At 41.8% G+C, this 288,358-nt stretch overlaps 15 protein-coding genes across 16 annotated transcripts; 6 read left to right on the forward strand and 9 right to left on the reverse strand.

Annotated features, from left to right (window-relative positions):
• Window positions 1-4,543: 4,543 nt before the first annotated feature.
• baalcb (BAALC binder of MAP3K1 and KLF4 b) lies at window positions 4,544-6,563 on the forward strand (the record flags this gene model as incomplete). Its single annotated transcript, XM_079180410.1, has 3 exons — window positions 4,544-4,734; window positions 5,846-6,045; window positions 6,399-6,563. Exons 1-3 carry the CDS (start codon window positions 4,554-4,556, stop codon window positions 6,561-6,563), a joined length of 546 nt encoding a protein of 181 aa, XP_079036536.1. The 5' UTR covers window positions 4,544-4,553.
• A 337-nt stretch (window positions 6,564-6,900) lies between these two features.
• Window positions 6,901-9,808, reverse strand: nme6 (NME/NM23 nucleoside diphosphate kinase 6). The gene is made up of 6 exons (XM_079179906.1): window positions 9,625-9,808; window positions 9,414-9,509; window positions 8,625-8,727; window positions 8,487-8,526; window positions 7,806-7,966; window positions 6,901-7,661 (listed from the first exon to the last, which is right to left on the reverse strand). Exons 2-6 carry the CDS (start codon window positions 9,504-9,506, stop codon window positions 7,510-7,512), a joined length of 549 nt encoding a protein of 182 aa, XP_079036032.1. The 5' UTR covers window positions 9,507-9,509; window positions 9,625-9,808; the 3' UTR covers window positions 6,901-7,509.
• Window positions 9,809-20,587: 10,779 nt separating this feature from the next.
• On the forward strand, window positions 20,588-25,172 carry eif2b4 (eukaryotic translation initiation factor 2B, subunit 4 delta). Its single transcript, XM_079180641.1, has 13 exons — window positions 20,588-20,637; window positions 21,124-21,161; window positions 21,266-21,446; window positions 21,537-21,740; window positions 21,827-21,909; window positions 22,965-23,056; window positions 23,149-23,263; window positions 23,510-23,586; window positions 23,731-23,833; window positions 23,941-24,068; window positions 24,246-24,423; window positions 24,544-24,724; window positions 24,834-25,172. The coding sequence occupies exons 1-13, from the start codon at window positions 20,616-20,618 to the stop codon at window positions 25,031-25,033; spliced, it is 1,602 nt and encodes a 533-aa protein (XP_079036767.1). The 5' UTR covers window positions 20,588-20,615; the 3' UTR covers window positions 25,034-25,172.
• Window positions 25,173-25,636: 464 nt separating this feature from the next.
• On the reverse strand, window positions 25,637-28,490 carry atraid (all-trans retinoic acid-induced differentiation factor). Its single transcript, XM_079180031.1, has 7 exons — window positions 28,384-28,490; window positions 28,096-28,229; window positions 27,682-27,750; window positions 27,133-27,204; window positions 26,915-27,036; window positions 26,703-26,803; window positions 25,637-26,598 (listed from the first exon to the last, which is right to left on the reverse strand). The coding sequence occupies exons 1-7, from the start codon at window positions 28,480-28,482 to the stop codon at window positions 26,494-26,496; spliced, it is 702 nt and encodes a 233-aa protein (XP_079036157.1). The 5' UTR covers window positions 28,483-28,490; the 3' UTR covers window positions 25,637-26,493.
• A 720-nt stretch (window positions 28,491-29,210) lies between these two features.
• On the forward strand, window positions 29,211-51,579 carry snx17 (sorting nexin 17). 2 transcript variants are annotated; one of them, XM_079180793.1, is made up of 17 exons: window positions 29,211-29,486; window positions 29,732-29,964; window positions 33,355-33,429; window positions 35,278-35,395; window positions 36,991-37,055; window positions 38,335-38,445; window positions 39,385-39,475; window positions 41,326-41,379; window positions 42,238-42,325; window positions 44,837-44,906; window positions 45,483-45,575; window positions 45,797-46,000; window positions 48,540-48,668; window positions 48,794-48,871; window positions 49,066-49,140; window positions 49,242-49,283; window positions 49,402-51,579. In XM_079180793.1, the coding sequence occupies exons 2-17, from the start codon at window positions 29,905-29,907 to the stop codon at window positions 49,519-49,521; spliced, it is 1,473 nt and encodes a 490-aa protein (XP_079036919.1). In that variant the 5' UTR covers window positions 29,211-29,486; window positions 29,732-29,904; the 3' UTR covers window positions 49,522-51,579. The 2 variants fall into 2 exon arrangements, with proteins under 2 accessions (XP_079036919.1, XP_079036920.1); XM_079180794.1 differs by lacking the exon at window positions 41,326-41,379 and having other exon boundaries at window positions 29,211-29,964.
• An 847-nt stretch (window positions 51,580-52,426) lies between these two features.
• znf513a (zinc finger protein 513a) lies at window positions 52,427-61,778 on the reverse strand. The gene is given in 6 exon segments (XM_079180112.1): window positions 52,427-53,985; window positions 53,988-54,890; window positions 54,995-55,765; window positions 58,925-59,059; window positions 60,422-60,558; window positions 61,663-61,778. Coding segments are annotated over 5 exon segments (1,893 nt in total). The 5' UTR covers window positions 60,462-60,558; window positions 61,663-61,778; the 3' UTR covers window positions 52,427-53,941.
• Window positions 61,779-70,906: 9,128 nt separating this feature from the next.
• Window positions 70,907-82,926, forward strand: LOC306711824 (E3 ubiquitin-protein ligase RNF19A; the record flags this gene model as incomplete). The annotated part of the gene is made up of 9 exons (XM_079180869.1): window positions 70,907-71,059; window positions 71,713-72,200; window positions 75,642-75,847; window positions 75,994-76,141; window positions 77,895-78,057; window positions 78,496-78,610; window positions 81,518-81,649; window positions 81,939-82,209; window positions 82,590-82,926. The coding sequence occupies 9 exons, from the start codon at window positions 70,907-70,909 to the stop codon at window positions 82,852-82,854; spliced, it is 1,941 nt and encodes a 646-aa protein (XP_079036995.1). The 3' UTR covers window positions 82,855-82,926.
• Window positions 82,927-85,850: 2,924 nt separating this feature from the next.
• On the forward strand, window positions 85,851-118,619 carry LOC306711860 (low density lipoprotein receptor adapter protein 1; the record flags this gene model as incomplete). The annotated part of the gene is made up of 10 exons (XM_079180922.1): window positions 85,851-85,935; window positions 102,200-102,342; window positions 104,519-104,631; window positions 110,453-110,567; window positions 110,902-110,974; window positions 111,755-111,841; window positions 114,202-114,323; window positions 115,544-115,578; window positions 118,086-118,114; window positions 118,573-118,619. The coding sequence occupies 10 exons, from the start codon at window positions 85,851-85,853 to the stop codon at window positions 118,617-118,619; spliced, it is 849 nt and encodes a 282-aa protein (XP_079037048.1).
• Window positions 118,620-125,594: 6,975 nt separating this feature from the next.
• On the reverse strand, window positions 125,595-142,076 carry fndc4a (fibronectin type III domain containing 4a; the record flags this gene model as incomplete). Its single annotated transcript, XM_079179795.1, has 6 exons — window positions 125,595-125,636; window positions 126,680-126,813; window positions 128,208-128,297; window positions 132,774-132,978; window positions 134,726-134,841; window positions 142,001-142,076. The coding sequence occupies 6 exons, from the start codon at window positions 142,074-142,076 to the stop codon at window positions 125,595-125,597; spliced, it is 663 nt and encodes a 220-aa protein (XP_079035921.1).
• Window positions 142,077-150,007: 7,931 nt separating this feature from the next.
• Window positions 150,008-156,272, reverse strand: blk (BLK proto-oncogene, Src family tyrosine kinase). The gene is made up of 13 exons (XM_079180570.1): window positions 156,203-156,272; window positions 155,980-156,076; window positions 155,792-155,822; window positions 155,450-155,540; window positions 155,239-155,337; window positions 155,019-155,122; window positions 154,740-154,889; window positions 154,141-154,293; window positions 153,860-154,039; window positions 152,987-153,063; window positions 151,979-152,129; window positions 150,907-151,038; window positions 150,008-150,717 (listed from the first exon to the last, which is right to left on the reverse strand). The coding sequence occupies exons 2-13, from the start codon at window positions 156,073-156,075 to the stop codon at window positions 150,515-150,517; spliced, it is 1,467 nt and encodes a 488-aa protein (XP_079036696.1). The 5' UTR covers window position 156,076; window positions 156,203-156,272; the 3' UTR covers window positions 150,008-150,514.
• A 36,895-nt stretch (window positions 156,273-193,167) lies between these two features.
• On the reverse strand, window positions 193,168-196,373 carry sox7 (SRY-box transcription factor 7). The gene is made up of 2 exons (XM_079179787.1): window positions 195,894-196,373; window positions 193,168-194,833 (listed from the first exon to the last, which is right to left on the reverse strand). Exons 1-2 carry the CDS (start codon window positions 196,123-196,125, stop codon window positions 193,866-193,868), a joined length of 1,200 nt encoding a protein of 399 aa, XP_079035913.1. The 5' UTR covers window positions 196,126-196,373; the 3' UTR covers window positions 193,168-193,865.
• A 2,451-nt stretch (window positions 196,374-198,824) lies between these two features.
• pinx1 (PIN2 (TERF1) interacting telomerase inhibitor 1) lies at window positions 198,825-217,152 on the reverse strand. Its single transcript, XM_079180544.1, has 7 exons — window positions 217,135-217,152; window positions 216,273-216,382; window positions 216,071-216,163; window positions 215,766-215,847; window positions 214,895-214,987; window positions 210,928-211,010; window positions 198,825-200,302 (listed from the first exon to the last, which is right to left on the reverse strand). Exons 1-7 carry the CDS (start codon window positions 217,145-217,147, stop codon window positions 199,604-199,606), a joined length of 1,173 nt encoding a protein of 390 aa, XP_079036670.1. The 5' UTR covers window positions 217,148-217,152; the 3' UTR covers window positions 198,825-199,603.
• Window positions 217,153-222,105: 4,953 nt separating this feature from the next.
• Window positions 222,106-228,108, reverse strand: tdh (L-threonine dehydrogenase). The gene is made up of 9 exons (XM_079180852.1): window positions 227,976-228,108; window positions 226,105-226,299; window positions 225,733-225,775; window positions 225,532-225,602; window positions 224,431-224,580; window positions 224,134-224,306; window positions 223,831-223,921; window positions 223,260-223,529; window positions 222,106-222,850 (listed from the first exon to the last, which is right to left on the reverse strand). Exons 2-9 carry the CDS (start codon window positions 226,289-226,291, stop codon window positions 222,711-222,713), a joined length of 1,125 nt encoding a protein of 374 aa, XP_079036978.1. The 5' UTR covers window positions 226,292-226,299; window positions 227,976-228,108; the 3' UTR covers window positions 222,106-222,710.
• A 2,535-nt stretch (window positions 228,109-230,643) lies between these two features.
• On the reverse strand, window positions 230,644-239,591 carry mtmr9 (myotubularin related protein 9). Its single transcript, XM_079180857.1, has 11 exons — window positions 239,532-239,591; window positions 238,962-239,151; window positions 238,144-238,252; window positions 237,905-238,030; window positions 237,634-237,807; window positions 237,287-237,504; window positions 237,008-237,169; window positions 236,704-236,845; window positions 236,363-236,583; window positions 236,019-236,170; window positions 230,644-232,987 (listed from the first exon to the last, which is right to left on the reverse strand). The coding sequence occupies exons 2-11, from the start codon at window positions 239,141-239,143 to the stop codon at window positions 232,824-232,826; spliced, it is 1,650 nt and encodes a 549-aa protein (XP_079036983.1). The 5' UTR covers window positions 239,144-239,151; window positions 239,532-239,591; the 3' UTR covers window positions 230,644-232,823.
• Window positions 239,592-246,684: 7,093 nt separating this feature from the next.
• On the forward strand, window positions 246,685-287,613 carry xkr6b (XK, Kell blood group complex subunit-related family, member 6b; the record flags this gene model as incomplete). Its single annotated transcript, XM_079180363.1, has 3 exons — window positions 246,685-247,244; window positions 285,695-285,891; window positions 286,643-287,613. The coding sequence occupies 3 exons, from the start codon at window positions 246,685-246,687 to the stop codon at window positions 287,611-287,613; spliced, it is 1,728 nt and encodes a 575-aa protein (XP_079036489.1).
• Between the last annotated feature and the right edge of the window lie 745 nt (window positions 287,614-288,358).

The following is a 288,358-nucleotide window of genomic DNA, read 5'->3' on the forward strand; positions in this document are numbered from 1 at the left end:
CACCCATGATTCACTGCATGTAGCGTTTGGCAGCGTGCCACATTAATTGCCAGGGTATAATGGGAAGACAGGCTTATTGACCAGTAGTCCAATAGGACAGAGGGCCAGGACACACAAATCAAAGCTGTCCAGCCTCATATTGACCAGACTGTCCACAGGAAGCGAGATTCATTTTGCTGTGTGACGGAGAGAAGGAGACGGGGGCTGAGCGCATGCAGGACATCACAGGGATTTGATTCAGCTCAGACCTGCACGAAATGATGCTTGAATATGTATTTAAAGGGCAAGACTCCAATTGGTATAGTTTAATCCTGTCAGATAAGCCGCCACAGTGAACCAGAGTCCAGTGTCTGGATAGAAGAGGCGTCTATGAGGTTCAGTGGTGCAGAGTGAGTGATGAAGGTGTCTAGTGTTGATCTGGTGATGTACTCTTCTGTCTTTCTTGTCACGCTCCATAGTTTGTCCGGTAATGAAGAAAAATGTAATGGAGACGGCAGAGAGTATACAGACTGATAAAAGCATCAGGAGACCTTCCCAAGAGTTGTAAATCATTTTAGTGCACCTGTATTTTAAGTGTTTTGGGCATCAGGTCTGAATTGATCTTCGGTTGAAGCTCCATTCTTCCTCTGTTTTTTTTGTAATAGGCTTTATTGACAGCTGATACATCATAAATAAATGAATTTCATTCTCAGGAGCAGATCGCTCCTTTAGAGCAGCTGTATTTTTCAAAGGCTGTCACTGCAGTAAAGCAGGACAAGAAGTTTTGTTTACTGTCGCTGCAGTTCATTGTGGAAATCAAAGATCCAAAGCAGAGAGCTGAGAGATGAATGCGTACTTTGCTGCCAAGTGAGAAGTTTCACAAACAATCTATGAAATGCTGTTGGAGAAAAAGAATCAGCTATGTGGTAAACTGTAGACATTTTAAATTAGTACTGTAACACCTGTATTGTTCTACTATGACAAGTCGAAGTGTTTGCTGAGCAGAAGGCCTGTTTGTGAGTGACTATAGTTCTGTATCTCACACATCATATTTACTTTAAACGATTCAAAGCAAATCAAATCAGATACTGAGGATCCTTTTTCCACTTTTCTAGTTAACAAGCACATACTTTTCTCCGATGACGTGGGACTGATTCTCTTTACTACATGCACGTGACACTTCTCCTTGAAAAGCTTGGATTCAAGAGCACACCCTATCACATCTGAGCTTTATAGATATACCAGCTCTGATCAATGTTCGTTTGACAAAAAAAACTTTAAATCTGTGTTTCCTATGGAGACAGGAGTGCAGATTTCCATTCACTTCATTCTTGCATCCAGCAGTTGTTGTGGTAAATCTGGAATTGGGTTGGATTTACATATACCAACCAGACAACCACCAGAAACACAAATATTTACCATATTAACCCTTTAACGCAGTCTTTTAAGTACAGGAGTGGGCCGTGACTGTCCCCTTGTGGGCAGAGTAGTGAACATCTTATTGATGTGTTGCCTGGAAGGGTGAAATATTACACATGGAAAAATGTAATCAGTACTTATGCTGCTTTTTGTATTTGTAGGTAAGCTTCTGAAGCACTAACACTGTGTTGCCTATACATTTAGCTTAGTGTTTAAGTAGACCTATACATTATGTGGCTTCTTGCAAATGGTGAGGGGCAAAGAGGCTAGATAAGATAAGATAAGATAATCCTTTATTGGTCCCGCAGTGGGGAAATTTACAGGATCACAGCAGCAAAGTGGACAGTGCACACAAGATACATAGTAAAAAACAAGAGCAGCAGTAATATAAATAGTAAACAGTAAAGAATATCAACTAAGTAAAACAATAATTCACAATAAACTCAAATATTATCATAATATTATATACACAGACAGAGTATTTTGTATTGCACAACTTTTTGGTGTTGTGTTGTTAGTGTTGTGTGGTCAGCACAGCTGGTTGTGCAGACTGACAGCAGCAGGAAGGACGGACCTGCGGTACCTCCCCTTCACACACCGGGGGTGAATCAGCCGGTGGCTGAAGGAGCTGCACAGAGCTGCCAGGGCGTCCCGCATGGGGTGGGAGGTGTTGTCCATCAGGGATGATATATCATCCTCCTGTCTCCCACCACGTCCACCGTATCCAGTGGACACCCCAGCACACTGCTGGCCTTCTTAATAGGTTTGTTGAGTCTGTTCCTGTCAGCCGTCGAGATGCTGCCGCCCCAGCAGACACACTCCATAAAAAATGGCTGATGCCACCACAGAGTCAAAGAAGGTCCTCAGGGGTGCTCCCTGCACTCCAAAAGACATGAGTCTCCTCAGCAGATAGAGTCTGCTCTGACCCTTTTTATAAAGTGCACGTGTGTGATCAGTCCAGTCCAGTTTATTGTTCAAGTGAACACCCAGGTACTTAAAAGTCCTCACGATCTCAATGTCTATTCCCTGGATGTTCATTGGTATCGGAGGAGAGCGAGTGGCAGGGTTAGGGTTAGCCCAGACAACAGCAAAGGCAGATACAAGGCAATATAATATATATAGCCAATATATAGCAATATAGCCAATATATAGCAATATAGCCAAATATATAGCCAAACGGTGAGGCTAAACAAGAGCACGATAAAACTAAGATAAAAGATAAAACAATACACAATAACAAAAAAGATCTCAATAAAATAAATACATTAAAGAGAAAAGCTAATAAAAGCAATACAACAATACAAGACCAGATAAAAAGACAGTAAAAAAGGGATCACATAAAAGTCTAAAAGGGATTTTAATAAGTGATCTAGTAGTCCTTATCTTCACGACAAGAGGCTGAATCACGTCCACCGTCTCTTGGTAAACCCTCCTTTACTGTGCGTAAGGGGATTCACGGAGGAGCGGATCGTGCGGACGGACGGACGCAAAGCCAACCGGAGGACTTTCATTTATTGACAACATGTTACGCTTCTGGCAGCAGACGACACGGAGGAGCAACCGGGGCGAGACGAAACCAGGGAGCCTCCATCACCAGTAAGCCTGAGTCATATTTCACTGTGCGCCGTTTGTTTCCTCTGCGTTAGTCGATTCAAACGGCATCGTTCGCGTTTCTCTCGGGCATATTAGGCATATTACAGCGTTGTTGTTTTTGTTTTCATGTCACGCCAGCGTTGCTTGCTTTCTTTGTAACGATGACAGAGCTGTATTGCTCGAGAGGCTCATATAGTATTCATTAACTGCGCCTTTACTATGGCTGTTACCTCATTCCTTTATCTGAGCCTATGGAGGGGGATAATTAAATAAGGAGCCTTCACCAGGTGATGTCGTGATTTATAGGAGGCCTGTATGTGGACAGTGTCAGCGCATCAATAACATTCAGGCTTAATTAGCATCTAATTTAAGCGCAACTCGTTTAAACTGCGGCTCAGTAAAGCCGAATGATATTGATCAGTCATGAAACTGTGGTGAGGCTGTAGATCTGGTTGGTCTGTAATTGTTTTACAAGACGTATTGATTTGCAGTGCTATCCAAAAAAAAGAATAGGCTATAGATAAATAGATAGTTCTACAGCTTCAGTAGTGTGTATGTAATACAATAAACTAGGACACCACATGATTACAGCAGTACAAAACACTGCAGAACAATACAGCATGTAGGCTGCACATCAAGGCCATACACAAAAGTTTTGGTGACTCATCTCCAGGGGACAGCAATTCAGTTCTCTTTGTGTATTAGGCAGCACAGAGCTTTAATTATAGAGGGCCAGAGTTGTCAAATAAATTGACTGTAGAAAATGTTATAAAAACACGCACCGGAATACATTTTCCCCACTTCTACAGTCTCCCTCCCTGTCTTCGTTTCTCACAGGTGACTAGCTGGTTTTGATGAGCGTTTGATTAGGAAGATGGTGCTTTCAGGTGCAGGTGGAGAACTGTAAACGAGATTGAGGGACAAAAGGGGACCACTCAACCTACTCTTTGAAGGAAAGAAGTCACTGAAGCCTGATCTTGAGAGGATGCCAGGTTTTCCCCACAGCTGTGTGCTGTGCTGTAAGTATGTGTTTGTTTGTGTTGGTTGTATACAAAATTGCCTGGTCAAATGTACAGAATTGGAACATAGCAGTATTTGTTTTAGGCCTGCAACTAATGATTACAGTATTTTCATCATTGATTGTTTATCTATTAGAGACCTCAGCTGTGAAACATGGCTAAATACAATGGATATTTATTAAGTTCTGTCTCTGTGATTGGTGTTGACGCAGCACTACTGCTCCAAAACCAAGAATTAGTGTATTTTGTTTTTGAAGAGATGTAACTGCAGGTCTAATTGACCCCAAATAACAATAATCGATAATAGACCTATTCGTCTAATTTATGTAGTTCTAATTTATTTATATCACTCAGCGTGTTATGTTAGGTTCAAATAAATAGTCATCATGAATCTTTCTGTCTAGTGGGACAACGTTTCAGTTCACTCAGTTGGTATCACATGCTTCCAATCGTTAAATTAGAATCAAGTGTAAATCTGGTGTTCCTTTATTTCCGCTCTGAAGAAAAGTCCAGCTGGAAGTGAGGGTGCCCTGAGGCAGAGCTATGGGCTGTGGGGGGAGCAGGACCGATGCTCTGGAGCCTCGATACCTGGAGAGCTGGACCAAAGAGACGGAGTCGACGTGGCTGACCAGCACGGACACTGATATCCCCCTGTCGTCCATCCAGAGCATCCCTTCTGATAACTCTGAGGCCGGCTTCGCTTCGGAGAAAACAATCAGCCCTGGTATGAAGATTGAATTACGGTCGAGTGGCCGGATGAATGAATACTTAATTGGTTTCCTGACAGGAACGGGCAGTAATTTAACTGCTGAAGAAATAAATAATGCATTCATGGTTGTATGAATTAGTACTTAATTAGGTTACCACCACAGAGCACGGTGTATTCGCAAATTCAATCTTATCTTTCCGTTGATATGAAAACCTGCATGTGTAACACAGTTTCCCTTTTGACGCTTTGAACGACCAATTCAAACAAGAAGCAAGGAATATTTAATTGAAGTTGAAAAAACGGTCGTGGCGAGCCTCATGCGTAGATAATTAAGGGTTATGTATGACACAAGGACGTGTGGCAGACCAAACATTTGGAATGTGTTCTTTTAGGGTTCAGCTAGTCATCACATATAGCCTAGAAACAGATGGATCTGACTTTAATTCTACTGCTCTTCTTCTGTGCTCCTAATTGCGCGTGTGTTTTTCTTTGAAGCCAAGCCAAGGGGAAATGAATGTGTAAATGGACATAATAGGCAACATCAAAAGCCACTGTGCTGAGACGGGACTTGGCTCTCATGGCAACAGATACAGGAGCCTTGATGTAATTGTGAAGACAAATTCTGTCTTCCATTCTGCAGAGATAAAACAGATCCGGAATTGGCCAAATGAATCGGAAAAATGTTTCAGCATTTGAATTCATATTTCCAGACTATGAGGATAATCGCAGAAATAGTTCACCTAATATAGTCAACATAGTTCATATTATATCCTCCCATGTGCTATCTGGTTTTTAAGTCATTCTTAAGAATTGTTGTACAATACGGTGTCTAGATAACTTAGATTTAACTCCAATAATGTTTTATGCATTTCATTAGTTTTTCTGCTAAAATCATTTTTATCTGATTGGGTTGATTAGAATGTTGTCTGGATCTCCCTACCTTTGTTTACAGCTAGTTTATGTAAAAATACATTTTAAAACCATCTTAGCTCAAACATTTATGAGCTTTATTCACCTCTAGGGGACAGAACCTTGCTTAAAAACACGTAACAGGACGTCCATGCTGAAGGTTCATTCACCTTTAACATCCAGGATAAGACCAAGCTGAGGGTTTGTTTCGTTCCAGTTCCAGATTTCTTTGAGGACGGCCTCCCTCTCCCGGCTCAGGCTTACCTCACGGTCTGTTCGGCCGTGTCTGAAGCCAGTCTGAACGACGTGAAGCCCGGCAGCCCCCCTGCAATACTGGGCTCTCCACCCAGTGAGGCGGAGTCGCCGTCATCGGGCACCACAGTGCAGCGCAGGAGTGTTCTACACACTGAAGAGATTGTAAGACTCCTTTTGTACATTAAGTAATTAGCAGTGGGAGACCTGTTGTAGCTCAGAGATGGGGAGGATCAAATCATTTGTTTTCATGTTCTGCTCATACGTTACAGTTAGAGCTGAAACAATTTGTGAAATAAATAGTCAATTGTCAGAAAAGTAAACAGCACCAGTTTTGATATATAATATAACCTGATTGATCAATAATGACTATAGCTGCAGCCTTCCTAACATTGTCATCATTTTAGCACACGCCCTCTGTGCTTAAATGCATGAACACACTTAAGAACACAATCTGCAGTCTCAGCAAACGTAGCGTTGTCTTTTATAATATCCCTTCTTTCATTCCGCCTCGTCAGACGAAATGGCAGGACAATCGGATGTCGACCAAGCAAGTGACCATCACGGTGACGCAGAGCATCCATCAGGTGGACAAGAACGGGAAGGTGAAGAAGTCCCTCACCACCTACGAGGTGATGAAACCCGTGGAAAGCCTCAAACAGGCGGCGACACACAACACTTGAGTGCAGGAGAGACTGTAGGAAGAAGACTGTGAAACAAGGGAACTGATGAAAGCACAAGGAACTCTACGAGTTTGATCGTCATATTGAAAACATCATCATTCTCTTAAAAACAAAATTCTCAATACAGTAAAAATGTACTTCTATGGTGCCTGTTGCAACAATGTCTTGCTGTACTGCAGAACATACTGAAACTGTAGATGAGTCAGAGAAAACACAGAACCTGACATTTGACAGTACAAACAGTATCAGACCAAAACTAAATGAAGAATTCGTAGTTTATCACAGAAGACAGGAAACCACTTGTAAGCACATTTCAAATTTCTCAAGTGACCTAGAATCTAAAAAGCCTTCTCATTGCTATTTCACGATGCTTTTGAGGATTAAATATATACGTGTAAATACATTATTTCAGTATTATTTCACATTAGTGAACATTCACAAGCTGCGCATATAGCTTTGTTCTTTGACACCGAAACATTACATGTAGTTGCTGCTGTGCTACAAGCTAAATGGCTCAGGAAACTGAAATTGATTGTGACGATTGCACTATTTACAGTGAAGCCCGGAAAGCAGTTTGTGAAGACAATGTGAAGCATTGTCTTTCTACGTCGTGTCGTTTTGTACAATACAGTGTTACATTTTCTTATATGGTCGTTCGTGTTTTCTAATGACAATAAATTTAACAAAAACATGTCTGGTCCTTGTAAATGACTTCATATGTTCAAGGAAAAGTCGGTTTTACTGACAAAAACATGGAATGAACAAATTGGCACAAATAACATGCACTTTCTGGGATCATCAGACATTAGACATTATATCTGTACAGCATGTCAAATTGTGGCATCCTTTCTGGGAGCTTGCGTTTTTTGTACGCGCCATCGACTAACGATTGCAGAGTTTCCGAGCGGTCCTTTGGGGTTTAGAGACCGTGACGGCAGTTCTGGGGTCAGCTATGCGTCGAAAGTGTGTGAATCTGTTTTTTAAGGTCGTAATGTATCCGTCCTGATCGAAACGATGGCTCCTCCTTCTCCATCCACTCCTCCGCGCAGAAGTCCGGGAAGAAGAAACGGATTTCTCTTTGTGCCGACTCAACAGAATCTAGAGAGAAAAAAGGAAAATGTGAAAACCTGTGAACCTGTATGTGACGGGACAGCCCACCTGATAAAGCATGGCTGTAGAACATGCTGTAAACGTGTTACATACTCGCATATGTAAACACACGACACTCAACGTACTTCCTACCTGAGCCGTGAGTTGTGTTTCGTGTGTCCGTGAGTCCAAACTGAGCCCTGATGGTAGCGGGCGAGGTGTATCTGGCTTGGAACACTTTGGTCGGCCCCATCAGTGCTCTCCAGTGATGGATGGCGTCCTCTCTGGCTAAAACGTAAGCTCGCATCGGACCACTGCGGGGGAAGAATAACAAAGTCTTTGCAAAACCATAAACTGCTCTGTGTGGCATGAATACACGTCAGTTTATCGGTTTCAGCTGAACAATGCCGGCTGGGGCCGTTTGGAACTCGACATGGCTCACACGCTGAGGATGTCCCCAATAACTCCGAATGCATCCAGAGAAAAGGCCGTTGTGGAAACTACCGATCGACTGCTGCGAGGACACGAAAGCGGCGACGTGATTACGAGCACCTTTTGAAATCCAGAGATCCGTGTGGAGCTATTGTGAGCGGAGAGAAAATTGCTCGAGGGGCTTTTGTCCACTGATAATTGAAACTCCTGTTGTGAGGTTTCAGAAAATGATTCGTTGGTGTCTTGCTGAGCGTGAAATTGGAGCAGCCGTCAGTCACTTGACGTCAGCCCTGTGGGTTTGTGTGGTACGAGTGTTTCTCCCATCAGACAGAACACAACATTTATCCAAAGTAATTCTTTCGTTCGTCACGGTTTGGGAAACGTACAAGTATGGTAGCTTACCTTGACATGAATTCAACAAGCCTTTGGTAGAAGAATCGCCCTGAGAAGCAAACAAAAGAAAGTAAAAGCTTTAACCCTTTTTCATATAATGTGTGGAATCACTTTGTTCTTTTAAATACATTTGTTGTCTCCACACACCTGAATGTTCAGCATAAAAGCTCTCAGAGTCCCGTCTCCTCCACACAACATCTTTAGATCTGACAATCACAAAATTGTTGTCCAGGATTCTCTGGTGAAGAGCCTGAAAGAAAAGGGAGAAAAAAAAGTTGTTTACCTTGTTTTGCTGCACTGCAGCTGATGATCGCTAAACTATACTAAATATGTTTGGATCAAAACTACATACAGGGCACTGTGTGCAGATTCCTTCCAAAATACAAAAAGGTCGTTCTCCTCCTCTCTATTAAGATGACAACAGGCTTTAAAAAGGGACCTGTCACTGATGGAATATTTTAATATTAGACACCGCTTTCTTTCTTCTTTATGGTTTGGATTGAAGTTAAGAGTACAGCTGGTTTACACCATGTCAATGAACAGGCCAGGCTAAAACAATGCATGAATAAAAAGAGAAAGACACTTGGTTCAGCAATCTAAAAATCTAAAAAGAGTCTACACTTAATACTATTCACACTTTATTTCAGTTTGTGAAGTCAAATTGTGGAATTGTATGGGGAATTACTTTAAAATAATTCAAAATGAAGTTCAAGAAATGTACATGTGTATGCAATGTAGATTCATCAACTAATTGGACAACATGGGTCATGTTTATATTAAGTGTTTTGTTGTTTTGTTTATGCTGTCTCCATATTGTGTTCACTTGACAACGTGACATCAACAGCCCTTTTAAAGTAGAGAATATGGATACAACTGCTAAACTAGTGTGCCTAACTAAGTGAGGAAACAGTCTTTGAGAGATGCACGCGAGCTCACCTCTACTATGACAGGATGAGCTACAGCATCTGGTTTGATTACCGCCAGGGTGAGCTGCAGCACTTTGGAGAGGCGGCGAGCTGAAAGGAACATCGTCTACAGCAAAGACAGAAAGACACTATTATATATTATTCACCTCAAAAAAACGGAACTGTTCAAGCTCATACATATGTCCGTCATTAAACGTTAGTTAGACGTTAACGTTACCAACCTCTGTCCAAAACACTGGTCAGTTTGAAGACGAGAGCGCAGCTACGGGTGCCGCCATGTTGTAGCAAATACAAACTCGATACTTTGATACAAACTAAGTCTCCAGTCGGCGTCTTCAAAGCACACGTGATTTTAATTACGTGTATGTAACTGCGTACTGTAATATAAACGTGATTTTAACGAATGGCGAATATTCCACGGTCAGTCCGTCCGATAATATCGTCCCCAGAAACTCAGCCAGCACACAATGTTCCCACTGCGAGGGTGACCCTAAATACGAACTCTAAAATAAGCATTATGAGTTAATTTGTAAAGAGTGACATTTAAATTAAACTATCAATAGTTACAATAATTGACCATGTGACGACCAGGAGTATTTTTTATTTAAGAACCTGTATGTTGTGGATCTCTATGTTCATTGTGATTGATTAAGATATTCTGGTGGATCAACAAGTTGACACACAAGACATTTTCATAAATTGTGTCATAAACTAGGCCAGTAAACTTGGGAAGTTTGGTCGAACATATTCTCTTTACTGTGAAATAAAGGAAATGGAGCAGAGTGGGATTAAGTGCCTTGCACAACGGCACTGCAGCAAAGTAGATTCCCTCCATATGCTTGAATTTCCATCCTCAAGTGACCCACTTCACTGCACTGACCTGCCACCCACTGTTCCAGAATACCAAAGAAGAAAAAGAAGAAACTACTGAATCATCTGTCATAAAGACTGACTATTGTGGTTCTTTATTTTTACTATCCAACACTCAAGTTTTTAAAATATATTTTAGAAATAGAAAAACGGCCTTCCTTTTCCATGTTGTATCCCATTGATTCACCCTTTATTTAAAAAAAGAAGCATCTTGGTCACTATGAATCTTAAAAATAAAGTGAATGGAATTGTTTGTCAAATTTCCCTTTCAATATCAAATACAATACAATTAACCCAAGGTCCTCAAATTGTCTCATTGGGACTTTAAGGTGAAATTGTCTCAGAGCCTCAGAGTTGTACCCGTACCATGCAACCGTACTATGCAACTGTTAGTGTTATAAAGTGTAAGTGTAGACTATGGTTGGACCATTGATGATGAGAGACAGCTACAGGCAGGGACTGGAAAGAGGGAGATATATATGAATGTGGAATGTCATCAATGTTTGAGATCAGAAATACAGTATGAGTTACAAACATGGAGCACATTCCCGCAATGCAAAATGGCCACACCCTTGAAAAGAGGAGGTTGTGTGTGTGTGTGTGTGTGTGTGTGTGTGTGTGGGTGTGTGTGTGTGTGTGTGTAAGTGTGTGTGGGGTCATTTGACATTCACAGAGAATAGGAGGGAAGAAAGGGGGGACTGATGTCCCACATAGGTTTCTCCCACCTGCCCATGTCATGTGACTTAGGGTGACACCACAGCTGTTGCCACCCATGAGGGGGATGGAGAAGACGAGAGGAGGCGTTGGGTGGGTGAGGAGTTGAATGAATATAGCATAAAAACCTATATACTTATATACAAACGTTGTAGTGTTGTGTTATTATTAATTGTACAATGGTTATCACTGGTTGAGGCACTCAGATCTTTAAGTAAAAGTACCACTTCTGTCAAAATCCTACTTACGTTAAAGTATTATCAGCTACATTTACGTAAAATATTAAAAGTAAGAATACTTGCTTGGTAGAAAATAGGTCCTTGGGATTAACGTTTTTCAATAAATTACATATGAATACTGATGCATGCATGTGTAAGCAGTATTTTACTGCTGTAGCTGGTCGAGGGCTAGTTTTCATGACTTCACGGTTAGTTTGTTTAGTCTACTGTTTACCAAACAAGGGTCAGGCCCCTCCAGGGGAAATATTGTGAACAGTTATTCAAATAAAAACATGAGAAGTTAAAAGATTGAATGTATCTGCTGACAACTGCTAGACATCTAACACATGACAAAAGATCTCCAACTAGACACAGTTGTTTAGTCAGTGGCCACGAGAAAAGATTTGGAACCACTGATTTAAATTTACAATACTTAATTAAGCTTTTGATCTGATGTTACCTTTATGTAGGAAAGAAATGACCCAGATAATAATTTCCCCAATATTTTAACATCAAATAAGTTCCATAACTGTCATTTTTTCATGACATTTTGGAGCTGAAGGAGTATGCCACAAATATTCAAAAACACTTTCTGAAGGAAGATATAATTAGAAAATCTAAATTCTTTATCTTTTTGATGCCTTCCAATATCTTTAGATCAAAGGATCTCAAAGATTTTCATTTAGATAAATGTCTGTTAAGCCACTATCTGTCACTGAAGAAGGCGATTCAGCCCATGACACACTTATGACAGGCTGGGGTTCTGTGGCAACTTTCAAGTGGGAAAACTGCAGAAATACAGTTTTTCTCGATCGTATACACACACAAAAAAATCACTATTTTGAGAACTTGAAGGTCTCATATCAACAAAAGTCTCCAGATTATTTTCACTCCAATAGAAATTCTAAATCAAGCAGGACCGAAATCCTAAGGTTTGCCACTTGAAGGATAGTAAATTATTAGCATTGGGGAGCTCAATGAGACTAAAACCATGCTCTCTTTTTTTTTCAGGATGAACAGGTTTGAGGATGGAACAGAGACTACCGTTGATCACTGCTGACACTTGCTTCAAACATCCTCAGCTGGGTGGCTGATTCAACTGATCCCCCCCCCCCGCTCTCTGCCCACCATAAACCCCATCTCTTGTTTTATCGTGGTGTCACTGCTGCTGCTGCTGCTGCTGCTGCTGTTGCCTCTCCTGCAGTTGTCGTTTGCTTTTGGTGGGAGTCGGGCAGCTGACTGACGACCCCCACAGGCACTTGGGTGTCCATAGGCTGCTCCACATTCATTCGTTCAGCAGCAGCCACAGTAAAGGATCATGTGTACGCACTATGTTCAATGCAGTACAAAGGAGAACTTGTAGAAAAGTTGGAGTTATATGATGTATATATGTTGATAATGTATAAGAGATATATGCTTCTCACAAACTGGCCGAAAGTAAGTAAGAAACGGTTCAAACATGGGTTTTAAAGTTGATCTAAAAATGTACTGACATGCCCATTACTGTTTACACGGTATGTTTAGTAACACTTACTTTTACCGCTCCAATAGTTTTCGATGACATCCTAAAACTGTATTGATTCAGGGCAAAGTCACAGGGAGGTTGTTGGAAAGGAATGTGTACTTCGGTCCTCGTTGTAGGAAACATAAATATTTGGTTAGTACTCTTCCAATAGATTGACGCCTGACTGTTGTAGTCAGCGCACAGCAGGTCAGATCAAATTTGTCTACCGGCAAACAAAAAATGCAATATACACAAAGAAAAAAGTTTCCAACAATAAATGAATATTGACATGTTTTTTTAATGGATGGTCTTTATCAGGGAAAGTCATCTGGAAATCCACAACTTCTCATAAAGTCAACATAAAGTTCTCATATATTCTTACATGTAATCATGGAGATATTCAGTTTACCACACACGCTTTTTACTGCTTGTATACATGTGTATCCATGTTATGGAACATGCCACGATTGTGCCTGTGTTTGCACTGAAACCATTAGTATGTCTTGTGAACTGTTGATTCTGTAAATAATTAGAATTATAACGTCAAACTTCTTTGTTTGTACAGATCACTTATTGACTAGAGAGTTCACTTCCCACTACTGTGAAAGACAGTTATAAACAAGTTACCAGTATTTTAGATACAATGTTTAATCTTATTACTTTAAACTGATGTTATGAATGTTGTCCTTATGTGGGCCTGCGGAGCCTTTTGGGAATGTCATTTGCTTTATGAATAAACTTTATTCATAACATTCTCTCTCATACCTTTAACAAAGAAGTTTACCGTATATGTGTGAGAAAATAACATCTGCTCTTGTTTGATATGTTTACTCTGGTGTACACTGATCCACCACATTGCATCTCACCTGTCACCCGGTCACTCAGAGGCCGCCTTACCATTACAACAGGGCCATTTAAAAGGGGGACACGGGCCCCAGTGTGACACCCAGAATCCCTTTATCTCCTAATTGTTTGGCTGGTGAGAAAAGTTAGGGATGTGTTTCCTGTCATAACATATTTTGGGTCTTCTGTAACAGATCACAGCTTAATTAGGATGCCATATTTCAAGAAAGCTACACGAACAAACCTCCAATGTAATCAAGGGGGACCACCATCTGTTTAACTATATGGCCAATGTGGATATGTGTTTTAGATTGTAACCAAACAGCTTAATTCTCTTAGATAGATATAAGTTGTTTTTGCAGTCCTTCATTCTCAAATCTAAACTCATAGCATCCGTCTAAATCTGTCCCCTCTGTGAATCATGGGAGGGAGTTGCTTTCACCTCTCCATCACCTGTTCTCTCTTTTAGCCTAAATGCTGGTGACCTTTGACCTTTTGCTTTACCACACGGGACCAGGCTCCCTGCAACAGCTGTGTCAACCTCAGCCCTGGCAACTGTTGTGCCCAGGGAAGGACAGAGAGTGGCATTAATGTCAGACCACGTAATGAGTCAGCAACATGAGATCAAGCAGTTCACTTTTACGTGTTGGTTTGTCATTGGAGCATTGTTAACCTTTACCAGTTTTAAATTTGAGGTTTTACATATTGTGGGAGTTTTCTCTCACCCTTACGCCTTACATGGAGCATATTTTGCTCTTTGCTCAAGTTGTCGCTCACATAATAAAAACCTACTTTGCAAATGGAGACATCATTTGTGAACATAACCACACGCTCTAACATCTGAAAACATATTATCCAGACTTTTACCAAACAATCTCGACAAAAGAAGTCAGTGAGTCAGAGAGGAGATGTTGTGTAATAGGTGATTTAAGTCAAATTGCCAAACTGTCCACCTCCCACTGGGGAGTTTCCTCCAAAATACAGGGGTTAATCTGCAAGGTTGTCCCATCTTGTGCATGTGCAGGACCTGATCTGGTGTCTGCTGCCAGTTTATTTATACCAATAGAAATCCTTGCTATCCACTGTTGAAGAAACTGCTCTGGGGTTAGTTAGTCTAACTCCTACCTGCTGTCCCGAGGGAAATTATTTCCTCCTGTGTTGTGACCTCCCCAGAAGCAGTGGGGCATTGGCAGCGGGGTAGATGGATATGACAGAGGGGAACAAAGTGATTAGCAAACGGGGGCCCCGGGTATGTGAACACGGGTTAAAAATAACCTCCTGACCCAATTTGTAGATAGCATGCAGCCCAAGCGCTGAGCCCCTGTGCTGTATTCTTCCCCTTTTGGCTTGATTGTTCTTAAAAATGAACTATGAACTTTTAAAGTAATGAAATCTCAACGTTGAATCTCATTCGAACATTTACATGAGCACGTTTCGTGAGAGTTTTCACAGGATACATAACATCTATAAATGATCATCAGACTGATGATTGGAATTCAAATAAATTAAACCGAAGAGGGGTTGACAGATGGAAAAAAAAGAATCACGGAGTAAGATGAGATCTTATGCATGATGCATGACACATGATGAAAGAGAAGCAGATGATTAGATGAGAGACTTTGGCTGAACTGAACTGTCGGCCCGATGAGCCGGCTCCTATATGTGACAGCGATCAGCTGTTCCGTTAAGAGGAACAGCAGGATTATGATTTGTGTCTTAACCATTGTGTCCGGTGTGAGCGATCAAGAATCCACTCAACAACAGAAGTCAGATATAGCACCCAGATATATCTGGCAAGGCCTTGGTGCATAGCTGACATTAGTGGAAATGTTGCATTTGTGATACACCCTGGCTTTGGGCCATGGGAAATATTGAACAACTGTCGAATTTAGACAACATCCTGTGGCGGAGAAAAACGGGAGCTACAAAGATGCGGTGAGGTAGCTATTTGCGGACGGCGAGTGCCTCGAAAATAGCGAGAGTTTTAAGTTTCAATATAAGCCCCCCTCTCTTAGCTCGAGCTTTCTGTGAATGAGGCCCGGGTTCCGATCACACCCAACCCCAGCGCTGATTTTAGAACACAGGTGTTGACCTTAGTGGAGCGGCTTGTGCTTGCAGCAGAGGAAAATGAACCCCTGAGCTCGGGCCGTTTCCCTCTGCAGTAATGGTAATCACTGTATGGTCACAAAGATGCTTCGAAACAGTCTTATAAGGAACTACGGGCTCCATATGATCACTGAGAAGAACACATCTAAAACTTGTAGCTGAAAGGTTCGTGATGGTTGACGAAAGTGTGCTCTATTGGTAACTTACTCTTTACCAATTTCTTAGATTTGTTTCCCCCTTCCTGCTTATATTACATTCAGTGTTGTTTTGTAAGTGTCATGGCGGCAGGATGGTCACCTTGTGGCCGCCAGAGAATTTATTGCTTGTTTTTATGGTGCCACGAGGGCACCCACTGAGTCGCACTCCTCACATACGATTGGCCGCACTTCTTTAACGGAGGTTTACGTTACACTTTAACAAAGGGTTTTTGCACATTTGGTTGACTGTGAGGCATATTGATTTGTCTTGTTGCTATCTCACAAAGGTCATCATCTCAAGACATCATGTCATCAAATCAAAATTGCGAGAGGTCACTAAGTACTTTGACGACAGTCACTTTTTCCTATACCGTAAATGATACAATGAAACTAGAGGGAAGCGCGGAAACCATACTGGGATGAAACTCAACCTTGGCTTCAGCTGTGACTTGTGGCCTGCTGTAACTGCTGTTCTGACTGTACCCCCAAACCTAATAAAACACGCCCATTGTACAGTTGCTTCCTTGTTTCTCTGTATCCCTCTCTTTCTCCCTTTTAAAAAAGGAGCCATTGACATTGGGTGTAAAATAGAGGGAGGGTGGGGTGGGGGTGGGGGGGTCGAACAGAGGAACGGCAGGGGTGTAGGGTGTCTCGAGCCCAGTGCGAACAGCTGAGAGGTGTGATTTCACAGACTGGCTCCCCCCTGTCAGGGCCCTGATTGGGCCGGACAGGAGGCGCAGGAGAGGCCCGGGCTTCTAAAGGACACCAACAGGTGGGAGGCCGCTTTGGAGGGGGGCGCTCCTGGCGGGATAGAAAAGGCCGATCTGCAAGGCCTGTTGTGGACACAATCCACCAGGCCAGATATGGAGGAGGATGGTTGATCGCAGGATAGCTGAGGCGAAAGAGAGCAGAAGGGCAGGATGAAGTTGGGGGAAATGGTTCTCAGGGAGCAGAGGGATAGTCTGAGATGAGCTTTGAAGGGTGTAAAGGGCAGCAGTATAAGGTTGGTCAGGGAGGTTGGTCTTTTCTGTGTGTTTTTGGTCACAAACTTTTGCTTTTTGACCAACAACTTTTTGTTGGTACCTTTGGTTCTGTATTGGCAAATGTAAAAGGTTAATATTTGACATCAACAAATGGGCAATACAGTGACAGCACCATGTGAGTAAAATCAGGCGTCAAACCAGTCGTCAGATGTTTTTCTGTAAGTTTTACGATAGATGCGACACACAGAGGCTGACACCTTTGTCAGGTGAGGGGAAGCTGAGGTGTAATACAGGAAATTCTCATCGCAGTCTAATCAAAGAAAAAAGGGCAAGTCTTTTCCAATGGCCATTTGGTTTGGAGCTGGTTGACATAGCAGTGGTTAGTTTATCGAGGACGTCACCACAAGACAGTGTAGGAGAAGCTTATTGAACCCAATGTGGCCTCAAGCCGCTCAGCACAGAAAACCACGAGAGGAGACGCAACAGAACTCAGTTAATAAGGTGAGTAAAACATATTTTCAATTCGTTTCAAATATGATTCCTTTCAACATTGACTTCTTACTGTTTCTGCTCTTTAAAAAGGACATGATCGCACAGTTGTTGGGATCAACACGACTTGGCATGGCACAATGTTTAGGAAATAGTACAGATTGTGACCTTTGTGTGCTGGAAGTCTTTTGCCTCGCCCTTTAGAGTTATTTATCACAAGGGATTTAAGCATCATTACATTGGCATTACCCATCAAAGAGCTGCATGGGCTGGTATTTAGCAGTATTAAGACTTACTGTCAGGGACAAACAATGTAGTTAATCTTTTTTTATTTTAGTATCAGAAGGCCCTACTTTTTGCTTGTATTAGACAACAACATTAGGACAATGAATCTCAAATAAGCCACACTTTCAACAGCTATTCAACTTGAAATTTCCCCTTCTGTCAAACTGAACTTTAGATTTTTGTGGCGCAGATGAACGTGTCTCTTGAGCCCCATCCTCCCTGCGCGCGCTGTCACAGTTAACCATTCTTAAGCCGGTTGTTCCTGCTACTCTGCAACTCTGACTATGAAAGGGTGCTTTGTGTCCGAGGAGCGGTGATTCCAGTTGTTGCCCCTTGCGAGGACATGCTTCCTTATATCGCCATATTAATGCACCACTTATGGAATGTAAGGAAGTGTGTGGTTTCAAGGGGTTTTGAGCACCGACCACACTGGGAAGAAGAGACACACTGCTCCTATTTTTTTACTTAACGTCTATTTTTTTAAATTGAATGACAGTTATAAAAGATGGAGCTTCGTTCAGCATGATTGCCTGAGTGCTCCTTTGTCTGTTTTATGAGATGGGAGGGGGATGTCAGGGTTCATGAGCATGTGTGGTTATGTGTGGCAGGACACAACAGGTGAAAGGTCTGCTCCCTCTCCTTCAGCCCAGGCACAGTTAGTATTACCCTCAGCGCCGATGATCGGGTCTCAGGGACTTCTTGAAAAAATTCCTGCCCTTCCCCAACGGCTGACAGTCATGGAGGATTGACAGACCACAGCTGTCACCCATTATAGCAACCGCAGGACTCTCAAAAAAGGAAGAGGGGGAGGGCAGAGATGTGGAGCTGTCACTGAGGGTGAAGGTTTGCTCCTGCAGGCTGGATTTGGAAGGAAATAGGGCGATGTCACCGGCTGTCAGGGTTCCCAAACCTCTAAATAGGAACTATCTGCTTGGTCCCATGGTGACACTTGTTTCTGTGTTGTAACTAGGATGTGTCAGTAAAGACTCGGTGATGATGTCGTTTTTCTCTCTCTGTTTCATCAGGTAAGGCTGAAGAGGACATGACCGCCTGATCGCTCGCAGATGACGTCCACCTTTTATTTTCACACCTTCTCCTCCCTCATTTCCTTCTTTTTCTGTGTCCTCTACCCTCTACCCTTCTCCTCCCTCCTCACTGCATGCCCCGTCCTGCTCTCACTCGCTCTGCCTCTTGCAGCTGAAGCAACACGCCTTGCTGTGGCTGGTCAAACGGAACCAAGTCAGGTGTTTCTGTGAGGTTTGGTCCCCTTCAACCAGCTACTGCGTCGTGAATTCAGTCAGCGTGGAATCAAAGACACAGTGGCGATGTGGTGTATGCTGCATACTTTAGAGGTGGTAGTCCACTGACAATGCTAGATTATTTTCTTCAGTATTTTGTTGTTGTTTGTTTCCTGTATGGCAATGGATGTTTGAAAAAAAGCAAATAAAAGATTGATGACAACGTACAGTGATGAATTAAAATTCTTCTCAATGTCTAAAGTCTCAAAAACATTTAATGAATGTAAAATACTGATTCATAGAGTCAGTTTTCACTATACCATATTAAACTGTATGTGTGTTTGAGTTTTTTTGTTTTTTGAGAGTGCTATAAAAAGTGTGAATTCCCTTCAAATATTTACAATTAAAGTCTGATGAAAACATTTTTTAATGCACTACCAAAAACTCAACTAATAGGTGAATCATACAGAATGCGCAATACATTATTCAGCAAAAAATACCTCCACCAAAAGTCAAACTTGACCTGTTTAAAAGGAAATGAGACTCAGTGAGACTTGGTGATTGTAATAATGATAATAATAATAATATTAATGTCTTTTCCATTTATTCATAATTCTAGGATTATTTTGTGATATGATTCAGTATATATATATATTCAAAAAGAGCAGCAGAAATCAATTGATTTGAGAGTTCTATAAATTAAATTGCTCAATTTGGAACAGCTCATTTGCTTAATTTTTGTCACAAACAAGTAAACAAACAAACAAGAATAAAAATAATCGCTTGTCATATAAATGCCGTTTGGCTAGCTATCTCATATGAAGCCTTTTTTTTAGATACTCTCCTCATGACATAAATGCGATATAGGGATTTAAACAACAAATGAACACACTACAACAATGTCATTATCTGTCTTGAATCTTCTTAAACAAATGTTTCATCCTCTTTTATCTATTTGTATGATTCTTTTTAAAAATGTATTTAAATCTCTTAAGTCAAATTACATATCAGTTCAGAGTCTATACCAGATGATTGAGAACCACGGACTGCCTCCATGATTCCCACAATGATAAGAATCATGTTCAGTGATGTTTTGTGTATTTGCTGATAATACTGCAGGAACAGTGGAAGGCCAACAAAGCAGTGTCTATTTAAAGGAGCAACATTTTAGAACTATCTACCTACTGAATTTAAAATACAACACAATTTTCATGTTTTTAATAGAATTATTAAATCATGGCTGATACCCCTGTAGACATGCCTGTATTTTGTCAATCAATCAGTAATCAGAATCAAAGGGATTTAGGGGAAATATAAATAAATCATAATGATTCAAAGGCTATACCGTAGTTGAATTTGTAAAATAATTTGTAATGCAGTGAGATTTACTGATGAATGAATAAAGATTATGAGTTATATAGAAAGTTGCAAACAACTATGTATGATGAGTAAAATGAGGATAAATCATAACAATATATTAAAAATAAATATAAGTAATTGTAACAAGGTGGTCTGGTCATTGTGAGCAGAAAGCTGGTACAAACGTCTGAGGTGTAACATACAACTAAAGCTTACAACTAACAACCCCTTATAACAAAATAACTAATGATAATAAATGTAATCAAATCGAATTAAGCTATGTCATTTTACACGCCTCTAAGAATCAAAGTGATAGCAGTATTACGCGTAGCCACAAGGGGGCGATGTACGTTTTTCGGGGCGGTAGTTTCTGCAGCAGCAGAGGAAGTTGAGCAGCATCGTAAACATGGCTGACAGTGGAGTGACAGGTGAGTTTGGGAGTGTGTAACAGCTGGACTTTATAACGGTTTACAGGTATTTCGATAACTTAACGGTGTGCGCAGCGACAAAATGTCTCGCGCTTGAAGGCGCGTGTTTTGTGGTCTTTGGGTTTGTCTTGTAGCAAAGTTAATGTCCCCCTTATGCTAGTGCTGCTAACGTTAGCATTGCAAGCGGTACCATTGCGCGAGACAGGAGGCAGTCGTGTTATTGCATCATTTTTTCGATTGTATTTTTTGAACGAACAGAATAACTAAACCTGTCTGTTTTAAATTGTCCCTGTTATATGCAGAGGATAGTTGCCGACCAGTCCTATGACTGTTTTCGTTAGCATGCTGCAAACCTAGCAAGTTAAATGGCATGAGTGTATGACAGCTAACAGCATCACAACTGCAGGACTGGGAGCTAAATGAAGGCTGCTGCTGTCATTACAGCCTAAATGCAATAATTTAACCATCCATTGGTTGTTTTTACAGATGGACTTTGCAATACAGATGACATTGCACACGCAAAGGTTGGTATGTTCTTGAATTTTGCAACAGCCTCGTTTAAGGCTGCCTATTTGGGACGATTGTAACGTCTTCGTTGAACCCACTCTATGACATGTGTGCCGAACAGACTGAAGGCAAAGAGCTGACCAAAGAGGAGAAGCAGCGGCTGAGGAAAGAGAAGAAACAGCAGAAGAAAAACAAAGAGAAAAAAGATGACACGGCTTCACATGAAGGGGAAAAGAAGAAGAAGAAAGAAGAGAAGCCCGTCAGTTCAGCTCCCCAGCCTCCAACACAGCCCTCACAGAAAGGTGCATATCAATCAGGCAGCACCAATGATTACATCTGTGTTATTTGTAAAGGAAATGTTCTTTCTAACAGCTGTGACCTTCCCTCTGTAGTGCCTGCTCCTGCACCGGTTCCCGTGCCTGCCTCAGAAACTCCTGCCCCGGCAGACAAGCCAGCGAAGAGTAAAGCAGACTTGAAAGCGGAGAGGAGAGCTCGGCAAGAGGCCGAGAGATCCTCAAAACAGGGCAAGAAGGGAGACGTGGGGCAGCCGGCCCCCACGGGCAAACCCAAAGCACCGCCTAGTGAGATGCAGCCAGGTACTGTAGTGGCCAGCAGGACAGCATAAGAAGTGATTTATACATGATGTAGTGTGGAGAAAGTCACACGTTCTGTGTGTTTCCAGTGGTGAAGAGGCTCCCAGAACATGTCCAAGTGGACAACCCGGACGTTTTAAAGAAACTGGCAAAGAAATTGGAAAGACAACAGGTTAGCAACTTCATGTGTCATCTCTAAAAGAATCTTGAAAAAGCATGCTTTGTCTGATTGAGCTCAGTCTGCCTTGACGTAATGAGCATACACTGCCAGTCACTAAAAATTAGGAGCGCCCTTTGTGTTAGCGTGTTTGATTAAATCTCAGGCACTGAACTTTATGTTGTTGTTTTAATCAAACTCCCGTTGCAAATAACACACTATATAGTGTTTTGTTTACTATATAATATAACATATTTCTCTGACACTTACAAGCATAACTGTAAGTTTTTATTTATACTACTAACTAACTTCTGAATTTGCTCATTCTGGATTTCCTGCCACCTCCTCTGATGACCATTTTGACTGTAATGCATTGACTTCCATTATAAAACAGAATTTATTTCAATATGTTACTAATTACATACAATGTCTTGCATGACCTGGCCATGCTATACGTATAGCAGAGTGGCTAAGCCCCCATTTGGGGAAACTTTTCGTTACGATTCTCTAATATTTGGGTATTTACAACAAGGACGTCGCCAACAATCCTAACACGTGCTGAATTTCAGTGTGTGTGTTGATCATGTTTTGTCACTCGCTGCAGCCTCAGATAACGAGTTGTAACTGCATGTGATCATACCTAACATTTCTTTCAGACACCAGGGTGCAATGCTGCTACAAATGTCAAGGTCTGGCTTTCTTAAATCTAAATGTGTGCCATTGACATTCGTCTAGTTCTGTTTGCTAACCTGTAATTGTTGTCGTACTCCAAGCGCCGCTCAGTAAATTGGAGAAGTTGTGGGTGCAAACCGCGTTGTTTGGTCTATTGAGACAGAGGCGGTTGTGTCGGTGGTTTGTGTTCGTTTGAGGAGCTGAAAACGTGTTAAATGTATCGTTTTGTTGTTTGTTGTGCAGGTCTGTGGTTGCACTCCATGCTGCTCTGTTTGTACTTTGAGAGTATTTACAACAAAATTAGACATTATAAAAAGGTTTCCTGTGTTGCCAAAGGTAAACATGAACAAGTCTCACAACATTTTTCTTTTTTTTGGCTGTAATCTGCTTTATTTCAGATCCCACTCCGGTTGGACTACGGCTACAAAGTCAGCCTGTTTTCTCATCTCCACCAGTACAGTCGCAAACTCCCTCTAACACAGCAACTCGGGTAAACTGACTGTATAGTACAGTAGGAATGTTTGGCCGATACCATTATCTAAAATCTCCCTTCTTGTTATTGACTGTTTTTGTCTGCTGCAGCATTCCCTCCACAGTGATTCATCCCGCTATAGTTCGCCTGGGTCTCCAGTATTCACAGGGCATCGTGGCAGGATCCAACGCTCGCTCTGTGGCCCTGCTGCACGCCTTCAAACAGGTACGAAGCACTATTTGGTCTGACTGCATTACCATTCCATTGTCCTTTTTAGACAGCGACAAATAACACAAGGGCCCATTTGCGATGCAGTTTAGCTCCTGGCTGTCCATCCAGCAATGCAGCTCAGCACCTGATTTTTTTTAGCAGCCAGCAACGTTCTCTAATGTTCGGTTAAAACACATAATATTTTGTTGTGGGTTGATGTAATGTCAACAAACTAAAGCAATGTTTCTTCCCCCTTTTCAGGTAATAAGAGACTATACTACGCCCCCAAATGAGGAGCTATCTAGAGACTTGGTCAACAAGCTGAAACCTTATATCAGGTACAAGCAAGTGTTCCAAAAAGAGTCCTACTCAGCATTTTTATTACGGTTCTCTAAATGTGTCACTCCATGAAAAAAAAAAAAAAAATGACATTTGACTGTTTAACACATACAATTGTTGCTTCTGTCTTATTCTCCTCGCAGTTTTTTGAATCAGTGTCGCCCTCTGTCAGCCAGCATGGGTAATGCAATCAAATACATCAAGAAAGAGATCTCCAATATTCCTAGTCAATGCAAAGAAGAAGAGGTTCTTGTCACACTTGTTGTATATTCCATAGATACAATAGACTTAATGTTACCGATACACAGTTTCCATCTACCCCTCCCTTATGATTTCTCTCCTCCTCTGTTTAGGCAAAGAGCAAACTGCTGGGCTGTATCGAGTGCTACATTAATGAGAAGATCGTCCTCGCTGCTAAAGCTATTGCCAAGTACTCCATAGAAAAGATCAGCGACGATGACGTCATCTTAGTTTATGGATGGTAAGACTCTTAAAGCGGACATGCAAGGAAAAACATTTAGTTTAAATGTCATTCGTGTCTCCAGACCGCTCTTAACACTTTCTCTTCCCTTTTTCTTGCCTCGCCTGTGAAGCTCCCACCTTCCTTCCACATTCTCTTAACGTAAACCCGCCATCTCTTCTTCCATGTCTGCCTCAGCTCGTCGCTGGTCAACCACATCTTGTGCGAGGCTTTTGAGAAGAAAAGGAAGTTCCGCGTGATCGTGGTGGACAGCCGGCCCCGACTGGAGGGCCGGGAGGCCCTGAGGCGCCTCGTCCAGAAAGGCATCAGCTGCACCTACGTCCTCATCTCGGCCGTCTCCTACATTCTTCCAGAGGTACATTCACACGTTGGAGAAAGGTGTTCATATTTACCCAAAGAGTAGCCAAAGCAAAATAAAAAAAGAAATTCTCTGGTGTTTATGTCGTAATAAAGCTTTGATCTTGGACCTCCACAGGTATCCAAGGTGTTCCTTGGTGCTCACGCTCTGCTGGCCAACGGGTACGTCATGTCCCGCGTGGGGACGTCACAGATAGCTCTGGTGGCCCGAGCCTTTAACGTGCCTGTGCTGGTGTGTTGTGAGACCTACAAGTTTTGTGAGAGGGTGCAGACGGATTCCTTCGTGTCCAATGAACTAGGTATGGAAAAAGAAATAGTCGGTGGCTGGTTGGGTTTGTTGAATTGTTCCGTAAATATGTCACGTCGAGTGCTGCTCTCTGAGAGTGAATCTCCATCTGTGCGTTCCAGATGATCCCGATGAGCTCATTGTGACGCGTAAAGGGAAGACCCAGCTGGAGCACTGGCAGGAGGTGCCCTCACTTGGCCTGCTCAACCTGGTGTATGACGTGACGCCGCCGGACTTCGTGGACTTGGTCATCACAGATCTGGGAATGATCCCGTGCACCTCGGTCCCCGTGGTGCTCCGAGTCAAAAACGTGGACCAGTGAACGACCTGCCGCTCAGAGTCCGTTTCTCTGTTTATTATTTTTTTTTGATGGGGGAAGTTTGTGAGCTTGAACGCTTGCACACAACACAAAATATCATGCTTTGAGCATGCAATAAATATATATCTGAAATGGCAAAGACTTTTTTTAAACAGAGTCCATGTGTGTTTTTATGGGATTGGATAATTACAGATTCGTTCCCTCTGGGGGAGGAGGGTAGTTCTGTCTTTTTTTAATACTGGGTAAAGGCTAGATGTTTTATTAGATCCTTGTTGTGAAGGTTTCTTTACAACTGAGCATTTAATTGCCCGTATTTAGAGCAGAACAATTCCACTGTGGTTCACAACACGCACTCATTGCAATTTAAACTAGCCAGAAATGGTTTCCTAATTACTCTCCGAGCTGCAGTACAGTACCTCTGAAGAACTTCTGAGAGCCATAACATTCCTCTGGCTAGTTTTTAGGGACCGGATCAATTGAACAAGATAAAGTGAGACATAAACCCGGTAGTAAAATATTGTTTTTTGGCAAAGGATGTCAGACTGTTTATTGTTATGTAGGCAAAGTCAACACATGGTGCTCACACGCTTCAAATCTCATATTGGCACACATCAAGTTATCCACAGATACACAGTTTCCTTGAAAGTAGCCATTTATTAGTTAATGCACTAGTTGATATTCCATTGTTATCTAATGAACATACCAGGACTGCTTATGACAGCGTATGTCTTAACTAATTAGGCCGCATTTCCAGAAACGAGTCCACAAAGGGTGTTTAAATTTACAAATGCTTGTATTTGCATGTTTTCATGATGGTAACTCAAGCAAAGCAATATATATATATATATATTAATATTTTTAGAACCCTGAATGAAAAAGTGAAACTAGCTTCTTTCATCTCGGAGTCGAAACACACAAGATGTGGTAACAGCAAACCGATAACATACCGAAGTCCTTTAGTTAAACTCAATGTCTCACTTTTTTTTGTTATAGAACTTCAAACACAAAATCTTAATTTTGATGATTCACATCATGATTCATAGAGGGAACCTGACTTGTCTTTTTTGCTCTGAGTGAAGTACATGTTCAACATGAAGTAAACGATTTGCCGAATTCTACAGATGTCCTCTAATGTGCATATGGACACGTAGCGCCATCGTGTAAACGCACACATTCAGTGCTTGTTTGGCACAATTAACAGCAAACAAATTCTCAGAATTTTCTTACACATTTCGTTAATGTCTCGTGGTCAGTCGACTACATTTAAAAATAGAATTATAATGGTAACAGTGGTATTATTGCCAAAAATGTAAAAACAATTTAAAACAGATAAAAATAAAGTTAAATCAAACAATGTTTTAAAAGAAGTCTGGAGTCATCTCAGACTCTTGTGTCAGCATCTTCCCTTTCAGTTTCAGCTCAGTAGATCATTGCAGGTAAAAGAAGTGGATTGCAGTTCAGCCTCACTTTGACTTGACCTTCCGTCTCTGCGTGGCCCACAGCAGGAAAGAGACCACGACCGTTAACGCCCCGAGAGGCCCGAACACCAGGAGGCTGGGGAACTCCCCCTATTGACAAATGACAACAAAGACACGAGCAAAAGATTCACCAATGTTAAACTAGTGAAATACCCAACACGAATGATTAACTCGAAGCTGCTCGCAGAACTGACCTCTCGGAGACACTTGTATCCATGAAAGTTGACCGCACAGCTGCACTCAAAGAAGCTGGGGCCGTAAGGGGCGCAGAGGGAGTTCTCGGGGCAGTTAATGGCTGAGGATTGTTAATAATTACGAGATGAACGCTTGTCAAGTATTACCAGAAGGCTACTGCTGTTTTTAAATCCCCTGTGTCACAATGGAAGAGTGTCAGATGGGAACTTACACAGCTGTCCAGTCTGGTTGCACGTATCTTTCTGGTCTTTACAAAGGCGGTTTCCGTCTTTGATCTCCACCTTTTCCCACGAAGTGTTGCCCCCTGGACAAACTATGTGTTGTGGCAAAATCCTACAGACACCCAAAAATAAATGGGACTTTTAAAGAAATAATGCTTCATACTCGGGAGCAGCTGTCACAGTTCAGTGTTTGCGACAGAATACTTACAAGTACTTTAACTCAGTAAATCCTTGAAATGCCGTGTCGCTGATGTTGACAATGGGATTGAGTGAGAGGTCTCTGAAAAGAGAGTTTTTAAAGTTAAAAAGGGCAACAACAAAATGGTTCCGCATGGATACTGATAATAAATAACAAATAAGACATGTTCGTACAATCCTTTATTAGAAGAGCTCTAATTGTGTACTTGTGTGGGGTTAATCTAAAGTTGCTCTATTTCTTTTTTTTCCTCCTCTAAGAATTCTTCTTTCCTCAGAGTAGTTGAAAAGTTGAGGTCCTTTGCTGCTCGGAATAGAAACTTTCCTCACTTCCAGGCTTAAGAAACTCATCAACGCTAAAAACATTCTGAGGCATCGCCCACGTACGTCTCTCGAGTGCAGCAGTGCTAAATGTATCACATGGAATCAACATGTACAGCGGTGATGAGCACAGGTCTTCTTATTTGCCTTAAAAACAATACCCTCACAGAGTCACTGAGTCTTCAGATATTTTGCCTGTACACGTTACTGAGTGTTATGAAACTGTAGTAACTGTACATACATCATTAATGCTTTTGATGCTCCATGAAGATCCTCCACGTGAGTTAGTGAACAATTGGACAGATCCAACCTGATACAAACAACAACAAAAAACCTTATTATGAAGATTTCTATTTAAGTTACACACGATGTCATTGGTATTACACTGAGACAAAGAGTACATTATTAGCAGCCTACCTCCTAATTATCATATTGACAAAGATAAACCAAGACAAACAAGTACAGCTAACTTAATTAAAATCGAGGGAAAAAATATATTTACTCATTTTTTGTTTTATTTACTTATTCATTTATACGGGTGTTACACACATTTGTTTTACTTTTACCCCATCAGGTTATCCACAAGCCATTTATCAAGGTGTACTCAAATGTAATTTGTTTACGACAGACAGTGAAGGCGTCATTGAAGTCCTACCCGATGATGTGTTCAGGGTCGCACGTGTTGTCATGTTTTAAGCAGCAGCGCCTGTCTATCCGACCAGCGGACAAGGAGCAAAACTGGTCCACTGCGGTGCCGTTCAGGACCGCGCCGCTGCAGAGCTCACATACCTGCGATTAGAAACCATTACGAAGGGAAAAAAGAGGTTGTAAACAACAATATTTCCCGTCATCCCCTGGAAAATCCAACTAAAACTAGCTGTTTGTGTCATTTACTTATTCTAGTATAAACCACGGCTGTAATATTGCCAAATCCAAGTGTTACCTGCAGCTCGTTCAGTTGACAACTTGCGTAAAAACATAAATTCAAGATCAAAACAAGCACTACAGGTTTAAGCTGGCTGCATCCAGCTATCATTTTCATCGACTGAAGTCATATGACTCTACTGTAACGGACATGTGACAGGAAGCAGGTCCAACACACGATCTACAAGTCTAACTCTATTTTGCGCTGCAATTACGCATACACTCAATTTAAAGCATGAATAGTCTCTGATTATGTAGTAAATAACAAACTGCAGGGCGTGAATACATATTGTAAGCATCTAGCTTGTTCATTTCTGCAACAAACAAAAAAATACAACATTTGTAAATAATTAATTTAGCAGCGAATCAAAAAGCCTTAATGTAATGTTTTAATGCGTTCAACGGATGCAAAACATTTGTTTCATTTATAATCTAGTTATAACATAAGTCCATCAGTCAAAGTAGCTCGTAACATTACAGTCCTATTTCATTACATTTCTAGAATTGTTGACAAAATCTACGCATTTTTGTTCTGACTGTAATGAATTTAGACTGCGCTTTCACTGTCACTTTGGGTTGCACCAAATAAAGTGTGTAATTAAAGTTATATGATATTATAAGATTCAAAATATATATAAAAAAACATGTCAGTGACAAATGTATGTTATCATATTGTAGAGCTATGCATTCTAGTGTAAAACGTGTTTCGGAAATTATGCCTGTTTTGCCTTTTTTTCGTACCCGCGAAGAGTGAACCCCCCCCGGCTGAAAATGAGATGGTTTCGTCCAGAGGGATTGTTGCAATGCCTCTTGATGGGCCACCAGATACACTGAACACATAATGGCTTAAACGGCGCTGGTACACCTTCATTCTCTGCGATTTCTATCACGTTTTACCTATGAGTTTCCTCCGTCGTCGTTTATATTTTTCTTCCGCAAATGTAGGAGACAAGCCAAATAAATCAAACCACAGAAAGTGTAACTGTCTCCCCTCATATTTCGAAAGGTCTGCGACGCTGTGTTTTTTTTTTGCAGGAAGCAACTGCACCTTTTACGCCGAAACTTCATCTGGTTACGCTAATGAATACAGGCACCTGTGCACGTTGCAACTCAAACATCACAGTAGGTGGTTTTAAAGTTATCACGAATTATTAAAAAGTGGGTTAAAAGGGATTTTTTTTTGTAACGCCAGCACTGAAGGTGCAATTACTTAACACTTGCAACATGGCTGCTGCGGGAACGGCAGTGAGAAAAGTTTGACACTGACGTGGGAGAAGTTTTAAGCGAATGCTAGTTGGTGCACGAGTTGTTGGCCAGAGATTAGAGTCGTCAGCGGTCTCTCTCTCTCCCCCCCACACCCCCCCTAGCCTGGCAACGCTTTGCTCGGACTACAAACCAGCGGATAGACCGTGTGAGAGCCGCCTCCTCCTCCGTAGTCACCGCCGACAGTCACTGCAGTGGACTTATCGTGGTGTCTTCCTCCCCATCGTGAAGCTGTGGTGGCGTTAAAGAAAAGAGGACTGGTCGTCTGACGCTAAAAATGCATTTTTCCATACCCGAAACGGAGGTTCGTTCGGGAGAAAATGGATCAACCTATGTGGTGAGCAATGATAATTTGTGTTTGTACCCGCTTTCACTGGCTTCATCTGCCCACAGGTCGGGCTAATGTCAATGCAGCAAGAGTTCCTGTTATAAAAGATGTGATCACGGTGGTGCATCACCATGGGGCCACACTGCTGCCTAATGCAATACAGATAAACAATCAGCTGCAGCCTCAGTCAGACTCCACAATACCCATTTGTATCTCAAATGCAATCTGCATACAGATACAATCTAGATAGGCGTGAGTAAGTTGAGTAAAAGTCATCCTGCATAGACTGACTGTGACTGTGTGTGAGGCCATTGAACGCATCATCGGGAAAGGTAAACAGCCTTCAGGGAGTCACTTTGCTTTTACAGGTTTGGATTTCTGTCTGATAATTGGGGTTTTGCCGCCATGATGTCACACTCCTCCCTGTTGTTTACAGACGAGATTGCTTTTTCACTTTGTTGTCAAGTCCCTCGACTAACAGCGATATAGCAACCTTGACAGCAACAATCTGTGGCTCCATCGTCTCGCTGTGCAGCAACTTTCCCATTTCCTAACTGTGTGTTTACTTTAATTGTCTCATCGTCTTTAATGTTGTGTCACACCACGTTGACCTGCCGTTGTGTCACACTGTGTTTTCCAAACTCAGGATACATTGTGCCGACGTGTTGTCGAGAAGAATTACTGACAACTCAAACGTATATTCCTCCGCTTCTTGTGTTACTTGAGACGACATCGTTGGTGCGAATGCGTGTCTGCTAACATACAAACCAGGCCGATCCAGAACAGCTTGGGTTCTAGTTTGTTTCCCGTCAATAGAAACACCGTAACAACAAATCATCTTGGATACTTTTTAGATCATTCTTCTGATAGTTTTTCATAAAAAAAACAAAACGTTTCTGCATCTGGAGGTTTCATAGAAGAATGCAAGTGTTCTGATATTCACCAGATGCTGTGAAATAACATCTGATTTTCATGTGACATCACGCTGGCTCTTCTCAGTGTCACACACCTGTGACTGAATCCATTTGCTCCAAAGAGGGGAACAAAAGTCATCTTGGAATGAGCTCATTCATTTTGAACATGTTGGTGTCCCTGCTACAAAATCAGCTTTGGACGTAAACTTAAATATCCTTTTTTTTATCCTGTAGTGGTGGTGAACACTGCATTAGATTTATTTCCCATCCACGTTGCTCTGTAATCACCTACTCTTGCTGCTGAAAGTCAATAGCTTCCTAAATGAAGCATTTCAGGTGCCACCTCTGGCTTGTTTCTCCCTGGCTGAGCACATATTTATTTACCCTGCGCTGCAGTGGGAGCTTCACAGCGACTGTTTTCCACCCCTCGGCTGGCAGGGCCTGTGACTGTCACTGTGACCTTCCTGTATCTATCCCACAGGAAGGGACTTTACTTGATTATAATGCTGAGCGATGGGATGGTGTACCTTGGAACCAGTAAGCCACAGAAACTGCAGAGTTTGCAAACGGCCTTTTCGAATTACAAGGGCTGCAGTTTTTTTTTTTTTAATATGGTGCAAGCGGACATATCTTTCTATTTTGAGTGGTCACACTTCCTCTCGTCTGTTGGACTTGTGTGTCTTCCTCTGTGGTTCACGTCGTATTCTGTTTGAGGGTGCGTAAAGGAGAGGTGGTGCCACTGTAAGTGATGGTGACTCATTTACTTTGGATGAGGAACAGGTTGGGACTTAAATGAACAAGTTCATCTGTTTTTAAAGTTTTGTATTCGCTTTGCATCTGCCAGTGAGCAATGTGTATAAACTTCAAATGTGTTTTTAAAAGCCGCTATCTTAGAATTCCTCAGACTGAAATAGATTTCTTCCTCCACATACTTCATACTAGTGAGAGGATGTAGGTGCTGGGCTGTTAAAAAGAGTAACGCCTGCAAACCGACTCCAAAGTACAAATGTATTTAAATAGACGCCGAGTCGTGTCTTCGCCAGGTCAAAAACAGTATCATTGTGTGCATAAAGAGCAATAGATCATAGTGTTTGTGTTGTTGTCCCTGAGATGAACTGCTTGCTGTACAAAAAAACCGAAGAGTTGTGTGTGTGTGTGTGTGTGTGTGTGTGTGTGTGTGTGTTATCAAACGGAGCCAAGGCATTCTGCATACTCATTCTTCTCTCCGGCCTGGATTCTGCTGACATGCACATCTTTCAGTTAATTCGGTGGCCTTCCTCCAAACTCGTTCTCCTTCCTCTTTGACTCTGGACGTGTTGATGTGTTCTTACTCTGTCTTGCTGTTGATTGGTTGATTGGTTGTAGGTCAGCAGCAGCACGTGCAACAGTGGGGTCAAGCGTGTTTGAGACTTTTTTTTAATGTTTTGACAGATGACCCACCATGTTGATTATAAATACTCATTTGAAAGGAAGGGAAAGATCATCTTCGTCATCTTTACGTCGTATAATAATTGTCTTTTTGGAAGTGATAGCACTCTCTGGTTATTCTTAATCACAATATTCGCGAAACCTTTGGCAGTCTTTGACCTTGACTTATAGTCAGTGTGGTGGGAAAAAAGTTTCGGTGTCATGTTTTTTTGAGCTATTTAAAAAAAAAAAAAAAAAAAAAAAAGCACGAACTTAAATAAAGAAACTTGTGGTGCCTTACGAAAGACACAATTCTGTTCCAGTCCAAGAGGGCTGTTTTGTAAGTGAGCCAGTGTTTGGGGCAAACTGAAATATATTTTTCTTTTCCTGAGTGCATAACTAAAGTACCACGTTGTTATTCTTGTGGTTTAGTCGGCATTCCCAATGCTTAATGAGGCTCAGGACATGAAAAATAGATCTGCTCTAAACACGATGGCTACCAGATATTTGGACTCCTGATCCTGAATGGTGGTCTTGCAGATACATATTCAGTGATGTCTCCTCGCCTGTGTGTCAAAACACACCGGTGGTGTCTCAGGGAAAGAATGAAAGATGTGATCTTTGGCCCTTTTTGTATCGTTTTGATTGGACATTGAAATTTGCTTTGATTGAGTCCTTCATTTATTTGGTCGTCCTTATGAAAACGGAGAGGGAGGAAACCCACGGTGCTGTGATGAGACTGGGTGGAAGCGATTGAGGTCGTTTTGAGGCGGCGTGAGGGGGAAACTTACTGTATGTTCAGGTCACAGGACGGTAACTGTTGTTGTCTTTTACCAGTTTTAAACCTGACACCTCAAGATGTGCATCTGAAGAAAGCCGAGTCAGCTTTGGTCTCCGTGGGAAAGTATTATGTTGACGTTATATTCAAAGAAAGGCTATTATTTTATCCGTATCTATTTTTCCTTCTTATATTCCTATTACTTTATGCACACAAGCTTCTGATGATGCATTTCTCTGCACCATGTCAGACCTTCACACGGTCTTTCCCACTTTAATTCGTCCCCTCTCTTTCCCGCAGGCCTACAACATCCACGTCAATGGCGTGCTGCACTGCCGGGTGCGCTACAGTCAACTCCTCGGCCTCCACGAACAGGTAAGGCTTCAGCCGTCACATTGAAAACCCCCCCATTGCTGCTTTGGACCAGAAGTGACTGGTCTGCTTGCGAGGTGAAGCCGGACTCTGTTTTAAATGGCACCACGTCCACCCCGGGGAGGGAAAGGGGGAGGGGGGGGGGTGACCTTTTCCACTCGTCTTTGTGTCGCGCGGTCGGTGACGCGCGCCACAAAGACCTCCCTTCACTTTGAATCACGGCCACGGTGGCTTGAAGTCTCGCGCTGTTATTCCTCCCAGAGTCCACACTGTTGCATGTAAACGGGGCAGTATTGTGGAAGAGGTTGGAGGGAGGGTGGAGGGTGGGGGGGAGACGTGGAAGACGTGGAAGATGTGGAAGGAATGTTCTTGGCCTTTCTTTCACTTCACCTGCTTGGAAAAAGCATCTTCATCTGAAAGAGAAGTGTCGAGTTGCCTGCATTTCACAGACACAGCTATTTGTTTGAGCTGGTTTTTAGGCAATTAGTTTATCGGTTTTTTTCTGTAGCGCTGCGGTTAAAAGTTGACTTCTTGTGGAAGTGCTTACCGTACATTTATTTTTTGGGGAAGCAAGAGGTAGATGCATCGTCTATTAGACACAGATTTGCTGTGTTTCTGGCTGACGGCCTGTGAGCTATAAATGTGTACATATACTGTAACACAACCCTTATAAAAGTGGCCAGTCGTGTGTGTGTGTGTGTGTGTGTGTGTGTGTGTGTGTGTGTGTGTGTGTGTGTGTGTGTGTGTGTGTGTGTGTGTGTGTGTGTGTGTGTGTTTTCACACATTAATAAAAAAGCAAAGGAGAGGCCCAAACTTTGCCGTTTCCGTCCTCGCGTCTGGAGTCTTGACAGTTGCTGTTGCCTGGCAACAGGGTGTGGGGAAGACACACTGGAATCTTTAGAGAACCTTCAGAGGGCTTCATGTGGCGCACACATGACCCCAAAACACTCCTGTGATTGCAGGACACACACACACACACACACACACACACACACACACACACACTCCCCAGTTATTGCTGAGAAATTAGAATGTTAATTGTTTTCTTCTCTGCAGATTTGTAACGAGGTCACACGTGTGTTGGAGTCAGAGCTTATTTAAAAGCAACAGTGGAAACTCATTTATTTCAGATTTGGGGGGGGGGGGCTCTGATGCGTCTGTAACCTTTGCTTCGTGTCTGTGGCTATGAGAGCTGATTTGTATGTGGAACCAGTGCCGGCACTGATGTAGTGAAAATACCAAAGGGCAGTGTGTTAAGGTGAAAATCCTCTCTCTCGCTCTCTCTCTCTTCCTCAAGCACCCACCTTCATCATGCCATATGTGCAGGACCTGAGGGGTTTTATAGCGAGAAAGAAACATCCTTATGACGAGCGTGATGTACAGCTTTACTAAACCGCATGTGATGTGTGATTTTTAGATCTGTGAGGGCTTAGTTTAAGACTTCCACGGTTCAAAGCTACCGGCCATTGAATGATTAAAACAAAAGGGAAGAAATGAGTCAAGAAGCTGGAAGACAAAGTAAAGTTGGAATGACTAGACGGTCAGGGTTCCAGATGTGTCTCTCTGTCTGTGTGTGTGAGTGTGTGTGTGTGTGTGTGTGTGTGTTATGCACGGAAACTCCAGCAGCTAGTCGTTGAAACAGGGCTTAAAATAAACCTGTGATTCATCTCCAGCAGCATGAATGTACCTCCTTAGAAAGGATCCAGGACTCTTTAATTTAGGATGCTGCTGCTTCTGTACTGAAGTTAATTGGTTTGTAAATCTGTTTTCATTGATTTTCTGAATTTTAAATAAAATAGCTCGTCATCCTCGCAACCTCACCCTCTCACAACTTGTGTTTTGTACCAACAGATAAAGAAGGAATATGGCAGCAACGTGGTGCCTGCATTCCCTCCAAAGAAGATCTTCACTTTGACTCCTGCTGAGGTCGAACAGAGACGAGAACAGCTGGAGAAATACATGCAGGCTGGTAAGCTATTCATGCCGAATGGACTGTTTTTTTTTTTACAGATGGCTTGTATTGCATTTCACCCCGTTTCTGGCTGAATTTAGATTCCAGCTACAATGTGGTTGTTTTTGTCAGTTTTTAAACGAGCCTACTATTCTTCCCTGACTTGCAGTGCATGCCTCCCTGAGGGATGTTGTGATGGAACAAAAACTTGTTTTTGCAACAGTATAGCTTTGCAGCAGAAACACAATTTCCTTTAAATATTTGCTTTTTTTTTTTTTTTTACACAACAATCACAAGAGTGAGTTGGCTCTGTGTCTGCAGGGAGTCCAGTCATACACTGGTCTATTCATGCCACATAAAAGTGTTTCACTAAAGAGCTGATGATCTGAGCGGGGGACACTGAGCCCAACACTAGACAGAGTTATGCTGACACACCTGATGGAAAAACAGGAAAAGTCCCTGCTCAGGATTTCACACCTGGCAGGGGTTTTAAAAAGGTTTTATGGGGTTTGGCTTCTCTTGTGATGATGTGCCACCTCTTGAGATCCGTACTCTTCTCTGAAATGAAAACAGAATGCTATGAAGTATAATTCATATTTCTGTGCTGTCAGGAGAGATATACTAGTTATTTTGGGGGTAAAAATGTCTGCATGTGACGAGTTTAAAAGCTTTGTAGTGTAAAGTGTTCAATCCAATTGGAGTTGTTCTTATCCTAATTTGGCAGGTTTTCACCATATTGCCCCAAATGTTGTAAACAGGCCGAGGGTGAACACACACACACACACACAGGCTCAAATGAGTGGAACTGGCAGCAATGCAGAGGGTTTGTTTTAATCCTCTCAAGCACTGGCAGTTACAGCAGAACAAGGAAGCGTTGTTCAAGTGTGTGTGTTTGCTCATAGTCTGGGAGCATACGCACACAGGCTGTTCTTGGCTACTAGTTCACTCGGTTACATCATGGCTTTTTACATAGTTATGGAAAATGACCTGCCAACAACACACAATCTGCTCTGACGCAGATGGCTCAGAGCTCTGACATTTTGTCAAAGGGTGAGACTCCTCATTTGTAAGAGGACAATAGTGGGCGCGCACACACACGCGCGCACACACACACACTTAGTCATGTTAGTCATACGGGGTTATGATGCAGATAATTGAATGCACAACACTGCAACTGGAAACTGCCTGAGTAGACAACCAAAGACGTGATGATGAGAGTTAGTCATCTGGTCTTTTGTTTACCAGTCGGGAGGACGACATTACGATGGAACTGGCTTGTAATAATTTACAGTCAATTGAACCTTTGCCAGAAAACACTTGCTTTCCATTTTCAGCTGAATTGCCATCGGTGAGTGTCGTGAAAGGTCAAACCCCATTCCACGGGAACAAAATGAAGTTCTGTGATAAGAGGGTTATTGCTGAAATTGGGAAATTGGGAAATGGCTTCCCCCTGAGGTTTATGTTTACATAACGTCCACTTCAAGACTCTTCACTAATTGTTAGGTTATCAGTTCGAAACTCTCCTCGGCTTCCTCTGCTCCTCCCTCAGTGAGATATGACTCATTTTGTACTCGAGTTGCTCATTTCTCTGCTCTTTATTTTCTTTTCCACAGTGCGTCAGGATCCCTTGCTTGGAGCCAGTGAGATGTTCAACAGCTTCTTGAGGAAAGCCCAGCAGGTTGGTCGTGTGTTTCTGCTTCAATCCGCTGGACCGCCATCAGCGCGTTTCTGTTTCTCTGTTTGCGTCGACGCGGTCAACGGGCCTTTTTGGAGGACGCGAAAAAGGCTGATGCGGTCATTTCTTCCCGACTAGTAATCGCTCTTGGTAATGCGGACAGGTGAGGTAGCTGTGTTCTCGCCACCAGAAACGGGTGAAATGATCACGTCAAGACACGTAACCGAAGGGAAAGCGGCCTCTTGACAAATAGAGGAATGTCGTTGCATCGTGTCTTTTTAAATGATTAGAAAAAACAAGATCAAAGTCAGCTAATGAGTCATCTCAGCAGATCTGCAGTACTAAACATGCAAACGGATATTAGCTGAAGTGGATGATGCTGTAAAACAACAACAACAACAACAACACTACAAACTCATGCAGTGTTTTTGCTGCCTGAGGGAAACGAATGTAGTGATGCATTCAGAGCAGGTAGCGAGAGGTTGTTCGTCATCATTCAAGGAGGGCTGTAAATCCAATAACCTTCACGGACGGATTCATCCGTCTGCTGCCACGTCACACACCCATTCTGCTTCTCCTCCTCTCTCTCTCATTAGAGTCTGTGTTTGTGTGTGTTGTCGTACCCCCCCCCCCCCCCCCCCCCCCCAGCGCCATATGCACTGCGAGGACAGCAGGTGCAGAATAGTAGATGAGTTACCACCCGGTGTTGTCGTTTCATCAGCACCTTCAGTGGTGGGGATGTACTTGGAAGACCCCCCGCGGACGACGTAGGGAAGATAAGCGATGATTTAGCAGCGGGGGTGAGCGACTGCCTGAGGACAGCAGGAGCCCGGGGGTTCTCCACTTTTAAGATTTCAGATATTCCTTCGATCAGCTCGCAAGCTATTATTTAGGCTCTTTAAATATTCATAGGTTTATTGTCCTTACTTGTTATTCATTGATTTTTTATAATTAATGCCTTTCCCTTCCTTTCTATGTGAGCTCAGAGTAGTGCATGTTTTTTGAGAGTCGGTTGGACAAAACAATGCATCACTTTGAGCTCTGAGACGCTAGTATGGACATCTTCACCTTATCTGACACGATAGACATTTGAGTAGCTCGTCTGTTATGTTGTTTTTTTTTTATCTCCGCTGGATGTTTGCCTCCTCTTTGACCAGCCCATATTGCTTTTCTGCCCCTGAGACTCTGGTTTGATTTAGTTGTTGACCGATAGGAATGAAAACACATCGCTGACCCACCAAGCTGAAGGAAAGCCTGTTATGTTTTTGTGTGGTTCCCACAGGAGACGCAGCAGATTCCCACAGAAGAAGTCGCTCTCGACATCTGCCTCTCCAACGGTCAGAAGGTTACCGTCAACATTCTGACTTCAGATCAGACGGAGGACGTCCTTGATGTAAGTGTGCGCTGTGAAAGAGTACATCAATGTTTGACAGACACTACTGACTGTCTAGTAAATCACATGAAGTCAGTATACACCCTTTTTTATTACAGCAGCCATTACAGGACTGTATGAAGTCAGAGCTACTTCGATTAAACTCACCAAAGAAAATAAGAGTGTACACATGGAACTACCTCGGACGCCTTGACCAATTGATTTCAACATGTGGGTTTTTATAGTTCAGATTGTGACTGTGACCAAACGTGCTTCACCTCTTGCTTGTCCTTTCGTTGCTCTTGCCTGTGAATCTCGTGCGTTAGAGCTTTCACAAGTGCTCTTGTGAAAAGTTTAACCACAGTTGACCTCTGTTCATCACAGCGTCACAAGTCTCAGAGCACAGTACTCTCACTCACAACAAAGAGTTTCTTTGTGTGTGTGTGTGTGTGTGTGTTTCAGTGACCACAAATACACATTTTTTTTGCTGTGTATTGACTCAAAAATTACACTTCATGTTTGCAACGTTTGTGTCTGTCTGCAGTTGAACTGCTGGAGTTGATAGATAAGAATAAGTAGTACTACGAGCACATGGCAGCAAAAGTTGTTGTTGATAACGTTATGTCAGCGTGCGCCATCGCGCCGTGTGAGAATGTAATAATTCTGCCTTGTGAAGGACTGGAAATAGATATTAAGAAACTATCTTCTGATAAAAAAAGATTCGTTTTTGCCTCTAATCAGAAAACATTCAAGTTTTCTTATCGAGGTAGCTGCTTGGATGAATTTTAGATGAGTTTGTGATATTTTGTGAACCAAAAGCTCTTATTCTGATCTTATTTTGTTAAACCATCCTTCAACCACGTCTCTGCATTTCTTATAACTGACTGAAAAATAAGAATTGGATGAAGCAATGAATGAAATTCAATGATTGTGAAAACTAACTCCCTCATTGTTCTGCAGGCTGTTGCAACAAAGCTCGACCTTCCAGACGACCTGGTCGGTTACTTCAGCCTCTTCCTCGTCCGTGAAGGTGTGGATGGAGGTTTAACATGTAAGTCCAAACACTACTGCGAAGAATCAGAAGTTCTAATATTTAGCTCTCATTGCTAATAGAAAGCTATTACTGCTGAGTATTTAGAGGCAACCTGGAATGTACTTTAAGGCTTGAAGTTTATTTTTGAAACTTTACAGCTGGAAACCATCAGATAACCGGCAAACAAAATGTGCCGTACACCAAGCGCTTTGATAAAATAATGTAAATAAACTGGCCAAGGACGATCCTCAGAAGACACACAGAGCTGAGCGGACTAATGATTCTAGCAAACAGAGACGCAAACGGAACTGTGAGTTTGAATTAACGCTGTAACATTTGTTATGTTGCACTGAGGAATAACTTCCCGGGTTACTAAAGAGAATGCTGTAATGTGACGCTTTTGATTTACATTTTTCTCCCTCTCTACATTCCCCACAATTTGGGCATCAAGTTGGCAACCGTCATCTGTTTATCTCTCTCGCCGTTTGGAGATGTACTGCTGTTTAATTAAAAAACGAAGAGCCGCATTTCCTCGTGAGAGATGCCTCTTGTGTGTATCTCTGGCGAGAGTGCGTCATTTATTTACTAGCTGCTCGGAAGCTCAGTGAGAGCCCGGCACTTTGTGTGTGTGTGTGTGTGTGTGTGTGTGTGTGTGTGTGTGTGTGTGTGTGTGTGTGTGTGTGTGTGTGTGTGTGTGTGTGTGTGTGTGTGTGTGTGTGTGTGTGTGTGTGTGTGTGTGTGTGTGTGTGTGTGTGTGTGTGTGTGTGTGTGTGTTGGCCGGTTCATGCAGAAACAGTGGTGCTGTGTTTCAAGTAGCATGAGCGCGCTCGCCAGGCTGTGTGCAGTGTTTTCAGGTGGAGAATGTTTTTGTTGTGCTCTAAAGTCTTTTGTTGGCAAAATGCAAAATGGCATTTGATTCACCGGCTTCAAGCCTTCATTCAGACAACTGCAAGTGGATTCTGCCATTTAGATATTAGACTATTTCTTCATGATTATATAAAAGAGCAACTGTAACGTAAAGATTTCCCCCCTGGGGATCAGTAAAGTGTTCCTCATTCTGTAAACAAAAACACATAGTTTGGGGAAAATGTATTTGTTTGGGTTCCCCTCATTAATTAAACTTTATGTATGAATTTAGTTCATTCTCTTTATTTCCAGCAACACTGAGCCGTGGTCCTTCCCTGTTAATAAGTGAAGTTTTAAAAGTCAGTTCACAGGAGGAGGACACCATAAATGCACGGAGAATAGATAGTTTGATACTTTATTAATCCCGTTGGGTGACTTCAGTGTTACAGCAGCAGCACGGCAAACGCAACCACCTAACAAAAGAGAAGAAATAAGTCATGTAAACATTTAGAATGAAACCGTAGATCCTGTTAATATTCTATTCATGGTTTGCTCAAGTCTACGGTATCTTGTTTAATGTCATGTATTGATATGACAAGGTGCTTCACTGGAATTGCAAACATGGTCTCATGTCAGTCAGTCATATTTAACCCTTTAAATGTATCTAAATGCATTGATTAATTGTCATTAAGTCACTTCGTTTTCAAACTTCTATCATGTTCTCACATTGTCTTCTGTTTTCTTTCTCCCGTATGCTCCCTTAACCCTTCACACTCACAGGGTGCCCACATGTTTGTTTGCACTCACTTGTTTACTCATAAGTAACTGTGTGAACGCAAATCATCGCAGAATAATTCACATTTCACGAGGCCTACCACAGTGGCACAGGCACAACACTTTCCACCTCAAGATATTTCAATTTCACGATCCCTTTTCTTTTCCAATTCATCACAAATTCATTCTCTTCTCTCGTCGTCCACCTGCCCAATGCTCCCCCACGCCTCGCGCCGAGTCCATTCCAGGCTGGAAAAAGGTTCCCGGTGAACTCTGGGGGGGGAAGCCTGTAAATATTGCAGGTATGTCGTATATTCTTAGCACAGTTTAAATCTGAGCGCTCTGAAAGAGAAGGGCCACGTGTTGAATGCGACCCGACTACCAGAGTAAATCCGGCGCAGCAGGCCGCAGATCAAACAAAACTGCTGGGTGGGTGTGTTGACATAACGGGATTGCTCGAAGAATTCAATTCCTTTCTGACAGGCAGTAGGTTTCCAGACATCTGTGTGTAGATCAACGTGTGCGGTTAAATATGCAAAGGCATGTCAAGAATATGAGGTTTGAAATCTTATCTGCATTTTAGAGTTCTTTTTTGCAGTTTTCTGCTGATGATTTAGTCGAAACCAAAAAAACATTTGAAGCATTCAGTTTTGTCTCCCATTTTTTGTTGTTTACTCCTGCAGACATTTCCATCAGCAAACCAACCGCCATGTGTTTCTGCTTCCTGTACACAGCCCCTCTGCCCATAAAGTACTAAACATACTTTACAAAGCCTGATGGCAAACAAGGCTTTGTTTAGTCATCGGATGTGTAGTGTTGTGTGCACATTTATAGATGCTTGAAAACACAGCAGCAGCCCCACTAAGCACCTGAGGCCTCCTTCACTCTCCTCAGGGAACGGTCAGCAATGAAACAGCTGCAGATTAGGGACAAACACACACACACACACACACACACACACACCATTATCTTTTTTTCACATTTAAATACTCACACGCACAAAGTTTTACCCTGCCTGCTGGGACCTGTCCAGATGGAGTTCTCTCATCCCTCATTGTTTGTTGTTACCATCATTATCCGAATGTCCTTGGGACTTACTTTACTGGAGCTTCCCTTGTTCCTTACTCTCTGTTTTTTTATTGTCTCTCTCTCTCTCTTAGTTGTGCGGAAGCTGCAGGAGTTTGAGCTGCCTTATGTGTCCATTACCAGCTTGCGGAGCTCTGAGTTTCACATACTCCTACGGAAAAGGTACCCACCCACCACCTGCTCGCATCATGACGTTGGATTTGTATCACGTTCTTCCCAAAGTGCTCTCCTCCACGAGTAGTTATTGCTGTGATTCGTTGTCCAGAGTGTGCATGTGCTCTTTTGTCAAATCGTGTAAAGAAGCAGGTCAGATATCTTCGGTTTGGTAAGCAGTACATTAGCTACACGTGCTGTGCTTGATGTCGTTTTAATGAGTCAACCAGTCACTGTTTTCTTTCTTCACTCTGGGTGTTTCTCATTTCGTTCCTTATCTACAGAGAAGCACTTGTTCTTAATCTGTCAGAGCAGCGGTTTGCCTAACCAGAGGCGGCCTATCTGACTTCAACATCTTCTACAAAGTGGCAGTTGGAAAAGAGACCATATTTATTTGTTTTACAATTTCTGTTTTTGCCAAGGACAACAGTTTAACAATTAACCAAAGAGCGAACAGCCCATAATCTTGAACCGGTCAGACCGTACTTTAACAGGACAAACAGGAAGCGGAACTGACCCAACACGATAAAGGAAGTACATGCACATTTTAATAAGTAAATATGATCATATATCTTGCTTTAGATGTTAGTACTCATCATCCAGCCCGACTGCTCTTTGTAAGTAATATCCTCCTCAGCTGTGGCCACAGAGAGCTAGCTGGACAGCTTGAATCTTAAAGAGAAATGAAAAGCCGCAACAATTTCCATGAAACCCAACCACCACGTCTCTGATATAGTCTCCCAACAACATTTGAACACGATACAGATAAAAAAAAAAAAAAGGCTGTTTATCTTGAGCACTGTGTTGGATCGTGTGGATGCTCTGTGTTGCTCATTTAACCAACTAGAGCACATGCAGTGTATTTAAACAATGTCTCCTTTGGCTTTAGAGAAAAACACTGTGGTTCTGGTCCATGTATGGCTCATTTATCCTTTCTGAAAACAGTTCAAAGTTACAGATACGAATGTCTGTAACCCTCCTGGGTGGGAGCAAACCTCTGTGGGTGGGTATTGCATGGGAAACGCTGGCGTCGCTTCCCCACCAAGTCTGAAGCTTTAGTGACTGCTTCCCTCTTCAGCGCAACATTTTTCTACTTCCTCATAGGTCTGTTCTTTCGTCACCCCTGCCTCCCGCTAACTGAGGTACACAGGATGTTTACTTTCTCTCTGCCTCAAGGAAAGTCTAAGTACTCCTGACCTAGTTTCTCCGCGGAGTGTGGAGCAGCGAGGAAAGAATGAATGTAGCACTAACAAGTGGAGGTGGAGGAAAAACAGACCCCCCAGTGTCCGAGATCCAGGGGAGGATCGGGTCAAAATGAATTGAAAAGCTCTTTCTGGCTAAAAGTAAATGCTAAAAGATGTCCAGTGAAAACATTGCATTAACATAATTTCACCCTTTTTTGTGTTTAGAGTAGTCATGAAATAAAAACGGGAGTTTGAACAGTAGTGGAGGTTTTTTATGTAGGTCAGCACCAATATGCACTTATATATTTATAATGCAAAAGTGTGGCTAATGGACATTTGTAGCCTGTATATGCGTTAGACCATATTATGTCTCAGCAGGGGCTTTCAGTGCACTTTTAATTGAAACTAAAGCAGCAAAATAAGAGCACTCACCCCCCCCCCCCCCCCCCCCCCCCCACACTCTTATTCCCTTCCTCCCCAGATCCTTTCTCCGTGTCTCCCCCAGCTTCTTTCTCCCTTGTTACCTGCTTTTGAATTGCAGATGTGGCCGGGCAGCCTGCTTTCATATCTGCTTGAACAACTTTTCCGTCCGCTTAACACCCGTTGTGTCGTGCAATTACTCGATGTTGAATTCCACAGCCTGCTGTAAAGTGTTGAGAGACATGGATGCAATGAGATGTGGAGAAACAAAACTCAGTGCGCCGCTGACTCACTCCGACAATCCTAAACTGCTAAACCCCAGCGTTAAACAAAGACATTTCACATCCAGTGGCTAAATATATAAAAAAACACTTAATACAGTATCTTAAATTGCACAATATAGCCTAAATCTTTTCAGTAATCCGATTTGGGTCATCTTCACATGTGGTTCCGTTTCTGATCCCGGGTTGTTGTTTTTTTTTAATGCCACGCTCGACTCCTCAGGCTGCCCTTTAGCGCCCACACATCTCCATGAAGTACGAGCAATAGCGTCTCAAGTGTACAAGTGTAGCGCTGCCTTAGAAACGCTGCACCGTCTTCCACCTCTAGAGGAGACGCTCCTTTTAAATGAATTCTCTTCCACTGCTTCCTCACTGACATTGAGTTGAGGGATTTAGGCTACAAGTCACTCTCATTTCACAGTTTGTGTTTATTTGATGTAATCTGATGAACGCATGATGGCAACGCTGTGTGGCGTTGCTCGGTATGCAGACAGCCAGAGGAGATGATGTTCTTGGTGGCAAACGTCTCTTCGAGTCACTCAAACAAATCGGTGTTGTTGTGCCACTTTGTTCATTTTGATGTATGTTTGCATATAGATTTGTAAAGAGTGTCTGCCCTGTTTTTCTTTCTGCAGCTACTGGGACATGGCGTACGACGGGGACGTCATGGACAACAGAGTTGGCCTGAATTTGCTATACGCCCAGGTAAGAGCTTTCATCATGACGGGAGACCATATACCGTCGTTTATTCTCAGCCACAACAGTGGTCTTTAACAAAAAATGCAAAAGAAATAATCCATATTAGACGTGATTGGGTTTGTGTACATCTTGCATCGGTTGGGCTTTATCGAGCTCGCCTGGTGCCAGCTTCACACCAAGAAAACTAAATCAAGCACTGCTTCATCCCCGGGCTGCTAAATGCTTCTGTCCATCCCCTGGGTCTCCATTATGGGATTTGTGTGTTTTGACATTGTGTTTCCTCTCTGATCCTATTAAAAGCGGATCCCTTTGCTGCGACAACTGTGATCTGTTGTGTTAAGCACTTGTTCGGGCTCCACGTTTTTGATTAAAATCTGGAAACTGCTGAGTGTTGCCTCTGAGAAAACGAAATGGTTGTTTCTGTGTAATTGTTTGCTGACCTGCACTGTTCTTCCACTGAAGGGCTTAGGGCGTGATTTCTCCCACATGCACTGAAGGAAACGCAACAACAAAAACAACCCTGCTTCGTTTTGTACATCTGTGCAGAAAGATGAACTTCAGTTCTTGTTTTTGCTTCACCAGACAGTGTCTGACATTGAGCGAGGCTGGATACTCGTCAACAAAGACCAGCACAGGCAGCTCAAATCACTTCAGGAGAAAGGCTCCAAGAAAGAAGTAAGCAGAGGGCATCTCTCCCAGATGAGTCCAGAAATGTCTTTGTCCACGGATAAAGCTGTAGACCGAGGAGAATACTGCCTCTAATGCTTTCTATGATGCAGTTAGCCTAGTTTTCCCCCTGATATGAATTTTTAATTACACTGATCCAGTAGAGGATTCAAAGTTATTTCCCCCAGGGATCAGAGACAAAATTGTTTTTTTTCTTCCCCCTCCTCCAGTTCATCCATCTGGGTCAGACTCTCAAATATTACGGCTATATCAAGTTCGACCCTTGTATCACCGACTTCCCCGAGAAGGGCTGCCAAGTCATCGTCAGCGCCGGCAACAACGAGCTCAACTTCCACGTCAAGCTGCCCAATGAGCAGATCAAGGAGGGAAGCTTCAAGGTGACTCGCATGCGGTGTTGGCGAGTCACGTCCTCCGTAAGTACGACTCTGTGTGTGTGTGTGTGTGTGTGTGTGTATGTGTGTGTGTGTGTGTGTTTGCCTGTGACAGACCGAGGATGAGGGAATTCACCTTCAAGCGTGCTTGTAGCTGTGAAATGATCAAATTGGAACGGCTCCATATTAGTAGGAGACGTTGAGCTGGCAGAGAGAATCGGCGGCTTTGGCTCGAGGCCATCTCAAACCAACGAGGGCTCCTGTGCTTCCAAAGTCGCCTTTCTAAAGCGCTCATCTCACCACTGCACCAGAAACAAATGTCTTTTAAACTTGCCAAGCGTTCGTTTTTTCTTCTTTTTTTTTTACTCCTGGTGCTCTCTGAAAGTGCTGACCTCCACACCATTCATCTTCATCATTCCAATTACCCAAACACACAGCCCGCACAAGGATAGCGCCGTATTGATCCTCCAGCCTCACATATAGAGCGGAGTCCTTTATTCCAACTGACAATAGTCTGTCGGCGAGAAGGGAATCTGAGGGTGTGCAGTACGAGGAAGCGCCCGCACAGCCCACTCTGTATACATCCGGACATTAGAAAATATTACACTTCTTTACTGTGAAACCGTAGACTTTAGGGAAGAAGAAAGAGCAAAGATGCTGTTTTCACACAACAGTACGAGGCTACTGTTTAGACTGGCGCCTAGTAATTGTATTGATTAGTAAACACGAGGCGCTGTTGGGATCCGTCGGACTCGGCTCAGCAGATGACGGTGATTGAGTGAACGGCTACACATCGCAGGTTCGATTTTCACTAATGAATCGATACAGTGGGTTGTGCTGTCGGTGACATTTTCCAGGAAAACGTTGGATGCAAAAGACTCGATTAGTCACAGTCAGTCAGGCATTTGAGTAAAACGCAGCTTGCCACACAGATTTGAAATGAATGGAAAAACAATAACATAAAATAAATGACTATTGTTGTGACATTCCGGCTTTGCTAAGAGTTTGATTGACTCAACCGTCAAGTATTTTTTTGAAACTGCCTGCCCTTCTCCAAATAGTTTCTAATGACTGCTTCTCAGCTGGCTCTGTGTAACAAACCACCTGGCGTGTCAGTTTAGGGGAGTACTAGCCTGTTAAAGCCGTCTGTGGTCCTGGAGGAGCTCTCGAACGTCTGAGGAAATAACTCTGATGATGTCATCGGGGGATCTCGGCTTTAACTTTAAACCTTTTGCTAAAAAGATCATTTTTAACACAAAGCGTGATTTTTAAAGAGGTGTACATTTAGGATGTAGGGTGGGTCTAATGAAGATCCAGTTGCATTATGGGAAATGTAGTATCCAGTGGATTGTCAGCTTGACCAACACTTGAGACTAAAATCTGGATTTCTCTGCTTCTACTGCAGCAATTCTATTTGCATATGTTTCCTTAGCTGTGGAAACTGTAGCTGGCAAGAAATCTGAAACAAAATCCTTGTGTGTCCCCCAGTATCAGCATCCGTTTAAACCATCATGCTCCGATCATTGTTGTCAAGCTCGAAGGACCAATTTTCACTTCTGTGAATGGCTGAAACAAGCTTTACATGCAGCTCTGCCCACATCATTCCTTGCAAGCACTTCCAGACCCAAGACCTCATTTAAATGGAGATGGGGGGGGGGGGGGACAGGGACAGTTCACTTTTGTATTGCACTAGTGTTCGTGCAGCTTTTTATGATTCTCCAAAAGTGAATTTGCACGGAGATCTGTACACATGGCAACACTTCTCAAATTAAAATGCATCTCGGCTCGTCTGATTACAGGCTGAACCCCTGCGCTGTCCGGGGGGGGGGGGGTAATTCCTGAGCTCATTCTCAGAGGTCAGAGTCATTTTAATGAGCCCTTTCCTTTCTGAACAAACTATTCAAAACATCTCCTTTGGTGCAGCGCTGCAACCGCCCCCTCGTAGTCACATCTCAAGAAATTGCATCCGGAAGAACATGTATAAACAGTTAGTGTGTGTGTGTGTGTGTGTGCGTGTGTGCGTGTCAGCCCTTTGTTTTTGTCTGCTTTTCTCCTGTACGTTGTGTTTTGTGTGTGTGTGGTTCGGTAGGTGGAAGGTACAGCTAGTTTCTGGTCCAGAGGGAATCGTCTCAGTGACGAGCACAGGCTCCATGAATGAGGAACGAGGGCTCGTCTCCAGGGAAGCCGTGTCTCTCGGAGCGTCGCACATTTCTTGAGGGATTTTTTGATATTCTGTATTTGTACATATATTTCTCCCCACCAGTGTTAATCTTTCAGCACAGGTCTTCTTAAGATTTGGCTGCCCTGTCATCGGGCGATGCAGTAGCTTTAGAAAGGCAGCTTAACAAGCGGAGAGATGTACTGTTGGATAGGAGATGTGATTAAGCCGCTTACACGACCCTCTCTAGACATGGAGTAGAATACCAAGCTTATCCTCTCGTTTCGGAAATGCACTCTAAACACGAGAAGACGTATTTAACTTGAAGGAGGGGAAAAGTCCACCATAGAATAAACATAAAGCACACGTGGTTGTTGATAACGGTTCATAAGAATGACGATACAACCCCCTTGATTCTTGCAGCAAGTCCCGATAGCCAACGGCACCACCAATCCCTGCAGCGCGTCCAAATGCGACGTCAAACTGGAGCTGGCCTTCGAGTATCTGATGAGCAAGGACCGCCTCCAGTGGGTCACCATCACGAGTCAACAGGTAGGGACTGGCGAGGGGCGGGGGGAGGGTGGGGGGGCATGAGAGAAAGAAAGATGTTGCGTGGAAGTGTACTTTATACTGTTCAACGTTCCAAGATTGTATTGACTTTCAGTTTGTGCTTTCAGGCTATCATGATGAGTATCTGCCTTCAGTCTATGGTGGACGAATTAATGGTGAAGAAGTCAGGCGGCAGCATTAAGAAGGTTTGTGTTAAGAAAGATCAAATACTCCTTTAATCCTTATAGATCGACAACATAACACGTTCTTTTGAATTTGTCTAGATTCAATACACAGATTTTCAGAGGATGTGAACGTTATCCACACTATGTAGCATCTTTTTTTTAAAACTATTTAACAACTTGTTGACTTCTGCTGCTTCTCCTCTGTCTCCTTCTAGATGCTGAGGAAACGACACAACGGCTCCATCCACCGGTCAGACAGTCAGCAAGCTGTGAAATCTCCCCCTCTACTGGTGAGGAACGGGATAACGTAGCCCTGAGTTTGAGGATTTTGAATCTTATTTGAACCTTTTGTGTTGATTTCACGATCATCTGTTGTCGTTTTTGTCTGCAGGACTCTCCTGACCCAAACCGTGAACAAATCGTCAAACTCTCAGTGAGTATACTTTTGACTTTATAAAACATGCAGCTGAATGAACTTTCAACATGTTCTGAGGAATCCATGTCCGTCGGGTGTTAAGTACACTAATTAATTATATAATTATTCCATTTAGACCAAGCTGAGCTCGGTGTCCCTCCGAGGGATCAGCGCCTCCAACTCGGCAAATGATATCAGCGGCAACGACTTCCATGGCAACTACGCTTTCGAGGGAATCGGGGATGACGACCTGTAACCCCCCCCGCCCCCCCCCTCTTCATTCCACTGTCAGCGACCGGGACGACAAAGATTACGAGCCGAGCCGAGCGGGCCACACACACACACACACACACACCCCTCCGATTCTGCAAGATTGTAGCTTCCTCCTGGAGAACCCGCTGCCTTAAAGCTCTCACTTAATCTTTGACCGTGTTCCTTTTTCTTTTAGTTCCAATCATCATATTCCACGACCGCGTTGTCCCGATATTATTAACCGTACAGTAAACAGCATGTAAAGCTACAGGTACGCAGATAGGGATGCTTTATCGTTTGTTACTGACAAAATTCCTCCTTCAGTTTCACTCTCAAGGATGACTGTTTCATCGACAGTAGGTACAAAGTAAATTAATATATTATAAGCCCTGCTAGATCCTGGATTCTTCCCCCCCCGCTGGCTGCATGTTCCCCACCAAAACGCGAGAGCCCGATGTTTAGTTCGACCCGGCACTAGTGACACTGCAGCAGAGCCGGACACAGGACAGTCCTCGACATGACCCAGAGTCCAGTGAATGTGTTGAAGTCTGATCTCAAAACTGTAGACTATTCAGAGCAACCGCTTACTTGTGTGGATGATCAATGTTTGGCTTGGCTATATACCAAAATGTCATGTTTTTTTTTTTTGATACTGTTAGTGATCCTCTCTGTGTGTCATGCTACTCATGTGCCAAGTCTTGCGAATAGCTTAGCGGGACACCAGTGGTGTGTTCAGCTTACGTTTTGAGGCACAGTCGACTCATAACCGCCTTCAGAAATAGTCTGATGCCTTAACTTTTTACTTTCTTTTGCCTCGCGGGTTAACTCGTCATCTAACCAGACATTGGTTGAAGCTTCGAATGCGCGGCAGTGTCGGGGCCGGTGTTGCCCAGAATCTTGCAGAACTTGGTAGATGGTTTGCACTTGCTGAACCCATCGTTTTTGCACAGTATTACAGGTGGAGATCGAGTGTTTGAGTGGAAGCTTGAGCGTGACTTAAAACATTGTGTGGAGATTTGTTTTTCCATCTGTAAATCCGTCAATGATTTTCTTTTTTTTTTTCTTTTTCAAACAATTTTTTTAAAGGTTTCTCATCAATGCCAAATTATAGTTTACTAAAGCATTTTGCACAAAATAGACATAAAAATTATGACAATGTCACTTTTTATATTATGTACATGCAATTAAGTATTCTGAACATTTACTAATATCTTTATCACCAATAGCTTATTGTAATCAAATAGATCAAATGTAATCTAAGCTGTATAGGACAACAAGTTTAAATGGACTAACGTATCATTGTTTACATAATGTTTAGGGGACTTTATTAGTTTTAAATGTAAAGTGTTTACAAATTTTGCATCCGATTTTCTTTCTTTGTCTTTTGTTTCTTTTTAAGGCGAGTGATGGTGTTGGGAGCTTTCGGTTCATTGTAAACTCGTATGTAACATTGTGCCAATCATCTCAGAGGATTCAGTTGAAAAAGGTGCTTTGGTGAAGTGGCTCATGCGATCTCAACTGCTGGAGTGAACAAAGTTCACGAGGAGCAGGCAACAAAATGAACATATCCCGCTGTTTTTATAAGACACTTCATTCCATGTTTTGTATCGCCGTGGCGTCTGCTGCGCTGCGTCTCGGCTCGCTTCGAAGCCTCTAAATGTAAATCGATGCCGACCTATCGACAGCTTTACTCTCACTGGTAGCCAGAACTGTAGAACCAATATTTTCTCAATATACTAATCGTCTTGTTCCTTCACTGCCGTGCTTCTTCTTCTTCTTCTTCTTCTTCTTCTTCTTCTTCTGTCTTCAGATGCATTTACAGTGTGGACACCACTATTCATTGTTATTTTCATGATTCCTGTGCACGTACATGGAACCTGCGAGGTCCTGGGTGTTAATAAATGTGTAGGTGCCAAATTAAAGTATCATCAGCATCGCTTTCCCAGAAAATGTCAAATTTCATGATTGTATTGTCTAGATTCAGTCCACTTTTCATTTTTGATTTTAGTGGTGAGGTCAGTGACAGCTGTCATGATGCTGAAATAAACTCAAATGTAGGTGATCTTGTGGTTCTCAGTTGTCTGTTAATGGTCCACATTCATTCGTGTTGTCGTCATGTACGTAATATGCAGAGAATCCTAATCGGTATAGAGAGCAACCAAGTGATATGATTCAGTACATCACAACAAATTAAACAGTTTTAAGGTAAGAGAACCCGCCTCTCACCCCTCCGTTAACGTCTCACTTCCCACAATTCAGCACTGGTCAATTTTTTTTAAAGTTGACGATTAAAACTTGTCTGTTTCTAAATTACCTCAAATATAACTTTCGCAACTCTTTACAGCAATTTCTTGTTACTTATTGACAGACATACTTGCTGCCATTGATTCATCAGTGCCAAGAACATATCAGTCAAGTCTGGCTCTACATGCCTTCATTTGCGGTGCAATCTTACATTCACTGTCATGAGTCTACAGCAGGTTGATATGTTCTTGGCACAAATAAATCAATATCGTCAGATCTGTCAATAAGAAACAAGAAATGTCAGAAATACTAAAGGTAGATGCCAAACATGCTCATGTTTACTTAGTGTAGCGCGTTAGCGTGCCAACATTTGCTACTTAAAATGTCACTAAATTTCAAAGTACAGCTTGGCTGAGGGATGCCAGTTTTGCAGGCGTTAGGTCGTCATGATCCTGAATGTCTATCAAATGTTATAGAAATCCGTCCAAAATATTTCACTCCACTACAAACGTCATATTTCAGTCAAGACCAAAGTGATGGACCGACAGCCCGTCGTCCACAGAGCGTGTGTTTAAAACGAGCTGCTCTGTATGTGTGAAAACGCCACTCGAGAGATCTGAGGAAGAAGTGAGATCCAGTCTGTCTGACATTCAATGAAATGATTTCAATGTGTTTATTTCAAAATCTTCACTTAAGGCATTTATGAGACACTGCATAACAGACAAAAAACAGACACTTGGGGGGGGGGATGTCGGCACTAATCAATTCTCCATTGTGTCATGGCAAGTTGGCAACCTGAAAAATATCTCACTTGCATATAATAGTAATTCATAAAGAGCGTAAACTTAAATCACAAGTCCCTAATATTTTTCCCATGGGAACTAAATGACACATCACACATTCAAATTGATAAAAAAAAAGAAGACATTTCTATATATTAAAGTATGCACTTCTAGCAGTGTATTACAGCCACATTAGAAAAATAAAAGAAGTATTACACACACACACATGCTTACTAATAGTGTGATCTTTTTCAAGTAAAAAACACGAGAATGGGCTAATTTCACAGTCAACAGTAAAGAATAAATCGAAAGGAACGTGACCAAAAAGACCCAGAATGATTTGAAATTATAAAATGAATTATTTGTAGAAAGTACAAGTTTGACGGGATCTAAATCTTTTGAACAACATGCTCGATTACAATTTGTAATAAGAAATGTCAACCAATGCTTTTCCCCGCTGCACAACTTAGTCTTAAACCTTTTTAAATGCGTGTGTATGATTGTGCTCTTACTTTAACCATACAACCAAATAAAGCCTGAAGAGGGCCGTTCAAAATGCTTGTGCATGCAATTTGTGTGTTTAAAATAGTCTTTATAATCTTCCCGATCATATAAACCTGAGGGGTTTGGCAAAAAAAAAAAGACAATGCAGTTCATTACTTTAGTTAGGTTAGCACAACCTAATGAATCAATATAGTTCAGTATTATTAATTAAATAGCACTCTGCTAATAGTACAGACATTAGCAAATGAATGAAGGCATGCCATTACCAGAGCCCCAATGCAAACTAAGCACAACACCGGCCCTTACAAGGACCAGTCTTTACTTAAAGCTGCACTGTGTAGCCCAGTTCAAATAACAATCATCGATCAGCAACATTTAAGCTCTCATTAGATTTTTTTGGCACAAAACTAAAAGATTTAAGCTAAACTTTTTGAGACGAACAACTTTAAAAGAAAAAAAAAGAAGCAAATCCCCCTTATATAAAGCAAACTCGTATATATACTACACAGTGCAGCTCAACAGTTCAGGCAGAAATGTGCCCGTGTGTATTGAGGAGTATTCTGTAATGTTCTCTGTCCTCGCAGGAATAACCAGATGTTGTAATATGAGAGGGCGTTGTTGTAACGTACAGAATGAGACAGTCAAAGGGCTTCCACAGTAGACGACGTCCATTTGTCCTCGACGCAAAAGCAGAGTAGAAAAACAAATCCACTTAAATCGAAATATTCAGAACAAATTGTGCGAGATTCTACAAATAAAACAGTTAGCAGCCTCTGAAGACATCCGACAACACTAAAAGTCTGACACACACGGAAACGATATAAAGGCTCTGTGGAGAAAAAAAACAAGTTGCTGGTAGCTTAGTTTTGCTGAGTTATATTTTGTTATACAATCTCAAGTTTGTAGCACGAGTGTAGTGTCTGACCTCCCTCCCTGGACATATACTGCATATCAACGCCCGTTTCTTTTCTGTGAGTTGGCGCGCCGACTCCCATCCCTTTCCTCGCGTCGGCCCCTTCGTCGTTGCCGGTCATTGGAACTTTGACCCATCCGTCGGTGGCCAGGCCGTGTTTCTTCTGATGCCGCTTGTAATTGTCCCAGTGGCCGGTCGTGTAGCCGCACTCCTGACATTTGTACGGCTTCTCGCCGGTGTGCCGGAGCATGTGGCGCTTCAGGTTCATGCTCTGGTTGCAGCTGTAACTGCACACGGCACACTGGAAGGGCTTCGCCCCCGAGTGCACCCGCTGGTGGCGCTTCAGGTTGGCGAGGTTCCCGCAGGCGTAGTCGCACAAATGGCACTTGTAAGGTTTCTCGCCCGTGTGCACCCTGTGGTGGCGCTTGAGGTTGTCGAAGTGCGCTGAGGCGTAGTCGCACTGTGGGCACTTGTAGGGTTTCTCGCCGCTGTGGGTTTTCATGTGGCGCGCCAAGTGGTTCGGGTAGTGTGTGAGGAAAGGGCAGGCGGCGCAGGTGTACACCTTGTCGCTGCGCTCGCCGGGGCTGTTGGGAGACGACGACGAGTCTTTAGTGAGCATCTCCAAGGTGCACTTGGCGCAAATCTGGGCCGAGGAGCCGTCCTCGTCCTCCAGCACGATGCCGCACAACCGGCAGGTGAAGGGGAAGAGTGAAGAGGGGAGGGCGGCGCCGTCCGCTGCGCCCCCTCTGGTCGCCCTGCCGCTGCCGCCGTCTGCGGTGTTCAGCTGCGGTGGAGGCTGGTGGCCAGCAGCTGGGTTAGAGGCTGGTATGGGGGGTGGTGATGCCCCCTTTAAGCCATCGAAGGCTGACAGGTAGTCATTGTTCTGGGCTCCCAAACTCAGATTTGAAGTCGGCCTTGCAACTTCTGAAACTTGGAAAAAAAGATGACTGAGTTATTAGACACTAAATGACAAATGACAACGCAAAAATAGTTATGAAGATGATGAAGTAATGAATGAAGGACATGATGCATACCCTTGGCTGAAGTACAAGACACTTCTTCATTGGGTCTTTGCCCAGTCAGGTGCCTCTTCAGGCTGTGTGGGCCACCGGCGGGTCGCGGCGGGACGTCCTGTCGCAGCCCCGCAGAGGGCACGTGCATGCGCTGATGCCTCTTGAGGTTGCCGAGGGAGCTGCAGGCAAACGAGCAGATGTCACACTTGTACGGTTTTTCCCCGGTGTGAATGCGCAGGTGTCTCTGCAGGTTCACCAGCTGGGCCGAGGCGTAAGTGCACAAGGGGCAGTTGAAGGGCTTCTCCCCGTTGTGCGTCTTCATGTGGCGCTTCACGTGGTTGGCGTAACGCGACGAGAAGCCACAGAGGTGGCACGAGTGCAGTTTGGCCAATTTGTCCTCAACTGTCAGCCCTTTGTCACCCATCCCGTTCCCCAACTCGTCGGCGTCCAGCTGCATATGGGCAGCCGCGCGCATCCCGCCGAGGCTTCCGAAAGGGGAACAGAAGTCCGTGCTTTTGGCCTCCCGGGAGGCTTTGCAGCACCTAAGGCAGTAGGGACCGACCAGGTCTATGCCCGGCCCCAGAGGTTCATCGCGGAGCTGTCCGCAGCCCCTGCAGGACAGGTAGGGGGGAAAAGTGGGCTCGGACTGGCCGGCGCCGCCCTCGTCTTCCCTACCGGTGTCGGTTGCGCTGTGCGAGTTGTCTGTTTCACTCTCCATGCTGAGCTGGCTGTAGGCGGGGCTCTCCTCATCACCCAGAGGATACACAGAGAAACCGATCTCAGCAGCTACTTCTGAACAGGGAAGACAAACAGAGGAACATGTTTATAGACACTGCACATGTTTTCAGAACAAAGACCTTCACAAAATCACTCCGTCGTTAGACTTTAACAAACAAGAGCACACATCTATACTGCTATTTATTCAATCTGCAATATTTCACACCAGGGTTTACAATAGTAACTGTCCTGAATCCATCTAGAATGGCATAGTTTGTATTATACTGTATATATAGACCTCATTCAGGTAATGTCATTGAGACCAAGATGTTTTAGTACAGCAGACGAAATACAGAGACGACAACCTAGATAGATAATCACACACATCTCTATTATTATTATTATACACAGAGTATTTGTATTGTTCCTCTAAATCGAACAGGAGTACTATAAATATTGCAGATGTTGAGCTCAAATGTTCCAATTGATAAATAAATGTATTTGTAATGTGTATAAATTCAATGTTAAACTCACTACATTTATGCGATTAAAACATTTATGTTTACATTGTTAGTATAAAAATAAGTGACACATTTTATTCTACCGAGACGTTCACTTCCATACAAATGAACTGAGGTCAGACCGACACCTGAAGGCAAACATCCAACTCACACTGCATCTCTTAACAAATCTCACTGAACGACTTCACAACGCGAGTAAAGAAAACAGCGAGCAACAACGAGCGGTGACAGATGAAGCCCCTCTGTTTCCATCACGGTGAGTAAGAGGGCTTCAGCACAGACAGAATCTGTCTTCACAGCAACACACAAAATCAAAGTGAATTTCAGAGAAACATTTCATACTCACGGCGCTAAAGTCAACCGGGTTTGAGCCGTTTCATGCAATCTGAGGTTTTCAGGCAAGAAAAAGAAAAGAAGAGACTTTTCACAGAGGATAGGAAGAAAAAGCTTCAAGACAAGAGAACTCTCCGGGCTTCGGTGTCCTCTTCCGAAAGTGAACGAGGAGCCAGAGGAAGAACAACCCTCCTCCACAGACGCCGAGGCAAAAAATGTGAGGACGGAGAGAGTCTGTGCTGCCCTTTTATCTGCCCCGTGGAAACCCCTCGTGGATGATTACCGAGCCTAATGATGATGACTATAATGGTGAGGCTGCTGCGGCTGATGATAATGATGGTGGATGATGATGATGATGATGATGATGATGATGATGATGATGATGACGAGGGTAGATGTAGATGATGATGATGATGAGGGGGAAATGGTGGTGGGAGCAGAGGCAGCAGATGATGATGATGATGATGATGATGATGATGATGATGATGATGAATAAATGCCCTCTTATAATGGTGTCCTTGATGGTAATGGTCCTGTTTTTATGACCCTTGTATAATAATGGAATGGTGTCTCAGCTCCTTTCTCTACTTTTCCATTTTTCAGATCATTCTCTCTGACAAAGAGGCATGCTGGGAAAAAATGAGCTGCTCGTTCCATTTCTCCCGACGGTGGCACAGAGGAGCTACGCTGACAAACAAACTGTGAAAACCTACGAGTCCTCTTCGTGGAGCGGGTACTTTACAAACGAAGCCGCCACTTCCTTTTTAGAGGCACGGCGATTCATTGCATGTTTTTCTTACAAACAGGCAGGAAGTTCATATGTGGGCTTTGACAAAACATAACGACGCCATCGTCCTTCCACATAAGAGTGTGTGGTTCACACTGTGGAGTCAAATGAAATGCACTATAATGACCAGGCTGTGTGATACTCCCATTCCCTTTATTGTATAATCAATACTGCTTTACCATACCAGAAGATCTTTAGAAAATATACTAATGGAGACACGAACATGCAACTGGAAACAGTTCAGACACTATACGAGACACATGTGGCGGACAGATAGAATTGCCCTACTTACGAACAGATTCAGTAGAGAGACAGACGAGCTGCCACCTTTTCAAACATTTCTTTCTGCAACAACTCTTTAATGTATTTACATTCTGTAACTATAGAGCAGTTTTCATTGTTAGTGGAGTCGTTCCCGCACTGGATTAAAATGGCCTACTTTCACACGTGGGATTACCAGGAAGTGATGCAGCGAGGTCATTGTGCCTCACTCTATCAGAGATGTCATGAGCAACATTTTGGACGGCTTTCATTTTGAAATTCAATGTCCTGATACTGTCCGAGTTACACTCAGAGGTGGTCTGCTATCATTGCGGAGTAAAATTGGGCTGTGGAAATGGGACGTTTCCTTTTAATATTAATTTAGAGGGAATATGGCTCTTGAGTTTTTTTTTTTTTTTATTCTACATCAGAATGTCCTGATATTGTCGGTGACACTGTAAGGTGGTCTGCAATTACTCTGAAGTGAAATTGGTCTGTGGAAACAGGACGTTTTCTTATATATCTAATCTTTAGAGGGAACATAACTAATGCTACAGTTTAGAAGGCTTTAATTTTGAAATGACATATCAGCATGTCCTGACACGGTCTAGAGTTACACGCTGAGGTGGTCTTTCATTCTGGAGAGAAACAGGATGATTCCTTTCAACATCAATTTGAATTTAGAGAGAAAATACGTGCATGAAGTCGTCTAATTTATTTGTCATTGTTCACGTTGTCTAATGAACAATGACAGATTAGGGGTGTGGCCTAAGTATTGTGCTCATCCAAATGTATTCTGTATTGGAGCTTTCGTTTTGAATTTCCACATCAGAATGTGCTGATATTGTCTGAGTGATACTCTGTGATCATGCGATTGTTTTTTATATTTGTTTCATTTATTAGTGACCGACTATCGCGTTCAGTGGAGTGTTGCTTTTCTTTTGAAATCAGCTCTTTACCATAACGCCTAATATCCTCACGAGCCCCCACACACAACAAGGCGGGGGCTCGTTTCACCGTGTTTTCCAAAGAGGACGCTGGCTTTACTGCAGTGTGATGGTTGGCTTTTATTGTGAAGCAATCACAGGAACGAGTGCATTTTGTCACAAGGTTAGCACTGAATGCAGTCAATAAAACTATTTTAACATTGTTGGCATTATTTTGTCTTGAACTATCATGAGTGTGGTTGGCTGTGGGTTAGTGAAATATACAGGTTGTATTTCTGAGAAAGCTGTGGCTCAAGCACCACTGTAACGTTGACCACGGACTGAAATCTTGAGGATTATAACATTTAATGCTCAAGTCATTTTCCTTAAAAAATGGTTTACAAACCTGAGAATTTTTCCAGGCCTAGAATCTTGTGGTCATGATCAGGATCACCAAACTCAAGGTCTTGTCCTAGAAGGAAGTCCGTGTCTAAGGTGAGGTTTCCAGGAGCTTCAACGGCTACTCCATCTTCAGAATCCACTACGGCCACAGAAAAGAGCAAATCAACAACATTTGATGACTACCATCATTTCACTCAGGGGGCAGTTTTAATCAACAAGCTCTAAAAAAAAAAGACACATAAAGCAGAAAGCAACATTTCAGAGAAACTCCACGGCCCAGCGTCAAATAGAATCGTAGGCGGCCCGATTAGGGCTCGACATTAATGTTCGCCCGGCGCAAGAAAACTTTATCGGGTGACCAGATGAGAATGGGTGAAATTTGGGACAGGGGAGTTATGGGCTTGCATTCGCAGCCACGCTGCTCCCGCTACCTGCTGTTTGACTGGTCACCAGGTCCTGGGACACCGGGCTCCATGCAGTTGTTAAACTACTCGGGGCACAACTGTACATGGCTTAAAAAAACAACAACTACAACTGTTGATAGTTAGTGACATGAATAAAATTAAAGTTGAGTAAAGCATACAATTACGGGGTGTGTTTAAAAGCAATCGGCCATGTAATCAGTAATCGGTCTGTATTTCTGCTGGTAACAATCCTCTCTGTGACACTACAAGGTTATCTCTTTAATATACAATCTTACTTCCCTACAGTGTACAAACCGCATCTTATGCTTACAGTTGACAGATGGAGCTCCTTTACTGCAGTCACAGCTAATGATGCCTGAAATCCTAACCTGGTCTCTCAAAGCCTGATGGAATCCAAACAGATATCGCACAGCTGGCACTGATCAGCAGCCACAATTCAAGGGCATCGAGCTCATCAGGACTGCTGAGCAAATCCCTGAGAAACAGCGTCATGCTGCCATCTAGTGGTCGTTTTGGGTGTTTGACATGATGGCGATAATGTATCAGGTGGGGCAGTTGTCAAAACACAAAACCACATCAAATCTAATTAGATAATAAATGGCTATTAAATAGGGGTGAATATAAACTACCTTACTAGTATGTGCTGGTCAAGGGAAGCCTTCCTAAAGCAAACCCTTTGTGTTATTACTGCATGACAATAACGTTATTTTTGCTATTTTCTTTAAGAACATACCTAACAATAATAAGCAAAGAGTAACTGAGGATCTGATCTCTTCACGTGTCCCTGTATATTTCCAACTTTATGAATTTCAGGCGTAACTGGCAGTATGCACATTTCCAAAAATGATGTGAATGTATGCAGAATGTGAAACATTTTCAAGTACTCAAACAGCAACGCCTGGTGTCCAGATGTGAGCAGAGAAAGAGGACACACGTTGTAAACGACCAGGCCAACATTCACAGGGATTTAATCGGAGACCTAAATGTTGAAGCCACAGTTACTGTATGTTGTTTAAAAAAAAAAGCTCTTGCTATGCATCAACTTGTCAACATGAAAAGGATCTTTGAATACCTACACTTGACTGGCTGTGGATTCTGTTGTTTTTTTCTTGGCATCTTCCAGACAGCCGCTCTCTTTTTTGCAACGTCTTCCTGCAGACTTCCAAAACCATCAGCTCATTGTCGTCTGTTTCAAAGGTGTTCTTCAGTATTTCTATAGATGAAAGACAAAATCGATTAGTTGTTGTTATTTTTGTGGATGAATATTTTTTTTTTTTTGTCTAGAAAATTTAAGTTTACCCACTCATTTAAATTCAAGCCAGACATTATTTCCTAAAGCGTACCAACAGTCCTAAACTCACACAAATATCACAAAAGAATAAGAAAAACAGCAAATGTTCACATTTGACATGTTGGACCCTTGAATTTGTGGCATTTTTGCTTAAAAAAAAAAAAAAATTGAAATGTTAATATGCATTTTCTGTTTAACAAAACCTGATCGTTTCATCTCCAAAATGTTCCGAAAAATACAACAACACACATTTCAGCTACAAAGCTTAATAGTTAAACACTGAATTGGATCAAGTATGCAGTGATGGTGTCATCAAAACGAATACTGCACATACAGAGTACACACAGAGTACCCACAGAGTACATAAAGGCTATTAAACAACATTAGTCATTTCACAGTAACATATGAGGTTTATCTAGCTCGTTCACGTCAGTTAAGCCCCCTGCTTAAAATAAAACTAATATAAAACTGTCACTAATTCAGTGCCATGAGTCTTCCTGCAGTGTATCTAGCCATCATTCTTCAGCATATCTATTGTGTCCCAATGAAGCCGGTTGGAGGACATTACACACAGTGCAGTTGATGAACTAACATCACAGGAAACAGATGTTATACGAGTGTATTTCCTGCACTTGCACTGCAAACAAACACAGAATCCACCTTTAAGTAGCTAGCTATCGGGCTACTTTACCAAAAATGGCTAACACGTTAGCTCTGGTGCTGCAGTCGGACTGAAGAGCATTCAAGCGAATCAGCTAGCAATTTAAAACTGAAAAATGTCTTCATGTAGCATGCAGCTAACAGATGTGGTCCCTGTACAACATGAGATGTTAGCATTATTTGGGAGAAACTGACGGTTTGCAACCTAACGAGTGGCTGAACAAAACGCGTCCTCATCAGCACGTAGTAATGATTGACAAGTGCCTTCTTCAGTCAACATTAGCCGTGGCTTAAGACGTTAACCTATAGCTAAATTAGCCGAGCAGCTAATGTCAACTTCACTAGTTAGCTATCAAGCTAACTTACCTAAAAAACGTAAATATTCCTGTGGATTGAGGTGCTCGTTATCGTCGGAATACACGCCATTAGGTGCGGAAGGTTTTCCCTCAATTGTACAACGTCTGGAGATCCGCCATTTCTTCATGAGCTGCGGTGACAAAGAAAGGCAATTAATGGTATTTTTCATAACTTAATTGATTTTCTGATGCGCCTGTGATCCAGCAGCAGCAGCAACAACAAGAGGACTTCCGGCCTGAGTCCTTCAGAATAAAAGCGAAATCTACACTTACAACGTAAAAGTTCAATTAAACAAAAAACTTAAACATATTATAGAATACTTAACAAAAGTTACGTTCTTGTTATTTGGTCATTTAATCTGTGTATGTGTAAAAAGCAAAGAAAACATGTAAATCCAATGTTACACTGTGTAATGAGGTGATTTTATGATTTGTTTTATGCATTTATTTTATTTATATTGGCATTAATGAGTTGTATGGCCTTGTAGTCACTGTGCTAAATGAGAGCTCATCTTGTTTTGGGCTTTACATTTCCATCCAGACAATGTTCTACTCTACTAATAAAACAATATGTGGGTAGTGTCCCAATTCTTTCGTTCCTTTGCATTTAATAATTTCTACTGATATCAAAATCACAGTGTTTCAGAACCTTTTTTTTAAACGGTTTAAATTTGTTGCTTTTATCCTGAAGGTTAGGAGCGCACACCGGACGTGTTATTGTTGCTGGCGGGATATGTCTTGATTCCATTGTGTTGTATCCATCCCCTCTCTGTGGGATGGGTGTTTCCGTTTCCGAAAACAATTTCCGGTTGCTACCCCTAACTGAATCATTGTAGTTGTAGTTCGTATATATAGATCTATGTATCAGTCCAACAAAAATACAATGCACTAATTTCACTAGTTGGAAAGGAAGTTGACTACCCCACTAAGTATACTTCCAAAAACCAGTAGACAGCAGTCTACTCTGAGATTGTAACCTCATCACAGTATGGCAAAACACAAAACACAAAACTCCACAGTACATTGTAAAATTGTAGGAAGTGCAAAAATGCATCAATTGGAGCAACATTGTCTCTCAACATGTCAAATGTGGGCAAAGATGCAAATGTTTCATTGTGTATATAGAAACATATGTATTATTTCCACAAAATAATTAAAAGTTCTAATGAGGAACAGGCCCTCTGGCTTGAAATTAATTGCATTCTCTATATTTTTATTATAATTCCCAGTCCAACAAATTAGTAAAGTATTCTTGTGAATTCTAATTGTATAATGCAGTTGTACAGTACATTATAGGGACAATACAAACAATTATAAGCTGTTCAGTGACAAAGACAGGGAGGTTGACCTCACACCCTTTTAATGCGTGCCCTATGTGTTATGCAACATGTGTTTTTAACAATTGGAGTCCAGGGCCTCAGAAGGTGCATCAGGAGATCCCTAAGCAATTGTTGGCTTTTAATTTACTGGAATTTATTTTATTAGATTTACAGAATATAAACGTTCACTCTCGTGGGCACTGGGTCTATACGATGTGATTTTCATATGAAATGATCAGCAAAACATATCTGGTTGACTGGGACAAAATATAAAAAGAGATGTGTGTATATTTAGCACTGAAAACATGCGAGAACCACTGTTTTGTTTTTTAATGGGACTGGGCATTTAAGCATAGGAGATCCTGGGATTCTGCGTCATCCCATTGGCTCATGTCACTGCAGTGTGCCTCCCCTCAGGCCGCCGCACAGCAAAGCTATCAGCCTATACTGCTGCTGCACCGGGAGGGAGGGGGTAAAGGCTCTCCTCACCGTGAATATCGTGTCCTCGGCTCTCCCCTGCACCGTATTCCGGACCGGAACCATCGCATCCGAGCCTCTCTGCAGCTTTTGACGGCCAGATATGTCTTGTGTGCAGCAGTGAGGAAGAGGAGACCGGGGAGGTTTCTGTGCTACTGTTTGGTCCTCAAGGGGAGGAGCCAGTTGTTGATTCTACGCTGCAAAGAGAAGGCGCCGCACTGAGAGGTAAGATACCGTTTACGTAATAGAACATATTGTGTGTTTTATCTGCAGACTTTGGGACGCGCGTTTTAGACCGCTTATCATTCGCTATCGCTCGTGTTTATGCGGGATATCTGGAGGTGGAGGTGAATGCGAATACGTAGCCTATTAAACATGCCACTCCCTGCGATAGCATACTGATGCCCTGGACAGACCCCTCTTTAAATGATTAAAATGGAAGTAGGAAAAGGTGTTTATGATTTTCTTAAATACATGTGGAGGTTATGCACGGCTGCATTTGATCAGCATGCTATTATAAGAGGCTCCCTTTTAGTTTACAATTGCGTTCCCAATAAATGGCCTGTCCTTATATTATTGTTTTATTTGGTTGAATAACGCTTTTGTTATTTAATCTGTGGAGTCAAAGCATATGGATCAGTGACAATATACTACGAACACATACAGCACTCTTGTGCAATCCCACACCAAATATAGGCTACTGTTTAATATCGTGTAAAAATTGCAATCCCTTATATTGTGGTTATTTAACAACATAAAGTAGCCTGCAGGCTGCCAGAGGTCATTCAGGCTCAGTGTTGAGCGCCACATGGTGCAGAAACAGAATATTTTGGTCAGGGATACCGCGAAGTGCAGGAGTGTGTGTGTGTGTGTGTGTGTGTGTGTGTGTGTGTGTGTGTGTGTGTGTGTGTGTGTGTGTGTGTGTGTGTGTGTGTGTGTGTGTGTGTGTGTGTGTGTGTGTGTGTAGGCTGAGGTCACTCTCATGCCTCTGAAACCCGCATTGCTGATGTGGGCTTGTGTCCAGTGAAGAGAATGAGATATTTAATAGGGTGTATCATCAGTTTTCCCTCAGCTCAAGCAGAACTCAACATCAGACATCCTCTCTGATCAGTGATTGCATAGCAACAGCTTGTTAACAAGTGTCCTCGAAAACCCGCTTCAAAACTGAGGAGATAACATGGTTGGGATGATATGGTTCATTCAAAGGACAAAATGAAAAAAAATAAAAAGGTGGCCCGTTTCGTGCCTGTTTGGCTTTTCAAAGGGGGAGAAATGCTTCAGGGCAGATGCTGGTTGTGTAATAATCCCATCTGTCATTGAGATTGTATCTGTCATCAATAGGAACAGTGCCACAATAAACTCTATAACTTATAGACAGTCATTTGTGAAATCAGAATCAGGCCATGACAACCCAAGAATAACTTTCACATGCACAGTGCATGTGCATTTTGTCCAGATTTATTGCAGAAATTGATTCATTTGAGAACATTAAAGTCATGACCTCCCGTTTAAAATGTAACTTACATTAATTATGTTTGGATATGACATTCTCTTGTCGCAAAGCCAACTATAGGTCAAATGTTACAGTGATAGGGCGTCACTCATTTAAAGAGTAACATCACTGTGTCATCACCTGTAGATGAATTAATGATTGTAAAAAAAAAAATCAGTACAAGCTGCTGCATTTTGAACTTAAGTATCCTTCATAAGTTATTTAAAGTGCTACTCTTCCATAAAGTTGGGGACTCCCAAGAGAACAATTATAAAAAAGAATGTTAAAATTCGGAGAAGCAGAGCCAGAGATGTCCTACATTTCCCATAATGCTCCCAATAGTATCATTTCATGTATCATTCACTGCCTGGTAAATAAATGCACATGTCTTTAGAACTCCAAGCCTCCAGTTTGTAACACATGTTGAGCCAGAGTACTTGGGACCGATTCTAAGGACCAGCTTTTCCTGAAAAAACTCTCCAAGCTCAAGCTGAGATAACCCCGGTGACATCATCAGGGTTCAGCAGTTATTCATGTGTAAGATTGGTCGAATGCCCCTTTTCGAAGTTTATTTTTTACCTTCTATTACATTACATTAGAAATGTGTTTGAGTGTGTGCTGCTTTTTGTTGTCGGATTAGAATTTGTGTGAATCTCCATGCCGAATCATGTCAACAAGACTTCAGCCAAAACCTTTGTACATTATGTAATGATGCCCGCTGGTGCTTTTGGCCAAGGGATCAGTTTTCTTTTGCCTGTTGGAAATAAATAAAAAAATGAGGGTTTTGCTGCTGTGAATAAAGAGTGAGACGTGTGGCCGACGCTTTTGTTAATGTGAGCTAGCGTAGCTAATAGTACACGGATTAAGTGTTGGTCAGTTGTAAAGTGCTTCAGCTGGTCACAAGGTCAAACGGTCATCTTCTGGAAGTCCTCCTTGAGTTAGACAGTAGAGATCCACATCCTGGAGACACACCTGTCCTCACACTGTGGAGACATGATGTGTGGTTCAGTAAGTCCATAAACGTTATATGTCAATTATACAAATCATATGACTAAGTGTATTTTATAAAACAGTCTGTTGTACAGTATAAAGCCCAACAGTAAAACTGCACAGAAAGGTACTAGAGGATTTCTTTTTTCAGGACTAGAGTGGGTTATTTCTTTGTCTTAATTCCCATGGGACTGAATTCAACATATAACTGATTCTTACCCTCTCCAGTGGTGTGGCTACTTAACTCTCAGAGGTACTGGATGTCTCCCAAACCTTCAGCAGCAGGTTACAGTATGATTCACTTTGCAGTTTTACTCATGTGTACGACACATAGCTTGAATGAATACTTCCAGTGTTATCACAGTTATTCAAAGTCATTTAATCTCATATTTCAGGTTAGAATTAAGGGGTGAAAAAAACCTTTATTACTGTGTGCTCTGGCACTGAAAGAAAGTTCGAAGGACAGATTGTGAATTTGTCCTTTAATTCTCCGTAATCCCCTGAGACGCCTTAAGAATTTGAATTCTTGCTAAGGCCGTGTTTCCGGAGCGCCGGCGTCCTATACCGTAAAGAGGGTAGGTCAAATCTTTAAGTGTGTCTTTGGCCTCAGGAGCATTTTACTGTACACACACACACACACACACACACACACACACACACACACACACACACACACACACACACACACACACACACACACACACACACACACACACACACACACCACACACACATTCAAGAAATAAATCATTAAGCTGTTTACAGAAGATGTACTCTCGCTTTCCGAGCAGCATCTGTGTCCATCCCTCGTGTTGTTAACTATGTTCCCCTGAGACTTCTAAGGGATGACATTAAATGCAGCAGGACTCTTACTTCCCCCTTAATCTTTCCGCCCCCCCCCCCCCCCCCCCTTGTCATTGCACATATACAGAGAGAGGGCATAAAGTTTGTTCAACATGATAATAATAACACAATCTTCCTGTTATATCTAACGGGTAAGAGGATGTTTCATTATTAGTGCAGCTGTTAGTCTGGATTTATTTTTGACATAAAACTCTCTAGCAAATAGAAATTGACACCAGGAGGTTTTTGGACTTCGTCTGTAATTTCCATCTCTGTATCCACATAATTCAAATGTGCTTGTGTGTTGGTGTGTGTGTGTGTCAGTGGTCTTTGTTTCTGCAGTTTCTGATGGATGCATGATCTGACTCAAGATGATGATGATGATCCATAACGATGCAAGGATTCTCCGCACAGATTGTAAACAAGACAAATGGAGTGAAAGAACATATTCTGTGATAAATGGAATGTTTGGTCAGATAAAAAAAAAATGTAAAAAAAAAGTTCTACCCAGCGGTGACTGGCCCAGCTTTCGCCTTACTTCGGGAAACACTTAATTGGATGTCCAGATCGTTCCAAGTCTGAGTCACTAAACCCTTGTAGAATCTGGCAGCCATGAATGGACCAGAGCAAGCTCATATTTGGTCCTTTGGTGCCAAAACTCAGCAAAGTTAGCCAACACTCAACAGTGAAATACAATGTTTGGATAATGTCATAATGTCATTGTTTCATCTGATATTTAATTGACTCCCTATATTTATGTGTGAACCTTCAGTACAAAGTCCCCCATTGTTTATATTTCTGTGTATGGCAATGTTATCATTTAGGTTAGAAGATTCTCGTTGATATGATCTTCTGTCCGGTCTGATTTCATATGAACAGTCTGTACGAAGTCACTGTCTGCCTGTGGCTTTGTCTTTGCTCAGCTATGTAAGAGCATGAGGTTTGTGCAAAACAAACATTTCTGACTATTTCTGATGGGAAACTTTCCCTCACAGTGACAACTTGTCTAAGTTAAGCTGCAAATAGTCTTTTTTTAACTGCTTGGCTATCTGTCTTTTTAGTGTGGAGGGATGAGCCACCAAGCAATTCAAAAACGCCAAATTCCACGTGTGCATGTGTCTACTCCTGCATGTATCCATATGCGCGCGTGTGTGTGCGCGCGTGCGCGCGTGCGCGCGTGTGTGTGTGTGTGCGTGTGTGTGTGTGTGCGTGTGTGTGTGTGTGCGTGTGTGTGTGTGTGTGTGTGTGTGTGTGTGTGTGTTTGAGCGTGTATATGTAAACGTGTAGATACACTGCAGAGACAGTATGTGCGTTGCATGCAAAATTGAGCTCTTTTGAAAGTGTTATGTGTGTGCTTGTGATGTCTTCGTAATTATGTCTATAAATAAACAGCAGCACAGTGATGTGTTCATCACAGAGGTCGGCGCTTCGGAACCTTTTTCTTGTACTAAGAAAGTTAGTCCCTGTGGAATATGGATGTTGAGGAAATTCAGGCGGATGCACAACACAATGGCTGGGAATCCGATGCAGAAAAGCTGCGTTTGGTAAAAAATGAAACATGAAATATGTAAAGCCTGCACACAAAGGTTTTTCATGAGAGAAATGAGTCTGAATTTATAGGTACGACTAGAAAACAGTTGTAGCCTTCTAAATGTTGGAAAAAGTCAAGTAGACCTTTGAACAAACACCACTGAGCTGAATTTGTCAGCACAGGAAACCGTTTGTGAGAGTTGTATGGATACTGTAGCTGTGACTTTGATATTGTATCCTCCGTGTTGTCTGCCTGTGTGAAACGGAACGCTTCGAATGTGTTCACAAACGCCTCTTGTCTAGCCAGTTCATATTCCTTTAGTTGTCTGGAAGAGGACCAGCACTGAAAGATGTTGATTTTAATCTGTGTTTATTAGCAATTTGTTTCACCTCTAAAGATGTAGTGTGTCATCTGGCACTCTTCCCCAGTCGGTTGTCATCTTGACAAATTAAAAACCTATTTGAATATTTGGTTCATACATTTGAAAGGGATTTCATAGAAGATCCTTTCAAAGAGGATCTTAACGTTGTGTGGCTTTTTTAGCAGATAATTAACAAAAACAGCTGTTTGTCAATGTTCCGTGTATTTCAGTGCACCGTTTTGTTATGTTATGCCGTATCGGCCAAATTGTATCACAGCAAAATACAGTATTTCCAGCAGAGCTACAGTGGAAAAATATCTTGCATTTAAAATATCAACGGTAATCATCAGTTTATGGTGCCAACTTTTCAAAGGGCAAGAATGTCTGTTCTGTACTCTTAAATTAGCATACTGTATATAATGATGTGCTGCTGCAAGAAGAGCCTGCTATTCATGGGGATTTGAACATATCCACAAGACTAGAATATAAATACTACTGCAACTCTCAGTCTCTATGCAAGAAGGCAGGTTAGGCACTGCAGTGTTACATAAATCCAGACTCTTTGTGCATCCCTGTTAGAAGAAGAATGAGGCATACCCTGGCTCTAGCCATTCCAATTCATTTGATATAAAAAAAAAAACTTTTAAAGATAAAAGATTTGACTTTAGAGAATGTGAAAACAGATCTTTAAATAGATGGCAATCTATCATCACTCCCTATTTCATGCCGTGTTCTATGGTCCGATTTGCAGTAGCGTCAATATGGAGACAGCTATTTTAATTGGTCTGGGGTTGCATGAATCACCTCATGCTCTCTTTGCTCTCTGGGCCTGATTATGAACGCTCGCCTCTGCCTAATGGAGACAGAATGAGTTGTCTGTACTGTCTATCACTGCCTCTCCTCTGCGTCACCCTGCATCTCCCCCGATCCGTTCTGTCAATCCAGTCACAACTCTCTCTCTCGTCCGTCTGCTCTTTGTGTCTCACGGCTGTGACCTTATTGCTCATGTCTCAGACGGTGTGTCGGCCAGGCCTGGTCACAGAGACCCAAACCCTTTAGTGTCTTATCTGTTCGAATGTTTTTCATTATAAATGGCTCTCAATGGATTTTAGATCGAGATTTCGGAGTTAAGTGGCATTGCTTGTGCTTGAAATTGCTGTTTTTGTGATGTAAGATTTTTAAAATGTAGTTCCTGTGTCTGCTTCGGTTTTTTTTATTAAATGAGAGAGACTGGGCTCACTAAAACATGATATATCTTTTATTTATGTGGAGTCGTTTTGCAGTAATTAATATTAATATAATATAACAAATGAAACCTCATAGCACAGATCTATGTTTCAAAGTCCTGTTGCTTTTGTGTTCTGTATAATAGGATTCAGAATTTGCAGCCATGGGGGAAAACAAAAGTTCATAGATGACATTTATATGCATGGGGTTCACAGAGGGGGTTTTCTACAAGAAAATGTTAAAGAAAGGACAATAAAAGTTCAACTACAGTATGAATCGAAGCAATCTGCAGCTGATTACATGCTAAACACCAATGATTTAAAAAGTGTTATTACATTTCCTTACTCAGTTGTAAATGGCATTGATGTAGGGCTGGACAATGGGGCTTAGATACTCACTTCCCAACCTTTTTGTTCCTGTGAACTCCAAAAACAAAGAAATGTGTACTTGTAACCCTTCGTCACCAGTTGCATATGTCGACCGGTTGTGATCAGTAAAACCAAAGAGTTAGTTTCCTTGCTATTTATTACTGTATTTCAATAGTTTTTTGGAGTCATTTTGTGATGTTTTCTTTCCAGGGTAAGGGACTGCTCGCGGTGAAGAGGAGGCCTAAAGCGATGAAGGACAGTCGGCCAGTTCAGGACTAGCTCGGACTGAGGGAACTGCAGTGGAGGTGGAGGAAGAAGAAGAGGAGGAGAGAAAGGAGCCTGAAGATCACATGACCAGGCCTCGGAAAGGTTCCAAATTAGTGATGTTCCCCTCGGGCAGGGATTACCTCCTCCCTGTCGTCTGCCTCTCCATCTCTCCCGCTCTTCCCTCCTCGCATAGCAGAGCAGCCGCCCAGCTCCAAGACTTTGAGCTGTGAGAGCTCCCGCTGCACACCCACCCACGCACACACAAAGCTCACACTCTCTCACACAAACACACACACACACACACCCACACACTTTTGCATCCTGCTCATGGTCGTTGGCCTGCCCTCCTCAGCTGCTGCTACCGCTCTAGTCATAGACCATGAAGAGGCCCAAGCAGCAGACGGGGCCGCTGAGCTTCCTGAACTTCTTCAGCAGGAAGCCCAAATCGGAGCCAAAGCCCGAGAGGCCAGTGGAAGCCTGGCCCAGAGAGGACGTGGCCATCACCCTGACCCCGAGCGAGCATCCAGAGCAGGTGAGACTGAGCATGTAATCCCATATTTATCATATTGTTCCTCCAAGTTTTGTTTTAGCTTCTGGTAGACTTGGTGAGTTTTAGTTAAGCAGTTTTTTTAGTTTCCCTAAAATGTTTGACCTTGGTTTTATTATATTACAATCTATTAAAAAGTGTTCTTGGAGTTTTATCTGTATTGCTGTCTTTGCAAACACACGGACAGAAATTAGCATTTGGAAGAAAATGTACTAATATGTCAGGTATTTTTATATTTGTTTCATTATTCTTTATGTCTATTTGTTGCCAGAATCAAAATGTCTCGTCAAAAAGAAAGCTGACGAGGCTGTAGATCATTAACTTTAGCTTCTGCTTGCTTCCTCCCTTTCTCATACTGTTATAGCCCAAATCCATTAGAGTGTTTATTCAATTAATTGGTAATTTAGAGAAATTATGTTGCCTAGAAACCAAGTACACCACGTATCCACCTACACACTCAGTAATAATGATTTCCACTAGAAATGTGAGGATATTCCATTTGCTTTTTTTGAATTTCTTAATATAAACCATTTTTGTGAACAGCGGCACAGTACCCTCCCAAGTCAACCTGTGTATGAGAAGATTTTTAATTAATGTGATTGGCTTTGATAAGTCAGCAGCTCTGTAATGGTTCACAGGACCTCAGCGTCACAGCAGAAGAGGCTGGAGGAGAAAGAGGAGAAGGAGGAGGTCCGCCTGCAGCGGCGGCGGCGGCGGCGGAGGCGGCAGGCGAGGACGGTGCCACCACAGCTGAGTGCGTGGGCGGGGTCGGCAGCGGCTCCACTGGCGTCCTGTCTGTCTCCTCCTCCAGCCAGGAGCAGCTATTGGATGAACACCTGGAGGAGTGCCCACTGTGCCTGCTCAGTCAACCACGTTGCCACTTCCCACGACTCACCTCCTGTTCCCACCGAACATGCTCCGACTGCCTCCGCCAGTACCTGCGCATCGAGATATCGGAGAGCCGGGTGTGCATCGCGTGCCCGCAGTGCCCTGAGACACTGGCGCCACTGGACGTTCAGGCCATCCTGGATGACCAGGCGCTGCTGGAGCGCTTTGAGGAGTACCAGTTGAGGCGTTTCCTGGCTGCTGATCCAGATACACGCTGGTGCCCTGCGCCTGACTGCAGGTGAGAATCAGAACACCATCAGTGGGTTGCATATTAAAAGATGTTACCCTTCACAATCACAAATAATTACAAAGACCCTTTTTTGGTGTAAAGATAGTTACCGAACAACATTGAGAGAAGATCATTTAATAAAGGTTGAATAATGAAAACAATGGCTTCTCTAGATTGTCAAAACTTTTAGAAAAATGCACTTTTTTAGTGACATATTTTAGTCACGCAGTAGCAATTCCCTGTACTGTAATTACCATGAGACAAAAAAAAAAGAGAGGCCTATTTCAATGTTACAATATGGCAGTTCTTGTCAAAACGCTGTCATCCCACCACCGGCTTTATGTTGTAAAACACAAGACTTGGAGCAGCTTTTCAGTGTCAGAATGATTGACGGGGCTTTGAAAAGATGAAGTGACGGCAACAGAAAGCTCAGTTTGAGCTGTATATGCATCCCAAGGCTGTGAAAAAGTTTGATGCGACCAAAATATTTCTGCAGATCCTAAAACAAAACGGACTGGTCGCGAATGATGAAGCAAGCTTCTCTCCATTTTGTATCTACAATAATCAATGGGACTACATATAGTAACACCGAATACATGTTGCATTGGGAGATTAAGGAAGAACTTCCAATGACATGATAATAAAATAGTTATGTGCCTGGCGTGTCTCGGTCCATTTGACTTTTTCTTGATCCCTGAGGAGAACTGGCTGTTATGTGGATTACATCATGTTACATCGAGATGTTTAAAGCGCAGCTACAATGTAATTCCATCGCAGGATCGATCGAAGACTTCATCATAAATGATTCAGGGAGAAAAACACTGAAGAAATATATATTAGATGTGGTTTTTTTTTCCCATTCCCACAATAGACCACAATGCAATGCAACCACAAGACATGTTCTGAGTTAACTCATCTTCTCTGCTGTCGTTAACGAAATGTACAGACACTGATACATCGCTGGATCACCTTAATGTTCAAGGAGGGGTAACAGGATAGGGCTGCTGATGGGAAATCATAATGTGTGTGTGTGTGTGTGTGTGAATATTTGTGGTCAAAAGCATGCATGCACCAGGGTTCAGCGCTAGACTGTGTGTCTCCACAACTGTCAGAGATCACAGCCTGGTCATGATGAATGAGTGGAGCAAAAATCAATAAGCCAATCTGTCTGATGCTGGTGAATTAAATATAACTCAAAGAAACAAGATCAGATTTCTAGAGCCTCTCCTACAGATCAGCAGAATTATGACTCGCACATATTTAAAAAAAGGTTTACATGTGGAGGTCAGTGGAGTTTTATATTTGAATTAACGAACACTTCCCACATAGAGGAGCCTTTGAAGATGTGACCGATTACGTAATCTGGTCACGGTTGTGGTTTGTGTTCCATGCTCCCAAACATACACACATTCCTCGAGATCTTAGTGACAGAAGCTTAGCTGGAGATTATGTCGGCTCTCAGAAAGTGTGGCAAAAAGTGGTTCTTTCTTTGTCGTGTTTTTGCTGCTGCACATGTGACGCTACTAGATTTTTCAGCGCACACAGACAGAAGCCGCAGTACAAGTATATCAAGAGCAAATCTTTCCGTGCCTGTGCTGATGTCAAATACCAGCGTTTCTTATCTAACATAACCATACTCTAATGTTTGGGGAAGGATTTTTGTCTGTGTGGTCTGTTTGACGGAGCACAAAGTTTACATTAACTTCTCAACCGTGATCTTACTGTTGCTGCAGAGCTCGCGTATCGGATTGATCTGAACAATATAAAACATTTTTGTTTGAATTTCTGTCAAACTTACAGTTTGTCAATTATATAACAGTTTTCCTGTAAACAAAGTTCTGTTTCCATTCAGTTCCTCCCACCAAAATACATTGTGTGTATCCTTTAAGCCTAACACATACGTAGCTTATACTTTTAAAGTATTTTAAGATTTTATTGACTTCCACTTAAACTCTTCTTATACTCTACCATTTGCTGTCACACTGCTATGTTTCTGTGTTGTCTGTTGTTGTTGTTTATTAGCTGGATCCTCATTAGCTGACGCCTTGGTGACCGCTAAACTTCCTGGGGACCACAGAAAAGACAACATAATACATACAATACAGGACGTAAAGCATACAGTTAAAACGGTACAGTCAGAAGAGTTAAAATAGTTCAGTCAAAGTTCTGTGTGAAACTGCAGATCTATGTGTTGTGGGACCAAGTGCGTGTGCGCACGCATGTGCAACCACGATACAAAAGAGGATTATGTGACGTCGCAAATAGTCTCGAAGTCAATCATGGTCGAGTATGTAACTTACACGTCTGTGATAAGGAAGCTTGAAGCCTTCACCACACATTCACTGAACTTTTGAAATGAAAAAATATTTGCAAATTCATAGATTCGGGTACAAAATATTATTCAAATCAGAATGTTTTTAGATGTCTGAAAACATTTCTGTGAGGGATCTTTTAACAATTCATATATGTGTATAAGGATGTGTTTTCCAAAAGGCTTTAGGAAAATGTAGATCTATCTACAAGGGCAAGAAATAAAAGTGCACCAAATTTGATTGATATAAATCTTAAATTATAAATTGAAGTTGACTGTTGTTGCTGTGTGTTTTGTCAGAACCTCATTAAACATCTTTGCATGACGAAGCGTATATACAGTGTTTTATAAACGTATGGCGTTCACAGATACCTGGAAATGTGTTTATGGATGAGCTGGTCCACGCTAGCTTTTGTTGTTCAGCCGTAAGGATTTAACTTGAAAATCAGACACAAACTGTTTTAAATCTAGTCCGACACCGAAGTGGTATCCAGGCAGCAGTGTAATTATCCTCTTATGTGTGTGTAGCCCTCAGCCTGTCTGATTCATCACATAAGGCTGGAGCTGCTAAAGGAAAAAGCCCGGAGGAGCTTTTCAAATACTTCACTCACGGCTGCTTTCGCTTGTATTTGATCATTAATCGCATGATCTTTTGAATATTAAAATTTATGTTAATGTCCTTTCCAAGGAGTGAGATTAGGTCCACGGGCGTCAAGCTCCTTGTTATCGTCATAATGGCGTCTAGAGATCTACGGATGAAATGATTAGTTGAACTGTGAAAAGCGGTCCCTCAGACACTTGAATTGTGATTTACTGAGGCACACAGTCAACAATTGTACTGTTTGTGAGCAAAGGCAACAATGAACAACTCAGCTTTTCACAGATATTCCAGTCAGCCAACCAAAGCTGTGATGTTTAAATCAAACGGCAGCCACTGCGAGTCTCAGCTGAAGATGTCAGGGCAACAGGGTGGAACAGTGAGTAGGAAGAGCACCTGTATTTAAATCCTCCCAAGACGCCTGATGCTGAGATCTCCTTTTTATTAAGAATCCCGAAAAGCAAAGAATTCTCCTTTAGGGACATATTCAGTATGTCCCCCTCTATCATGTTTTTATTGACAGTTTTTCCTCTCTCCTCAGCTATGCAGTGATAGCTTACGGCTGCGCCGAGTGTCCCAAGCTGAGCTGTGGCCGTGAGGGATGTGACACAGAGTTCTGCTACCACTGTCGGCAGCTGTGGCACCCCAACCAGACGTGTGATCAGGCCCGGCGACAGCGAGCCCGCCACACCTCAGGCGGTCACGATGCCTCCACGCTGTACGTCTTCAATGAAGAACCTGGAGGAGGTGAGACGAGCAACTGCTGTTTTTTTTTGTGCCTTTTTTCCAAATCTTTTGTGCCAGGAGCCAGAGGATTTATTGTTAGTGTCCTATGTTATCATGGATGAATGTGTATTGCGGACACCCCTCACATATTAACTCTGTTGCTGAAGATGCAGAGGAGATCAAAGCGTGCCCTCGCTGCGGTGCCTACATCATGAAGACCAACGATGGCAGCTGTAACCGCATGAACTGCACTGTGTGTGCCTGTCAGTTCTGCTGGCTGTGTATGCAGGAGATTACCGACGTGCACTACCTCAGGTACTCACAAACACGTTAAGACACCAAACCCAAAGCACACATCCAACTAAACAATGTAAGTTTGTTTACCTTGAGGTCAGACAATCGCATGATTAGTCGATTAAGCAATACCTAGTCTGAGATAAAGAAAAAAAACTGGGCCAGTCAGCAAGGCACGTACATTATGTCATTGTCTCAAGGCCGCGCTGCTTTGAATTCATCGGCTGAGCTTCCATTGATTTTTCCAGTGCTGGAAGGGAGTCACTGCTGACTTGTCATCAATTAATAAGCTCTATCTGCCTCCATATTTCCATGCGGCAGAATATGTAGCTCAAGCTACGAGGCTAGCTAGAAGCCGATTAGCTACATTTGAAGAAGTGTCTCGATGTGAATGGATTTTTCATCTATCACTTTCATGATGTTTTTATGAATGTCTCGGATGAGAAAGAGGGTTTTTGTGTTTGTCTGCATGAGCCTCATTGTGTCTTAACACCCTTCTTCTGTTCTCTCCCCTCATCCTTGGCTGCCTGTCACACTTCACATTATAGTGAGCACCCTAAAGAAGCTTTTAGCATCTCGCAACAAATCGACCACTTTAGAGCAACAACTCAAATACCTTCCCATAATCCCCCCCCCCCCCCCCCAGGCTTTTAGAACCCCAAAGTGACATTTGCTGTTGTGATACGGACGCCTGCTTTCAGAAATAACATAGCCTTGAGGTGCCATTTGTGTTGCTCATATTGTCACTGCTGCTCCGACAACTTAATTGCTACTTGATTAAGACCAAACAGCGTTATTCAGTGTTGTACTGCTCTCCTTGGCAGTTAGAATTACACCAAAGGCAGATGCTACATTAAAGAAGCACTTTAAGGCAACACTTATTGTACCCAACGTCATATTAAGTGATCAAACAGCAGCACGGAAGATAAGTGAGTGTGTGATAGTAGATGCAAATTACTCTAATGAGGACAAAGCTGGAATGAGAAATGCAGATGAGGTCATTCAGTTTGGGTAATGATGTAACGACAGCAATGAGACATTTAATATTGTCAGTACTTATTTATTTAACTTGCTTTTAAAAATGACAAATCATTCAACATCGTTCGGTTTGTGTCAGAGTTGCGAGGGCTGCATTAAGCGTTCGGATCATTATGGGTGTCTGTGAGTGTACACACCATTTGTGTATATTTTAAGAATGAAGTTTGGCATTTGAGCTTAATGCTAACATGTTCAGCAGGTAAACATTTATTATTATTATTTACCATGTTCACATCTTAGTTTAACCTGTTAGCAGGCTAACAACAAAGAAAAACAAAACAAAGGGAATATGTCATTAGTTTGGCCGGTATTTTGTCACAAAACAAAAGTAATCGTCAAAAAAAAGTCAAGGCAGGTCATTAGAATTTGAATCTTGACAAATTTGTAGCACATTTTCACAGCAATCTATCCCATAAAAAATAAAAATCACAAGCCAAAAATGTCAACCTCATGGTGGCGCTAAAAGAAACGTCTGTTGATCACTCAGCTCATTAAGATTCATCCTCAGGGTCTGTTAAAAATTTCACATCCATCCAATAGTTTTCATGATCTTTCAGTCTGGACCAACGTGGAGGACAGACTGACAGAAACGAGGTTGCCACCCATACAGCCATAACGCTAAAATGGCTGTATGTTTTTTTGTTTTTACCATTTATTTTCAGAACTGCGTGCATTATGATGTATATATTTTGAACTCCTATCTGAACTCCCCTGTTGTGTTTCCTGTGTGCCTCAGTCCTTCAGGATGTACATTCTGGGGGAAGAAGCCGTGGTCTCAAACCCGCAAGGTTCTGTGGCAGGTGGGCATGTTGCTCGGAGCACCGGTGGTCATCTCCCTTATAGCGGGCATCGCCATCCCAGTCATCATTGTGGGCATACCAATCTACATGGGCCGCAAGGTACAAAACAACCAGTAAATCCTGTGTCACGTCAAATACCTTTTTGAATGCATGTGCGTACTTTTTGAGATCCTGGTTGAGTTTGTGCATGTGTCAACAAGGACAGCAGACAGTCCAGAATGTGCAAACTGCTCCACTAATGGCTGACTAGTATGTTTAAAGTGAAATTATTCATGGCAATCATGGAATCAAGTGAATAGGAAATTAATGGCACACCCACATGCAACTTAAGCATGCACTTAATATTCATTAATTGCATCTGTCTTTGTGTGTCTCTGTGATAGCTTGAGCGGTTCAATGAGGCTGGTTTCCTTTCCCCTCGTGCATGCAGGGTCGCATGTTTTAGTGGACATGAATAAGCGGTGGCAGAGAAGGAGAACAGCAAGAATCAAATTAAATTTCCATCATCTAATTTGTGTTCTATGTATTGCCTTCTAGGTCCATGGTCGCTGTAAGAAAAACAATATCTCAGGAAGTAAGCACTACTTGACTGTGGCAAGTGGGGTGATGATGTCAGTGTTTGTGTCGCCGGTCATAGCGGCTATCACTGTGGGTAAGGAACAAAACGACAACATGGCCACCTTCTGTACTGCACACAGAGAAGAGTGATTCAATTGTAAAAATGAAAAAAAAGGAGCTCAAATTACCACCATGTCCTGAGACAGAGCAGTTTAGGTCAGACACCAAAGAGGCAGCATATGTTAATCATCTTTTTTTTTTATTTGATTAATAAAGCTGTAGTTCAAATGAAAACGTCTAATATCGGAGGGCAGTATTCATGTGGATCAAAGAGCCATTAAAGAAGAGATGATTAATGTGGGTTTGACCAGCACACTGGCTTCTAGCTGTGGAGTGTCTCGGATAATCCCTTCCATAATAATGAGTGAGGAGTCTAGGATCAACGAGAGAGAGAGAGAAACGCCTCCCCTTTCCACACTCAACACACCATTTAAAAATAATATTAAAGAGTTAGTTCAACATTTTAGGAAATATGCTTTTTTTTTCAGCAGAGCCGAGCTTCCTGTTCCTCATGTTTTCGTCTTTGTATTAAGCTAAGCTAAAGAGCCACTGGCAGGAGCTTCACAATTACCATACAGATATGAAAATGGTATCGTTCTTCTTGAAAGGAAAGAAAATGAACAGATTTCCTAAAATGTAAAACTATTACTTTAAAGGGCGCATATCATGCTTATTTTCAGGTTTATCCTTCAAAGAAACACGTGTCTCGTACTGTTGCCTGTGTCTGTATGTCCCCCTCCCGAAAGTCTTGCAAGAAAAGCATGGCGCTCCTTTCCAAAGGTAGTTTGCAAGCTGTAGGTAGAAATACTCAGATTGGGGCGGTATATTCTAATTAGCCTGCGTGTGACATAGGAAGGGGAGCCACATCTGAATGGCTTGTGGAATCACATGTTTTCTGATCCAGGCAGCCCACAAAGTCCTATTTCACAGTTTGTGGGTTGTTCAATAATCATGAGATGAACATGCATCCAGGCTTGATCCAGCATAAACCTTTACAGCCATATAACTACCCATGCGCTAGGTTTCTGTATGCAAACATACCACTTGATTTCATTAACGCACTCGTGCAGCGCAAAGTAGCGTTTTGATGACTCAGGCCACGTGCTGCTGTCGATAACGTTCATGGCCGTGACAGAAATCCTCAAGGCTTCAGCAGCTTCTCAGCTTCCCTCTGCGGTGTCACGGCCATCACTGAACCGCACACTGATGGGCCCTCCCCACACTCAAACGAATTTAGCTGCACTCTACTTTTCACCTTCACCTCCCACCACCTGTGTATCTCTTCTTCTATTTGCATCCCTGTCTCTACGCCCCCTTGGTCTCATTTCATTTTCTCTCTCACAGCACTACAATTGTTGTTTTGTTTTTCATATTTCACTCAAAGCTCCCTGTCTTGTTGTTTCTCTCTTTTTGACTCAAACAGACACACACACACACACACACATCCCCTCTGTCTGTGGACTTTTTGGTTGGCAGGCTCATCCTCTTGCCCTGGTTTCACCCTGTTGCTGAGTCAATAGCGCCCCGGTGTTCCCGCTGTGTTAATGATGTCCCTTTGTTTGGACGGCACCGCTTTGTGTTACCAAATTCCTATCTCAATCACAGGTTGCATAATCACACAGCGGAGGGAGGCTGCTGCTCATCGAGTCGTGTGACTTGTTGAAAGTACTTTTGTGACGGTTTTGAAGGAGAGTGGGGATACATCTAACTTGTGATGTTCTTATTATGAAGGCCGATGATCTATCGCGACAAACACAAAATGAAGAAGACATGCATTTAGATGCAGTCATTTCTTACAATATACCGGTTGCTGTTTTGCTTTTAACTCGTATCGTTCTAGTGTCCAATGCAGGGCCACTCTCATGCGCTTCTCCTTATGATAAATGCATATTCAACTTACAGTATACTATATGCAACTAAAGTTTTAAACATATTAACAACTTAAATTGTCCAGGAGTGTCCCGGACAACATAACAGCATCTCATAGAACACAAAACATACAGGTTTTAAAACATATAACACTGACTTACAATGAATTGAATAAAATATGATGAGAATGAATGATGAGAATAATCAAGATTCACAGATCACAGAAGATCAAAGCCATGAAATGAGATAAATAACAGCAATAAATATACAAAAACATTTAGATATGCAGTAGATTAAAATAAAAACATAAAATGCGTGATCGGCTTGTATCCAATTAAAAGAGAATAGATTCATAAGCGTGCAAGGAAATAGGTTCCTGAGAGAAGATATAACTTCCTGGAGCGTAATCAATATCTCCCAGTATTTGAAACAATACAAGTTGCATCAATATGGAGGCTATGATGCCAAGAAAAGCTTTATAGATCAGTGTGTTCCAGAAACTTTATTGTGTGCTGTGCACAGAGACGCAGGAGGGGATCCCTCTTGTGTTTATTTGGGGTATTGCAGAACTGGTATGATGATAAAACTGTTTAAAGGGGCCGTCAATTTCACATGTCGTAAAATGTTAAAACATGAACATAAATGCATTTATCAGTCACAGGGAGTACTATTATATCATATGTGTCTTCTGTGGAAACCAAGTCTGTCATTTACTCAAGTTACATCTTGGTTTCGGCTAAGAGACTAAAACAGAAAGACTGCAATACACTTTGGGAATGTGGAGGATTTATTGGGCATGGAGGGTCTACCAAAAGATAGTGTCCTGTTGCATTATGGGAAGTCTAGAATCCAGTATCTTTGGAGCCTGATCTATACCAGAGACTAAAAACCTGGACATTCTTACCTCTGCTGCTTTTGGTTTTGACCATTTTCTCTCGCAAGTCCCTCCCCTCCTACTTTATTGAAGTGCAGTACTAAATTGCAAGGGTACTCTTTCTCTTTGGCACAAACTCAAGACCATGTGAGAAATGTATTATGAATTGTTTTCTCATGCTTTTCCGATTTCCTGCAGGTGTGGGTGTGCCGCTAATGCTGACTTATGTCTACGGGGTCGTCCCCATGTCGCTCTGTCGGAACGGTTGGTGTCGACCGCAGAGTGAGCCCCCTGAAACACACAAAATCCAACTGGAGGACTTAGCCAGCTGTGAGTACAGCATTTAAAGGAATAGTTTGACAATTTGGGAAACACGCTCATTCACTTTCTTCCCAAGAGTTGGATGATAAGCTGTTTCCAGTCTTGATGCTAAGCTAAGGGAATCATCTCCTGGCTAGCTTCATATAATAAACAAAAGTTAATAAGTGTATATCCTAAATTATAGAGCTATTCCTTTTATAACTTTGTAGTTAAGGACTCTTGACATCAGTACTAAGTGCATTGTAATTTTTGCTCCAAAGCGCGACCTGATCTGATGAAGTTTCAACTTCTCTTATAGATCTTCTATTCTCTCATGTAGTCAGTGACCACTGGACAGGTCAGAATAAAGCAACGCCCAATGACACCAGCGTCCAGGAAGTCAGAGTCAGTGTACAGGAAGTGGGCGTCCTCCCCAGTACAAGCACCACGCCCCCGGAGCTAGATAGCTATGAGGAATTGGATGAAGCCACACAACACCACGGATACACCCTGCAGGACAGCCAATCAGACTGCCAGGTGGTTATTGTGCCTGACAGCAAGCGCGATGACACACAAGCGCTTGCTTTGAGGTAAATGTTGCCTTTGTCTCTCTTCTTCTCTGTTTCTACTCTACTTTGTGTTTAGTGCTATTTAGCAGATCATTCTAACACCCTAAAACTAAGATGGTGTAAAGTATGTTAGCGTTATTTTTTAGCATGTTTGCGTTTAGCATAAAGCACAACTTAAGTACAGCCTTACAGAGCTCCTGGCATGACTGTAGACTCTTCGTCTTGTTTCTTTAATTATTTTTTGGAAACATATGATACCTATGTTTAAGCATATAATCCTGCTGTTCATCTAACATGTGACTTCGGCAGATTTTCACAGTCAAGGCATTCTTTGCATAGACTTGATTTTGATTGCCTGGCAGCTTCGTATTAATTTATTTGTCTTTCTCCTGTCACCACAGGGAAGGAACCAATATTGAGGTCCGTGTGGAAATTGAGACCCACCCCAGAGGCGGCCGCCAGTCCAGCCTAAGTAGCATCCTGACTAGCCGAAGCTTGTCAATGGAGTCCCTGGGACACTCGCAGTCCCAGTCCCAAGACTACATGTGTGCCTCAGAACTGGAAGGAAGACGAGAGGGAGAAGGAGGAGAGGAGCAGGAGGGAAGAGAGAAACCAGGAGGGGATGAAGGGACAGTTTTCCCAGTCTTTGAAATAGACGGTGTATGAAGTCCTCCAATGCAGGCTTTGTACTTGGTTGGAGATTTTACAGAAATATAGAAATCCATGAGCTGACATGTCACTGGATTGTACTGAAAATCGTTGGCCAAGGCCACCTCCTGCTTCAAAGACAGGCCCTCCCACCAGTTGCCTTCTAGCTCCAGCCTCTAAGGAAGACGCGGGTTTAGAGAGAGCAAATGAAAACCGTGTGCGAGTGTGTGTATGAGACAAATAGCATGAGACTATGACATAAGCATTGGAGGGGGATAGACTGTAAAGCAGACAGGATAGCATCCATAATTGCATCTAAAGCGGAAGTGACTGAGAGCATGTTTTTTTTTTTTTCTATGTTGTCCTTTCCTGAAAGAGACTACCTTATACCCCATCTGTCATAAATCTATTTCATGAGACTCTCTCTTCGTCTGGCTGTACTTCTACACTTCTTTCAGTGACCTCACCTCCCCTCCTTTACAAATAAAGAGACACCCACAAGCATGATTTGTTTTATGGGGGATTAAGAATCTATACTACTGTTGTGTCAGCAAGTAAATATCACATGGCCACGTTGCAGGACAGTAGGGGTGATTTTTATTTTCTACCTTAGAGAATACCTCCAGCATTTTTAGATGCATTGGTCACACCTTTAATTGGACAACTTTAAATTGCCGAAGCATGCTGCACTGTTACTCTTTTGTGAACCCAGTTGAAAATGACATCTGGAAACTGTTGAAGCCTGTAACTGTTGCTCTCCATTGGAGTAAAAAAGTGCTCTGTGACATGGCAGCGATTCTTTTGACTGGATGGCTTTGAAATACCATTAATTATAACTATTGATCTCAAATCCACAGTCTTCCAGGGACACAGACAGGAGGCAATGTCACTTTTGCATCATTTTAGTGCAGCTTTTAGCCTTTAAGAGGCTATTACCTTTTAAACGGCAGTCTTTTTCTAAAGAGTCTTAAATTTAAAAGTAGCTGCATGATTCTACTACTTGCTGTGTATCCAGGATTACACACACACACACACACACACACACACACACACACACACACACACACACACACACACACACACACACACACACACACTCTCACACACACACACAGACGTCCACACGCACAGCAGTCTGTGTAAATGCAGTAGTGTGCGCAGCTGAGAGCATTAAATATAAACTAAAGACCCTCTCAAATGATCACAGAGCACCAAAATTACAACAGCAGCATGCCACCTCAGGCTAAACTCTAATAACCCCCACTAGATGACTTATGAGGAATACATGACTATACATTCTCTGCTTAGCTTCCTGAGTGTGAAATACTTGTGAGAGATTAACTCGGACATGAAATGATAACCTGTGCTGGGTTGTGGAGAGAAATGAAATAAAGATTTCACCATGAAAACACAAAACACAATGCATATTTTGTGTCACAAATTGATTTTTCTTCGGTGGAAGTTCAAGTGAAGAGTTCGCCGTTTCCTAATATGGCACAATTGTTGGCACATTTTGCCTTAACGGTAGAGTTTTACAGTAAAGGTACAGATGGGAAACTTCAGAGTAATGCAAAGGTCATACAAAGGAAATTGAACTGGGGATGTTGCAGATTATGTTCATCATTTTACCCAATGGTTCATAATCTGTTTGGCATGTGACCTCTAAAATATCTTCTTGTGAACCTGTTTAACCGACTCCAAGTCTGGTTCAACAATCTGCGCACCTCTGTGCCGACAGCTCTGGCCAGAGGCATCATGTTTACGGCTTGTCTGTCCGTCCATCCGGCAAATCTTGACCATTTCACACAAATGTCTAGTAGGATAACATGATGAGTTTTGGACAGACGTGGATGTAAACTGCAACTTGACTGGCCGTAACTCTAGATTTACTTTGTGCTATTTGAATATTTTTCTGAAGTGAAATGATCCAATAATTCTCAAGAAGAAAAAGAAAGATTCTCGGAAAACCTAAAAAGATGAATATGACTTTGTGCGGCTGAATTAGTTTTTTTTCTACTTTCCTCTAATGGTAACCATCTTCAAGACCCTTTGTAGGTGTCCTGATCCTCAGTTTTGGAACCGTTGTCTTAGGTTACCAGGATGCCCATAATTATTTATTATCAAAACTGATGATTCAAGAATCAATTTATAGTTTATTTTGTTAAAACAATAACCTACAGCTACTAGTAGTGCTACTGATATCCCCAAATATTACCATGCTAAAGATGGCTGTAATAACTGGTTGTAATCAAAAGAGGGCGCCAACATACAAAGAAATATTCAAGCATTCCCCTAAAAAGAAACCTAGTTTTATAGTTGTTAGATTATCATTTGTACCAAAAATATATTGTGTTATTTAAACATTGTTTTTTAGCAATTAACATATATGTGACTAAGCCTGAAAAAGAGCGAATAAAGGGATCACAAATGAATCCTATATATTGAGTTCTGTCATGTATTAAAACAATAACAGCGTATAGTGTTTCTTAACAATACACAACCCTTCAAACAACAGTGCTTCCATCACAGGTCAATAAACCACAGACAGTCCTTCGAGGGGGAAAAAAAAAAGTGCAATAGTAAGCTCATTAGCCATAAACTCATTAGTTTGAGTCCATCACACTGCAACAACACCGCGCTGGTATCTCCGTGAGGACGCTCCTTTAAACTGGAGCACCTTGGACTGAGCTGACTGGGACACGCCCTTCACTTTAGAGACGGTGCAGTAGGTGCGTGCATGTGCATGCTTGCCCTCAGCTGGTTGCCAGTCTCTGTGAGGGGGGGACAGAAACCGAGAGCGATTCAGGGTGGGAACTTATATCAGTCTTCTCTCTCTCTCTCTCTCTCTCTCTCTCTCTCTCTCTCTCTCTCTCTCTCTCTCTCTCTCTCTCACTCTCTCTTTGCCTGTTTCCTCTCTTTTGGCGCATCCTCTCGGTCGAGCCCAGCCTGCTGTATCTACCTCCCTGGGACACTGGGGGATCCACCTGCCGCCCGGAGATCCGACACACCTCGGGATGGATGCACTGAAATCCGCCGGCAGAGCGATTATCAAGAGCCCCGGAGTTCCGCGGCACACATGGGGAACTTCAAAGCACGAAAGTGAGTCGGGCAACGTTTGGATTCGGATACAATGTTGTAAAGATCTGGGCGACGTAGCAAAGGAAGCAGGACAATGTGTGCCTCTGGCTGTATAGTGATGGACAGTTGTGTGTCCGTACCCGGAGAGCTTTTGTTTGTCTTGTTGCCAATTGTAGCTGTACTGAGATGTACTGAGGGTGCAGAACACTGTTCAATTACGCGCTGTTAAGACTATTGTGTAGTTCAGTCTTAGTTGTAATTGCTTTAATTACTTCCTTCTGGCTCGTCCCACTGCCAACTGTCCTGTACCAAAAACAACTGGGGGTAGCTCTAGCATGAATTAAAACGAGCTTATTCCAACTGATTCCGGAAATTGGATGAATAATCGAGTACAAAAGTTGTTATGTTTGATCCATCGTTATGTTTAATCAAGGTAAAAATGCCCAATATTTCTGCTTCCAGCTTCTCAGATGTGAGTGTTTATATATATATATATATATAATATTTAATATTATTGGGGTTTGGACTTTTGGTTGGACAAAACAAGACATTTGAAAGCATCAAAAATCGTTTTTCTCTTTGTTTCACATTTCATAGAGAATACAATAAATAAATGACAAATCAGTTGATAACTAAAATGATCCTTTGTTGCAGCACTGAAATTGAATACAATAAATACAAATAATCTGGCAATTTGTACCTAATCCTACATAAATACTGAGTTATAGACTCCGGTATAGGTAGTGAATACATGTAAAGAATGTAATTGGGGAGTCTACAGTCATTAATTAGTTTGGTTGTTACTGTCTTTATCTCCCTAACACAAAACAATGAAGCGGATCCTCTGCATAAACAATACAATAACAATAGCTATTTCCCAAATGATTCAGAAAGTGTTGGTGTGAAAGGTTGCTCCCCAGTCGCCACAGTGTGGAGTACATGAGGTTAGGAGTGCCGAGTGAAGGGTCAGAGCAACAAACCTCCTCACACCGTTGGTGACGGGCTGCTGCTGCCTGCAGCTCTGCTGTCTCCCCGATGTGTGAAGTGTTCGTCTTGACTGCTCCCTCCCTGCAGCTACATCGCCTGTGAGCTTCTCGCTGCCATAAATGCTAGCATGCTGTTGCTGTTTCATTTTTTTTGTTGTTGCCTTATCGTGGATTCGTGCGTCGTGAATAATCGGCAGCCCGTGCCAGCTTTAATTAAATGTGGCTGATTCATTTCCCATCCGGGAAGATGTGCTTGGTATCTTCACTCTCTATGTTCTACATAAATTATTGAATATTGAGTGTCAAGAGTAAGTCCTTGGGATTTAAAAGTTTTCTCATTGGATTAGGGCCATAATGATGATGGTATAGATGTTGGCTGGCTGTTGGACTAAAACTTATGCTCTTGGTTTTTGCGCAAACATTGATGGATGGAGATTGTTATTATCTCCCTCAACACATTCTTCATCATTACCGTGGTGACTTTACGACGACAGAAGCTGCCAAACAAGCCATCAACACGTGATCCTGAAAGACATTGTCGGTGTCACATTATTAGGAGGAGCCTCTGCGTTGTGCTTTTCTTCTCTTATTGTTGTTTTTCGTCAGAAAAGGCCGACTGATGTTGTCGGAGCAGAATCCAGCTGTGACTCAGCGCCTGGTGACGGAAGCGGTTTGTGTCTTCAGAGCCACCGGAGGAATCAGGCTGGAAAAATGTAAACATAGCGCTCACAAACCGTACAGGGTGACTGCTGCTGATGTCCAGCAGCTACTCAGCGGGACATTTGGGAGAGAGGACAGCGTCTGTATGCCAGCATGTGGCGGTGCGTCAAAGCTGCCAGTCGGAATGCAAATGAGGCAACGTTGCAGCTGCTTGGCTCATCCACGCAAATTAGGTGTGATCAAAGATGAATTATTGGTGTCCTGTCTATGGATGAGAGGACCGGTCACCTTAGTTAAATAACCACATCTATTGATATACAGTGAATCTGTGGGAAATTCTGACTGTAACTGTGTCTTATTAGGTTGTTTCATAGAGAAATGATGTAGAGACTTTGTCATATGATAGATTTGAACTGCCATCAGGGACTTCTGTTGAAAGTTCACGTGGTCAAGCATTAGTATTTAAATGACACTGTAGTGCAGAGGTGAGTTGAGACGGAAGCATATGATTGGACGATGATGACTTGGGTATTGTATTTTTACTAGGTCGGCCCAAGTAACACATCCAATACAGCACAAGACTGAATTCTATGCAGTGAGGTTAACGTAAAGGCTGCAGCAGCAAGGTGGAAATGTATAGAAACTAAATGCGTGTGTTGATTGCCAGTATAATGGATCCATCACTTAACTATCAGCCCTTATGCACAAAAAAAGAGTTGATAAACTGGAAAACACTGCAAATGTGCCGATTCTATGTTGTTGAGCAGGTTCTTCTTAAGTCAAATGAGTCTTAAAAAAAAAGATTAGTTTCCCTTTTTGTGGAGCAAAAGAGGCTCCAGCCACAGTAGTAATCAGATCAGCACTCCCTCCCTGCATTTGCTTCACATACATCATGTGACCAAATGGATATTAAAGTCCCAACTGAACATATTGTTGTTGCTTTGGTACTTTGCGAAATTGCTGAGAAAATATATTCAGGAAGCGAAGAGGAGGTGAGGAGACGAGTGTTTGTCTCACACACACACACACACACACACACACACACAACAGTTTTTATTTCAGGCTTGAACGGGAAAATAACTTCTGAAATGCAGCGCTGATGAAGCCTGGGATTAAAACAGAAAACACTTTTCTTCCTGCAGCGTTGCAGCTTTCTCTCTCGTGCAGTAGTTGCCAAACATTATGCCAGCATGGTCTCTTTTTGTGAGGGTCCTGCAAGCCCGTATACATCTCTAAGGATCATTTACGTTACGGCCACATATGTCGATGATCCGTCAATATATTAAGTTACACTCGTAAAGAGACACCCTTTTCCACAAGTAAAGAAACGGGCTGAATAGCTAAACCTTCACTCTACCTCACTCACATTATAAGATCTATTTATGGAGATGCATGAAGCCGGTCTTCAGTTCTTTAGCCAACAGAGAACCGACACGCACCGCACTTCCCCATCGCCCCTCGTGGCCGACCGTTGTCATCTGTTGAGGTCACAGCCACTGGCAGGAGGGAAGAGGACACAGCATGTGCCTGGAGTACAAGCCTTCCCTTTGGATCACATCATGCCGAAGCGGCGCAGACCTTTCTGTATCTCAGGATACACACACGCACATTTGCCCTTGGCACCAAGGATGTGCGTGCTGTACAGGCTGCATCAGTTTAAAACGGTGTAGCTGTGGGACAGACTGAGTTGAATCCAGTAAGGCTGCATCCTTCAGTCTAGGATTGTTTCTTTTAGTGGTGTGGAGAGGAAAATGTCAGAATGTGCACTTTGTATTGTATTTAGTGGACTCAACTTCGACTGGTTGGAAACTCTGGCAGTGAATACAGCCTGCAGTTCCAATAAAGCTGACAGGGGCTCGACTGAATGACACGCAGGAGTCAGCGGTGTCAGTTGGCACTGACCCTCGAGGAGCAATTATCTCTTAATGGCTCGTTAAGGCTCGGTAACCGGTGAGTCAGGGACACACCAGCGAAGAGGAGAAAGAGCAGAAGCAACGGGAGGGAATGGTGGGAATATGCAGGATAATGATAGAGGGAATGTCAGCAGTACATTGGGAATGAGAGGGATGAATGTTGGGGTTAGTGTATAGCACATTACAGCTAATGCCTCAGCTTTTAATGTGATTTAACAAAAAAAATATATTATTATTGATTGACCTACCAATTTTTATTTGGTATTATTTTGCTTTAAAAATGACTAAACCGTCTAGTCAATTATCCAAGTAGTTGCAGATTATCTTTAAAGCTGATCGATTAATCAACCACTGTACTATTTGTTTCAACTCTTCTCGCCTTAACCACTGAAAATCAAAAAGATCTTTGTTTCCTCTGGATAACACTAAAAGTTTGCTGTGAAAAAGTTTACAGTGGAACTCATTTGCATAATATTTGCATCGCCTGAATGCTATGCTTTCAGCGGCTAGGTCCTGGATTTATTTAACATCGTGTCTGCAGGAAAGGTTGAATTTGCATACAGTGCATGACCTTTTACAGCAATGCCCTTTTTTACAGTCACACACACAAAATGTACCAAGAGCAGACAAACAGAAGAGAATAAGCAACGAAAAGCAAGATTTAAGTTACAAAGAGTATACCGGTTTCTTCTTTTCATTTTTATAACAACATCAACCACATTGGAGACACAAAACTCAAAACTAAGGAAATAGCTGAGATGTTTTTTTAACCTGGTGGTCCAGCATTTCCAGTTTAAAGGAGAAACACTCAATATGGGCTCTTAGCTGAGCCTCAGTGTATCCGATGGCGATTTAACGAAGCAGATTCCCCACCTATACGCTGCATAATTCATGCTCGCACACTCATCAGTCTCACCAGTCGCAGACTGAGGATAGATAAGACGATGAAGGCCCGCTAATGGGTTTTCATGGAACGGGCTTTGAAATAAGAAATCAATTAAACAGGTTATCGTGGAAGATGTAAGTTATTTAAACCCATTGTGTATTCCTCAAGGTCCTTAGAATGCATGGCTCCTCAAAAAGCTCACAATTATCATGAGATAATCAGAATTTGGTCTTAAAATAGATTTAATAAACATTTTCCCTTCAAAAAAGTACTTCACAGCCATCTCTCTTTTCTGCATATAGTTTGGCAAAATTACTCAGGTAACGTGATGTTAAAATGCAGTTTCATTTAGTTGTATGGATAATAGTGGCGGTGATTTTGTGTGAGCGCGTGACCTTTTTGACTCTCTCCACTTTGCTGGGAAGAGAACTGCATGAGCTAAATCCCCCCCAACAGTGCGATTAGTTGGATTATTGTCAAAAGCACAGCGACAGCTCTGCACACACTTTTGTCTGCTTCCTGCTCTTACTCTTTTTTATTCTTATTTTTTTCCCACACTTGGTTTTTAATTTTTGTCCACATTTTCAGTGACAGTCTTTCTTCATTATTTACAAAGGGGATTTTGGGCTGACACAGCATTAAATGGATTTAGTCACATTAAACATGCTTGGAACAAGTCAAGTGAAGCTCTGGTTTGTTTGGGCAGATGAGAACAAGGCTGTTTAACTTGACCGCACTTGATGCTCCTCCCGTCACTCTTGTCTCCTCATGTTTTAATCCTGCGCTCGCTTTGGGTATTTTGAAATTGAATAATGTCTCATTCTTTTCCTGTCCTGTCTGGGTTTAATCAAAGCTTAGTGGGAGTCCTTCTGAGCTTTATTCCACACATATCATGTCTGTATTAATGCCTTAAATCCCCAATGTGCCGAGGAGAGTCACCTTAATTCTTCCTTGTGGTTTAAGGATAGCAGGACGCTTTGGAATGAAGGATCTAACAAGATGTGCGTGTGTTTGTGCGGCTGTGACTATATTATCAGGGGGTTTGGTTAAATCTGTTAAAGCCTATTTTTCATGTAGTTTGAGAGGTCACTGCAAATGTTACTTAAAATGTGTCTCTCAGAACAACAACTTCCATATTGATTTTGTTGTGTCTTAGTTGAAATTGAGTTATTGGAGGAGTGTTTTCGGCCTAACACTCATGTATACTGAATTCAACTTTTCATGATAGGTATTTTTTTTGAAGCAGCGAGTATATTTTCTTCACTGTTGCACTCCACAAATATAGATTTTTAAAGCCTCGGCCTCACGTTATTAAAAACTGCTCCACATCATATTCTTTATTGATTTTCTTTGCGAGACCCTTGAGAGTTGTGTTATGGCAAGTGTATAACATTATGTCAAAGCCCCCAAGTGTATATATATATTGTGTGCTGTAAGTGCTGTTTGGTAACTCATCTGTTTTTCATTTAAAGTCTTCTTGGTTATCTAAGCCTACGTTTTTTCACTTAACCAGTTGTAACATTGACAGCTGAGGGCATCCTTCACGATACAGTCTAAACACAGATTAAGTACACGTCTGGCTTCTTGTTTCACCTCCACAGACACAAACAGCTGTAATCAAACCACAGTTTTAGTGTGCTGTATGCAGCTCATTATTATTCTGCTCTGTGCAGTCTCTCTGGAGTGTTTTTAGCACCAACAAGGTTCCCCGGCCCGAAGTCAAGTGAATTATGCAACACAAGGAAACTGAGAGACCCTATCTTGGGAGAGCTGCTGCAACAACACACACGCACGCACACACACACACACACACACACCATCCAGCTTCCTGTTCAGCGTGTAGAGTAAAGTCCTAACACCCGAGGCCTCTTTCTGTTTGATTTCCATGGCAGGTGTCTGTGAAGTGGGAAATGCTGTCACTTCGGTGTAAGAGTCTTTCTGAGCACATTTTCTATTGTCATTCTGTCAGTGTGTGAGATTGTGAGTGTGTGTGTGTGTGTGAGTGTGTGCGCATTTCAGCTGAACCTGCTTCTCCACTGGAGAGCTAAATCCCATCTCCGTGTTCTGTTCCTCTGAAAAATTCAAACTCCCATCACCATTTCTGACACATCATGTCCCCAGCTGAGCTCAGCACCAAGAGCCGAGGTACCTACTCCTAAATATAACTCCGTACCGTCTAAGTGAAAATGGAAAACTTTTGTATTGCTGTGTAGAGACAGCGTGTGTGTGTGTGCTATTAGGGTTGAAACAAAGCACAAAAAGCCCAGCAGAAGTTATCTTGATGCGCTGAAAGATTTGAGATGAGCTCTAGATGTTCAAACCAGCAGAGTGCAGTGAATTACCTTTTAACAGTTTCCTTTTGAATGATTGTACGATTAACTAAATATTAATTATGAAGCATATGATGATGGACGGAAACATCTAAGCAAATTGCTGCTGCTCTTTAGTTGCCTTGATTATTATGAATTATTCAATGCTAGATAAAGCCAAGTGCCCATTAAAGGCGAGATGGAATATCAGGTCTCTGTCAAAGAATCTGAACATAATTTTAGTAATTTACATATATTAGCCATGAAGGCAATGTCAGTTTGTTGGTCAGTCTGTCCACCACATTGGTCCAGACTGAATACCTCAACACCTATCAAATCGCCATGTTGAGAGCTGTTGAGAGACAATCTAAATGCTCCTTATCTCATATCATGCAGTAAAGGCAAAAATATACAAATACAATATATATGCATGAGTTTGAATGGGCCATATCCAAACTGTAGGGCACAGCTCAAACACTCACATTGATTTCCCCTTCATCCCCCTTGATACTCCAGGAGGTATCTGGCTGTGTCAGACCAGCATCCATCACTCAGCTGGAAGGATCTAAAGTGATCTACCGCATGAGAGGGGATTCCTGTGGGAAGCCCTCATCTGTGAACAGGGGCACAGATGAACTGTCTCGAATGAGATTAGCAGCTCTTGAAGGTGACTTGTTTTGCTTTGCTGTGATAAAGGATGGGAAAGCTAATGATTGCACTGGAAAAGTGGTGTTTTCCTAGGACTCGGCTTGAGATCAGGACCGGGAGACCTTGGGATTTATTTATTTTTCTTTTACAAGTCGCAGCCCTACCCTTGAATAGAAAACAAAATATTAAAAAGAAAGCTATTGTTCCATGAAAGGATTTCTGTCGAGGGAGCTATTTATAGTTGATGAAGATGTTGAAATGGGAGCCAGCAGACTCCAGGGGGAAAGATCTGTATCAGCAAAGAGGGAATCATGCCCTGTTTGAATTGCTAATGAAAACAATCCTTCTATGGTTCAGAGCAATTATGCTTTATGAATAAATAGCCGCGAGGAAAGATTTCCTTCAGTATCTGCATCGTTAATGTGGTTACGTTATTTTGGCATGAATTTTACTCTTTCTCTCATAAATTTGTACTGTACTCTAACTCTACCAATTTATTTTTGATTTTGTCCTCAGTGGTGGCTAAAATTCACATTTCTACCTATAGAAACAGCTTTGTAAATATTAAAGCAATAACTGTAGGATGAAATATGCATACTGGTCATTGGGTAGAAAAATTGCCCTTGGTTATTCATACCGAGACCGCTTTAAACTTGAAAACATAAACATTACAAATGGGCCCCCTTCGTATTTCCTGTTGCAGTGTTTGTTATTACAGCTGCTGACAGGAAGTAGCTAACTCAGACCAAAGCTGTTGCCCTAGAAACAGAATGTCTCAAATGTCTTCATTTAACAGAGAGCAGCAGTCTACATGTTAGACATAGACAAACAATAACGGCTCAATAAAAAATTGTCCAAGGTACTTTCAATGGACATTTACTGTGCGCGTCACCTCCCTATGTGGTGCCCTTTTGTCAATGATAAACTAAAACTGTCAGGAGATTGTAAACAGTCTGTGTAACGAACAATCTCTCCTCTGGCAGTGTTGTGTTTGATTAATTGGCTCATGGTGACGCATACAAGTGAGCATTTAAATGGCTTTACACAAGATTTTCTGAATAAAGCCCTTATTTAACAGAATGGGCCAGCAAGCCGGCAGACCTCAACACTTCTATGGTTCAGGTTTTGTTAAAATTAGGCAACTAAAAATACTTGTTTATGGTTAAAAGAGAGGCGGTGGGGGAATAACGGAGTCATATTCACTGCTGGTAAGCTGCTGGTCCCATACGATGGCGAATCAGAGTTGGAGGAACCGTAGGGCCGGGTATAGGGGTGAGGGTGGGTAGGATTAGGTAGTGGATGGAGGTATGTGAGAGTAAAATACAGATGAAGGGGTGTGGTCGGGTTTAGTCAAGCGAAGGAGAGTGGTTGAGATTAGGGTACTGGTGGGGAGGGGTAGCCAGGGCAGGCCAGGGAATTGTGAGCCATGGAGCCCCTCGGGAGAACCAATACCATAACGTACACTATAAGATAACTACATACTCAAATATAACCCATTCGACCACGTTCAGAATGAGACAGAATATATAATGAAAATAAAATAAATAATTCAGTCCACTTCAAATATGATATAAAAGTGCAAGTGACCTGTTGATTAAGGTTCATTTTCCACAGGCTGATACAGGCTTGAGCAATAAGAGTTATTGTATCAATCTTATTATTTTAGAAGTCTGTCTCTCTGGGTCAGGGTGCTGCTGTGTCTGAAATTGGAGTGAAGGGAATGGGTGCTATCCTTCTGAGTAAAGAAGATACGTTTGTCTCATCCTGTCTAATCAACGATATGCAGATCCTGTGGAGGACAGTTCCTGATCGGGGGGTTGAAGCCTTTAGAAAGACATTGAAGACATGATAGGAAAGTCTTTCATCAAGTTGTGATTGTGTTTTTATCATTTTTAATAACTTACTTATCACATTGCGTCTTTCATGCTTCCAGGCACACTTAACAGTTGAATGCTGATTCTCTTTCATGTAAAAACGACACAGCTCCGTTAACGTTGCCTCCATTTTTTGCTGTAGTTTAAGAAAAAGCTTTGACATTTGTGCTACATTTTAAGCTGCAGCTAGGAGCCAGTTAGCTGAGGTTAGCAAAGTCTAGAAACATGGGAAAACACTTTGGACAGATTCAACAAAGCTATTTAGGCTACTACTCATGTTTGATGTCTCTGTTAAAAAAATACTAATTTTTATACTCAGTCATATTCCCAGTCTGTCCAGAACAACTCCCAATTTGCAGAATCTGTGTTTGATCAGCCATGCATATACTAGATAACTCATATCATAATCATTATTAACAACAGATTGGGTGTTTGGAGTGAAGCAAATTAATGAGGGGTTTTGGGGGAAAAGGGGATTATGTTGGAACGATCCACAACAGCACGGATTTACTCAAGGACCTCTGGGGCAACTATTTGATTCATGAACCTGAATTATTTTACCTCTGTGATATTTCCCGTCAGTGAAAATGAAATGAAAGCTGGATAACAGAAGCTTCATGACTTCAATGTGTGTGTTTACAAGTATACAGAAATCAAATAAAATCTCTTTATAAGGATTGGAATCATCCATTTTATTGGTTTTGCTGACATTCGTCTTCGTCCGACAGCTTTTGAATGCAGAAAATGAAAAGCCTCACAATAACATGAGACTTCTATCAAATCTCTGTAAAAAAAACTAGAAGCTTTTCATGGCACAACCCACAAAAAGGTGGCTGTACTGGAGTTAGTGTTCATAAAGGAACAAGGCACCACAATATTTTTTCTCCCATGAAAAGCAATGTGGTCATATGATTTCCACTCGTTTCCTACGAGTGATGTAGAAGAATACACCATTGAGTAAAGTAGACCGTTTTTTGATCATATTTGCAGTCCACTGTTTCTGAGTTGCTTTACAAAAAGGAGGTTGAATGATTTTTGAAGTGTTGGTCATACAAAGCAAGCAGTGTGAAGATGTCACTTTTGGATATAGTAAATTGTAACGGGCATTTTCACCCGCTTCTGTTATCATCCCATTAAATCACTGTTATCAGATGTCATTGGGAGCATAGATTTAAGGTGGTGTGGCCCAGCTCTACCTCCTAATTGGCTCAGTCGGCCGTTATCACCTATTGGTAAATCACTGATAACTGACGAGAGATCCAAGCCGGCGACGTCAAGCACATAGTTATTACGATGGGAGCAAAGGAGGAATTCAGGTGACGTAGTATAAAGAGCAACAAAGTCTGTGTATGGAGGAGGTCTGTGTGGATGGATGGGTCAAGCAAACACGACTTAAATCCAGACGACCGTTGTTCGAGTACCCAACCCGTGTGAAACCAAAAGTCAACAAGTTTTTTTTTCATTATTTGTCTTATATATACGTAATAAATGTACTAATCTTAACCAAACCATGCTCTGAACCTAACCAAGTAGTTTCATCTGAATTCACAACGCTAACCACGTGATTAAAACTGTGGGTAGGTGCAATTTTCCCCTTCTGCAGCATCATAATGATAGCGATAACAACTGATAATGGCCAATTAATGTCCTGATACCATTCAAAATGGGTGGAATTTTTCACTATTGTATGACATTTTTATAGAGGTAAATTGAAGGGGGCCAAAGCTGAGGTGTGAAGATTTTGAAATGGCTTGGCATGAGGTTTTGTCTTTGTGCCCATTGGATGTGTAATATTACATTTCAGAGTTGGGAGTTTGATGCACTGCTCCAGTTTGAAGCGCAAAGTAATTCCTCCTCATCTGAGCACTTTAAATGTGGTTTGTACCCTTCCTTTGATGCCTAGCCAAAGTGTTCAGTAATGTAATGTGCAGGTACCACCTCCATGCTGCTGCTGGGCTGTTAGTGATAGAATCAGGCTGTTTGATCCCGTGACTCCATCTTTGTTGTTGACGGCGTTTGATGAGTGGCTTGTACTGTGGCTTTGATTGATAATCTGAAATATTAATACATATTCCCAAACCCCCCTTATTAGATAGTCTCTTTTATTTGAAGAGGGGGATTTTTTTTTAAATGTGTGAGTTCAATTAGAGCCTGAGGACGTGAAGAATGAGATGCAGTAGGTGAGAGAGGTGAGTGGAGGGATAGAATTAAAAAAAAAAAAAATGGTGAGAAGAGCAAGAGTTTGAAAGGAAGGACTAAGCTCTACTCGGTTCCCCCTCAAGGCAGAATCAGGAAACCAGTTACACCCCCCTCCCACACACAGACACACACACACACACACACACACACACACACACACACCCTCTCAGCCCACCATCTTCCCTGAATGTGCGGCCTATTTTCCCTGTCAAGGTGGTGTCCTAGATTCAAAGTTCTATCGGATGAGTAAAACAGTAAGGCAAAGAGATTATATTATAAGGATGTGGAGGATGGGGGTGTCACTTGGGTCTAGAAAGCAAGATGAAGGTTTCTTTTCTCACATTGGCGTGGTACTTATTCCAATGGATTCAAACGAAGATGCTGTGAGGAAAAATGGCCTACTTACTGACCTGTAGGGAAATTGAAAACGGGGAATGCTTTTGTTATTTTTGACCCTGGAGCACACACTTATTCCAACAGTTTTTGCTCTTAACTCTGATTTAACGCAGTGCCCGTTCAGGGGCGCGGATGTGTAAAGAGCGTGGTCGTAGTCGGAGTGGACTGATTGCTTGGCTCCCGGAAGTGCTGCTTGCAGCGCTGTCGAGAACTCCTCATTGCTTGTTGACTCCAGTGAAGTGAAGAAGAGTTTGGTTGTAGCGCAATTAAATCCAGCATCCAGCAGCAAAAGTGAGCTGCGGTCAATGAACCGCGGTTTGCACGCTGCAAACGACATGCTCGACTCTTGGTCCGCAGTGACCTGAAGCCCCCCCCCACCACTGCTGAACAGAGCACTGTTCACTTGATTATGCAAAGGTTATAAATATTGAAGGTGTCGCTTGTCCAAACTCGACACCGCACGTCCCGCCAAGTGTGAAGTGGATCGGATGGACGGTTCTTGAGATATGCAAAGGACATACCCACAGACAGAGATTCCCTTATATTCCTTATGCTATCTTCAGGAAAGTGTGTGTGGGTGTGTATGTGTGTGCCCCCAGTATGCCAGTGCATTTGCCCTTGGTAAGTCGTGCCAGTGCGCATATCTGTGTGCGCTCCTGTTTGTGTTTTTAATTAACCGTCGGTGTGTTCATCCAGAGCAGAATTCACAAATTAAATTACTGAGCGTGGAGCTCAAGGAGACAGCTGGTGATCACTGCATGTAGCTGAAGGCGTGCAGAGCACGCTGTACCTATTATACTACAGCAGTCGGATCACTTACTATCAAATGGCTATACTTGTCAGTCGTTCGTTCAACAGTGCTGAATATTTTACAGTGTTCAACGTCTCCGGGCAACGGTATTATAACTTGTATTGTAACTTTAATGTGAATACACTGGAGGCCCAGTGCAGCAAAATGTCCTCAAATCGCTCGGTGCCTTTTTATTGTAATGCATCGATTCCTTTAGCGCGTGTCCCAACTGTGAGGCTTTTGTGTGAACATAATGGATTCAGTGCACTTGCTGCAACAGCCCGGGTGTGAAAGTGTTGCCAGGCATCAGTTTAATAAAGATGCAAACGTCATCCGTGCACCACCATGGCCTCAGCCCTCCCTAATCTTGTTTTGTGCTCCTTTTAAATGAGATCATCTAGACACACACTCTCACACTAACACACACTCACACAGATGACAAATGAAGCATATAGAAAAATAAAAGTTCAAATTGCCCATGTGCAGGCCCCCTCCCAGTATTTTCCTCAACATGTTAAAATCCAATTAGCCTCCCTCTGCTTGCGCCTGTCACTCTTATCAGCCGTCCCTCTGTAGACTCACACAGGATTTATTAAAAATGGAAGCACTCCTCTTTTAGGAGGATGATATATTGGAAACCCTGCAGCATCAACATGAAGCCCTTTTTAATAATTCATGTGTGTAGCCTGCTGAAGACACAACATGGACTGTAGCACTTCAGCATTGTAGTGATGGGACATTTTAAAAAGACGCGACCATGCAATACAATGTTTTGACCAAGAGTTGCTGTATCACAGCTTGGGCTGACCCAAACTGGACTGAAGGATTGATATTGGAGTTGATCAAGGTGAAGCACATTTCATTTTTTAAATGATGGGTCGCCGATCTCTCAAAGAAGTAAACAAAACCTTCTAATTTCTCGGTGATAACCACTGATTTTGTTGCCAGCAGATTTTTATCAGCTGCAGCTAGCTGGCGCTAGCGCTAACTCCAGGAGTTGATTGCAAACTCCAGCTGACTTTTGGATGTTTCCAGTTGACTCGTTTTAAAACAATTACAATGTAAAAGGGTCTTAAATAATGTATGTGAATACAAAATACTGCATTATGATGAGGAACTAACAATGAGTTGGACTCAAGCATCTTCGCTCCCACACGGCGGATGTTCCAACTACGAATATACTAACCCTTGTACTGTTTAATCCATTTGGTACAAAAACATGGTGTATTTATGGTTTTGGAAAGTTATAAATGAACAATTTGCTGTTCGGGGACGGGTTTACGCAATTGGCGATACCCATTTTTATTTTCTCTCTCTCTCTCTATATATATACTGTAAATATTTTTCACCCCATTGTGTTCTTGCATTATTAGCTTTTATGTAAATCTGTCAAAAATTGAAACGTTCCACAGCTTTTACACTCAAATCTTAAAAGTGCAGATAATTTGGATTATGTTTGCTGCCACCACAATACAGTAGAAGTGAATGGAACTATGTTTATTTTGTGATGTTTAAAGCATTAAATAATCCTTTTTAAGTAATCAACAGTAAAATGCCTTTCCATAAAGTCTTGTCCCTTGTTTTACTATGACAACAAGGGTCCTCTTTGAATTCTGTGTTTTACGATTCAACCACATTTTGTAGACAGAAAAGTGTCTAATCATGTGGTGGAAGATTGAAATTTCAACAATTCATAAGATAACAATCAAAATTGAATATCAATTTTGCAAAATATTCCGTCCTTTTGTAAAATAATGTGCTCTTCCGCTGTTAGTGCCGAATTCCTCCGATTTTTGGATGAGTAACCAACGACCCTCAAGTTTCCCCCGACGCGTGTCTTGCGCTCTCATTGGCTGCAGCTCTCCGACAGGTCACATATTCAGCCTGCTAGGTGATGCATCTGCGAGACTCTCGTCCTTGGAACAGCAAGCGCCGAGGCAAATGCCAATTTGCTTCTGATCTGGGGCTTTTGTTAGGAAGCTCCAAAAACTCTCAGCAGATTCCACGATATTCCGTGTTTCCCAGCGGACTCTATCTTAATCATCACTTTCCACGATTCTGTCTTGTGTTTTCCGCATTGCGGAACTCACAGGGCTGTAACTGAAACCCGCTGTGTTCAGTAACTGACCCTGACCTCTGAGCTCCTGCGTAGGAGGGGAAAGACAAAGGATGAATTCCCCAGCACATTAAAAAAACATTCATAAATGGTGTCAAACGTCAGGCTCAGAACCATGAATTGCTAAAAGTGTTAAGAGTCACAACTTCTATTAGACAAAAGATGAGATTTTTAATCGTCACACACTTCTCATCCCGAACATATCGAAAGCAACCAACCGTGCTGCCCACCATCAACGCATTAGCATTTAATAACATGAAATGCGCTCTTTGGTTTCGAAGCAGCCCCCACATAGTATGATTGAAGATTAGTTAATAATTCAGAGCTGTTGGAAGCGTTGTTAGGGGATGGTGTTCTCTGCTGTTCGCCTTCACAGCTGCATGGGGCCTGCCAGTGACAGATGGCTGAGCCCATTTGGAGAATTTGGTGCCAGTAAAGCCCAGTAGAGTGTTAGACAGTCATTGTGTTTGTGTCTCTTTATCTTTCTTTCTCTCTCTTTTTAAATTTCCCAATTGTTTCAGCGTGTGTTTGAGCAGAAATACCTCTGGAGAAGGGAAACATAGGTTCTATATGACAATCTATCAGATGGTCGCGACATTGCTGTGAAATGCGGATCGTGTTTGACTTATCGCCCCATTAAGTTTATCACAGAATGTGGTCGGTTTCATTGTTTTGTAAGCTATCCGTCTCCTGATGCTCCACTGTGGGGTGTCCAGGTGTCTTCGGGAGATATTGCAGGCTCTCTGCATGGGCACGGTCCCCCTCCCTGCCTAGAGGACAGCTTTGTGCTAACCTGTTGGAAGTCACAGCAACAGCAAGACATTGCAGCCATTCTGTTTCCCAGAGCGCAAGCTGATACCGGGTTTGTTGGGGCTCTGCAGCATTTCTTCTCTGAAAAGAGAATGATAACAGATGTCAGTTGAATAGGATGTAAGCACAGCGTGGAATGCCAGGATCACTTATGGATGGTTTCGTAGACAAAGTAAACCACAAGCCACAGGTTTCGTGTTCAGTAGAGTCGGACTATTATTGTATTCTTATCTTCCAGAGCACACATTTTCTACTTCTACAAGTTTAGAAGAAAAGATATTGCATTTTTTAAATGATTATGTCACACATCAATTTTGAAAAAGTCTGTATATCCACACACCACTGTCTGCTAACCTTCATGCTGTCTGTGCTGACTGTTGTAAACAATCTGCTCAACAAAACGTGTTCTGACCGATTTCCAATTGTATTTTGTTTCAAAGTGATCTTTCCTAACATGTAAATCCCCTTTCAAAATAATAATCTCATGCATGGAGTCATTTGACAAAGTGGATTATGTAACATGTTCATCTATCATTAGCAATAATCCATCCACAACTATTTGAGCTGATACTTGTTCTGGATATTGTATTTAGTGAAGCACATTTCACTACAGAATTCTTTTAATTATATGACCTTGTTTAGCCAGATCGGGGCATTTTGGTGATTTCCTTTGTCCTTTTGTGTTTTTGTCCAAACAGAGCTGCCAGAGAACTGGACGGACACCAAGGAGACTCTGCTGGAGGGGATGGTGTTCAATGTGAAGTACCTGGGTATGACTCTGGTGGGCCAGCCCAAAGGAGAGGAGATGGCCTCAGCTGCCATTCGCAGAATTGTTGCCACGGTGAGTCACTCGCTGGTCTCCTTCTGACTCATACGACCTTATAATGGAAGTTATGTCGACGCTTGCATGCAAATCTTGCACACTATACTTCGATTTCATGTACAGAATACAGTACACATGATAGGCAAGGTCAGGATCTTGAATAGCAACGAGAAATTTCAAGAGTGACATTGTGAAGATTTCAATTACGCCGATGCTTTTTATAGAAATTCTCTTGGGGATTTGTGAAATTACGGCCTCAAACTGCAGGGCATAATATTTGATCGACTACTTGTCAAAATGCGGATTTTAATGCATGTTAGTCTGATGATGCAGGACAATATGTTGTCAGGATGGTCATGTATGATAAATTGGTAAATTGTTGCACCATATCTACAGTATGATACAACTTGGGGTACCACTCCCACCTCAGCAAACGTATTCTCATGGCAAAAAAAATCATTGTGGACACAATTCAGTATTCAGCCTTTCAAGTTAGCATGTTGGACACATTTTTAATATTGAATTGACCGTTAGAATGACTTTTAAACCGAGCAATCGGTGTCATTCACCTTTCAACTTCCTGTAATTCTCTTGGCGTGGAGTTACAGTAGAGTCATGTTTATTTCAAGGTCAGCAACATAGCTGCTAATCCAGGATTATCAGTGGTTGCACACGTGCAGCAGTCAAACCGGTGATATGATGTTTACTTAACAACACTGAGCCACATGGGGGATTTCTGAGCACGGCTTTCTCCATCAATTCAGAATCCTGTCCGTTTTCACAAGCACCGTTTTAAAAACTGTGAACAAACTGTTGCTTTTTAACCGGTGAGTTTGTAGACATACAAAAACTAATTGGATGTTTTTGTGAACACAAACTTGCATACATCTTATTCCCTCTTCCCATCTTTCTTCCATGCTCGCACACGTGCACACTTTCTTCACTGAGCGCCGCCAAACAATAAGAATGCCTAATCTGCCGGAAGGCTTTCTCCACAGAAAGAAAAGCCATGGCGCAGGCAACCTAATCATAACCCCCCCCCCCCCCCCCCCCCCCCCCCCACCACACACACTTCTCAATTAGAGACCGAACCTAATGGCAGGATTAAGATTCAATTGATTTTTTTTACCAGGACAGGAAAAGTAACTCAGTTGTCTCTGTCTGTTCCCTTGGAAACCAATCAACCTAAATGGGATTACTGAATACATTTGTGACTTTTCCATTTGCTACATGCTTCATTCAGGCACGATAAGACAAGACAGAGGGACCAAACGTAGAAAGAAAGGCTGAACTTGGCATATCTCAAACTGACAGATTGGTTTTATTTTTGCCTTGTGGCACGACATACGAACATGACCGAAGAAAACGTGGTTGTTAGCACTTCCTACATGAAGGAGCTGCCTCTGTCTCTCTCTATTATAAGTTTCCCATATATTAAGTGCTGTGGTTTTAAGCAGAATGTGCCGTTCCTCGTCACCATCTCCAGGGCATTTAGGCTCCCACAGCAAGCCACGGCACCGATCCTGCTGTCCTTCAGAAGACCTTGTTTCTGTTTTGAGCAAAGATCCCACTTCTCTTCATCCTCGGCTCCTCTTCCCTGTTGGCCTTTTATTTCACCTTCTGCAGAAATGAAAGAGTTCCCATGCAGGCTGAATGTCGAAATGTGCAGTACAACGACGAAATCATGTCTTTCTTCTTCCCCTTCCGTATTCCTTCACAGTCGCTCTACTGATTCTGAACCTGATACCATTTGGATGCGAAACTGAACGGCTCTCATTTGCTTGCTAATTGCATGCTAAGGAGGTCATTGTCATTGTCGAAAGGCGCTCTCACAGACCGCAAGCTCAGCACTATGGCCGTATTTTCTGAAACACCAGATGGAGCAGAGCGGCAGGGGGAGTGAGGGGGCTGCCAGCCCGACCTCGAGTTGCAATGTGTAGCCTTCATTCTGGGCTACACATTGCAGCTTTCCTCCCCCGAGCTCCGTCACCTTTTTTTATAAATCCCCCACATTTCTGGGACAACTCATGCAGGCCGCCTAATTTTGCTCGGCAGCCACTGTAGCGTTTGAGTTTTTTTTGGGTGTTTTATCAGAAGTAAGATCATCTTAAATTCATGTCAGAGTGACAGGGTAGCTCTTTGGCAAGATGTTCTCTATTTGATGTTAATGTGTTTTTATATTTCATGTTCACAGGCCAGGGCCAGTGCTAAGAAGTTTCAAAAAGTAACGTTGACGGTCTCACCGAAGGGCATCATCATGACAGACACAGAGACTACAGACCTCATGGAAAATGTCTCCATATACAGGTAAATAAGAAAAAATACTGTGTTCAAATAGATTTCAAAGAGAAACCTGTAATAAGTGTGTGATTTGCCATGTTACAAGTGGCAGTGAGCTCATTTAGGACTATTACTTTCATGCAAATAATTGGAAACATCCAAAGCATTGAGAATCCGATGCACTGCATGCAGAAGTGTCACAGAAGACGCCTGACTTTATAAGGATGGGCGTGCTGTATGGCATGATACATAATCACTTAACAATGGTTCATTAGATGGATGGTTCATAAACTAAAGTATTGCTATTCCATATTGAATTTTGGGCCAACGTCTAAGCATAACGATGCTGATAATCCCTCAAGTTGAGTCCTAAACCCAAAGAAGTGGCTTCATCTGATACATGAAGAAACTGATATCCTCTATCTAGGTCACTTTGCTCTCTGCCCATCGCTTGGACTCCTTTCGCAGGATTAAACCAAGCAGTTTTCTGCTCCCAGCCAGTTGTGAATCACATGTTTGATCAATTCACTGGGAAACCAATAATGGGAGGGCAGGTGGGGGTCGCCTGGGGGACGTCTGATACTGTCTCTCTGGGTCAATGAAAGCTAACCTCTTTCAGTCTACCAAATCAGTGAACAGTGTGTGTGTGTGTGTGTGAGTTGCTGGCTGGCTTCCCCTCTCTGGATAGCATCCTGTATTATAGACAGGTCCTTGTGTCATTGAGGATTACAGTCTAAATATCATATGGCTGGATTGTGTGTGTGTGTGTGTGTGTGTGTGTGTGTGTGTGTGAGGATACATGTGGTTCGTGTGTGTCGGTCTGCATCCGTTCCTGATCCACCTTATCAGCGGCAACAGACCAGAGGCCAGGGGAATCAGCCTCGTCTTTGATCTCTTCCTCTTCCCTCCTTATCTCCCCCCCCCCCCCCCCCTTTTCATTTTTTTTAATGTCTTTGAAAGAAATATTTCTTTTCTGCACATATTAACATAAACAGAGCTCTGAACGCAGGAATACCCCACCACTAATTGGCCACTTTGAAACTCGCGCTTGCCAGTCTTTGCCGATCCTCCCGAGTAATGATACAGGAGAGAAGGGCCACATGCAGAGCTCGGGTTGACTGAGCATTGATTTATCCCCTTCGTGAGACCCCACCCCCACCTCCTTACAGCCCCGTTCCCCCTCTTCCCCCTCCTTTCTTATGTCTTATTTTAGTTGCACATAATCCACTTATTGGCCAAGACAGCAAGTCAAGGGTGAAAGAAAGTGTAGATGTAAGGGGCATGGATCAAATGTGTGTTTATTGTGCATAACAAGTAAGGAAGAAAAGTGGTAAATACATCATGTCCGTAGATGGACATTTGAGTATACAGAGTGTGGATGTAAATGTGTGAGTTTTTAGAGTTAATTGTGTATTCACACTTATTGGATTCACACTTTCCCTCCGGCGAAGCTTAGTGAGGAATAGAAAACAAGACGGCGAAGGCATCATGCCATCGCATTGGAAATAAGATCCCCGCAGCCATGACCCACCCACCCATCCACCCACACGCATCCCCGCGCCCACACAAACACGCACTGACACAAACAATGAATATCATCCCGTATCAGTGGCCTTTTAAGTTTTTACAAACTGAATTCAGCAGCCTTGACAGTCACTCAGTTCCTGGCAGCCCATTCTACAGTGCAGCTAATTTCCAGTATCAGCCACTCAGATTATATTATCATGAGTCTGATCTTCTAACACGATCCGGTCTGCTTTATAGTGCTGCTGCAGGTCTGGCTGCTGGCAGGGATTATGTCAAGGACTAAGCCACACAGGAGGTTTGATGATATTCTACAGCAGTAAAGCTGTTTTGTTTTTTTGACAGTATGAAGTACCACAGTATTTCTTTCTTTACCAAATAGGGTTATCTAAATATATGATATGGCAATATTTTACAGAGGCCACTGGAGCTTTTTTCCGACAACAATCAATAAAGTTTCAAATTAAGTTCAGCTGTAACAAGTAAAACACTTGTTGCTCCACTTATTTTTTGTACAAATTTAACAAGCATGATATAAGTTAATATCTGAGCTTTAGAGCTTTAGTGTGTTTTTTTTTATATAACGTTGGAGAGAGCCAGGCTAGCTGATCCCCCTGCTTCCATTCTTTATTCTAAGCTAACCTTCTCCTGGAACTAGCTCCATAGTTGATGAGTTTTTTCTCATCTAACTCTTGTTTGAGGGAATAAGTTTAGCTCCCATATTGCCAAATTATTCTTTTAAGTCAGAACACTTTGGATCATAAATACAGAAGAAATCTCTTATTTCTGAATACAAGCAATTTATGTGAAACTATTATTTATCGTTACTGAAAACTGAAACAATCGTGTTATCTCATTTGTCTGTGGTATTTCTTTTTATTACTAAATAAAACAACAACAACAAACAGACGGTATAACTTACATCTCCCAATGAGCAGACCGCTGTGAGGTGTTCAGCCTCCATCTGCACTGGTGTTACTGATTCATATTCTGACAGGAGCTCACAGAGATCGACCAGCATATCAATCAGCGAAACCGTACAGGTCAGAAGCGAAGAGCTGAAGCCATAACTAACACACGCTGTTCTGACATACCATCAGATTCGTGAGATATGTGTCTGTCGGATCCCCTGAACAATGTTCTCATCTTTTCTCTACCATCCATGAATGCATTTTTGCCATTTTCTTTTTGTTACATATTTTCCACATTTTGCAAAAAGTGTTAATGCCCGCTTCCCTACAGCAAAAGCAAAATGCTGCGTTTCATTAATGCACTAATGTCCGGTTAAAAAGTTGAACAAAAGTAGCCCGTTGTTGTGTTAAATGGCATACCTGCTTTATTCAGTGTATGTAGAGAATCCGCGGCTTTGATGTTTGAAGTTCCATTCACGCTTTGTACTGTAATTATAAAAATATTTCCATTGATATTCCCTCTCTGCCTCACAAACACCGGTGCTCTACACAGTGAGGAGATCAAAGGCTTGCGGTCCACAGAGCCCCTTTGGAGATATGACGCAGACTGACAGCTCAGCTTCTGTTGTTCAAGCTTATAGTGAAAATTCTGTGATGCTGTCAATTATTTCCTTCCTGTTGTTGTTTCAAGCTGAAGGCTTATGTGGCACATTGGTGGCGGTAATTAAAAGTTGTCGTTTTTTTTTGTTTTATAATGAGTAAAATGTGTGTGCGCAAGGATTTTTAAGAGACCTTTTGTTTCATCACACTGCATAGAAGTGACTGTAAATGAAACAAGCTTGCGTGTCTTAAATGTGTATTCACTCCAATGAGATTTCTATGTTTTCAGCTTTATTTCCACGTGCAAATACCACGAACATTTCTCTTTGTTTGCCATACCCCGCATGATGAATTCATAGTTCACCATCGTTGCGTCATTTTTTTTTCAATGCTGAACATCTTAACAATATGTTGTGGACAACAAACAGCATTTCTTGTTGCAGTGCATTTGTAAAACTCTGCCTCAGAACTGGCTACCTACCGCAGTGTACGATAAGAGAGAGGAGTGATGAGTTCCAGGCATTGGCTGTGTTTGCAGTCTTTGTATCTTCAGGCTTCCATCCTCATCTGACTGTCCATGATGATACAAAGAACCTTTATTTCAACTTTGTGAAGCATGCACAGGGTGGCCTTTTAAAGTTGAACTTTGATTATATTATCTTTTTATGACTATATCCATCGCAGGCCTTTCCCCCCCCCCCACAATATTTTCTTCTGTTTTATATTGTCTGTAACACCGCTTTACCACTACCACACTTCCTGATTTCATAGCAATAGGTTTTGATAAAGCTGCTGCTGTAGTGCTGCTGACAAAGCATCAGAATGCACCATTGTGCACTATATAATGCATTACTTTGTGATGAATAATGTACTCTTGTTATTAATATTATTGAACAACAAATTGAAATTCAGAGAGTGCACATACGGCGAGATGCAAATCTGTGGAGGCTCAAACGATAAAAGCCTGCAGAAATGAGTGAAATCAGGATGCGGCAAATATCCTAGGCATAAAGTAGATAATGTTTCAATAAGATGATAATTAGAGTTTTACTGTATATTGAGCAGTTTGGGAAACCAAACTTAAATAGGTCAACCCTTTCAACTTCACCCCCCCCCCTTCATTTTTCTGCAGTTAAGGCCCAAATATAGGTTCGAGGACGGAGGAGATGGGGAAATACTGAGCTGGGTGTCGTGGGCATTGCAATGTGGGTCATGCATCAGTGGAGCAAGAAAGCAAACAATTTGAGAGGGAGATCCGAGCGCTGGTGATTTCATGCTTGTTGTTTGACCGAATAAATTAACTTTATTTTTAGTGCTCCTCTTGACGCGGTGCAGCAAATGAGCGGCTGATAGCTGCCGATCCCTTTCTTGTTTACAAGTGACTGTGATGACGGCGGATTGTCTAGAAATCGACTCCATACCCCGATGATGATGACATGCATTGAGTGACCCCGAGTGTCTAAAATTATTCCTGCATTACGCGAGTGAAAGCATCCAATCTGGTTCTTGTGCAGTTTATGATGTAGGTTCTGTATTTCACGATGGCGACAAAGGTCAAGTCCCTCACTCACTGTGGCTCATTCACACGTCTATCCAAAGCAACAAACATGACGCACTCTGCTGGTTTAGCTAACAACCCCCAGATAGACACAGGGAGTGACTCTAGATCGATACGGCTTCTAATAGCCTGCATAAAATCCGACAAAGACAAATCCATCGGTTTTGTGTCTGTCGCTTCAGTAAACCTTTACGAGCTGTTGTTGGGGAGCCAAATGGCTTGGTGGGTTTTTATCTAGATTGGTTTTAGATTACCATTAAAAATAACTGTCTGTCACTGGATTTGCAGGCAATTGGATTTCTTGAAAAGCAGATGTTAGATCCAGAAGAGATTCGGTGTGACTGTTGGGAATGAGGTCTCAAGCACAATATAGAGCAGAGATAGTTTTGTAATTCAAGACTTTACTGACAGTAGAAATTCAGATATTTAGAAGAGGTTGTTATTTCAGAAATTAATATTTTCAAATTAACTAATTTTAATCCGATTTTCTGCAGTTTCACGTGCCTTTCTATATTGGTTGATGTTCTCAAGAGACAAATAAGACCAAACTGTGAGGCATAGCATATGCAAGTTACCTGAATACAGTGAATTCAACAAACACTCACACTATTTAAGGCGACTTGCAGGCGTAAAGCTCCAAACACGTGCACAGGTTTGTCACTGCAGCTTTATTAGCACAACGCTTAACTATAAAATAATTCAGGGTCAATTAACCATCTGTGCCTTTGAATCCACAAAGCAATATTGTATCAGCTTTTAGGTAGATTTTCTTGCATAGAACACTTAATGTGTTCCACAATTGATGTAAACATATGAAGTATTGAAGAGCTCACTCACATCTCTCACGGATGTCACTGCTGCTCATTTGTCTCCTGCTCTACCATTCACAGCTGTGGGACTTAATCAGCATAATATTCTGAAACCAGCGCTCTCATCCTGCTATGATTGGTTTGCTTATGAATATGGAAAAGGTTGAGAGAAAAAGCAAAGTTGTGGCCTAAATCGACATGTATGTATGTATGTATGACCTGCAGCTGAGCCTGATCCCCTTTCACACAGACATGTGAGTGTGTAAGGTCAAAAGGTTAAGACCTGCCAATACACGTTATTCACTTATTCATCTCATCAATTGGTTCCTATCTGGTGCAATTGCTAATGTATCATCATAAATGCACTCATGTCAGGAGAATCGATGTTATTAAATAGGAACAATGATTTTCTTTTTTTTTTAAATGTTCTGTCTCTTCTCCTGCAGAATCTCGTACTGCACAGCAGATAAAACTCAGGATAAGGTCTTCGCATATGTCTCTCAGAGTCAGTTCAATGAGACCCTGGAGTGCCATGCATTTCTCTGCCAAAAGAAGAAGATCGTAAGTGTGCACCACTTGTGATTTTGTTGCGTATGCCTGTGTTTGTCTGGATTTAGCTTGATGTACAGGAAGGAATACATGCTCTTGGACTGTAGCAGGTCTTGAGGTCAGTTTGTTTGAGGACTGAGTCTATATGTAATTCACCTGGTAGATGGTGTATGGCTCCATCTTGTGGCAGGACACAACATTTGTCTAATTCTTTTAATTTTTATTATCACAGTGGGATGGTTAAATATTCGGACTAAAGATGTCAAAGCAAAGCATTTTCTTGAGCACCAAATTGAATCACAGCTATTCCATATGTGTTATTCTTCCCCTGTTCTTTTGTCTTCAGGCTCAGGCTGTGACATTAACGGTGGCCCAGGCCTTTAAAGTAGCCCTCGATCTGTGGGAGGTTGCTCAGGAAGGTAAGTTCACTGAACAGGAAGAAGGCCACACTGAGACAGTTCAATGAAAGATTAAAAAAACAAACAACTTATGAGTAAGGAAAGGCTCTACTCCATCCAGTCTGTGACTAATCTAACTAAGAATCATTTTGGTTATAAAGCCAAGTTGTGAGAGCAGTTATTGAATATGTTTAACAATCAAAAGAACTGAGGGCCACCTAAAACCCAGAAATGAGTCAGCCTTCTGGTTCCCTCAGCTCTGGTTAGATGCCTGATGAGACATGTGGTTAACACAAGAGATTTAAAGTTTTGTTCTACATTATAAAATACGTCAGTAAATACCCCTCTTTTGAATTGTGAAGCTTTTACATGTTTAAAAAAAATATGGTTGCTAAGAAGTGGCTCAATGAGACTACAAAACGTCATCACGCCGACTAGTCCGCCTTCACAGCCTCGTTGTGTAAACTCACGCTCATGTCGTAGTTTTTTAGGCTACCGAAGCTTTTTGCCCTTTTGTATTCATGCTTCAAAAAAGTGGCGTTCATTTGTGATCATAAGATTATTATCAGCTTTGAGTATCATCAATTTGTGTGCGCAATCCTGTTGTCTTTTTATCGATGGAACCATCTATTAACTTCTGGGTTCGTTGACGAAAATACGTCATTGCTGCTGCACTCTTCTGACCCCCACAATCCCCACTGAGCTATTTGAATGTCACGCTACTGCACTTCTTGCATGTCAAATTATAGTTTTCTTAAGGTTTAGTTTTGAAAAACGTTTTTTTTTTTCTTCTGTCTTCAGACAAAAACAAAAAAGCCAGGACCTGCTGTTCTTGTGCAGCAAGCAAAGGGCAGACACAGACAACAGACACTCAGTGTGTTCCTGCAGGTAAGTACACATTGAGCTTAACAGCAGTTATTTATGTATTTATTTGTAAAAGGCTGAACAGTTGAACTGGGCACAGCAGAATGTCTTGCTTATAATTATTACAAGACGAGATGAATCGCTATTTTCAGCCAAAAGTTAACTTTGACCTTTTTTTTTTAATCATTCTTCAGGTGATTTGAGGGGAACTTTTTTGTGAAATACACTTACTTACTACTCACTACCACTCGGTGGGGCAAGAAGCAAAACAAGTTAAATCAGATAAATTTACCAGGATCCTTTAGCGTTTCCTTTAGCGCCCGCCTCACAGCCCTCGGTCCGGCCTCGTTCTCGGGCACATTCAAATCAGTGGAGGAAGGAAAAGAACTCTGGATTCATCTATTAGTGCATTTTACAACTTTTAGGACTAAATTATTAAAATAAGAGCTATTCAAATGTTTGTACAGGGAAGTTGATCTACCAAAGAATTAAGAATTATGTGCTGAGTTAAAGATGTCTCTCTCCCAATGTAAGTCTTTTTGGGCCCCATGGCATCACATGACTGACCTGGAATTTGTAATGCCACCGTTTGGCTACAATGTAAAATTTGCCTTCAGCCCAGCGCTCTTGTCTGGGGGCTTGTCTGGCACATAATCCTCCGGTTAACACAATGCGTGGTCTTTAGTTTGGTCAAGAGAGTTTCCTCAAGCTGTTTTGTCAAATTACGCCAGACACTGTATTTGCCAGATGTGTAAACACATTAGATGAAAGCTTCACTCACAGGAAACATTTGACTCTGACCAGATTGCTAGCGCTAACAGCTCATTATCCTGGGTTGATGTGCTTCTTGTAGTGATGGATATTTTCCATCCATTAAGTTTAAGGCACAATAACAACTTCACAAGTTTATCTCTTCATAAGCTGTCAGTCATTCTGCTTTGTTTTTGTATTCTACCCCCCATGCTCTTGCACATCGCACTGTTTTTCTAATACACTTTAGCTTTGATTGTTGTTCATTTAGTTATGAATATTTAATATTATAGAAATATATAATTCATATCCGACACACTTCTTGATAGGTTTTTGACTGCTGCAGGGGTTAAAGTTACACTTGCAACTGGCCTGGAATAATTCAGGTGGAAGATGACTCTATAAGCCTGCTGAGAGACACAGCTGCCTGTCACTGACAAGATTACAATGACCCGAGTAGTTTAGCAAATATTACAACTGTAATATATTGCAGTCACTAAAGCGAGACGGTAAGTAGATGCAGATTTAGAGTGAGTGAAGAACAAATTCCTCCAGATGTGAGGCTTTCCATAATCCTCACAAACCGTTTCCAGTGAACACAATTAAGTAAATGCTTCTGTAGACACTGGCATAATGACTTTGAAATGATCTTTCTAGTGCAGTTTGGTACACAACAATGAGCTTTGTAATTGTGTCGTGAGCCCTCTCACACACACACACACACACACATTTAACCTCTTACTCTCAAACTCTATACTGCATGCAAAACAACAGCTTTGTTTTTTCGCCCCAAACTGCATGGGATTAGCATAAAGTGGGCATTTCTGTGAAGGAGAGACTCGTGGGTCCCCAAACAATCCATTTTCATTCACCACTTCATTCATCCCTTAGGGTCAAGGCGACATTTTCAAAAATTGACACGCCAGTTTTACCCTTGCCAAGATTTAGCACAGCTTTGGAATGTTATTTAGCAAACCGCTAACGGTTGGTAGCAATCAATTCCTTCGGGTTTTTCAGTTCCATATACAGACAAGCATCTTCTAGCTACATATTAAACTGAGCCGGAAGACGGTATGCTCACAGTTTAACTGCCGTCAATCACTCCTCACTTAGGACAAATCGCCTAATTTTACGCCACTCATTTAGTCATTTGGGGGACTGGAGATTTTTAAGTACTATCCAATAGCCGTGACATTTATAGGTCAAAATGTTTCCCACTGCTCAGAGGGTCACAGGGTCTGCTAAATGAGACATAATCATCCATTCAGTTTGTTATTAGATAAGGGCTGGCTTTCCCAGCTGCTTTCAATTAAAAGTGGCTCTACTTCCAGCAGTAGTGGCCCGAGGACTTTTGGAGTAACTCGGCACAGAGAGAGTCGTCTGAAAGTTTTAGAGGTTAATTAGATTCTGCCTGTTGCAGAGAGAGAGCTGTGAATGCCACAGGCAGGAGTAGATGTTTCACTTCGATGCTGCAGACTGGGAGATTTAAAGAGACGTAAAATACTGACAACACCCTCCTATCTTCTCTGTCGTGTGTCTGTATGTGTCCCGTCCTTTTCCGTTTTTTCTGTCCCCCTCTGTCTCACCTCCTGTGTCCCTGTCAACCTCTCGTCCACACCTGCCACCTCCCTCAGATCCAGAAGCACGCAAGCCTGTTGGGTTGGAGGAGAAGCTCCGGAGGCCCTTCTTCTCCGCTTTACTCAGCTCGCCTCGCAGTAACCCCACTCGAAGGCGACCAATCAAACACGACTCTTGGGTAGGTCACACCATCTGCCTCCAAACTGCCGATTGAGCCAAAAATAATGGTTAAAGTGGTTTTATGCTAAGGTGACAGATAGGGATGCACCTATCCAACTTCTTCTCTCCTGATACCTGAAACTCAGGTAGTGTCTTTTTCCCAAAGTTTAAATATGTACACCTCACTCCATAGTATAAGGATCCTTGTTATGCACGCTAACATGAGGCCATCAATGTTTTCACATAAGCTACATTTTGTCAATTTTTGTGTCATTACCCGTCCGGTGTATCGGATAGCTGTGTATAGTATTTTTTTATGTTTTGTAAATCACACCGTCATTTCCTTTCTCCTTGGATTAAAACTGTCGACTGTTTAAAACCTGCTGGTCTGTAAATAAATCAATACTAGACTATCTAAAACTGTTTATCACGTTAGATATTTAAAATAGTCCTTGTGTTGGCTTGTAGTATGAATTCCAAAGTAAAGGGTTATGGGGAGCAGTGTGTCCATTGGACAAATAAACCTCTACATAACACGGTTATCGGGCATTTTCCTTGCCTTCTGAATTCAATTTTGAATATAAAATCTAAGTAATGCTCTACAATTATAAATTATTTCTGGCACTGGTGTCTGTATAATTGTAGTTTATGCTGCAGAGGCTCACCATCAGTCACCATCCTGGTGTTCACTTACATACTTGTAACACTAGGTGGCACTATATGCATTAGAATATCTCACCTACAGGCTGATCTTCTAAATCCATCTGTGTTCATTGTTGCATATTTTCCCTTTATGGGATTTTTCTCTCATCGGTTGAACTTATTCTTTAATTGAGTCAGATTTCGTCTTTACTCCTCTCCTACTGTTGTTTATAATCCTCCATGTTTGCTTTACATCAGGTTCATTTGTTTATTATTTTCAGTGTAAATTTTACGGAATATATATTTCATGATATTTATTAGTATCTCATACATTAAAACAATGCAAGGTGATATACATTGGCTGGAAACAGCAATGTCTTTCCATGTGTAAAAAAACAACAACAACCAATTGTTTCCTCTGTGTTTTTTTCTTTTTTGCTGGTAGATAGTTGCTTTCCAATCGTTGTGCAGAGAATGTCACATGGATAAAATACATTAAGACAAACAGCTGACTCAGTGAAGAGCCACAGGAGCAGCAGGATTGTTATTTAAAGTAATGTACGTGTGTATTGATTTATATTATTCATGTCCCAACAGGACGTGGAGGATGGCCTCGATGATGCGTTCTCAAGGTAACCTTATACGACTCCTGCTGAACACTGGGGATTCCTTCTTTTATTTAGGGAAGGAGATGGGATTGTTTAAAATATTTAAATGTTTCCCCCTTGAAAAACAAATGTATGAAACCAATTTGATGTTGATTCCAGTTCTAAACAGAAATGCAGTAGATCCCCATTTGAATGCTGTCAAGCTATTTTGACAGTTGCACTGAGAGTGATGGCCAGCTGTCAGTCATCCTTCTGACTCTTTTTAGATAAGAAAAACTTGATTTGACAGATTGACTGACACAAATATTTATTGAAATTCACAGACACAGACAGGCATATGCAATAGTCTCCTTTTCTTCTGTAACTTAAAAGATGACCTTACACCCATAGCAATGAGCTGATGTAGAAAGGATGCACATAATATTTGTGTGGTAACTTCACTTGGTGTTCGGCATTGTAGTCTCAGCGCAAGATGTCGTTCAGGCACACATTAACGCCAGCCGGCGATATAAAACTATATTAAAACATTGGAATAGGAGGCGAATAATGACCTCATCGGCTTCCCGTGTGCCGATTGATCGCGGAATGTGCTAAGGTGGCGAAGACGTTACCAGCGGAAGCACTGAAGCACATATTCATTTTGAAAGTGCCGTGACAGATTGTGTAATTTCATCACTCTGTCGGTCAGTCAGTGACGGACTTTCACATTTATAGGGCTGGTTCCTGCTTTGCTGCAGTCCAGGCGAAAAACAGACGGTTGTTTTCTTCCTCTCTGACAGTTTTGGCAGCGCCTTTCCCTGTTCACTATGCTGATTACGATACAGTGCCACTACATCGGCCCAATGCCGCTGCCTTCACAAAAGACGTAAATCCACCAAGTGCGACGCTTATTGGAAAATAGTGTTTTCAATGAAGACATCAGGCAGAGTTTTGTGGAGAGCTGGAGGCGGGACGAAATGTGACGGAGGCCGCTGCATCCTAATTCTCTATCCAGGAAAAAACCCCGTGTTACCATCAGAAAAATCAAAACTTAACATAGATAATGACTTTAGTTGCTGTTGGTAACTACCGTCTGCAGAAAGACTAAAATGTGAAATGGGAGTCACACAGGTATAACTTGATTTGCGTAGTAAAAATCCTGCTTCTGAGACATAAAAAGACACAAAACATGATATATATTAACACGTACAACATCACGCACTCGCTCCCTCTGACATACTGTTTGATAATGTGCCTCCATGCACAACAAACTGTTCGGCCAAACAGGCCAGTGAGTGTCGGGAGCCCTCTGCATGGCTTTTCATTTCCTCCTATTACCAGCCAAAATGTGTGTGTATGTGTCCTGCAGTGCTGTTTTGTTCATCCATAAAGAGAGAAGAGCAGCTTGGTGGTGCTTTCACACAATAAAGAGACCACAACTCATTAAGTCGTGTTGCCTGTGGCCAATATGTGTTTGTTGTGTTGGCTCCAAGCAAATGGGGTAAATGAGAAGCAGAGATTATTTACAGAAGTGTGGCCGGGTGCGAAGGGAAGTCATTCCCGAGGCTGTCCTGAGCAGGGACGAGGAAATGCTGACCTCAAGTGTGGATTCCGAATGGAGGGAAGGTGCGACACTTCGATTTAGATTTGACATCCCACAGGAAATCCTGAAGGATTGTGGGAATGTTAGAGCTGACCTCCCCTGTAGAGGTCAGCAAGGATGTCAGGCTCTGCTGTGGCGGAGCACGAATGGTGGATAAGATCTGCCCTGATCTGTGGAAGACTCTGGATCACCTTCAGTTGTCATGGCTGTCACACCTCCTCAGTGCGACGTGTGACTGTGGGAGTGCCTTTAAATCAGCAGAGGACAGTTGTGGTCTCTGCACCTTTACGAAATGTTCAGGGATCACACTTTGAAATACTGCTCCAGCCAATGGCCAAACATTAGATGTTGCTCTGGTGACAAAGAAGCATGCCAACGTTTTTACACACTAAAAGATTCAAGACATCGTCGTTGCCTATCTTGTCTACATTTAGTTCCCACAGCCGTTTGGTTCTCAACTGCGCGGTGCTTTTTGGTGGTTCTCTTTATTAAACCACTTTATTTGTATGTAGCAGCACATCCTCCAGGGGTCACTAGCAATGCTATACGGTCTTCTAACTTGTTAAACCACTTCCCACCACTTTTAATTAATTGTATAAGCACAGGTCAGGGTTGGGGACTGTGAACAAATCTAATTGTAAGAATAGTAGATAGTTATTCAAGTATATTCAACTGTTGACATGAACTTCCGTTCGGTTTTAATAATGTAATTTCCAATGAAGATGTCTTCATTTATCGGCGACCTTGGAGTCGACCCTAATTTGTGGCTTTGGAATGAGTCGATTTGAATTATTAAATCTCATCTAAATGTGATGAGTTATTACAATGTTATGTAATTTTATGCTTCTTGACTGTTTCTTTATTTCATAAGAGACATTCTGAGTGTTTTAACTTATTTAAACCTCTCATATTTAGTCATGATTTCCTCTTTCTTCTATCTGGCATGCAGCAACATGGAAGTAGAGGAGATGGACACCGGTAAGTGATGTGACTCGCATGTTATTTGCACGCTCGACATTGCATGTTGCATGAGGCCTTGCATTTAGAATACTACTCATTTCCAGACTGTCCAGAAATAAGCAAAATCATCTATATAAGTGGTCGTCTTTGGTGGACCTTTTTGTGATGAGCTGACATGCCTCAAGGACCTTGAACTTCTGGCATCTGCACATTTGTGATTCCACACCCGTACAAAGCCACATTCAAGTTATTTAGCCTGTAGAATACATCAGGAATATAAACAAAGAAAGCCTCCCTGCCAACTTTAACTGTTGATAGGCTATTTTTTCTCATTCAAGTCATTCCACATCCTATCCTTTCTTCTCTCTCCGTTTTTTAAGCTCAGCATATCCTGTGAACCCCTTGGATGAATACATATTTCCTGCCTTTGACCTCTGTAGCAATATTACCTTTCTCTCTCTTTCTGTCTCTGTCAGACTGGCCGAGTCCTGCTCCGAACCCGTCTCTAGCAATGCAGCTCTGAGTCCCGGCGAGGTCTCCTGCGAGAATCGGTTGTCTATTTGCAACAATGAGTTTGAAAAACACACGCCGGAAACAGCCGCCCCGACTCAGAGCACCACAGAAAAAAAAAGAAGGGAATCAAAACACAAAAACGGCAAACGTCACTTGAGCCGACAGCAAAACGCATCACGCTTCCCGGTGCACAACCTGAACCGGTGAGGCTTCTGCTTGATTTTCTGTGGCTGCTGCGGAGAAGACAGAATGGATGCCCTGATCATATAAACTGCCATGCCTGCCAGTCAACACTCCGCTCAGTGTAAACAGCCATCTTCCGCAATATATTCCTACTCTCACCAACTGCCAGACGAAAGGCCGTGCACACAATGTACAACACAGCGCTGCAAGACGCGCACGAAAGTCCCACAGAAGATTCTTCAGATGGAGTCTCCTTCTTTTAATCTGAACTTGTAAAAAACACTTTCACGTCCACTTAGATAAGTGGAATTCAGATGAAGATATTCTCAGCAGCAGTTTAGAGGTGTGTGTACATAAAAGGCTGTCGCCTCTTTCTGAAAACGTGGAAGCTCTGATCTCGCCGTTTGCTTAACAAAAGTAACAGCTGCCGGTCTCAGCCGTCACTGGAAGAAGTCCAGTGTTCAGAGAGATCATCAGCAACGCTGGTACGCATCTTCAGTCATGATATTTGATGAATTATGCGTTCATCTTCCAGCTTGTTTGTGCTGATTCAAGCAGTTCTTTGAATAATGAAACGGCATGTGATAAAGTCATGACATATGGGCAAACTATACCCATATGTCATCTCTTTATTGTTTGGAACATAAATGTGTCTTAAAGAAAACCTTGGAAATAAGAGGCATACATGTAACATTTACAGAATGTGGTACAGTGTATATATTTCATTACCATCAAATCAAACAGTTTAGTTTTTGTTTGGCTGAAAAGACTTCAGCTTTCTTTGGATTAGAGACTTTAAACCGGCCTTCTTCAGCAGATTGATTTGCTCAGTTGTCATGAAGATGGTTTAGTTTGTTATACAACAGATGGTCATATCGATCGTGTGTGTTTGGGGGGGGGGGGGGGGGGGTGGCATCAAATAACCATGTCAACAGAGCAACTTTTTCTGCGGACAAAGGCTGTGAGATGTTGCTAAAAAGGTCAAGAATGAACCTTCAAGCTTAGTTTTGCTCCATAGTGTTGAGACGCTTACAGTCTTGACAAACAACTGAAGTTTGGCATTTAAAGGGGTGCCCCAGTGATTCAGTATTGCACTTCCATAATATTGGGTGATTTAAGAGCGTTTAGGCAGCAGAGGCAGAGATGTCCTCACCTCTTCGCTCCCTTGTTTGGGCCAAGCTCCAAAAACACTGGATCCTACATGTTCCACAATGCAGTTCGGTAGCGTCTTTCATTAGACCCGACCCGTAAACACCCACATATGCCAAGCGTCACGCTCCCAGTTTTGCAAAACAGGTTGTGTGAGTTAAAATGAAGATATTCCTGATGACATCACTATGACATCATCAGGGTTATTTCCCCAGACAAGAGCTAAGACAGTTTTCACAGTTTTCGAGTTGTACCAATCATCACGAACCAACTGAACTAAAATCAATGGAGTGCCCCTTTAAGGTAAACGCATCTTAATCTGTTTTTAGAATCTTTGAATCAACACACACAAAGACAACCATACTATTGCGAGAGACGTGGATTATGAATGATCAGAATTGATTCTCCATTGTGTTCCCATGTGCTTGCTTGCTTTATGTTAACAACGCCAATAGATTGTTTGCAATGTAAAGAAAACACAGCACAACAGCAGACAGGCGGACATTCCTGTAAACATGTATTTCAACACTCGTCTGTATGAATATGGCTTATGTAACCAAAATACAATGACTATTCTACATTCTGCCGTCTCCTCAGCCAGTCAGCTGCCACTGTACATAAAGATGTTGTTACTGTTAAAGAATAGCGATGATGTAAGGTTAAGAGGACAAGTGTATGGCAAGGCCAAATCATTAATGTAAAGCAACATATTTCCTTACTCTGTATTTTTTCAATGTCAAGGCTGTGTAATTTATGTCTGCATATGGTATCATTATAAAAGAAGTAGGGTGAATAGATTCAGGGCTTCACAAAGGTTGTTTTTAATAATCATCACTCGTGTTGGGATGTGAATGTGTAGATGCCTGTATGTTTTGCATTAGGTTAGACAATTTGTACACAATATAATCGTACGTGGTTTTTATCACTGCAGGAATTGCTTTATTTTTTCAATATAGCCACCAGTAACCCATGTACAGCATTCAATTATTCAAAGTCCTGTTCTCAACTGAGTGATCACCTGTTACATCGACCGACACAGTTCACATTTTCCTCTCTTAACCGCAGTCTGTGCCACAAAACACGTCCTTCGTCCCAGATCCTATTATACATGAATTATTGCTCTGCTAAGACTCAGCGGATTATTTTTAGATGACTCTCGGATGACGTTCGCTGTCGGGAGGATTTTATATATTTTGCCCCAGTCTGTCTGAAGTGGTCCTCTCTGTATTCATGGCATCATGACTGAGGCGGGGGTGGGGGGGGGGGGGCTCAGTGTCGTCGTCATGACACCCGCTGCAGAATAATTGGATGGCTTTATCAGGTTACGCCATGAAGCTTAATTGCATTGTTTCATTCCTGACTGGCTGAACTAGCGTCTCCATAGCATCTTTGAAAGTGAGCTCTTTGCTGTCTATGGAAGATCTATCGAGCCGTGTTTGCATTTCAGTATCGACTGTTCAGCAGAGTGCACCGTCAAAAATGCGACGTCGTCATTTTTGCCTTACCTTTCTCATCTTTCCTCGCTGTATAAGAAATTATTTTTGCACATTTTCTCACGTTTTTTCCCGCTCCATCATTGGCTGATTCCTGTGTGGATGCTTCAGTATCCGCTGATTCAGTGCTATTTGGAGATGGGCTGTTGTCCAGGAGCTCTCGGGGCTCAATAATGGTTTTCAATAACAACAACCCAACAAACAGAGTTTTGAAGCACATTTACGACAAGGAGAAAAGCTGGAGTTGCTTCTGCACAGCATCACCACAAGCTGCATTATTATCCAGTGCAGAGACCTATAAGGGTCCCTGTTAGATATTACACTTGGATGTAGTCTTCACCCAGACCTTTCCCCTTTTAAATAGATTTTCATGGAAAGATATCAGTGTGAGCCCTCTGTGTTATTATGTAGAATTGATCAATCACCGTATGCATTGTATCATGGCGTGAATTGATCTGCTGGGCTGAAGAGTTTTCTTTCATGTCGCCAGTATTCTGAGCACAGCACACTTGACAGCCAGCAAATCTTGAATGGATGTGGTTCTTTGGCTCAGCCGAGAATTTTCCAATGCGGGAGAGGGGGTGAACAGACCGACCTGCTCCTGGAGGTATAACATGTGAATTTGAGTATAAAGTGCACTGAATACAAATCAGGCCGTGAAGGTTTGGGGCCAGAAAACATTTTGAGGCTTTCAGATATTTCAGATAAGCTATTCTTTCCCAAATCAACCACTGACGTGTTTACAGTATCGGTTTACTTTTCAAAGGAAGGTGCTTATTTTCTATCTATGCAATTAGTGGGTTTTCAACAGTGTTGTGTTAATATAATAACAGCAATTTGTCTATAAACCACAAGCAGTTGTCCTAAACTGTTTAACAAAAAAAAAAAAAAAAAGTGTACAGAATTTGGAAACTGTTATGGTTTGTTACATATGCATAATAAAATACTTTGTACAAATATTGAATTGCACTCAACTGTGATTTTTCAAATCTAGAATACCATTTGAAGAAACCGGTGTTTTGTTAAAAAGCTCAATCAATTTGATTCCATAATTTGATCAATAATGAGTTTCAACTACTCGGCTTGAAAAAAAAACCAGCTAAACCATCACAGCTCACTGTCTTTATCGCGGTCGTTGATCTATCCAGAACATTTTAGTTTAAACATAGTTTTGAATCCATACTGTTTTTCTCTCAAACACGTCACAGCTCACTGCGGTCGATCCAAAGCAAGGACAGCCTCTTGTTTGGCCGTCTGACTGACACAATGGCATCGATGTGTCTTCATTCTGCCCACTGCTCATGGTTGAAAACTCAAACAATGCATACCAGGTGCAAAGTGACAATGTCTCTCCTCTTCTCTCTCAATCAGAACAAAAAAGAATGTGCATATATGAACTTTGATTCCTAACACAGTTGATTCAATATCAGGTACAACTATTTGTACAGCGCAAACCTGATTAATCTGTTAAAGTAATATACAGACAAAAAACCTGACGCGACGAAGCTTGTTGTATTTGTTCACAAGTAAAATGCATTTTAATAAACTGAATAGCATTAAGAATGAACATGGAGGAATATGTATGTTCACCTGAAACACAGAAAAGTTGTCAAGGCTTCAGATCATATAAGAAGTGGACGAAGTCATTGTGACATCATGAAGCCTCGAGATCGGCGATTTGTCTGTCACCATCTTGGCTTTTATCTCTAAAACTCATTAAACATTACCAGTAATAGTTTTTTTTTAAGCACATTTAGAATTATGTTAATGTTGACTCCTATTTAAATATCAGGCCTTCTTGTTCATCCATTTCTGCTCCATGTGAAATAAAGTACATATGGTGAACAGAGGAGGCTGCTAATATTGCTGCACATGGACACTTGGGACCAAATAACATAGTGAAAGTATAGACTTGTATGCAAACCCTATACGTATAGATTTATTTGACTGTAATGTAATGTAATATTTATTCATAGATGCAGCATATACTTGGATCTCTGAATCACTTCTAACCAAAGCTTATCTCAGTCATAACAACATCCCATAAATCCCCTGAACAACTAATGGAAAGAAGTCTGCAGCCATAAAGTTAGGGTGGCGAAAAAAAGATAGATGGTGTACAACCATTACCTATTAATCCCCAGGAGGCTGCAATTACTTTCTATTTTAGGACGAGCCGTATTCTTAAGTACGCGTAATTGCCTTTTTGATTAGGAACGTTCTAGTTTAAAGGCCAGGTGAAATGTCCTGTTTGTACTGCAGCTGACAGCCTTGTCTCGTAACTTCTGCTTCATTGTGGATTAATGTAGCAATTGTTAGTGAGACAACCGCTTGATGACTGCCGTCTCCGCAATAAATGTACCCAAGAAATCTTTACCTTTTAGTTGCTATATAATGAATATAGAGGGAAGTGAACATATAGATATAATAGTTTCATGTCTACAATGAACGAATAGTAGGAGTATACTGTAGTCTTTGGTAGTGTGGCCGACGTCAGTCCGTCACACATGGATATCCATTGAGTCACAGAACAGCATCACTGAGAGCATCAAGGGAACTTTTCGACTGGAGAGCCCACTCTTGAATTGAAGAGCTGTAACAAAACATGAGCCGAGCTCTTCAAAGTCGCTGCTCGTTATCCCTCACAGCACAGCACAAACCCGGCCGCATCCTGTGGCTTTCTCTCCGGTCTCAAACCCGTGACTTGGAGAAAAAGCATTGCTTGATTTAAGATGAATCCAAACAAAGGAAGCCCTTTTATTTATGCTTACTTAATATCATCCAATATTAAACGTTAACTGTGTTGCCTTAAAGTTCTTTGAGGTAAATTAAATTCCACCAAACAACTTTGTGTTTGAAATCCTGCCCCCCGTCTCACTTTAATGTCTCACTCTAACGTCTGCACTATATGCATTTTGTTCCTCAGAATTAAAGTGATGATAATTTTAACGACCATATTCTGACCGAATGCATTTATACCACTTTGAAGTATTACCTGCGTTAAAACACTTTTTGTGACTTGGCCAGCATTTTCTCCATGAGGTGCAGTTTTCTCCTGGACTGCGAGTCTCGGGCCAGCATTTAATGCACCAAATGCATCTGTGTGACGGTTGGTGAGCAGTTTCTGTGTGAAAGTGCTTTTTGTGCGCAGTGGAAATGAGTTATGCTCAGAAACTCCATTACATTAGCTGCAACTTCGTGATGGGACATTCTAAAGAGGGTTTATTTTACACTTCAAGAAATACAAGCGTCGGGAAATGTGCAAGATCTGATATTGAACGCTGGATGATGAAAGAGAAGGCCCTGTTCTAAAAGCAGGCAGAATAGAAGAAAACATAACCAGCTTCACAGGACTGCAAACGTGTTTATTTCTCCGTTGTTGGCATCTAACTTAGAATGCACATCAAATGCTATTCTACAGGCAAAGGACCTGCATGCAACTTCAGTAAATGAATGATTTATGTACAGACATGTTTTTTTTTTATGAAATATGAAAAAATACAATGTTATCCAGAAAATGGTACTTTAATATTATTAGAAAGAATTAAGACATGTTGCTGTGGCGGATCTTAAAAATGAACACATGTATATGCTTTCTCTCCTTATTAACAATCTGCCCACAGGAGTCCTATAATATCCATTTGTGATGAGGTAATATATTAACACTATTTGTCAAAGAAAAATGCTTTGTTTATTTAGAGCCGAGTTGCCTATAACAGGTGAACGTGGTGTCTAATTGCACATGCCAATATCAAAAATACACTGTGAATTTAAAGTCATGAAGACCGGCCTCCCAGAGATGATTGCGTGTTTTGTATTGCAATAACATACCAAGCACCTGGCAAAGTCCTCTATGTTAACTGCACCGTGGGGTAACATTCGTTTATGTATTATCAATCTGCAGGAATAGGTTTCTGTTACTGTACTGTAGGGTGTGCGTGCGTGTGTGTAGATGTGTGTGTTGGGTCATGTGGATGGGTGTGTACCTGTACTTTCGAATTTTCCTACAAATGCTATGTACATGCATGTATGTCTTTTGCAAAGGCAGCCTCAGCCAACTTTACTCACTGATGATGACCCACAGAAACAACAGACATCAGTGAGAAAGGTGGTAAATGCATTGATGGTAGACGAGAGAAAGGAATTTGGCTTCCTTCTTCTCAAACTTCGATGATGTTGATAGACGGCACAGAAGGATGAAACTGCAACAGACAAGATGGATACAATTCATAATTAGTCATTTATCTTTCTCCTTTACAAAGACTTACTTTGATGACAGAAGACAAATACCGTGTTACTGTTATCTGGCAGAGGACCCATACACCCAGCTAGTATTATTTAAATGCTGGAAGACTCCTGATAATCTAAATTCCACTTTAACCGCCACAAGACTTTGGCATAATAAAAATGTATTGTTGCATTTCACACCATTGTTGAGTAATATATAACAGATTTATGTCGCTATGAATGAAATTATAAATGTATTTTGAATGAAAAGGAAAATATGAAGTAATTTTATTTCAACCCCGTGAAAACGGTAACCATTTACTGTCCTTGGTTTGATATCAGATTTATTTTTACTTTTAAAGGAAAACGTCTTTATTAGTTAAACATACACAAGTATTCTCCACATGCCTCCACATACAAATTGCATTTTCTAATCAAACCGTCAATTCAGCTGCCTGCTTGCTGTTAATCTATTTCATGTGAGAATGTGTAGCCGAGTAAAGCACAAGAGAGAAGGTTCCAGTCGGGTCGTCGTGAGCCAACAGAAGTATATGTGGACCTGCTACATACACCATCGCAGGGCGATGTTTTAGTTATTGATCAAGCACCATCTCCCAATAAATCCACCATTAATCATGGCACATTGGAGCTCTTTGTGTTCCAGCCTGTCGAGTAGAACTAGATGTACCTGCATCCTACAAAACTACATTAAGTGGGGCCCTTAACAGCAATGAGAGGTGGCTGAGCACAATTACACGAATGTTATTCACTGGAGGAAATTGTTTCTGCAGGAAGGTGCTTCACAAACAAAACAGAACATTTTGACATGTCTCAGTAAAAACACAAAACAAGTAAATGAGATAATAAGAATGATGATGGCTGAATTCCGTTTAGCTGCTTCAGTTTCAGGGTGGAGGTGTTTGTGTATGCTGGCTCGCTGCCGCTCAGAGAGTGTGTACACATGCAGTTGCTTGAAAGAGGCTTTATGTGGACGTGTATTCAGAGGAGTCACGCTCACCTTGCTCCTCAGCAGCCCTCCGCTGTGGTGCTCCGGCGTGCTCCTCTCTGACGACGGCTTGGCCTTCTCCTTGCTGTTGCTGGAGTCGTTGTCCTTGATGATGTCATACTGCCGGCAGAACAGGGCGATAACGGCTGCGAGGAGGTGAGGGATGGGCACATGTGCAACACACACACACACACGCACACAAATGACGATAGGAATTCAGTGGTGGGGCGGCAACTGTCCCTCACAGACATGTCACCACTTCTTCTAACTAAGCACGTTGAAAGGCCATGTTGATAACGGAATTCTGCTCCCAATGGAGCGTGATGGCCGGGCTTTTATCTGAAGGCTTGGAAGACAGTAATTCTCTCTGGAGTTTGCTTTGCTACCATATGCAATCTGCCAGATGCAGTTCTGCCTCCAGTTCACTGTGTGCTTACAATTAACTTCCTTGCTTCACCGGGGTCATGAATTTCTATGTGAAGGCTGTCATTAAATATTCAAAAACGGATCTGGGGGTTCTGCTAATGAAAACTAGGGAGCTGTGAGAAATAAAAGTCATTCATTTGAATTAACAAGTTATTATTCACGCACGCATCGTGTAAGTGCTCTGCAATATTGCAGCTACATGTCATTGTGAGACATTCATGGCAGACGTCGCCACTGGTTTGTTTGGTGGTTAAATTACTGCAGCGTTTGTGTAATTTGTGACGTTTACATTACAGTGTATTGTAATGTTAATTTAATGTGATTTTTTTATGAGGTTCACAACATTTTAAGCACTTTTAGAAACCAACAGAACACAGACACACTATACAATATAGCAGAGGAGATTGCATTGGGTTGAAGCAATTTGCTTACTACTTTATCATTCCATTCACTTTCTTCAGACCCAGACCAGTGAACGGTAACACAATAAAAGATAAAATGACACGGATAGGACAAATATATCGAATAAGAAAGGGAATAAACAAATACATTAATAAATACAAATGTAAACAACTGTCTTTTGTAGATTGTGAACGTTTGGAGGTGCTTGATAACTTATGCTCACTTTAAACTGCACTGGCTGCAAATGTGCAGTCCATGATGAATGTTCCACCTGAGGTGCTTTTATTCTTCCGCTCCCACTCTTCACAGCCTCCATGTTACTTTGGTTACTCTCATTAGTATTATTTAACATCTCACTCTGGTGCTCGTGGGTGGGGAAACACCGCTCCTGGCAGCCTGTCAGATGTGCCACTTCTCATTGTACCTCAACACTTCATTAATCAGCACACTTCCTCAAAGGAGTAGAAACTCATACATGGACGGAGAGCTCGGTTACAGAGAATGCTCAGGAAAGCGTGATGTTGTTTTGACATCGCTGTTGGACTTTAACTTCCACTTAATAGGGATCCTATAGGTCTTGATTTGGACGGCTGTCCATTCATTAGCGTCTTATTGATTGGTGTGTCAATGTATTTATGTAGCTCTGTCAGGTGAGCACCATTAGTCTATATCATTGAGGCTGACAATAAATACAGTCAGACTGCAAACCTACCTGCCCACATGACCAAGACCACCACAATGATGATCATCTCCCCTGTTTGTAGATGACGGGACTTGTCCAGACCCTGCACAGTGGGGTCATCTATGAGAGAGCACAGACAGGACAGGTACAGTCAACACAGACTCCTGAATACTACTGAGAACATTTGGTCCTAACCTTTTTTTACATGGAAGGGACAACGTATGAAATAGATCGATATGCAGTCCAGTTGAACAAAATCACAACCAAGGATTGGAATAATACCCTGACATGTCAGTAAAAACTGATCATTGACTTTTACAAAAGTAGTATTAGTTACAGAGCTCTTTACTGGATTTCCTAATAATGTAAGATCTTAAACCCTCATTCTGTCGCTAATGACCGGCAAGTGGACACTTCCTTTATCTCGCATGACTGTTATGCCATTTAACAAAAAATGTCCGAAAATGTGGTGAGCATCACAAATCAGTGCTGTAGCATTAATCCTCCTTTAAGTGGATTGACTATGGGCCTATTTCCACTCTCCAAACTATCTCTTAATATCTCTTCTGTATGGAACTCTTCCAGAGAACCACTCTGCACAATTGCCTCTTTTAGTGAATCAAGTTGTCAAGAAACTGCTATTACGGATTGGGGGCAATACTGCCACGTTGTTTTTAAAGTCTCGGTAGTTGTGAGTATGGGAATGTGAGTGGAGACAGGGACGAAGTACATCACCGTGGAAAATAGCTTCAAATTACAGAAAAGTCCTCGATATTTATATGCATTAATGGAAAAATGGGTTATTTTTCTTATTTTCTTCATTGAAACCAATCTGACCATGAGTCATTCTAACTTCACCACTCACCACCTCCGTTGTAGAGATTCTGGAAACTGTAGCAAAACAGCGTACATCGGGCATGCAGCGCAAGCCTCTCACAACTTTCCACATCTTCTTTTCTGAACCATTTCACTTGACAAACGTTTATCTTTAGGTCAGGACGGAAGACTGACGGTGCCTTCCCACTGTACAGAGATCTGTAGAGCTGAAGTCAGACTGTGCATTACACTGTAATGCCCGGTCAGGACTGAGGTCAGCGCAAAGTATGACTGGTGCCTCCTGTGAGTTGCACTCCACTTTATTTATCCTACATCTCTTTTATCTGTCTGACCCTAACCAACTGAAAAATAAAGTAGTTCTGCATGTATAAAAAAAGAGTATGCATAGAGAAACTACTGGTAGGAGGCTGTTTCGGTAAGGATTTTTCTCTTTTGGGGCTTCTGTATTCTGCAACACTCTCCAACTGTTTACTGTTTACCATTTCCTAGTCGATCTAATGACCCTGCTTCATGTTGATACAAAGTGCTTGTGTTGCATGCTGATATGCAGTATTTCGTACCACAGAGTGAGTAAATAGAATTTCCCGATTGACCTGAATCACATGTCCTGCTGCTGTATCATACATATTTCATGTCGTGGCACCACACTCGGATATGCCGTGTGATTCTCTGCTGTAGCGGAGGATGAGCAGATTGTGGTGCTGTCGGTGCACCAAAGAGTTGGTTTCCCACAGTGTTGTTTGTGGCTGTGAACTGTGTCCCAACACACCAGGGGTGCTGTACTGGTGCCACAAAGATGCGACGTGGGATTTCCTCATTATGTCTCCTACAAACTAAGCAATTTAAAAAAAACCTGATTTTAGACTACAGGTGAAAACAGTGCTGTTCTAATGTATATGTATATAAAACATGAACAACAGATGGAAAACTGTGAGTATCAGTCAAAGTCAAAAGAATATTTTGCTGGAAGCAAGCCGCGTGCAGCGCACCTTTGTCTCAGTGCTGTTTGTGGGAGAGCCATAGGTGTAGCTTCTGACTCAGCAAAGACAGTTTGGCATCTCTTTGAAGTATCGTACAGTAATTGTGTCTAAGGGGACCACCTACCTAGTTAGATTTGACTGCTCAATGCATCCGTCCTTTGAAAGTATTTATTTTTTTTCTCCCGTGTGAAACCCTTTGACAGCTCAGGGACAGCAGGTAGCATTCATACCGCCTTCGTGTCTTTTATTTGGGAATCATTTATATAACGTATCTGGATATTTTTTGTGTGCACTGTGGCATCACATGCTAATGAATACAGCTCTCCCCCCTTTAATCACAGGTGTCCGTCTGTAAGCAAAAGAGAATCACTTTCAGTATAATGAATATTACATTGTAAATCGCTTGTATTTCAAAAAGTCCCTTCATTATGCTGGAATCATACCTCAGTGAAATGTATTATATTTGAGTCCTTCAAAATATGTTTAGTTCGCAAATGTAATACAAAGTCATTGCTTAAATTAGTGGAATACAAATAAACTGCTGACATACAACAAAACTGAATCTTAAACCCTGCTGATCTGACAACAGCACCACATACCTCACTTTTGAAGGGCAGGCAAGGCACACAAATATATACTCTGATTAAAAGCTTTCCGCTGAACTAATGGAATTGAAGTAGACTTTGGAAAGACATATTGATCCTGGGAAAAGAAAAAAAAATCACAGTAGCTTATTTAAATTCAAATTCCCCAGCAACATGTGGCGTAGGTCTTGCCAGGAAATACTTCATATGAAATAGATTGGTTCTGAATCTAGTTCAGGCCAGGTGTACATTCAGCGGCATAGGATGCACCAATATGTAATCACATTGTCAAGGAGAATTGCATTGAGGAAAAAAATAAAAGCATTATTGATTCATGGGTATCATAGCTCTAGCTCTTAGGAATGCCTGGAACATACCGCAAATCAATTTAGTTTCAATCGGAGGCGCTCGGCTGTGACAAAGGATCTCTGAAATGCCTCTGTGATGCTGCAGCCAACTAGATTAAAAAGGCCTTTTAAGGAATAATGCTCAACAGGAAGATCCTGAACAAGAAAAATCCATATTACATTAAGGTGCATTAGGTTTTATGATGAATACATATGCTGCTATTTTAGGATGAAACTTTGTAAACATCCTTTCAGAAAGTGCAAAAGCTTGCCCAGAAACACGTTTACTTTCCATAAAACAACGGACATTGCTTTTCAGGGGTTGTGAGTCAATATCATGGCTAAAAGAGGTGTCTCAAACCAGTATGTAGGAGAATTTAATGTGTGTACTTGATGCAGTTAAAGTATATTTCCAAGAGCATATCTGCTTTGTTTTAGGACGTGTCTCTACCTCTGAAGTGTGGTTAGTTATGTGTTGCTGATGTTGTGATCTACTCACTGCCTGTTACTTCTTTATGTTCTTTCACTGATTGCACCAGTGGGGGTCATTTTAAATCATTAATTAGGTTACTGTTGCCGACAACATCAGAGTCAAAGTATACGACGACACAGTGTCAAACATTAAGTTGAGTACTAAACTTGACAAGAGTTACGTAAAGAAAGTGGGATCGGCCTTTTGAAAACTGGGGCATGAGAAGTCAGCAGTGCTGGCCTTAGATTTATGGAAAGCTGACACCGATTGTTTCTACTCTTACAAACACAAACTCCTCCCAATGCTGCTCATCCACTGAGTGGGCTGTGTTTTTGACCCACTTGGATGACTCTGTCAAATCCTCATTCATGTTGCACATTTAGTCTTTTCCAAGAGTCTTAGCATTTGCCATAAATCAAAACATTGATCAGGATTCGACCAATGTTGATGGTTGGTTAGGTTTCTAATGTCCATTGCTTTTAACTTCAAATATAAGTACAGAGAGATTTCATGTAAAGCAACAGGAAAAGAGTGTAATGTCAGTGTCTGTATTAGCTGGATGGACGGTGTACAGGCTCTTGTGTTGAACTTGAGCTTAAATTAGTTTCTTTCTCTTTTGCCGATCTTGCAAGCCAAACCAGAGTCAACTGCAGGGAAACGTCAAATGATTCACTTGCATCTGCACTTCTTATAATCATAAACTGCTTACAATATAAAGCAAAAAGCCTTTTCTCACAACTTCCTCATCTGCGTCATGAGAATTTGAGAGATACTGAACTTATTCTCTCTTGGTGCTGGTCATATTTCCTCAAGCCCATGAGCATAGACCAATCCAAAGTGCTTCAGAATGTGTCCAAATCCTGATTAGGCACCCAGAGTGATATAGCATAAATTCAAAGGAGCTTGCCTGCAGCCATGCTTGAAGAGTCTGTCAATAATGAATTGGTTTCGAGGAGAAGATAAACCTGCATAGAGCCGCCTCAGACAGACGCTGTGAGAGGAGGCTTCAGGTCACCTGCTCTAGCCTTTGCTGTACCTCATTTTCAATGTCAGCGTGCTTAAAATCATTCAACAGCCAGAAGAGGCTTCAGAGCAACAGCAGGAATGCATCTGTAATTGAATGCTCCTGTCTGTGCCTCGGGGGGGAAGAGGCCTAAGGCTGTACCATGCACTGTAGAATTAAAAGCAAAGCATTGCCTTACATAACACAGCGCGATGCCACACTGTGAAAAGATTGCTGCAGTGACCAGTTTCTAACCTTATCAATCCTTCTGTATTTTGGCAAACTTCATAGCATCTACTAATCAACACGTTTTGAACACAAACAGAGAACCATTTTTTCAAATGAACTTTGCAAGAGGTAATAGGCAGCTTACCTTGATTGGAGCTGTTGGAGGGGAAGCGGTCTGTCTTCTTGAGGGTGCGAAAATGGACCTTCTTGCTGCCTTGGCTTTCCCCATAGAGGCCAATTGACTGGACCTGTATGATGTAGTCCGTCTCCTCCTCCAGGTCCCAAAGGACACAAGAGCGGCTGGTGGTGTTGACTTCCCGGATGAATCTCTGCGTGTGTCCTTCCTGCCTCTGGGGTTTGGAAGAGGGATACAATAATCAAAACATTGGTCAATGGGGTGATTGTCTTACAATGTGTTCCTGAGCAAGACACTCTCCTCTGTAATGGGTTTTCGTAGTATGAATTTCATCTTCATAGCATCATACAAAAAAGCTAAAAACAATCATGTAGCCTACCTATTTTTGGGCCGTGATAATGTGAGACGGAGGTGACCAACCAGAAAACATTCAAGGTGTTGGAGAACGTCATGCTGGGTACTTTATCATATTGACAGTTGGCAATTTTGACCCACCATATGGAGTCTTGACTGTGGAGTCAATATTTTGATTAATTTAGACTCCAAGAGCCTTGAATCACAAGCTTTCAGAGTCTCAGACTTTGTCTTTGACCTTTCAGAATGTTATTGGAGCAATGAAGACCCGAAGCTGTGAGAATTATCCCTCCTGCTGGCATGCAGAGCTCTCCTCTTGTTGAGCTCTCTATGTCTCTCCTATCTGCACTTGAAGTGGCTTTGGGCCAGGTGTCTGTGTTTTATGGCTCTGCTTGACTGAAAGATCTGATAAAACAACTTAATCTCTGTGAACATTGAATAATGTCATTTTTAAACCGCCACACCAAACGTGTTCAGATTCAGCTGCATATCATGACGAACAGCCGTGTCGTAAATCGGCCATCAGTCTCACTGACTTAATAGCAGCAGAGTTAAATGGCTGCACGATGTTTTGAGTTGCATAAAGCATAAACACGATTCCGGCACCATATGCCATTTAGCCATTCAGCATTAGCATTTATTGGTTTAAGCCCTTGAAATGTTTTTAGCCTAAAATAATGCTGTTTGGCAGCTTCACATAGTCCCGCTGCACCCCTTGTTTTCTCTTGACAATGTTTTATTCTGACTCCAGGCTTGAAGGCAAGATTTAGTCTGCCTTTACAACCGTGTGACACGGTAGAAAATGGATTACAGGTGCACGTCTTTATGCTGCCTTCATGGTGCGCCAACAGAATTTCAACAGGACACGACGAAGGCTCAATGCCAAACAACAAATGGCAAAAGCCAAAAAAGCTCAATGCCAAACAACAAATGGCAAAAGCCAAAAATAAAACAAATGCAATATTCTGTAACACTTTACATGATTCCCATATCTATAATACATTATGAATACACTTGTAATGCATTTTAATCTGCATAAAGCCCTGTATACCTACAGTTATAAGCACTCATAAATATTCATAATGCTTTATAACAATAATTTTATACAGTCAGGTATCATAAAACGTTGTAATTGTTGGTCACTCACTGACTTTATTTTTGCAAGGATCATTGTGTATTATAACTGTCAGTAATACATTATATTATTTCCATAATGCATGAAGTCAAAATGTATTGAACAATATTTTGCGTGTTCTAGCATAGGTTTAATGATGTGTTTTTTTCCCTACGCATAAAGAAAACTGAGCATTTGAGTAAGTTATAATCACATTATAATGCATTATAACAGTGATTATAATGCATTATAAAAAGATTGGAAAGACAATGGGAATTACAATATGCAATGATCCTTCCAGCAAAACAGTAATTATGAAGTATTTTGATACTTGACCTTATAAGTCATATGTTATGGTTATTGCTATTAATGTTTAATTTGTTATACAGTGCTATAAGACGATTATAATGCATTATATAGATATAGTGTTATCCAGTTCTCCTGCTAACCTATCCAGAGTCTCCCAGATTTTCATTAGAAGTTCAGGACTAACCTGTTGCGAGATTGAGAAACCAATTATTATATCTCCCTCTGGAACTTCCCAGGAAACGGTTGCCGAGTCGGCCCGCAGGTGCATGACGGACACATTGACGGGAGCCGGCGGCCGATCTGAAGGAACGGAAACAGAAATAGAGGGGTCTGTTAATCCACCCACTAGATATTAAATGATCCAAGCCATATGTGTCCACACCTGCACCTGGAAAGTCTCAAGCATTGTGTTGGCACTCTGAGCTCACCACCGGTGTCTATTTGTAATCAAAAGTGAAGTTTGTAGATGAATTAGGAAACAGGAAACAGCAGCAGCACGCTGGGAAACCAGCCTGGGTTGTGTCATCTTGGTACAGTAAACGGTAGGGTCTGATGCGTTCAAGGCTACGTGGAGATTAATTTCACTCAAGTACATTCCTGTTATTCCAGATACCACTGTCAATGTTTTCTGACCCACAGTCCTCAGACAAATATACCATTTAGTGTGCCACCTCAGCTGCTATGTGCAGAAGTGTCACTGTTATTACTCTCCTGACATTTAAACAAACAGACATTCATACTGTCATAAACACAACTGTTTTCTCTGGCAGCCTTTTCGTGAATAACAAATTATTAGAACTCTATGGAAATAGGCCAATATTTGTAACATGTATTTATAAGGAAAGGCCAGCCACTGATAACACACATTATCCACTCCTCTGACCAAACAATTGTATAACAAATGAGAATATTAAAAGTAACAACTAGGTTAAGTAATCTAGTTACTACGTGTTTAAATAGACCGCATGCTCGCATGTTATTGTCAACCTGCAGAATTAGTAAAAAATCCCATGTGTAACAATAGATATGTACATCAGATATGTATACATTTTTAACCCTCTTAACAGCTTTGTCTGTCAACCTGGCAACACAGTAACCACAGTGTCTATTTCACGTCCACCTCCCTCGGACAGGGTTACCTTTCTTCACCCTGTCACTTTGCAGCCATCTATCATGATTTGGATGCCGGTGGAAGCGTCGATTGCAAAGTGGGACAAAAGCCAGAGAAGCAAAGGGAGGGGGGGGGGGGGGGGGGGGGGGGGGAGAAACAGAGTGCGACAGATCTAATAGAGGGCACAGTACAGCTTCAGTCTCCAAGCAATCGCTCGGGTGCGATGGGATTGGCCGGGTAGATGGAGACCTAGAGGCCATCCCCAGGGCATTTGTCATTAGCGTGGGCGTAATGGACTTTATGTGTTGTTGCAGAAAGTAACTGAAGCAATGTTGAGACGGTCAAGTGTGTGCAAATATCTTGTTATGTGAAAAATAATGACAAAAAGAATAGTTTCCAATGGGGATGGCGTCAGAGAACACAACATTCTGAAATGCTTTTCCTAATGAGATGCAACAGTATCATGGCTGCTCATCAGTGGTAAGATATTTAGTCACAGCTTTCTCTTGCAGTTCACTACAAAGGAAGTGTTAATTCACAGTATTCCATTCAATATGTAACCGCTTTCATCAACCCATATAGCATGAGCGCAATAACCCATAACACAGTTATCTTGATTTGACAGCCAAAGGCATGTGCTGTACACAATATTTAATCCAAAGAGTGCGCTTGAGAAAGAAAGATGAAAGATGAAATGATGAAATTGGGAGCCATTACAAATGATTTGCCGTTTCCTATAGCTCTAGGTCTCTCTCACATCCCTCTCCTCTTATCTCCCGATGTCTCCCTTTTTGATCTCTCCCTCTCTCTCTCGCTTACCCTTCGTGCACTTGTGTCTGTTTTTATCTCGGAGACAATCAATGATGGCCTCTGTGTATCGGTGTAAAAGGTGACATTGAGGCAGATCTCAAGACCCTGTGGTCAGACGAGGCTATCGGTCTCCCTGCCTCGGCCCGTGTGGAGGGCGTCGAGGTCAAACACAGGCATGAAGCTCAGTTCCTGGTGCTCATGACAAGGCTCAGAGATTGGTTTGTGGAGGGGAGTGAATGAGATGAGCTAAAGGCCAGAGTATAGCTTAGCCTGTGGTCGGGAGGACAAGAGGAAATTAATGTTCCAACTAGTAGAGAGAGCGGGGAGAGAAGAGGGCTTGGCTGGTGGTAACACTGGTATCAAGAGGTCACATCTGTCTCATTTTGTCAATTTAATGAGAATATTATTTATGGAAGCAGGTACTAATGTGTTAGGATAGAGGTGCAGAAGGTTAAGAGGTAGGGGAAGTCAAGGGATATATTGTCCTTGATCTTTGGAGAGCTATAGGAATGAGTCATACATATATTTACAATAATGGCTCCTGTGTCCTTGTTTCTAAATGACTTCATATTTTGTGTCATGAAAATGTAGACAAAATATGTAATTGAATCTATTATTAGTAAATTTACATCACAACATGCTGGGACATTAAACTTGCTGAAATCTAAAAGAGGTAATCAACAAATCAGATGTTGGCTTTGACGCAGCAGGATTAGGTTTCTGTCTTCACATCTCATTTCTAAAAGCCACACTGAAGCTTTTTATTTTTGCAACTGCATCATATACAATACACACTTTACCAAAAAATACCAAGGATGTTTATTGGATAAAGTCTAACTACTTGACGGGTAAACAACGTGAAGTTTAGATTGCCGTCGGCACGTGTCGTACAGTGCACACACTTCAGAATCAGGTGTAACATTAATCTGAAACAGGACACATTCATTTCTCCTGAAGCCTGTTGTCCTTTCGGTAATGGGGGTTACAGACAACCACGCATGGGCAAGAAAAGCAGCCAGTAACCATGATGCATTGTGTGCAGCTCATTTACTGGTGATGGAGTAAGTGACGGTTCTGTTTGAGCAGGCCATGAATCATCGCTAATATATAAGTGCCTCCTTCGTATATGATGTTGTTGCCATTGCAGGCAGTTGAGCAGGACAAGCATACATTCAACTGGGTGAGGTGACTTTTTGCACTGTAGAAGATTTATATTCAACTAAAACTAATATTGTTGAAGTCATTCATTTTATATTTTAGAAGCACATGATGAATAAAAAAAAAAAGTTCTCCAAAATGAAAAGAGCAGAAAAAACAGGTGACTTGATTTTCTACTGTAAATGTTTTTTATTGATGTGAAGTTCAATAGTCCGATCCTCTTCCCCATGTTCCCCTCTAGCTTGTTTGATGTTCCCTTCTGCAGCGATAAGTGTCATTGTGGGCACTTCAATGTTTGTTATCGGCCACATGTCGCGAGTAAGCCCCACTCCACACGGCGTTATGTAAAATCGGGGATCAAACAGCAGGTTACAGCAGCCGTGTGTCTGTGTAAACAAATGGTAAGACCCTCTTGGGATGTGGGCGCACACTGCCAGGATGAATCATAGCGTATAGCCAAAGCCCAGCGCATTAGCTGCTCCGCATCTAAGCGACATATAAGTGCTGGTGAATCTCCGGATGGCTGACGAGACACGTGGAAAGGAGCCCAGTTTCATTTGCTAGAGCGAGGTATCTCAAATGTTGACCTCTATATTGGCTGGCGAAGCTCAATTGCTAAATATATCCTGATTTATAATACACATGATTAGTTTATTGGTTGTTTATACTGTATATTCACAGGATAAGAGAAGAGATTGTTTTTTTTATGGTCAAACAATAATTTTTGGGATTTATCCCGATAAGACAACCTGTGCAGCTTTTGATCAAACGCCACCTTGGATAACCATGAAGCATTGATTTAACAGAAAACAAATTTGATGCGAGTAGAAAATTGGAAAATCACCTTCCTGATTTACCTAGAACAAAATTTGACAGATGACATGTCATCCCCTTGATTCCGCCTGAAGAAAAGCATTAAGATGGAAATGCATGGCCAATGCCCAAAGCAATAAATCTGTCTTTTTGTGTTTGCTTTATGCGTCTGACGTGGGTTAATAAATGATAGCACTCATGAGCAAATACACAAACTGCACCTAGGGAGGATCAGTTTAACTTTCTGTTTCAATGCCCTTAAATCTCCTCACTATTTGTGAAGAGATGCGGTTTCTGGATGCTAAGCACACATCGTAATTCAATGCATGTGTGATAGCACAGCCAGCGACCTATTCTGGCTCCAGTTCGTATCAGAAATCTTCTGCAGATTGAATCCAGTTCTTTCTTTTGAATGATTTTCCAAACGGCTCATGCACTCAAAACAACTCATTTACTGTTAGAAGTGTACCAATTTGCTCTGTGACTCTGCAGATATTCCAGACAAAGAGAAGAAGCTGCTACTTCTTCATTGACAAACAATGCCAATGACATAAATTAGTGCTAAATGTTCCAAATGACTGATTGCACAATAAGCTCTCAAAGGTGCATATTTCATATTGCTTCAAACACTTTTAAAAAAAGAAAACACTGGTTTACCAAGGTTGTGGACTATAGTATTGATCATATTTCACTCTCAATTGCCTCTAAGCTGCTGACAGTTTGAAGGGCTGCTTGTTATTGAATCATTTTCTAAAATGCATAATGCCTTAGTCCCTTGAGGGATAATATATTCACTGAAATAAAGGCAATAAGTCATAACAGGTGCCGTGAATTTTGATTTGTTGCCCAGTGAATCTTTAAACGTTCTTCGTCTGGATGTGTTTCAAACCCTGTCGTGGAAAGTCTGAATGTTCTCCTCTGCACAGCAGGAGTTTGTCGCACAGCTGCTCGCAGGCCCAAGTGTTGCAAATCACCTGGTAGCAGAGCTCGTTTTATCACAGCTGCAGCACTGCCTGCCCCCATATTACCCTTCAAGACCATTTTCTTCTCCTTTCCCTTCTGAGATCCTGCCTTTCTTTTACATTTGTATGCATGTGGGAGCAGTGACTTAATGTGATCTGTGATTAAATATATGACTTAACTACTATCTAGCGCAGCAACAACAGTATGAAGTAGCTATGTAGCTGGATAAAGATAAAAGGACTTGACTAGTCAGTCGTGGCTATGCTTTTTCTTCCATATTAAGCCTCTCTACAGTAGAGATCCGGACCCGGACCCAGACGATGTATTATTCATAATTCATCCAGTTCAATTTGAAAGCTGACAGTAAATATTGTTGAGATATTATTTAATTGAACTTTCTTTTTTGGATTTGACAAACAATAATAATAAATCATAGCACAAATTAGACATTACTGAGATATTCCGGACCTTTGCATGAGGAAATCCTCTGTAAATGGACCTTGTTTAATTTTGATTGAATACCCCGGCTTACACTCTTTGTCACTGACTCAGAGGCTGTGAAACGGCAGCGGGACCAGATGGTGCCAGTTTAAGCTTAAAGTAATCACTGGCCAAACGTCAAGGCTTTTCAGCAGCAAGCTAACATTAGTTCTTCCCAAAACTGTAAAGTTGTTTAATAAAGAGTGTGTACCATTCATTTTATTGGCTATAGTGGTATGTTGACTGGCTCTACAGATGTCAACAAGACACCAACAAGCACACGATCCGTTATGATACTAAGACACTGATACACACACACGCACACACACATATTTAGTTTGTGTGTAAATTGTCTGCCATCTGACAGCAGATACAATAATGACAACATGAGCGAACATTGGCCCTCACTATGATGGATTCCGCTCGAATGCAGAACGTCTATTTGTCAAGAATGTGTCACAAGGTTTATGAAGAGCAGATTGCCAATTTGAAGAATGATATGAGCCTGGCCGTCCAAATAAATCCAATAAATTCTACTTGACGTGTGCCGTGTGCCTGAAGCTCTGGTTGTTGGGATTTATTTTCAAGCATGCTTGTGTGTAAATTGTGTTACCCACAATCAAGTATTTCTTGTCAGGCTTGAAAAAAATACTTGTGTGGGCTTCCGCTGTTTTTCTTGGGCAGATCGCATCATACCACAATTTTTCTCAATGACATCTACATATTGGAAGCTAAATTCTGACTTGAATACATGATCATATGGAGCAAATGTCATGTTGAAAAGCATTCTTAATGGATGAATGAAATGCTTTGAGAACAAATCCTCCACCATTACGCTTTAGTATCGGTTTCAAAATGTTGAAACAAATTCCGCTTCTTGAATTAGCAAAGAGAGGCTTGACCAAAATGTTGCTTTTCCTGCTTCGTTTAAATGTATATGGACAAACTCACTATGAACCAAAGAAGCTTACAATTAATTTAGAGCTGCATCTGAATGTCACTGTGAATCCCATGGGCTCATAGCATGCATGAAGCTGGCAGTAAGAAGCCACATTTATATTTATGAGTGTCATGTTTATTACTTTAAGTCTCTTTTCCTGCTCTAGACAGCCCCCGTGCAGAACTCCGCTGAGATCAGAGATGCTTTTGTGTTTCACATGTCAGCGCAGAACATGTCAAAAAAGCTCTGGATATTTGCGCCAGGCAGACAGTGCACACTCCCACAGATACAGTGAGGTGCCAATCTGATTTTCACAAGGCGCTATCACATGTAAGACTCAGTTCCCTTGAGAGGCGGGGGGGGGGGGGGGGGGATAGAGGTAGACAGGTTGACGATTCATTCACATTAAGATTGAAACTGAGCGTGCAAAGGACAGAATGCACAATTATTATGGGAGTGTATACACTGTTGTAAATGAGACCACCTACAGTTGAATCAATCTCTCTCTCATGTTTGAAGACAGTGTTGGTTCTGCAACTAGTTTTTCGATTGTTATTATTAAAGAAATGTAAATACCCCATATATTTCGGTCACCTGTTGGAGCTTTTATATATTTTCACATCATTCAGTAGTGCCATGACTCAATAATTACATTTTCTTTCTTTAATCAAAGAAGATCGAGAGCAAGTGCCTCTTAAGGGAGCAGACGCAATGAGAAAAGGCTCGATGTGACTGTAGTGCAGATTCTCTTTTTTTGGAAATTAATGGCAGCTTTATTGCTGTGAATGTGCTCACATTGTTTTTTGATTAGATGCATAAGTAGGGCATACTGTCAAGGTTATTCTAGCAATTATTGTATATCTAAATGTCTTGTTTTTTTGTAAACGATTCAAAGAAAGTAAAGGCATAACAGTTCATCTTGAACCTCAACATAAATGCAATCCATTTTATACAGGTGATAATGGATGAGCGATAGGTGAGTAGACCTGAGCAAAAAAAAAAATGGTTGTTTAATGGTTATGAAATTAAGTGCATCACCAGGTGCAGATCCAACAACAGCCTCGTTCGACTATCAAACAGTAACAGCTTTGTAATACTTTGAGCATGGCTAATGGCGCATTTTACAAAGCTACAAAGTGAACAATATTTGATTTGACTCCTCGGCTACAGAGGCTGATACTCACTTGCAGCTACCAAGAACATGTCGCTGCCAAAAAGCAACAGGACCACGGAGTTGACCAAAACAAGCAGGCGAGCCATGTCTCGGTGGGTATCGTTGCTCTTCTTTAGATTATAACGCAGATCTCCGGTGCTTGAACGGCAACTAAATCGCAGCAGTTCATCTTTATAGCATGTTGATGAATGAATGAACGGTTCCTGGCTGACTCGGGCTCGCAGCTGGTCAGTAAATAGATAACCAGTGAAAGTACGTGACAAATGATGTCTTCACAAACATTTTGTCGAGCCGAGGCATATTCTTCATTTAGTTGTTTAGTTGTTGTTGTTTTTTTAAATCCACAAGTCCTTCGTCCTCGTGTCCGAGTTAAATGTGGTGTCCGAAACTGTGGACGTCCATCATCCCCCGCGTGCGTGGAGAGCTCGTGTATGAACAGGTCGTCGATAAAATGACGCTCACAGTCTCGTCGGTCCCCTCGCAGACTGAGGGGACGCCGCGGGGCGATTCAGCACCATGGACAGCCGCTAAGTTGTCAGACTGCCCCCTCGTGCTCCGCAGCTCAGTGTTTACGGCTGTTTATTCACGCGCGCGGGGTTGGTAATTCCTGCAGTCCTTTTTTTTCCGGTAAAGTAGCCCGTCAGACCCGCAGGTTTCTAACACTTTGCGTTTCACCTCAAGTGCACGCGCAGCATTCAATGATTAATGTTCCACGTGTCAGCAGCGGCGGCAGTATATACACGCCTACCCGGAACACAGCTGCTATAATATTCCACTAGCGATACCAGAAGCTAATATTTAAGAGAGTGTGTTCATGTTGTGTGGACCGACAGGGACATTTGAGGGACATTTCCCGAGACAGAATGTTTTCCATGGCTGCCAGAAAAGACCATTAAACATAGAATAGTGGTATTGTAGCATTGCTCTACTTCATTTAACTTGTGGTGGGAAATGTAATGAGCATGAAGTGTTTTATATTCAGGCCATTTTCCGACTGTGTTCTGTATACAACCCCAGCAGCAGCAGGTCGATGTGCTTCTCAACCACCATACACTGCGCAACCCCTCCTTCCCGAGACACACCATGTTATCAAGGAGATGAATCATGTTGATAAGCTGAGAGCATTGCCTCATGGGACAAGCATTTCACATCAGAGTGCTTGTATATAGGGACTCTGACAGCACATGCAGGCTACTTGCACTCTTTATTAATGACACAACGAAGAAGTCATCAAATGTGTTGGAGACTTGTGGGAGAATTAGGAATCGGAAGATGAGTGGATGTGTGAATCCCATCATGCAAATATGATTTTAAAGAAGCAAAGTAAATTCTCAAAAATGAGACACTGGAACGTGGGAGTTTTTTGAGTTGTGTTTTTTTCCAAGATGTCAAGACGCCAGCGGATGATAGAGGTTAAATTGTGAGAATGAGGCAACATAAAAAAAACTCTTCTGTTTCTTTTCACCTTGTGTATCAAGCAAGATTTATCCTCCTTCCAGTTATTTATTGAGTTCCTCTGTAATACAAAATCCATTGAATTTGCTTGATGTAAATGTCATCTTACAGTTTAGAGGTTTCCAGTTAATTACAAAATAACCGGCTGTTCAAAAATGGACTTAGCATGACACAAAATCAGGATAAAATAATTTATCAGTAACGTGTGATTTGTGCTGGATTCTACAGTAACTTAATTCTTTCAAGTAAATTATGCTGATTTTCCGATGAGAGAGGGTTCTTGGCTTGGCTTCCTCAATTTATATTCTTCGACCCCCAAAATAATCCTCTTGCAGTCTCTATTGTGTCCTGTAAGATGTTAGCCATCCTCGAATAGAAACGTACCGCAGAGTGATGTAGCACTAACCCCAAAATCTTTAGTAACATGAGCCAACGTGTATGCAAAGCCTGGGCAGCATTTCTTTAATCTCACTAGTTAAAGCAAATCCAGGGAAAAGTATTAGAGGATGTAAATGTGTCGTAAGTTATTAACTTGTTGGAATACAACCTCTTTTATCAAGTCAAAAAACAACTCCATCACTAAATATTACTGGGAAAGGCAACAGACAACAGATTCATTGTTTCACATGAATCGACACATTGAGGAACACCAAGAGCAGGAATGGAGGGAGCATCTTTCTGCTTCATATTTCTCTTGATCAAAATAAATCTTTAAGATAACTTTCTCTGCAGTTGCATCAGAGTCCACCGTGATCAAAAGGCAGTCAGAAGAAAGAGCTGCTAGTCTATAGAATTAGGGAATTAGAGGTTTACGCAGGTACCTCTTAATATTTTAAGTAAAATGATTTCATAATGGATCAAAGTGGTAGATGATCATTGGGAATGATTCATAGCAGCAATGAAGGAAACAAGAGAATGTTGGAACTATAACGAAAGCTTCAATCAGACTGGAAAGTGTGCTTTAAGGAATTTAATGAACGGCTTATACAATGGAGCCAAAACGATCTATACAAGCAGCACTCAGGCTTATGGCTTTTTAGTTTTGCACAGCAGCACTCAAGCACTTCAATTCTGCTTCATTGTAATTTTGGGTTGAGTTGTTTGTTTTCGTCATAATTGCTTGACTGCACCAGTAGCCCCTGTTGCTCAGCTGTTTACTGCGTTAAGGGAGAGCATTCCTTCATGCTTGGTGTAATTCGGGTAAAACACAGAGTTCTGCTAATTGAATTCAGGCTCTGTGCAAAAACACACAATTCTCCACGATTAGTTGATTTTCACTCTCTGTGGGGGAGCACCATTTGTGAGTGATTATTTGTGTGATACAGTTACACTCCTGGAAACACATACACCATGCAGGTTATGGAATACTGAAACAGATCGTTTTAATAGACTTTGTGTTTTTTCTGTATTGTAAAAGAATTAAGAAATTATGGACATTGTGTCCTGCAAGCAAGGGACGGAAATGATAACGTCTCAGTTGCACCAAATTGTATGCTTGCGCTGTTTTATTTATCAGAATTGATGTGACATCTTTCCATTCAGAGTCAGATGTTGACTGCTTTTGCAATATATTTTGTGTTTTACAGAATGCATAGAGAAAGGCCAGCAGTTTGTCCGTGTAAATCGTGTTGCTCTGGTGGAGTTTTATCATGGTAGCAGTTTGCCATCACCTCAGCATCAGAGGCATTTATTGTATGTTAAGGTGTTGTTATTTACCACTGTTGATTATAGAAATCATTTTAACATAGAATATAGATTATGTGTGTGTGAAAACATGTTAAAGACACAAAACGTCCCATTAAGGAATGTGTCACCTTCCCATTACTGGAGTGTCAGATTCATCTCAAACACTGGAACATGCCGATGATTTCATGCAGGTGGTGTCTGAAAGAGCTTGTCTTTAATGAATAAATTATGCACGTACACGTGAAGGAGACCTTTTTAAAAGAGAGAGAGAGGTGTCACCTTCAAACCTCTTCTGGGGTTTTGAACCCTGTTCATCCCTGCTCCCCTGCTTTACGTCACATTATTCTCAGAATTCCTGAGTCATTCTTTTATTTTTAAAAAACGCTCCAACAAGAGGAAAGGTTAAATATACCAAAATGAACTTCACCTGGCAGGAGGAGAGACCCAAAATGTTAATTGCTTGGTGTTCAGTGCCCAGTAAAAGAACTTGATAAGTAATGACAACGCAGATTGATGGCAGGGATTTAATAAGACTGCAGACTTAGACTGTTTGTAGTTCATTTTGTCCATTCTCCTGATGACTCTTAGGTACTTAGAGAATACGAGTTGAATCATTATGCTGGATAGTAAATGCTAAATGGACTTCTCTCGTCTTCCGGCCACTCAAAGCACTTTAACACTACATTTTATCATCCACATTCACACCCATTGATACACTGATGGCAGGGAATGCCATGCAAGGTGCCACCCGGCAGCACTCTATCCAACCATTCATACCCATTCATACACTGCAGGAGCAATTTGGGGTTAAGTGTCTTGCCCAAGAACACATCGACATCATGTTGAGAGCCATGTGGAGGCAACACATATGCTCAGAATGATGTAGTGAGCAGCTTTAAAGAAGAATGAAACACAGTTTACAAAATGCTAATTATTGAACATTTCTAAATTTCCTTGATTTAGCTTTGAATGTAAAAAAAAGAAAAGAAAGCATAGCGGTAGAGACAGCCAGCCAAGGTCAAAGCCACATACATGAATATGTACGTTGACAGTGGGTCCACAATATGCCGGGTGAAGGGAGATGGTGACAGCAGGGATCTTTAAAATGAGCAGGAGCGCAGTGCTGCATACTGATCAGGGATGATGAGCTGTCTTGTTAGTGAGCTTACTAGGGACTCGTATGTCCATGACACAAGGTACCCGATGTTATGTAAGTCCGCCGCTGTGTGAAATGTAGCTTGTTTGGTCCAGGGAATGGTTTATGTGGTTGTATAGAGTTGATTTAGCTGAGAGAATACCAGAATGCATTTATTGGTCTGATACTTCATATTCTCTAAAAACTAATCAAATCATTCTGTCCTCAAAGGCTTAACAGTGGAGACAGGAACGTCCAAGAGACTATTAAATGGGTACATTTCAGCCCGCATAGTGTAGGCCAGCAGTATCCTTCAGTACTTTTTACTGCAACAGTGCACATATAATTACATTTCCCTGTAGTTACTGGTGCCCTTGGTTCATCATTGAGCACAACCACTGAGGTCAATTACCAGATACATTTGAGGGGGCGGCGGGGTTCCTGCTACCTCCTGGCTTTAAGGCTTCCGACAGTAAATGAATTGGCATAGACTCGTATATCAGAGAAAATATCAATCTGTCAGATGGTTTCCTAAGTCTTTCCCAATCAGCCTGACAAAAAGTAAGCAGGCCTCCATAAATTACAGAGTGTGTGCTTTAGTTTTGGCCCCACCAAAGTAAATTCCATTAGAACGAATGGCTTCCACAAGACTTCACATTGGTGAGAATAGAAGAGAATTTAATCAGCCTGCTGTATATCTCTGTCCAACATAAGCCAAGTAAAGAGTGCCCCCTTCATCGTTTATTTTTAGCATTGAGCGCTCACTACTGACTAGCGTTAGAGAGAGCAACGTGTTCTGCTCCAAAGAGCTATTTTCGTGTTTGTAGCTATTCCTGACAGATGAGGTGCACAAATAAGATTTAATTGTTTGTCAGTTAAGGAAACAAAACTTTATATTTGGTGCAAATGAGCTCATAAAGTCAGGTATTTTGTGCACAGTGAGTTACAACAGTAATCAGTTCAGCTCTTTTTTTCTAAGTCTAAGTCAGAGAACAGGTTATTTAATTGTGTATACACAAGACTTTAAGTAGTAAATGAAATCTGTGAATTGTATGGAACTTAAAAGTTTTGTACAATAGTTTACAAGCCCTAGTTTCCCTCTCAAAATCCGTCTCTTTTTGTTATGTTTCAAATGCTCATTTTGCAAATTGTTTCGAATGCATCTTCTGTCATCATTTCAAGAGCTATTGCATCTATTGGACCGGACACTCTTGATTGATGGACTCCATTAATACAACGACATCAAAGCCATCAAAGGAGAGAAAACACGTTTATGAGGAGCATAATCCCAATTGAACGCCATTGAAAACAGCAACATTATAGGAAGATGAAAGCACGTCTCTTTTCATCTGTGGCGATGTGCTCGTCTTCATCCCAGAGGACAGCGCCGAGGTTATCCTCAGTGGATGCTAATGACGTGTTGCCTTCTGCAGGGATCACTCATCAATCTGTGTATGAGCCGCCGTTTCCCGTCATTATTCCTCTCAGGCAGCAGTGATGAACAGAAGGAGGGGAGAGGGTGATTAGGCCTCGCAACCTTTACCCCACATGTTTGTCATCTTGTGTTAACATTATGGCTCCTTTCAAGGTGAGACTGCTTATCAATCCCACGGCAGCGTGAGACGTGATCAATGGTAGTTCCCTCGGTTCATCAGCTGACAGACAGATCACAAATAGTCGCTGCGTCCCATAACATCTACAGTATTTTGCATTAAATTAAATCATCTCAGCTTATGCTCAACAGATGGATTCTTAGCATATTTATTGGATAATCCACCACCGTTATATTTAGTTAAACAGCTAAATTATCTATTATATGTATTGCAATTGTTCTAGAGTAAAAAAAGAAGACTTATAGTATTGTAATTGTTCCTTTTCAGCCTTCCAGGTTAACTGAATTTTTAATTTAACATCATTTGCTCTGCTTAAACGTCTGCCAGCCCCAAAAACCATGTGTTACATGCAAAGAAAGCCAGACAGACAAATAAAGACTTAATGAATACAGGTAGCTGTGATAGGATCCGTGTGTGCACAGTGTGGCCCAGTAGTTAGCGGACGGTTTGATGGTAGACCAAAATACGATTTATGAGGAATGTGTGACCATAGCTGTGACCAAGAAATGTGTAAATATATCTAGTTTGAGGAGGTGCAGTATGTTTTTAGGATGCATTTCCATGCTGTATGTTGCATCCTCAATAGTCAATGAAAACACTGCATTTAAGGAAAATAGTTTTCACCCGACTGAGGGGCTTGGTTGCATGTCGTTCCGTCTCTCTCTCTTCTTCTCATTTCCCGTCACGGACAGAACTTGACCAGTACTCTGCTGCCTTCATACGTCTTTAGTGGCACGACAATCTCTTTGCCGAGTACACCATGTTAAACTGTGTGACACTGACCTCTGCAGCATGACAGGAGTATAGTAATGACTTTCATTTTCTGCTTTTCACATTTCAGACTTTCTTTTAGTAATGTGTATGCATTTATATATGTTTTATTTATTAAGAAAATAAAAGTAACCACATAACTGTGAGGAATTGCACATTTCCATAATGAATGAAGGTAAACATCCAAGACACTGCAGGTGCTAAACAGCCCAAACTGCCATTAAACTGTCTTTTCTTCCATTCATAAGAAATATTAAATTGTCTGCCAAAGTGGCAGCTATAATACGCTTGCAGGCAGTTATTGTAAGTGATGCTGCTGATTTAGAGCTCTCTTATTGTTGTATCGGTTGGAAACTCTCCAAAGTTTATGTATAATTTTTAAAAGCCTTTGCAATCGCTGTTACAGACTGATGATTCAACAGGAAAGCTGCTGGCCAGTGTTCCATAAATATGAAGTCACTCCGTAATGACAATTAGTATAAGTAATAATATTTCTAGACTTATGGCAGATGACGCTTACCGTGATGATGGTGCATCTTGCGTGTTACTTTTGATCAATAGAGAGTTGGTGAATATTTTTTTTCCCGTCTTATTTGCAGTAGATATTAGATTAGATAACATTTTTTTTTAAAAAGTCTGTTTCTCAACCACCAAATAACAACATGTGTTTGTCTACACACAAAAATGTGAAGACCTCAACCAATGTGGCATGTGAGCTGTGTTCATAGCTGTGTGGCATTTAAGGAATGCTGACTCACACTTCCTGTTTCCTGTCCACTCAGGAAGTGGCAGGGTTTTACTCCTGGCTGCTGCGGCCATTCCACTTATGTCTTATCTTCAAGATACTGTCTGGGGCCCCAACGGGTGGTTTAGCTTGAGGATCAAAACCACCGTAATTTAGAGTCTCTTGCTTTTAAAAGCTTCCTGGAGGCGGCACTCGTCTCTCGCACAAACTTGTCGTAAAGTTAGTGTTTGAGTTGCTATCACTCATCACTTGCATTTTCCTCCATTCACTATTTAAACTAAAATCAACATCCCAGACTTTTTGTTTGCAGAAGTGATTATTCAGTGTGATTATTGTGTTTGTATGGGGCATCCTGTGCATGCAAAGCCTCACTCAGAGTGCCGTCTTCTTTTATAATGTGACACTGCTAAAAAAAAAAGAGGCCTTTAAACATGTCCCTCCTTGTAAAGCTTTTACGTTAAGCGTACTTAAGTGCATGATAGAGTATTTCAGTAAAAAGTTATTGTAACCTCTAAAACTTTGATTTAAAGTGCATGTGGAACATGTTTTAAAGCACTTTAATTAAACCAAGTGGCATGAAATACAATAACAAACCAAAGTTCTAAGTAAAGTAAATATTTTTATTTGAAGAACATGTATGCAAGTATAAATTCTCATTAAAAAGCCTCCTTCTTATTTTTGTACCTGCTGCATGACTGAAGGAATTAAAAAAGTGCAAAGTATTGTGCGTGTAATCTCAGGCTGCTTGTCTGTGCACCAAGCAAATGTTTCATCTGTGACTTTACCTGTGCCGACTTGACTTCCTCGGGTCCAAAAGCCATTTTACATTATGCATGTACTGAAATATTCCGTACCATCATACATCAGTCCTAATCAGAACGGAATCCTTTCTGACTTTAACATGTTTCAAATGTTCTTAGCTGCTCTAGATAGAGGACGCTATGAATAGCTTTTACATTCACTCAAAAGGAAGGCTTAAAATATGTGTCCATTTAAAATGTTTAAAAAAAAAAAACTATCACTTTTGGTTGGTCCTCATGCGCTATCCATTCAGGTCCCACATCTCTATTTAGAACATGTTGCTGTCTTCTGATTATCAACAGGAAACCTTTTATTTAATCACGGCTGCATCTCATATTGTCCCTCCGTGGCGATAAAGAAGTCGTTGAGAGTGTTCTGCAGAAATTCAAAAGTCGGCCGCTCCTCAGGCCTCTCCCTCCAGCACGTATGCATAATGTCATAGAGTTCCTTGGGGCAGCCGTCCGGACACGGCATCCTGTACAACTTGTCCAGGCTCCTGATCACCTCTGGGTTGGTCATTCCTGATTAAGAAAAATAATATTTAGAATATGATATAAGAATAACATAATTTTTTTTTGTCATCATATTGTGCAATTTCTTTAGTTGCAAAGTAACAATGCAGCATTTGCATTTCTAAACAATTTAATAAAATGTAATTTGAGCTTAAGTACATTTTTCTCTTCAAAGATTAAAACAAACATTGCTGGTACCTGGGTAGGGTATTCTTCCATAGGTGACTATCTCTGTGAGCAGGATGCCAAAGGACCACACATCCGATTTAATGGTGAATGTGCCAAAATTGATGGCCTCTGGAGCCGTCCACTTGATGGGAAATTTGGCTCCTATAGTTGCCAGAAAGAGGGTTAAAAAAAAAAGCAGAAGAAATTGTTTTATTGAACTGTAGAGAATAGGTGTGTGTGTGTGCATGAGTGTGTGTCTGAATGTGTGTTTATACCTCTTAATGTGGTGTAATATGACAACATGTACCCTGACACAATAGAGATTTAAATACAGAAAGAGATATTACTGTAACATTTATTCAGAGGTGTAAATGTCTTTAACCTCTCTGCTTTTCTGGCAATGATTGACAGAATACAAGGGATTACCAAAAAATAGACATTCCCAACATCATTATATACAAATTCTTTCTCAAATAAATTTCTGAAATATTTACTGTAATCACAATATACAGTACATTGCTATCAAGGTGTAACATGTCATATACTATGATGGAAGAGTGTATCCATATCGTCCACAGCTGTGTATGCATAGGACAGATGTTTGCATGGAGATGCAACTCAAATGATGCATTCAGGACCACAGCCACCATTGAGGACACTTAGGTCTTCGATATTTTTATTCTGTGAATTTCTTTAGCAACTTGGGGAGGGTTCATATTCCACAGTGAAAGCTTACACGTGTTAGGGGTTTGGGCTTGTTGGGCCTTATTTTAGGCAGTCTAGAAAAAACATAGAAAGACGTTACAGTATTTCACGTCTATGCCACATGCTGGCTCTTCCATCTTGTTTCTTTAAAAAGGCTTTTAAACTCTTCATTCGAGAGGGTTGCCCTTTCAACATTTAAATCTATTTTCTTTTGAGTTTGAGTGCACTTATTGTAAGTCCCTTTGGACAAAACCATCTGCCAAATTATTGTTGTGTAATGTGATTTATACCCTCATGTTCCGGGATAAGGATGTACAATTTAATCAAAAGCTCTATAAATACTCTTGGCTTCGGCACTGGATGCATTTATAGTGGGGAAACACTGCACATACTGCACCTTCTTGAGCTGTGTATTCCGACTCAATGATCCTGGCCAGGCCAAAGTCTGCCACCTTGCAGTGCAGGGTGTCGCTGACCAGAATGTTGGCTGCACGCACGTCTCGGTGGATGTAGTTCTTCTTTTCGATGAACGCCATGCCTTCAGCTACCTGTCGTATAGAGAGGAAGAGAGAATTATTGTAAAAAAAAAGCTTCTTAAAGGAATTATCAGATCAAATGCAAAGTCAGGAAATGAAGCTGTAGGTCATTCATTTGTCCAAAGGAATAACACAATTTGAAGCATATCTGTTTTACAGCACACTGAACCCATAGAGTAAATGGATTTATTACACACACTGCATGTGTCGGTTTCCTTTTATCAGTGTGTACGGTTTTGCAGCAACAGCACGTGTGTCTATGTGTGTGTGAATAGTTGTTTGCATGTATTTTAATGGCAGCAAAGAGGGTTTAACAGGATGTGCCAACTCTCAGGAAGTCAAAAGGCCTTTTTTTTTGGAGGGGCAAAAGAGTTCTGAGGGAGCTCACTGTAAATGGAAAAATAGCATGATTTCCTGTCCGGATGTTAATAATTGACGTAGCGTGAGGCTTTCAAGCAAGACACGCTAACGCTCCACCACAGAAACCACACAGCTGCTGCTGACAGTTTCCACGTGTATTTACACCATAGCTGGTGTCAGAGCACCATAGCTGGTGTCAGAGCACCATACGATAACTCGTTCAAAAGAGAAGCTAGTGTGTATAAATAGCCCTTGAGGTCAGCAAGAATGGCAATTTGGTTTTTGTCAGAGAATAAAAAAATCGGTGCATACTAATATGTTGTTCAACAACAGCAGCAGCAAACAAAGTTGCTGTATTTATACAAATTAAAAACTAAATTAAAAAGCATCGAAAACGCTTTCATTGTATCATTGAGCGGTGTTATGAAAAGGCCACATACGAGATAGAATTCTGCACATTCAAAGTGATCATATTGTTGAAATTGTGCAATTAGAATCAAGTTGCCCACCTGCGCTGACATGTCTATCAGCTTATTTATCTTTATCTTTTTTCCTTCGTCTGATTTCAGAAAGTCCAGAAGACATCCTGCAAATGAGAAAAGGAGAAGGATAACTTTATCACCATGAATCATGAATCAAAGACAGCATTTTTAAAGACATATTGTTGTTTTGTAGAAACTCACAACTCAAAATAGGTAACAAAGAAAGCGTCTTAAACAGGAAGCAACCATATGTGTGTGATGCTGCTGCAATTTGAGTGTTGCATACGTAAGCGATAAGGTTACAATCATTGCTTTTGTATACAATAATGCATTTTGATGTTAAATTTTGATTGATAGAGTTTTCAGGTAATTTTTTTGTCTACAGTTTCTTTTGTTATTTAGTTGTCTCCACAACAAACCTTACTGCATAGTGTAATCCAATACCTCATGTTATGTGCACAAAAAGGTCCCTATAATTAATTAAGTCTCATACACAGTCTAATAAATTGAATATTATAAGCTTCACAATGTGTTTAATTCCTTGGATTTGATTGAGACTCCATGTACGTGTTTTGTTCACAAGAGGAGTCTTGAACAAAGACTGACAAATCAAAAGTAACGTTATTTTAAATTGCAATAGAGCTCGACAATTAATCAATTTAAATAATTGGCCTATCGACAGTACTGCAAATATTATGATGATCAATTCAAAGTTACTTCTTTTTTTTTTCAAGCTAAATGACGTATGTTTTCTCTGGTCCCAGCTTCTACAATGTGAGAATTCTTCTACTTTTTCTTATATGAGCCTCGTCCTCATCATCACAATCATCAAATATTTGTAGTACAATTCATCACCCTGCATTGAAGAGACCTAATCATAAAAAAAACTCTTTGTCTTACCATTGACCATGAACTCAGTGACAATAAGAATGGGCTCTATGGTGACCACAGCGTGGAGGCGCACCAGTCGTTCATGCTGCAGCTGCTTCATCAGGTTGGCCTCCTGCAGGAAGGCCTCGGGCTCCATCGTTCCCTCCTTCAAGGTCTTAATAGCGACCTTCTGGGTATTCTTATAATAACCTGCAGTAGAAATGAAAACAGGGCACTTCACTCGCTGTTGCCTACCGTCGTGGGTTCTAAAAAGTTGCCGACGACAAGATGAACCGTTAGCTTTCTCTCACCCATCCACACTTCTCCAAACTGCCCGGCCCCCAGTTTCTTCACCATTTTCAGGGTGTCTCTGGGAATCTCCCATTCGTCGTGTGCCCACGGCTGCTCGGGTGCCTTAACCTTACAAGGAGCATACAGCCGCTGACACAACCCATCTGCCGTACCTGCACCACAAACCAGAAACATGCGGATGTAATAAACAATATTTTTTTCTACTTTCTTCGCTGCTAAATTTAGTTACTGATGAGCTCTCCTTCCCTTAAATAAACTAGAAAGCTTGTATGTGTACTTCTTTCTCATAAATTGCCGTGCATTGGCAGCCAATCTAGAGATTTGACCTTCTTATCTTGTGGTTTAGTCACAGGAGTGGAAAGAGCATCACTTCTCTCACACAGGAAATGCACAACACATCACAAGGGTCTAACTTCCCCCTTCAATTCAAAGGCAATGCATACATCTTGTAATTCTCAGCAGTGAGCCACACCTGAATGCAAATCAACACATGATGTTTGTTTTATCGTTGCTAATTAGCTAACATTTTGAAACCTACACGTACGCATATCTGCTTCTTTTTAAATGACGCAGGCTTCGATCAAAGTCTTTTACTCACGAGTGTAGTATTTGACCAGTTCCTGTAGGGTTGGGAACGAGTTGGAGTGAGAGATGTAGTATCCACCTTTGTCCAAACAGCGGATCTTGTAGTGTTTTACCACATCTCCTTGTTGCGTCTCGTGATCTCTGACTGACAGTGAGAAGGAACCTGAGCGGGAAACAAATAGGTCGTACAGTTGCAGGTTGTTTTGAAATTGGACATATTCCCGCGTGTTTTTCAATTTGCCACTGAAGGTCTGATTTGTGTTCACAGAAAAAGGAGACTGATGGCAGTCACCTTTGCAGGTCTCACTCTCTCGAACTAGGAAGGCACCCGGTTTATTTCCAGGGGCTAAAAGCAGTCGTTCAGTCTCTCTTCTACTCATGTCCCTGAAAAACCATCTGCAGAAGAGACAACCACAAAACACACTTAATGTAACTAATTAAACATCTATACAAATGTTTTTAACATTTTATCAAATTTTGATTTTGATAGTATGTATCAAATTGACTCTTACTTTTCCACCTCCAGTGTATCTGCTCTGGCTACATAATTACATGGTATTAAGCCCTCCTGTCCAGTCGCCAACGATTTCGCCACCCACCATTCTCCGTTTCTACAAACGTTGCACATCATTTACATTTTTTCAGGTTAGAAGCACTAAGATCTGTTGCACTTGCTGCTGGATACACACTGCATTCTAGGGGCTACAGGACGAGGCCACTTACTCTTGCAAAATCTTAAGTTTGTCTCCCTTTTTGAAAGGTAGATCACTGTTGTTGGTCGCTGTGAAGTCATGTTGTGCCACAAACACTTCATCTAAAGACAAGTAAAGCAAAGTTATTTCAGAGGAAGCATCAGTGCAGCATCGTTTTTACATCGCATGTCATGAAAACAAAGTTTACGATCTCATCTTTCCCCCAGAAGAGACCAGAGGAAACACAACCGAGATTTCAATCTCTAAATCGACTCGGACTCGAGTAATGTCTCTCTGCTCAGTTGACTGCACAAACGCAGGACTGATATTTTTTGGTAGGAAAGTTGGTGTATGCTTTGTGTTTAGTGATTACCGTTATCCAAAGAGGTGTTTCCACTTCGTGCCTGAAGAACAGAAAAAATATACATTTTTTTAACATTCAAAATGTGCAGTAAGTCAATGAAAAACACTGGCAAGTAAATCAAGGTAATTAAGATAGATTCACGTCAACTCACAGTAAATTACTGTGCTTTCAACTTTTCCTTTCAATGGTCTACTTACTATGTGATTCGGCGAGTTGGAGGCCTCAAAGTTGTGTTTTCCTTTGTAGAACGTGCCATCGTTTACTCGTTTCTGGCCACTGGAAACGCAGCCCATCCTGCATTTATGATGGCAATCTTCTTCAGTTATACTGCACAATACAATGCAGCATAATGATCAAGTACCACCGGTTGCTGCTACGAGCCTCCAGATGGTTTCAGCATGTTCTTTTCTGTGCTCTTACCTGATAAAGCAGATGAGCCTTATTGGAACTGTTTTCCGTCTCCTCTTCTCCCACTGCCGGGCTCGCTGTGTGAGTTCATGCCCAGCGCTGAGTTCTACAGAAATGTGTTCAAAATAAATTGCTTCTCATAGGAGGAAGTGGAAAACATGTTTCCATCTGATATAATTTGCATTTACAGTTTATGACACAGCCATATTTCAAATAGAGAAATAACAGGTGACAGGCCCATGCAGAAGTTCACTGTGAACTATTACCGTCAATGTGAAAGCATCATGTTTTTCATTTATGGTGCACTTATAGCTGCTTTCTCTGAATCTAAAATTGACGATGATCAAAAAAAGGTTGTACTTCACTTGAACCAAACAGTTATAAGAATAGTCGTAAGAGCCAAATGAAGCCTGTTTCAGTTGAATAACCTGAATGGATTAATGCTTATTAAAGTTACAATGTGTGTAAGAGGCTTGGACTTGTAGTCACACATTATCTGTCTTGCTGTTGCTGTTCATTGAATGGCTTTTGATGTCAGCGTGGTCCGCACTGTAACAATATAACTTTAAATATATCACTGTAAAACGTACTTTCAGAGATTAACTGTCATGGTGACAATCAAAGAGCTTTTATCCCCTAAAAATATCCATTGAGGTGTAATTAATAGTGTGGCGGTAATATTACAAGTGGAAATCACAAACTTTCTTTTTCTATTTAAGTGTTATTTTCCAGCTTAAGTATACATCCCATATCGGTTTTCATGTGATAAGTTAAAAGAAAATAAGCTTCATATTCACTGACCTTTGCAACATTTCCCTACTATACGAATACTTTCAGCACGCTTTCTGCACACACACTAGGAACTGTATTTTGAGCAGTCTAAATTTAATTTCATGTTGCCACAATATAGTTTATGACTGCTTCTGTGATTAAAGATATGTTTTTGTCCCCAAATGATAGCGGTTCTATTATGATTATCATGTGACTTCATAGCCTACCAGTAAAACTCTATTAGTGTTCAACCTTTCAAGTATTTTTATTTTCTTCCATTTAAAACATTATAACAGTTGATTAATTCACTATTTTTAATTCTAAATTCAACACTTTTTGATACGATTGTTCATTGCCTGCGCTATTGTTAGCATTCTGTTGTGTGAGATAAACATACAAGCAGATAAATACCTTGAACTTGTCCCCTGGCTGGTGTCTTCAAAAGTACTCCAGATGCAAAATGTCTTCAATTTCCTGATTCAAAACCAACTGCATGTCAGTGTGTCACTCTGACTTACTCGCCTCTGTCTGTAAGTCTCTCTCTCTATTGCTCTCTCTCTCTCTATACTTTCTTTTCTTTCTGTCTGTCTGTCTCTCTCTCTCTCTCTCTCTCTTTCTCTTTCTCAGTGAAGACCAGGGCCTCCCCTGGGGGAATACATTGAGTTTACTGTAAATAGATAGCAGTTTGTCTATTTATTTTTGTCCCACAATTCCCTCCCTTGCATCTGCAGCAGATCGTCTAACAAAACAATACGAAGATAACTTCAATTAATTCACGTTGATCAAACCTTACATTTTTTAATGAATGAAGTTGATGAATGCAGCACAACCAAGGTCAAATTACAAAGAGGACGTTTACAGCTGTATATCAAAAAGTGTAATATGTAACACTGATATTTTTTTTATTTACATATTGACACATGAAATAATGTCTCTAGTGGTTTTTAATCCACTGCGTTGTTTATTTCTTAATTCTTAGCAAACAATAATACATGTTTACGGTACTTTTGTAAAGCAGTACACATTATTACCACAAGATGGATGTTGTGAACTGATATTGAAACCCTGTAATTGAGGAACAATGTCGGAATATCTGCACACATTTGAAATGAAATCGTCCGTCTCGCTCTACAACCGTCATTTAACCATTTTTGCCTGTCAGGTAGAGGACAGCCATTTTAAGGTGAAGACATCATAAACAGGCTACTTCTAAATAGATTTTTATTACCATTTTATTTATTTGTTTAATGTTTAACTTTAGGTGTTGCTTGTTACTATTCTCTGTTAGTTAATCTGTTAGTCAAATGCATGTGAAAATACAAGACAATTTATTGCTAAATAACAAATGTTTACGGTGTGAATTCTGTGAGCTCGTGAGGTTTTGTGTCTGTGTGTGCATGAGCTCAACAGCAGCAGAGGCAGAAAGCACGAAGAAGAGTGTGCATGTAACCAGAGAATGATCTAACATGAGACAGACTAAATATATGAGCGATAAACTATTTATAAACACTAGATTAGAAGAGTGAAATGTCTTCAAAGTACTGATTCCACTGAGGTTTACCATACTTTGTTTGCTTGTTGATGTTCCCCAATGTTGACCCTAGAGGGCGTAGATAGTCTTCTTTTAAACCCTGACTCTACTAAAGTAGGTCCATTTCAAGACACCAGCTTTTCCCTACATTCATGCCGTTTCTATTAATAGATAACCTTATCATTGACCTCCTATGTAGGAATGGTTCAACAGAGTGTTGAACTTTGGGGATTTCTGTTGCGTAATGCTTGTATGTCTGTATCTGGTGCAGAGGAAGGTGTGCGGATGTGAATACGGATGCAAAGTCAGTGACATTGGGGGAAAGAAATCGCAAACTGATGTGCGGTCAATCTATCAAAGTATAACAATGCTTTGGGTTTTCACACCATACAGCACTGTTAACCAGGTCTTTCCTATTCTCACCACACAATGCACTGAAGGGGGAATTCACCCCTCTTCTTCAGGGATGGAAACAATAAACACAAAACAATATGTCCTTGGGTTATCCAGCAGTAATTATGACCCTTTTGTTTCTGCTTTGCATGCTAAATGACTATTAAACACTATTAAGGAGGAATCAAAGAGCCTTGCGAGGAAGATATCATTCAGAGTATGTTGTGACCTATAAGTGCGGGGAACAATAAATCTTACAGCACCGGAAGTGTTTGTTTCCTATGGGGGGCTTTATACAACACGCAACGTGGGGATATTACTCTCTGGGCAACACTTCACAGGTTTTTGTTTGGACCACCTGTGCTGTGTGTGGGGACTGTGCTGTGCTGTAGTTCTCCGAAGGAACTCACTTCACTGCGCATACACACACACAGGCTGCAGGTGCATGGCAAGTGTTATTGAGTGCGTCCTGGTTACTAACTTCTTCTGGTTTTCCATCAGCCCTTGTTTTCTTCCCAGGGCTTGGCGGATGCTTGTGTACAGCCCTGTTGGGGTCCCCAGACATTGCATCCTGCCTGCAGGAGGGTCATAAGTGGCCCCGCAGGATAACCTGAACAACGGTGGGAAAGAAAGGGAGCGTTGGTCTCCTTTACTAGCGCGGTCCTGGCCAAAAGCATAAATGCTGCCAATGAGCTTTTCAATTCCCGTCATCAATGTGAGTGTGCACTGCATGCCTCTGAAAATGTCTCTCCATGCAGATGTGTGTGATAGTGTGTGGTCAAACTGGACATTCATGATATCAGATTAAATATATTTACTAGAATATTAACAGTAAGTGCTCAGTCAGTGTTTATCAAGCTTTGATTTCTTCACAGGTGCACACACACATCAACACACAAAGACACACTTCTTTCGATTTTGATCCCCCTCTACATCACAAGAGGCCCCTCTTTGACTTCCTGTCTGTGTGGGAACCATTTCTGTCCTCTGTCACACATGCGGTGAGAGAAGGTCTCGCTCCTGCATTTGCCTTAAAAAGACAAAGTGATTGTCAATAAACACGGAACAATTGAACTGCCTTATGCATTCACCGGGCACTTCTGCTGTTCCTCTGGGATGTTCATGAGTTTTGGGAGAGCTTCACTTTTCCTGATTCCTTTCCTTCGTTAGTCAGCAGACATCAAGCACACTGCAAATTTAAAGGCATTTTAGGACATATAATTAGCTACATTTAGTTATTGTTTTATGAGTTGTTCATATAATTGTTAACTTCCATATGTATAGTAAAATGACCCATTAACCTGATATTGTATGTCGCATAAACTCAATGTTTCCCAGTACCTGTCACGCTCTAAAAGACACGTCTGCAGTTGGGAGCAAGTCTGTGCAGCTGTTCCAGAGGCAAGTTGCTCTGAGGTAAACATGGCTGCGGGAAAGCCCCTTATTATTGTGCTCCGGATGACGTTCCTCACTCTTCCAGTGTGTACCGTGGAAATAGCTCTGTGCCAGCAAGCAGGTGCTTCCTCAAAGAAAAAAAACTCTGCTTTTCCAAAAGATTTGAAGATTGGTGTCATCTCATCAAGTCAAACATTAATGCAGCATTGATATATGAAAGAGGTAATGATAAATATTGAAGAGAGGAATAGTATCGTTGTATTTCATTCAGAAACCGATGGGTTTTTTTTCATTATTTACATTTTATCACAGGATTACTGTTACTGTCACACTTCCTCATTGAGGAACAATTTCACATTGTTGACACGTTAGTAGCTGGTAGTCATTAAGATTTTTTTCATGCCCCTGACTGTGGTGTTATGCAGTCAATCAGAGTGACACCAATTATGTATGTCACATGACCACAAGAGACTGCTAAAGGGAACTCTGAGAGAGGCACATCCATCAGCTCTGTCTAATGGCGCTCACAGCAGAAGGAGTGTGAATGGAGTCTCAAAAGACAGCCTCACACACTCATTCACCATACCTTTCCACAGAATTTGATTATATTTGTGTTAAATATATATTACGTTTTTAAGTATCTTATAGTAGAAAGAACCCGTACCCACAAAGTTCTTTACTGACTGTCAGTAATATAGGGTGCAGAAAGTCCTTCTGGATGACACTGTTGATCAGCAATGGAAGTGTGCATCAACCAGTTTGATGTGGTTTTAATTCTGGAAATCACTCACCATAATTCAATATGATCTTCAAAATATTAAAACACTGACACGTTGTACTGATCATGTGACTCTGTATATAAACTTTGAATTGTGTCATACAAACGACTAACAAAAATGACTTTAAAGTATTTTTTTTATTTATGAGACAATAAGTACAGTACATTCAGCAAAGGTAATAACCTCTGTAACACAAAGAATAGCATATTTTCTTACTGATAAACACTGTTGAATGGTCTAAAATACAGAACAATAGGAGGGCCTGTCGTGATGCATAAAACCCTGCCATGACTTTTGCTACTTTCCAGATGTACCTGTTCATTTGCTAAAGAAGCCAATTTAAAGCTATAACACAGTTACTTGATGTTAATCATCATCCAGTTTTGGTCTTTGAAGCCAGCAACGAAATACTGCCGTGAGCAGTACTGTATCTGCACAATAGTAAGTATTACATTAAAAATAAATATTATCAGCATTTTCTGGCTCTCCAAAAATATAATCTAGAAAAATATATAACTTTAAATCTCAACTTTAGAATCAAAAATCTTTAAATAATACTTTTGGTTAGATGAAATACATTCAGAGACTTACTTAATCCTGCAAATAAATGTTGAGCAGCAAAAATTGAGGAAACATACTGCAGTAATTTGAAGAAAAACTACAGTATATGTGCTTAAGACCCATTTAGTATTGCATTAAAACTATACAAACATCCTACATATATAGTGTAATATATACATTCAAGTTTTAATGATTCCTTTTTCATACAACTGCATGATCAGTACTTGTTGTGCATGTGTTCAATCGCAGCATTAGATATGCTAAAACAAAGTGCTTTATTATTTAGTGCTTGTTTAACAAGAAAAAACAGAAAATAAAATTAGAATAATCTAGAACAATCGTCTAGCTTTCTTCACTTTACAGTTCTTGTTCGGTCTTCTCTGGACTTAATGACTTAAAATGAAAAGAATGACCTCAGACTGCTCAGTGCGTGTATATTATTTGCTGTCTACTTGTTATGTACTACTGTAGACTCCAGGTTTTACTCCTGCATCTCACTCTCTATCACTTCCCCTGAGCCTTTTGCAGAGTCACAGTCAACTTATGATGAAATATAAGTTTTTGACTCGAGGCTTCTTGCGTCTCCTTGGCTGTTTATTTCAGTCTCGGAATCCTCAACATCAGCATAAGCACCATCCTCAGATTCTGCATTCACTTTGATCACGGTATCAAGTGTGATTAATGTCATTTTCTCAGCTGCTCCTGTATCCGCCTCTTGATTATCCGTTTTGCTTGGAACCAAATCTTGCTCTCCACGATCACTTTCTTCCTCCGGTTCGTCTGAATCATCCTCTGCCTCATCTTCTCCATCAGCTGAAGCTCCCTGGTTTCCTCTCCAGTCTTCATTGGCTGCCTCAGTTTCCTCCTCCTCTTTTTCGGAGGCTCCGACATCTTCATCATTATCACGGCTTCCATTGGTGATGTTAATGCATTCACATAGTGTTACATTTGTTCCTTGTTCCTCATTATGTTCATCTACATCTTCCACTGGTATGTTTTCGCCACTGTTTTCTGATAATTCCTCCGCATCCTCATCTGGCCTTAGCTCCACCACATCATCGGGCCCTTCTGTTTCATCGTTTGTCTCAGTAATGGCATCTTCTTGATGGTCTTCATTCACGTCACTTTCTTCTTCTCCTTCTGTAAGTTGCTGTCTGTTATCTTCTGCAGATTCATTTTCACTGTTATCTTCCCTTGCTGTTTGGGCTTCCCCAACCTCCTCTCCTGCCGATGCACCTTCTGCTCCACATTCTTCTCCACCGTCACTCTCAGTAATCTCATTCCCTGTCATTTCAAGCTCTCCCGATTCTTCTTCTGCTGTTTCACGTTCACATGTAGCTCCAGACTCTGTAGCACTTTCATTTTCAGCACATTCCTCCCCATCACTTCCAGCCTCTTCCGATTCTTCTCCAGTTGTTTCACCTTCGTCTAGTTCCTCGTTGTCATTGTCATTGTCGTCCTCTTTACCTTTTTCTTCTTCTTGAACAAAATCTGACACTGTGTCATGGAGCTCTTCAGCTGATGCCACTTCAGCATGTTCTGCCTCACTTAGACTCTCATTTTCATTTCTGGGCTCTTCAGCCTCTTCTGAATTTTCATCTTCTCCTACACTGTCATCGACAGTCTCACACTTGGTTTCTGAATGTTCCTCTCTTGATTCATTGTCATTTTTAACTTTTGAATAATCCTCTTCTCCTCCAGTCTCATTGGCATCTGTTGTTGTGTTATTTACTGATTCATTTTCATCTGTGGCTGATTCATCGCTCTCTTCCTCAGATTCATTTTCAGTCACAGCTTTGGAGCTTTCTTCTATTGTAGATTCAGCTTCTACATTATCATCCTTTTCCACAAGTTCTGTGGTTTCTTCCATCTCCTCTTCATTTGGTTCATTATCAGCTTCACCGATTTCCTCTTCACCCACATCTTCTTTTTCCGTGGCTGTGACTACTTCAGCAGTCTCCTCCTTGGTGTCATCCTCATCTGTGGTAGCACCCTCTTTCTCCATTGCAACCTCATCTTCACCTTCAGATGGTTCTTTTGACAATCCATCAGCTTTGATTGTGTAAGCATGCTCCTCTGTAGTTTCATTATCATCTGTGGTGGCATCCGTGCCTTCTGCAGAACCTTCTTCAGCAACAGTTTCTTGCACATCTTCAATCGTCCCTACTTCCACAGCCTCTTCGTCGTCAGATCCATGTTCACTTGTGACATTAACATCTTTTTCTACAGCACTTTCATCTCCAGTTTTATCAGTGCCTGCACTTTCATCTTCATCGTTTGCGGCAGCACTTTCATCTCCAGTTTTATCAGTGCCTGCACTTTCATCTTCATCGTTTGCGGCAGGTTCATCCTCGTCAGGTTCATCTTCAGTTGTGACTGCCACATGAGAGTCCTCTGCAGTATTTTCGTCTTCTGCAAGCTCTATCTTTGACTCTTCTTCCACATCTTCCTCATTGTCAGATTCATTTTCAGTCGTGGCTTCCCCAGCAGTCTCTTCTGCTGTAATTTCATCTTCAGCAATCTCTTCCTTTGATTCATCTTCACTTGTGATCTCTTTTTCTACAGCCATCTCATCTTCAGTTTTTGCTTCTTCAGCTGGCTCTTTTGACGATTCATCAGTTGTGTCATCGTTCTCATCTTCAGACTCATCTGCACTTCTGGCAGCAATATCCTCATCATCATCATTATCATCATCATTAACTGCCCCTTCTTCCTCAGCCTTATCTTTGTCAGATTCATGTTCACCTGGCGTTGCCATAGTGGTCTCTTCTGCATTTTCTTCTTCAGCCGTGGCGGCTTCAGCAGCCTCTTCCTTAAATTCATCCTCACTCGTAACAGCAATCTCCTTTTCTACAACAAGCTCATCTTCAGTCGTTGGTTCTTCAGCAGGTTCCTTTGACAATTCATCACCTGTTGCATCATTCTCCTCTGCAGTTTCATCTTCATTTGTGGTGGCATCTAAACTCTCTGCAGAATCATCATTACTGGTGTCAGCAGTCTCTTTAACGTCTTCAGTTTTCTCTGCTGCCACAGCCTCCTCATGTTCAGATTCATGTGCAGTTGTGTCTCCTACATCTGCTGCATTTTCATCTTCAGCAGCCTCTTCATTCGATTCATCTTCACTTGTGCCAGCACCCTCCTCAACAGAAATCTCACCTTCAATTTCTGCTTTTTCAGTTTCCTTAGATGATTCATTATCAGCTGTGGCCGTGCTACTGTTCTCATCTGCAGACTCATCAGCAGTGGTGGCCAGAATGTCTTCTTCCCCAGCTTCTTCATTGTCAGCCTCATTTTCAGCTACCACAGCAGTCTCTTCTGCTGCCATCTCATCTTCAGTTTCTGCTTCTTCAGCCGGTTCTTTTGACAATTCATCAGCTGTCGCTGCGTCATTGTTCTCATCCCCAGCAATCTCCTCGTCATCATCGACTGTCTCTTCTTCCACAGCCTCATCTTTGTCAGATTCATGTTCACTTGTGGCTGCCATAGTGGTCTCTTCTGCATTTTCTTCTTCAGCTGTGGCGGCTTCATCAGCCTCTTCCTTAAGTTCGTCCTCACTTGTAACAGCTGTTTCCTTTTCTGCAACAAGCTCATCTTCAGTTGTTTCTATTTCAGCTGGTTCTTTTGACAATTCACAAGTTGTGGCATTGTTCTCATCTTCAGACTCATCTGCACTCGTGGCAGCAATCTCCTCGTCATCATCGACTGTCCCTTCTTCCACAGCCTCATCTTTGTCAGAGTCATGTTCACTTGTGGCTGCCATAGTGGTCTCTTCTGCATTTTCTTCTTCAGCTGTGGCGGCTTCATCAGCCTCTTCCTTAAGTTCGTCCTCAATTGTAACAGCTGTTTCCTTTTCTGCAACAAGCTCATCTTCAGTTGTTTCTATTTCAGCTGGTTCTTTTGACAATTCACAAGTTGTGGCATCGCTCTCATCTTCAGACTCATCTGCACTTGTGGCAGGAATCTCTTCATCATGATCAACTGCTTCCACAGCCTCATCTTTGTCAGATTCATTTTCAGTTGTTGCCACATCATCCTCTTCTGCATTTTTATCGTCAGCAGTGGTGGCTTTAGCAGTCTCTTCCTTTGACTCGTCCACAGCAATCTCTCGTTCTACATCAGTCTCATTCTCAGTTTCTGCTTCTTCTTTTGATAATTCCTCAGCTAAGGATGTTGCATCACCCTCATCTGCAGACTCATCTGCACTCATGGCAGCAATCTCCTCATCTGCACTCATGGCAGCAATCTCCTCATCATCGACTGTCCCTTCTTCCACAGCCTCATCTTTGTCAGAGTCATGTTCACTTGTGGCTGCCATAGTGGTCTCTTCTGCATTTTCTTCTTCAGCTGTGGCGGCTTCATCAGCCTCTTCCTTTAGTTCGTCCTCACTTGTAACAGTTGTTTCCTTTTCTGCAACAAGCTCATCTTCAGTTGTTTCTATTTCAGCTGGTTCTTTTGACAATTCACAAGTTGTGGCATCGTTCTCATCTTCAGACTCATCTGCACTTGTGGCAGGAATCTCTTCATCATGATCAACTGCTTCCACAGCCTCATCTTTGTCAGATTCATTTTCAGTTGTTGCCACATCATCCTCTTCTAAATTTTCATCTTCAGCAGTGGTGGCTTTATCAATCTCTTCCTTCGAGTCGTCTGCAGCAATCTCTCGTTTTATATCAGTCTCATCCTCAGTTTTTGCTTCTTCTTTTGATAATTCTTTGACTGCTTCTTCTGCTTCATTGTTTTCAGACGCATCTTCTTGACCTGCATCTTGACACAAATCATCTGCTGCAACTGCAAACTCATCTTTAGTATCATGGTGTACCTCATCTTCTTCCACTTCTCTTACAGCTCTGACAATAATGTTTTCTACAAATATTTCTGCTGTTTTTGTTTCAGTATCATTTTCAGAGTGAGATGCACAGGTGATTGCTTGTGTATTGCCAGGATCACCATTCTTCATCACCAGAATCCTCCTCAGGTCAAATTCCATAATGACAGGTGCAGCATTCATAACTTCTGCAGGAAGTGGTGGCCTAGATGTCATTTTTTTCTCAATGCATGTTTCACATGGACAAAATTCATCTTCGTTCTCACTGCGCTGGTCACTGTAAGATGTGCCTGTCGCTGAATCATCACTTTTTTCTGCTTGGGGATCAATTGACTGATTGAGTATATTCTTCAGCCTCCGTCTTATCCCTTCCGTTTGTATGGTTGAAGCTTCTTTAGGGGGTCTTGGTACGCCTGATTGACCTTGAATTTTCCTCAGTTCCCTGTTTATACTTTTTTGAATTCTTGTTTGAACCTCGGTTTTAAGCTCACTTATCATCAGGTCAAGCTGCTCATTATTATCCAAGTTCCATCTGACTTTGAACTCTCTCATTGCATCAACATAGTGTGCCATGAACTGCTTTTCTACTTTAGTTAATAAGGTTAAGACCCAAACAGGATCGGGATTTTGAGAAATCCTTTTGCTGTCGTTTCCCGAACTCTTGTTTGAGGAGGGTGGTGTTTCAGATAGTTCTCTAGGACTATCATTGCTTCTAATTGTTTCATCTGATGCTGGATCATCTTCCTTTTGTTTTTCCTCATGCATTCCTTCTACATCTGCTTCTGCTTCATCTTCACAGACTTCTTGTACTTTCCCTATCTTATCTGTTCTTGTATGTGGTTGAGACACATTAACATTCACACCGTCACTACTGTTCCCGGAGCCCGTAGAGCCACTGTTGACATCCACACCAGAAGATGAGGTATGAAGGCATTCATCGTCCACAGAATGGTGATCACCGTTCTTCAACATTTTCTTTTCGTTTTCTGGAGTATCACAAAGCCAAAGAGATTTAAGAATTTTCATTAGCTCTTGATATCTTTCATCCTTTTCGTTTGCATTTTCAGGAGTATGGTCTATTAACTGCAACTTCACAAGGCAATCCAGAAGACCTCTAGCTGAAGTGCTTAGTTTACGTCCACACACAGGAGAAATTTCTGGCAAACTGTTACATCTGTCGACCTTTGGATTTAAAAGTACTTTCATCACCTGTACGGAGGAGTTGAATATTTTTGAGGCGTCATCTCTCTGAGTACAGATATTATCCGCATTTGGTGCCTCTGGGCTTGTTTGGCTGTCATCATTCAGGACACTGTTCATCATAACTCCTTCATTTGTGTTTTCTGTATTCGCAGCTGCAGAGTTATTGTTTTCGTTATCGTCCATTCTGTTAATTTCCTCTGTTGTGTGGCCATTGTTTTGTCCATCACAGTTTTCATTAAATTCCTCCATTTCATACAAATACGAATCACCGTCTGCTGGTATTGAATTCAGCCAATCACTCACTACCTCAGTAGGAGATGCATTTGGAAGGCTAGATGGGACCAGCTCAAAGTCATCCGCATTTGACTTGCTTGTCTTCGAGTTACAACTCCTTTTATCAACTGTATCTTGTTTCTCTTCCTCATGCAAACTAGATGGGGGCTTACTCTTGTCTCCAGGATTCACATCTTCCCCTGCAGTTATTGGAGAAACACTGGTCTTCTTCTTAGCAGGAACATGAACTGACTCCTTATTTTCCACACATTCAGCTGTTAAAATATCAGTTGCTTTGGATTTTCGAGATTTCACAGAGATATTTGACTTAACAGATAAAGTACTTTTTGGCCGCCTTTCACTTTTCTTTTCTTGAAACTCAGATGCCGTTGACTTATTTGAACGTGCTGAAACCTTGGACTTTGATGACATGGCTGTAGGTGCTCTGTCTTCACTTTCCTCAACTGTCAGAGCAGGGATTTTAGATGTGCCTAACATTTCAGAATAAGTGGATTTTGAAGACACAGGGCTAAGTGTTCTCTCTTCCTTTTCATCAGCAGGAACATCAGAAACTTTGGATTTCCTTGATCTCACTGACGTATTTGACTTTGCTGACATGGCACTTGGAGTTCTCTCAGATTTATCTTGAGCATTTCCTTCATGAGAAGTATCCGAACATTCTATAGTAGGAACTTTAGTAGGAGCTATCAGTTTATTCGATTTTTTGGACTTTGCTGATTTACTTGACATTTTACTATGTGGTCTTACGTCAGTCATTTCATTATGACTAATTGCAGATATGTTGGACTTTGTGGTTCTCGTAGAAACATTTGACTTCACTGATGAAACACTTGGAGTCCTCTCTGTTTCATCTACCTCTTCAGCATTTGTCTCAGCTGTCTGTTGCGAAACGTTTGATTTCCTTGACCTCAGGGACAGATCTGACTTTGATGATTTAATTGACATGAGACTTTCTGCTCTCTTTTCAGCTTCATTTCCACCATCGTCTTCACTGTTTACATTTTGAAGACCATGAGAAGCTTTTGATTTTGTAGATGTTGATGTTACATTTGTCTTCCCTGATTTGGTAGACATTGAGCTCATTGCTCTCGCCTCAGTATCTTCTTCAGTGCTGTCATCAGCAATGTCAGCACCATCTTCAGCAGCTTTTGATTTCTTTGATACTGCTGAAGCATTTGAATATCTTGATTTTGCTGATTTGATGGAGATACTGCTCGGTGCTCGCTCAATAGTCTCCCCATGATTCTCTTCCCCTTGAGTATTTGAGGATTTTGACTTCCTAGACTTTGTAGAGATATTTGTCCATGTCGATTTGGCAGAACTGTCTGATTTAGCTGACAAGGTGCTTTGTGGTCTTTGTAAAGTCTCCTCGTCATTTGACAGGTTTTCTTCTGAAGGAACTTCATAGACTTTTGACTTACTTGATTTTAAAGACATGGTTGACTGTGTGGTCTTGGCTGACATTGCACTCTGCGTTCTCTCTTGAGCTTCCTCTTCACCATTCCCTTCATCAGAAATGTCAGTAGTTTTGACAGAGCAAACTTCAGAAGCATTGGATTTCGTAGATTTTGCAGAGGCATGTGATTTAGCTGATTTGGCTGACAAGGCGCTAGGGGCTCTCTCTGTAGGTTTCAAGTGTTCGACCACATCATCAGTAGTAACACCAGAGGCATGTGACTTAATAGATCGTTTAGAAACAGTAGATTGAACTGATCTGACTGAAATGCAGCTTGCTGCTCTTTCTTCATTTTGCTCTTTGTCATTCTCTACATAGGAGCTCGCAAAGCTTTCTTCAGCTGGAACATCAGAAGCTCTTGATTTCTTAGATACTGCTGAAACATTTGACTTTGCTGACTTTGCTGATCTGACTGATATATGGCTTGGAGCTCTCTCTGCATGTTCCTCGTGATCAGATATATTTTCCTCGGCTGGGCCATCCAGTCCTTTTGACTCAGTTGATATTGCAGAAACAGTTGACTTTGTAGTTTTTGTTGACATGGCACTCTGTGCTCTCTCTTCAGCTTCCTCTTCATCATCTTCTTCATCAGTAATGGCATCAGTTTTGACACACTGAACCTCAGAAGCTTTTGATTTTATAGATTTTGTAGAAACATGTGACTTTGCTGATTTAGCTGACAAAGCACTTGATGCTCTCTTTGCAGACTTTATAGATATTTCAGAAATGTGTGACTGGACTGATTTGGCTGACATGCTGCTTGCTGCTCTTTCTTCAGTCTGCTCTTCGGAACTTTCTTCAGCTGGAACATGAGCAGAACATTTAGACCTATTTGATCTTGTAGAACTGCTTGATTGAACAGACTGTATTGACATTGAGCTCAGTGCTCTTCCTTCACTCTCTCCTTCAACAACTCTATCCTCAGGATTGTCAACACCGTCTTCCAAGGGAACTTCAGAAACGTTTGATCTTCTTGATGTTGTGGAAACATTTGACTTTGCTGATTTTGCTGATTTTGCTGATCTGACTGATATATTGCTTGGAGCTCTCTCTGCATGTTCCTCATGATCAGATATATTTTCCTCGGCTGGGCCATCCAGTCCTTTTGACTCAGTTGATATTGCAGAAACAGTTGACTTTGTAGTTTTTGCTGACATGGCACTCTGTGCTCTCTCTTGAGCTTCCTCTTCATCATCTTCTTCATCAGTGATGGCATCAGTTTTGACAGACTGAACCTCAGAAGCTTTTGATTTTGTAGATTTTGTAGAAACATGTGACTTTGCTGATTTAGCTGACAAAGCACTTGATGCTCTCTTTGCAGACTTTATAGATATTTCAGAAACGTGTGACTGGACTGATTTGACTGACATGCTGCTTGCTGCTCTTTCTTCAGTTTGCTCTTTGTCATTTTCTTCATCAGGGCTCTCAGAGCTTTCTTCAACTGGAACATGAGTAGAACATTTAGACCTATTTGATCTTTTAGAACTGCTTGATTGAACAGACTGTATTGACATTGAGCTCAGTGCTCTTCCTTCACTCTCCCCTTCAACAACTCTATCCTCAGGGTTGTCAAACCCGTTTTCCAAGGGAACTTCAGAAACTTTTGATCTTCTTGATGTTGTAGAAACATTTGACTTTGCTGATTTTGCTGATCTGACTGATATATTGCTTGGAGCTCTCTCTGCATGTTCCTCATGATCAGATATATTTTCCTCAGCTGGACCATCCAGTTCTTTTGACTCAGTTGATATTGCAGAAACAGTTGACTTTGTAGTTTTTGCTGACATGGCACTCTGTGCTCTCTCTTGAGCTTCCTCTTCATCATCTTCTTCATCAGTAATGGCATCAGTTTTGACAGACTGAACCTCAGAAGCTTTTGATTTTGTAGATTTTGTAGAAACATGTGACTTTGCTGATTTAGCTGACAAAGCACTAGATGCTCTCTTTGCAGACTTTATAGATATTTCAGAAACGTGTGACTGGACTGATTTGACTGACATGCTGCTTGCTGCTCTTTCTTCAGTTTGCTCTTTGTCATTTTTTTCATCAGGGCTCTCAGAGCTTTCTTCAGTTGGAACACGAGCCGAACATTTTGACCTGTTTGATCTTGTGGAACTGCTTGATTGAACAGACTGTATTGACATTGAGCTCAGTGCTCTTCCTTCACTCTCTCCTTCAACAACTCTATCCTCAGGGTTGTCAACACCGTCTTCCAAGGGAACTTCAGAAACGTTTGATCTTCTTGATGTTGTGGAAACATTTGACTTTGCTGATTTTGCTGATTTTGCTGATCTGACTGATATATTGCTTGGAGCTCTCTCTGCATGTTCCTCATGATCAGATATATTTTCCTCAGCTGGACCATCCAGTTCTTTTGACTCAGTTGATATTGCAGAAACAGTTGACTTTGTAGTTTTTGTTGACATGGCACTCTGTGCTCTCTCTTCAGCTTCCTCTTCATCATCTTCTTCATCAGTAATGGCATCAGTTTTGACAGACTGAACCTCAGAAGCTTTTGATTTTGTAGATTTTGTAGAAACATGTGACTTTGCTGATTTAGCTGACAAAGCACTTGATGCTCTCTTTGCAGACTTTATAGATATTTCAGAAACGTGTGACTGGACTGATTTGACTGACATGCTGCTTGCTGCTCTTTCTTCAGTTTGCTCTTTGTCATTTTCTTCATCAGGGCTCTCAGAGCTTTCTTCAACTGGAACATGAGTAGAACATTTAGACCTATTTGATCTTGTAGAACTGCTTGATTGAACAGACTGTATTGACATTGAGCTCAGTGCTCTTCCTTCACTCTCCCCTTCAACAACTCTATCCTCAGGGTTGTCAACACCGTCTTCCAAGGGAACTTCAGAAACGTTTGATCTTCTTGATGTTGTGGAAACATTTGACTTTGCTGATTTTGCTGATCTGACTGATATATTGCTTGGAGCTCTCTCTGCATGTTCCTCATGATCAGATATATTTTCCTCAGCTGGACCATCCAGTTCTTTTGACTCAGTTGATATTGCAGAAATAATTGACTTTGCAGTTTTTGTTGAAATGGCACTCTGTGCTCTCTCTTCAGCTTCCTCTTTATCATCTTCTTCATCAGTGATGGCATCAGTTTTGACAGACTGAACATCAGAAGCTTTTGATTTTGTAGATTTTGTAGAAACATGTGACTTTGCTGATTTAGCTGACAAAGCACTTGATGCTCTCTTTGCAGACTTTATAGATATTTCAGAAACGTGTGACTGGACTGATTTGACTGACATGCTGCTTGCTGCTCTTTCTTCAGTCTGCTCTTTGTCATTTTCTTCATCAGGGCTCTCAGAGCTTTCTTCAACTGGAACACGAGCAGAACATTTTGACCTGTTTGATCTCACAGAAATGCTTGACTCAACTGACTGTACTGACATTGCGGTCTCTGATCTCCCTTCAGTCTCCTCTTCAACAACACTTTCTTCTGGAGCAGCACCACAGTTGTCAGACGGAACTCTTGGTTTCTTAGATATTGCTGAAGAATTTGACCGTGCAGATTTAGCAGATGTAGTTGACAAAATGCTTGGAGCTCTTTGTGACATATTAGATTTGGCAGAAATATTCGACTGTGTTGATTTAGCTGATTTAGCTGACATATATGATTTTGTAGATACTGCTGAGGCATTTGACATTGCAGATTTGGCTGACATTGCACTCGGTGCTCTTTCTGCAATTTCCTCATCATTGTTGTTTTCCTCAGAACTATCTTTAAATTCTTTTGACTTACTGGATATTGCAGATGATTTGGACCTGACTGATTTTTCTGACAAAGCACTGGATGCTCTCGCTTCAGCGTCATCATCTTCAGTTAGCTGTCCATCATTTCCATTTTCATGATTGTCATCACTTTCTTTATTAGGAACTTCAGATGATTCCGATGTTTTTGATTTGGTTGAAGTGACACTCGGCACTCTCTCTTGATCTTCTCCAGCCTCTTCAGCTCCCTCCTCTTCCTCAAAACTAGCTTTAGCCTTTTTTGACGTCCTTTGCTCAGTTACCTCCTCATCTTGTTCTTCATCCAGAAGACAAGAGACTCTTGATCCTTTCGATTTAATAGAAGCTTTGGATTTTGATGACATTGAACTAAATGCTCGTTCTTCATCAACATCCACCTCTGATTTATGTTGTTCAGCTGCCACTTCTGACTTCATTGATTTTTCAGTTTTAGAGGATTTCCCAGACATGCTGCTCAATGGTCTTTCTTGGGATTCTTCATCATCGTGTGCTTGCATTTCTTCAGCTGTGACTTCTAAAACATCGCATTTTGTAGAGGCATTTGAATGAACTGACATGGCACTTTTAGATCTTTTCTCCTCTACGTCTTCAGACTCCGTATTCTGTATTTCTTCAGATTCATTTGATCTGCCAGAAGTATTTGATTTGACAGACATGGCACTTGGTTGATCTCTTTGTATCCCACCTTCCTCATCAGATTGGGCATTGATTTGCCATTTTGAGTCATCTTCCAGATCTTTAGACACTCCGCAATTACAAGTGTAGGATTTCGTGGATTTCCTTGACTTGCTTGAGTGCCCTGAAGCATTGGATGTTCTATCTGTAGAACTCAGGCATGAAGGTTGCATTGATGATGCTGTATCTAACACTGCACTTCCAGTGGTCTCTTCCCTTTCAGGTTTACTAGACTGAGAAGATGCTCTTGAAGCACTCAGTGGGATATCCTCCTCATAATCCTCCTCGTTGTCTGTTAAAACCTCAGAGGAAGCACTAGAAGCAGATTCTGTTTGTTCATTTTGCTCTGGTATTTGAGCAGTATTGACATTGACCTGATCATTTGAGGAACTGTCAACACACACCTCACAATTGTCCGGTGGGGAGGATTGCGCGATGTACTTTGGGGAGCAAGTACCACTCCTGATGGTGCAGTACTCTACAATTTCAGCTACCTCAACAGTCTGCTCCACACAAGTTTCTCTCTGCACTACTTGTTCTATATGCTCTTCTGTATGCTCTTCGCTAGTTTGCCTTTCAACCACTGTCTTTCTAGAGACCATCGTATGTGAGGATGCACTTGAGCTGGAAGTTCGAATGCAGCGAGTTGCCCCTTGTGTCCCTGGGACGTTTTTCCAGATGTCGTAATCCTGACAGTCACTGCAGCAGTGAGGACAGTGAGGCTCCTCTGTACGTCTTTGATAGCGCCTCGTGATGTAAGCCTCATCTTGCTCACCAGCAGAGATGTTTTCAGATTCTGAATAGCTGACCTGTGCAAAACGGGGGTTATTGTGTCTTTGCAGGAACTCACAGGTCCCGCCTGATGTCTTTCTTACTTCTGTCGACCAATGTATTGTTTCGTCATTTGGAAGCCGGAAGCGCACTTTCATTTCCATAGACAAACTGCCATCTTTATTAACACGAACCCGTTTCTCTATCTCATCATCTCTCATTCCATCACCAGTATTCGGGCAGGAGTCCACATTATCCGGAGAGTCGGTTCCATCAGGCAATGACTTGTCAGATGCCACTGACTGCCTGGTAGATCTGTCAGTTTCCGGTTGTTGATTGGTGGCACTTTTCTTAGTTGGAATTCCTTGGTTTACAATCAAGACACAAAAAAGACAACACAAAAACAAATAGATGACATAGCTCATTGTGTGTAAAACAATTGTACTGTATATTGCAGATACTTCACCAGTGAAACACAGCTTAGAGTGTAATTAGTAATTCCTTGAAAAACATAATTCAGAACTGATATCTGTGACAATTATAACTATTTTTCCTACCGCCATGTTCTTCATTGCAGCCGTTGGAGTGTGACTTCACACTTGAAAGTTTGTCATCAGATGTTTTGTGAAAATTCTCCATAATGGACTGGTGAGAAGGTTCACGTCCCACGCAGACAAGCACACTGGGGCACTGCATAAGACTCTGAACATTGTCAATCTGAAACAGAAGAACAGGAAGTATGAGTTGAGAGTGAGCCTGTTTACCGAATGAAGTTTATAGCAAAAATTAAAAATACTGATGAACAGAGATTACAAGCATGTTTGATTTAAAACAGTTGGAATTAAATGGCGTTGGCGAGCCATAATTTGAAGTAGATGGGGAATTTCACGAGGTAGATTTCAGGCTAAAGATAAATATTTATTTGTCTTTTGGCTATCGGTCCTTGTCAGCTTTTCTAGTCACTGTAGGTTTGAACAAACTAAATGCAGAACACTTAAGAGAGTAGAATGAGACGTATCTAGTGCAGAGTTTTGGAACCGTAACGCCTGGTGGGCATTTGTAATTTTGCAACTGAGTCCATATTTATGAGACTGTGATCATAGTGGAGGTTGAACACTACAGTGTTGGTGCTATGGTCTGAGCTGCAGAACTTGTCCTTTAATGTAGCTCTTATTTGACCAAGATTTAAGGTTCTGTGGCCACTTTTCCTTTAACTTTTTTATTTCTCAAATAACGTTGAGTATGGGTTTTATCCTTTTGATATTGTTTAATATCACAAGTGTCCAGTAGCCATGTTTTAAACGTTAATGTGTTAGACTGATGTTAGTTTGTAGTCATGCTTTTAGTGAATGCCTGTTCTTTTACTAAAAATATAGGACTGTAGCAAATAGAAAAATATCTAGAGGGAAACATTTCAGAAGTTATGATGATACTATTATAATTGGGTGTATGCATTTCCCCTTTTGTGTGCAACTGAGTGCTCTGAATCCTTGCAGAGAAGGCTGTGAGTCAAGCTGTGAGTCAAAGACAAGATAAATATGCTAATCCAGGATGATCTCAGGGAAACGTCACAATGACGGGGCATTATTGCAACGGTGAGCTTCCGTTGTCATTTGTAAGAGCCACACGTAATGCTCAACAGTATTTCAAGCTTGCTGGGTGTGAAAAAATAGTAGACAGAATTATATAAACAAGCAGAACAGGGTGCTTTGCAATTTATGAACGCAACATCATTACTTTGATTTACTTTGCTTTAGGAGATGTCTTCCTCCTAAAATGTACAATGCAACAGAAACACCAAGTCTCTCTTTATGCCCGCTGGTATTGCAAGGTGATCGACAAAAGTGGATGGCTGACAACAAGGATGCTAATCATCTTCATCATGACAGTGGGTTGAATTAAAATATGAGTCTCTTGTCTCACAAGTGATTAGCCTGAATGGCTGAATGCTAATCTAGGGAGTGAGTGTGTACTGACCTCTTTTCCTCAGCATCTCCATGCAAAGGCCTAATAGAAGTAGCTACAGGATTTTGTTTACATACTGATAAACAGATATTGTCCCTTAGGATTACGCCTCTTTTTTCTCTAATTGTTAGTCACAAATTACTAATGAAACACTTTCAAACCACACTGGTTTGTTTAAAAAATGTACTTTCACCGAGGTTAAAAGGGTTCGACTTCTTCGTTGTATTCTACATCTTCAAATAACAAGGAAACAAATATAATACTGAATTAAATCAGTATCATTTATTTTGTATATTTGTATTTATCATGTGGTGAAGTAGCAAAATAGATTGTATAAAATACGCATTCCTACTTGTTTTTTGTTACTTATGTAAGTCTGCTTTTGCGTTTTCAAGACACACATTAATGAATACCGCTGCTTCTGTTCACTACTGACAGCTATGTAATTTCGAGAAACACAGACTATAATATTGAGAGTTTTGTTGATTTTATTTTGCTAGTAAGCAGTCAGTTTTGATGAAAGTGCATTTTTGAATTTCAAATCCAATATCGGTGAAGGCAGATGAATGGCTTCATCCGTGGTCACACAAAGCCCAGGTGAAGATAAGTAATTGCCACTGTGGAAGACACATTTCTGAGACACCTCTGGTATGAAAGTAGGGGAGTGGAGTTTCAACGTTGACCTGTTTTTCCTCCCTCTCTCAAAAATAGCTCTGATGTGACCAAGATTAATGAGGTTTGGAGAGATACCCACAATCTGATGAATGTATGTGTGAGGGAATATCCTCGTTTCATTCTCTCATGCACACACTCAAAATATTTATCCCACTAGAAGACTTAGATTATAACAAACTACTAAATCCAAAGCAACTCAAACTTATAGTATATCTAGTTACATCGGTATTCCTCCTATAGTGAAATGATCATACTGGTAAAAGAAATTGAACACCCGTAACCGCTTCCTATTCAGCTGACATTGGGCGAAGGCAGGGTTCACCCTGAACAGGTCGCCAGACTATTGCAGGGCTGACACTCAAGACAGACAACCATTCACATTCACATCTACACTGCCATTTAGAGTCATCAATTAACCTAAGCTGCTTTAGGTTGCCTGTCTTTGGACTGTGGGAGGAACCCGGAGGGAACCCTCAATAAAACGGGCAGCACATGTAAACTCCTCACAGACGGGATCAAACCCAGGTCCCTCTTGCTGTGAGCCTCTACATCAGCATGCAGTCCCAGAAACTGAACAGTTAAATTCAAATAAAACAGAATATCATGTGGATTTGGATGGTAACATCCGTTGTTGGATGTTTCCATACAATTCAGTGACATTTTAGGGCACGAGGTAGACTTTCCTATTTCAAAAGTTATTTTGCGCAGTATGGAATAGATGGCAAACAATTTCAAAGTAAGTATAAATAAAAAATAGAGAGGGTGCACCTTTTTGAAGGTTTTAACTCCCCAATGTCATTATTTATTTCCATGGCGAAAGATGCAGTAGTCTGATATGTGTCAATAATAATCAAGCCAATAATTAAATATGTATACTTTTTATATGATGTGGAGTGTTTATTGTAAAAAAATGTTGAATGTTGCCATAAAAAAAAACGTTATATTTGTGTGTTTGTAATAGTTTACAAAGCTCTCAGCTGGGATTTAGTAGGGAATCAGTCCGGTCACTAGAGGCCTCTCTTTCACTCCGACATATTTCTGAGAGTACTTTTTGAGCGCCAAACCCAACTCATGGTTGATTTCAAAATCGGCCATCCTTTTCAATTCAGTAAAACGCAATGGACAGTTTTCATTTAGTGTCAAACACAGTTTCTTGATCATAAAATAAAATCTAATACAACCCCTGTGCTCCCAAACTCTGTAGGTTATGTCAAGTTAAAAGTAACTTACAAACTAAACATATCTTTTCATAACCTATTTCCAGGGTTTGATGACCTTACCTTGCGGCCCTCCAGAGTGCACAACTTCCTGATATGGTACTGCATGAGGTCCGAAACTTCCTCTAAGAAAAGCCCAAAACTTCGCAGACTCCTGCGGTGCAAGACGATGGTCTTCCTGGATGAGGGGTCGCTGTTCTTCACCAGCACCACCCTCTTATTGTACCGGTGATGAGGGACGTGGCCCGAATGTGCCACAGGGTGCTCCTCAGGCCTGGTCGGTCCCCTGAGAACATACTGGTGGTGACATGGGGTATGAGTGTGACACAAAGGTGTGACCTGAGTTTGTATCGCTTCCTGGGCCTGGGTAAGTCTGTAATGAGAGCAAAAGCAGCATTCCTCAAGAGGTTCATGGTGGGCCACCATGCCATGGTGGTGGATCCTGGGGAGTCGGCTGGTGCAATGCTTGAAGGGGAGAGAAGACTTGTGTGAGCCTTCACCGCCGATAGCATTGAAGCACTGGAAGCTGCGTTTGTGGGAGGACATTTTGGTTGGTAGTCTCCCTGCTCTGGCTGAAGGGTGGTCTCAGGTGAGCCGAAGAAGAGGGCAGGTTGTCAGGGGGTGGTCATGCTTCTCCTGTGCAGGGGAAGGTGTTGCACCACACATCTGTGTGGCTCCCACTCATCCCGGGCTGAAAGACAAATTAAAACAAAAGGTTAAAAAAAAACTGACTGAAAAAGGAACATTTCTATATCCTTTGACCCTTTCTCCCGTGTGCAGACAGTGAACTTGCACACCCATTTTAACCTTTCCTGATAACCCAGTAAGGCTCCTCAGGACTTAAGTCTAAATTAGTACCCAAGCGTGTTTGAAGGGCTGACATAAGACTCGTCTTAAGAAAAAGAAAATCCTTACAGACACCTTTAATAAGGCTGTAGGTTTAATCAGCACAATATTATCCGACGTTTATCTTGTATCTAGAGGTGCTAAGTCAAAGGCAACTTGATTTAATGCTTAAGAAAGTATTTCTAACCATTAAACTTGTGGACAATTATTTTGTTGGCATAAGGTCACAGACTAACATGCTTTTATAGACTTCATTTACTTTTCATACTTAATATATACTTTTTTTATGTACACTGTGCATAGAAAACACAAAACAGTCAAATATATCCAGAGTAAGTAGATTCATTCACAGTTGAGCAGCTGTCTCACTATTGTAAATATCCACTACATTTTAAATGGGGATACACACGACAGGGTTGTTACATGTATGTACAGACTGCTAAGAAGATCAAAGAGTAAATGAAGACAGGGATAATGAGCATGCAGCCACAAATAAATCCTCCAGGTGACGTTAAATAACAAGCTTAAGTGCCTGCTAGCAGTGAAAGTGGACATTACCTCGGTGATTGTCACTGTCACTGAAGAAAATCCATCCTCAGCCAGCTTTTCCTGCAATCAATAACACAAGGATTACCTATAAAAAGCAGCAATATCTGCACTAAGCACAATGCATTTTTACTGTGACAATACTAGGAGGTAAAGATAATTCATTGTTGCCTGATGGAAAGGCACGCAAGCCCACTATGAAATGCAAATAAAAATGAGTCAAATGCTGTGGCTATAAAATAGGCTAAGCTTGACTGACACATATAAAGAACAGGTTTGGCTGTTGTTGTCCTTGTTTTTTTTTTGTATTAGCAATGGCGTGGACAAGTGAAGCAGCAAGTGTTTACTCCAGTTGAACATTTTGGCAGAGAATAGAAGAGTATTTGATTGCTGTAAATACATGTTGGCAACCTCAGCCTTTAAGTCTTGAGGTTGAAACCTACTGTAGCCATTTATAAATGTCTATAAATGGATACTGACGGGTGGTCTCAGATACTGCATCTGGGACCACCCGTCAGCCAGAGCAGAATATTTTCTCCTCAATTAACTGAATTCTGATATTTGAATACGTTCTTCGAACTAGTTATAATATCAATGACATCATCTGTGTCAGACAGTAAAGAAGCCCCGCATAGCTATAGCTGCTATTTCATTTCAGACACTGGATGCTGACATTATCATATGTTTCATGAGCTCAGTAACAAGCCAAATTACAAAACCACATGGCTAATAATACACATTATTCTTTTTAGATGACAACATTACAGGTGCCACAGGATGGTTTGTGATCATAATAGAAACCATACTTTAAGGCAGTACTTTCTACTACAGATTGCATAATGTAGTTACTAAAAAAACCTGCCGAAAATTATTTTTTACAGCGGATTAAAGATGCAAAAAGTGTTTTTATTTTTTATTTTTTTCACCATGGCCAGGAAACATATGTGGCCTTGGTTCCCTAGAATAATGCTATTTATCCCTAAGGTGTCGTGTTTGCCAATCGAGGCAAACAGGGAAATTAAAAAGCACATCCTGCGTACAGGAGTTCATCCAGTTTAACATGGATTATTGCATCCTTTCTTTGTGCGAATCACACAAAACAACTCCCCAACATGACTTAACGTAACTATTGGAGCTTAATTTCCAGTGTTCTATTAGTTATTAGTGCACATTTCTGTTGCTATGCCAATAACATTTAACGTACACAAGATAATATAGTCCAGCCAAAATGTACAAGAGTATAGGCTATAGACATGTATACTCACATCAGCCAGAAACATGAAAGAACCAAAGTGAAAATAAGTAGTCCCAAAGCCACAGCATGTGCGACGCTAACTCCCAAAGAAACAGCAGAGGTATTGCAAGCAGAGAAGCGAGAAACCAGTTCAAAAGCCTCCGTCCAGAAGCGGGCCTACCTGCTAATCACATGGGAAGCTAAGGATAGAATGAAAAGCCCTGCTAATCACTCTGAGATTGGACTGAAATCTGCTGAGGCTTTGGCCACATGACTTGGACTTCACCATTGCATAAAGGGAATTAAACACACTTTTAGAAAGCAGTTGAAGGCTCAGTGGCAACCTATGACTAGGCATAATGTTGCTTCTTTTCTCTGCCACGTTTCCTTCAGTCGTCATGATATGGCTTCAGTTCCTGCTGGGTTTCGTCTCCAACACTATTGGTTAGAATAAATATGTTTGTATGTTATATCAGAGTAAGAGAGAACATGTGCAAAATATAAAAAAATGTATTTTTAAAATGTATTTTTAAAATTATTGTTATTACTTACTAGAAATAAGTGTGTATGTCAATATCTTTAGACATTTTTTTGTCTTGCAGATTGTAAATTAGTGAGAAGTGGCTATAGAGATTAAACTGACTTTACTTAAGTTATAACTGAAAATGTTGCCATATTTTTCAACTTTTTGTTTAACTTCCTTATTTGAATACTTGTAAGTGTACAAGTATTCATCTATGAATATCAGACCAATTTAACTGTCAAATAATAAAGTATATCAGTATGAGCTTCCTTAAATATCATATTGACATAGTTACTAGCCTATTAACTACAACAGCATAAAAGTCGGGAAATTCAGTTATGGCTTTTGGTTTTTGTGTGCTACCCCAAGATTTTCAATGGCCCTATCTTGCCACCCCAATGAAAAATGTCTAGGGCCGCTACTTCATTATGTTTTCTTCCGATTACTTTTAGCTGTGCACGTTGTTTTGTTTGTTTCGGAAGCATATAGTCTGTTTATATTTACGGCCCTGTCAAATATCGGTTTATTCTATAAAACTAAAGACTTTCTTGCTGAATTAGCACCATTGGCATTGTGAAAGCGCAATTTATTTACCGACAGCCGTGAGTTTGCCAACTGCCTGCTGCAGGCCCATCCATCTATGTTTCTTCAGAGTGGCCCTCAGCCTGCATGCGTTGGGCACAACCCTTAGATACTCCTCCTGGTGGTGTGCTAGAGGACCTTCTTCCAGTTGATTGTGAACCCCAACTTGGTTAGTTGCCAGACCAATAGGACCATGTGGAACATAACCCATTATCTGGACTTGTCCATGATGATGAGGTCGTTGAGATAAAAGAAGACCCTCATGACACGGTGCGCAATGGCACTGTGCTACTAATGAGAGAGTGACTGCACAAGACTCAAAGTCACAAGGCCAAACACATGTAACCATACATGTTTCACCTGCATTTGTAAGCTGTTCTAAAAGCTGTACTTTCCTAATCTAAATATCACTCGGGGTCAGCTCGCTTTTTACAAGGACAAAGGAGCTGCCACAGTAAACATGAAGGGTTACCCTTATCAGAGGCTCACAGAAGGCATGCTGATCCCTCCCTATAATGCCAGGAGTTTCAAGAAGTGCTTCATCACAGGAGCACCCACTCCCACAAAGCCTACACAAGCGCACGCACAGTGGGGGCATGCCATCTGTCTTCAGTCTTAAGGAGCTTGATGTGTCATGGTGGGGTGGAGGTGACTCGAGCAGGGCAGATTAATTGTCTCCTGACTCATGGGAAGAAAGTAGCAGAAGAAGCCCTCTGCTGAGTCATGTAAGTAAATGTCGAGAACGTGGTTTTGTTCTCTGTGGGCTTTCCTGTGTAAAGAAGGCACCGCCCCTCACTCCTTCGAGTCAAGTCAAAGAGGTCAGCATCAGTTTGAGTCAGCTGAATGAAGTCATCATGGAGAGAAGATATATCTTTTCATCAAATGTTTGAATTCTGAAATACTTTTCTGATACAAGTGCGTTCAGTCTTCTGTGATCAATCAATCAAACTGCTCCATCCAGAGCAGAATTTCCCAGAACCTGTAGTCTGCATCAGATTGAAGTAAATAGTCTGCAGTCAGCTGTCTAGCCCCACCATGGCAATGCAGTTTGGATCACAGTCACAGCGGGGAGCCCTGAATCTCAGCATCCGTCAAGCTCGCACGTGAGCACTCAGGCTTAGCACTCCCCCCTCCTGGCTGCAGCTAAAATATCAGGGCTAATTAGTGTGCAACCTGCTGTGCAGCAGTACTCCTGCAATGTTAGTCACAGACCTACTAAAGCTCCACACCCAGGAAGTTGAAGCCTTGATAAATGTTCCCAGTTAATGGCTAAGACTTAAACCCAGGTTCAAGGTTGAATATAAAATGCGATTAATACTCTCACTTAAAAGGTACATGACGGTCTCAAATACTGACATTGTTATGTAATTGGATTAATTTAGCCCCAAAAAAAAGGAAAAATACAAAAAAAAAATATTCTTAACTTTGATTGTTAGAGCATAAAAAGAGAGGATAATAATATAATAATAAGATATTAATAACACAGTTCCAGGATTTGAAGAAGTGTGTTTATCTGATGCCAAATGTTGTGTGTGTACTATTTAGAAACAAACATGCTACTTGCCAATATGAAAGCTGTCCATTAATCTGTTGTTTGGCTACACCCTGCATAGATCATCTGCCCCTGCATAAGACATGATCAACACATTCAAACACAATAGGAACAAATTCATTTACTCAGTCTAAAGTTTAATATGCAATTAAGAAGCTGTGCCAGGCTCATGGTGCCCAGACAGGCTTTACCCCTGTTACTCTTTGACCATTGCCACCTGTCACAGAGCAAGGTTGCAGTGAGGTCACAGTGAGGATTACAGGCTGGGAATGTAAATATAACCAAGAGTAGCAGCACACTTTTAAATACAACAAAGCATTTACACTATCCTGCAGTAGCAGGCCCAAGTTCTGGACAAATCCTATTACACTTAAAGAGAACTCCTTGGAAATACTTAAAATGTCTGGTTTTATTTATACATTTGCTGTTTTGTTTTATTATTTCTAAACTGCACATATCTGTATATTTGGGGTTTAGCCAAACAGATGTAACAGATTTAGAGCTTCAACGATTAGTTGACTAAATGATTAGTCAATCAACATAAAAGTAATCATCCAACTAATTTCATAATTAATTAAGTATTAAAGAAAACGTTTCATGCAAAAATGACAAAAAAGATGTATCTCAAATATCGAGATTTCATGCTTTTCTCCAATTTAACATATTTAACTCAATATCTTTTGGATTTTGTACTGACAAAACAAGATTTCTAAAGATATTACCTTGGACTTAGAGAAACATTTTATAGACCCAACGATTTATCAATTAATATAGAAAATAATCGCCAGATTTATTGATAAAGAAAAAAAATCTAATTATATGCAGCCCTAAACAGATTTGCATGTTTTTCACAATTTTGCTTTATGCTCCATATGTGTAATACCACCACCATAACTCCATAAATGTGTTAGTGTGTACAATAATGCTTAGTGTGTACCCGTGTGTGCACGACTGCCATGGCTTCCTTAATGAATCTGTACGCCGGTCAAACACTTGCCTTAATTATCTTTACAGTTAAAGGAATAATTATCAATGTGTGTAAACCTATTTAGCAAAAGAACTCTGTCAGAAGTGGGATTCGAACCCACGCCTCCAGGGGAGACTGCGACCTGAACGCAGCGCCTTAGACCGCTCGGCCATCCTGACTGTGCCATTACGATTGCATATTATATGAATATAATCCAAACACCAAGATGTAGAATATAATATTTTAAAAAGACGAAAACGGATACACCAATCACACATATATGACAATATATAAATATAATAGATGTTATCAAAGATACTAGCTTAAAAACTAGCATGGATGTAGCTAAAGAAAGCTAAAATCTAATGTCAGTATGTGTCTCAAATCCCGGGATTCCATTCAGTGCAATGATAGGAAACAAACAGTTCTGGAATATGGGACAGGAAATGTCTGCCTCGGGAGAAAGTGAGCAACACAGCACCCACCTCGTCTCAGTGGTGAGCTCATGCAGTAAGGCTGTTGGCTGTTGGCTGCAGCATCTCTCGTGGCCACTAGATGCTAACTGCAGAAAACCACATCAATTCAACGGAAGAATGTCTTTATCAAGCTGGTTGTCAAGTTGTTGTGCAACATTTTTTGTCCCCATGTATTAGTTTCTCGCATTTTCTTTAAAATGTGTATTACAAATGGCTTAAATTATAGATCTTCTTTAAGCTGTACTTCATCACATAAACACAGAAAACTGCACATTAAAATACTTTTATATACTTTAATGAGCTTTTAATGGGTACACATGCTCAATTTTAAAACGGCCGCAGTGCAAATGAATCAACTTCTAAAAGAACTTAAAGCCATTAAAGTATGAACTACTCAGAATATACTGTAATAATTCATTTACAGACAATGTTAAACTCTCTATGATTATATTTAGATATTAGGAAGAATTTCCGTTTGGCTAAATTCTGAAGAAAATTGGTCCCATCAAAAAAATGTCCACCATGTTAGGTCTATAAACCAATCCACCCAAAAAGGATTATTATTTGAGTTCATGAGATTGACCAATATGTTCTTTCTCAAAGGATCGGTCCTGGGTTGGGCGGCCCTTCTGGAGTTTGCATGTTCTCCCTGTGTCTCCCTGTGTTCTCCGGCTCACTCTCAGCCCAAAGACAGGCAGCTTAGGTTAATTGATGTAGATGTGAATGTGAGCGTGAATGGTTGTCTGTCTCTATGTGCCCTGGCGACATAAGTTATGGCTCAAACACATTTTCCGCTTAATTGATGGCGGTTGTAGGATAGTTTAATAGCGTATAGCTTATCTTGTCCTGATGTTTGATTTATATGTCTGAGAGGCACTCTTGCCTCTAGAATTATTATCCTACTACTAAGCAGAAATTGGTGAGTTTATAGATGGCATAAGTTAGCCTATAAGGTCATGGGCTATTGTAATTAATGGGTTTTTATAGATTCTTAGTTCCAAACACCTAGGGGAAAACGGCCTCGTGAAAGTGCAAGCTGTGTAAGCACAATTAACCAAACCACAGGTAAAAACTTGCAGTTAGTACATTGTGCATAAAAAGAGCTGTGATTTTGAAAAATGTTTTGATATAAATTAACCCACATGTACTCCTGTTTTCGGAATAAAGACGTACTTGAAGAGTCCAGGGAGCCTACGCATGAAATTAGTGGAGCTTATATGTTTGACTCAGTCTTGTGTAATAGCTTCGGTGTTGGAAAATGAATAGCACTGTAAATTGAGATCAATGGTTTGTGAGTTCAGGCTTGTGGCTACGTGACTGTAGCTGCTTTTATTTGCTTATCAGAGATTTCAGCTATCAATGCTCTTAAGTAGCCCGCCATCTGTAATAAACATAGACCTATCCAGCTCATATCCTGTTTTGAACCTGTCAACATGGTACTTTAGTTAAAGTGTCTGAACTCTGGGGACAACTGTGTGAGTCATTTCCACGTATCTCATTTTTGATGTTGAGTCTTTAAGGGAACAGGGCTGAGCACCCAGCAGGAAGGGATTCCTCCGAGCTCAGACATCAACAACATCCCGAATATTAGACCCACAACGTAAAGGTCAGTGGAATGGGAGTGAGCGTGGAAATGATGCCAGAGTGACCCATTGCCAAGGTCATACAGGAGCGCTCTTACCCAGACATTCTGGTTGTAAACAGCGCACATCAAGGCAGCGGAAATGCTGTGTGTCATGACTGACGCACTTTATCTCTGAATAAGCAGCTATAAGGGGGTTTGTTGTTCCTGTAGCCTATGTAGGAACTTGCATCACTGATCAGTCATCTTACATCACACTCACACAGTTTGCAGGTCCCTGGGTGATGGAGCAGCAATAACTCCAGAGATGTGGGCAGGATGTCGTTGTGTATATAGCACATTTTTTTCTGTGCCAATAAATACTAATTCATATTAATTAGGGCTAACCATTTTATGTAGTGAGGTTATCAGTGAGGCCGCATTAAAGTAGCAGGGGCCCCGAGGCTTTGATCTTTTCAAGGCTTTTTCAGGCCCCCTCCCCTCCTACCTTGACACCTCAACTATTGCCCCACCCAACCTGCACAAACATCAGCCATGCTTAATTTGTATCAAATAATGCATCAACAACACTGCAGTTTAATTGTATGATTACTTCGGCAGCAAATATAGGCATCAAGGCTAATCATCATAGGTCCATGATGAAGCATTGAGAGACGGCAGACCGTATGCATGTAACGAGCGGAAATTGACACGTGTTGCTGATGTATGAAAATGTACAAAAAATGAGGAGTAACTTTTCGTGGGATATCATATTAACCTATGTATGAGGATACGTTGCTTAGGTTAAGGATGTACACACACACACACACACACACACACACACACACACACACACACACCCTAACCTTAAACTGAGTCATCCTAAAATGTAATGATTGTTATCCCTGATCGCGGAGCATCCTGTTGCGTGCCTCGTAGCGTATAGCCGTACTATACTGGGAGATTTTTTCATTACATTTTTCAAGATGCTATACTATGACTTTGTTGATCATATTTTTCGACACAAATACAATAACTTTTTATTACATTTTTGACATATTATACTGTGACTTCTTTATACATTTTTTGACAGATTACACTGACTTTTTTTCATAAAATGTTTCAACATAAAAAATGACCATGACATTTTTCTACATACTATACTGTGACTTTTTCATGAAATATTTTCAATATACAATTCTATGACTTTTTTTCATTAAATGTTTCGACACTACTATAGCTTTGTATTACATTGTTGACATACAATCACATTTTTGTGGCATACTATACTATGACCTTTTATGTAACTTTATGGGATACCATATGACTTTTTCAATATATCTTTCATGACATATACTATACTATGACACTTTTGGGACTTTTTCAAACAAAGCCTACTATACCATGACTCTTTTTAACATGCTCTTCATTGAGTTTTTTATGACTTTTTAAAAAACATATCATACTATGATTTTTTTATGACACACTACACTGTTTTTTATGATTTTATTAATCATACGTTTAACATAATATTAGGATAATACAGTTATTTATCGCATTTCAACTGAACACATCTGCTTCCCATTGTCAAAAAACGTTTCAAGTATTATCTATTTTGATTTTATGAGCGATATATTATGTTAAAATATTTATAATTTAAGCACACTCAGAATGTCTGTCAAGCTGTCACCGGTCACCCTGGTTTGCTTTGTCTATCCTCCACAGTAGCTGTTAAAAGGGGCTCTCTCACAACGCTGAACTTATAACATCACTCATCTAACTCATTAGTGCGTCTGCTTTTCAGGATGCACGCTGAGTAAACTCTGTGGGTGCAGGATCCAGAGCCATGATGGCAGTTTGTGGGCTCACTAAAATAGAAATGATGGAGAGTTACTTAAGACATGCAGCCATTGTGATCAAAGACATGCAGCCCTTGTCCTGTTAAAGAGCAATGTCCAAATGCACTTAATGTGAATGTATAAAAACAGCAACATCTCATAAGATGCACAATGTTAAGCTTTCCTAACTTTGCAGGAATTAGCCACATCCTTTACAGTTTCACTGCATGCATCGTCCCAGTCTTGATTGAACAAAGTTGTCCGAGATTAAAAGACACCACGCTAAGTATTATAACTAATGTCAATCAAAACAATCAATCAAAAATAGCTAATGCCTCTTCCAGTTATTTCCACAATATGGGAACACACGCAGAACAGATAAGGATGTTCTATCTCTTAAATGGAACAACCACATTGCAATTAGGAAGCACAATAGGAACATACTCCTCCACATTGAGGTGAAGAGTTACATCACCCCTGGGAGAATCTGCAGCAGTCAAAAACAAGCCAGATAGCGCTGCAGCATACACCAGTGCAAGCCATGATATTAAAGAGAGCAAGAGGGAGCAATGCGTGCCAGGAGGTAAAAATAGGACATGAACGGAAATTTTGCTTGTTTTAAAAAAGAATACATCTGTGCTTGTAAGTTTTTTTTATCCCTTGACTTTCCAGTGCTGTTTCTAATTTGAGTAAAACATTCTTTTACACAAACACAAATCTCTTATTAAAGTGGGGAGTTTACTGAAATGCATATAGTTTTGGAGGACATTTCTAAATCCTTTTTTCGTGCATCCTGCAGTACTGCACAAGCTTTACCGCCTGTGCCGATTTTGGTAATCAGTCCGTGCTTATGGGTAAATGGAAATCTAGCCTTCTCCTTCCCTGGGTTGGCAGCCATGTGCTGGCCTCCCTCTGTGCTTTTGCTGGTAGCCTGTATCTGCTTAGAACAGGTGCCGGATCCCGTTCAGCTGCAGCATTCACAGCACAGGTACGGGTGGGAGGCCCTTGGCTGCTCGTACAGTCCCCCAAGTTTTCCAGGGGTCCCCATCTGTGTCCCCGCACATCCTCTGCCACATGGCACCTGTCCCTCGACGGGTCTGGTCCATTCTTCGTCCGGCGACGTACACGCCTGCCTGCCACCCCACACTCTGCCTGTTGTTGAGCCACAATGAGATGAAGAATAGCTGCACCCATAATCCCTTGCTGTGAGATGTGTGTGTGTGTGTGTGTTTTTTTTCCTCCTCCTTCCAGATTTAGGGCCAAGTACAAATTGTAAACAGGTTATTATGCTGCTGAAACACACTCCAACTGGAAATGCACTCCGACAACATTTAGTGTTTACTGATGTAAGTGTGTCTTTAGCCATCGCACAGAAAATTTTAATTTGGTGTAAAGTTCACTGCATTTACTGTGATGAGGATGTTGTAATGGGAATGTTGTTTTCTATTTGCAAGGCTTAACAGGAAAGAGATGATTATCCCCCCCAGAATCACTCGGAATGATAACGTTGCTTCCTCTAATTGCAAAATGTGCAATTGCATATATTAGGTTTTATAACTTTAGAGCAAGCCAACTGTCGTCATGCAGCGACAATACAAGAACTCAAACGCATGCTGATACAGTATCTATAAGTAGGTTTAAAGGGCATCTTAGTCTAAAGCGTTGATATACCTTAGTCACGTAGTCCAAATCAAATCCAAATTCCCTCTTGACCTACAGTTAATGCACCAATTACCGTCACATATGGTCGACCTCCAAATGTGACGTGATTGGACGCTCCCTCGCCGGCTACACAATAGATGCTGGACCAACCAGACAGTCAGCCTCCTCCTTGCCTCCGGAGGACATGATATTTAAAGTGATCACCGCGCACCTCGGCCCCAGCAGATGGATAATACTTTACACAGCTGTGCAAGCTCTGCGCCCCATCCTCACACACAGAGCCTCACGTTGTTACCTTGACAGTTGGTGTTGAGTTAGACTGCCGAGTTGTTTGTTTGCCCAGGGAAGTGACATGACGGCAGAGGAGGAAATAGGAAACATAACAGACTACCTGACAGACTCATTCCACGGGCTTGACCTGAGATTGGAACTGAGCCAGTCAGCAATCAGAGAGAAATAACAAGAGGAGGCGGTTTGTTTGTTCAGCCTATATCCTTACATTTGCAAATATTGTAAATCTTGTGATCCTGCAAATGTGTGAAAGATTCAATTAGCCAAATTAAATAGATCATGCGCTCCCTTCTCACAGAAGAAGGGGCTTTAAAGATACTTCCTGCAGGATAAAAGTTTATCCAGTTCACAACGATGTCATGCCAGTGTTTGTTGACACTTAATTCTCTATTTCCTTTCTTGTTGATTTATTGCCGCTAAAACGGCAGCAATGGCTGTCTCGGGTTTTCAACAGAAGCCCCCGACGAAAGGTTATGATGACGATGAGTCAACTTCTAGGGAGAAAAGGATTGAGGATGACAAGTTGAGTGTTTTGCCCTCACTTTCCGAAACGTAAAAGTCACAGGATCCACACATCTCTGTAAAAACTCCCAGAGAGTGCTTCTGGGCATTTATACACACACGTACAAATATATATATAAATATTATGGTGGCAAGTGAACATTTTTAAAATGTAAGTGTTGCTACACACTAGCTGAATAAACTTAAAAAAACAGCATTGGATTATCTGAATAATGCATTTTCACCAAAATGAAAACAAGGCTGTATTTTTATTCTTTACCTAAAGCTCTGTTGTGGCCTTAACATTTGTCTGAGTCATTTGGACGTGAAACGCTATTAAAATATCAAAATGTTAGGGAATAATATGATATAATGATAAAAACACAGCTTTATTCTGCAATTCATGCTCAAGTTCTGTCTTCCTTTGCGCACAAGTCTGAGTCTAATGTGATGATGCTTTGTTGACGCTCGAGTCTTTGTCCTTGTTCCTGTTACAGTGTCCTACCCCGAGGTGGTGGATGTGATTGTTGAGACATTGCAGGGCGTCTTTACCAAGGGAGTCTGCAGCAGCACCGTGAGCTGACCCTGACAACTCCGGGGCTGATGGCGCACCAAAGACTACTTCTCAGCCCGTATGCCTGGGGCACCACCCGTCCGGCTCCCACGTCCAAAGTAAAGTCGCACTCAAATGGACCCTCCTCAGAGTTTTGAACCCCTGTAGGCACAAAGGGTAATGATCTAACCCCGAAGAAATGAACACGACATCAGCCAGATGCAAACACTGGTGTTTGATGAATGTTGTCATGCTGGTCAGTTTAATCACAAGGTGTGTCAAAAGCACACACTCGTGGTTGAATAGAGGACCGAAGAAAGGTCATTTTCGGTACATATGTACCTAAGTGTTCCGATATCAAGTGTTGTTTTCTGGTTCTAGAGTAAGAAACCTGCTCATTGCTGTATGTATGTGTGTGGTGTGTTTGTGGTCACGGTGCGACATGCCAGGTTGACAAAGCCTCTCGTGAAAAATGGTGGGTAAGTAAAGACGGGTTAGTAAGATGCTAATCAGCACGGCAGTGTTTCCTCCCGCTTGCTGAACAGTGGGTTCCCTTCCCTTTCTCTGGCTCTTTAATGCAGGGCCCAGCCAGGCCCAAACATCCTGACGGAGAGAGGCTTTTCCCTTATCAGTCAGGAAACACCGCTCCTCCGCCACATCCTCTTTACAAGAAGCACGACTCAACCATTCCCAAAAAAATGCAGGAAGACCAGCCAGACTCCAGGATTTGTCAAAAGCCCCCTGAATTCCTTTTATCGAAAAAGAAAAATTCAAGAGAACAGAGAGGGTGAGAGTAGGGAGGAGTGGAGAAGAGAGGGGGGTACAAAAAAAAAGAAAAGAGAGAGAAAAATGAGGAGGGTGTAAAACAGTCAACGAAGCCCTGGGATTTATTATTTTATTTATTCTGCACAGATTACGAAAGGTCTGCATCAGCAAGATAGAACACGGGTGAGGGGGTGGGGGTGGAAGTGGGGTCCGGAGTGCCTAAGAATGGCACCCAGAATAAGACTCCAGGAAAACAAAGGACGGTTGAGATGGAGGCGGGTGGCGACGGCTGTGCCTGTTTTACACTAATCCTCTGTAGCGGGATGAAATGAAAGCGAGAGGAGACGGATGGAGAAGGATGATGTGATGGAGGGTGGAAAAAGCAAGAGGGGGGGAGTGGGTGTCAGAATGGGCCACTTGCAGTGCAACAGCAAGACAGAGCGCAAGATAGAAGAATAGGTGGCGTGGCACGGAATTCAAAGACGGCCAAATAGCACACATGTGTGTTTAAAAACCTATAGCATGACTATTTTTCCTTCTTTTATTGTTTTATTTCAGAAATCTGATTGTATTCCTTAAGTGTTTTATATATATATATATATATATATATATATGAGTGGAAATGTGTTTCATCCGCCATTGCATAATTCCTTTCAAGTGTATCAGTTATTACCAATACTTCATAATACATCATTATTTTGTTGTGGTATGTTTTCTGTGGGAGCATCATCCAAGTAAGCAACTGCGTTATATAAAAATGTAACTTTATTTTAAATTATTGTCTTTCACAAACTTAAATCAGCATACATTTATAGTTACCATTATTATTTTTCATGGTAGAGGTTATGATTATATATTATTAAGTACTTGAGAAGAAGTATAAACCCCCTTTTTTCTTCATTATACACCGTTTTGTTAAATTGCATAAGAAATGTCCAACTAAAACCTCATTCAATTACAACTACTGAGGTAAGACTCCCAAACAAATGAGAGAGAGAGAGAACATATAGTACAAACATTCAAATGGAAAGCGTTGATAATAGCATTACAGTTAGCATTTATGCGAAACATCAAAGGACTTAAATTAGCTTCTAAAGAGCATCTGTACATGCCGCAGTGGCAACAGTAACTGGTGACATTTACAAGTGGACAACATGTCTTTACGATTGTTCTTCTGTCATGACAACTGGAGGTGGCATACTATAGTATTGTGTGTCTGCATCCCTGAGGTGTCCATCTCCCTTTCTTCATATTCCTCCGATTGCTCTTTGTTCTTTCCTCGGCTCCAGACAATCATTTTGCTCAGTAATCAGTTCAGGTTCAAATCATGGTGGGATGATTTTCCTCATATATGCTAATATGAGATTTGAATTTACAGATCAAAGCACAGACATTTTTCCCTTACTGGCACCCAGGTGCAACAACATCCCAATGTCTTCACCCATTTTAAACCCCCCCGTAGTGTCTCCGATCAGCAACATGTATACACTGGGCGCTTACGAGATGCCGTAGTTGTTGTAGTAGGCCGCTGTTGCGTCCGCGAGCACCGAAATGAGGCTGGTTTCTGTGGTGCTGCTGGGACATGGAGGGGCAGTAGCCGCAGACGCAACCTGGATGTGTCCTGTAACAGTCATGCTGCTGCCCTGCTCAGGGTGGAACCCGGTCCCAGTGGAGTTCAGGTACTGGTCAAACTCATCGCGGTCCACCTCACCCAGAAGCTCTGCCTGGCTCATCTGGTCTAGAGTCTCCAGGTGACCCTGTGTCTCTGGTGGGGGGGACAGCTGACCCAGGTGGCCCTGGTGGAGCCCGTGGTGAATCTGGGAGAAAGATGAGGTACTGTAGTAAGACATCGGAGGGCCAGGGATCAGTCCGCCACCGGTTTGGGACATGTGAGAGATGTGACCTATGTGTGTGCCCCCACAATGGATTTGGGTCTGAGCGTAGTCAGTGTGGTAAGGGGGCGGGCTGCCCATGTGTGTCTGATTCTGGTGGTGCTCATCTGGGCAGGAGGAAGAGCAGGAGGAGTTACCAGATGTTGAATAATAAGAGTGGGGTACATGCTCGTGGTCCATGGCGTCTAAGGGGGACATCTCAGGGGGAGTGGGCAGGCCGTAGGGGTAGGTGTCGAAGCTGCTGTTGGAACAAGCTGGGTCTCTGAAGCTTCTGACGCTGGGCAGAGAAGGGCTGGGGCTGGAGAACCCGCTCCTGATACCATTAGGGCTGCCCTCGTCTTTGTCGAGGGGGCGACAGAGGGCTCGCTGGTCGGGCAGGACGTTCTGATCAGGGGCCAGGCCGCTCAGCAGGAAGCCAGGGTCCACTCGCTTGCAGATGCGTTTCAGCTGTTTCTTCCGGCGAGGCCGATACTTATAGTTGGGGTAGTCCTGCATGTGCTGCACCCGAAGCCTCTCTGCTTCCTCCACATAGGGCCTCTTATCAGGGGGAGTCAGGGCCTTCCATGACTTGCCTGCAAGAAGAATTTTGTAAAAATGTAACTACAAATCTTGAATAGGTTTCAATAGATTAGCTCGCCATTTATTTTTGCACCATTTTTTTTTATTTCATATTTAAAGTCTGTTATACCAACTCTAAATTAAAATCCCTCACACACTAACAACCTTCTACAACATTCTAAAATGTTAGGATTAAACTCTTTTATCGGATATAAGATTCTAAATTCCCTGTGAATAATGGTGGGATTAAAACACAATCAAAACAAAGTTTAAATAGCACTATACAACAGACATCACACAAATAATAATATAAGTATTCCTTTACTGTAAAACAAAAACTTATAATTATCGTATATTTCTCAAGTGTGTGATTTTTTTCTCTAGAATAAAAAAAAACATTTGTATTAAAACTTTTCACACAACCTCAATATTCAGCTTCCCTATACATTCTTAATCGTTTTAAGGGACTTTGCTTCAAGTTAAGAATGCTTTATTTAACATAACCATTGTGGCAATGTTACCTTTATTAATGACAGCATATTTTGTGTTGCTGTTTTGGAATTGGCTTTAAGATGATTTCAGATGTGCGAGAGTGCCAGATTTTGAGCTTAACATTAAACACTAATCCAAATGGCCTAAATCCAACGCAAAATCATACATTTCATTCCTTTTCTATGTCCATGGTCCTAACAAATGATTTCGTTTTTACAGAGACATTACCGTTTAAATTCAGAGGGGTTTGGCAACGCGCTTCATACTATAATAGCTGGGAAGTTACGTGGTTATTTTACTCGATCTAAATTATGACCAACTGCGATTAAACACGTCGATTTGTTGTCTTTTCTTCCTAAACACCTTGAATAGTTTTTTTTATTTAATTTACATATCTTTTTGGTGTTGGAAACAACTTTAAAACTTTTGTAAAACAGCCGAGGCCTGGGGGGAATTATAAGTGTGTGGGTGTTTAAAAAAACAAAACAGTAATATTATTTACAATAACAAAATAGTAATAATAATAATTCCTAGCTCAACAAAACACTTAAATCAATAAAACTTAAAATAACTTCATCTCACCCAACATTTTGCTGAGCTCGGCATTGTGCAGGTCTGGATTTTGAACCGCCAGCCGTTTGCGCTCATCTTTGGCCCACACCATGAACGCGTTCATGGGACGTCTGATCCGCGGCTCCGGCGCCTTGTCCACGGGGGTCCTGTGCGGGCCATGTCCGTCGGGCACTTCCCCGTCTCCCGGAGGACACTCGAAGGACTCTGGCCACGACGAGTACGCGCTGATGAGGGCTGCCATCTGCGCGCTTTCTCCTCTCCAAACTTAAGATGCGCTTCTCACTCTTTCGCGCGGACAAGTTGACTTCTCTGTGGAGATACACTGGCGGCGGATTAAAAAACTAAAAACCTACTAGAACTGTTTTTTTTTTAATTCAGCAGTGTCTCTCACACTCACTAGATCACTAGAGCTACAGGCTACAGTCAGATGTCAGTAAAAGTTTTAGGCGAAACCAGAGATATGCTCAAGCAGCGTCTCCTCCTTGTGAATTATGATTCAGTCTTTCCTGGTGGATGGGGAGCGCGCTTTATATTTGAGGAGCAGGTTCCAGGAGAAGCCCCGGAGGACTCTCGGCTCCTCCTTGATTGCAAGTTGAGCCCCGTGAAAGAGAGAGAGAGAGGGGGAGAGAGAGAGAGAGACGGAGAGAGAGAGAGAGAGAGAGAGAGAGAGAGAAGCATTTCAACACCACTAACTACTTAAACTGGCCTCACAACAAAACATTACTTTCCACTGACAGATAACGAACAAACTAAACTCATAATGCTCGTTAGCTGTCACTGTGCAGGTCATGATTATGGGTTGAATTCACATGGGACCAAAGTCGGTCATTTCATTTGCAGCCATTATAGATAAAACCGATTACTAATTTTACATGTAAGTTCATGCTCATGTTATGACAGAGGGATTTGGCAATATCAGGTTGTTTTTTTTCCCCCTCATCAACAAGGAAATTCACACTTGTCAAACGTATCTAACCTGTTCGGCAGTAGGCCTACACTCAAACATTGAACTGAGCTGAAGTGGCGTTTTTAGATTCCCACTGAACTTCCTAAGAAGATCTCCATGGTCCGTCATTTAAAAATGAAAGAAAAACTTTTCTTATGTTTTCATAATGAGCTGCACTCAACATCATTTTTCTAGCTTTCTAAAAATATTCTTCCACATAATTCCTGTTGAACATCTAAATGCAGAAGCCTGTGTTTAAACATCCGTCAGAGGAGGAAAAAATATCCTCTTTTTTTTACAGTTCGGGTGCAGATCCACGTGGAACCTCTGAACACATCTGTGGGGGACAAAAGAGATAAAACCACTGAACACACCGCAAACAAATCAGTTTCCTTCTGTGGCCAGAGGCGGGTGCATATCAAATCCTTGAGTTCCTGTTGACAGGATACTCTTGGGCTGCAGCCATGGAGTAGTTCACACTCTCACAAAGAAGGACGGACACCCACACACACACACACTGCCTGAGCACAGCTACTGTTGATCATAGGTCAGATGGTGTCTTGGTTTGTAGTATTTATGGGGGAGGGAGTAACCCGACAGATACTGTGCTTTTAACTCTTCTCTAACTTCCTTCCTCCAGACTTAATCCAGAGGCAACATGCATCTTAAATTGTAATACACATCTTTTTGGTTGGTCATGCCTCCTCAATCATCAAACTGAAGTGTCAGCTCTAGTTTTTTGTGAAACTTGCCCCCTCCCAATCTCACGCCCCCAACAGGAACAGGATACGTCACCTGTGAAGCCACAGATAGTGTGTAGAGTAGGCACATCAGTGATATATAGGGCCGGCCGGGCCAGTCCGACGAGGGCCGCATGTGAAGTGAAGTCAGTGTGCTGCTAAAAGGCATTTCACAACAAGTGTGTGAGCTGATGGGGGCACAGGAGTGAGCGCCAGTGCATGTACAGTACAGACAGACAGCAGACTGGCAATGGGAGGGACCAAAGTTTCACATCTCATTTGCATATTTGGGGTTTCTGAAATGACTAACGGCTGTGTGGGTGGAAGCTGTATCAGCCTGCTGTTGTTCACTCTTTCAGTGTAAAAGACATGTGGCTACTGGAGACTTGAGGAAGGGGTTTGTCTCCATGTACGTGGGCTCTTTATAGAAAGTTCACTATGGTAACGTACTTCAAGCAAGAACACATTCAAATTAAAAGTTAAAAGGCTAAACCTTTGTCACTTTTATTAGATATTTCTCTGTGTCAGATATATCCTGCTTTTACACATTCGATGTATATGTTTAGTGTAATTTTCTAAAATCAAAATGAGCATCATTATATGCAAATATGTCAGTAATGTTGGTTGAACAAATATGCAGTATATTCGTACTGTGACTGATAAGGTTTTGTAATGAACTGAATTGAATGCCATGAGTAAAGTATGAGGAAAAAGAACACCTGAGATCCACACACACACACACACACACATACACACACACACACACACACACACACACACACACACACACACACACACACACACACACACACAGGTTGTTCTTACATCCCAGGATGACAAAATGACCAAATGTCAAATGTACATTTTTGTAATTTACAAAGCCGAAATAGTGACGAGGAATGCTATGTTGTTCTGACACGCACGACTGGACAGCCTTAGTTTCCGTCTTCCTCCTTTGACTTATACCACCCACTCATTGCTCAACAAGACTGGCCTGTTCATAGTTCATCTGTCAAAGTCAAAGAAAAGATTTCGTAACCTCATAAATCATATTTGGAAGAGGAAAAGGTGAAAAGACATCCGTGTTTGGAGATGTAAACCACTGTTTTCAGATTTCCTTTACAGCTGATCAGCTCATACAAGGCACTGCTCCACTGAAGTAAGACTATTTCTCCTCACCACTGTTTACTTAATAAATTCACCTACATTTCACTCCACCTATGAAGGGGGGAAAAAAACAATAAAACACACATGTATTGATATTTGGATTTATTAAAAAGAAAAGTGATTTGATCTGGTTAAAGCTCCAAAGTGAAGCCTGATTTCTTACAGCTCATGAATGCGTCAGAATTTTTTTAGCAAAACATCCTCAAATTTCATCTGTACATATTTGTCAATTCATATCACATCAAGGAGACTAATGTCTGTGGGCTTCCATTTTTACAAAAATGTCTTCGGTCACTTTCAATTAGCAATATTCATCGTCGGAAGAACTGGAATTAGATGGTGAAAACTAATTGCTGGCAAGAAAATAAAATCGACTGAATGCTAAATAAATAATGCTGATGCATACGAGATGGTAAGACAAACGATGGTTTTTGACAATACATGTTAATGAGCAGATCAATGTAACTCATGTCTGTCCGTTAAATATATGAAGCTACAGCTGAATAGCTTAGCGAGGCATTAAGACTGGGAATGAGGAAACCGCTGGACTGGCTCCGTCTAAAAGTAACAAGGAAGTCAATAAGTGTATTTCCCAAAATGTTTCACTTTTCCTGGAAGTGTAGGCATTTTACCATCTGACACAATAATGTGTATCCAAGTGGACGACAGTACACGTTTGCGGTTCTACTGGGCAGCTTCAAGTGTTCTTTTCATAGGTCATAAGATTGTATCTGTACAGGACATTTGACTTGCTCGGGAAAAGCCAATTACTCAGCACACGTGTCCACATGATGTTTATAATAGGACAAGTAGCAAGTTCCCCTAAAGGACTGGTCGCATTGGAGGCTAACTCTATCAATTCCATCCTAGTCTTGATGTTTCTTTTTCTTGTCTTTTTTGGATTTCTTTTCTACCAGCTCCTCCTCGTCCTCCTCCTCTTTAACTACATCATCCAGTTCCTCTCCGTGTTTCTTCTTCTTTTTGGGAACAACCTCAGATTCTACAGTTTGCTCCTCAGTTGGCCCATGTCCATTTAGTAGCTCAGTTTCCTTGTGGTGTTTTTTAAGCTTCTTCTTCTTCTTCTTGGAAGGAGGCATCTCCTCACAGTTCTGCTCCTCACCAGCGATGGAGCTACAAATCTCATTTGTAGCTCCTTCGCTTTCTACCACTTTCCTCTTCTTCTTCTGTGGTTCATCCTCATTGTCCTCTATTACGATAGGAGCGGCAGTACTGTGCTCTTCTACCACTTCCAGGTCATCCGCTGACTTTTTGCTCTTCTTCTTCTTCTTCTTCTTTTTCTTTTTGGGCTCTTCCGAGTCGTCGTCGCTGATGAGGACGGGACTGAGTTCATCAGGTGGACCGGATGTCTCGTTGGTCTCCATTGAGGGTGCCGTACTCTGCGCCTGTCCACGATCCTTCTTCAACTGAGCCATTCGCTGCGCAAAATACTCCTGCATAGTGAGAGTACTTTTCACAGTATTGGTGATGGACTCCGTATCCAGTTCAAAGGCAGCAGGAGCAAAAGTCTTCTCCGGCTCACCCTGAGAATCACTGCTGTTGCTCTCCTAGACCAAAAACACACCAGAAAGACAGTTAGGATTTAATGCAACATGAGAGAATCTACACACACACACACACACACACACACACACACGCCACAAGGAGCTTAAGTGATCGTCAGTCATCATGCATAGATTAAACAGGCAGAATTTTGTGAAAGAGCCCAAAATAGGATGTTGAGGTAACAATAGGTGTTAAAGGATCATCTTAAAATAAGCATCACTGGACCTAATTGTCACACGTGACATTCATCATCATCTTCTTCTTACAACACAATGTAGCTTCACACATCCAGCTGTGTGTCCTCGCACAGTCCTTAACAGCCATCTCTCTCTGACTAAAAACAATACTTATTTAAAAAAATAAATAAACCAGAAGTGTTGAAGTGTTGACAGTGTACTAGAGGTTTTATTTCTGTTCACATTGTGAGACTACAGAACTGCTTCAACATCATATAAAATGCATTCCACTTAAGGGAATCATTTCACATGGTTTAGAAATATTTGAACCCTTTGCCAAAATAAACACCGACAGTAGTTGTTAAAAAGGAGGAAAGAGCAAGAACTCATTCATTTGTTTTGGTTAAACTGTCTCCACTCTGGTCAGGGAGTCGTCTGTCCAGCCTTTAGGCTACATTATTAAAACAGCAGCCGAGAGGTACAACACAGTCTAGATTTTAACTCCCCAGCAGGAACAATTTGTCACTTCACCCCTGCGACCCATTTGTCTTCATTTTCCTAATGGCCTACTCAATGCATAATGATTTGTCCAGAAGAATACAGGAGCTTCTCCTGAGAGTCGCACTAAACAATGCTGCCGCTCTGTGTATTGCCTCGGAGTTTGTGAAGTGGACGGCATTTTTCAAACCCTACAGATTAGAGAGATGAATTGAAAACAGCGTTTTATGTCGAGTCACCTCGTGGTTTTGGCCTTTAAGCCTTTACATTCAGATTACACTACGTTGACCCTCGACACTGATTGAGACGGACAAACTAACCGATGGGCTGGTAAAACAATGTGGATCTTGTGGGACCTAAATAAACTGAAATGCAGAGTGACGTTCCTACTTATGCACTGGGCTTCCTCGTTTTCAGTAAATGTATTTGTTTTTTTAGGATTATTCAGTGAAACCAGACAAGCTATTTGTCTTAACCCACAACTAGGCTCAATATACTTCCATAAGGGAAACATTGTTTTTGTGGCGTAATATAATGATCAATATGGTAAGAAATGATTACTCTGCAAATACACCCCTCATTCAATACTTTTTTAAGGCTATAAATGATGCATGTAACATCATGATGTGACAAAGACATACTTGATCTCTTGAGTTATTCTGTACTTTATCTCAATACAATGGCCTCACAGTTATGAACATATGATGGAGGCTAAATGACAACGCAGGTGTTCAAAGTTTTCCGCCACATCAGACCAGAAAGAACCCCAACTTCTAACAAGGGGGGGGGGTAAGGCCCTTCAGGTGAGGGTGCCATTACACAAAACTTTCCAACTTCCCAGAGAAAATCTATACTCCCTGTTACTGCACAATGGCATCCTCTCTGCTTGGGAGAGACGAGATGTGGCTTAGAGCTGACAGCGCCAAACAACATGTAACTGGGATTAGGGAAGATGGCTGGGGGCCACTTTAGAACTGCCTGTGAAATTACTCTCGAGAGGGAGAGGGTGAATGAGCGAGGGAGGAAAAAGAAAAAGGGGGAGAGTGACTGAGAGAAGCGCCTTCATCAGGGCAAGTAGCAGGAACTTGGTCCTATGTCCTCTCTGCCTGGGGATCTCCATTAGACCCTGATCCGACAGGACACACATACGTACAGTAGGGATATAAACCAGGTACAGTCAGCATTACTGGCAGCCCTGGAGATTGTTGTTGGTGAGTGCCGAGGGCAACATGTTACTAAGAAACAACTCGGCAGTAATGTTTGAGATCTTCTTTCCCCATTTCCAGGTATTTGTGTTATTGACATTCACCATTTCTGTGTGAGTGCCATTCTATATTATACTATACAGCAGGCATGAGACAAAACCCTCAGACCAGAATAAATCTTTCCTAAAAACAAAAACAGGACAACACAATAGTCACAAAATACAGCAATCACAAAAAGCCATTTGATGAACTTATGATATAATACCAAAATGTAAGCACAGCAGTATCACCACTTTGCGCCGCATAACTTCCTTAGAGTCCGGGTAAAGCAAAAATAAGTGTTGTTATGAATGTGTTATTAACAATCGGGATATCATTTGAGTGAATAAAAAATTAACTATATAAAATCAATCAGACCGATGAGATCAAATTCTGATCGTTTCGTTTGGTGAGGGTTGAGATGCTCAAAACTATTTATCTATCTTTCAACAGCTGAAATAGTAGTGACACAGTAGGCTTGTAGCAGCACGCTCTCATGCGCACCCCGAATGGCAGCCACACAGAACGGCAATAATGAGACAAAAATTATAATTATTATTTTGGCTAAAAACCCTAAACACAAAAATGGTGAAACACACAATGATGTAGCTCCACCATTCAGCACTATGTAGTTCAGTATTTTCAATGTATTTATTAAGGAATATTTACTAAAATGGCTGCTTTACTAATTTACTTTCCTGAATTGTTAATGGCCAGTCAATTACTGCATAAAACAAATGCAGAATATCTTTAGTTTTAGTCAATGGTAACTTAATGCAGCTACATTTTCAGCAGAGGTTTGCAGTTCAGTTGGTCAGTCACTATTTTTAATCACTGAACTGACGCACAACAATACACGTAAATATACAGTGCATAGTGGATAAGTAAAACTTGTTCATGCCACAAAATAATAACGCCACAGTGGTTTACATTTTTTTTTTTGTAAAGCCGAAAACTAAATTGAACATAAGTTTTACTATTTCAACGCTACACCAAATTTTGAAGAGCAAAGTTTATTTCCAATGGGATTTGTTCAAGAAGGGACACAAGCATATATCATTTATGAGTTTACATAATTGCTGGAACTAGAGAAGAATGATTGAAAAGGTAGTCCCAGACTACAACACAGCGGGGTTGGAGAACACACCTATATCCAGTCGTGTCTACTCCTCCTCCTCCTCCTCCTCCTCCTCCTCCTCCTCCTGCCGGACCCAGAACCCCAGGAAAGGGATGCGCTCAGTGCACTGTGTGCAGTTCTGAGATAAGGCTCCTTCGGCAGAGGAGCGGTCTGGCTGGCTATCGGGCCCTTCCTGCTCCACTCTCTCCCCTGGCGGGGGCTGGGGCTGGGCAGGGAACACAGGGAGGGCCCGTTGAGGGTCCCAGAGAAAAGGAGAGGGTGGGAAGACATTCACCAGGCCGCCTCCTTCAAGACACTCCAGTTCTATCTGTCCCTGCTAATGTGGCCGCTGGAGCGCCAGTGGTAAGACATGTGCCAAGGTACCAAGAATCTGAGGCCAACATATTCAGGAGGAGAGTCAATCAAGCCAGCCAGAGGGATGGTAGAAAAAAAAGGTTCACTAGAGTGCATGTGAAACTTTTTTTGACTCAACGAGATCGGCAAACAACTTTAATTATGTAGCAAGTAAAGCTATTTTATGTCTAGAATTCCAGAACAAATACTTTTAGGGATGTTCTGATCCCAATCCAAGGCCTTTAAAACTTTGCTAATACAGAGTAAAGGTCTATTAATCCGTCCCCTACATTGCTCAGCTTCAGAGGGCACAATTAAGTACTAGAATACATGAAGGTAGTCCTACGGACGGCTCTACATTTAGAAAATATTGCCCTTTAGTTATTTCCTCATCTGTAGATAGAGGAGCGCTGGTGTGGATCGGTTATGAGAGGATGGTTTCCAACTCATGATTGACTGAATGGTCAGTTGCATCACTAATTCCAGGCATTGCCAATTTAGCAATTAAACACTCGCCTCCAATTGTTTTCATGAACGGAAGTTTTTCTAAAATTGTGTGGCAAAGCACAACATTGGTGTTTTGGCCGCGCCGTTTCCCTGCTGCACAATAAAACTAGTGAATGTGGTTGCTTAAAAGTATTAGTATGAGGTTTAAAAATAATAGAGAAATCATAAAAAATGGTGAATGGTTATATAAAGTACATTGTCAGAAAAAATAATCTAATGCAATAGTGTAAAAACTGAAGAAGGTGCAAGGTTGAGAAGTTCACTCGTATTAGATTTACTAAAAGTTATTAAAACAAATTTGCTTTCCAAAAGATATTAAGTCACCTTCTGGCTCACATCTTAATTAGCATTTGACAAAGCTGCAGTCGCCTATTAATGTTCTTTAAAACTGCCCGTTTGCATTACTTGCCGTTTCTTTTTTTTTTCTCCAATATTTTCTAGCCAATATTGGTTTGGACTGTAATTACATGAGTGTGCCCTCATTGTCCTGCCACAATAATAAATTTGGCGATACTCAAGGTCTATGGATCAGGCCCTGATTAGCCAGCTGTCTCTCCCTGATGAGCACACAAGTTCAGCAGCCCATCCTTCATGGGCCCGATGTGGGCGGACGGAAAAACAGGTGGCTGACCGTATTCTCGGGTAAATAAGCAAACCCTTCGGTTGACATCAATACTTGTTTAAATAATGCCACTGCCCCCAATGTGACCCTAAAATACAATTTTCACAAAGTAACAAAGTTAAAAACTATAAAACGATGGAGAGTAAGTACATTAAACGCCACACATGGAAGCTTCCACAAAGCTGTACTTTTGTAAAAGGCATACTCTCTGTGTGTAGTTAAGACAAAACACACACAAAAAAAATGGGGTTTGAAAAATTGCACTTTGTGCCCGGTGCGAGAACGTTTATCATAAGTAACAAATGAAGACAACATTATGCATGCAGCATGACTGCCCTGTGCTTGTTCAACATTGCAAACGCTTGCCGACAATGCCGCCCTAGAGTGCATCGGGAACCCCCACCCCAACCCCAGAGAGGGAAGATACAGTGATTATTTCCCCCAGCTGTGATTTATTAGATTAAAGAGTCAGTGATTAAATGGTAGTCGGCGGCTGTAAACAGCCGAGAGGGCTGGAAATCTTTGGGCGGTTAGCTTCACCAGGCGGTAATTACCCCGGCCCCATGTATTCTAGCTTAGGCCCGTAACTAAGAGACAGACGCCCTCTTTTTCTTTTTTGTCCTGCGCTAATCTGTAAGTGTCAGCGAGCTGGCATGCCAGGAGGGAGCAGTCCACAGAACTGCCAGGGAGGTAGGTGGTAAATGTGTGTATTTGCAGCAGGGGGGGGGGGGGGGGGGTCGCTTGGCGGGTCTTGATATTTTCGGCGGTAGAAGCAAAAGGGCCCGTCAACAGACGCGCTCAAGAAAGGGAAAGCTTTTTTTCTTGAAGCAATTAGATGTTATCTGAGAATGAATTAGAGCTCTTCAGTTTCACAATAAAGCGTTCACCCTGCATGAGTGGCCCATTCAAACCGCACCAACCACAACGCGACAACACACGTTTACACCGGCAACCCCTTTCAACAGATGTATTATGGAGGTTGATGGACAACTGAGCCAAAAAGAAAATCTCTGCTTTGGTGCCGTATTTCTATTTATACTGTTGGTTACTCAATGCAGCGGAACTCAGCAAATAAGTAAAGCAAAATAAAGAATAAAGTGAATAAAGAATAACCCAGTTAACAGCTAGGTACAAATGTAGAGATTTAAACTAACCGAAATGGAAGAAACACTTCTCAATCTGCAATAACACTGATGTCTTAGTCTTAAATGATAGCAACTAAAGATATGTTAATGGCACAATTGTATGCCTCATCTACAACAACCAGCCCAGTTATTAATAATGTTGACAACACTACCTCACTTCGCCGTTCACAGGCCACAGCAGTAACCTGTGAACCCCGCGAAACCCGAGTTGAAGACAATTTTTTTCCCAGTGAAGACATTTTTCCTCTGCGCCGTCAGCAAAGTTTCACTGCTCGACTCCGCCCATCGGCTCTTTGGCTCCTTGCCGACACATCTGCCAAACGCTCGAGCCCCCAAACCGCGCCGCCGCCGCCCCTGCCCCATATTCCTTAAGACGGTGGTATCGGGGGAGCGCCCGCTGACGTGCGATCCTTCATGCGGACGACGCGTGGGCAGGAAAGACTTGCAACAGGTGCCACCCGATGAGGCCTGATCCTCGGCCCTTTGTGCCTGAACACGAGTGGGAGTGGGAGAGGCCGCAAAAGGTCATGCTGACCCAAGAGCAGGGTGAGCCGTACCGAATGTCTGACTGGAGGGTTCAGACGTCAAAACAAGCCTCGCACCAGATTATACTCAACCATTCTTCTTCCCTGACATTTTAAGGAGTACAGAACTAACAAACTGATCGATGTTTATATCACCATAAAATTACGGAAATTTATAAATTGTTTTTTACTGCACTTAAATTAAATTGAGCCGATTGCGTTAAGCTACAGTAAAATGATATTACAACTTTCTAATTTCATTTTCTCTAACATTTATTTCAATGACAAAGTTTAAATGTCATCATGGCTTTTTACAGTCATATACTTTTTGTTAGAAATTATTTTAGTTTTTTTAAAGGCTTTAAAAGTAAGAAAGAAAAAAAAAAAAAAAAAAGATGATAAAAAGAAATTTCATCTTTTTTTTTTTTTCAAAACACCCCCACCCCCCCAGGAAAAGGAAACGTAGAAGCAAATGTAGGAAGAGAAATAAAACTACGGCTAGTTTCCACTTTCATCTGAGCTGGCGGCTTTAAAAAATGACTAACTTTTGTTGATATATGAATCGGCGGGGAGTCTATTTATCAGCAGGCCCTCTGCGGTCGCCCGCTTGGGTCCCTCAAGTCACAAGCCGCGTCGCTCCCCTTTGACTGATTAATTAGCCAATCAGAGGACATTTTTCACTGGGCGGCAGAATGGTTTATTTCAGCTAATGCCGGGCTTTCGAGCTGAGGCCCGTTGGAGCCTCGTCGGCTCTTTCGGCCTGCCTGAGTGGTCGGGCAGAGGGGCGAGGGAGATAAATCAAGCCGGGCTGGCCCTCCATGTGGCTCCCCTAACTAAACCCCCTGAGGAGGGCACGGTGGTGGAGAAGGTGGAGGAAAGAGAGGGGGGGGGGACGCAGGACGGCCAGGGGCACTGCACGTCGGCCGATAAGCACGGGGAGCACAGGGCTGCCAAAGTGCCTTCATTTAGAAGTGGCCGGGGCTTTTTGATATCTCGGCAGAGCGAGCCTGTCGTTTGTCATGCTGTGAGTAATTGTGTTGCGGGGCACAAGAGGAGGCAGGAGATGGAGGGGGGCTTGCGAGCGTGGGACGGGTGATGGATAACAGAGAGCCATGTAGATGGACAGGTGCTCCACCACAGCTTGATAACCCTCACTGGTTAGGGAGTGTAAATAATGGTTTTAAAGCATACATGTTCAAGTGGCTGCACCGTATGGTGGAATGAGGTTGTGGGTGAAATGGTGGTCATCCATTTGTCTATATTCAATTATATGTTTAGAACTAATGTAATAGTTAGTTGTGGTTTTATACCGGGCTGTATTATATATTTTTTAAACTGAATAAGCATCATAAAAGTAGATTTTATGGCAGAACAGTTGTATTGGATTGCATCAGCTTGTACAGGTGTACCTAATAAAGTGGAGTGTGTTTCGTATGCCTTTAATACTTGCAGCTTTGTCAAATGCTCTAATAACAAAATGTGTTTCTACCATTGATTAGTGTATTATTCAAAGTTGACATCAACATGCTTGCTTAGGCTTTCAATTATTCTTGGATCAGAGGTCTGACTATTACCTCTCAACACATGTGTTTTAAAGCCTATTGAGGAGTTCACACGGCTACAATAGTTAAGTCTTCCATTTTATTTTTTTCCTCATGCATCTATAGTTGTTTAAAGAATATCAAAAAGCTCTCCAAAAACTGTAAAAGACATTCTTATGTAAAATACATTAACATGGGAAATGTCACAGATGTGAAAGTTATCTTCAACATTTAAAAAGGAGGTAATTCTAACCTAAGCTACAGCTCCACTGTCAGGCCGGAAGGTTTACACCAAAACAATATTTAAAAGACAATAGCTCAGGTGACACAATAGTGAAGGAAACTTAGTGGCTGACTGTATCGGACCAATTAATATAAGACGGTTAATAATCTGTCCCATGTGCTCATTTGGTCTTTTCAACACATCCAATCCGGCCTTTGATGAACAGAGGCATGTGGGACAGCCGAGTGTGTGTGTGTGAGTGCGCGTCTGTCTGTCTGCATTTCAGGGAGCGTTGTGAGCAGCGATAAGAGGCAAGCAGGAAGCACATCACTGCGGAGGAAGGAAAACCCCAGCAGTGTGGGACTGGTGGAAGGGAGGCTGGGAGAGACAGCCGTGGGTGGTGGGTGAGGAGCCGGGAGATTCATGAGCGGGAAGGAGAAGCCGACCCACATTTGGTCGGGTCTCCTGGCCTCACCTTGTCAGGATGCAGATATGCGATAATGCGACTGGCGCTAACCCCTGCCAATCCATTTCACCACTAAATCAGCGCCCTTAAAGTTGATATAGTCACTACCTAAGAATACAACTGTTAAGGGTACAGAGATTACTGCACGCGTGTATACTGTGGAGCGTACTTTGTGCTGTAACGGTAATGGTGGGTACTGTAAGCACAGATCAGGGTGCACCGAGGGTCACTGGCAGTGTCGCGGACACTAGCAGGAGATTCTGGACAATGCCTAGAGCTTGATTGGTCCATCAGCCTCTTTACCTCTTCCCAGCAACCTCAGACGTTGCTGGGCTTCAACACGAGGCCTCATGGGATGCCATTGTAATTGTGTTCAGTGTTTTCGATATGGTCAATGGTGTCCCTCCTGGCTGAAAAATAACAACCCATAACCAAACGATTAGGGAGAAAATGGTGGTGTATATTGCTTGCATTTCCAATGTTAATCAGCAAAGGGAGCAGCAGCCATTGTGATGTTATGGCTCGGCACCTGCGCGGGAATAGAAAATGTTTTTTCTCGTGCAATTTATGGATTTTAAGATGCCAATTTCTTCAAGCCAACTGCTTGAGATAAACAGAGGAAGCCAGCAAGAGGCTTTTCTGTGTCTCTGCGTACAAAAGCTACATTTGTCTTTGTCCTGCTGGCTCTGTACGGAGTCAGCAGAACTTGTGACACAAAAAAAAATACCAGTTTTATAAAATGAAGAGAATTCATTAAATCATAACAAATACATAGAAGTTCTGCTTGCGTCAATTCTCATGTCTTTGTAATAATAATCCCACAGTGTATTTTCAGGCAAAGTCAGAAAAAAGTCCCATCTGTTTGCACTCAAACCATCTAATATCTATATTATATTTACGCATCTTATTGGTGGGACAATTGCGATTTTATGCTAATACTTATGTGTTTATTTATCAGTATATATAAATAAATTCAACTGTGCCTTCGGTACACAAGTTCCATGAGCAGATACTTGTATTGAATTTCTAATAACTCAAGCTCTGTTTTTTATTCCAAGGCAGCTAAATAAAGACCTTAACAAATGGCACAGACTAAACACAAGTCGGTTCAATAACAAGTGAGGTTTTGTTCTTCATAAGTAAGCCAAAGGAACTTACTGAGCATGAAATGTAACTTGCATCTGTCTGAGCCTGTAAGCTACGTTTCAAAAAGCTCGAGCGCCAGCAAAAACACCAACTGGCACGGTGACGTTTGGACCAACCGCCAACGCCAAAAGCAAAAAGAGAACTTTTTTTTTGCAAGCGTCATCATTTCAGGTTTCCGCACACCTCATCCCAATTTTTGATTTGCCTTTAATAATGCCCTCTGGCATTAGAGCTACCTGATGTGAACGCTCCAAGACAGACGGAGAGAAGAGAGGGATTGCGGAGCGAGGAGTCGGGGGGGTAAGAGTGCAAATCCCTTAACTGGATTTAGGTCCTCTTGCCGCCATCAGTGGCCTGTTGGCGGTGTTAAAGCTGGACGATGTGACATGGCTAATCTAGGGCCACAGGCTGTTCACATGATACTGCAGCGATGATTGAGGCATCAGCACCAGTGGTCGCCCTTAATTACCAAGACAGAGGCAGATAAGCTCGAGCTACCTGGCTAGATGTATGCTATCTCCTCCCCCAGTTCACACCAGACATTGACTGGGTGGAGAAAGATCACAGGCCTCTCAGTTTACAAAATGACTGTTTCACTGAAAAAAGTCATTTGTACCTTTAAAAATCTGTATTATTGTCATATTACAGCCATTAGTCATGACCATATTTTCTATTTTGGATATAATTGATAAAAACTGACTGTGAAAGACGTATCGGAAATACAGTTCCAAAATTATTTAAACGTTTTTCATTTTTTCATATCACGAGTCATGCTTCAACTATATGCATTACACTTGATTGGTTTATGTTGTTTATAGTTTGTTTCCTTTTGTGTTTCTGCATGAGCGTATTTAGGTAAGTGTTTTTTGTAGGTTGTTTTATTTACAGAAATGAAACCAATTAGAATTTATTTTTTTATTTATTTGCACGTTTATCGTTAATTAAAATAAAACAATGACAAAAAAGGCATTTTTGATGGAAATAAGGAAAATGACTGCCCAAATTAAACTTTAGTGCAAGTGAAAATGTTTGATCTAATTGTGGATAATGTGACGTATCTTTACCTGCTCTTGTTGAACGGCAGGTCTTCCTCTCTTCCCAAAGATGCAGTTAAGGTCTGTTTCACTACGGGAGGACAGGTCCTTTCCTAAATAGGAAAAAAACATTTCAGAATCATACAGCAACTTCAAAATATGTTTGAAACCGTTTTGGACTCTTTTATTAAGGCACATAGAAAAAGACTAATTTAAGCAACAGGATAAAAAGTCACAAAACCTTCCAATGCACAAAACAAAAAGATATTACTGGCATAAACTAGTGGGTTTCTACTTTTGCAAATACACCAAAAGGTGATCCTAAACAATCACATTTTCTCACACACAGAAAAAACAAAGAAATAAATCTAAAACGAAGCGATCTAAAGGGCAACGGTTTTACCTAGGCAACCTGTAATGGTTGCAGATGAAAAAGCGAGTAGGTGTGTGTGTCTGTGTATGTGTGTTGGGGGCAGACGGTAGGGGGAGGTGGTATCTTGAGCAAAGAAAGGAGAGGTTTGCGTGGTTTACTTCTGCTCCAGGGATAAAACGGCAAAGAACAATAAACCAACGACAAGGTCTGCCACGCCTCCGGATTCCCATTTTCAAGCCAGGCCTCAAAGACTCCTGGAGCACACAGTCGCCTGTCTCAAGCCCAGGTCCTGTTCGTACAGCTGCATCCTCTTCCTTCAGTGGGGCTCTGATAACATTTGGTTATTTATTGCTTTTAAACCTCTATCTCCCCTACTCTTGGCTTTGAAAGTCACTGCACATGCAGGTCTAAGAAGTAAAACCAAGAAAGTATGTTCAAAACTAAAATAAACGGCGGGGGGGGGGGGGGGTGTCATCTAGTGAACTCGGGTCAAATGTAAAATTATGCCCAGCCCGACCTTTCTGCTGTTTGGACGAGGAAGTACCTGTCAAAATTCTCAGGCTTTCAGGTGAAAGTGCAAATAACAATGTTCTGACAAAAAAGGAGCTGAAACGTTCAAACGGTGGCTGAAAGCCGTGACGCAGGATGAAGCTTGTGTGCAATGGAAAGTGTTTGTGAATACACGCTGGTTTCCAAGGGTACAGTTGAAACCGGCAACAACCGGCAGTACAGATAACTAGCCAAACCAGACCAGCACATCACTGCGGCTCTACAAAAGAAACACACAAATTTGACAAATACAAAAAAAATTACGGACTCATAATGGCTGAAACGCAAACATTTGTTTTGTTGAAAAGCCCCATGGTTGCGATAAAGCCAACGGATGGAGAGCTGTAGTTAAATTCTGCATCAACCCCCCTTGCTAGCCGTGACAGATGATAGATGGAGGTAGCAATTAAAACTGGGTTACTGGTTTATGCTGCTGGTCCCGGACCTAAGCAGCGGAGATTTTGGTGCCTTTCCCCCCGCAAACAAAGGCCATCAATCGTCAGCGCTGGCAGTGAGGGAACCAGCCTGAACAGGATATCAATAATAAAAAAAAAAAAAGCAGGAGAGAGTAAGGAGGAGGCCTGCGCTGCTACGGAGGGGGAGATGTTAGGAAGGTGTTTCCGAAGCCACAACTTTATTCTTTCCATCAATGTTTTTACAGACTTCACAATAAAATGAACCGATCAACTAATAAATGAATAAACAAGACTAGTATTAAAGAAGCAATGCGTGGAATTTAGTACCCCATTATAAACATATTGTTTTTATGACTATACATAATATCCGGTTCTTAAATGGTAGATTTCATGCTTGACTTTTTCCAACTTCTCATGTAACACGCTTAGCAACATTAAATCTATAATCAAGCCTTCACTTGGCAACAGCTTCACGGGGAGGGGAGCCGGCATCAGAGCAGTCATGGAGGCATGCAAACAGGCGTGGCTGGTTATATGTTGCCAGGTAACTTTTTGGTTTCCCATGCTGATCCAGAGTACAAGTTGGACACAATAAGGCAATACTAACAGCAGATAAATAGAAAAATCTATTAATAAAATACGTCAACTGTACTATACTACTATAACTGTGAGAGAACCATAAATATTACATTTATATTACTACATAAAGACATCCATTTAAATAAAAAAAAAGACTGTAGTGACAGTTTATGCCCGTCACTACTGAAGGCCGGCGGAACTCAACTCTCAAGTTCCCGATCAAGTTATGAATCGTTTATGGACAAACGAGTAATGCCAGCGTCCCGTCTGTTGCATGACAACAGCTGCCGCCTCTTTTGAGTAGAAACAAGTTAAAGTGGTGTTAAGTTGCCATCGACGTGTCTAATGCCTACAGAGCAACACACCGGCCTAAGATTAGATTCCAGTGAAAACATTCACACCTGCATTTCCCCTTAACTGCCTCCTGGTCCGCTTTCTGAAAGTCTGAGAAAAAACAGATACTAAAGAGAGTGGATCTCAAATGTCTTAATGTAACAAACAATAGCAGTGTCAGGTGCTACCTGCTCTTTGCCTCCCCCCCACATCTATAAACGGCTAGTGGTAAAATAGATAAATTAGAATCTAAGGACCCGCGTGATCTGACTAGTTGACGACAGGTGGGAGTACGAGTGTATCCTAATGCAAAGAGGATAGAAGAGGCCCAAGTTCACCGTCAACACAAATGTCTGGTCATAAACAGACAAATGTGGCTTTCAAAATGTTAAAAGGTTGTTTTTTCAGTGCTTTTCATGGGGTCATTGAGGTTGTTTTGGGGTGGACGAGAGGTGGATATAGATGCGAGGATACAAAGGTCCAAATAGAAGTGTAGCAATTCAATAAGCTCAGTTTGGTGGGATTCACAGTACAGTGTTGAAATGTTGTCATAAAGATATGACCAACGAGTTGCATGACTATTGTATGTATAGAGAGTTAGGGCAGAAAAGAGAGCACCCGGAGGAAAATCATCACACCATTAATATCGGTGCTTCGTGTCTTAAGTGCGTATGGTGGATCCAATCCACCAGGGACCAAGTCTTTTTCTGGCCCCTGCCAAATTAAGATCACAAAAACAGGGTGAGAGGGTCTGGGGAAGAGACGGAGGCCACGTCTTATCTGGCCGGGTCATCTAATGGGTCACGCAGCCTCTGGGAGGTGTTGTTTTTGGGGGGGGCCAGTAAATGGACATGCCAGATGCCCCAAACAGGAAACAGGAAGTTGCTATTGAATAACGTAAAATATAAAAAACTCTTCCAGGTGAAGCAAAAGTTGAGATTTTGTTTTCCCATGTATGCTAACCCGATGAGGTACATCTGAACCCAATAACAAAAACGATTATAGAGTAATCACTTTAACACATGTTGATATTTGATGAGCTTTGCACTACTTGTCTGCTAAAGGACTTGTAGAATTACTGCAACAAAAATAACCTACATTAATAACAGCTTAGTATTGCAAAGTTTGCAATTTCAACATCAAAAGCTCATTACTAATGAATACCGTAATCACTCAACTATGCCCCATGCTTAAGCAGAAGCAGCTCAGCAGTAAACTATGAGTTAGTGGTTATTCATTTCAGTCTCCAGTGGTCCTGAACACCAAATTCCTCCTCGTGCCTATCAGTACACTGGCCTTGACCAGCAGATTTTGGCTTCCTGGGTTGTAAAGGAGTAATGAAAGTAGAAGGAAGAGTTATTAATAACCTCCCCTAGCACTGACCGGGCCAAGTGACCCAGCACAAGCCTGACAGGGCTCTGATCAGCATCTGTGGTCTGAGCCAAGTGCACACGGCTCAACGAATGGTTAACGAGACTTTCTGTCCCGTCTGGGTGGATTGTATGGAAAGTGGAAAACAAAAAAAAAGTACAGGCACACACTTTAGTAGCTGCTTAGAAAACAGGTGCCAAGCTGAACACACAAATACATTTTCAGGGCAGAAAATGAACACTTGATCCAGTTTGGCCCAGTTTGTTTCCTGATACATAATCACGGTAATGACTGTTGAGAATAAGAAAAGAAACAGCATCCTCTTGGTCTATTTGTATCCCTCTGATCTCTGTCTGCTGCCAAAGGATAAACTCACCTTTAGTGAACTTCATGTAATGGAGCCTCTTTTTGGAGGTCTTGGACTTCTCTTCTAAGCTGAAGCCTTTGGGTTCCTCTGGTGGTGGAGCTTCTATAGATAGTGATACAAGAATAATATAGTTACCAGTAGGTACAATTTAAAGCATTCAGCACCATTGCATTTCTTTACCACCTCATAAAAGAGTAATGTGCTTTGTCTCCCAGAACAGTGATAATGAAGATGTTCATTGTATGACAGCAGGTATCGAGATGTTTTCCCTCCTAAATGTTGCAGTGCAGCACCCTCTACTGTCCAATAGATGGAACACACTCAAGTAGCTGCACTTTGGTGTGGTGGTGTAGTTTGAAACAGAGCCACAGCAGGAATGTATATATATATCATGTGACTCTAGATAATGTAGTACCAGTGTGAGTCATAGGTGACACATATTAAGTGCATGTCTTATTTCTAGATCACTACCCACAAATTACAGAGAGAAATAAATCCAATCATAAATACACGTGAAATTAAATTATCTTTGGCCGGATATGATCAACAATAGTAACTTACATTATTTTATGTGTACGGCAACATCATGGTTTTAAACAGTGCTTTTTTAACTTTGTTAAACAACATGTAACAAATAAATATAGATACAAATGTGAGCTATGATGTGGCAAGGGGCACAAACCCATAAAGACCTTGTTTTTGTCTTGACACTAAAATCATTTAACACGCTTTCTTTAATGTAACACGAATAATTAGTTTGTGAAGAACAAGTGACACTGTTTTGTTGGTAACATCCCATGAAGTTGACCACCACAAATACATTCTCAACCTGTTTGTTGACACATTTTACATCGTAACACTGCCGTTCGTTCGTACATACCAGCGCTGCTGTTTTGTCCGTGGCAGTTGTTCAGCTGAGCAAGAAGCTCGTTGAAATCATCTTGGTGTGCGATCCAGTTATCCTGTGAAAACAACAGATCTCAACACAACAGAAATCGGATTGACAATAACATATCCTTATAGCTTTTAAGACAACTTCAAAAGTCCTAAGAGATATAAATATGGACCTTTTACACTCAGTTGCCAGTTTGCAGAATCCTCCCTTTATGAAAATGGTGAAAAACTAACAGAGCAACAAAAAGATTTCATTTAATTATTGCGTCTAAAAGTGTTACATATGCTCACCTCAGAGCTGGCATTGGTTCCAAGACCATGGTGGTTGTTTTTAACTTTAACTTTGATATGGTCAGTGGAGCCTTGCTCACTTCGGCCCAGGCCCTTAGCGAGAAAAAAGAGAGGACATAACATGTGTCATCAACTGATCCATTCATTGTCAAATGTCTTAAGAGATCACCACAGTTGATCCAACAAGAAACATCCATCTCACCTTGCCCTTGGACCAGCCCATTCGCTCCATCAGCTTCTGGCCGAATTTGGATTCATCTTTACTCCAGGCGCTGTTCCTCGGGTCCACGGACCACTTCTGCTTCTTCCGGGCTGGAAAAGAGAGCAGCAGCAGCAGCATCATTACATAACAGCCATCCACCAAAACATTACATGGAACTAGCAGCACGAGCAACGCTGACCACCGTTAGACCTTGTGCACACAAGCAAAACGTGTTAGTGTGTAGTAAGAGAGGACAAATAATGCGTTTAAACGCGCTGTATAGTCGGTTTCTGTTAACACATATGGCAGATGTAGCCCTATCCCGGTGCAGCTGTGACATACTGCCATGTGCTTTATATTAAATCCACAGCTCACACATTTAAAAACCTTTTAATAGTCTGATCTTACAAAGGCATACGTCATATAGCGGTGTCATACGCATGCAGGTTAACTATTAACACAATGGTTGCCAACTGTCAGGGAAGAAGCCAGGCTTTATAGTCAAACGAAAGACAGAACAACCTGCCATCGCTTACAACACGTTTAATAGAAAGAAAGCACACAGAGTAATACAAATATTAGGCCATTACGGACAACACAGTTAAGCTAAACTGAGCTAATGACAAGTTACTGCAGAAACAGATGCAGAAACACGTGTTGGTTTAGATTGATGTAGCAATGCTAATGCTAATGTTAGCTACTCGAATAGTTTGACAAGTACGAAATACAGAATACTTTCAGAAGAAAGCCTCTCGACAGTGGGTAGCAGTGGTTTAAGCGAACACAAAACATACAAATACATATTGTTATTTTTTAAGAAAAGGGGAAATATCCATCAAAAGTCTAACATAAATCTACGTACGCTCAGCAAGCATGGACATCTTGGGGTCCTTAAACAGCTTGAGGGAAGTCGCGTAGTGTTCCCAGAAAATGCCTGAAGAGAATACAGGACCACGCTGGTTGTTTGCGTAAACATATTCCGATACGATATTTATTATGTGTGGTATTCCATACGGATGAAAGCATATTAATGTGTCGTTTATTATAACAGTATATAATATACTATATTAGTATCACTGCAAGTGGTTATCTTCGCCAACAGAGAGCGCCACAGCCACAAACCCACAGCATATAAACATGTTACGTGTCCTGGGTCACTCAGGTTCAATGAACCCAAATTACAGGCCAATAATTTAATATTCAGTTTATCATATTGAAAAATGTAATGTTCGTATTCACCTTTATTGTAACAATTGTATGTACATATAATAAATACGCCTACCACAACATTCAAAATCCTTGAAACAAGGATAGAATATATATTTTAAAAAAATGCAAACTACTAATATTTCGTGACTTCATATCTTCCAATATATACGTCGGCATATTTGGGATCAGCTGATATCAGCTGATATCAGCCCAATAATTTAGTCCCCACATTCCACCAAAAACAAACTATGGTTTGCCCAACTCAAACAAGCATTGCTTAATGTGCTCTTGCAGACAATGTCATACTGTTTGTACTGATGCATGTCATGCACTCAGCTCATCTGTACATGATCACATTTCGAAAGTGTGGCCAGAAATATCACAAATGATCATTCTATTCAATTTATTTTGTGTAGCCCACGTTTAACATCTCACTTACAGTTTTCAGCTTCAGTTTATTAAGTGATCACAATTGAATACTGTATAAGTGAGTGAGCTACTTATGGGTTATACAAGCTTTCTAGGGAAATGTTCAAGCCTTATCAAAAGGAACAACTTCAGTCTTGATATGGTCTTGCCAGTACATGTCTTGTGTGCCTAGGGACACAAGGCGTATATTTACTTATGCTAAAAGATTTCCTGGAAGAGATTTGTTTTGAAAACGGCTGACTTGGTTCACCTTCAGGACTGGTAAGCCTGAGAAAGGAGCCACTGTTTAAAAAATGTATGTCAGTTAGGAAACGTTTTTCCCCCAAAGTCCCCGTGTGAGGGGAAAAATGTATTTCCGTTTAAAAAGTGATTAATGAGTGAGAAAGTTGTATGTGCGATACCTTCAGGGAAACATTGGGATCAGACTAAACAAGTGTAAAAACTAAACATCAATGTGTCTCAGTGTTAGTAGTTCAGATTTATTCTTAGATACCAAGCTCTGTAACACACGTGTCCTCTCCTGAGGTGCATGAGATGTTATGAGATGAGATTATTTTTATCGCGGCATTGCATTACAGCAAAAACTGTATAATATTGCACCACACTTAATAAGCATGTTCACTTGACATATCCACTTTTACTTTTTATATATCTCCTTGGAAACTAAACTCTGTAAAATAATTATGGTGAGCATAAAGTTAAAACATGCACAATATAATATAATCATATATGCCACAGCATCTTGTCCTAACTGCACATCTTTACCTGTTTAAGTGAACAAGATCATCACCTCTGCTGTTACAGGGTCGGACATTAGTTTGACACTATAATGGTTAAGGCTGAGTAGTGTGAAGCTCTAATCTGACCCCAAATCTGTAGTTAAAGTTACCTCAAGCATGGGATTAAGGTGAGGTTGTGTAACTGTGTCAGAAGCCTGAAAGGGATCAGTGCCAGCTAAGATTGTCAACCTGAATGTGTGCTATAGAGAAGCTGACAACAGGAATCATGATACTGTGCAGTATCACCTGATCTTTCCACTCCCTGTTTCTTCTTCTTCTTCTTTTCAGCTAACCTTGAAAGAGTTCTTTGTATGTTGCACAGCCATTATGTCCGGATTTCAAATGATTTCAGAAATGCAATACTATGCACTCCCAATGTTTAAGTCAGATCAGGTCCAACATGTCATTCAAAATGTATGTATAGCAGATGGATCATTGAATCATAGAGGTCACAAATGTGAGCATGATCTCAAAAAGTCAAAATGGATTTTCTGACCATCAGCTCTGAACCAGACTACTGGAGCAGAGAAAATGACATTTAAATGGTTTGCAAAACCCAATCAAACCTGACGAACGCATAGAAGACATTGAAAACATGAAATCTGTAATAAATGGACATTTCTTTGCTACTTGATGAGGTAACTTCTGTCTGCTCCAGTGGAAACATTGCAGATAAGAAGTAAAGAAGCCACAAGACTGCACTGACTGAAAGCCTGTAACTGTAAGGCAGTGATATATACAGTGGGTCTTTACATTTCCCTTGAGGACTTGAGGGTAAGAGGAAGGCGGTGGTGGGGTCTTGGGCTCTATTACCATGGCAACAGGTCTCCATGTAGAATAACAGCTGTGGCACAGAGTGTTATGGCGTTTCTGGCCCATTGCCCAGCAGCTCCCTCCCCCGGCTTTCTTTATGTCTCGTCCTTCACTTTCTGCCCGGGTCCTACGTAAGCTGCTGCACACTGTGTGAATCTTATTACACGATGACGAGCAACACGCTGGGGGCCCAGGGGACCGAGGAAGCCTCCCGATTGGCCGGTGGAAGACGGGCCTGCAAGCGTGTGTGCACACCCAGAGGGAGACTGCCTTACAGAAGAGACAAGGTTCCCATTACTAGAGAGAGAACAAGAAGTAGAGAGTGAAGGAACCCGTCGCAAGCCTCTTTGTTTGTGTTTCAAATCACCTTCCACCTTCCACAACCCTCCAATCGAAAGCGTCGTCTGCGAGGCTCATGTTCAGTCACATTCACGGGCATGCAAAACAACATTTGTAAGCAGGTTTGTGTTGCCTTCAGAAACATGCCCGTGCATTACATTTGTTTGCATATGTGCTGTACATTCTATAAGCTGTATGTCGATTTTACAGTCCTGCATAATTCCCTTTAGGCCTTTCTCAGTTAAGACCTGGCAGCTAATTGTCAGTGTAAAGACACTCTGTTCCCTATGGCACGGAAACTCTATTCGAGATGTCGGCTACATCGGAGCCACTGCAAATCCTGTTTGTATATCTTATTTAAAAATGGACTTTAACAATTGAAATGACTAAATTATCATCACAGGCACACTGTTTGGTTCCCTGTTCTCTGTCTTGTGAACTGAAACCCTTTTATGATAAACAAAAAACCACAAAAAAACAAAAAAATGCTGCTATTTTGAAAACAAGGACACATTTTTGGCATGCCAGTCATGATTAAGGTACTTTAGAGTCCATTCCCACGAGGTGTTAACATTGTTATGTCTTCCCACGTTATACACGTTGCAAAGTCTTAGGACAACAAAGATAATATCTTTGCTGAATGTGAGTGTGAAAATCATTCCCACTTATAAGGATGTGTGATAAAGGCTGCATACACTTTCTGAAGATTTGGGTGAGATTTGTGATGAGTAAATTGTAATTTTTCATTCCAAACCAGAGAGTGCACCTGCAGTTTTATTGACACACATCCACAGAGAAGAGGTGCCAATCAGTGCCGAGAGCTTGTTTAGCGTTTGGTTGAGTTGAAAGCCTGCGAGCTCTTCAGTCTGAGTGGTTCGCGATTAAGACCAAATAGAAAGTGCACCCTACCTTAACATTTAATGAAATTAAATCTCTCATTGCACTCAGGCAGTCTGTCTCCCTCTGTGCTCTTTTGCCTCTGCAGCACAACTGCAAAACAAACAAGGTCACCCGGAGCAGCTCCAATTACTGACACAGAGAAATTGAAGCAAGGCTATCAAGTGTATAGCGAAGGACATTGCTGTCCTCAGGGTTACAGTTTATGGTCCCATGCCGTGAAGAAAATACAGCTGCAGCTTATTGCATTTATTGATGTGCTGAAGGCGACACTTTTCTCATCTGGGTTTTTTGTTTGGTTGGCGTAAAACGTTATCTTGGCTGCTGGATGTGTTTTCTCAAATGTCCACAAGTGCACATTCCAACTCTTGGATTCTTCTTCAAGTCTTATGATGCTCTGAATCACTTTTGGTTTGGAACAAAGAAAGTACTCATCGATTATAATTACAGGTCTTACTTGCCAAAAGCTCAAACTTTCACACCATCCACTGCAGCATCTCTCTGCATATTTGTTCATGTGAGCAATTAAACTGGTTTCAACTGGTTCAAAAATGCAATCCGCCTTTTTCTGGCAGACGATTCTAATAGTCAATAAAACAACGAACAGATCAAATGATCAAGAAATGCCAAATTTGAGGTGTATCTAAAAAAAATCCTTTGAGAGAGATCCGGCATATAAAGCTTTACTCCACAGAATTCCCAATAAGATCACTAAATTACAACCAAATAAGACTTTCCATCTGTGTACTGCTTTAAAACAAGAGTTAATACATTCTTTTAAAATGTAACACATCTAAAACTCTCATAGTAAAGACAGACAGATCGGTTTTCTCTGCGAGGACATTTTGTACTCAAATGTTTACGTGTTATGTTCTCCACCACCCAGAGGGTTGGAACTGAGGCAACGTTGCCTGCGGTAAATTTATGTAAGACAGTCTTGATGAACTTGTTGTGAAGGAGATACAACAGATACAACAGATACAGGTAGAGGTGAGTGGAAAACTGTTTTATTGTCAAAGCTTGTTGGGTGATTGAAAGAACAGTCAGATTTCACATAGAAACCAATTACAGCATGTTGACACACAGAAACGACCAAATGTGGCCAAACGTAAATGTTGCATACAGCGTCACATTTCCGTTTTGTGTCAAAATAACCCAGCGAAGTTGAAAAAGTGGACAGGAACACTTAGAAACAGTGTTAAGAAATGCTTTCGCTCGATAGAGCTCCCACACATTTAACACCAATAGACAGAATAAATAATCGTTCGTGGAATAAACAGAAGAACAATTGTTAAGAATTTTCGCTCCACACGGCTCGAAATACAGATGCACTTAATCAGAAATACCCCCCCCCCCCCCCCCCCCCCCACGCAGGTGATTGGACTGATTCACTCGTCTGTAACTTTAAGATATGAATCTGTCTAAAGTGCATCAAAGGACACAACTTGTGTACTTGTACACCTCTCTATACAAACCTACTTGATTTTTAGCCCCAGGAGCTTTAGGCCCAGAATACCTGAATTTTGACAACACTTTGAAATTTAGCAGAAAACTAAACCCTGATCGATTTGCAAAGAAAAGCTGGTGGAAACGTTAACAAATTCACAAGGCAAAATTCAGAGTTTGTTGAATAGATTTTTGCTAAATGTTTGCATCCAAACAAGTTGTCACAGGCCACGTTGTTATACCTGACGGCAAACTTCCACTGACAAACTGCTCTTCGCCACAAATCTTCAAGCAGAACAACGAGGAAAGAGAGCACAGCTGGAGTAGATAAGACAGGAGCGGGGGACGATTGTCTAGCCCGCACTGACCTTGACATTCTGAAGACACGGTAGCCTTGTGCCAGGCATGCAGAGCCCTTCTGATTCTACAGAGAGAAGCGAGAGAACGACTATGTACAGGGCAAGTTTCTCTATTCTCTTTGGTGAGTCTTTACATTATGTACAAAGAATACGGATATTGTGGGCCCTCAGTTAGCACGAGCCATGCGCGACTCTGCGCCAAAGAAGTTGAGCATCGTCTGGACAAGCTCTGGCAGATCGTAATCGTGCTTCCAGCCCCAGTCCTTCCGTGCGTTGGAATCGTCGAAGTTCATTGGCCAACTGTCAGCTGGAAAGAAACGGATATAAGAAAGACTTACTTAACGTGCTGGTTTCGATTTACAGCCTGCATCAGTTTCTGATTAAAGTCAGCCTCTTTACCTTAAAGCCAGATTATTCAACTTTTTGAAACAAGAAACAAAATGTGACTCAGCTAAATACACTCAGAGGTTTTGCTGCTACAGCCGTACTTAGTAGTTTATGGAGGCTAATGTTGGCTAACTTTAAATAGTGTAAATGAGGTTAGTTTGTTGACTTTGTACTCTACATTTCAGCACGTCAGTGATAACAAATGGTGATACATTTAAAGCAGTTGACTCAAGAGAATCTCAAGAAATGAAGGTCAAATGTATCAATTCTCTCGTATCTAGCACTTGTGGCCACATCTTTCAGTATGTAAGCAACAAAAGGAGACATACCGATGGCCTGCCGTACGTGGTCAATGTCGTACGTGATCTCCAGCTCGGGCATCTGCTTCTGGAGCTCCTGGGCCAGTTCCTTGGGGGTGAAGCTCATGGCGTTGATGTTGTAGGTCCTCATGCTCAGCGTGTCAGCCGGCGCCTCCATTACCTCCAGCGTGGCACGCAAGCAGTCGTCAATGTACATCATGGGCAGCCGCGTGCTGTCTTCCAAGTTGCACTCAAACTTGCTCGTCTTGATTGCATCGTGGAAAATCTGGACGGCATAGTCTGATCAGAGACAGAAATAAAAAAAACATCATGATTATGTGAGTTCTGCTGAACCTTAGTGTAACAAAAGGAAAAGGTGCAACAGTCAAAACATCTTGTGAAACAGATTTTACGAGTGAAGGGTGTGTTCGCTGCACAGACAAAGTGAAAATATGAAGACAAACCTAGTGCCCTAAAAGTACAAGCTTCAACAACGCTCTTGGAATAAGTCAGTTACATAACAAACATGTGACATGACGGGAGCGGTACAGGAATAGACAACATTAAAGTTGAAACCTTATCTCAACCGCATCTCTCTCACCTGTTGTGCCGCCCCCTGGCACGGAGTCCGCAGAGATGATTCCTGGGTAACGGAGACAGCGGAAGTCCAGGCCGTAACGGTGGTGGTAGTACTGCCAAGGAAAAGAGAGGAATCCTTTATTGATAACATAATGAAAATATGAAATGGGTTCTCACAGCATATACCAATATGCTGCAATAAATGTAACAATTTAAATGTGGGAAGAGAGGAATAATGCCAGTATATATATCCAGAGGAGTGTGTGGTTTATGTGGCGTCTTGTTTTGGAATGACAAAAAGAAAGAAAGAAATCTGAGATCTAACCTCTCCCATCAGCTCAGCGTGAACTTTGGAGACACCATAGATGGTGCGAGGTCTCTGCACACAGAGATCTGGTGTAGGGTTGCGGGGAGAGGTGGGACCAAAGGCACCGATGGTGCTAGGGACAAACAGACGCAAGCCGTGCTCCGCTGCAATGTCCAAGATGTTGTGAAGCCCTGAGGAACAGACAAAGAAGCATCCCGTTAGGACGTCACACTTCACCTACGTGTAAGGGAACGATCTTTTACTCGAATTACTGTGACCTTTAGGCCCCATAAAATGAAATTAGCAAGTGCTTACCGGTGATGTTCACAGAGCGCGCCAGGGCTACGTTCGCCTCGCCAACAGCACTGAGGAGAGCGCTGTAGTGAACCAGCCAAGTGATGCGGTTGTTCACCACGATTTCCCGCAGGTTCTTGTAGTCCAAGATGTCCGAGTAGATGAAGGGGCCTGCCGGGGATAACGGGGATTTAAGTATTTATGAATCAGCGGTTCAACTCTTATTGCATAAAGTATTTATTTTGAAGTTATTGTATCATTGTTAAGCAAAAATAGATATATGTTGCTTGTGTTTCAGGGCCAATGCCAGCTGGTAATAGATCTGTCCTTCCCCTTTCTTGGAAACATTTCTCAAACAGCTCTTACGGTGTTGATGAATATTTCTTTCCTGTTACACGTATACCAGTTCAATGTTGTTGACAGCTCGAAGCCGTTACATCCATTACTTCTTCGTAAAGCTCATTGCTGGACATTAGCAGAACAAAGTCACCATGCGTCACATATTGATTTAGGGATATTTAACAACGTAAAAACAGGAAAATAGGACTTCCTCTTACGCATGAAGGAAAGAAAATCAATAAGAACCAGACAGGCTTTGTTTGTTCTGTTATTTGGCAATAAAGCTATGACACATATGTAACACATTAACAACCTTCATCTCCAAATCCTTGAATTTGTAAAGGGTTGCGGAATTAGTCGTAGATACACTCAACAAAGGAACACAACTTTGTGCATTTTGATGTGACGAAATGTGGGGTACTGCTGCTTGAGGGAGAGCGACTGTTGCATCTCCACCACATCCGCTAGTGGAGATGTGCTATACAGAGAGCAGAGGACAATTGTAAATTGTATCAAGTCCGACTTTTAACTTTTTTTTTTTTTTTTGCTGGCGGATTCACGGGCCACAGATCTGGGTGTTTGACACCCCTGTTCCAGACACAAAAGAAATATAACTGCATGTTCATGACATCTGGGTCTTGTCTCTTGAGGGTGAATGCACTTGAATGGATGTAATGTAATCAGATACACCCTCCTGCCATCTGGCCTGTTTTGAAATGTTACTGAATCTGATTAATTTCAGACTACAGGTTCTAATACAGCACAGAATACAGGTTGACTCACCACTGTGGAAAACGCTGCTTGGGGGTTTCCTGATGTCAGACAGAATGACGTTGTTCTTCCCATACCTCTTTCTGTGAAGCAGGAAGTCACTGTTATATAAATGTGTCACTGTTATATAAATGTGATTGGCAGTTGGCCATTTGCCAGCTGTCAGCAAACGAAGTGTGATTTGTTGGCAAACAAACTAATTAGAAATCTTACCTCAACAGTTTGGCGAGCCCCACACCGAGCTGCCCCAGGCCACCTGCATAACAGGGAGAGAGAAACACTCTGTGTCATCACACCGCACAAATCAGCTAATAATCAGCAGTGCGGGTCTCCATGGAGACTGAAGTAACTAAGAAGAAGAAAAAGAAGGTCAGAGCACTACACGCCCACACTTTTAATCTTCATCCTTTTCTATGTTCATCTCCAAACTTGTTAAAAATCCTGGTGGTCTTCAATCTCCGCAGAGCCTTCATCTTAACTTCCATGTATGATCGAAAAAAAATTGCAACAGGACCTCTTGTCTAAAAGGACTGTGCTCTACGATGTTTAACAGGTGTCATAAAATACCAAAAAAACAAAACGTACCTGTAATCAGCACCTTGGGGTGGTCTGTTTCTGAGAAGGACACGGAGTGGAAGCTGGCATCAGAAGTCACCTGCCGAGGGGAGAAGCTGATGTTGCGTACAGCCACTGTTAGGGGCTGACAACCGCACCCCGGGGTGCTGAGCAGGGCCTGCTTGGCCACCTTGCAGAGGGTTCTGATGACAGGCATGCTGGTATCTGCGGTGGGAAAAAGGGAGTTCACACTTTAGGGTGACATTTGTCAAATTCCACATGCATGAGTGAAAATCGGGTGTGTCAGGAAAATTCTCTTTATTTTCCCACAAAATCTATTAAAGCCACATATTTTGTATATGTTTGACTGCCATCATCTGGTGGCCTCTTTAAGTACATTTTCTGGCCAAAGCATATGTGTGAAGAAATGTGGGCTACTCTCCAGACCTCAGGCGCCAAGAGACAGACAGACAGAGGACCGGAGGACAACAACTGGCGCTGAGGGAGGTGAATTCATTAACTTTCTTTTAAATGCATCTGCTGTAAAACGGCAAGAATTGAAAAGAGACGACGAAAAACCACCGGGAGGCTCGAGAAAATATCCCAGCAGGGAAGACACGTAGGCTTCAGTTGAATGCAAATGACAGGCTATTGTTTCCAAAGACGCGCAAAGGAGCACTCGAGCGCATATCCCCAAACACTTTAATCGAGTGCACGGACTGTGTAAATGTATGCATCACTCTAGAAATGTATTCCATCATGTATTTAACTTGTTAGAGTATCAGGCAACTTTTAGAAAAGATGGAAAACTGAGTCAGCACATTGAAAGCAGCTTCCAAAAGTGCAGCCTTCTGTCATTTAACAGCGGAGGCGGTTTAATCCAACGAAACGCAGCCTTTTTCTTCATTTCATCATCACTGAGCCGCCTCGACTTTTGCACAACACATCATTTCAGAAGTGGACTTACCGAGAGCGCCGAGAGCTTCCACAAAAAAAGGGAAGAACGACATGAATTTGAGCGTATTTATATGGCCCTGCCTTCAACGAGAGCCAATCAGGGAGAGCGGGGCGTACAGTAGCAAAGGAAAACAGTGCCATGATGTGGCAATATTTTTTGGAACGATTTAGGAAACTTGAGGAATCGTGTGTCTTGGGACACCTCATACAATAATTCTCATTTGAAGTCAAATGATATCATGTCATATTTACAAGCTTATTCTTATTATAAGGGAGATCTAAGCATCAACAGTAAAGCTGAATGTTTCAGACTATTTTGTGCAAAAACATAATCGCCCTTGTTCCGCATTGCATGACCCCAGCCCTCCTAAATACTAATAGCATGTGCAATTGACTGGTGTGCCAACAAGGCTTGACGTGCATGTACGCAGTTGTGTAAGGGGGGCTCAGAGCTGGTCCCCTCTGTCACCTGACGCGGCCCGTCTATGTTCCTTATGAGAGGGTTGCCGATCTCCTTTTCCACGTGGACTATGGTGGCGAAGAGCATCCTAGCGAACTTTACGCATTTTTTAAAATATAAATGAGTGAGAGCAACCACTATTTGAGATACAACGTATCTTTAAAATGGGGATATGTGAGACGCGGTCAGAACATCCTGACAAATGAAAGCATGCAGGCCAGCGCGCCGGAGTGAAGCTGCCTCCCGGCACGCGTCCCGGGCTCAATAGCCTACGTCAGCAGTCTGGTACCTCATATAATTGAGAAGGAATATTTGCTTTGGCCAAAACACACATTACAATTTGGCAACAGCATATTGATAAAAGCAGCACGTGATCGCGGTATAGACAAATAGAATATTGATAAATCAGGTTAAGATTATTTAATAGACATTTAAGTATCTATATTTAAGCCGACTAATAAAGGAAACGGAGCAGTTTACTCACCGGTTAATCTTCGGGACCAAACAGTAGAAAACTCGGGTCTGACTTGCTTTGAGAATTAGATGCAGTTTCCTCCTTTGGGCTACAGCGCTCTCAAGCGATGCTTGTGTTATCTCTGGCTAGTGTTGCATCAGCTTCGCCTTCGGGCTATATATCAGCGGCATCTGGTTTCACTGGAAGCCGGCTTTCTTCGGATTGGTGGAGAGTCGGAGGTGCGGTCCTCCCTCACAGACCGCGCCCACTTGAGTCAACGACACCCAGCGCCTCGCTGCTCACGTCCTCAGCCTGCCTGCAGGTACTATTCCGTTCGCTACTGCCGCTCAAACCTGAGGCCACGAGTAGCTACCTATATATAGATATATATTTGTTTCCTGTTTATTCGTAAATTCTGTGTATGTAGGCCGAGCAACGAAAAACCGGAGTCAAATTCCTTGTATGCGTACATGGCCAATAAAGCTGATTCTGATTCCGATTCTGATAGGCAATGACTAATCAGTGATGGAGCCTTTGATGATATACAAAAATTGCCCGTAGGCCATATTTTATATTGTATTGTATTGCATTATAATATGCTGATTCAGCTGCCTAATGGGCTACTTGTTCTATTGAATATTTAAATAGCCTGCTTTGTCAGACAAACAGTCTTAACCCCAAATATATACCACAGCTATTACTACGACTACTATATATTACGATAAAATATATTATTTTATTTATTTATTTGTTCATTTTTATTGTATCAACTGTCTCACTGAGCTTTTATTACCTTGCTTTTGCTGCTTTATCTGTCACAGCACTTTGTAAACTCTGTTTTTGAAGGTGCTATGTAAATAAAGTTATTATTATTATTACTACTACTACTATTACTACATATGAAGCGATAGCTTCATAGATAAATTACAGGAGCGATAGGGTCTGCCCAATCAGCATGGTAACCAGTGTACAGTGTACCATGTGTTTCTATGAAGCAATAGCTGCTCTCAAGTTCAAGAGGATGAATCTCAAATGCAGAAATGAGGGAAGCGATGTCTCAAATTAACTTCCAATGAAGCAGTAGGCGTGTTGGTGGATATATATTTTAACCTGTCAACATTTTCCAGTTTTGCTTTCCAGCAAACTAATGAGCACATCTCTGGCAAACACAATTTATAGTGGTGCTTTATCAATTAATTGACATATGTTACAATCAATACAGTACAGGATATACTTTTTGTCAATATTTGATCCTAGTACTTCTTCTTTCCCCACTGAAAGTCGAGGAAAAGCAAGAATGACCTCACAGGCCTATACTGCAGGTATAAAAGGCCTGTACAAATACTGACACACAAGTCAATGAGTAATTTAAAAACAAGGGACAAACCTGATGCAAACAAAGATTAGCAAACTAAATTGTTTGTAAAAGCACACCAAATCATTGTGGCTGCACTGCAGGGTTTGTAACATTACAGGAAAAAAGGGAGTGCCTCCTTGATTTGAATGCAACTAAATGAATCTATGTTTATCAAGGGAAAGGTATGATGTGTGCACACAGTCCGTTTGACTTTGAGGGTTGTTTGCGGTAGATAGAGGGCTGAAGAGGTTGATGATGCCTCTGATTGGAGCGAGCAATGGGTGGGCCTAAGATCTGCGCTGGCATGTGAGTGGTGGAAGGGGTGCACACCCCCGCACCTGTCATCGCCTATAGGAAAACAAGTTCATCTGGAGACTGACACACTTTTGCTGAAAAACAAAACCAGGTTATGTAAAAAAGAAAAAAAAAGAAAAGAAGACTATGTTGACGTATTAAGTCCTCCACTCTTCATTCCCATGCAACATGAGAGGAAACTGATGCCTGACGACTGTGAGCGTCTGACCCCAGCTGAGAACATCTGGGCAGCAAAAGACAATAAACGATTACCACCGGCAGACACCGTCCTCCATTGTTCAAAGAGGCTGTCAAGGCTTCCAGCCATGAATTCAGAGTCGTGACTGACCCAAGGCCACAATGGAGAGAAATGGTGGCTGCACAGTAAACACCGGCTGCCATCCGATGGCTCCATGAAGCACCTGATCCCTGTCTATTTATTCCCCAGTCACACTATCAGATGATCATTTCGTCACAGCGTCAGCAACAGATTTAGCGAGGTGTGTGACTCGCGGTTTACTAATTCTTCCACGTAACGGGACGGTATGTGAAATTTGAATTCTGTCCCCTGCCAGTAGACAATATTTTATGTAACACTGTTACGTGTTATGTCTCTATTTTTTGCGTGCAAACTACACTTGAAACAGTGTGAAAGCGTGAAGAAAATAAACAGGAATGATTCAAGAGCCACTGGATTATTAACATTCGTATTAACATGATATCCATATTTCACTTTTTGGCATATCTGTAAATTGCAACACTCCTTGCAGGAATACTTTTGGGTGCAGATGAAGATTGACATATTATCACCTTATAGAGTTTCTTATGATGAATGTTTGAGCATATCTGACTTATCAGCTGCTAAACGCTCTACTGCGTTCACCAGCTAGTTGCTAGCTTTGACTGTCTGCTGTTTTTAGAGGTCTTTCACAAGAACAGCTGTTGTGATGACAAAATGTGTTGCTGAGTGATGACACTGATTCAAAGTAATTTGAGTATTATAAAACTAATACATCAGCAAAGTTGATCAAACAATGTAAGACTGAAACAAATAAAACTGTTTATTACAAACATCTTTGCTGTGAGAACCATTTAAGAATTACAAAATCAAACATCTTTTGTGCTGTAGTTTTTAATGGCTTGAAACTTTAAAAAAAAAAAAATGTAATCTTTTGAACAATAATATAATTTTACAGAAACATTGATAAAAGTAATTAAAAGTACATTTTGCGTTATGATTTTGCAGTAAGGCATTGCACACACACCGTAGAGTTCATTTATTAGGGATAACATTAGGCATAATGCAAGCACAGCAAATTTGCACAATTGTAAATCTAACCGTCACCTTGATACAATGCATTGTTCCATTCATGCACACACACACACAAAACAACGGTAGGTACGGTGTATTTCTTTTTGGCAAAAGGAAAACATGTATATAGTGCAGCTATAAGCAACTTTCCCTTTATAAAGCATTTCAATGTAGTGGCTGGAATCAGTTCAGTATAGTGTTCATCAAATCCTTATTGAAGCAAAACAGATTAAATGTATCACGATGACATCGACACAAGTAAACAAAATGCAATTTCTTACTGGCAGAACAATACAAAACTGGCCAATGATGACCACTGGAGATTTAATTTAACCCCCAAAATCTGCCATTTATGTTGTATTTAAAGTGCAGCATACAGCCTTCTTAATAGTATTATGCAAATAGAAGCTACCTTCGCCCATTGACAGCACTGAAAGATGATCTTCATGTCACTAATGCCCACAGACTTTAAGTTGATCTGCTTCTTCAATGAGTGCAATTAAAGGTTTGGAAGAAACAACAGTGTTTTAATGTGAGTGTCCTGGTCATGGACTACACAGTATGAAGAAAATAATATAACTTTGGATGCAAGATATTGACACTGAAGTGAAATACTGCTTGTGTCATTTGTAGTCTAATAGCTTGAGTTTATGTTTGTTGCTATATCGACATGTTTTAACGTTTTAATATTAAGTCATATTGTCTAATATGGAGACGGCAAAAAGTATGCTACAAGAATTCTAACCATACGTTCTGATGTTGTACATGCCTTTCACACAAAGTGCATCAGTTCTGGATCTTAAACTAGAAAAACAGCAGATATGCATTTCGTTTAATAAATGTGCTTGAACACAACTATTACATAACTTTAAATTACCAAAATATAAATTGGTCTTGAAAGCAATATCTCACATGAATATAATGTTTTTACTTTATAAGCAGACAAACCTTCACGTGATCATCAATCATATGACCAACATGGCCAGTGTTACTGTGGGATCAAGAACCTCTTTTTTTTCTTTCTAAATCACACTCTAAAACAATATGTGGCTACATTTTTTTATGACACTTAATAAGATTGGAAAAACATAAGCAGGCGAGCTAACATTTCATACGTTTGTGTGCGGAGTGTCTCCAGCCGTGGAATGTCAAGTAAACATACGAGCTATCTTGTTCAGATCCCCGTGAAACAAAGCCTCCCCTCCCATCGTACAGCACTACCTACGCTTATTACATCATCTCACACGCTGCCTCATATCACCATATATGTTGCCATAGCTACTCTTCAGCGGCCTATACATTCAGCAGGATGAATCGGATCAATGCCCAAAAAATACGGAAGGGATTGAGAAATCGGAGACGGTCCCTGAATGTCAGCGAGTGTGAGACGTGGTGGTGGGGGGGGGGGGGGGGGGGGGGGGGGGGGGGCTGTGCCGAGTGAAATTTAAGGAACTGCACACGTTTTGTTTTCACACACAGTACGAGACAATTATATCCATCATCATTTATTCTGACTGGTTTTGAAATGTTAGTTTTTTTTTTTATGAATCAGGGAATTCTTTCAGCCCATTCAGTCGTATGAACTGTGTGAACGATAACTGCACAAACGAGCGCTTGATTTTTTGAAGGTCATATGGGTTTAGTGACTTTTCATTTAATTTTTTTTCTTTTTCCTCCTGTGAGGGAAACCAAAATGTTTCATCATCAATCAAATAGAAAAAAAACTAAATTAAAACAGTTTGAATTATACATTCTCAGGTATCTGAGAAGAACATAACCGAAGCCCCAAAAACTGGGACATTTATCCCGTTAATGTGCTTCGTTATATTTTCACATTGTTTACCTCTTTCATCCATCTGGCTTCCTTTCACGTCTCTCAATCGCTCTCTTTCTTTCTCTTTCTCTCTCCCCCCCTCTATGGCGTCTGCAGCAGAGGATCCTCAGTTTCCAGCTGGGCCAGCTGCCTGCGCAGGCTGTTCACTTTGTTTTGAAGCTCCTTGTTGTATTCAATTATATGTACCATTTCCTCGTAGGCCTCGTCCAAACACTTGGAGGAGCGGTTCCAACGGAGGAACACTCCTGTAATAGAAGAGGGAGTAGAGCACTGTGAGTAATAGAAAGAACAAAACCTATGACAAGGAAGCAGTTTATCCTTTTCCTTTCATGCTTTAACAAAGTCTACAGACAACCGCCCTGCTGGGATCTCAATGCTAAAGCGATCACAATGCTAACAAGCGGAGTTTAGCATTCTGGAAACACAAGTATGACGACATAGATCTGCTGTGTTACTGGAATGTTCCACACAGCGAGGAAGTAAAATGAGTACAAATGACAGCGAGAGTGTCAACGACCTGAGATTTCTCAAATCTAAGCCATGTGACGATACAGTAAAACGACCAGTTAGTCACTACGCTCATTGGTGGGGGACTCAATTAGTTTGTCATGATGTTATGAATCTATATTTAGAAAGATATTTGTTGTTTTGCATTTGAAAACAGTAAATTAACAAGAAAGGTATTTTTAATTATTGTTGGAATTAATAAATCTATAAATACAACTTTTGGACTGCGGTGGTTGTTTAGTGTTTGATTCGAGGGGATAATGTGCGAGTTCATGAAACAGATGTACGGACAGGATTTAAGCATTTTTTTGTTTCTGGATTATGAGGTAATTACGAGACAATAGACGACCGATTCCCACGACTAAGCGCATGGAGCCCTGCTCAACATGGACACACTGTGCTCGGCATTTTTTTTTAGTAAAAACTCAAAACTTCATTCCAAATCCAAACAAACCACACAGCAAATTCTACGTTTGAAGCCCAGCAAGTGTGCCCTCAGAAGTAGTGTGTCACTGTTGTTCTACAGACCACCAGTCCCCGTCGGTGTTCACACAAGGAGCTACAGGGGTCTTTTAAGTTGGCCCGGGGGCGTTTCTCTATGAAAGGGTTGCATAAGCAGGATGTCTGTTGCATTTCATGTGCTTCAGTAGTTCACATAGAATGAGGGAGTGGCTCTGAGGCTTTAGACAGGAAGGGGGCCCCTCAAACAGGTCCGTCTGAAACCCAATGACCCCCTCCTGTGTCTAGATTCCCTCCCCCTACTTTTCTTTGTGAATGGCGTTTGCTTTGGGCTGTTTGGAGACTCAGCAATTTCACGCATAGGCTCCGCCTTTTTTTAAACTGGACCCCCAATTATTGAAATAAACTCCCTCTCATTGAAACAGTTTAGAAGTAAAGAATACATTTCTATCCCCAACATTATGTTTCTGACGAAACCCCCCCCCCCCCCCCCCCCCATTCTAAACCCAGCCATAGAAAAATAGTCAGAATTATTTGTTACATTTAAAGAAGTAATGTTTAGTCCCAGAGTTTGTGAACTGTTGGAAAATGTATTTTAATACTTAGGGGTTGCATCTTATTAATTCCATTAAATACTTGATTTCTAATGACTATAAATCACAGGAAAACCATCTGAAAAGACGCAAGCCAGATACAACCTCAGTCTCCCGTTGCTACGTGGTGGTTAGGTTTCATCGAGGGCACAGAGAGCGCTAACAGCGGCACGCATTCACTTCACCCACGCAGGCTTCCTTCAGCATCACGGAACCATCACTGTGTCACTGCTCGTTCATTTTGTTTACCACCATCTGATGCCTTCAAAACTGAACATCGAGTTAACAAGTCATTCTATTCGGTATTTTGTGGTGCAATACAAGCCTTAAATGAATAAATTAAACTATATGAGATCGCTACAGACGAGTAGAAAAGTGTGCCACAGGACTGAGATTAGCTCAAACATGACTGCTAACTGCTAGCTAGTAGTAAACCGTCACCGTCCAGCGTCACTGCGCTCGGATGTCACCGCCTGTGCAACCTATATTAAGACAAACAAGCAGGCCAAACACATCCTCCAGATGCCTGAGAAGCCACCTGAGCAATGTCAAAAATGTAAAGGTGCTGAAAGCCAAATGGCGAGGCGGGGGGTGGGGGGTGACCTCTTCATGTGACATGGTTCATAAATACTGCAATATGTATGTTGCAGTATTAATAGTGTCTCACAAGGTCACTCAGTTTAATAGCAGTGTAAATGGTGAAATCAATGGCGCTCCCTTCTGGTGGGATTACAGAATGTCTGTCAGAGCAGAAACGTAATAAGGGATGAGATGAACAATTTCCTATGACAGCAGCCCCCCCCCCCCCCATTGTTCTTCTTTATGGAAGTCTATGGCCTAACTTGAGAGACAATGCTACCAAACATTAAAAAAAAAATCACAACTCCCATTCATTGCTCTGACCCCGGCTTCATTCACTATTATCCATCTGTCTCTACAAGCCCAACACACGTTTGAAACCATTGCTCCAATTTAACATTAGTCAACCGTTGGTGAAGTCATCCACCCTGCGTGTGTCATCATGTGAAGTCATTTGGGTGTGTTCACAGCGGTTCCACAGCATAACCGAGAGCAGCATATAAACATAACTTAGCCCTTTCAGATGGAAATGTTATATTTCAGGGAGCTGATAAATAGCCTCGTAGTTCATTCTCCGAAAAATAAGAGGATGTTTAAACAATTGACTAAAATTGGTCAGCTGTTTTCCAGGACGTGCGGGAACTGTTCCAGGCGTTAGTGAAGGGTCTCAGCTGTTAACTAAGACAGACTTGGTTTCAGGCGTAGCCCGAGCTTAAACAAACAGCGTGAGTCAAACCCACAATGTCACGGAAAGTAAAACGTGCCACGCTGGGAATGCACAGCATGCAGTCTCACGGGTTTAAACAAGAACGTCAGCATTGCTATCAATGGTGGAGCCTACTCTCAAGTTTATATAAACAAAACTTAAACTGTGCAAACAGCTACTAGCTTCAGCCCTTAACTCCTGTGTGTGTTTTCCCTTCTAGGTCTACTCATCTATCACATATCTGATATTATGGGATGAGTGTGATGAGGGTTCTAAATCGTCAGTAAAAAAGACAAATTGAGTTTGCTTTTGTTTCACGCGTTTTTTCAACAAACCCAATGTTGCTTTATTGCGGGACATTACTGATGTATTGGCACGGACACTACCGTAAGGTATATCATATATATAGAATCTCAGTCACTGAGTGTTTACCTTCCCACAGCAGCAGACTCTGAGGGGCCACAGAGGGCCAGATCACAAGACTGTTGGCCTCGTAGAGTGGGTTGGTCAGACGCTCCAGTTCTTGGGGCCGGTTCACCCACGACCAAAGGGACACAGTCTTCTCAGGCAGAGACAGTTTGGTTCTACGGAAAGCGGTGAGAGGGTGTCAACCAATAGGAACAGTGGTTGCCTATATAACAATGACACACCCCCTGGGTGAACAAATGATTTTTTTTGCATCCTTACATCATGAATGGGACATTACCACACTACTGTTTGAGAAACGCTGTATACATGGTTGACATACGCTGGTAGAACAAAGACTTCCGACTCACCTCTCAGCTGTACTGTTGCCCAGGAAGGTGCCGAACTGAGAAGCATAGGCGTGTTCAAAGACCAGCACCAGGAAGCTCTCGCTGAATTCAAAGGAACATGGAAACTGGCGAAGGATCTGCCACACACAGTCCAAGAAGAGGAGGAAGACCGGAGCCTCTTGGCGAGGCTTGCTGTTGGAGAAGGCCGACATGGCGCAGCGCTGGCGGAACGGGTGACCCGCCTGAGACAGATGGTCAAAGAGGTGAGCGAAGAAGAACGCAAAGACCATGTCCATCTCAATATCAAAATGCTTATTGGACCCGATTATCATGGAAAGGTGCATTTAATCAGATAACTTTACCTGAAGCCACTCTCGCTCCACCAGGCCCTGGAAGCCTCTGATGGTCCTGCAGGCCGGATCAAGGATGATCTGAGCCAAGGAGGTCACCTGCAGGGTGGAGTCTGTCCCCTCGGTGCCGTGAACGAGGACCGACGCTCCCTCCCTGAGACAAACACACATGATTACAGTTTGTCATCGCCACCTGCTACTCTGCTGTGCACAGATTAAACACTGAACACTGGGAGTTTCAAACTTCAGTGTGTTTAGAGCAGATAAACGTACTGGCCCAGGATTAGGATTACAAGCAAATCAATCGTTCCCTGACCTGTCGATACACTGGGCCGCCAGGCAGGCCGTGGTGAGGATCTCCTTGACATGAGTCTGCCAGTTGGAAGCCTCCAGCTTGCTTAACCAGCGGTCCATGCTGTGGGACTGGTCGTTACACGCCTCTACCAGCTTTATCAGGCTCTCCTGGAGGATGTTAGACCTGGAAATGATTCATATATATATAGAGAGTGTAAATATCAGTCATATGAATGCTGAAAAACACATAGTATCAGAGCCTTGTAGCACTCAAAGATTATCACTTTATGGATTCGCTCACCTTTCGATCGCCTTGTGAATCCTCCTCCATTGGGGGTAGTTAGCCTCAGACTCAAACCCTCCACCTCGAGCTTTGGCCTGCTGGGCCACATTGATGGTGCGCGTGTCGATGACGTAGCCACGTTTGCCCGGTCGCAGCGTGGCATTGATCAGCTTCTCGTCCTCCTTACACCGTCGCCCATTGGTGCCTGTCAGAGGCTGCCCTGATCGCATCATCACCTGAAAGTGGAGGTGATTTGAGGTGATTTTCTAAAAAAAACATGCCCGTAGACAGACAGTATATCCCAAAAGAATACTTTGCAGCAGAGACAGTCAGAATCATTTAAACTCTGGTTCCCGGGTGCTCACCATGCCGTTCTTCTTGTGGTAGTAGCTAAGTACTGGAAAACGGCCGCCGTGACGGAAGGTAGCTACTTTCCTCAGTATGTCGTCGTCAACATCTTTGGGCACTGCCACTAGAGGGGGGTATGAGGAACATACACTGAAGTCCTTGTTGACTTCACTCAGTCTCCACTCATCTGTCTGATAAAAGAGATGGTGAAGGGGTTTGAAAGAAAGGTGTTACGCATGTGCAACAACAGAGGGCGGAGAGAATGTTAAGTACTTATCCTGTCCATACCATGGACTCCAAATCTTTAAAGGCCTCCTCTGGGAGAAATGAATCCCAGCCGTCTTCTATGACTTCAAACATGGGCCGGTAGAAGAACGGGTACATCAGGGAGAGTATGTCAAGCGTGGACAGAGCCTAGAGAGGGCAAAAAAGAAGATGTATTAGTTCATGTAGAATCTCATTTGACATTTAAAATAGGACAATCTTTCAGGGAGTAAAAGTGAACATTGTGAACATTTTTGTTTTACCTCAACAGAACTGGCAATGTTAAGACACTCCTCCATGCCAGGAATGTCGAGCTGGATCACCCTCAGGTCTTTACATTTGACTATGATGCTTCCCAGAGACCCTGCAAATCTGAAAGGGAAGTAGAAGAAAGGTAAGCTTAAACAAATCGAAGAAAAGCTACAGAGTGAGCTCGAGTGAAACACTGTGGGATTGCCTTTCCGCGTGTTCTTCTCGTGTTGGCTTTCCTTTCTGGCTTTTTTTGAGTTTCCCCACACTAAAACACATACATGTTAACTATTAGGAATACTCCTGCCTGGATTTGGCCAAGGCACAAGCCTCAGAGCTAGAGTTGGGACTGTGCATTCAAGTGCAATCATTATTTTTTTTGTAATTTGATATAGCCAACATTAAATCCACAGCTCTAGCCTTCTCAACTACACATGCAGAAAACACTGCAGTGACAGCACAGTCAGACTTCCTGTCACAGTTTCACATCCTCTCTCAGCTGTCAAAGTAAAGCCTACGTGCCAAAACAAATATTGCTGTGGAATGCTCAGATCTGGTGCACGCAGTCAGAGTTGCATTGAAGAGACCGCAGACAAACACAACTCTCACTGTGTTTCCTCCCTTATTTCACCAAATCCACATCCTGCTGATCTGCCTGTTTTCAGAATGGGTTTTTAACAGAGAACTAAATACATTGTGCAACATCCCCTTTTCATGTGACGTTAACCTCTTTTTAACACAGCTAACGACACTGTGAGAGGGAAGTTCCCTGAAAATCAATGAAGGGAAAAGGTGTAAAATCCTCACATCAGCTAAGGGAGAAGCTCATCACCTTTTCTCTATAGAGTCAATGTTTGAGTGAAGCAGCCACAGTTCCTCAGTGTTGTCCTGTCTGGAGGAGAGAATCAGGTGATGTCCAGTCAAACACAGGGTCCCCTCCACAGTGGGCATGAAAGGCCGATGTAGGACGACCCCATCCACCCTGGGGGTCTTTATCAACTCTGCAAACTCCATGACCTGAGCTGGAGAAAAGACAGCAAAGACATACAGGGGAAATACATTTTATTTAAGCATATGGACAACGCTACTGATGAGCTAACGTTGCTACTGCTAAGACATAATACCGCAAGTCCGGCTGTGCTGCTTTTAAAGAAATATATCGAGCGAATCGATGTCAATTAACCAATAAACGCTGCAACAATCTGTCAGCTAACCTGAGCTAAAGTTACATTGATTCAGGAAATGAAGTGGCTAACGTAGGCTAGCTCGCTAACCGTGACAGATCGTATGAATTGTCCCGTCAATTTGTATACTTACGTCAAAATGTAAACATCATACTGTAAATGTACAGAGAAAAACAAACGTTTTTAATTGACGCTGAAATGAGCTGTCGTAGCATTACCTGATTATCTTTTCCTTATATTGTTGGGCGAGACTGGTACGTCCACATAAACAAGCCGACTGGAAACAACTGACACGAGAACATTTGCATCAGGACAATTTGCATATAGCACATTCCCAAATTCTTCTTTAAGAAAACATACTTTTCCAATGATTTAGATTATTATCCTTACAGTGTGTATTAATAACGTCAAGTCGAGACTCAATGGGCACAACATAAGTAAGAGATGAAATATAAATATGTAAAAAAATGTGGGTTCATCTCATTCATACAGCCAGTATGTCAAGTCAAAAATGAAATGACCTTAGCATGTATATGGAATTTATTTTTAAGGTTAATCCATATATCGTCTATTCTTCCCCTGCTAAATGAAACACCTCACAGTATCAAAAAGGGACACTAGGTGGTGACATTGAAAGACGTTTGACGTTAACGGACTGATCTGCATTGCCCCATAATTTAATAACACCTTGATTTGAGATGCCTGAAAGGTACATTCGTATGATCACAATAAATAAGTTATGATTATACGTTAAGGTGTGTGTGTGTGTGTGTGTGACACAGAGAGACTGTGTGTGAGTGTGTGTGATTATTCTCGTTAATTTGCTTGATTTTAGCCATGATTTCATCTTGAATTTAAAAATGTATAAGGCTACAGCTCTCTCTTATATAACTTGGTACTGAGCTCCAAAAGTTTGTTGCTCTCATAGAGGAGGCTGATCTTCCAAACTCAGTAGATCTGTGCTGTATCACACGGTCACCTCTGGTGGTCCTCCTGTTATCTGAGCGCAGTGATATGAACTCTTTCAAAGGGGCAGGAGACAGATCAGGGGGCAAGTGAATCATGTAGGACCCTAACAGCCAGACGATGTGCTCCATCAACTAGACTCCTCTATTGCCAAGCGAGTAAACTGGACTTTTTGGCATCAAACCCAAGTATGGATTATTGTGGATTAATAGAAAGCTTTTCACACTCATGGAAAAAACGATATAAATGATTTAAAATACAATTTGAGCCTAGATTTGAAGATCACAAGGGAGCCGGCTTAGCTAACAGCAGCTAGGAGTTTAGGAAAATGCTGTTGCCTGAGGATTTTCATCTTTAGTTTTTGGGAAAGCGAGGAGGCCTGCCTGCTGAGATCTCAAAGCACATGCCAACCTTGAATGCGAGACTCCCTAAAGAGGTGAACACTATTGGCGAGAGAAGAAGAAGAAGAAGAAGAAGAGCAGATGGGCCTGTTTGTTTCATGCACATCTTTGTCAGGGCAGTGTGAGTTGATGTGCGCGCGTGTGTGTGTGATGTATTGTAAATCAGCACAGTATTTGCTTCAGTTGCAGCCTGTCTGGGCTTCACAATAGATGGTTTGCTCTGAGCCTTTCCAGCCATCATCACGCGTGTACAGACGCCAGGGATTAATTGAATGTGAAACCCGGCGTTGCTTTACAAACCAAATAACTGCCCTTCCTCTGAGGAAAAGATGCTTTGCTGTTGCTTTTTTTTAAAGAAGATAAAAAACAGCTTTCAAAGCAAATATTCAGTTCACAGCTCTACGCAGGATAGAAAAGAAACCTCTGTTTTATTTAACAGGATGCTTTGACAAATGCATTGGTGCAGAAGAAGATGATTTACTTTAACATGTTGTTATAAAAAAGGTTAATGATACATTTTTTACTTTTCAGCTAAATGTTTAAAGAGTTAAAACAAAATGCTTTTTGCTCACTGTGCCTCCGAGGACGTCGGGGAGAAATATTAATAAACATCTCAAACACAAAACTACATGTTCCCTTAAAAGTACATTGGATGAGTAACTACGACCAGTAGCTGTCAAACTGTGATTAAGTTGTTATCTCCGAGTCTCCAAATGTGAATATTCACTCACGTCACACGGATCAGATTTTGACATTTCTTAAAGCGCTCTGAGCATTTTAGAACATCATCCAGCAAATGTGAAGGATTGACAGTTTGTGCCCACACACCTACACCATTACTCACCCAAGCTTTTCATTCACTTTCTTCTATCTAAAGTCTCATCCAACCTTCTGTTCTGAATGGTTTGCTTGGTGTTTGTTCTGCTATGTGTTGTTATTTTGGGTATGTCAAGTGAATCACAGTCAGTCAACGTTGGTGCTAATACCAAAATTAGTTACGTAAGCTGTTTGAGAAATGTGTTTATTTCTTCACTCAACGCACTAACAATAGCCATATTGCCTCTGGGAGTTTGGAAATGGTATTTTAAATCTGGTCAGGCTTATGAGATTAAAATAGTAGACCAATACATTTGTAAAACTTTTTTTTTTTGTTCCGATTTTCATTTGAATGTAGCTGTATTGGTTGTGGTACTAGTAATCAGTGTTGTACTCAAGACCACCAAAACCTGGACCATGTCGGGACCAAGACCAGAGTGTATCGAGACCGTGACAAGACCAAGACCAGACCAATGCCAGACCAACACTGCATGACACACATGGGATGAAATGTGAAACATGCAAACCCAACGCATTCCTTAAATTGATCTGAAAGATCCACATTACCATTAACATTTTTGAAAAGAGACGGAAAACAAATGAAGATTCCTCTTAATTCACCTCTTATCACCTCATATACTGTGTGTTCCTGTATAAGTGTACCATTTCCTCTGTTTTCAATTCGAAAACACAGAAGTTATTAGAAATTATAAAAAAATTTAATTAAGAAATGATTCAGACATTGCATGTAATTTAGTGAAATGCCAGCAGTTGTGATCTTGACCGATTTTCAAATAAAATCCAGAGACTGAGACAAGACCAAGTACAAATGTGATCGATTCCAAGACGAGACTGAGACCGTATAGTAAAAAAAACAAAAGACTTCTGGCAATACTTCCTCTTTTTCTTCCTTTTTTTCTTTCTTTTTGTAAATTCAAATAATTGCTTGGCCCGGTTTGTTCAGTCATGTCTATGCCACATGAAAGACTTTTCACTGCAACATTTACAGCCACAGTAATCACCTCACACCCCAAAGTGGAAAGAAAAGGTGTTCTGAAGAATTCATCACTAATTAGATGTTTTGCATTGGCACAAAGGTGCTCCTGTAAATCTTCTTAGCATGAGCAATATGCTTCTCATAAGTGCTTTTATCACATTTGTTAGCTTTTTCTTTTCTTTTCATTTCATTTTCTGAATTTTTTATTTTTTTGAAAAGCACCCCTGGTTTATAATACCTTTTGTGCAGAAGAACAGACATCACTTTTAGATGCACTCTCACACCCTGATGAGGTTTGACATGAGCGCCAACCTGATGAATAATATTGCGCTGCCGTCGCTGCCCATCTTTTAAATGCCTCTAAAGTTTAGGAATGCAGAAAATCTCCCTCTTTTCAAACCTCAACTTATCTCAAGTCGGTTTCTCATCTGCCTTCCAGTAAAATCCACCAACACGTAACTTAGCTTATACAATTAAATAACATTGGTTGTTTTATACTTTACTGTATTCTGTGCTGTGGGAAGTCTATATAGCAAAGTGACCTAAACACTTTGGCAAGCCTCAGCAGCAGGAACACTCACGCAAAGATTTGTCATCGGCTTCTCTTTGCTTGTATTGATTACACGGTCACACCTCTGAAGTACAAAACATAAAATAGCCTTGCCCACAATGCATCATTGATTTGCTCCACCTGAGCACTTCACTCTCAGGATGCAGGATTTACATTAGAAGTACAGCTGGGTAGAAAGTATTACTATTCCCTCTGCAGGTTCCCTGTGTGGAAAACACACACACACACACACACACACACACACACACACACACACACACACGCTATCTGATTTATTCATCTCTTCCTCGAGAGGCCTCTGAGTTTTTTCTTTCTACTCCTGCCTTGTATTCTTTTAAAGTCTGCTTTTGTATTCACCCACTCCATCTGCCTCACACACACACACACACACACACACACACACACACACACACACACACACACACACACACACACACACACACACACACACACACACACACACTCATGTTAGGCCTGTGGTTTGTTTTTGTTTAAAATGACTAATGCCTATTTGTTGCCCTGTGAGGCGGTTTGTGACAAATTGGTTTAATGTGAATTATGGTTTAAATTGATGTTATTTGATTTGATTTTTTTTAATTTGTTATTATTGCTGCAAGACATTTGCTGCATTAAACTGCTTCCCGTCTCCTGTGGATATTAAAGCTGAGCGTGCATCTGGTGTGCTGCTCATAAGGCATTGTGTAGGCCTGAAGGACCCGAGGAAGAAGAGAAAATGAAGGCTACTCAGATGAAACGGGATACCGTATACTCTCTTGTGTGTATTCACACAAGTGTATTCACATTGAAGAATTTCTTCCAAGTCAAATCTGGCCTGGAGGAACGGCTTTACCTGATTCTTTTCATGCAGCAGCATCACTGCATCACTTTTCTTGCACTTCTAAAACAAAAAGGATTTCCTTCTCCCACTGCTCACCTGAAAAGGTAACAATTCACCAAGACAAGTGGTAGTTTTAAAGGAACACTGAAAAGTAGCTAATCGTATATGATGTATTTGGACATACTGGGACAAAAACATTTTTGCAGGTTATGGTAATTCCTTTGATTGCTTTCAATAATAACAAAAAAGACAAGGAATATTGTAACTGTTGTCATTTAAATTACACAAAGAGTGTTCTTGGTGTAGTGTAAGGTAGGGGTTCTCAACATTTTGTAACTTAAGGCCCCCTGTTGATAAACTTCCAAGGACCACCTTCCCAAATAAATTCAGAAAAAAACACATCATGACATAACCTGATAATGTGTCGCGATTAGTGTGGTGATATTCAAATATAACTGTTCATTGAAGTTATGCTTTGTTTGAATTACTATGTTTTTTATTAATGTGAATCATTGAGCACATGTACAAAAACAACTAGCTTTGTAGATTACCAAAAACGACATATTTGTTCATTTACATATTTGGCGGTGGTTGAGAATAGCTGTTTTAAGGTTTATCATAATGGGAGAAAACATATGGGTGTTTTGGTGTGAAACCAGAGAAGACCTGGTCCGATGGACCCAATCAGAAATAATTATGTGAGTTATTAATGTGGCTTCGGGCTCTATCTCATTGGTCCAATGGAATCTCTTGTCCTGGCGGTACAGAGAGAGAGAAAAGCTTGCAAACTAGTCATGCTTCTCCTCTCTGTAATGTGTTGACATTTTGCTCCTTTGTGATTATGTCATTAGTCACAAAACCAGCAGAGGTGAACATGATGATGATATTAAGGTCTCCCGCCGCTCAAAAATGTGTTTTGTTTGTTGGATGTTTGAGTTTCACATTGAAGAATGAATGTTTGACACCAGAAGACTGTTTTGACATTCATCTAATTATACTTTTTGGTAGAAAAAATATATAACGCACAAAATCAGTATTCAAGACTCTTTTTATTAGTCGTAAAACATGTCTGGAGAGGATTAGCGAGACAACCAAAAAAGTTATTATGCACCGGTCAATTCTGAGATTTTGGGCTATTTTGCATCCATAACATATCTTCTTTCAGATTAGTGGAAAGAAAGCATCCAAAATACACATTTAGGTGTTTATTTTACTACTTTGTCTATTTGTTTAATGAGGTTTTTCCTCATACTCTCCACTTCAGTAGCACATACATACACCAAACTTCCCAGTATCATTCCTATCCATATTCTGAAGGTATATACAGAGGAGTCTGTTCATATATAATTCACAAAGAAAGATAAACTATAGGTTTTAAGTTTAGTGCATGCATTTGTCAATGAGGGTCCTCAGAGAGAGAGAAAGAGAGAGGGGGAGAGAGGTGGAGGGTTCAGCACTACTTCAGCACTGGACAGCTCCCGTTCAGATCAGGCGTCTGAACAGGCGGGCAGAGCAGATCAGCTGGGGGTGAAGCGGACATGAGCCAATCAGTCTCACATTGGACGTGACCCTGCATGGCAGCTCAGTCTAATCACAGTGTTGTTGAGCCTGCAGAGGAGTCACCGGCGCTTTGCATGCTACCGGAGGGGAAGGCGTCACTTTTCAGAGAATGCTTAACGCCTTGACTGCGGCTGAAAAACAAATGCTGCAGAAAGTGTTTTAGCAACAATTTTTAGAGATCTGTAGATTCACCTATAGATAAATGACGTCTTTTGCCCGGAGGACATGGTGTGTAGAAGCTGCCTATAGAACTAGTGTGCTTTTAGTATAACTTCCAACGTCAACTTCCAATTGTTCATTCATGCAGCTAGAAATGTCTTTAGAAAATATATCTATAAATATACTGAAACATCTTAGCATCTGGAGGTATAATAAAAAGCACATGGTCACTATAAACTCTTCATAGAGCAATAAAACTCATTGTGGGGTGCTTTTTGTTTAGTCAGTAGGAGAGCTTTTGTTTTTGTTCCTCCTTCGTCCTACAAAAAGTGACCCCACACAGTGTCCCTGTGACTGATTAACATGTTCAAACGACATTAAAGACTTCCTATGGTGGTGATGAGGCATGTTGCATTACATCATGCAGTCCTCTCCTGCATATTTGGGGGCTTCAAACGAGACACTAGATGGCAACCACGCTGAGAGGGAGAGACGGTGTGTGTGTGTGTGTCTGTGTGTGTGTGAGAGAGAGAGAGAGAGAGAGAGAGAGAGAGAGAGAGAGAGAGAGAGAGAGAGAGCGAGAGAGAGAGAGAGAGAGACAGAAAGAGAGAGTTAAGGAGAGAGAGAGAGAAAAAGGGAGGAGGGGAGAGGTGGGGGATGAATAACGTCGGGGTGGGACAGTGGAGGGACGGTCTGCACTCAGCTTGCAGCTGGAGGAGAGCTGCATAGAGGGGAAACAACTGCGCAGCAGGGAAAGAGATTGATACGCAGGTACAAATTGGTCGACCACAGTTGGATGCATGAGTCCCAAATTAAATAGTTTGAACTTGTAGATTAGGTTACTCTTATCAGGAGGGCATAGATCTGCAGTAGAGGGAAAGCAAGGCAAGATGCGCTGCGTCCGTGGCGCCACTGGTGCGCTATCCGAGGACAGAGTGAGCGATGGCGACGCACTGACACCCCGCTTTTAGATGGCTCCAACATTTGGGGTGCAAAACAGGTGTCAGGGAAGTGTCGTCACGAACCCCGGAAGCCGGAGGAGGTGGGAACATCAGAGGGAAAGATGGCAGCGAAATCCGATGGTCGCGGGGTCGTCACAGGTTTCGCCCAGCTGCACAACCTGGACGAGGTGGTGGGGACGGGGGAGGACGACACTCGGAACAGCAGCTCATTCCACATCTGCCACTGCTGCAACACCTCGTCGTGCTACTGGGGCTGCCGGAGTGCCTGCCTGCATTACCTCCGGGGGAAGGGGAAAGGGAGAGATGCGGCGCGGCCACCGCAGGAGGAGCGCCTCTGGCTGGACTGCCTGTGGATCATCCTGGCTCTGCTTGTCTTTTTCTGGGACGTGGGTACCGACTTGTGGCTGGCTGTCGACTATTACCACAAGCAGGACTTCCTGTGGTCAGGCCTGACCCTGTTCTTCGTGCTGGTGCCCTCGGTTCTGGTCCAGATCCTGAGCTTCAGGTGGTTTGTGCAGGATTACACTGGGGGCGGACTGGGCTCGGTGGAGGGGCTGAGTAGTCGTAGAACAGCCAGTCTGCAAAGAGACAGGTGCTGCCGCCTCTCTGTCTGGGTCTGGCAGACCATCATACACATCTTTCAGTTGGGACAAGTGTGGAGGTAAGACAAACTTCAAGTTCTGCCTTTAAAAGAATCAGTTGAAAGCTCAAAAGCACGGTGTTTCCAGCTCCTCTCACTTTCTCCAGTCGCTCAGTCTTCTAACCTCATCTTGACTGTCACCTGGTATAACCCGTTGTTGTGGACATGACTGGGGTGAAAATCAGCACCGTGGTGATGCCATTACGCTCACCCCACAGTCTCCGCTATGTGGTGTCACACATACCTGCCTCTGCATTTTAAATACATTCAATACATTTAAAGCATTTTTTGCAACAATCCCCATGCCCTCAGCCAAATGTGTCCACACCGAACTGCTAAAGCTGCCCAGAAATTGCGGAAAAATGTGATTATTTCAGCACAGTGCGCCATTGCGCTTGTGTGGGGAGGGAAGAGGGCTATTTGTTCAAAGACGGACAGGTAGTAGCCAAAAGCTTATATGTGTACGTGTGCCCGTGTGCATGTGTGCGTGTGTGTGTGTGTGTGTGTGCGCGTCTGAGTGTGTGTCAGGCACGGTCGCCTCAATTCACCCGCTCTCCCTCCCCGCATAAAATACCCAAACTCTGCATAGAGGCCAGACGAGCATCTGTTTTCACGGCTCACAAAACTACATCTTCCCCCCACAGACATGATGTCATCGATTCCTCTGCGACGCTCGACATCGTTGGTCCCCAAATCCGCTTTTTGGCCATACAAATTGATGCGTCGGGGGACCGCGGGGATACTCAAGGTGTACGTGTCTGCGCGTAATCTGTGACATGTAGCAGCTACAGGCGTAGTAAAATGTGACACTGGTGCGCCCAGTTTATTTACACCATTTGGGCTGTTCAGCCGGAGCTTCTGAGCAGCGAGTTGTTTTGGTGCAGACAGACGCAGTGGCTGGCATTTAATGGGGGAAAAAAAAGTAACGCATGACGGCTGCTGTGAGAGGACTGCCAGCGGCTGAAAAAAAATATGTAAAACAGCACACTGTAAGACTCAGAGGAAAGGGTCACATCATTTTCACTCGACGTTTGCTGTGTTTAATTTTTTGCATCACACACTGAGACTGACCACTGATTCTGTTATTTGTGTCCGACAGCTGATCGAATAGATTTTCTATGCCATGATTGCAGTTTTAGTCTAACCGCATGAGAACATTAAGTGCCACAGGCTAAATTACTCACATGCTTAGACTAAGAGTAAAATCTGAACTGAAATTCACTGACCTCTTTTTTTGAGCAAAAACATGCCATTTCCTTATTGGAAACATTTTTCATCCGGTCTTGCCATATCCCCCTTCATGATTTAGTCTAATTATAAGACTGACTTCCTTTCCATGTGGCTGGAAAGAGCATCTGACTCCACTCTTATGTTCAAGTTAAATTTAGTGCATGCCTGTGCATCCCCTGTTAAGATGGGTTTTCCCAGAATGACACTCTGCATTCCTCATCAGACTCATTTTGAGCTGCACCTGAAGGCTATTGTATTGATTAGCTGCAGTCGTATTGGCTCAAGTTTATTTACTCTACTGTGGTGCAATTGATTATTTCTGGTCATATCTGTAGTGGGAAGAAGATATGGTGAGTGCTGGGAACTGTTGCACATAGTCATTAGTTGTGTTCGTGGTTCTAGTGGTTGATATGAATGTAAATTGAGAGCATCTCAAGATGTCTAACCTCTGTTTCACAAATAGGAGACATCTTTCTGTGGTGTCACTGGACAGGATGTAACAACGTCCAGGGGGAAAACAAGATTACATTTCAGTCACATAATCTAACTAACACATTAGATTTTTGGTCATGTCTCACACCCTTCTTGTATGCATAATGTACTTTATGTCCACCATTTTGCAGTTGAACCCGTAGGCTATAAAAATATTACCTGAAGATTGATGTCTACATTCTGTCTACTTGTGTACATGACATGAGAGTACATGACATTTTGGAAAATACGCAAATTTGCTTTCTGGCACAGAGTTACATGAGGAGACTGACACCACTCTCATGTCTGTACGGTAAATATGAAGCTACAGCCAGGAGCAGGTTAGCTTAGCTTAGCACAAACACTGCGTGGAAACACCAGAAAAAAAGCCAGCCTGGCTCTGTCCAAAAGTAACAAAGTCCATCTAGCAACTCCTCTGACCTTCACACATTTACACACTATATCTGGTTTGTTTAATCTGCACAATAACCGAAGCACAATAATAATTCTTGGTTCAATTAGGGGTCATGTGACTATTTTTTCCCTGGAGTTTTCCTTGGTTGCCTGGCAATTGCTGCCATAACCGTTGGCACATAACCGTACAACGGTTAAATTGTCGTTTTTACACTTTTTTTAATTAAAAAAACAGGAAATAAGACAGCAAAATTCCCCTGCCAGGTTCTTGTCAACTTTTATAGATGAGCAATAGAAAGTATCCTGACTGGAAACATTACAAAAAGGCTCTGCAGGTGGTTATTAAAACTGTCCAAAACATCATTGGTACCCATCTTCCGAGCATCAAAATGACAATAAATGAACATTGAAACCTTAAACAGTGAGCGTTGGAGTTGCTGGCATGTGGATTGCTACTTTTGAACAGACCTAGGAGGATTCCGGTTTCCCCCTTTGTTTAAAAAAAGAAAAGAAACTAGTGCATTGAAACTCGCTTATAAGGAACTCAAGTAAACATAATGTGTTGGTGTGTATGTTGTGACAGCACAAAGCCTGGGGCGAAGGATCATTGTCAGGCCACTGTCTCCCTTCGGACTTGATCCGCCTGGTTGCTGGTTCGGGGTTGAGGGTCAAAAGCTGCTCTTGTCAGCTTACTGAGAGTTCACAACCTAAGACCCGCAGGGCTAACACTTGATATGGAGATTATTAGCCACTGTGAGAGCATAGGTAGCATAATGTTATCAAGCTATATTGCATTATGGGGAGTGAATATATATCTAACAGCACTGTGCTTTGCTTATTTTAGGTTTTAGTGCTATCAAAAGGTGCAATTCAATGTCTTGAATTTGCCATATTGAGTATGTTGTCATCATAAAGTGTCCTTTTCCATGACAGGATTTCAAAGCAACTGCCATTCTTCAGCAGTCTTAACAGGATGCTACAGTGTCAATTTGTGAAATGTTTCGCCTTCATTAACATAAGAACACAACTGCTGACAGGAGTCAAAAACACTTCCTCATCATGTCTCATTACTCAATCCTGTTTTCATTGCTGCATTCAATTTGCTGCCTTCCCTCCGTGCACCTGAGGACCGAGCCGATGACGGAATCACCGAGCTTGTTTTGCAGTTATCTCCTTGTTAATTGCTGACAGAATGAGGAGGATCCCTCTCCCATCTGTAATCCCACTCTGTCACGGGCTCTCCACAGCTCTCTGTCATGTCGTCCTCCCTGTGAATCAGCGGCGCTGCTCACGGTGTCTCCCTACGCTTTAGAGATTCCGCTCACATGTGCTCAGGCACACAGTGGATCACACATACACAGAGGTCTCTTGGTGGCACGATGGACAGCTCAATCAGTGTAAACCCAAATTAGCATCGGACTGAAAAAGAACTGCATCCATCTTTGCCCCCCCGAAGGAAATCCATGCGGAAAGTTTTGAAAGCTCTTTGTTGTTGGGAAATCCCAGCAGACTTTTGCGGTTTGTTGTCTTCCCTTTTAATTTGTTACAGTTGGGGGCGACTATATTATATAATCAGGAATTTTCAGTAGCTTCTCATTATAGGATATTATATTTCTCAGAATAGAAAAGGGCTATGTACCAACCTCTAAATAAATCAGTTAATGTTTTAACACGGTTACAGATAACCCTGATCGTCTTGGGCTTGAGAACATTTTTGAAAAGAAAGTGAGCATTTCAAACTAGGTGTGGATGAAGTGGACATTTTGGAGGCAGGGAGGTCTAATGAAGACTAATGGCAGTGTACTATGGGAATGCATCACGGGAAATGCTGGATCCAGCAGTTTTGGATCTTGACCAATACTAGAAACTTAAGGTCAGGAAATCTCAGCCTCTGCTGATTTGATTTTGAAAAGTTGCCTTTTGTGAGTCTCCCAACTTTACGGAAGTCAGTTAAATAGACATCCTTGTCTATTTAAATTTGAAACCCTGTCGCCTCATTTCAGCCTCAACATCTAGAACCATATCTTTCAGTTAGCTAGCAGTTTAACTTGGAGAGTCAGTAAGCATCTCTTGGTGAAAGGATTATAAACCACTTTTGCAGGGATCTGGGTGAGGTGGGCGCCTTGGTTTTCCTAGTTCTAGTAGGTTTAGACACTCAACAGATACAATGCACTGAGCAAGAATCTGGAGCTGTCCAGTGCTGATATTCAGACTCAATCACAGTGATAGGTTTTAATGCATTTTTTATTTTACGCTTTTTTTGTACCAACTTGAAGACACTGAGTATTGTAGGATGCTTGTACATGAGAGTGTGTATTGATTTATATTGTCTCATTGGGTGTTGCACAGCATCCTAACAACAAGGAAGATATCTATCTAGAAGATATGGGTCATATTTTGATATTCAGAAATTAGATATTGAGCCTTCTATCGTATTCAGTGCACATTGTGACTCTCGCTGTGTAAAGTGAAGCTGTTAATTCCTGTTGTTTTTCATGATGTTACATTGTGTCCATGACAGAGTATGTGGGCTGTCTTATTGTTTGTTTTAAAGTGTAGAAATATATAACAACTTCAAAAATGCTGCAATGCACTTTTGACTATAAAATTGATAATCTTCCATATGTGTAGGAAATTCCCAGTTCTGAAGCAGCCAACTAAGTGGGCCCCCCCCCCCCCCACACACACACACACACACACACAAACACACACCCACACAAACACACACCCACTGTACAATTGTACAGTTTGTTTTAACACCACAAACATGATGCTTTGATTACGCTTTCATCCAGAGCAAGAGTGGGCTCACCACCGAGCGACACGAAGGAAATTGCCTCATGGTTGACATCTGCCTCTGTTTCTTAGCCTGGTAAATATTAATACAGACTGGGAAGGAGTAGACAAAAGCCTCTCTTGGCTGGCTGGGCAGCTTGTAGTTGCCAAAAAGGTTTGTACACGCGGTGAGGCAAGACATTGAGATGATACAATGCAACCAGCTGCCCTGTCGAGGAAAAAAAACAGCTGACAGGGTAAAAAGATGGAAAAGATAAAGGCTTGGATACATTTGCGACGATCCATACAAGTACGTTTTGCGGGCTTAAAATGGCAAAAGATGAGAACATCCAGTTACCTCTACAGTCAAAACATTGGAGTATTTTTGGAGAGAATGAAATAACTGATAGACGGGGTCTTACTGCGCTGCTTATTCAATTTGCTGGCAGAGTAAATAAGTCTGTGAATCTCCCTTAAAATATCCAATTGTTTCTCATTGTTATAAAGGCATTTGAGGAAATGTGAGTCTCTTGATGTTTGCGCGCTTTCTTCTCGTTTTTGAGGAACACATACAAAATACTTGGAATACTATTCCCTCGAATGCATTTTATTCTTCAGAGAAGAAAAAAGATAACGAGAGCACACAGGCAGAGACAGAACACACTTGTCTTTATTAAGCTGCATGTCTGACTCTTTTGTGTGTTATTTACAGACGGCACATTAAGCTTCCATTGCAGCTCTGGAACATATCAGCGTAATGCTACTCATTTTCTCATTAGCACTGATAACAGGGGACAAACCTTTAAAGCCATGCGCTCCCAAGAAAACCCCCAATTAAGTCACGGAGGAGCCTATCCAAATGCAGGAGAAGCCGGCTTGCTTGGGAACGTTTCACAGCTGGGGGTAAAGAGACAGAAAGACCATAAATTACACGGAAATATGTGCTTCCGTTTTTTTCAAATAGCGGGGGAAAGAGACCGGGATCTGAGAAAGGGACTCGATTGCTGTTTTGGTTCAGTCATCAGGATTTGAGTTCAAGCTGAGCTATTGAATTAGAGGGTATTGCTGGAAAATGTTTGTGCTGTATTTGTTTGAATAAAAAGGCTCACCCTCTCAATAAACAGGCAGAGCATCATAACTGTACGTTGTTGGTGACCTTACGTATTGGTGAAACCCTAAATATACAGTAAGAGTAGCTAACATGTTAGCTGATTGCAAATCCCATTTCCACAAGCAATGATGCCGGCTGTTACTGCAGAGAGCTCTTAAGTCCAGTGCAGGGAGAACAATTTTGGATAAAGAGCCTCGGATGATGATGCTTGATTCAACCGCCTCAGGCCTGCCTCCTGAGCAAAACAACATTTTGTAGTAGAAGCCTAAAGGCCTCTATTTTACATCCTTGCCGCCTCTGAACACTAGTCAACAGACAGAGACAGGTTGGCACTCATGAAGGCATATTAAGCACACGGGCAGATGGGTTACCAGACAGAAATTTGTATGCAGGTCACAAAGATACGACACCTCAGGGGAGTTGAGAGTAGCTCTTTTTTATATACCTCCTTATATGCAGTCCAACATCGCGACCTCTCTCTTGCTCACGGACAAACACGCGCACACGCACCTTGGCAGAATAAGAAATTTCCATTGTCCTGTTTCTTTAGGCACTCAGATCAGAGAGAGGTGGTGCAGCCTGTGGATGAATGAACTCCTCCCATCCGGCCCCGGCTCCCTCCTTTGATGAAAAATCATCCCCGCACACTTTCCCTCGGAGCACACACATTACAACTATTAAAAACTCATCAGTGAGCCTCACCAGTGACATGCTTGCTCATTATGATAAACATGTGCACTGATGTTGATTTTGACACAAAACACCATCTTGATGCCAGAGATTGTGTATTAATCCACAGCTGACAGTTGTCCTCAAAAATCACACTTTTTTTACTCCTGTTTGAGTAACGCTTGCTTAAAACTGCAGTGCCTAGCTGTTTTATGAAATGACTTAACATCTTTTAAAAATGTGTGTGTTTTTTTAAGATTTCCGTCTACAGTTGGAACCAATAGGCTTGGGGCTGAGTTCCCATCGTAGGGAAGTCAGAAAGTATTGACAGACAGATTATAACACGGTTGGTTTTAGTCTTTTCATTTAAATCCTTTAAATCTGACTCATACGTTCCAGATTCAGAGTATTTATTTCAATTTGCTTCTGTGTATGTTAACATGTTTACACTCTTCGTGTAGCTTGCCTGCTTATGGAACTTGGCTCACAGTGATGCAGGGTTTATTGACTTTGAAGTCGGTTGTTTGTTCACTGTGCCTCGTTCTGTTTGGCAATTATGTTGGCTGCATCGGTTCAATTCCCAATCCTCCCTACAGCTGTCTATTATTTCCATTCTCCTCTAAACAAAAATCTAAATCTGCCCTGTTGCAACTTTTCCCTTGAGCTTGCACAGAAACACTCACAGCAAACACATTGTGCATGTTGTGTGATATATGTTTTTTTCACATTCCTCTACTGCATATTCTGCTCAGAGAAAAATCCTTACCTGGGCTCAGAGGATATCCAGTGCGAGTTTAAATGCTCAAACGCACAAAGGTTATTTTTCAACTGGAAACCCTAGCCTAATAGCTGTGTTCCTAATATATATTTATCTTTCCCTTCCTCCTGAAATAGGTGAGGCCTACACTCCCAGATGTACCATTTGAGATCATCATGTGTTCTCCCCGTACACTCTCTTTATCCATTAGTGCTCTTCGTAAGCTCGAACCACCACATTACCATCTGTCCTCCCTGCGAAGTTAACATGTGTTTTTTATTTTTATCCCTCCCTATCACTTACATCTATTAATGCATGTTCTTAGGCTCCTCATAAAGCCTTTTATCCTCCTCCATCCATCCTGGAGAAGACACCACACTGTGTGTTCCTCTGTGCTGTCTTGTCCTCTCCTTATTTGCTGTAGTTAGAGGGATCGGGCTTTCTGCACCGTGAGCTCAACTGCTGTGTCCCTTACCACTAGTTTAAGTCATCATGCCTCCCTCCCCTCCATCTTTCTCTTTATGTCTTTGCCTCTCTCCCTGTGTTGCCTTCACATAAAAACTGCACTTGACCTCCATTTCTGTCAAGGAAACTGGAGCATCTGGCTCCTGCCCCATTACAACTCAACACCCCCTCCTTCCCTTCCTTTTTCTGCCATACCACCCATCTTTTACTCCCTACAGAGCCCATTTTTTTTCAGATCAGCCACAATCCATCGTCCTTTTTTTAGCTCTTCACTTCTGACAAAACGTCTAATTTCTGCGGGAAACTGTTACACCTCAGTTCACGAGTCAACCTGTGGTTTCATAGCTCTTACCTCTTACACTTCATTTGGATTTGCAGCTTTTCTCAGCGTTGCACACAATAGAACGGATCAATGCAAAAATGCTGCAAAAAGGGAGAGCTTATATCCAACATTTGAAGGGTCTTTAAAGGTACATTAAATAAGATGTTGATATGACCACAGAATTGAATTGCTCCTTTATTATGAAAGGGTTGCTGTCGTGCTGCAGACCCCACTGAGAATCAGTCGTGCAGCTGTCAGCCACTTTTCAGCTCAAGTCAAAACAAGGTTGGTTCACATGCAACTGTGGGAAGCTGCACTCAGCTCAGCAGATCACAACAGCTGGTTGAACATAACCTGCACCAGCATGAAGTGGAAGAAAACATGTGGCAGGTGGAGAAAGTCAGACATTTAGAAAAGTGGAAAAAATGAGTTGGAGCTCAAACCAAAGATACAAAGATACTGGACTTGTGTTAAGGAATAACACTATTAAGCATTTTCTTTGGGAAGATATAACACGCTATACAAGGAAAACAAAACAAAGAAACAATAAAATGAAAGGCAAATGTAAATGCAATTTAAGATGCACTTAAACATACAGTGAGATTATCAAACACAAGGAGTAGGTAGTCATAAAAAGGACTCCAATGGGATGCCCTTGATGCTCTGTTACTGCTGGAGTTTACAATTGTTTGCCCACCGGGTAGCAGTAAGAACATGGCCTGATGACGTATGGCTCTTTGCTGGGAGTTTTGTCTTACAAAAGTGACTTTATTATTGCTTTAAGGAAACTAGTAAGTTACAATGTGGACCATCAAGAAAAAAAGGAGTGGTGCGTGAGGTAAAGGCATTTGTGTCTGAGGTTTGCGTGTGGGAAGCCGGTGAGGGATTGCACACTTGTCTTGGCAGTGTTGTGTCTGTTATGTGGGACCATTACTTGTTAGATCAATGGTGTTTTAGCAATATATGAACAATCAGAATAATATACAGTATACGGTAGAAGTTCTCACTGTAATACAATATGTCAATTTGAGCTGAGCAGGGTCCAGTTACAGTGTTACAGATGTACTGTCTCATTCAGTCTGACAGCCTTTACAACGTAAAAAAGTTGTATATATATACTATTTCATTTTACCCGCAGATATCCAACATCTATACTTTTTTTTCTCAAAATCCAGATCTGATGAGCATCTACACACAAAGAGACACTTCCCAGCCCTTTTTTGATGTTGTCAGTGTTTTATTCATATCTGGGCTGTGTCTTAGAAGCTGCATCAGCAGTGCTCAGGGAAGACCACCATTGTTTGAGTCTAATCATGGTCGACGCTCCAGGCGTCAGTTTGATAAACAGACAATCTCTGCTTATAAATAATTGAACGGCCCACGTTAGTTCTCTCACTCTCACAGTGTCACACTTGCAGGGTTTCACAGTTGTCTCTTTCCCAGTCTCGCATTTGCATGGTGATACCCTGCTTAGTGAGCTGTTACACTCGCTGAGAAATGAGAAATATGAAGGTATGCTGCACGCAAAGCCGAAAAAGAGCACACCCCTTTGAGAAAATCAGTGGTGTTGTGCAGAGTGTGCACGCTGTCTCAGCTCACTGAGCGGCGCGTCACCGTGCTAATATGAGAATGAGAAGAAATTATGGCAAAACCCATGCAAAACACTGTGATAGTGAGGGAACCCATATACACTGCTGGGGCCTTTATTCAGACATTTGATACATTTCAAACATAAACACGGTAAATTACAAGAGCACCAGAACAGTGTCAACAGATTATCAGCTAAAACACATATGAGTGAGAGTATTTGTTATTAGTATTAGTTAGATTGGAGCGGTAGGAGTCATATTAGCAGCAGAGAGATGGATTTTCCATCATGTTTTAGATTTATTATTTTACATCTTTCTAGTTGGTGGTTTGTGGGGGACAGCATTTAGGCAGTCAGTCGGTCCAATGCATTCTGTACTTGTGAGTGTTTGAATGAAACGATGATGTATTGCTATATGGCTGAAAATTGAGTATTCATTCTTTTAAAAAAAAAAATCCCACGTGATTTCAAAGTGTGCAATATAATTTGATATGAAAATATCTGTTTTGATGAGTTTGATGAGAAGATTGAGAACACTTTCTATGTCTGTCCGTTTAATATAAAGCTACAGTAAAGCCAGAAGACGGTTAGCTTAGCATAAAGGCAGACCAAAATGTTACAAACAACAAATAACATGTTCATTTGTGAACTTAAAAGATTCTAATATGCGGCTTTTTTAACCTTTGGACACAATCAGGCTAGCTGTTTCCCCTAGTTTGTAGGCTTTATGCTAAGCTAAGCTAACCACCTTCTGGCTCCAGCTTCATTGATTGCTCTTCTTATCTTACTCTCGGCAACAAAGTGAAGAAGCTTATTTCCCAAATGTAACTATTCGTTAAAAAAGATAACATTTAGTGTTTTATAGTTTGTGTAAACCAGCTTGCATCCTAGTGCTTTAAATTCATCTTGGTCTGCCCGTGTTTCATTTCGTGTAAGAGAAATGTGATCTGACCCACATAATGTTAAGGACCTCATAATATTTGGACAGCCCATAGTCGGGCCTTCTGCGCAGCAGTCCATCACTGTCCTTCCTATGTCCTTCCTGTCTTCCTAATGATTGTGGCTAAGTGGCTTTCTTCTTTCATCAGGTGCAGGTTCAGAGCTAAATTGGGTTCTTGAAAGAGACCTTAGAGCATCACAGTAGAGAGGTCATCAGCTCAGGAGTCCAACAATGATCAGTTGTCACATATCACCACCTCTTCAGGCCTGACAGGCCATGGAGCCACACCAAGTGTGCTTCAGATGTTGAAACCCAGACCTATTTTCTTTGCCTCCTGGTTATTTTTTCTGACTCTTGTACCTATTCGTGTCCCTCTGTCTCTGTTTCTTTTAGTTTTTGCTCTCTCCCTACCTTTTATCCCCAGATTATCCTCCCTCTTTGCCTCCATCACGCTTCTTCTTCTCTCATCTCTTGTTTTGTTTCCACTGCATCCTCCCTCCCTCCCTGTTTGCCTTCAGACTGAATTACATACATAACAGCCTGTGTGCTTTGGGCCCTGCAGGGTATTTAAATACACTGTGGTCAGTGTGGTTGTGTGCTCAGGCAAAAGCAACAAGAGCTCACTAATGTCACTCTTCTGTCACTAACCCTTATATACATACACAAACAAGAGAAAAGTGTCACTTCAGCCACCTGCTGCATGTATGTATGCAAATGAGGGAGTGTGAGTGCAAACGCATGCATAGGAGGTGTGAATGTTCTTGTCCCGTATGCTACGATGAGTGTTGAGAAGCACTTGACTCATCTAGTATGGCATAATGTAAACCATCTGATGCCTGGGCTCTGCAGAGAGTCGTGGTGTAACATTGTTAATCAGATTATTACAGATTCAGATCCTCATTAGTGGAAGCTATTTTGAAAGACAAAACGTATAAAGCAAGCAAACTTAATTCATATTGCAGTTTGCAAGGCTAATTCTGAAGTGATTCACAGGAGGAAGAAAAGGAGACAGGGGAGACAACACAGAGTACTACTCACAAAATAAATAAAATAAAGAGAAAGACAAATGAAAGCAATCTAGTTTTACAACCTTTTTGTGAAAGGTTGTTCCAGAGCCGAGGAGCAACAACAGCAAAATCACAACCTCCTGTAGTTTTCAGTCTTGACAGAAGAGCACAACAACTCCTAAGTAAGTATAGCGGCGCTTGACCATGTTGTGCTAAGAGTTTGCTAATAGTGAAATTATAAAATCATTCCTAAAACTGATAGGGAGCCAATGGAGAGAAGCCAAAACTGGAGCAATGTTCTGCAGCAGCCGGAGCCAAGATAGAGAGGATTTACTGAGCAGGCGGGTGAACAAGGCGTCCCGTAATAAAAGCATGGATGACTTTTTCCAAATCTTTAGGATGAAGCATCTGAAACTTTGCAATGTTATGTGGTTGGAAAAAAGCGCAGGACTGAACCAGATATTTCAATGGCTTTTGTGACATGTTGTGCATTTGGGTATATTTATTTATATAAATCTTTGTGCATAGCAGGTAAAACAAAAGAAATCTGTTTTCTTATACAGACACACACACACACACACACACACGCACACACACACACACACACACACACACACACACACACACACACACACACACACATATCCAGGTACCAATTTCCTCAGTGATCCTATGATAAACTGTATATACACATAATACAAAACAACCATATGGATTTCTGGAATGCAAGGCACATTTATACCCCATATATGATGTGGACGCACGTTGTTCTACTTTATACTTAATCTGCAGTGGTTTCAGAAGGAAATGGAGTCAGTGAGATATTTTCAGCCACCGTGTCTGAGTGGATTTGTCCAGTATTCCTTTAAGTGACATAACAGTTCAAAAACTGCTACTGCATCTCCCTTGCCACCATATGGTTTACAGGTTTGGAAGAAACAACAAAACGCAGCCTATAAACATCTCTTTCAGAGCTAGAGCTGTTGATTTTCTTCACTTAACACGTTCAGATATTATAAATGAAGGAACACAAACAGAGCCGAAGGTTTGCATCTAAACTTTAATTAAGACTATTTGCTATGAAGCATTTATTTCTCAGACTGCTCATACTTGGACAAGGACGCACAAACCAAACGACCTCACAAACGAGCCTTTTTTTTTTCTCTCTCCGTCTCTTTGTCTCACTCACAAATGCAGCACTTTTGATTAGCTATACAGCTATTTACACTCCTCAATGAGAACTGACAGGCAATCACATCTCCTCGCACACCGTCTTTATAACGGTGCCATTTCCGACCTGAATATTTGACGACAACCCCTCTTTCTATGGCTGCCTCCCCTCACATTTTTGCAATAAATGGATTTGTGCTCTGTGGAGTTAGAATGTGCCAAGATTAGCGGGAAGTTTAATATGGAGCCTTTTGAAATAAGCTTAACATTTGGGTGAGGCGTAAAAAAAAAGAAGAAAAAACAGTACGGGGATTCTTTTCTTCTGTACTGACGAGAGAAGTCCTTGGGAATTACGAAATCAAGCAGCACTGTCATACGTTTCGGTGTCTGTCGATTGATTTATTTGGGACTTTTTTTTATATTGTGTTTTCCGTGCAGGACTTTGAGGCTTATCCCAAACCATTTATGTCCAACAGAGAGAAGGTTGTTTCTTTATTTTTCGTCCTCTCTGGCATTTTTCCCTCACTGCCACAAGAGATTCCAGACTGGTCTTTGTCTTTTTTTTTGGCACGGCCGAGCTCTCCTCTCTCTCTCTCTCATCTCCCCACTGGGCACAAATCTCTGCTCTTTGAAGACAAGTGAATGTAACAAAACAGAGAGCAATACGCAGCACCGTCATGCACCACAGGCTCACAGCAGACATACAATCTGCTTAGTAATGGGATAAACTCCTATGTTCAGTGTGCACCTGGAGTATTGAAACCCCAAATGAGACCTTAAGGCAGATTCTCATGAAGACTTTAGTTCAGAGGATCATCTACGGCACATACTGCACCTACTGGAACCTAAGAGGCCGCTCTTACTACAACCTTCAGCACAAATGCATGTGATCTAATTTGTCAGCTACTGAAGGTGAAAATCTTTATTTTCTAGAGTATATTTCAGAAACTTCATTAAGGACTAATGTCTTTATTTAGGGCTTGAATCTTGGTTTTAATTAGAGTTAGACAAATAAATTGTCCGGACCGTATTCGGCCAGTATTAGCTTACGGCAGGTATATCAGCAAACACAACAAAGATACATTAATTTTCCCATTTCACAAGTTTTATCAAATGATTTTCTTGTCAAAAATATATCATTTTATTGTTGTGTTTATATAAAAAACTTTTTTTAAACTTTAGTATATTGATATCAGCCTGAAAAATCCAATATCAGTCGAGGATATTTGTCTAGTTTCTTTAGAAAAATAACCAAAGCCCTCTGGTTATACTATTTGATCATTTCGAGACACATTCTAAAAAGTGATTTTTTTAAAGCATAGATGTGAGGAAAGCAGACGTATATTTGTTGATATTATGTGACAAATGATTTTGCGATTTAAAGTTAATTGTTGACATTGGGTAAAGCAGTTGATGTACACTCAGTAGCTGTTCTGGACCTTTTAATCATATCATCCTCCTCAGCAGATAGAGCCCAGTAGTCACAGCATAAATGTTCATTATTTCATATTTCTGAGATGTTGGCTTTCAATGTCAACTTAAGCAGACATGAATGAGAAATCATTCAAATTGTGTCCCTTGTTGTGACATTGTTTTGACATGTAGCTGTAGTTTGCATCTGATTCAAAGACATACAGTTGGAAGACCCTCCTTGTGAAGACAAATCTTTATGTTAAATATTAATGATCATGATTCATTCATAATATTATGCTGTACTTCATTTAGAATATAAATCCTTGTGCATTTTTAACTACACTGAATGAGTCTTTCCTGTCATCTGGAGCGAGGACGGCAATCATTAATTCTGATTTGTGCAGAAGAAGCTCTTGTGCTTACAGAGAACAGACTACTCTGTGGTCACGTGTTTCATGTATATTTGCAGGATGACTTATTAAAGCACACATCAAATAAATGGTTGGGTTGAACTTCTCAAATGGGCATTTTCAGTATTTAGTAAGGCTCACTTACAGAGGCTATAGTCACATTTTAAAAGCATATCATTAAATATACATTACATTACTACATTACATTGTATATCATTACATGATACTCCCACTGAATTGTAATGAGTCTTATGAATTATGCCCATTATCCTCCCACCATCTGCGTAGTTGCACACACAGTACCTGTTACATTACTGTAAAAAAACAATCCAAATGCTGTAAACATTTTTAACACTTCAGCTGACTGTGTATGTGTCTGTGTGTGTGTTCAGGCAGGCTTGTGTCTCTGTGCATTCCCCTCCTGGATTTGGACTGTTGATAGTGATTTGATGTGTCAGGTTTCATTTACACCTGTCGTTGGCAGAGACACTGTGAAATTAATTGAGCTAACACATTCATTTGTTTAAGGTTTGTCAAACTTAGTCATTAACATGCCTCACATCAAAGCTTGTCGCTTTTATTTTTCTAAATCAGCGTGCAATAGGGAGGAAATACCAGAGCAGAACGAAAATATGTGTGTGTGTGTGTGTGTCTGTCTGTCTGTCTGTCTGTGTATGTCTGTGTGTGTGTGTGTGTGTGTGTGTGTGTGTGTGTGTGTGTGTGATTGAAGGAGGGAAAGACAAAGACATAAAAAAGGACGAAGAGATCACAGGAAAGTGCTGCAGTGGAAGTTGATTATGAGGTTGTGAAAAGGCTTTTTGAGACTGAATTAATTTGGTCGACAGTGAGAAATATTAATTAATATTAGATGATCTGACATTACACTAATAATGCAATTAATTATTCGCAGCCGAACTCCCTGTACAGTTTTAATTAGCTCTTTGCAAAGCATCTGCCAATCAGAATTATAACAAAAAAATCTGACACTTTCAATTTCCAAGTGTTAACGAATGTATCATAGTGGTGTTGGTGGAGAGTGTATATGTAAATAAAGCTGTTCAGATAAAGTCTCGGGCTTTTTAGACATTTTGGGGGATTTATGGGAAAACTGTGGAACTTTGGGATGTTTTACAGCCTATAGTGTTTTGTGACATACTCTAAATCCATGTTTGTGCATTACCTTAAACATTACAGTTACATAATCCTCCAAAGTGCCTTTGAAGTGTGTTGTACTTGCAGACTCAAGCGTGGAGGGAATTGTCGCTCTCTTCTCGAAGGTGTTAGACGGCTCCTCTGAATTAAAAAAAAAGGACTTAAAGGGTTATCAAGAAATGAATTTACTTGAGAAAGGGTGCATATTAAGACATAAACATGATGTGAGGATTCGTTGCCACCCCCATGGTTTTACAGGAATTGATGGTGGTGATGGTGACAGAGTGAACAACAAGCCTATAGCTGAAAACCACAGTGGATGTGATTCCCGATGAGCTCGCTGGAAGGACTCATTGCCCCAGCTGATTCTGATGAAAACTGGAGGTGGAGGCGGATTGCATCAATCGGTCACTGAAATGACAGCTGACAGAAGAGTTCTCTGCAAAATCTGATTGGTTTTGGTGAAAATTGCAAATCCCCTCAGTCAGCTGATTGAGTTGGAAGCGGGAAAGTTTCATTTCCTCCAGTTCCCACACATATTCTCCCAATTGATGAGTTAACTGTACTTATCGGCAGCTATATGTCTAGTCACAGTTTTCTCCTCTCCAATCTTTGAATACATGCTGCACATACTGCCTATGGCCTGTCGTCAGAGAGCTGTGTGTATCGAGAACTGTTAATGAGGTAATGTCCTGTTGCAACCTGTGACCTAGATTTATGGTGGAGGCCAGCATTGACCAGTCAGACCAAGGCCGCTGTACAGTGGCAGCGCTCCTGCTTTCATCTGAAACACGCTCAGCTCCAGCCATGTGTAGATAAAGCAAAGCCCCTCCCTATGTGTCCCTCTCTCTCTCGTGTTTTTCAATATATTTCAATAGAAAGAAATCGCAGAACAGTATTTATTGAGGTTAAGAAGTAGACAATTAGACTCAATGAGAGGTAGGCCAATGGATCAACAGTAAATTGAAAATAAAAGATATCAGAATATGACTGGCAGGTGATGTATTGATGATGAAGACTATGACGAGATTACGCAGCACACATATCTTGGTGAATATGCACCTTTTTTTTTTACAATGCACTGTGGCAGGGGCCCCCACGTGCACCCTGTTGTGTCCAGTGAGGTAGAACACATTGTCTGCTCAGAGCCGTCCACCTGTCTGACCTGCTGACCGTGATGCTACAGTGTGCAGCCTTGTCACAGGATGACCTCGGTGACTCACGGTGGTCTGAGCAGTCTGCCTCTGCAACACACTCTGCTCCCGCTCGCCCACTGACATAAGTTTTGTCTCACTGTGCTTGCTTCACATTTTTACCGCTTTCTCTCCTCCGGGTCCCCTATTTTATTTTATTTTCCTCTCACTTTTCCTCTCATACAGTCATCTCTCTCTCTCTCTCTCCCTCTCTCTCTCTCTCTGTCTCTCTACCATTCCTCTGCTTCTTTCCCCAGACCTACCCCGGTGTGCCTTGACGGGCAGCAGGCGCTGACAGTTGTATTAACAGTCGATTGCGAGGTCACTTTCGCTCAGCCCCACTGAGACTCAACAACACTGTCTGAGTCACAGAAACAAAGAGAGAGGAACATGAGGGGGTAGTAAATGGAAAAATATTGAAAAACAGAGACAGTAGACGGATAGATAGTAGACACACACACACACACACATACATATATATAAATATATATTCGGCTGTGTAAAATTTAATTAAATAATCAAATCCTTTAGACATCAGACTCAGATGGTTTTCATGACACGAACAGTGAACTCCACCTACATATGTTTATGTTTATTTGCTGTAGTCCTTTCAGCTTGAATAAGGGAAGTGTGAGACTGAGTGCCGGCGCATGTGGGTGTAAAATCTAATGTAGAGACCCCCGCCATCTCTTGATTGACATTTAATCTCCATGGCAACGAGTGGGCTGAGAGTGACTGCTCCCCTGAGAGCTTTCAGTCGCCGGGTTGCAATAAAGAAGGAGACTGAGGACTTCCTAACTGAGCTTCACCACTGTTACTTTTGGAGTCTACTCTGCACCCCTTACACACTCTAAACCCACTCCTATGCAGATGTCCCCCCCCCCCCCCCCACACACACACACTGTTCTTTACTCTCTCAGCTTCCAGCTGCATCGGGTTGATTACAAGGTTCTGCGGTAGATCTCTGGTTCAGAGGAACAACGCGAGGACGGCGACACTCCCTGTCCTCCAGATGGTGTTTGTCCTGGTGTTGTGATCTGTACAGTGTTGACTCATCCCACCGTCTACCATTGCCTGAACCTCTCTGCCCACCCCCTCACCCCTCACCCCCCTCCCTTATCACTGTGTCTCAATTTCTCTTTCTCTCGTCACCTTGAAAGCTTTGCAGAAAGTGTGGAATCAGTGTGAACTGTTGAGCAAACAGCGATAGGAGCAGTCGCTCTCACGTTTGTGGATGGCATCCCGAGTGAGAAAGGCGGAGGACGAGGGAGGACGAGGGATTCCCTAAGAATCTGAACCGTAATACAGTGTTTGTTTTATATTTCTGCTGTGTGCAGACCAGCATCTCTCGCAAACACTATCCCACTCCAGTTTCTTTTCTTCTGCGGGTATCAGAAGGGCTTTCAAAAACAGTCACATCTAGTTACCATAGCATCCCCCCCCCCCCCCCCCCCCCCCCCCGCTGAGGTTCAAGTGCGGGGGCGCTTCGAGCAGATGGTGATATTCCAACTGGCCACCCAGCAGGGGTCCACTCAACTTATTGGAGAGTCTGGGTGGGCGGATTCTTGGGTCACTGTCTTGCACAAGATGTTTTGTCTGAGCCTGCTTATTCCGCAGGGTGATGAGAGGCAAGAGCCTCCCACAGAGAGCTGCTCTGGACAATAACGATGTGTCGTTTTAATGGACTCGAAGAGACAAAACTCCTTAATTTTGCTTCTTCATAGTCCTTCAAGCTTCTTAACATAATTCAAATGAATCAATCTATGTCAGAAAACTCACTCTGGTAGTTAATAAACACACACAAGTTGTGGTGAAGGGTCACAAATTGGCATTATTGTAGTTCAAAGGGAAACCAAAAAGTTTGAGAAGCACTAGTTTAAGGGATGAACAGGAAGACATTTTAGGGACTGATGCTCCTTAATTGAAACTAGCAAGAACAACAAGATTAACATCTTATTTTGGTGTTACAGTTCAGGGAAAATATTCCACTAATTCTCATTAAAACACCTCTATCTTCATCTGACGACATAGATAACAGATGAGTTATTTGGCCTCTATAGCTGTCAACAAATCCTAAAGTCTATTTGTAAATTCTTAAATCACTGAATTGTGAAAAAGTGAGAAAGATGGCAGTGACAGCAGAATTCATAAGTCATAATGTTAGCTGAGTTTGATGTAAATTGTGACATTTTAAGTGGAGACGGTGGCCTCCCCTGGATTAATGCACAGAGGATGACCAGCTGTATTAATGGCCTATATAATACATCCCAGCAGCTCAGTCTTATTTTAGTTTTATTTCCTGGAGTACACTGCAACCAAAGCTTATCTTGTGTCGGGGCTCCACCCACCGTTACATGGCCTCCCTTTATCTTTTCGCCTGTCAGGTATCGTTCTGGTTACAGGCAGCTCCTCTGAGGATTGTGAAAGGAGCTGTGTGTAACGCCCGAGGCGGTGCCGTTCTCCGACTGAGCTAGTTCTCCGCTTCTCCCCGGAAATTACAGTTTGTCTCTCAGTCACTAACTCACACGCAACCTGGTGGAGACGGAGGAAATTGACAAGAGACAGAGGGATCTGGGGTTAGTGGAATGATAGTGGGCTTAAGACTGAAGCTCTGGTACTACTACATGTTTTATTTGACAGTACATCCAGCTAGCCCAGTTTAGCTAAATCATTGTGAAATTGCATTGCTTATTATTACACCGATGGAGTCCTTTCCATCCAATTGTTGTTGAGATATTTCATATGCCACTTTAGCCAAGGTTAGCATGCTGACAGTCAAAAACTAAAATGGTGAACATGGTAAACAATACACCTGCTAAACATTAGCTTGTTAGCATTGTCATTGTAAGCATATTAGAATGGTGGTATTAGCATTTATGTGAAGCACCACAGGGACAGTACAGCCTCACGAAGATGCTAACGTTGCTGTAGACTCTTAGTCTTCTGATAATCCCACAGCTTATTGTTAACTCTCCATTTCATCACTACATTCACCAATAAAGAGGTTTCAAAGTTACAAACAGCAAACACAAATTAAACAGGCAAAAAGAGTCTTTTAAAGTGGAAGACAACACTTTTACTGAATCAGTGAAGCTGAGACACACATTGGGGGGAAACCTGAAATTGTGTTTATTAATATTATTCTCAATAACAAGAGGCTGCGCTGTGCTGCTGACCTCAGATCTCCATCACATTGCTGTTACGTGCACTGTAACTTCAATGTTACATTTCCTCAGCGTTAGAATATTTTGATAAATGTGTCAATTTGAAGTGTTTAACTTCTCTAAAAAGGACATAAAACAAACATAAATCAAGCAGAAGCTTCTTGGCTAAACTACACTTGGGTGCGCACATACAAACACACTGGCTTTCAGCACACTAATATGTTATCTGACTGCCAAAGTAAGGAGGGATATTTGCCAATGCATCACATTATTGAAAAACCTCAGATGTGTGCCATCGTTGCTCCATTTAACATGAATTTACTAAAGGTGGGACGTGCCTTTACCAGACCCTTTGTTATGTTTGAAGCACTAATTATTGTCTGCATGAACTGAAAAGTGCATGAAAGCCATATATTCTTCTCCATTCTCACAATGATTGTATTGTATGGATTTAACACAGGACACAGTTTACACAAGATGAATAGAATACATACTATACAAGACAAAGGTATGCTTATGCATATGTTGTCGACTTCTTAGGCCCATGAAATATTTGAGTAATGGTTAAAGACTTTAACTCTCTAAACAGTAATGATCTTTTATACAGAAAAAAAGATTAGCGTGCTGTTACATCGCTTTTTACACATTCAGAAAACATCAAGGACAGAGGAGCGACAAAGCAGTTTGTCATTGCACTGGCAAGGTTTTTTCAGTGTCTTTCAGAATAAAAGCCATGACATAATTGGGAAAAAGAACTGAGTGGAAAGCAAAGAAATGAACTGTAAAAACACAGACGGGGTGGGTCACAACGAGAGGAGCCATGAAAGAGACTTTCTAAAGTGTGTCTGCCCATGCACTATGCATAGAGGTTTTGATCTCAGTCTCAAAGCCTCATGAATGCCTACTGATCTTGCTGTGAGTTTTTACTTTTAAATCTTGCCATCACATCTTTTTACAATGTCTACACAGCTTGACTTGACCCGGTTAAAGTTATTCCTGTCTTGTTTGTAGTATGAGGTATTTATTTATTTATTTGCTCCATTTCTGGCCTGGAATTGCCAGACCTTCCAGACTTGAATTTGATACCAATACCACCAATAATGTTGCTTAGAAGACAATATAGAAACCAGTTCTTCAACTTATCCTCCAAGACGTTTCTCATTCTTGTTTGTACCTTGGATCTGAAAGGGTGGTACGCCGGTGGTCCACGGTCTGATTCTGGGTCAGTGCACAGCCTCACAAGGTGAACAACTGCCATTAAAGCCTCCACTAATGACTTATTGACCGAGCGCCACTGAGCATGCTCCATCCAGGGTGCTTCAAAGGTAGAGCTGGCAGGGCTCTGATGTGTTGTTGGATGGGACAAGACTGTTTGAAGTCAACTCTGCCTTGTCTTGCACTCAGGCACAGGCAGTATACAGTAAAAATAGGAAAAGCCAAGGAAACACAAGCCTCTGAGGTTGTACAGAAATCTTCGAGCTGAATGTTCTGTCATATAGCTGATTTTGGGATGCATATATATTTTGCCTTAGACTGTACCGTACGTGTCGCATTACTCTGTGCACAGTCCTGTTTTTGTTTATGTTTTCCGAAAAATGTGTGTCTTTTCTTTCAGACTTGGTTCCATTTACAATAGAGCACTGTGTGTGTGTGTGTGTGTGTGCCGTGTGCTTTATAGAGCTACTTATATCCCAGCCTGCTTTAGGAACGCAACCCGACCGTGACATATTGAGCCTTTCTGAAGACATTTCTCTCTCTTGTGTGTTGCCTTTGATGGAAGTGTGTCACAGACTGGAGATGCAGCCGTTTGATGTGGTCTGATGTGAATTGGGGAGGTGACCTGGGTGCAAACACAAATAAGCACACACACACACACACACACAGACTAGCTAATTACCCACCCCCAGATGTTTAGTTTTGGGCTGTGTTGCAACCCTGGCACAGAGGGAATCCATATAATGAGACACCAACAAGGAAATAAGGTTACAATAAAATTGACTTATTTATTAACCGGGCTCCTCTTAACCCCCCTGTTCCTTCTCATGTCTGAGCATTGTGAACAGTTTAGAACACTAGCTGGCCTCATGTTTGCTGTGTGGTAATTTGATTAAACAAGATGTAGGAATATGCAACATATCCCGGGTAGCAACCACATATGGGCCGTTTGGACATTAGTAGTCAGCTGGTAGCCAAGCAGCCGATGAATGAGTCGGTTAGTTATAAACACAAATGAATCAGCTGATGACTGAACTAATGCGTTGGTCCATGTGTGACTGAGACCATGCCGTCCTCGCCAGAAAAAATGACAGCATTGGTAGTTTTGGCCTCATCAGAGTAAAAGACATTTGAAATGTTGCGGCTTCAAAATTCTTTGTAATGTCTATTGACATCCGCATCAATCACGATCCATCATGCTTTATGGGCCCATCACCTGCAAGGCAATTGTAGAAGTCTTGTGATATCAGTCATATTTCATACTGACTTCGAAAACGGGCTTTTCGGATGCAGAATCTGTAGTATAGTGTTATCAGTTAATAATCGCTTCATTTTTGCTAAACAAAATCCTCATGAATTAATTAGAGCATATTTCTTTCAACGCCTGACACATACAAACAGTTGTCTGGGACGTAACAGATGGCTGTGTTGCGATAGCAAATGATGACACCCAATTGTATGTAGATCATTCGTACGCATATCAAACAACACAGTGTGTGAATGTTGATTTACTCTACGTGTCTGGTGGATTTAAAGTGTATTGTCTTCTTGGTAGGAAGAAAATCTTTTAATACGGTCATGCTAAAAATTGCAATGGCTTCAAAACTTCACGGTCAACCAGTTTTAACTGTAAATGTTTTAAGCGCAGTGAGCTAGAGGGGCAAAGAGAGAGAAGAGTTTTGTAGGATTGTCACCCGACACGGCCTCCTTGGTCGAACAGAGGTACCAACGCACTGTAGCTCTTTCTGTTGAGCTGTCCACTTTAGATATAGATTGGCATTCCCCTGTCAGAGACGGGCGCCTAAGCCCACAGATAGGGAGACAAAGACGTCAGTGTGTCCTCTATCGCTTTCTGTTTCTCCATCTCTGTAACTGTCTGTCTGTCTATTTCAAGTTTCATGTGCTTCCAGGGCACGGATATTGGCAGATTGTTTTTCCCCACAAAGTGCTGAGTTTTCAAGAGACTGTCGCTTCCCATTTGCTGTTTAATATTTCAGCGTGAGGTGTTTCCGCGTGTTGTTGCTACAGGCTCTGCTACAGGGATTTGGGCTTTGGTGACTTGCATGAAAAACCATTTGTATGCTGTATAGAGGCTGATGGGAAAAAGTTTGAATGAAAACTACGTTTCTGAGGATAGTTGGGACACAATGACTTCTTTTTAAATCAAGTATTGCATCTTTATATCAACGACTGAGGCGAATCTAATTCATGTCCCAGGTCTATTTGGCTACTGATTGACTGCTGGCAATGTGTAGAAACATTGGAAATTATTGATTGATTTCATTGATTTTGTGAGGTAGACGAAAGCATGAACCTTATTTCTAGTCAATAACTGACGCAAGCACATTTGATCAGTGATAACTAGCTAGCTAATTAAACTAATATTAGCTCCGTGAGTTGAAAACTGTCACTGGCTGACTTTTTAATGTTCATAACTAACTAATTGTAAAATGAAAACCCTGTAAAAAGGGTCTTGAATATGCACTTGAAGGCTGCATACAAGATATTTCCCTAAAATTGAGGCTAAAGCTGCATGTCCCAGTCAAAAGATCTATCTATAAGACAGCGTTGTTCTTACTGTACTGCAGGGTAGAACCAGTTAATCCTTGCATTATAAGGAAAATACAGCGTTCAAATTCCACCTTGATCCTTTTCATCTGCAGATCAATTCTACCTAATAATTTACGGCTCTCACTGTGTCTTGCTATAGCATGACATTGCTTCCAACAGGAGCATATGTGATTTAGATTTCCCTCCTTGATGTTAGAGAGCATGAGTAGGGTTTTGCCTCCCTTCCCTGAGAGAGCGCTGGAGTAATAGCAGCTGCTCAGTCCTGATTAGAGCCACCGTCCTTCCAGAGCCAGGCCCACACATCTCTGTCCTACTTTCTCTTTGCTCTCCTCCTCCTCCTCCTGATCTTCCTCTCTCTTCCTCTCTCTTCCTCACTAGCTCCCCACCCGCTCCAAAAGTCACGCTCCAAGCTGCTGCTTAAGAATCACAAAATCACACGGCATATGATGTTTTTTTTCCCCTTGTGGATCCTTTGCGTCTTTTATCAAAACCCCTGTTGGTTGTCCACCCACACATAACTTATCCGACGGGAAGATCTGCATTATTTTCCTCCAAAAAAAATCCACACATACATACACATCCACATAGGCCCACGTAAGGTTAATCTTAGGAAAGAAATTGTTTGTCTAGATTTGTTTTCCGAAACACCTACACACCCATAGACAGGCACACACAGCAGCTATGAGTCATAGCAAATGCTGGAACCCTGGCGAGGTATCTCTGAGCTGGAGGATCCCTATCCTGCAATAAACAACCAATATTAAAGCTCAGCTGAGTGTTGTACTTTTTAGGGTTTGCTTTTTTTTTGTATCACCAGGTTGTGGCTCCCGCAATGTAAAATAACTATTTGGAAGAGTTTGCTCAGATGTGCTGCGATTGGATGACCTTCCACATGTCACTGGGGTAGTTGCAAGCTGTACATTTTCTCTGCATGTGGGGTGTGTTTATGAATTAAAGGTCTTCCACATCTTAACCAAAAGGATGCAATATTGGAAAACACACCTCAGTAATTTGGTTCAGTTAATTACTGCAGTTACACAGCCAATGGTCTTTAGGTACAAATAATATTTTTCTTTCATTAAAAAATTAAAGATAAAAATGTTCCATGACTCATTTCACGCTTGGGAAAGATTTTAATAAACACAGTGTGGGAGTCCCAAGACAACAATGGTTTGGCTGGTTGGTATTGGCACATCCACGGTGATGGTACACGAATAAAACGTATCATTCTAGCAGAAAATAAAAGGCAGGGAAAGCCCGATGAAGAAAACAAAAATAGTAACAAACAAAGAAGAAAGAGAAGAGGACGAAAGAAAGCAAGGAGAGGGAGGAGTGAGAGTAGCTTCCTGTCCCTCTCCCCTGGGCTGAGTACGAGCAGATTGTTCAGCCTGAGGTTGGACATGCTCAGGGGTTTTGTGAATGAAATGGACGCCTTGGCACTCTGCCCGTACATTACGCAGCTAGATTTTCTCCTGTCTTCCTTCCCATCCCTTCTCCGCTGCCCTCTCTCCCCTCTATTCATCAGGAGACTTCCCAGACTGCAACATGTTGGAGTCCAGTTACCATCACTTAGCAACTCCCAGGAGTCCCCAGCTCTCTCTCTCCCTCTCTCTCTCTCTCTCGCTCCCTCTCTCTCTCTCTCTCTCTCTCTCTCTCTCTCTCTCGGTCTATTTGTCTCAATTCAATTCAAATAAGCTTTAAATTAATGGTAAGATAGTGTTGTTGAAGCAGTATCTGTATGTTTTCTTTAGTCATGTGTTTGGACATTTTGAAACTAAAGTTTAATAGCAAAGACAAGATTAAGTAAAGGCAACTTCGACTGTAACATTGTGGAGTTTATGCAAAGTTGTAGTTGTTTATATATAATTTAGGATATTTATTTATTTATTTATTTGCACAATTCAAACAATGAAAATTCAAAACAAACAAACATAACAGAGATAAATGAATATCACAGTGCAGGAGGAGGCAGAAAGCCAACTGGGCTTATTTGAAGCCTCCACCTATATAATATTAAAATTTTACAAAATTACAAACATAAAGTATAAATATCAGTTACTTCATAATGTAAATCGAAATTCATGTTGTGTGGTGATGCTGATATGCAGTAAACATGGTGTCATTTTCTCCTCCAGGTATCACTGCAGTCCTTTTGTGAGAAAATGAAAATGAAGAAACAAATATATATTAACTTTTCAAGTAATGTTTTCATGATTTATATTTGTGTCTATAGAAATTAAAAAAATAAAACTATCTTTTCCACTCTGACCATTACTTACTGCTACTTCTCAGTCAATTACTCAGCCCACATTTACAGGCAAAATCTCTCTCTCTCTCTCTCTCTCTCTCTCTCTCTCACACACACACATCCTTCAGACTCTCATCCAAACAACCACAGATCGTCTCTTCTTCCTTCCTATCGAACTACCTAGCGAAACATGGCTCCAATCAGGTTTACAAGTGCACTTGTTCTTTCAGGTAGGAAGGTTTGCATGATATGAGTGAAACTGTAACATATTAGCTGAACAAACTGTGTTTAAAGCTTTCCACTGAACTTGACTGCAGTCAGAAAACAAGGTGACTCATGCAGCAACGTATCCTCATCAACTCATCGTTTTTTGTTTGACCCTTATTTACGAATTACAACGCATTCATTTTTGTAGGTATAGCTATGACCGCTGGAGGAGAATAGCCTGCATGCAATGTTGTGTGTAGAGGCGGCAAGGGGTGGTCCTTGTCCTCCTGCAAAAGTGATTAGTTGCCACCCTGAAATCGTTAGTTATGATTGGTTAATAGCCATTTTTAGGATGATCATCTCATGACTAGAAAGTATGAAGCACCTGTTAAAACTGACAAAGATAGTCACGGCACACATCTTTAAATTGACCCTAACCTAAGCATTTATTGGAAGCAATGAAGCTACAATAAGGAGGCAGTTAGCTTAGCTTAGCGTAAAGACTCATGTATATATATATATATATTGATGTTTTGACAATTGAATCTTGATTTGTGGCCAATTCAGCCATAGGTCACAGTCCAGCATGTTTTATAATACAAAAGTACAACATTTGTACCTGTCAGACAGCGTATTTATTTTACATACACCACTATCTTTAAACCATTCTATAAAAACACTACCATCCCTCTTGTCATGTTGTCAATACATCATACATATTACACATCACAGCCCGATCCTTTCTACCCTAAGGCACAGACAAGGAGATATAGCTGCTATCATACACAGTTCTTTTATCGATACGACAAGTATTACTGCATGAGGGATGTTTGCGTCTGCTCAAACAGCCAATCATTTATCCCTCGCACTGATAAAGTTCACTAAGAGGGGGCAGAGGCCTAGATCGGGTGTCCGGAGGGGGGCTTAGCCCTGTCAGCATCCGATCTTTCCTGCATAGATTCATGGAAGAAAGGAAGGATTCCCAGGATACCGCTATCGATCTGGCCCCATCCCCCCACATCTCTTTTTTTTCCCTTCTATCCTGCATCTAACCAGCCCCCAGCCAAGACAGGTAGAGCAGACCCAGGAGTTCTCATCCTCGCTGAGCGTGTACGTGTGTGTTGTGTCTTGTTATTCAGCGTGTGCTTGTATGTTTGCGTGTGTGTGTGTGTGTTTTAAAGAGCTGGAAAGGCTGACACCATGAATCCAGGCTGCTGTCTCAGAGGATTTATATCATATTGTGTTAGCCAGTGTTTGGGTGATGAGAGGAAGCTGTTTATGGGGCTGAAATGCTGGAATGGGCAGGAGAGATTTTCCTCCACCACAGCTTTGTGTGTGTGTGTGTGTGTGTGTGTGTGTGTGTGTGTGTTCCTCTAGGAAACTATGATGACTCTTAATTTTTTTCCTCATTGTCAGTAACTGTATCTCTCTCAGTCTGCTCTGCAGCCCTGCTGCACCAGTGTGTGTCTGTGACCTTAAAGTACCCCGCATAGCTAAAGTATCTCTGGCTTAGTTGTTATGTTGGCCACTTAATGTGCTTTCTCCCATTCTGTCTGTCTCTATCTCCCCTCTCCTGCGCCTGCCAGCATGACATTTTGATATGTCACATCAGGTTTTGCTCCACGGGCCTGTCAGTGACTAGCAGTTGGGGGCTCACACATATGCTCTCTGTCATTGGATCCCCTCAGGTTAGCATGGGATTCGGGGCTTTCCCATGGTAACACCGGCTGATGATGTGATGACTATTTTAAGTTGTGAATGTTTGTACGCATGTGTGTCTATGTCATTTTTTTTTACTTCAGACATATGTGTGCAAGGGTTTTTTGGTATATATGTTTTATGTGTAATGCATCAGTCGTGTGTGTGTGTGTGAGTGCATGTTTTACCTGTCTTGTGGGGACATCAATCTGATTACACAGTCACATTGTGGGGACTCTCCTTCCTTTTGGGGACATAATGCATGTCCCAATATTACAAGTCATTACATTTTAGGGAGAATACTTGGATTAAAGTTAGGGTAAAGGTTGGTAGCGGTTATGGTTAGGGGTAATCTGTCCCTTTACTAAGTGTGTGTGTGTGTCCCTAAAAGCCTCAATAATCACAGCACTATCACTTATGATGGATAGGGTGGACATATACTGCATGTCAATAATGAGCTAGCTCGCTTTCCTCTCATACATTCCCACCTTCTTCTTAGAGAATCGCTCCTATCTTTCAAATTAGCGCAATATGTGACAAATCCTCCTCTCCAGTCAGTACGCAGTGTGAAAATAGGGCAGTTTTGAGGCTGCTGCGTGTGGGAGCTTTCCGCATTTTCCCGAGGGTATATTCCCTAAAGAGGAAGATTAATATATCAATGGATGACTTGATCATAGTCAAACATACAAATGTGCTGGTGTGTGTGTGTGTGTGTGTGTGTGTGTGTGTGTGAGTGAGAGCATGTGCGCAGTACTAGGGAGCCGCCTCCTTTATTTGCATGTCTGGAGTGAACATCTATCATCATCATCAAGGCACTGCAAAACAGTGAGGCAGACAGGCGCCGCCGACGCTCTCGGGAGAGAGACTGAACACACTTTCAAACCTTTACTGCAGCGTTATCAAACGTTTCCTAAATGCCTTCACCTCGGGGGAAACGCACACGCATGCACAGATGCAAACAGACAGATTCTGTTTCATGTCATTTTTGACTGTGCTTTCCCATCATTCACCTTGTCACACAGAAACCCCATCATAAAGACTTAATATGAGAACACCCGAGGAAACATCAAGTGCTAAGTAAAAATAATAATTCTACAGACACAGAAGCCTCCTCATTAAAACGTTATTTTCCTTCATCGACAGCATTTATTTATTTATTTTTCAATGCTGATGGCCAGAGTGGCTCAATCCATTTTTTTGGGAGCCAGAGGGGATTACTTTGCTGTATTAGAGATGAGAGGGGGGCGCTGAAATGGTACGGCCTGATAGATAGAGGAGCGAGAGACGGTGTGTGAGCGGAATAGTAAAAAGAGCCCCCGAGACGATGGGGGGGGGGGGGGGGGGGGGGGGGGGCATGGTGGGAGGAAGGGCGCGGGAGTGAAGGAGGGAGGAGTGTGGTGGAGTGGAGGCACAGAGCCAGAAAATTGCATTGCGTGCTTGGTGATTAGTTTACCTCCTGGGTCTCATTCTCTCTCACTCCCCTCCTCTCACTCTCCTCTCACTCCCCAGGTTCCTTTCTACCTCTAGTAGCGTTTCCTTGTGTCTTTGTCTTGCCACTTTCTCTGCCTTTTGCGTCTCTCCACTTCCTCTGTCACTACATCACACTGTCACTTCTCTCTATTCTCTCTCCTTCTCTCGCCTACTCTCCTCCACTTTCTTGGCGGTTATCTCCACCGCCTCTCCTCTCTATCTCTGTCTCCCCCCCCCCCCCCCCATCCCCCTCCACACCACCACCACCCTCTTTTCCTCCTTGTGTGCTGACTTGGCTCTCGCCTTCCATTCTTGTGTTGTCTGCGGGGCTTGAAAAATGCATATTGCCACCTAACCTGCCAGCGAGCCCATCAAACCTTGAAAAAACCCACACACATACATTAATATTATCTATTTTTGGTTATGTGATAGTGACGGTAAAAACTCACCGTAGATTAACACTGAGAACTTTCAATCAGTCTGTAAGTCAAGGATGCATTTTAACACCATAAACCAGCCCTGCTAATTATTGTCTTAAGAGCAATAAACATGAGCGTCAAGTGTCTCGCACAGTACAACAGAAGTGCTGACACTGAATGGAAGCCAGCCTGCACACGGCTCTTTTTGGTTTGGTGTGTGCTCTTTGAAAAGCAAGTGGGTCAAGCCTTTTCTTCATAATCCGTACATAATCTGGCTCTTCCTCTAGTTGAAGAGCGTGCCACAAAAACAGTACAGGAGGGGTGGGGAGGAGGGAGGGTGATAGACAGACAGCAAGGAACGGGAAGGAAGAAAGAGGGATTTCACTTCAGGCTGTCGGGGGTTTTCTCTCCAAAGAAAGCAATTTAAGGAAGCAGAAGGCCACAGAGTAACAAATTGCTGTGCTGTAATAACCATTTAGCCCAATATTTAAGATCATTCTGTCAATTTGTTGGAGTGGCAGGGGAAGTCAGAGCAGAATGTTTTTTGTGTGTGTGCGCCTCAGGTAAAAACTCCACAGTGCATTTGTTATGAGGAGCTGTGAAATCAGCTGTAACGTGCTGTGTGTTTGAGAAGGTAATTCAGAAATATCACTGCAGCTGACAAGCTAACCTTTAAAACACAAACAACAAATCAAAATGCTTTTGCCTGCCATGTTCTAGAAAAACTCAAATAAAAAAGAAATGAATATGAGAGTGCATATCCCAGCATGCAGTGGGTGAGAAGCAGCTGAAATTATTAATTTTACATCAAACATTTCATTTTCTGTACGTGTTTTAGCGATGGTAGTTGTTTTGAGAATCAATTCATCAATTCATCTTTCAAGCAATACAGTCCAGAATTCCAGGTTCTCCATTGTGATGATTTGCCGCTTTACTTTACTGATATTAAACTGAATATATTTAGATTTTGGACTGATTGTCAGACAAAACAAGACATGTGAAGACATCACCCAGGGCTTTAGGAAACAGTAAATGTTTGGAAGAATCTTGCAGTGCTAGACTTTTTGTTCTGTCAATGAAAATAGATTCAAACCTGCAACACCTGGTGACTGGTGATCTGGTCGATGAGTGAACATACATGACTACTACTGGAGTAAACATAGAAGGCCAAAAACCAACGAACACTGTTACTAGATGGAGTTATGAATTTAAAAAAAACAATGCTGTCAACATTGCTGTTTTGGGGAGAATAATATTTTGAATGCAAGAATGTTTTTGGGAAATGTTACAAGCCAGAGTTCAGGCTAAGTGCCTCCAGGTTTGGTGTAGTCAGAGGCACATTATGCCATTTTAATTCTAACTTTTCAATCAAATCAATCATTTAATTAAGCTTGCCCTTCATTTGATTACCAGCTGGATAAAGTGCAGCCCCATCGCTGTTGATAGCTGGAGTGATCAATAGCATTCTGTATCTGAAAGGCACTGATACAGAATCTGCACCTCCTTATCCGCATCAGGCTTGAGTCCATTATCGGAGAATTATCTTTGATCTGCCTGAATCTCTGTCTGTCGTCCATCTGAAGGCGGAGCGGCCTTGATCATGTGCCTTGAGTATACTTCTTCCCCTCTTGCTCACATTATTGTCCACTCTTTTCTCTTACCCTTTCTATTCCTCCCCTTTCTTCTCCTCCTTCATCCACTATCATCTTGTATCCTTTCCTCCTGTTTATTCTTTTATCCTCTTCTCTCTGCTTTCCACTCGTCTTAGTGGTGTCACGTGATCCCGGTGCAATGAGTTGGGTTACCTGAGGACTGTAGCTAATAGTGACAAATGACTGGTGTGCAGAGAGGAAAAGAGAATAGCAGATGAGAGGAGAGCGACTATCGGGTCAGCGTGCTCTGTGCACAGATAGAGAAAGCTTTTTGACTGAGAAAAAGATCAAAACATCTACAGCCAGTAGACTGTTAGCTTAGCTTAGCATTAAGAGCACAGAGTTTTGTTGTCACAGTTAAGCTTCCAGGTAACCAGTGGAAACTCCAGGAAGTCACACAATAGTCTGTAAATCAACAATGTGTTGTGTATCTAACTTTTAACTTCACCATCATACTGAAAAGATTAGGAACACGGGGCATCAGATAAAAGAGATGCACACCTTTGGCACGTGATACAATTGTAGTACTCTGTGTTTTGTGGGCACTCTTCTTGTCATGTTTTTTATTATGCATGTAATTTCTTATACAACTCAATAAAGTATCATGAAAGGGTAAATCATGACAGTGTGACAGCGAGCCAACATGCACAATACCAGGACCCAAAATGTACTTCAGCTGTCATTAATTGTATGGTCTACACGCCTTTCCTACTGTGACATGTCGAAATGTTTTCTGGGAAATTATTCCTCGATTATTCCATTATTCCTCGATGATTTACAATGAAGAAATACAGTAAATTAATCCCTCCACATGGAATGATATTGACATGGAATGATATTGAATGATGTATATGTTTGATGTGTTATAATTACAGTAATAATATTTAGTCAAGACATCAGAGGTGGTTAACCAGTACACACTCCGAGAACTGACAGGGTGGAGCAGACTTGACACAGCATCTCTCATCTCGGCTTGCAGCTCCCCATCGCTTTCAGCTTGCATCATGTCAGCGCGATCTCCGTTCAACATTCCAGCAGCTCTCGGTGTAGCGATCGCCCAAAGGCACTGGTCACAGATCGCTGTGTGTTTGTATGTGAGTGTATCTGACTCGCCTGTGGGACTCAGATCTCAACTCAGTCAGCCTTTCATCCAGGGCTCTTCACCGCCATAAGGAGGATAGAGACATATCTGATGCAGGATCAGTGGTACACGGTTGAAGGGGAAGCCTAAATCAGCCACAAAGTGTTTCTGGAAGGTGCAGTACATAAACCTAAGCATTTTTTTAAAGCACTTATGTTATATTTGTATTTTCTTACATGTGTGAATGATGAAATCACAACAGTGACATCCCTGTCTCTCTTTCATTGCAACTACTTTCATTCACTGTAAATGTGAGACAACCTGCTGAACTATCCTTGAGCAAGAATCCCTATAAGTTTTTCTGTAGGTGAACTGCTGACCTCACAACGGCTGAGTGAAAAGATGACTTTCTCCTTCAAAAATCACTCGAACTATTACTACTATATAGACAGCCCTCTGTCCCTTACATACTTTCACAGCAAGCCACAACAATGTTCGCTTCACACACATGCCGTTTATAAAGGCCGCATAGGAGCATATAAGAGGGCAATGTGTGTGTGTGAGTATGATTGCTAATTCATAATTCGGGTAATTTCCCCTTAAATGTATGGGAACTTAAACTTAGAGCAGCTTTTCACCTCTAAACACCTGGCAGCCTGCTTCCTTTGAAGCATGCTGACTCCTTCAGGCAGGCAGAGGGCTGTGCAGAGAGAGAAGAATTAAGAAATAAATTGATCATTATCATCATCAGCCAGAGACACACTAGAATCCTATAAGGTTATACGGGCAGACTTTAAAAGCAATCCACTAGATTAGAAATGATGAAGGTAACTCAGGTAGGACCAAAAGACTTGAGAAATCTGACCTCAGCTTCCAGATCAATATGCAGTAGGGGTTGATTATTGAAACAATTTTCCCTACACAACGTAAAAAAAAGGTTGCATTCATGATGGGATTGCCGATGTAGGCAATAAGATGAAAAAGCACCGAAAGGGTGGAGACAGAGCCGGACAGTGCAGGTAGCGAGGTAACAGAATGGTCATGTACAGGCAGCATCTCCCACACAGCCACACACACACACACACACACACACTGAACCGCTTTCCTCAGAAAAAAATAAATTCAGCACACAGAAATTGAATTCTGTCTTGGAAGCGAGGCGTGGTGTTCGAGTCATGAAAAAGAGGGAGAGACACAGAGAAGCCAAGACACCGAGCAAGAGAGGGAGAGATATTTAACTCTCATTGAGAGTCGATGTATGCGGCCCCTCGGTGGGATTCAGGGTGTGACTCATTGCAGCTGGCGTTGCCTCCACCTTAATCACACACACATACACACTTTTCATAACCCTCAGGCCTTGCGTATGTTGTGTGTCCCCCGTGCTTAGCGTTCTGCCGGGTTCCACCTGTTAACAGACGATGCGCAAGCTCTGCTTCATGCCGCTGTATAATGTTACTTGTGATCTCCTTATGAATCAGCTTATGCCAAGATATGAATGCAGTCTGAGCTGCTGAGCCTTCCTACGAGCATGACTTAGAAGACAGATGCTGTTCAACTTGGCTAGGTGTGTGTGTGATCCTTCTAACCACCCACTCAAGGGATTAGTGTAATGGTGGTTGGATGACTCATCGGTCAATGACTTTGGAGGAGAGGGAGGGACAGCATGCCAAGTCGTCACCCACATGCTGTGTGTTTGTGTTTCCACCTGTCCCTCACTGCGGCTCCACCTTGGATGTCGAAATGTCATTTACACCTGCAGTTTCATATCTTACAGCAACTTCGATAAAGTCCATTTCAAATGTAGGCAAATCTGGGGGAAGGGATGGGGGGGGATTAATGGCTGCCTGTGTCTCGACAGCAGTGGCAGACGGCTGATCTTGGAACACGACCCCGGCACCGCGTCGAGCTGTTAGGCCATGCGTACGCTGCTTAACGAGCCATGAGCAATTGCCATGATCTCGCCACAAATAATTCATGAGGAGCCCTGTAGAGGAGCTATGGAGCTGAAAGGGAGGGGGGGAGGGGGGGGCAGCCTAAGTGATGCCAGGGTGGGAGGCAAGAGGAGGAAGGCAGAGAGGGATCCATCTGACAAATGTGTCTGCAATAGAAAGGAAATCCCCCATTACCTAGCACACTGACAAGTATGCTTTCTAGTGTGTGTGTGTGTGTGTGTGTGTGCTTATTTTTAGACAGACATTTGTGTTACTACAACTGAAAAAAGGCACAGTGGGAGTGTTAACAGTGTGCATCACAATAGCAGGATGTGTGTGAGATTTTTGCGAAGGCATGCGCTATGTGTGTGTGTGTGTGTGTTGGAGAGGTGATGGAGTGAGTTCATATTTCTCTGACAGTCGTGAAACCCAAAATGTTCAACTGGAAGAAATTTTGTTGAGTTTTTTTTGCTGAAACCAAGGGAAGCTGCACTAATAAAGTGTACTATCATAGAGTAAAGGGGTGGATGTGAATGTGTCAGAACCCGGTTACTTTTTTGTGGTTGAATATCAGAGCTGAAGTGTGAATTATTGCACAAATGGCTATCAGTTGGAAATGAACAATAGGCCATAGTGTTGAACAAAATCCAAGTGAGCACCACTACTGATCCTAAGCTAGTGAATATCAAACCAGATATCCACAGCTTGTTATATATCGATCAAGGCGATTCAATTGGAAACTAAGAATGGCATTGTCAGTAATAGTGAAATATTTAACAAACTATTGATGCATTGCTATGAAATTTGGTACAAACACCCATGTCGCCAAGAGGATTGACTATGGGGATTGCCTGACTTTTCATTTAGCGCCACATTTCGGTCGAAATTTTCAATTATCCTGTGAAATATCTCAACATCTCTTGGATGGATTGGTGCAAAATTCTGGAATTTTAATTTAGGGCCACTATGACGTTGACATTGGTGGTTTTGAGTAAACTGTCTAACAACTATTAGATCGACTCCAATAAAGTACAGGATAAATACAGGATGCATCTTAAGCTATTTTAAGCTATACATGTCAACATTTTCATTTGTATAATAATGTCTTTACACCTGCTAAACATAAGCATGTTAGCATGCTGCCATTAGCCTTTAGCTCAAAGCACTGCTGTGGCTCCGTACAGCCTCACAGAGATGCTAACATGGCTGTAGAGTCTTGTTTTTTCAAAGCGAGACAGCTACGGAGACCGAGAAGATCACTGTTTCTGACGGAGGCACTATAGAGACCAGTGACACGTACCGGTGGAACACACAGACTAATAGAAATTGGGATATGGAGACAAAGGGCCTGTGTATAGGTCTCTGTGGCATGTCATCATAGTGAGGGAGAGGGGTTGACTTGCTCCATCTGACATTTACCAGTCCAACTGAAAATGTCACGGAATGCCAGCCTTTACATCTGGATATAATGGTGCCTCTTACAGCCCAGAGCTATTGATCCCAAAAACTTCTGTCTATTTTGCCCCCTCTCTTGTTCCCTCTGCCCACTGTCCCGAGAAAAACCACCATCCCTGTGCTCCTAAACTCCATCACCCACACCTTTCAAGTCTCCACACCAATGTTGTGGCTACAGTTGCTGTGTGTGGAAGTTTTTGTTCATTTCGTTAGTTTCCTTCCCACCTCGAGGGTCTTTTCAGGTTAGTTTATTGACCGACTGACTGACTGAGTGGCTGGCTGAGAGGACCACGTAGAGGTTTGCCAACTTTGTCAGAAAAAGAAAAGGGACGCAGAGGGAGCTTTGTTGTGGGCCGGAAAGAAAAAGGCAGATCCAATTTAGTTTCCTCGTGCGTGTGTGCTCAGTCTTATTTACCGTTAAATGCTGCATTCAACTTTTTTGTGCGATCTCTAACCAAAACATGTTGCTTTTCTTGGCCATGAAATAACTATTTAGTGAACAAAATAAAAGTCCTATCGAAGACTCTTCAAAGATAACAATCTCGATTCAATTACCTCGAGATCAGAGCAACAATGTGTCAAATCAAAATCATGTGTAAACATTTTGTCATGGTAGTAAGACTTTTTTTGTGATCCGAGGAAACTAACAATTCCCTCTCAGGCCTTCCACGGGTACCAGATGTATTTCATATTGCCGTTATCACACTTCACTAAAGGTCTAGTGAGTGGTTCATTGGATGTAGGGAGAATAGGAAGTGGTTTAATCTTGCCAAAACAATAACCAAAAGCAATCAGACCCTACGAGACGATGCATTCTTTACAGAGCACTGCTCTCAACCTCATTTCAAATTAAACAGTAATCTCTTCTCCAATAGCTAATGTAGAAGCTAATTATGTTGAAAACCACTCATAAGCATTTTCTGTCTTTGTTTGCTATGCTGCAGAGCATTTGTGTCTCACTTTTAGGAACTGTATTTAGATCCATGGCCTCTCAATTTGTTTTGGGGAGTGTTTCTGTCTAGTCTATTTCTGTCCTTGCTACACTATTGTCCTCGGTTGACTGCCTTCACATCAAGTGCTGGATTTATTTGGCCACTCTGCCAGCTCAGGCAGATAGGCCCCGCAGCTACCACCCAATACGCAACGGCTGAATCCACTGTTAAGATAAATATAAACCACCATAATTGTCATACTTGTTTCGGAGATTTTCTCTCTGGGTTAACGTGTTTGAAGGGCCGTCGTTGTTTACAGATTGGAGAGGATAAAACCCTGCCAGACTGCAGTTTTCCTCCTTTCTGTTGGATGAATTGATGTGTTTTTTTTCTACGGTGCATTATAAAGCTTGCGGTATGATGTACCTGTTCAAAGCTTCAGTCCGCTCAATGTTTTCCTCATCGTCTTTTTCCACCCACGTTAATTGGCGGTTGTTACATTCAAAATCCATACTCAAAGAAGATTACGATCTTAATTAGCTATATCACAGCCTTTGGGCATATTACATTTTTGCCCAGCAGTACACAATGCCATGAAAGCAGTGGCACAGCTTTGATGGCAACGGGAGCTTGATTCAATTAGCTGCCACTCCTCAGCTGCAATACTGTACCTACCGTCTCCCCGGCATCACCACAGCCACTTCATCGTTATGAAACCCCATAGGTCATGGAAATAGCAGGTTTAGCTGACAATATGAGTCATGTGGTGAACTTAAGTTAATGATCATTGCCATGCTATAACAGGTTCAATAACCACCTTCAGAAGCCAAAGAGATGCCTGTAAAATGTTTTACATTTTGTCATTGCTGTTTTACACAAGGCAGTCATACTGTGGACTAAAGCTGCTGAGATACGCAAGTAGTTACTTGATGCTTCGGGAAGCTCTAGTTGGATGTAGAATGTATAGGCAGGAGGAGAGTTTTCTCTTCTTTTTCTTTTCTTCAGTCACACTTACATCGGTGTTCTTGTCTTTTAGTTTTAACACTTCATCCTCCTGCAAGGTGACTGTGTTCACAAGTTTGTGTGGTTATCAAAATCCACACATTTTTTGCACACATCCTTTACGTGTTTATTTTATTTAAGTCAATTTTATTCACCAGTAACAATCTAGACTCCTCATGAATGCAGATTGCTGTATTTGAATGTGCATTAAGTAAGTGTAGCTAGAGTATGTAGAGTATGCCCTCTAGTGTTGTCCAAACTCAACCGTGTGCAGGTGTTCTGAACTGTGTATCATGCATTTCTTTATTGTCTAACGGTTTGTCCTTCCTCCCTCTGTAGGTACATCCGCACCATGTACCTCGGTATACAAAGTCACCGGCAGAAGGAGAACCAGCGGCGTTTTTACTGGGCTATGATGTACGAGTATGCCGATGTCAACATGCTGCGACTGCTAGAGACCTTCTTAGAAAGTGCCCCTCAGCTGGTGCTGCAGCTCTGCATCATGATCCAGAGCAACAAGGCTGAGTGGCTGCAGTGTAAGGGCTTTCCTCAGGCTCTGGAGTCGAATTTTGTTTCAGTGTAGTCTCTCATATCCTTTATTTTTTTTGCATTATGTCATACAGTGATTGCCGCATGAAGCCAAGAATCTTCCGCATTTTACACCTGACAATCCATTTTCCGTGAAGTTCCCATATCACGTTATTTAAAGTGTACTTTTGTATCCAGTCTCCAACATTCATCACTCTCTTGTTATCGAAACCTCTTTTACAATTCTAGTTTCCTCGTGCAAGCTCCCCAAGGAAGGCAGTTCAATCACAACAAGTGATACCTTCCCTGTCTGTGTGTCTAAAGCAATGGCATCAACACATTTGCTGAGAAGCCACATGCTGCTCTTCTGCAGATAATCCTCTATCATTTTTCATGCAGCAGGTTACTGCTCTGACATATCTGCTGTCTCTACTATTATTATTCTTAAGGAAACTGAATTGGTGCTCTAAATGGAGAGCATGTTGACTGAATGACCTATGATGATCCTGGAAATAATGTGGCATTCTAAAATGTGATGGATTGCTTTGGCTGAAATAAAATGTACTGTATACAGTCAGTGGAATGGCAGCCAAGTCGAGATAAAACTATAAGTATTTGGGCGATGCTTCAAAAGGAAGCTGGATTTCTCTTGCAATTTCTGATGTTTTTAGAACCATCTCACAGCATTTGTCAGTATCAGTCTTGCCATTCTTGGTCTTTCTCTTCTTTTACTCTTTCTCTCTCTGTCTGTATTCCCAGGTGTTTCTGCCATTTCCTCCCTTCTGTCCCTGGCCTGGGTGCTAGCCTCTTACCACAAACTCCTGCGTGATTCACGTGACGACAAGAAGAGCATGAGTTACAGAGGTGCCCTGGTGCATCTGTTCTGGCGCCTCTTTACCATCTCCTCACGGGTGCTCTCCCTCGCTCTATTTGCCTCGGTTTTCCACATCTACTTTGGCATTTTTGTGGTGCTCCATTGGTGTGCCATGGCTTTCTGGGTCATCCATGGCGGCACAGACTTCTGCATGTCCAAGTGGGAGGAGGTACTGTTCAACATGGTGGTGGGCGTGGTCTATGTCTTCTGTTGGTTCAATGTACGTGCGGGCCGGACACGGTACAGAATGGTGGCCTATTACACAGTAGTACTGTTAGAGAATGCCATCCTTAGTCTCCTTTGGTATGCGTACCGTGACCCAGTCACCACTGACGCCTATGCCTCTTTTGCCCTCTGTGGTGTCTTCCTGTGCTTTGCTTCAGGTGTGGCCTGTATGGTTCTCTATTACGGGGTTCTTCACCCTATGGGTCCCCGGTTGAGGGTGCTGGCCAGCTCCTGCTGTGCTGAGCTTCTGTGGGGCCTTCCATTACCCCCCGAGGCCGAGCCCATGGCTCCCACACCGGGGCCCCGTGGCTCTCAGGCCACCCCCACACGGGGTATGGCAGGGGAACACGAGGATTCAGACGAAACACCCACGGACACCTGCCTTCCGGTTTTCCAGGTGAGGTCCACAGAGCCCGTGGATGCAGCTGGCAGGCCCATCCAGCCTGAGGGTCCTCTCATCAAGATTGACATGCCCAGAAAACGCTACCCAGCCTGGGATGCACACTTTGTGGATCGGCGCCTGCGCAGGACCATAAATGTGCTGCAGTACATTAGCCCTAATGCGGTGGGCATCAGGTATAGGGACGGTCCGCTTCTTTATGAACTCCTGCAGTATGAATCCTCCCTCTGAAAGCTTCTTCTCCCACAGCTCCGTCACCTCCTCTTACACACTACGATGCACATGCGTTCCTTTCTTTCACTCTGCTCTTCCTCCTCTCCAGACATTATCTCTTTCCATTTGACACTCGGCTCTCTCTTTCTCCCCCTTCTAATCATTCAATTTTCCTGCAGGAGATGTGTGTTTGTCAACCCGAAAATCTGTCAAGACAGTCCAAACACACAGTCATGATTTATTTTTTGGAAAAAACATCCAGTACAGAGAGAAAATGATGAACCTACAGTATCTCATGCGATACAAACAGAAGTATCATATGAATCCCTCTACATTGATAGAGGAGGGTTCTGTATGAGTGTGTAGATAACATATGAATGTTCCATTATGAAATGTGTTTAATGCATTATACTGTATTGGTGATTCAATCTGTGAATACTTGTGAAGGGCATATTGTATGTCCCTGTGACATGGGACTGGCGCAAAGCCTGATGGGAATGATGGAGGAGAGTCTCAGAGGGGACAGGTCTTTGCACATCCCAACATTTACTGCCATTCTTAATGTTAATTATTGAAATGTATGATAATGTTTACCAAGTCCTTAGCCTGCAAGCACTGAAAATTCGTATCATGACCCTGTAAATTACAGAAAGGACACAATCAAAGATGTTTCGAAGAGAAGCACTTCAAAATGGATTTTCCCCTCTGTGAGCTTATGTGGCTCAAGTGCATCCTGGCTGTTCTATTTTTGTTCAAAATTCTA

This window comes from Pholis gunnellus (assembly GCF_910591455.1).
Source record: "Pholis gunnellus genome assembly, chromosome: 19".
In the NCBI taxonomy this organism is placed as follows: Eukaryota; Metazoa; Chordata; class Actinopteri; order Perciformes; family Pholidae; genus Pholis; species Pholis gunnellus.

Coding starts and splice junctions, on each gene's coding strand:
- nme6 (XM_079179906.1), bottom strand. CDS start 9,506: ATGTTCCTTTCAGCTCGCCGCCTCTCCAAAGTGCTGCAGCTCACCCTG. Junction 8,728..9,413: donor CTCATCCTGTCATAGTAGAG/GTGAGCTCGCGT, acceptor CTTTTCTTTCAG/GCTCTTCACCAGAGAATCCT. Junction 8,527..8,624: donor CTTTTATGCTGAACATTCAG/GTGTGTGGAGAC, acceptor TTTGCTTCTCAG/GGCGATTCTTCTACCAAAGG.
- eif2b4 (XM_079180641.1), top strand. CDS start 20,616: ATGGCTGACAGTGGAGTGACAG. Junction 20,638..21,123: donor GGCTGACAGTGGAGTGACAG/GTGAGTTTGGGA, acceptor TTGTTTTTACAG/ATGGACTTTGCAATACAGAT. Junction 24,725..24,833: donor CTTCGTGTCCAATGAACTAG/GTATGGAAAAAG, acceptor TGTGCGTTCCAG/ATGATCCCGATGAGCTCATT.
- atraid (XM_079180031.1), bottom strand. CDS start 28,482: ATGAAAATGATAGCTGGATGCAGCCAGCTTAAACCTGTAGTGCTTGTT. Junction 27,037..27,132: donor TTTACTGAGTTAAAGTACTT/GTAAGTATTCTG, acceptor GGGTGTCTGTAG/GATTTTGCCACAACACATAG. Junction 26,804..26,914: donor CAACCAGACTGGACAGCTGT/GTAAGTTCCCAT, acceptor AACAATCCTCAG/CCATTAACTGCCCCGAGAAC.
- snx17 (XM_079180793.1), top strand. CDS start 29,905: ATGCATTTTTCCATACCCGAAACGGAGGTTCGTTCGGGAGAAAATGGA. Junction 37,056..38,334: donor TCTTGAGGAAAGCCCAGCAG/GTTGGTCGTGTG, acceptor TGGTTCCCACAG/GAGACGCAGCAGATTCCCAC. Junction 48,872..49,065: donor CAGGCGGCAGCATTAAGAAG/GTTTGTGTTAAG, acceptor GTCTCCTTCTAG/ATGCTGAGGAAACGACACAA.
- blk (XM_079180570.1), bottom strand. CDS start 156,075: ATGGGCTGCGTTTCCAGTGGCCAGAAACGAGTAAACGATGGCACGTTC. Junction 155,541..155,791: donor AAACACCTCTTTGGATAACG/GTAATCACTAAA, acceptor ACTTGTCTTTAG/ATGAAGTGTTTGTGGCACAA. Junction 154,890..155,018: donor AGAGAGTGAGACCTGCAAAG/GTGACTGCCATC, acceptor TTTCCCGCTCAG/GTTCCTTCTCACTGTCAGTC.
- sox7 (XM_079179787.1), bottom strand. CDS start 196,125: ATGGCAGCCCTCATCAGCGCGTACTCGTCGTGGCCAGAGTCCTTCGAG. Junction 194,834..195,893: donor CGAGCTCAGCAAAATGTTGG/GTGAGATGAAGT, acceptor TTCTTCTTGCAG/GCAAGTCATGGAAGGCCCTG.
- pinx1 (XM_079180544.1), bottom strand. Junction 214,988..215,765: donor CGGACAAAACAGCAGCGCTG/GTATGTACGAAC, acceptor CACTATCTATAG/AAGCTCCACCACCAGAGGAA. Junction 200,303..210,927: donor CTGCCGTTCAACAAGAGCAG/GTAAAGATACGT, acceptor TTTTTGGTCTAG/GAGAGCAACAGCAGTGATTC.
- tdh (XM_079180852.1), bottom strand. CDS start 226,291: ATGCCTGTCATCAGAACCCTCTGCAAGGTGGCCAAGCAGGCCCTGCTC. Junction 224,307..224,430: donor GCGCTCTGTGAACATCACCG/GTAAGCACTTGC, acceptor TCTGTTCCTCAG/GGCTTCACAACATCTTGGAC. Junction 223,530..223,830: donor GCCAGGGGGCGGCACAACAG/GTGAGAGAGATG, acceptor GTCTCTGATCAG/ACTATGCCGTCCAGATTTTC.
- mtmr9 (XM_079180857.1), bottom strand. CDS start 239,143: ATGGAGTTTGCAGAGTTGATAAAGACCCCCAGGGTGGATGGGGTCGTC. Junction 238,253..238,961: donor ATTGACTCTATAGAGAAAAG/GTGATGAGCTTC, acceptor CTTCCCTTTCAG/ATTTGCAGGGTCTCTGGGAA. Junction 237,505..237,633: donor ACCACAAGAAGAACGGCATG/GTGAGCACCCGG, acceptor CTCCACTTTCAG/GTGATGATGCGATCAGGGCA.